The 248,133-nt window shown below is 35.9% G+C and overlaps 1 protein-coding gene and 1 non-coding gene across 10 annotated transcripts; both read right to left on the bottom strand.

Annotated features, from left to right (window-relative positions):
- Positions 1-9,002: 9,002 nt before the first annotated feature.
- BLTP1 (bridge-like lipid transfer protein family member 1) lies at positions 9,003-209,552 on the bottom strand. 9 transcript variants are annotated; one of them, XM_061142286.1, is made up of 88 exons: positions 209,395-209,552; positions 207,924-208,008; positions 193,552-193,682; positions 190,837-190,953; positions 189,645-189,723; positions 188,482-188,546; positions 180,143-180,329; positions 175,285-175,366; positions 174,485-174,678; positions 172,438-172,517; positions 170,390-170,540; positions 164,891-165,047; positions 163,805-163,883; positions 161,382-161,473; positions 159,566-159,683; positions 151,319-151,474; positions 150,960-151,057; positions 148,681-148,859; positions 148,407-148,513; positions 147,199-147,404; positions 144,558-144,785; positions 143,627-143,764; positions 136,122-136,301; positions 133,233-133,361; positions 131,162-131,281; positions 130,191-130,471; positions 125,612-125,862; positions 122,669-122,927; positions 120,632-121,469; positions 118,320-118,390; positions 117,620-117,793; positions 117,017-117,137; positions 115,769-115,915; positions 115,082-115,209; positions 114,551-114,750; positions 112,190-112,387; positions 107,895-108,106; positions 104,316-104,467; positions 103,703-103,853; positions 103,379-103,531; positions 101,274-101,514; positions 100,037-100,179; positions 96,380-96,599; positions 95,762-95,920; positions 93,837-94,012; positions 90,752-90,927; positions 87,679-88,385; positions 87,014-87,253; positions 86,413-86,506; positions 84,439-84,489; positions 80,197-80,403; positions 78,260-78,498; positions 71,960-72,204; positions 69,732-69,837; positions 65,776-65,873; positions 64,837-65,022; positions 62,972-63,140; positions 58,738-58,949; positions 57,458-57,656; positions 53,993-54,052; positions 49,149-49,375; positions 48,196-48,396; positions 47,874-48,004; positions 46,461-46,584; positions 44,602-44,711; positions 43,640-43,730; positions 43,040-43,102; positions 40,536-40,789; positions 39,553-39,768; positions 38,218-38,398; positions 37,461-37,662; positions 35,704-35,865; positions 34,934-35,073; positions 33,131-33,332; positions 31,203-31,403; positions 30,241-30,420; positions 27,715-27,852; positions 26,769-27,026; positions 25,714-25,864; positions 25,153-25,310; positions 24,849-25,041; positions 24,407-24,624; positions 21,297-21,548; positions 20,407-20,610; positions 18,552-18,746; positions 17,994-18,128; positions 11,464-11,629; positions 9,003-9,751 (listed from the first exon to the last, which is right to left on the bottom strand). In XM_061142286.1, exons 3-88 carry the CDS (start codon positions 193,646-193,648, stop codon positions 9,535-9,537), a joined length of 15,273 nt encoding a protein of 5,090 aa, XP_060998269.1. In that variant the 5' UTR covers positions 193,649-193,682; positions 207,924-208,008; positions 209,395-209,552; the 3' UTR covers positions 9,003-9,534. The 9 variants fall into 9 exon arrangements, with proteins under 9 accessions (XP_060998269.1, XP_060998273.1, XP_060998276.1 ...); XM_061142290.1 differs by having other exon boundaries at positions 30,241-30,411; XM_061142293.1 differs by having other exon boundaries at positions 37,566-37,662.
- On the bottom strand, positions 33,497-33,569 carry TRNAC-GCA (transfer RNA cysteine (anticodon GCA)). The gene has a single exon. It is a non-coding gene; the product is annotated as a tRNA-Cys (tRNA).
- Positions 209,553-248,133: the final 38,581 nt, after the last annotated feature.

The following is a 248,133-nucleotide window of genomic DNA, read 5'->3' as shown; positions in this document are numbered from 1 at the left end:
ATGTTAAAACCACCATATTAATAAATATTTTGAGGGAGATAATTTGAGCATATGAAAATATCCTGTTTTGCCCTAAGTGTGATTCAGTAATTTTCACTTTGCCTAAAGCAGCTTTTACTGTGGTATTCTTTTTTAAAATGTTTTGTCAGTTAAATTTCTTCTTTTTTATTAAAATATAATTAACACATTGGAGAAGGAAATGGCAACCCACACCAATATTCTCGCCTGAAGAATCCCATGGACAGAGGAGCCTGGAGGGCTACAGTCCATGGGGTCATAAAAAGTCAGACATGACTGAGTGACTCACACACACAGTTAACACATAACATGAGTTTCATGTGCAAAACATGTTTTGGTATATGTATATACTGCAGAATGGTCACCACAAGTCTAGTTATCATCACCACATACAGTTATAAATATTTTTTCTTGTGATAAGAACTTTTAAGATCTACTGGGCTTCTTGGTGGCTCAGACGGTAAAGAATCTGCATGCCATGCAGGAGACCCGAGTTCGATCCCTGGGTTAGGAAGCTCCCTTGGAGAAGGGCATGACAACCACTCCAGTGTTCTTGCCTGGAGAATTCCATGAAGAGAGGAGTCTGGCAAGCTACAGTCTACGGGATTTCAAAGAGTCAGACGTGACTGACTGACTAACACACACACACATCGTAGCAAATACTGTGTGTGACATGCCCAGGACTTATTTTTTTTTTATAACAGGAAGTTTGTACCTTTTGACATGCCCATCCCTTGCCTCTGGCAACCACCAGTTTGTTCTTTGTATTTATGACCTCATTTTTTAAAAATTCCACATGTAGGTGAGATCATACAGTGTTTATATTTCTCTGTCTTATTTCGCTTAGATAAAACCCTCAAGGTCAATCCATGTTGTCACAAATGATAACATTTTCTTCTTTCTATGGGTGAATAATATTCACTTGTGTGTATATATATTACATATCTTTATATCACATATCATATATCTTTATTCATTCCTCCATTAAGGGACATTTAGGTTGTTCCATGCCTTGGCTATGGTAACTAATGCTGCAGTAAACGTGAGGGTGCAGATATCTTTTCCAGTTATTGGTTTTATTTCCTTGAGATAAGTAACCAGTGGTGGAAATGGTGAATCATGTCATAGTTCTATATTTAATTTTTTGTGGAACTTCCATACTGTTATCCATTGACGCTGAATGGATTTATATTCCCACCAATGGTGTATGAGAGTTTGCTTTTTCTTCACGTCCTCACCAACACTTGTTATTACTTTTCTTTTAGATAATAACCGTTCTATCAGATGTTAATTAGTATCTTATTGTGTTTTGATTTCCTTGATAATTAGTGATGTTGAGCACCTTTTCATGTACCTTTTGGCTATTTGTATACCTTCTTTGGAAAAAATTGTGTATTCAGATCTTCTCTCCATTTTTAAAAGCAGATTGTTTGGGTTTTTGGTATTGAGTTTTATAAGCTTTTTGTATATTTTGGATATTAACCCTCATCGGATATACGATTTAAATTTTTTTCTCCATTCCAGAGGTTGCTTTTTCATTTTATTAATGTCTTCCTTTCCTATGTAGAAACTTTTTAGTATGACTTGTTTATTATAGTCCAACTTGTTTATTTTTGCCTTTTACCTATGTTTCTATTAGGAGTTTTAGGCTTTTGTCTTATGTTCAAGTCTTTAATCCATTTTGAGTTTATTTTTGTGTATGGTGTGAGATAGTCATCTTGTTTCATTTTCTTGCATGGGTTGTCCAGTTTTATTGGAGAGACTAATCATTGTATAATCTTGGCTCATTTGTCATAAATTAATTGACCATATATGCATGAGTTTATTTCTGTGCTCTCTGCTCTGTTCCATTGATCCATGCATCTGTTTTGTGCCAGTGCGATACTGTTTTGACTACCATAGTTTATAGTATAAAGTCAGGAAGTGTGATGCCTCTGGCTTTGTTCTTTCTCAAGATTGCCTTGACTATTTGGGATGTTTTGTTGTTGTACACAAATTTTAGTATTGCTTGCTGTCTTTGAAAAATGCCATTGGAAATTTGAGAGCGAGTGCATTGAATCTTGTTGATTGCTTTGAGTAATATGGCCATATTAACAACATTAATTTTTCCAATCCATGAGACTGGACTATTTCCACACAAATATTTATTTGTGTCATTTTCAGTTTCTTTCATCAGTGTCTTATAGTTTTCAGTGTATACATTTTTCAACCTCTTAGTTTCTTTCTAGGTAATTCTTTTTTGATCCAATTTTAAATGGGATTGTTCTCTTAATTTCTCTTCCTGATAATACTTTATTAGTGTATATGAATGCACCAGATGTTTGTATACTGATTTTATATCCAGCAACCTGTGGGTTTTGTGGGTGCAAGCCCATTGGCTTTCATTGCTAGATGTTTTGGGAGTTTGTATCTCAGATGTGGGTCTTGAAATTGCCAGATATGGGGTTCAGACCCTTTGCTCCTCAGGGTAAGCTCGGAATCATGAGTTTCCTATGGACTGTGGGTCACCACACTATAGGTGGAATTTTCAGCAAGATTGTGTCTCATTTGCTCCTACCTGTGTCAATTTGGGGTTTTTTGGATTGCCCATTGCGTAGGAGTCTCTCAGCTATAGTTTTGTGGTTTCTTTCAGAGGAAATTTTTCTATATGTAGCTGTACATTTGGTGTGTCTGTGGGAGGAGGTAAGTTCAGGATCTTCCTACTTCAGTATCTTGAACCAGAATTTCTATTGTGGGGTTCTAATGGTAATTTTCTATTTCTCTCATTCCTTTCATATTTGGTATTTGAAATTCATTTTAAGAAAAAATTCTTCCCCTTAAATGCTAGTGTGGGGCCACTGATATTTATTATTTGAGTATACACCAATACTGTTATTATTTTGTTGCTCAGACTATTCCAGCACTGGGATCTCTTTCATTGTAGTCTCCTGTACCCTTTTGACATCTTCTTATTTTTAAAAAGTATTTATTTATTTTCTGGAACTATAAGATGCTTCTATTTTCCATCCCTTAGCCTTAAAATTGGCCATTTTTCCAGGAACCCCTAGTTATTTTTATTGTATAAAAAAGTGATAAACTAACATCTTAGAGCTAATTATACTTGTTGTTTTATAAGTTTCATTGATTCTAAAGCGTCATTGCTTCTATGCTTGCACAGAGAACAGCGTGTTAAGTTTAGCATGTGAATACTGTAGAGATGAAATATGATGTTTTGGGCCCCATTTTTTTAAGCGATTAAAATTTTGACACAGCCGAAGATTGATAAATTTTAGGTGAGATTTACCTCACTGATGCTCTGGGACAGATAATCCACATAATTTGCATTGTTTTCAGTGAATTACACAGTAAAAAGTTTAAGTAATTTAGTGTTTAAGGCATTTCAGTGTAATTTAAATGATCTTTTATTTCAAAACTATACGAGTGTTGCTATATGATTTTATTAAACTGCCTTAGACTTAATATTATGTAAGTATTACTATTTATATATATATTTTATTTATATGTATAATAAATAAGAAATGATTGCCAGTGTGTAAGTGAAAAACACCATGTTTTACATCCTTGCTTTCACATTTCTGACATGCTGATATAAAGTTAACTAAACATCAGATGGCCAAAATATACTGAGTGATTTAAAGAACATTTTGGGAACTGTTTAACTGTAGTACTTTGATCCTTCATACTTGACATGACTCTCTTATTATTTGACAAGGAAAACTATGGGAATTGGGTGGGATAGTGAATTCCCCATCTCATACTCGACACCATCATTAACCACGTTGTACAAGCTGAACATCCAGGAGCAAGGCCATAGTGTGAGGTTGTGAATGAGGACACCAAGCCAGGGGGGCAAGTGGGGCTGAGGTCCGCCTTCACTTTGCTAACCAAGCTGTATGGCCTTGGGTTGGGTCTTCTTTGGCCTAAAGAACAAATGTTATTTCTAACTTCTTATCTAATTAACATGATTTCCTTGGCTATCCCCAGGAACTATCACTGACTTCTTTCCTTGAGACTCCTCTGAGTCTCAGTTTATTTGCAAAGTAAGAAGGTTATCATTTACTTCATACAGTTGTTGAGAGGAATCCATTAATCGGTAGATAAAAACAGTTTATCACTATACCTGTTACCAGAAAATGCTTGGTATTATTTTGTCTCATATATGAATAAGCACTGAAATTTTAAAGGTAACTTTTAAATGTTTGTCACAGAATTTAACACATAAAACTTCCAAGACCGAAGTTAAATAGGTGGTAGAACCCTCATTTCAGTTGGTCATACGGTGGTTGCATATTTCTTGTACCATCCATCCCATGTCAGTTGCCTTCAGTTAGTGTTTCAGATGATTGGGGCTCCTTATTCAGTGGAATAATCTGTCAGGAACTATGGAGGATTTGTGGTTTTACTGTACAGTACTTGAAAACTTTAAAGTTAGCCTGCCCCAATTTCATGGATGTTGGCAGAACACGTGAGACTCATGAGTCAGTGATAAAGAACTTTTTTTTTTCACAGTGTGGGTATCAGCATGTCTGAATGTTTCTCCTTGTCCCCAAGACCCATGGAAGCAGCATGTGTAGGTCCAGATGAATGCTACACGCACAGTGAGGTGGTGTTACAAGAGAAGAACTTAAAAGTTAAAATAGAATTATGAATAGTTAATTCATATTGAAAGTGAAAGCCTCTCAGTCGTGTCAGCTCTTTGAGACCCCATGACTATACAGTCCATGGACTTCTCCAGGCCAGAATACTGGAATGGGTAGCCTATCCTTTCTCCAGAGGATCTTCCCAATCCAGGAATCAAACTGTGGTCTCCTGCATTGCAGGCAGATTCTTTACCAACTGAGAAAAACTCTTAATTTTTTATGACAAAGGAGACCCTGTATTTTCCAGGGCTGTACTTAAATCTACTCTTTGCTGTGGGGCTGGGTAGCATCTCTATTTTCCAGAGTTGTTTGCTGTACAAATATCATTGAAAATACAGTCCTGAACAGAGAATGGTTAGGAGTCTTGCTTGCAAGATGTCTGGAAATGTGGGAGACCCACTGAGAATATCTTCCAAGAGATGTGAGTGCTAACAGAGATGCCTGTGGTTGCTATACTCTGCCACTTATTTAGAGGCACTAATAGGGTTTCCTTGGAGTGATCTATGTTGCCCCCATTTGTAGCAGCAACCCTATTTCTCCACAGTTATTAATAAAACAATCAGTTCTGTACCCAGTACCTTGTACTAGTGCAACCAGTTGGCATCTTAAAACCCAAATAACAAGGTGACAACCTCAGATTCTAGTTTAATGAGACCGTTGTGTGTTCCTCATGGAAACATTCCGCCTTTGGATACTGAGAGCTGTTTTCAGTGGAATTGGATGAAGGTATACATTTTGAAGGTGTCTGTTCGGTCTAATAGTGAAAGGAGATACTTTATCTCTCAACTCTGTTATCGGATCTATATCTTCTGATTATGAGAGGTAACAGTATGAGATACTGAACACTAGTTTAAAACATCTACTACATTGTGTAGGTCAGCACCCCAGCTATATATCTTTCTTAGATTGAGAAATCACTGGATCTTCAATACGCTAGTCTACCATTGTAAGTCCAGCTGCATATGGGTAATGATAAAACTAGTGAAGCCCATGGGCATCAGCTTTCTCTCATTGTAAGGTAGGTAAATTTTCATTCTGTTAAAAAATGAATAAACCTGTTAACAAGACACTAATATTAAAGTAATACTAACAATAGTAATAGTACAGTATTTAAAAAGAAAACTACTATGCTTAAGATCAATAAATACCTGCTTCCTCCTCTCCAAAGGTGGAAATTCATTGAGACACATATCAGAGTTATGGATGTTAAAAGTCAGCTTTATTGTCTAATGAATCTAAATTAGAAAATGTGCTCAGTTGTCTGGCCAAATGGGGTTGCTGTCTCTCTCTAAATACACAAACTTCCTTGTTCTAGTAATACAAACTGGACAAACCCAGCTTGCTTGCCCCTTATAGTACGCACAAGGGAGGAAATCAGAATTGCATCCTCCTTGCGAACAGGCTGGCTTCATAAGGTGAAATGAGAATAGGCTTAGCTCGTTTTCTTGTCTCTAGAGCACCCAAATGGATTAAGTCACTTCTGGGGGGTAGTGAACACCAAGCTGGAAGAGAAATTGGGTTGTTATATTTTGGAAAGGCACTCATAGAGGAAACGTGAAGCCTCGGGAAAGGATCTTATCAGAGAGGCAGTTTAGCTATTTGTCTATCCGGCACCGCTTTACTTGGCAGTTGACTTGGTTACCTGATTGATCTACCTGTATTCATTCTGAGCACTCAGCTTTCTTGTTACTTCCTGTTACCTCCAATATCTAGACCACGGGGTATACACCTAATGACCAGGGTCTTCTTGCCATCGTTCTTGACAGCATTTTCTCTGTCTTTGGCATTTTTTTTTTTTTTTTAAACAGCATTTCACTTCAGAAATGCCTCCCAACATCTGATGGTTCTTTTGAGAGCTTTGCTAGGGTTTATCACATATCATTGCCTGAAAAAACTGTTTGAACTTGAGTTCAGAGCCTTTCCTGGGCTTTGAGTTCCTCAGCTCTGACCTACACAGGTAAAGCAGACAAAATTCACAAATCCAGAACTTACTGAGTACTGGGCTTAGTTGAGGGCTATTTATCTGTCTAGTTAAGGATATTCTATGCTTGAGGTCCCGAATGGAAACAACAGCAAAAAGATTCTCAACTGATCTTAGAGTATGTGCTAGAGACAAAGGGAGACGGGTATCTAGCTCTCACTGTGTGAAGGGCACAGCATTCCAAGTCCGTCGCTACCAGTAGTTAACATAGATTATAAGCCCATGCAGGCAATCAGGTTTATTCCACTAAACTTTAGAAGACACCATTCCTTAGTGAGGACAGAGAAAGTTCTAGAGCAATTCTGTTTAGCATAGTCCATGGACTGAGGTCACTGTACAAAGTATAGAAATTGAGAGCTTGTGTTTAGAAATTCTTATAGTAGTCTACAGAACATAACACTAATAGTAAAACTGAATCTAAAAGTTTAAAATTTGAGCTTTCATTTCGTATGTTCTTGAATATTGTTTAAAATGTTTTCATTTCAAGTAATTGATTTTTACTGTATTTTACAAGTATTGCTCTGGTAGTTTAGACTGATACTGCAGATCTGTATTTGGTGTTTCAAATAGGTAATTTAAAAAATGGTTCTTTACTATAGATAGTGTGTGAATCCTTTTGATTTTGTTACATCATTGGAATTTTATAGAAAATCTAGATGTGTAATGTGATTTACTAGTCTAGGGTAAGATACATGATACTCAAAATATAATTTTGGCAGACTGCCTGGGAACTGTCATCTACACAGAGCTGTATCATGCTTTTTTGATTCAAGAATAAATACTAGAGATCATTTTTTTTTATAATTGCATACTATTTCACTAAGTGGGCCATTTAATCTGTCTTCTATTGATGGACATTTGAATTGTTCCCAATCATTTATAAAGAATACTACAGTGAATATTCTTACATAATTATTTCACACATAATGAAGAATGCCCAGTGATGGATGAAACTGTTCAAGAAGAGATTATGTGTCATTAATAGCTCTTGCCTAATTGTCCTCCATTGGGGTTGTGCCAGTTTACATTCCCACTAGCAGTGTCCCCCAAAATATGTTTTTCTCATAGTTTTGTCCAATAGAGCCACAGGAATTTTGAACAGTTTTAGATTTATATTCTCCTTTTCTTTTTCTGGGCTTCTCAGGTGGCTCAGCAATAAAGAATCCATGTGCAGGAGGCTCGGGTTGAGTCACTAGATCAGGAAGATCCCCTGGAGGAGGAAAGGCAGCTTGCTCCAGTATTCTTGCCTGGGAAATCCCATGGACAGAGGAGGTTGGTGGGCTACAGTCAACAGGGTGGAAAAGAGTCAGACACTACTGAACATGCACACAGCTCCAGCAGCAGCTTTCTTTTTAAAGCATTATCACAAAAGGGGCCAGAAACAGAGTTTATACTTGTCATTTTTTGGTAATCTCAATATCAACATAAAAACCATGGGAAATTTTTAACATTTAGAACTTACTACTAGCACACTGTTTCTTTGAAGCAGAGAGTTAATACCTGAAGTACAACTCAAGGAATTAATTTTAAAAAGTTTTACTTGTTTTATAAAATAACTATCTTAGATACTTCTCTGGCAAGCTTGACCAATAGCAATAATATACATGTATAGCTCCCAACGCTAGAACTGCCAAGTGGGAAACAGAGATCAGGAAAATGATGCACAAGATGGTTTGGGGAAATACAAAATTATGACTCTAGACACTAGGGTTTTAGTTCTGCTACTGAATTGCTGTGTGACCATACATAGCACTTCTTCATTCTCCCACCAACACTTACCATACATACGTATCTACATACATACCTGCACACACATACCCGTGGCTAAGTGTCTTAACTCTTGAGTTTTTAATTTTTGAGTAATTTTAATTTTGAGTAATTAATTTTTAATCTGTCAGAGAAAATAAGCACAAAAGTCTGCACCAGAGGCTTTCTTGAGGTGTTTTCTAGCTCATGGTACTTCAGTTCTACTGTTGATCCAACTGACTGTGTTGACTTAGCTAGATTTCAAACCTGAGTTGTGATTAATAGTATTATAGCTACCTTTGAATGTTATATTTTGCTATTCCTTTTACAATTTTTTATTTATTATATGTATAGTATACAAATTCATATACACAAAGAATACATATAAATGTATAAAGAACACAGTATAATAGAATAGCTGTGTACTCACCAGTAGCTTAACAGAATACCTAGTATTTCTGAAGCCTCTGCTATGCCTCTCCCAGAGCTAATTTTTATAAGTATTCATTATTTTATATGAAATAATTAACTGATACAGTAACTGACACAGGAGGGGCATTGTAAAATTAATTGTAAAAATAAACTATAAAAGGAAGAAAAATCTCAAACAACTAGACTGAAATCAATTATTGTGACTTTATTACAATAGTTACAAACAATACTTTAGTGGTATTTATTCATATCACAGTTACTCAAACTATATACAATAAGTATTTATACAAGTCTATGTTTAAAATAAAAAAGAAAAAGCAATTAATGTCCAAAAAAAAAAACTCTCACAGTATCAACAAGATTTTTTCTAAAGTTATGGCCAATAATAAAGGAAATTCACAGTTATTCTGAAAATATTTTAAAGATGCAGGAATCATATTGCACATAATATAATTATAAACCTTACTGAACAGATTTGTATATTTTAATCTAGTTTTTCACAAAATTTACATTATCATGCAATACTTCACTGTGTACAGAATGGTTGAACTAGAAAAAACAGGTTAAGTTACAAACTTAATATATGGCCACAAAATTAAATTTTTTAAAGTTATATTTAAAATAATTTTATTATACAAACCAACCCACCCCCAACACTCCAGTGTAATAAAGCTTAACGGACAGAATCAAAGTTTGTTCACAGATTAAGTTACTTTTTTAGTGTTCTTCTTTGTCTTTTCCTTTCTTTTCCTTTTCATCCTGTAGTGCAGTACCGAGTTTTTTAATAAGAACTGACAGAACCTTGTCCAGTGGATCCATGACTCCTCTTTGAAGCCATTTAGGAATAGTAGTCCTGGCATGATGAAAGCCCAATTTTTGAAGAATATAATCAACGCCTACTGGATCAATTTTTCTTCCAGTCCAAGAAATTAATCTAAAATAATTATAAATCATTATTATTAAGTATGGAGTCCTAGCACAGTCCTGAAGGGAGGTTCAGGAACATCACTAAGCCTCCAAGTATGCTCTAGAAAAATATTTTCAATAGATAAAACTGATCGTCTAACCTGTAATTCCTAGATTCACTATAACAGCACTCAAAAAATGTGTGAGCCTACACAGCAATGGAGTTTAGTGTATTTCATTGTGATTAATTTATTTTAGGCCTCAAGTTATGTGGTCTTCTTAAAACCTTTAAAGGACACCTGTTTCACTCAAAGATTAACTTGATGGGGGTGGGGGAAATCCTTTCATGATGTACATGTATATCCATTTATGACGTTATACCCTTAAAGTATCTATTTTCTCAATTACACTTCAATAAAACTGGGGGAAAAAAAGACTAAAATTTACTGTTTGCTATGTGCTAAACATCTTTGAAGAAGAATCATATTTCCTACCATATAGAAGAACAGCATTAATGAAATACTCTTGGTCTTTCTCTGCCCCTGTACTGATGGTTTATCTACTCGGCAAATTAACAGAGGAAATGAGTAGGGTAATTAACTACCCTCCTCACCACCTACTCTTTAGGAGCCATTTGTCTTAAACTGTTCTTCCATGCCAGAGATTTTTCAAGAACAGGTCCCCAAATAGTTAGCTCAAGACTGTTTATGGCTGCCTGTAACTAGGTGAGAAAGCAGGTCTGCTGACTGCACAACTCTAGCATCCCTCTGCCCCCAAACCCCAGTCCCCCTGAGCGCTGTATCATTGAGACCCTGTAGGTAAGTCCAGACCTGGACTTTGTAATAGAGACATTGTTGCCTGACACGAAACAACATTCTCTGTTATCAGCTTTATCAGTATTAAAGCTGTCATTTTGATTTCTAGCTGCCTCTCACTATTTCAATTGATCCTGAACTTAGGTAGGGAAAAAGAGGGTATTAATCATTAGTCTGCTAAAAGTGTAATAGTTATAAGCATTTTGCGTTAGTTAATTCATTTAACCATTGTAAAAACCCCATATAAGGTAGGTAATACTATTTTCCAAAATTTTCACATGAGGCAGCTATGATAGTTAGATCTTTTGGCCCAGGTCACTCAGCCACTATGCTATATAGCTGGGCTTAGAGCAGAGCTTTTTAACCACATTCTCCACTACTATATCATATAACTTAACTAGTCTCTTGATAGTTTTCTAAAGAAGAAAAATAAATGTTTATGGCAAATTTAACTTTTTATTCTCATTTTAAATTAAAAGATAGTCAATTTCACTATATTTGAGATTTATATATACTAGCTTTTTGCACTAGGACCTTTGCAGTATCTTAATATTGCTCCTGAGTATTGACACTGTTAATATTTCTCAAAAGGGTATGTGTTACTAATACCAAAGTGCTTTTATTTGGTTACCACAAATTCTATTAAATACAGATAACTAACACAAAATATGCTATGTATTGTGTAGCTCTGGTTATAACTGTTAATTAGCAGTGTGATAATATATTGATTGGGAATTATTCTAGGAATGAAGCTGTACTGTCACACCACATCAGAAAAGCAAAAAGTCGGCTGCTGTAGATGTTATAAGTGATTAACATGGAAATATTTGTTGGTAAACCACATTTAACCTACTGAATTATTTATAACCTTTTTCTCATAATATCTCATAGAAAATAGGTAAAAAAATATAGACCCATTATTTACCTAAGAGTGGGTTCTAGATGCCACGTTTTGCACATAAAATCTCTCCAGTCCACAGTAGTGTAAGTGATGCTGTCTTCTCTGTCTTTGTCAGAGGAATTTTCGTCATGAATGATAACTGGACTTTTCTGTCCTGGTCGAGTAGATAAAATCCGAGGTGGAAAAATAGCTATAATGAAAATGACATGTTAATATTGCAAATATGTAAGGTGTATCTTACAAATTTATTTTAAATCACCATATGAACAAAGTAATTGGCTCTATTTTTACTTATGAACTGGCCAAAGCCTCATTTAGTTACATTTCTTAAAAAGTAGTATTTTAAAATAAGCCATAGATAAGTGCCAATTTTTGGTATTTCTTGGAGAAAGACAATATCAAAGTTATTTTAAATAGCTCTATTGAGATAAAATTCACTCATTTCAAGTGTATAACTCAATGGGTTTTTCATCTTAATGGCCATATATACTTAGGAGTTTTTTAGGTAAGCAGTTTTTTTTCACTCTTCATAGTTGAGTACTCAAATGCTTTATGGAAAATGAAGACTTCATAAAAGATATGTTTAAAATAAAATTGGAGACAAAGGTAGCTTACATATGATTTTTAATAAATACAATATGATGTCTATAGGGCACAAATTTTAAAGACACAAATTGGGCATAAAATATTATGAAATATGATATATATGTACCTCCGGTTATAACTGTTAATTAGCAGTGTGATAATATATTGATTGGGAATTAATCTAGGAATGAAGCTGTACTATCGCACCACATCAGAATACAGATGTCTTCAGTTATTACTGTTCTGTTGCTCTGCTTTTGTTTATTGTGGTGGATACAGTAATATAATTAATCTTGATGCTCTGGAAATATGTTGATTCTGCTCAAACATGCTGCTAAGAATTTTCTAAGGCATGTTTATATTTATTTTGGCCAAAACAACTTGCTTTAATTTTTAAAAGCAAAACATACTTAAAGCTATTAAAATATTTTTATTTATAATTAAAATCCCCATAGGTAATAATTTTATTATTGTAATTTCAATAATCAAATGTTTCTTCTTTCTTACTGAAATAAGTTCTTACAACAATTTCTATAAAAAATACACTTTTGAAAAGAAATACAGTTCATGGAAGACAAATACAGTATTTCATAAAATGACAAAGGTTCCACATAATTTCTGAGGGAAGGAAATCTGGCAGGCATTCATATTTAGGTATACTAAAATAATATTGAACTTCACAGAGCTTTAGAATCTGTTTCTCTGCATGAGGTTTAAATATTAAGGCAGAGAAAAACAGGAGGATAAACAGTGTCTGGTATATGCTGTTGCTCTATCTGAAGACCGGATCTATGGATGTTGCACTTAGTCCCTCAGTCATGTCTGGCTCTTTGAGACCCCATGGACTGTAGCCTGCCAGGCTCCTCTGTCCATGGAATTCTCCAGGCAAGAATATGTGTATCTATGTATATAATATATAATATTATCTGTTATATACTTGCAATCATTTTACCTGAAATATCTCATAAATTTCTCTCAGCCATATTATTGATTTCATTCTCCCTGAATTTTTGGTACATCTAGATTAAAGAGTAATGGAAGAGCAATTCTAAGTATGCTACTTTTGCACTCTTTCCACGTGGTCTTTTGATAATCTGTATCTTCTTTACTCACATATTTCATCATGAGGCTATTTTGAAATATCTTCAAGATAAATTTTATACTTCTATCTTCTTGAAAAAAATGAAGCAGTATTACAGGGTGAGCTGAACAAATTTCATCTATTCTAAACATTTTTTAAAAGCACATGTTTTATCATTGTATATTCATATATAGTTGTACATTAAATATTTTCGAGTAAATAAAGACAATATATTTGGAGAGCATTCCATTTCATGACATTTCAAACTATCTCATTCTTTTAAAAAGTATTTTTAAAATATTTATTATAGTTATATAATATATAATATATAATTACATACTATATAATATATATTAAATTTTTAAAAATATTTTAAAATATAATACAGAGTATTATATTTCATTGTATGGACACATTGTAATATATTCAGCCAATTGCACATGGATATTAGGGTGACCATATGTTTCTTAGTGGGCAAACATTTAAGTTTCCAGCAAGGAAACCAATGTTATTTTATTCATCAAAACAAGATACCACTACTAAGGGCTAAGTAAGGAGATCCAACCAGTCCATCCTAAAGGAGATCAGTCCTGGGTGTTCATTGGAAGGACTGATGTCGAAGCTGAAACTCCAATACTTTGGCCACCTGATGCGGAGATGTGACTCATTGGAAAAGACCCTGATGCTGGAAAAGATTGAGGCCAGGAGGAGAAGGGGACGACAGAGGATAAGATGGTTGGATGGCATCACCGACTCAATGGACATAGGTTTGGGTGGACTCCGAGAGTTGGTGATGGACAGGGAGGCCTGGCATGCTGCGGCTCATGGGGTTGCAAAGGCGGATGCAACTGAGTGACTGAACCGAACTGAATTTATCTATAAAAATAATGTTCTGTGCATTACAAACAGATTTATCTTCTTTAATTCAATGTTCCCAATTATGTATATAACTGGCTAACTTTACTATGTAGTGTAGTTGGTTCTCCAGTCATTTCATTTTGACTAGCAATATTTCCTCAAAGAGGTTTTCTTTTCCAACTTTGTGAGAATATCTTACTAGATATGATAATATACATGACATAGATGGAAACATTTTATAAAGTATAAAACACCATTCACTTTGAGGTACAGTTAGGAAAAAATGCCATGTACCTAGCAGATAGTCAGAAAGCCTATTAAACAGTCTTATTAATATATATTTATTGATATTTGTAACTAAAAAGAGGAAGGAGACACTTTCCACTGATTTTATCACTGGACTATAAAAATTCATATCAGTTCAGTTCAGTTTAGTCACTCAGCTGTGGCCAACTCTTTGCGACCCCATACACTACAGCAATCCTGGCCTCCCTGGGCATCACCAACTCCCAGAATTTACTCACACTCATCTCCATTGGTCACTTATGTCATCCAACAACCTCATCCTCTGTCGTCCCCTTCTCCCACCTTTAACCTTTCCCAGCATCAGGGTCTTTTCCAATGAGTCAGTTCTTTGCAGCAGGTGGCCAAAGTATTGGAGTTTCAGCTTCAGCATCAGTCCTTCCAATGAATATTCAGGAATGATTTCCTTTAGGATGGACTGCTTGGATCTCCTTGTAGTCCAAGGGACTCTCAAGAGTCTTCTCCAACACCACAGTTCAAAAGCATCAATTCTTCGGTGCTCAGCCTTCTTTATAGGCCAACTCTCACATCCATACATGACTACTGGAAAAACCAGAGATTTACCTAGATGGACCATTGTTTACAAAGTAATGTCTCTGCTTTTTAATATGCTGTCTAGGTTGGTCATAACTTTTCTTCCAAGGAGCAACTGTCTTTTAATTTCATGGCTGCAGTCACCATCTGCAGTGATTTTGGAGCCCCTCAACATAAAGTCTGTTACTGTTTCCCCATCTATTTGCTATGAAGTGATGGGACTGGATGCCATGCTCTTAGTTTTCTGAATGTTAAGCTTTAAGCCAACATTTCACTCTCCTCTTTCACCTTCATCAAGAGGCTCTTTAGTTTCACTTTCTGCCATAAGGGAGGTGTCATCTGCATATCTGAGGTTATTGATATTTTTCCTGGCAATCCTGATTCCAGCTTGTGCTTCATCCAGTCCAGTGTTTCTCATGATGTACTCTGCATATAAGTTAAATAAGCAGGGTGACAATATAAAGCCTTGACGTACTCCCATCTTGATTTTGAACCAGTCTGTTCTTCCATGTCCAGTTCTAACTGTTGCGTCTTGACCTGCATACAGATTTCTCAGGAGGCAGGTCAGGTGGTCTGGTAGTCCCATCTCTTGAAGAATTTTCCGCAGTTTGTTGTGATCCACACAGTCAAAGGCTTAGGCATAGTCAATAAAGCAGAAGTAGATGTTTTTCTGGAACTCTCTCACTTTTTAGATGGTCCAGCGGATGTTGGTAATTTGATCTCTCGTTCCTCTGCCCTTTCTAAATCTAGCTTGAACATCTGGAATTTCATGGTTCACATACTTTTTGAAGCTTAGCTTGGAGAATTTTGAGCTTTACTCTGCTAGCGTGTGAGATGAGTGCAATTGTGTGGTAGTTTGAGCATTCTTTGGTATTGCCTTTCTTGGGATTGGAATGAAAATTGACCTTTTCCAGTCCTGTGGCCACTGCTGAGTTTTCCAAATTTGCTGGCATATTGAGTCCAGCACTTTTACAGCATCATCTTTTAGTATTTGAAATAGCTCAACTGAAATTCCATCACCTCCACTAGATTTGTTCGTAGTGATGCTTCCTAAGGCCCACTTGACTTCGTATTCCAGCATGTCTGGATCTAGGTGAGTGATCACAGCATCGTGGTTATCTGGGTCATGAAGATCTTTTTTGTATAGTTCTTTTGTGTATTCCTGCCACCTCTTCTTTATATCTTTTGCTTCTGTTAGGTCTGTACCATTTCTGTCATTTATTATGCTCATCTTTGCATTAAATGTTCCCTTGGTATCTCTAATTTTCTTGAAGAGATTTCTAGTCTTCCCCATTCTGTTTTCCTCTGTTTCTTTGCATTGATCGCTGAGGAGAGCTTTCGTATCTCTCCTTACTATTCTTTGGAACCCTGAATTCAAATGGGTATATCTTTCCTTTTTTCCTTTGCCTTTAGCTTCTCTTCTATTTTGTGTTTGACAAGGCAATTTGTAAGGCCTCATCAGACAACCATTTTGCCTTTTTGCATTTCCTTTACGTGGGGATGCTCTTGATCCCTGCCTCCTGTACAATGTCACGAACCTCCGTCCATAGTTCTTCAGGCACTCTGTCTATCAGATCTAATCCCTTGAATCTATTTGTCACTTCCACTGTATAATCATAAGGGATTTGATTTAGATCATACTTGAGTGGTCTAGTGGTTTTCCCTACTTTCTTCAATTTAAGTCTGAGTCTGGCAATAAGGAGTTCATGATCTGAGCCACAGTCAGCTCCCAGTCTTGTCTTTGCTGACTGTATAGAGCTTCTCCATCTTTGGCTGCAAAGAATATAATCAATCTGATTTTGGTGTTGGCCATCTGGTGATGTCAGTGTGTAGAGTCTTCTCTTGTGTTCTTGGAAGAGGATGTTTGCTATGACCACTGTGTTCTCTTGGCAAAACTCTTATTAGCCTTTGCCCTGCTTCATTCTGTACTCCAAGGCCAAATTTGCCTGTTACTCCAGATCTTTCCTGACTTCCTACTTTTGCATTCCAGTCCCCTATAATAAAAGGACATCTTTTTTAGGTGTTAGTTCTAGAAGGTCTTGTAGGTCTTCATAGAACCGTTCAACTTCAGCTTCTTCAGCATTACTGGTCGGGGCACAGATTGGATTACTGTGATGGTCTGCCTTGGAAATGAACAGAGATCATTCTGTCGCTTTTGAGATTGAATCCAAGTAGTGCATTTTGGACTCTTTTGTTGACTGTGATGGATACTCCATTTCTTCTAAGGGATTCTTGCCCACAGTAGTAGATATAATGGACATGAGTTAAATTCACCCATTCCAGTTCATTTTAGTTTGCTGATTCTTAAAATGTCAATGTTCACTCTTGCCATCTCCTGTTTGACCACTTCCAATTTGCCTTGATTCATGGACCTAAATGGCAACCCACTCCAGTACTCTTACCTGGAAAATCCCATGGACTGAGAACCCTGGTTGGCTACAGTCCATGGGGTCTCAAAGAGTCAGACACAGCTGAGCAACTTTACTTTCCCTTTTCTTTCAATATTGCAGGTTTCTATGCAATTTTGCTTTGTACAGCATTGGACTTTACTTCTATCACCAGTCACATCCACAACTAGGTGTTGTTTTTGCTTTGGTTCTGTCTCTCCATTCTTTCTGGAGTTATTTCTCCAGTTATCTCCAGTAGCATATTGGGCACCTACCAACCTGGGGAGTTCATCTTTCAATGTCATACCTTTTTGTCTTTTCATACTGTCCATGGGGTTCTCAAGGCAAGAATACTGAAGTGGTTTGCCATTCCCTTCTCCAGTGGACCACGTTTTGTCAGAACTCTCCACCATGACCTGTCTGTCTTGTGTGGCCCTACATGGCATGGCTCATAGTTTCACTGAGTTAGATAAGGCTGTGGTTCATGTGATCAGATTGGTTAGTTTTCTGTGATTGTGGCCTTCAGTTTATCTGCCCTCTGATGGAGAAGGATAAGAGGCTTTTGCAAGCTTCCTGATGGGAGAGACTGACTGAGGGGGAAGCTGGGTCTGGTTTTGATGGGCCAGTGAAGATAATGTTGACCTCCTTCAAGAAGTCCCGTGCATGTGCTGCTATACTCAGTGCCTCCAACCCTGCAGCAGGCCACCGCCGACCCACGCCTCTGCCAGAGACTCATGGACACTCACGGGCAAGTCTGGGTCAAATTCATGTAAATGGTAGTGAAAAAAACCAACTATGTTACCCACCTTTTTCTTTTTCTTTAAGGTAAGCTGACACTAAATCATGAAGAAACATGATGAGCTCAGCATCCATTGTCACACAGATGTGGTCAGTGAACTCTGTCACCACACTGCATTCTACCTTTGGCTTCAGGCTGGCATCTGCAATGGCAGAGTTCTTCTATATTAAAAGATTGTTGAAATAAGTCCCTTTTCCCATTAACAAAGGATTTACATGGGTCCATGTAAAGGCATCCACTTAAATGCAACTATAGAGAAACCAGTAGTTTCTGTATGTGATTTATAGGATGAGGATGATTATTTACGAGCATTATAGAAGTATATGTTATTTAGTCCTCATAAAAACCTAATGAAGTCCTGTTAGCTCCATTTGAGGAAGAAGAGGCACAAATGGAGTACATTTTTTGCCAGACGTCATATAGCTGGTAAGAATATAAATCAGTTTAAACCAGAAAATCAGTTTCATTGTAAAACAAAAATAATCTTTGGGGAAAAAAGGAAGCTTGAAGATCCTGTAGAATTTTCTTAGTTAACTTTAGAAACTAAAGGTTGTTTTCCACATACCCTGTAATGAAGGTTCTTGTGGTTCTTGAACATGAATGGATTTAAAGTCAAGCTGCATTCTTGGTAGTGCAAAGATTGTCTCTGTTTCATGATTGTAGCTAGAACCTCCTCTAAATCCGCTGAGCAAACTAGAATTCTTCACTGTTGTGCTATTCTCAGTGTTATTAGCATCAACATTACGAAGCAGGTTTAGCTCTACAAGCATAATAAAGATAGTAAGAATCATACTAATAGGCATTGATAAGCATATAGCTGTCATGACACTGATATACAGAACTTTTATCATTTCAAAATGGAAAATGAAGACATTTTTAAAGAAGAGGCATATTAAAGCTTTGGCTTTGAGACTGGTTATATACCATATAGATAAAATATGTGAGCTGTGCTCAATCACATGTCATGTGCTCGGTCCGGCACATGTGTCTGACTCTTTGCTACCCCATGGACTGTAGCCCACCAGGCTCCTCTGTCCATGAAATTTTCCAGGCAAGAATACTGGAATGGGGTGCCATTTCCTACTCCAGGGGATTTTCCTGACCCAGGGATTGCACCTGAGTCTCTGGCATCTCCTGCACTGGCAGGCAGATTCTTTACCACTAGCGCCACCTGGGAAGCCCCCAGATATAAATATGGACACATGTATTTATATATACATCCATACACAAATGGACTTCCTTGGTGGCTCAGACTGTAAAGAATCCACCTGTCACTATTCTCAATACTGAAGATTTTATAACATGGTTTTGGATAAATCCAATACATTTTTTGATTCTTAAACTTTGAATATTATTCTCAATTGAAATCATATCTGAATTTAACAGCTTTATTAAGCTCAAAGTTTTTCATAGGTCAAATAATTCTCTCTTATAAGGTATGATTAAATACAACCCCGATCTTGGGAGTAGGTATAAGTCCTGAGTTTCCCCAACATATGTGCTGTGGTAACATCAGAGTTGTCATATAAAAATTAGCATTTTCTAGTTACACAGGTAGCAGTTCAGTATGCTAACAGCCCTCCACAGTATCCCAGTCCAAAAGAACTCCTTCCCCCAAAGTGTCTTATTTAGAAGGTAGAATAAACAATACATGCAGAATTTTCTAATTTACTTCCTTATCCTCCTTTGTTCTCAGAACATTTTTAACAGTCTTTGATCCCTAGGTTTGCTAGGGCATAGCAACTATTTTCCACGAGGCCCAAGCCATCTTTTCCACTCTGAAAAGAAGTCATTTTTAAGCAAAACATTCAAGTCTTAACATGTCTCAATTTAGTCAGCTTTTCAATACAGATGAAATGATTGATAAAAAGCAGTACTCTAAACTGTAACAGAAAAACAACCACAGAATAAGAATTTTCATGAATGCATTACTGCGAGACTAGTGAATCTAATCAAATGAAAAATTCATCAAAAGCACTCTTTATTAAACTTACGACTTTCACTGGAATACTAATATTTAGTTTCATTTTATTCCAGCCATCAGAACTTTGTGTTATTGTTATTTAGTTGTGTAATAACTTTCCCAAACCTCCAATTGTGAACATTAGTATAAAAATATCTTTTCAAATTATAATAAACTTAATTTCACTTATGTAAACCAATTTTATTTTGAATGTTTTCATTACATCAAAAATAATTTTAGTCCATGAGATGTTTGTTGCACTGCTAGGGTGTTGAATCATGTAGTAATATTGCTACTTATAGTGCTAGAATAAAATGAAGCTTGTTGAAAGAAATGGAAATGCTCCCTCCTCCACTTTAATTAATTAATGCTCCCTCCACTTAAATTCTAAACACAGTCAACAGAACCAAAAATAGAGAATACAAAACAGATCTTTCCAAAGAATCAAACTTTTAACCTTCATTCCTTGTGGCCGTAACATAATTGAACCATTCTTTCACACTTGCTACTCCATGGGGTGGATTTTCATGGCGACGCCTGGTTATCTTGGTTATTGTTGCCATAGGACTTTCCAAAGCACCACACGGTTTGGTAACCATGGTATTATGGCCCAGATGAAAATCCAGTGTTTGTACAATATATGTAGAGTGATCACTAGAGCCTAGAGGGGGGAACAAGTTTCTTAATGTAACAAACTATATTTTAGATGGAAGCAGAGTTGTGGCCCTAGAGCAATAGATTCAGCTAGGTAAGTCATACATAGAGAAGAGTTGTAAAAATAGGGAGTACATTAAGTGAGAAAAAAAATCAAACTCTTTTTCTTTTAGTTATAACTGGATTTATCCCCAAGAAGATGAAGAACATCAAGCATTTATTTCCTTCATCATTAAGAAATCATAGAGTAGAAAATTAAAAGCTAAAGGAAACTGTAGATAGAGGCAGAAGTACAGCCTTGTCCATAGAAGCTTCGTAAAAAGTCCTGACTGGCAGTAGTTTCCTTACACCGCCACTGTGTGCTGTCCTCTCTTCGTGTTTCTCTAAGAGGTGTTTACAATAACTGTGACTAACTACGACCAGCCATGGCAGCAGAAATTTAATTGCCTAAGTGAAAAACAGAATAAGATGGTAAATTCAGAAATAAGCCCTTTAACATGTGCCAGACTTCATAGATACTGACTCACTGACAGTAAACTCCTTAACATGTCAGGTACATAATAATAGAGATGGATTTATTTCAGAAGTATCATAAGAAAAATAAACAAATGATATGGGAAAAGAAAATTACTTTGTCATATATAATCATATAAGAAGATGGGTAAAAGTGAAAGCTGAAAAATGGCAGTTTACCATCTTCCCATATTTTCTGAGCTTCAGTCCAAAAAGCAATATTTGGTTCCTCTAAATGAAAAAGGGCCCAGGATTTTGAACGGAAATTTGGGCCATGAAAACAAGCTAGTGTCATATGATTTCCATGTAAGCTCATTGATCCTCCAAACTGCATTCCATCTTCAGGTAACGGAATCTGAAATAAGGATATGTGGCATCCTGATACCACCTTCAATACTCCAGGCCAATGTCGATGATGCGCTGCATCGAGCACTGCAAGAAAACAAAAAACCATTTATCCCGAAGTGTCTCATGAACATCCTGAGTGCTGGGTAGGAAGATAGCACATGGCTACTTTCTACAACTAAAGTGACTCAGATAAGGGATAAAACAATTCAGTCCCTGGTTAACATTAAGCAAAAGCTAATAAGGATACAGTCTTGGAAAAGATGCTGTGTAAAGATGGATAGAACTAAGGAAAGTAACAATCTTTTCATAATAATTATAACTAAAAGTGCCTGCGTGAAGTTTTATGCAATTCTCACAGTAACTATAAACGAGGTGTGTCATCTAGAGAAAACACCTAGTTTACAGGAGAGGGGTTAAGTAAACCAGTGATCAGAGAAGACCCAGATATCAAAGGCAGATGCCTGATTTTAAGTACTTAAAAAAAAAAATCTTTTATAACCTTGCTACTCAAAAGTGAGGTCTGAGAACCAGCAGCATCAGCATCACTTGGGAGCTTGTTAGAAATTCACTCTTATGTCTATTCCATATTTACTGTATCAGAATCTGCATTTTAATAAGATCTCCAGGCGTTTCAGATGCACATTAAAGTTCAAGGAGAGCTAATCAGATACACAGTTGAACACTGAACAACATGGGGGTTGATACACAGGGACACTGAACCTCCACAAAGTCAAAAATCCATGTATTACTTAAAGTTGGCCCTTCATATCCACACTTCCATCAGGATTCAACCAGGCATAGATCACGTAGTACCACAGTACTCATTACTATTAAAAAACTGTGTGTGGGCCTGCAAATCTCACATGTTTCTCACTGTACAGTTCGTATTTATATTACCCACTTTTTTCAGTAATATCCTTTTGGCTGTTTTCTACAGTTCTCATTCTGGATCCATCTAAAGATCATGCATTGTATATAGTTTGCGTATCTCTTTAGTTTCCTTTAATCCAAGACAACTCCTTAAGCCTGTTTGTTTGTTGTCCTTGACAAAGGTTTCTGGAAAAGTCTAGGCCAGACACTTTGGGGAACATCCATCTGTTAGTTTATGTCTGATACCAATTCCAGTTTAAAGGTAATGCAGGGACTTGGAGAACAAGATAAATGAAACCACAAAAAGACAACTGAAAGACTGAGAAAGTAGGATATTCTACAGGACAGTTGGCCAAGTCTCTTACTTAGCAAGGGACTAAATTCAGTAGAATTTAAAAAGAGTAAAGAAACATAACTATTTTTAACCTGTGATCTTCAATTGGATATACTGGTTTAGATAACCCAGTTGTAAACTGGGTTTACAACTGGGTTTAAGGTCAGTTGCCAACTGCTATGAGGTGGCTAGAGGAGATAATGTAAGGGAAATTTTGAGATTGTTGACTGGAAAAGGTTACAAAACAATAAGAATAATAGTCTGGTAAACAGTGTATATATGTATGTATACGTGTGTGTGTGTGTGTATGTGTGCACACGCATGTGTGCCTAGAAAAGTATCTGAAAGTATATACTCTATATAAAGTAATCACAGTGATGATTTCTGGGCAGAATGTGAGGTTTTTATTTTTTGCTTGGATATCTACATTCTTTCCTAATGCACATTGTTTCCCAATGCACATGTACTGCTTCTGTGATAATAAATCATTAAAAGTTATCCTACTACAGACCACTTTTCACTTTTAACTCTATCAGTCTAGTTAAAGCCACCACTGTCTTTTGCCTGGACTCTCAGGATATCCTCCTTACAATGGTATTAAAAGTGTAAGTGTGTAGTAATAGCAGTTATTGTAGTAATAGTGATTACTGCAGTGATTTCCTTACTTTCATTCTTAACCACCTCGGTCTGTTCCCCACACAGAAGCCAGAGTGATGCTTTAAAAAGGATTATTTTTGTAAGAAGTAAATCAAATAGTATCACATCTGTTCAGAATTCTTCCAATAGCTCCCCAACATATTAAAAACCTTATCTGCAGCTTCTTTGAATTCATGTTCAGTATTTTCCTGCTTGCTCACTGTTTCACCACAGTGGGCCGGCCACCTTAATGATCATCAAACAAGCAAGTTTCCTCCCAACTGTAGGGGCTTTGCACCTTCTCATAGGACGCTTTGCCTAGAACTCTTCTTCCAAGATCTTAGCCTAGCTCTTTCATTTTAGAAAAGGTTTCCTTTACCACCCTTTCTAAAATATTTATCCTCACAGACTGTCATTCTCTATATTCTTCCCCTGCTTTGTTCTTTTTCTCAGCACTTCTCTCTACCTGAAATTATCTTACACATTTGGTTATTAGTTATGGTCTGTCTCTCCCATTAAAATTTAATGGAGAATAGGAACTTTCTTCACTAGTAGATCCCCTATGCCTAAAACAGTGCTTAAGAACATAGTTGATACATAATATTTGAATTACTAATTGAAAATAATAAGCTGTGCAACATGACACAGTCAATAAACCCAAATTCAGACATTCTGATTCCATGGCCCATGCTCTGAACCAGAACATGGTATTATCATAATTAATATCCAAGAGCATGGAGTATAATTGAATGTATTAAACAATCAAATGAATGTGAATAATGTAATAAGAAATACAATGTAAGTTATTCAGAATCAAAATCATTAGTTGTAAGTAATTATGTAAAAAGTATTAATTTGTAATATAGTGATGTAGTTTGTAATAATGGTATGATTATAGATGGATTGTGGCAGGGGAGATAATGAATGAATGTCTTTCCAAATGATGGCTTCTAATTCCACTGGTGGGTAGGACATGAGTACTTTGCTGAGTGAGTAGGATAAAGAGCATATGGACCCCTTTGTAAGTATGATATTTAAATGTTTTAAATTAAAATTGTAACACAGTGAAAGATATATAAAGTCTTAGTTTTATAACTCTTACATTGTTCTTGTGAACTTTTCTCTAGGTTATTAGTCATTGTCTTAGGTGGAAGATAAGGAACTGGTCCCCAGGTAGACAGAGCTCGTTTGCTGGTGTCAAACTGCTGAGTGAAAAATTCCTGGAGCTTCATTCCTATTTTTATCAGGTCTGGTGTAGTTGATCTTGATATCATTACTTGGAAAATATCCCACTTCAGATCTCCATGGACAAAAATTTCACTAGAGCATAAAACAGAGTCTTTATCATACATCTTATAGAAAATAGTTTAAAAGCACCCAAAAAAAAAAAATCTCTTCCCCACCAGCTTTTCATTCATATTAATTGTATGACATAAAAATCATGTAATTGCAGGAAAAATAGTTTGAGTCTTTTCACTGAATGATAGAAAATATGTTAAGAGCAGTCATGTAAAGTACTGAAAAAGTAATATTTCACTAAATACCTTTTATCAGTCATGCTTGAATCCAGTGTGTTATACAGATTTACTTTCCATTCATCTTGAAGTTTGAGGTCAGCATTACTGAAGATACCCATGAGAATACTTGAGCCCATGTAATCCACACGAGCTTCCGTAGAACCCATAGTAATCTGAATTTTGTGACTGGGTTGCTGGTTTGGATGTTCAGAAATATGAGCTAAAATAGAAACAGTAATGACTTTTCACAGAAATGCCTAATAAAAACTCATCAAAATCAATTTTCAAATGCTTTTCTCAATATATTTTTCAGCTATAAATTTCAACATACCAACCATCTCCAAAGCATTTACATCTATAGTTCCTCCAACTACTCCTCCTTTAGAATCTAACTGTGATCTTCCCAGACCAACAGACATGCTTATTTCTCGATCTCGATTACTTCCTACTGACAGGCGGCCTTGGCTCTTCAAACCACTAGTTGTCCAGCTATCAAAAAGTAAAAAGGCTTATTAAACAGACATATGGCTTCCAATGTCATGAATTAAAACAGGAGTTATATGATTTCAAAAAAAATTGGACAATGAAAATACATTTCTTATAAAAACTATGGTAAACATTTGAATATTAATAATGATGCTTTCTTCTTAGCTAGAAAATTATGCTATTTTCCTTATTTTCTATCTTTTTAGAGCATATATTTCATGCTGTTTTTATGTTACAGTATCTTTAGGATTAAACCATTTTCAGGATAGAGCAATTTATAATTTATCTATTGTCTTTACTGTCTCAAACATTTCAGCATTTGAAAAAGGTTTTGTATTGCTTTACAACAATTAGAAAAATTATATATGATGATTAAATATATTTTCTTTGTATCTGAATAGCTTACGTTGTATTTCCCATTACATTACTCATATTCATTTGAACGTTTAATTGCTTCAAGTTGATAGCAAACACGACAAGTGTTTCCCATGGGGTCCCTTGTTGGCTTGCTGCTTTGTTTGATTTGTTAAAAGGAGTTGATGTTTTTGAAAGTGAATCTAAAAATAGAACATAAAATGTACATTTATTTATATAGATGTTCAGCCAATTACAAAGCAAAGGTCACTCGTATTACTATAATCCAAAAAGTAAAATTATGATATTTCTGTGTTAAAGCTAACTAACATTTACTAGCTGTCACACTATCTCTAAAATAGTATTTACCATTTACTGACTGTTCAGTTTTACTTCTTGAAGGCTCATAAAGTTCTGTATGATCTCCATTTCATATGAGGAGATGCTGGTGTGCATGATATACAGCAGCACAGGTCATTTATCGCCCTAAGACTTTCCTAACAAAGGCGAAAATCATGTTGCTGCTTCCAAAAAGAACTTGGAAGGCAGGTACCATTATGAAATGCAGAGGCTCACCGGGATGCCTGTCTTCTGTGTTCTTATGGACTCAGTATGCATCTTGAGTCCTGGCTTTGCTCATTATACTCTGTAATTATACTCTATCATCTATTACCTTGTGACATTAACTGCACCATTTTATGTACTTAGACACAAGTCGAGTGTTGAGCACATAAGAAAGTTAAAAACTAGCTGAATAAAAGAATGACTTAACTTTTTCAATATCAAGTACCTTTTACAACACTGTAGGTTTGTTTTATTTCTAACAATAACTACCATATGGAGCACGCTAACACTATGCTCATTTCTTTCTCCTTATCCCTTTTCAAAGCAACTAGCCATCCAGCTCTCTTATCTACTAGCAAATACTGTGAAGTGTGTGTGTGTGTGTGTTGTTGTGTTTGGGACTCCTCCCCCAACCCCACATCTTCCATAAAAACCTTTAAGAGAATCTCTTCCTGCAGTTGGGGCAAAAGTCTGGCAGTGACTAATTAAGATTTTTATATTAGGAGCTCTAGAGGGCTACCGATAACAAAAGAACAGTGTTACCTCTTCGGGGAACTGAAGAATCGGACACACTCCTTGACCTTATGGAAGCTGGGGATTTTAGGCTCTGAGCTGCTGTCCCTGGTGACATGGTGCTGTTCGTCATATGCTCATTGAACACATTAGGTGACTGAGGCATGTGGGTGAAGGAGGCTGACTGACTAGGCTGCTCCCAGGTCCTGCAGTAAGCTTTTCTTGATGATTCGGGAGAAAGGTGTTGGCTTACACCTTCAATGGAATCAGGTGTCCCTGGGCCAGATGCTAAAAGGAAAGTAGATAACAAAAACAAAATTAACAGGATAATATCTCCATGCTATAAAACAAGAAATTTCACCACTCCACCACTTCTAATCACATTTTATATTTCTTCAAGTTCTCTGAAAACTATACAATGTCCAGTCTGCAAAGTTCCAGCATGTTATTTAATTCTCATAGAAAATATATGAGAAGGGTAGGGCAGATACTCTGTCCCATATTACAGATGAGGGAACAGACCTAGAATCCAAATTTCTAATATTTTCTACTGTATAATGCTAACTCTTAACTGTCACTTACACAGTGTAATACTACAGCAATATCTATGTCGAAGAGAAAAAATGAAATATGGTAGCATGTCCCCAATATTTTCTATTTTCCATGTTTAACCATGATTAAGTTGGTTAAATTTATTCATGCATTTCCAAATTTTACAGAGATTATAGGGTAATCATCACAGAACAAAATAATCCCCGAGGGAGCAAGCATTTTGTGCCCTCCAATGCTAGTACATTCCCAGTGGTTACCAGCACATCAAAGGGGCTCCACTGACATTTACTGAATGAGTAAAACAACTGCAGGGTAGTTTACCAAGTAAGACAAAGTTTGTGTTATCAGTCATGGATCTTATCATTATTGTAATCAAAATTAAAAGCAGCCTAAGTATAATCTATAATTACATAAACAAGCTTACTTGGCAAATTAATAGTTTGGTCTCCAAGGAATAGGCGTCTTGCAATACTCCTCCTATACCAGGCTCTTGGAAATGCCAGAATTTCACTGAGGCGGCGCATGTCATATTTAAAGGAAGCAGACCCTATATCACAAACAGCTGATACATAAATAAAATTTGTTAGAACATATTTTCAAAACCTTTAATATTTTCACATGGTAGATATAATATTACACAACTGAATTATAATACTGTTACAATTCTTGAAATACCAAAATGAGGTATATAGTATGATCAGTAAGTGATAATGTGTTCCTTTCACAGCTGATAAAAATAGCACATTCTAGCACCATTAGTTCCACTTCCATTTTTGAGGTGAGAGCAAACTGGAATTCTGTTACCACTTTGTCATGAAATTCTCACACAGGACCTGAGATCAGTCTTATAGACAGCTTCCAGCTTTAACATAGGGCTCCTCTCACATACGGAAAATGAATCATCAGGATTAGCTAGAATACAGACTTCTTCAAAAGCAGCTGCAAACCAAGTAACTGTATGGCAGAAGTTAGTGTTTTGTGAGTGAAAGTCACTCAATCGTGTCTGACTCTTTGCGACCCCATGGACTGTACAGTTCATGGAATTCTCCAGGCCAGAATACTGGAGTGGGTAGCCTTTCCTTTCTCCAGGGGATCTTCCCAATCCAGGGATCGAACCCAGGCCTCCTGCATTGCAGGTGGACTCTTTACCAGCTAGGCAACAAATTGTCAGTCTCAAAGTGTTCTGATGGCTGTCTCGGGGTTTTTGCTCTGCTACTTCTGCTTCAGGTGCTCCTCCAGTCCTCCACCAGAGCTTCTGTTGCATTCACATGTCAGCGTCCCCTAAACCTGAAGTTCCCGTTTCAGCCTGAGCCCATATCCACACAGCCCAATAGCCAATTGCCTATCAGATCCTTCCACCTCAGTGTCATTTAAGTGTTTCCTTCTTTATTTTCTAAAGGTAGTGACCTCACTGCCCCTTGAGTTACCTAAGCTAAAAGCCTGAGGCAATTGTTGTCTCCTCTATTGCTCCTCATACAACTTGTCCTTAAGCTTGTGGATTCTCATATTTATCTTGAAACCATTCTCTCTCTTTTTTTACTATCACAATTCAGGCCCTCATCCCCTATTGCTTAGTCTACTTCAACAGCGTCCCCAAGCATCTTTCCACTTTACCATCTCTTACCATTCTCCCATCAGCTCTCTTCCTAAAACATCAATCTTAAGGATCATTCCTTTTTTAAAAAACATAGATTATTTTATAATTCATGTATAATTTTGGTGGTCCTTTTTTTGTGGCAAGAATACCTAACATGAAATCTACCCTCATAATAGATTTTTCAGTGTACAGTACAGTATTGCTATCTTTAAGGACAATGTTGTCATATAGTTCTTAAAAACTGCTAATGGCTTCTTCTTGCCCAAAGGAATCAGAACCCCATTTTTTAGCGTGGTATGAGTCCCCCCACCCCACAGTCATGTCCTGGGCTGTTTTATCAGCTTTACCTCCAGTCAAGTCCTCCCTGTCTCTGGGCCCATCTACTTTGTACAACTAACTCAGTGTTCAGTTACACCTATGCTTTAACTCAGTGAATCAAAATATGATCCAAAAGCATACTTTTTGATGCTCTGACCATTAAATACCATGTTGCCATAGCCAAGAATATTCCTACATAATTTTGAAGACTGGCCCCAACATCATATCCTTTGTGAAACCTTCTCTCCTCTCTTATATGAAACAGAATTTGTTTCCTCCTCTTTAAGTAAACCTCTATTATAGGATTTGTCACACTGCACTGTAATTTGTCTACTCCAAATACCTTGCCTTATTCACATGGGCATCTTCAAGCACCTAGCAGGGTGCCTGGCACAAGTTCACTGTAAAATACAGGCTCAATTACATGTCTGCTGAATGACCAAACATATATTGTGTTGAGTGGATTAAGTGTACTTACCTGTATTTGTTGGAATAATTTTTAAAGTTTTCACTCACTTAGTACTCTGAATTCTTCAAAATGTTCTACTCAAATACTCAAATCACAGTGTACAGAAAATGAGCAAGTGATTTGTCCATCATATATAACTAGTTAGCTTTATAATAAAGCTAGTGATACACAGGTACACAACTCAAGATCTTACGATACCAAGTAAAAAATTTTCAACACCCATTCCTCCTTAGTGTTAGATTTTATAATTAAAAAATCAAAAAATAAGTCAGAAGTTGTACCAAGTCATGGTAGAGAAGTGAAGAAGCAGTTTTTAGCAACTTAAATAGGCATATTTTGGTTCTTGGGTGATATTTCCATGTATGTATCTAGAAATCCTATTTCTAAAACTGATTATCTCACTGGACTGAGATAGTACTTGGCTGGAAGTTATTCTTCTCCTTAAAATCAGTTTATCACTAAATGCTTAATATTATTAAATTATTTAATATTTAAACACTTAAAAGGAGGCCCTTATTTAATTCTGGAAGAACAATATTTCAATTAAAAAATATAAAATTGAATACCAGATATATTTATTAGCGTAGTATCCATTTTGCTTGCAGACTTGCTTACAGACTGACTTTCAAAAAATGAGGCACCTCCAGAACGCCTTATCCGAGACAAACTCACTTTTACAAACTCGAGATTTATACTGAGTGAGTCTTTTCGACCAGTGACTGAAGTGGGTTCTTCATCTACATTCCCTTAAAAAAAAATACACGTGAAAACACACACACACACACACACACACATATATATATACACACACAAAAATCCCCAACAACTAGTTACATGAAGTTATTCAATAGGCTATAATATGCTATTAATTAAAATCACTTAAATGAGGTTAAAAATTTAAGCAGAATGACATAATGAACATTAGACATTCCTAACAGTAATACGTTCAAGTCCATAACCATAACTGGTGATTTTTACATATCAACAAAAACCAGCACCTACATAGAGTGTGTCTATTATTTGTCTAAATAAGTTAATAACATTCACTAATACCAACATCCTATGTATTTTTAGTGGTAAATCTGTACTTTAAAATGGCAGTGGAATTTAAGTTCACTAAATAACTAGTCTAGTCATATTAAAGAGTATCATTTTAAATTAACAAATGTGATGATGTACAAATTTAAAATTTTAACTATTGACAGAATATAACTTTTTATACAAATAGCAATTTGATGAAACATTTAAACACTTAAGTAACATAAGTAACCTCATATCTGAAGAGATTACACAGTGTATATCACTTATAAAATATTTTGAATTTTAAAATCTTATATGATTTACCTACATTACTTATTTCATATTTCTGTTTATTTAATGTAGAGACCGGATAGATATTATCAAGAAGAAAAATAAAGTTTCTGATCTCATTTTATATCCATTAATTAAAGATAACATCATTTTTAAAAAGATGAAAACTTGAAAAGATGTGATAAATTTGGAAAAGATGCAAACATGCTAAGTATACCTAATCCTCCTGATCCAGGTGTAAGGCCAGAAACAGCGGTTTTTTGTTTCCCTGCTCCATATGGATGAAATACATAAAGGGAAAAGTCAGACATGCATGCAGTGAAGCTCAGCCCAGAGGAACTGCTGCTGGAACTGGTCAGATCGGACTGACTACTACTATGTCGACTTCTGCCAAGAGGGCTGCCTAATCCTGATGAGCCTATAGGGAACACAAGAAACCCAAAATAGAATAAAACACAGAAAGTACTAAAAAAAACTGTCCTTAATATAGTCTCAAGAACCAAACATGATTTGAAAATAAAATGGAAATAGTCAAACATTAACTGATCAGTAGATTTAAATCTTTAACATGAGGGCTTAGATGTATTTTCCAGTTAATATACTGTATAAACCAGGGCTGAATATTCTGTTCATTGTTGAAATAATTATTTATACATATGACTGGCCAACTCCAAGGTTTCCTGTTTAATTTCTCCTTTGTTCTACTGGAAGCAGGCGGTTGGAAGAGGTACAAAATAGCTGAGTGTTAAGCAGTGGAGGAGACATGAATTGTAAAAAATCCAAATCATACAACTGGAGTCCACATTTCCACAGAAACAGTGGAAACAGAGCTACATACACAAAAGGAGAAAGTTAAAGGTCTCTCTCTTAGAAATCAAGAAGGCCTTATTGCCAACATTCACCATGAGTGGAACAGGCTAATTTCAAAGAGTTGTCAAACTCTTTCCTACTTTATAGATTTTATACTCTGTAACCTGGAGTGTTTTATTCCCCCAGCTGTCTATGTGGCTAACTCATACTTACCACCTTCATGTTTTCACTGAAAATATACTTGTTTGCTTATTATCTATTTCTCCAAATTCAATTCAGTTCACATTAGCAGGGAATATGCTTGTTAGCTAAGTTCACTACAGTATATCCAGCCCTTAGCACTGATCCAGAACTCAGTCAAGTTCTTAAAGACCTTTTCAAAGAATGGATATTGTCATAATCTACATTTCTTATACATTTATTCTCATCATCATTCCTTCCTGCATGTTTTATTATGATAACATAAGGGGTGCTACTTCACTTTTTCATTTTCTAAAAGAAACGTGGGCATAAACATAGATTATAAATAAATAATAAATACCTTATTATAAAATAGCTTATTATATTCCTTTCATTATATATTCCTAGCATAGTGCATATATACTGCTATAATAATTTGTGTTAATTTATCACATTTTGATATTAAGAAAAAAGTGAATATTCCAATATCTGCTTTAGGGGTAGAACTGTTAAACTGTCTTATTATTAGTTCTCTTATCAGTTCTTTTACATTTTCATTCATTCTGGCCTTTCTTTTTAAAAATGTCCCATAAAATCTTCACTTCCTGCATTTGTGACCTCCAGAGTTTTAGGGCAGAAATGACACTGAGTGGAAAATGACTGTCTCATCAGGAAATCATCGGTTCTACTCTAACACCTAAACCTTTCATGAAACGGATGTTTGGATTAAGTAACAACATTTTACCACTAAGTTTTTTTTATACATAAACACAATTTGATATACTTTTAATTCAGTATGATAAGAAATCCTTGCAAGATAATACTATAGCTCTTACCATTTGCAACACTGATCACTCATAACGTAAAAATACAGCGTAAAATAAAACATTCAAAAGTGCTTGAACACATTATCATTCACACTTCACATTACATGTGATATGCACATGAATGGACAACAAAACGCTGTGCAACTGCCATTCCTTGGGTATAATGAAATACACTCAAAACTTTGATCCACTATAGATTTTTTCTATAAATACCCTAATTCTCAAATATTCTCCTTTTCCAAATGTATTTATTTGGAAATGTTTACTAATTACTATTAAAATAGTACTTGGCTTTTTATGCTAATTGAATAAAAGAATGTTTCCACACCTGGTACTCCAGTTTTGCTCGAGGAGGTTTTTGTTCCGCTTGGAGGAGCACTACCTCCAGGGGATAAGGTCTCTGCAGGATATGCAGCCCCTAGAGTCTCCAGTTCTCCTCGGTTTGAAGAAAACACCAAATCCAGGGATGGCAGCTTTAGCATGCATTCTACTCTTGACACTGGTAAACAGCTAAACTTGATCTGTGAGGGCTGAAAAGTACAGAAAGACAAAGAAAAGTTTCTAGGAAGTGAAGTCGCTCAGTCGTGTCTGACTCTTTGCGACCCCATGGACTGTAGCCTACCAGGCTCCTCCATTCATGGGATTTTCCAGGCAAGGGTACTGGAGTGGGTTGCCATTTCCTTCTCCAGGGGATCTTCCTGACCCAGGAATCGAACCTGGGTCTCCTGCATTGCAGGCAGGCACTTTACCCTCTAAGCCACCAGGGAATTAGGTGATTAAAAATTTTTCAGTTGGACTCCAGAAATTACACTCAGTTTCCATTTCAGTCTACATATATCAAATTTATTATTTTGAGTTTAATGCCCTTCCTTTTTCAAACAGACACATATACATTAAACAAAATGCATTAACAAAATCATAACACTTTTAAAACTAAATATTTGAGGAATTCTAAACAGTAAATATGTAGGCATTTAGATAATTCAGAACATTAAATTTATGTCCACGTTGTTCATAATCAAATATTTTAAAGCAAGTAATTTCTTTATGCCAAAATTTTAAAAGGCTATTATTGCATTTATAACTGAAGTTTTACAAACTCTCCAGGCCTCACTTATGTTTTTATCAGATCTTCAAAGAAGCTAGTGCAAAACTCCAGAAGATCAGACTGAAATTCTTTTGGCCAAATTGCTTTTGTAGAAATTATCTGAAGAAATGATCATTAGTGTTTCTTTTATTCTTGAGACTGATCATAAAGTTTTAATTGAAGGTAAACTAAACCTTGAAGTTTGGATACAAGTTAAATCCTCCTTAATAAACAGACTCAATTGGATGCTAATATAACGTACCTCATTTTACTGTGCTTTGTAGATGTTGAGTGTTTTTTTTCTTTTTTTCACAAAATGATAAGTTTGTGGCAACTCTCCTTGAGCAAGTCTAATGGTATAGCTTTTCTCACAGCATTTTTACTTAAGGTAGGTATTGTTTTATTTTAGATATAATACTATTATATACTTAATAGAATATAGGATAGTGTAAACAATGTTTATTTGCACTGGGAAATTAAAAAAAGTAACTTGCTTCACTTCAATATTTGCTTTATTACAAAAGTGGTGGTCTGGAACTTAACCCACAGTATCAGAGGGGAAGCCTATACTCCAACAGGCCTGAAACAGGACTGAATTTTAGGATAAAATTATTAAATATATGATTATATAACCCTTAGAAGAATCTAAAAAAGGTACTATTGTGACTTTATATCTCAATTTCACTTTATGTCTGCCCACAAATAACCATAATGATAAGAAATACAGATGCCATGATATAATTTTTAAAAGGCATAATGTGCTAAAAAACAGTTTTAACTTACATATTTTACCTTTGCCATAAAAGAATGAGATCTCAATTTTGAACACTCAAAGATATGAACTTCCTCAGCAGACAAATAAATAACACATAAAATTGTACATATACTTTCCAGAGGTTCAGGCAACCTCTAGGCCATCATAGACATACTAGAGGTCCATGAACCTTAAGAAAACTTTAAAAGCAATTAATATTGTAAATGTTCAGATAAACTTAAAAAAACATTTTTTCTTTAAAATAAAAAGGAATAGATGAAGTATATTACCTGAACTCGTACATAAACCACAACATCTACAGGGAAGGAAGAGTAAGCAGATGTTGAAGATGATACTAGTGATGTTGTTGACTCTTCCATAGGATCTGGTATTTCAAAATGTCCCATATCTTCATCTTGAGAGCTGACAGCTGTTAAAATATTTAAAGTTTTACTGTTAGGGTAAAGGCAAACTATTTATTAAAAGATCTTTTTCTCTTTTGCTAGTACTGAGATCAGGGTATGAATGCACAGAAACACTGGCTTCTGTAGCCCATTATTCATTACATCTTTCCCTATTCAAACCTCTTACTCATTTCTTCAAACTCTTGATTCCTGCTGCTGTACCAAACAACATACAAAGAAAAGGGTAATTTTGCCATTGTCCTCAAGGAGTGTTTCCAGTCCAAGAGTCACTCTAATATAGGACCTGTTGTTGTTTAGTTGCTAAGTCATGTCCAACTTTTGTGAATGTGTGGGCTGCAGCCCGCCAGGTTCCACTATCCATGGGATTTCCCAGGAAAGAATACTGTAGTGGGTTGCCATTTGCTTCTTCAAACACAGGATTAAGGATGTTAATTTTGTCATTAAGTAGCTGTAGCCACGGAGGAATCATAAACCCCACCAAGACTAGATGGTATCTCAAGTTCTTTTTCAGTTCTATAATTCCTTTATCACTGAATGTATTATACAGTAATATATAAAAGCATTACAAAATCCTTCTAGTAACAGGACCCCAAAATACATGTGATGGGCAGTTAAGTATTTAAGAGGACACTCACTTGTATAGTTCCTTTCAATTGGTGTAATTGGGATAGTTTCCAGAGCCTTTTCCAGAAAGTCTAATAGGCAGGGACTGATTACCATTTCTTCTGGCAATGACTGAAGTGCTACCCAGGCATATAACTTGGCTGTTTTTACTCCTCCACTTCCTTTTCCTTTGGCTAGAAGATGTACAGATGTGAGATGAATTTAATAGTTTCCAGAAAACATAATTTTGTGAGAAATTAGAATTATATGAGTTTAATCAGGTGAAGCACCTTATACTTAAAACCATACAAGAATGCAATAAAAATAGGTTGATAGAAATCTTATTGTTAGAATACAGAGATGATCAATGATGTATATATATAAATACAACAGTTACTCCTACTTGCTCTAGGTCACAAATTTTGGTTCGGTTTCTAAAATTTATACTTCGCTAACTCTCTCATTAGTATTTTAGCATTTAGTCTCTCATTTAGTATTATTTGTCCACTTAAGAAGATATAGAGGACTCTGACTAATGAAAATTTGTGGCAAGTGAGGAAAAACATCAGTTTTTACACTTTCTTAGGTTCTTGCTATTCTTACCTGGTAAATATTTACATGCCTCCTTACATGGGCTGCATCTCTCCTTCCTTCTCCCTGACTAAATATTTCCACATCAACAGAATGATATAACAGCTAAGATTTAGATAACTTTGGCTTAGGTTTCCAAGTCTACCATGTATTAATTTGCAAACCTAGGAAAGAAATTCAACTTTTATGAGCTTTAACTTTCTTCATATATAAAATGGAGATAATAATACCTGCCCCGTACTTAATGGACATAGATGTGTCTTGTCAATTTAAAAGTGATATAAAAATATTAGGCATTATTATCATGATTACTGGCTACTTTGAAAGATTAATGTATCAAGTTCCATCTCTCAAATAAAGCTTTTTCACTAATTCTTGTCCAACCCAATATAACCATTTTTGGAAATTCTATTATATATATAAGGGTATTATTCATGTGGTATAGTAGCCAGATTCCAAAATAACTTCCAACGGTCCTTTCCTCCTGGTATTCATGCTCTTGTGTAGTTCCCTCCCACACTGAATAAGGGTCACCTATATGATCAATAAGATATTGTGGAAATGATGGTATGTGACTTCTGAGACTTAGCCATAGAAGATATTGAAGCTTCAGCCATGTATTCTTTTGGATCACTCCTTTTGAAGGAATGTCAGCTGCCATGTCATGGGAACACTGAAGCAGCCAGTCATGTGGGGAAAGACTAAAGCACCAGCTTGTCAGCCATGTGAATGGGATATGATGGAAGCAGCTTTTCCACACTCAGTCAAGCATTTGGATGACTGTATCCTTACCCAACATCCTGACTGCAACTTCATAGACAACTGTGAAGTTAGATGCACCCAGCCCAAATGCTTTTGAATTTCTGAACCACAGAAACTATGTCTAAGATTATAAGCCACTAAGTTTGGGATAATTTGTTATATAATAATAGATAATAAATATGGTTTAAGTTCAATGTATTCTGTATACACAGATCTAAAAAAATAAGTAAAAACTGATATTCTAAGGTAATAGTAATTTGAAAACTAGGCAAAAGGAATTAGCTTACACTTCCATACATGAATTTTGTACAGTCATTATTGGCAAGTCTAAGTCCTTTTTTCTTAAACATGTGAATTTGAAAGTCTTACTAGAGCAAGTAGGTGATGACTTAAAATTAATTTATGAAAAAAGTTAGAGTATGTTTTCCTTAAATACCTGAGGGAATAGGTGGGGGCTGGGGAGGAAGTAAGGTGTTAGTCTTGCTCTGGACAGTGCAGGGTAAAGGAGGAGAAGGAGGAGATGCAGCACTATCTTTCATACCATACAGCTTGGACTCTTTAGAGAGTGTTCGTGGCAAGGAAGATCCTCTGGAGGCATTAGGTGATTCGGTCTTTAGAGTCTTGGAATTGTAATGCAACTGTATTGAAACAAATAAACTTCCAAAATTAAAATTATGCACATGAGGAAAACAAAGAAATGTACTAAAATTTGGCAGAAAGAACACTGATCCAGGAACCAGAAGATTTTACAAGTTAGCTTTGTGATTCTAGCAAATTCCTTATTAGCTTTTTTCCACTTTTAAAGTGAAAAGAGATCATCCCAGATACTATTTTAAATTCTTTCTAGCTTAACATTCTAGGAATGTATAATTCTAGAATCTAAAAAAGTTGCAATAGGCAATGTTTTTGCAAACATGAATATCAATGTTTAGGAAAGAAAATTAACTTCTTCCTGTCAAAATTTCATGGAAAATTTCATGCACATGGGGCAATGTGCAATTTAGAAGGTTTCATGTTCAGAATACAACTACATTAGAGAAAACTTCAGAAAGTCTCATTTTAATGTAACTAGTGTTGAACAAAACTGAAGTGACTTAGCAGCAGCAGCAGCAGTGAAGGAAGAATATATATGATAGAAAATAAACCTGGCTAATAATAATCTTATTTCTTATCCTAGATATTTAGGTTTTTACCTTTACATCAACTCCAGGAATATAAAATACTGTTGTTTCTAAGTCACTGGGCTTTGTTTGTAGAGATGATGGCACTTTCTTGCCAGTCATTAAATGGGTGGTAGAAGCATAATTAGTTTGAAACTTCTTCTTTTTGGAAGGAGATTCTTGATCTAAACTCCTGGAACTTCTGTCATAACTCCTATAAAAAGAAAAAAATTTTTTTTATCTTTTTGAAAGACATTTCTCTTATATTGTTTAAAGTCAAACTTTTGTTAATAAAGTTGAAAAAGTGAGGCTCGTCATTATCTCTAGCTAAACTGGCTAATCCTTGCATGGATGAGGTTTATGTTGTATGTTCCATAATTATACAGGGCAGTTACCTTTGTCCTTTCCTGAGGTCACAACTCTTCCAAACGAAGGCTGAACCAAATGAAACTACTCTTTACTTAGGTAAATATAGCTGAATACCAGCAGTTTATTTTGGCTTATTGCAGTTCAACCAAAAATAAACTAACAGTCTTTTTTATCATCACTATTACACTTCTAAGACTTGAACTAGTTATACTGCCTTTTTATCATCTCATTGTATAAAAATCTTTATTAGACAGTGAGACATTTAAAAATCTTTTATTATAGAAAACTACAACATACAAGTGTAAATGGAATGGTAGAATGAACCCCCATGGGCCCATCTCCCAGCTTCAACAATTGTCAGCATTCTTCCTACGTGTTTCACCTGCATTTCCACCCATTTCTTATTCATCCACTAAATTATTAATATTGTTATTTTCACTAATTTTTTTTTAGATTAGGAAGAAAAAGCAAAACAGAAATTCAAAGAAAAATGAATCTAACTTTAGGCCTGTCTATACAACTGTTTTTTCAATGGTGGCAATGTAAAGCTACAGTTACAGCCTGAGCAACATTCCAGTTTACTGAGGCCTCTTTGTTCAGTTGTTTCCCAGTCTTTCTTATTTCTTTATGAATTCATCAAACTCTCAATAACAAGACACCTTTCAGTATTGCACCGTCCTTTGAAACAGAAATGTGAGTAACAGGATAGGGACTATGTGAGGAATTCATACTTGGAGAATTCCAAAGACAAAAGTGTTCAAATTAACAGATTTGCAGAATCTAAATCAGTCATCCATTTCTAATCACCAAAAAGTATTATACATTTGCTTAAAGAAATAGAATATTACATAAATGAACAGTCAAACACTCTATGATTAGAAATACTCTTTAAGTCTGTATTTTGGGATGTGGGGAGAAATGTTTGTTATGATTAGTGATATATAAATAGTATTCCTAACAAATGAAGTTATATGTACCCCTTTCTGACCAATATCTTACCTTCTCAAGCTTATATCATCATGTTCTTGTAGAAGGGTGGTTGGGTGGAGCACACATTTTCCACTATCAATTTCAACTCGAATATCAAGTTCAAAGTCAATATTTCTCTCTGTAGCTGTGCCACTAAGACTTCTGTTGGCTGGGGCTGTTGGCCAGCGTTCTGTAAATAGCTGATGAACAGCAGCAAAGCCTGTTGCTTTTTTACGAGATGTATGTCTAGAGGAAGAACAGCTGGTCATTATACTGTAGTAAAATAGGAAGTTTTCAGCAAACTATTTTCCAACATGTCATGTGAGCGATGAAAGTGTTAGCTGCTCAGTTATGTTCGACTCTTTGTAACCCCATGGACTGTAGTGTAGCCTGCCAGAATCCTCTGTCCATGAGATTCTCCAGGCAAGAATACTGGAGTGCCATCCTCCAGGGGATTTTCCTGACCCAGAGATAGAACCTAGGTCTCCTGCATTGCAGGCAGATTCTTTACTTTTGAGCCAAATAACTTTGGAAATAAAGTCTGTAAATAAATTTTACTATTTTATAAATTCACACAAATTACCCAGATAGCTTTTACTTACTGAGGTGTTTCCTGTTTAATGGAGTCACACTTTATTCAACAACTATGTTCTGAGGAATTATTATGTGCCAGGCAATGTGCTAAGTACTTGGGACACAGGCACAATCACTAATAAAGAGTCTGAATATCAGAGTATGACCTACATTCTACATTTTGGAGGAGATTTCATTTCATAAACTGTAAAATTTAAATGCTACTTTCCAGATTTTGTTTAAAAAAAATGGGGAAAGAAAACAATAATGCCAAATGGAGCTAGATTATATTAATAAATCATGGATATATCTCAGTCTCACTCTGGCTAGGCACAGTAAGATTTATTTGTTTTTCTGTAAACATTAACAGTCATAAAATGTTTTAAGCTCAGCTCTAGGGTACTGCCTAAGGATCTTAAAACAAAAAAGCTACTACTCACGAGGGTTTCCTGTAAATATAAAACCTTTCCCTCTCGTGGTCGTCATCCTTTTCATCTTTGTCAGAATCTTCACTGGTAGAAGACAAACTGTCATCCCGTCGACCCTCTTCAGACTGGAAAGAAATGCCTGGTGAAAAGCCTCCTGGAGTTTTGGGAGAACTGAACACGGAATATGATCCTTCACTATTTGATGAGTAATGGGAAGGACCTTCAATGGTTACTGACAAGAGGTCCAACTCTGTCTCCTCTGGAAACTGAATGTAAAGAGAGAAAACATGAAACAGGTTCATATTACAAACCTCTTTTCAAGTTGAAAAAGGAAAAGAAAAAATACATGTTTAAGCATTTAAAATCTCAAAATTGGATTTCCTCACTCTGAACTGAAAAGTCAGCTCTGTGAACATATGAAATGGCATATAAAACAAGGAAGGAAGAAGTTCAAACCACAGAAAAGTCATACCACTGACACAATAAAAATCAGAGTGAAATTTTACTTTATGTAAGCATATAGCATCATGTGAATTAGTACATACCGTAATTCTTTAAAGAACAGTTAGTCATGGTATGGAGACAAGAGTAAACAGTGTGATCCACTTTAAATTAGAAGGTCAAGAGAGCAGTTAGTGACGGAAGAGCATGCAGGTGTTAGCACAGAATGCACTTTGTGCTTCTAGAATACTTTTTGTGGATACATCTTTTTAAAATGGGCCTTAAAGAGCTGAAGAAAGATGTGTAAATAGTTACATAATTAAGCATGTCAGCCAATCAAATGTAAGAATCCTATATTTTAAGGTGAATAGTTTGTATAAATATAATGTTGTTCCCTGAGGACTGTACCATGAGGCCATTTCATTTAAATAGGCAAAAAAACAAAAACAAAAAACCTTCTATGTCCTAATTTTGATTCCAGGTTTTGAGAGTTGCTTACATATCCTTTGAGAATGTGACAAGCCTTTGAAATGTATAATATGCAAGGTAAATTTATTGATACTACAATTAGATGCATAGTGAAATCCTATAATCAAAATTTCCAACATTGCAGAATCTAGATTTTCTTTATAGCTTTTCTTCAAAACATCATTTAGTAAATAAGTAAGTTATATTTTATAAGAAAATCTTTGCTTCTTTAAAGCTGTGCTAAGAGTTTATATAGATAAACATCCCTTTGTTTTATATTTATTTTCTATTTAACCGGTTTCCCTTGTAGTTCAGCTGGTAAAGAATCTGCCTGCAATGTGGGAGACCTGGGTTTGATCCCTGGGTGGGGAAGATCCCCTGGAGAAGGGAAAGGCTACCCACTCCAGTATTCTGGCCTGGAGAATTTCATGGACTGTATAATCATGGGGTTGCAAAGAGTTGGACACAACTGAGCTTCTTAACTTTCACTTTCTATTTAACCATGCTTAATGATCTACTTTGTAACTTATTATTTTCATATACTATTTTTCATAAACAGCATATACAATTTAGAAACAGGATTTGAATCAATTGAAATATTAATGCCTTTAAGAATAAATCAGTCATTTCACAGTATATACATATATCAAATAATTATGCTGTACACTTGAAAATAATGTTACATGTCAATTTTCTTGATTTAAAAAATGTTGGACAGGTGAAAAAATCAATTAGTAGAATCTATTCAATTCACTATAAATGATTTATTTCCAGGTTCAGTTTTAGAAAAAAGGACATGTCTGTCAAGCTTACTCTGTTACAACCAAATAATTCTAAAACAATTCAGCTTGACTAAATTCAGTGGAACTATGGGATAGATATTGAGGCTATCTTAAAAGAGTGGGGGAAGTGAAACAAAACAAATGTGGAGTAAGTTCCAGTTTTTAAATGTAATTTGGTGGAAAATTTCTAGACAAAGATTTATATACCTACTATACAAACAATTTTAAAATTAAATTTTACTCTTACAACTATATTTAGGGAAAACATTTATAAAGGTGTTAATTTAACTTATAAATGATTGTGTAGCACATTTTCCATACTGCTTTGAACATAATTTTTAATAGATTACTTTTATAAATGCTTTTTTATATCAGTGACTCAATAAATAACATTCAATGATTAATTTGTTATTCCGAGATAGGTTTGATTATAGTTTGAATTAGGTAACTCATTTTTTTAAAAGTTGATTCTTTTTATAGATGAATGTAGGGAAAAAGAGATTCACTTAGAGATTAGCAAATAAGTAATATATGGCAGTTTTTGGTTTATGATTTCATTAATTTGGTACACTGATTTAGTCCTTTAATTTTTTGAGATTAAATAATTACTATTAAATTAGAAGTATAGAACTAAAATATATTCATGCAAGAGTTTATGAAATATACATGATAAAAAAAGAATTCAACCAATCATTTTAAAGCTTTATGTAAAATATTTTCAAGATCTGAGTTTAGTAATGAAATGAGAAGAAGACATTTTGAAAGCGGATTTTCAGAGTGGTTAATTAATTTTAAAGGAAAACTTATGTTGTTCTTAAAAAGTACCTGAAAATACCCTTCCCCAGGACAGCTGGACTGTGGTGCACTTCCCCATACTGTTTTTTTCAACTTAATTAAAATGATAAGAAAATTTATAAAAATTTATGAAAAATAAAAAACCAATGTTTTAAAAGTAAACAGAAAAAAGAACAAATACTTTAACATAAATTTTAACATGCTATGGTTAAATTATAGTATAACTTTGAAACTGACTTTTTTACTACTAGTTTCTGATATTATTTCTATATATTCTGAGCTAAAGTATATAAACAATAAAATAAATAAAATCATATACATTTACATTTGTGTAAACTACCTAGTTTAATGTGGAACTGAACTTGAAAGAAATTATTCAACAAAACGTTTCTACCTATGAGCAAGCAGTAGGGAGACTGTTGTGTACACAGAACACTAGTACTTGGGTATGGCTCTCAGACGGCAGCATTCGGGCAGGGCCCTCTTGGTGAAGCACAGACACCGTACCCATCACAATCTGCACTGCCACTTGTAGGAATCAGTACTTCTAAACTGAGTAACTCATATAATTTAGTAATTACTAAAGATTCTCTAGCACTGTGTATCACCAACAAATCGTCTCTCTCTTACTGTATCTTGGATATTGAAAGTGACTCTGGGTCCAGGAGATGCTGCATCAACACGAATTTCTGGGAGCTCCTCAGTTTCTCCTACTCGAGAACTGTAAGTAAAATATAAGGTTATTAAACATTAATATTCTTAAAACCCTGGACTTTTATAAAAGTCTGATTAAAGACATTAACACTTTATTTCTAAATATTTACTTTATCCAAGGATTGAACTTTTGGAACTCCTTAATGTTTAGCATCGCATAAAACAAAATTCATTGCTTTAATTAACACAAGATTTTCTAAAACCAAACCTTATAAAAAACAATTTATACTTATTGTATAGTGTTTTTAAGGTTTCTTTTTCTTTTTCTTTAGTTTGTGTGTGTGTGTGTGTGTGTGTGTGTGATGTGGACTAAAATCTTTATTGCATTTGTTACAATATTGCTTCTGTTGATTTAGGTTTTGTTTTTCTGGCTATGAGGCATGTGGGATCTTAGTTCCCTGACCAGGGATCAAATCCCCCTGCATTGGAAGGCAAAGTCTTAACCACTGGACCACCAGGAGGTCCCAATAGTGTTCTTTTACTAGTAAAACTATATTTTTCTGTATATTTTTCTATAATATATAAAATTTACATTTTTCCATATGTTAAAGGTTCTTTTCCAAGAACCTTTTCTACAGTGACAAATTTAAAGCTACAGTTACTAATATGCAAATATTCATTTCTTTGGATGGTCTATAAGTTTACACATAAATTTGTCTAAATGGCAATGTACTTCATTACTAAAAAGTACACAATGACTTTTATGATATAAAAGTGTACTTAAATGAGACAGAATTTCTCAAACTTCTTACATTGACAGCATCCATTTGCTACCTTAATTTTGCAGTCTGCCCAATTAGAACACAATAAATAAGTAGTGAACTTTGGCAAAAAAGTCAGCAATTTTATTACTTGTTTCACCAATTGAAATATATTACCTTGTCCTTTCCATTCGCTTAAGAGGTGGTCTTCCAGAAGCTGAAATACTCTTCGATCTGCTGTAACTTGGTTTGTAACCCAAACCCCACTTATCCTTTAGAGAAGCAGCCTAATGAAAGAGGAAAGAAATAAGGTGACTTTTAACTGTTGTAATATCTGACTTCAGATAAAATTTTCTGCTAGTTAACAAGTTAGTCTCCTTCAGATCAATAACAAGTTATCTTAAATTGTGACTTTAAATGTCACTTAACAACAGAGATGGATCAAAGTGCAGCAGGAATCAGCTACTCTTCAGCCCACACATCAGTTCCTCTTACAAGGAATATAGGAGCCACTAGCTGGCCTGAGAGGAAAGATTGGGAGCAAGGCTGAGAGGTACAGAAATCAGGGGGAAAAAAAGGAAACAGTAAGAAAAGAAAATGAGAACTGAAAGACTCTGAGAGAAAGGTGAGGGAGAGAGTGACACTAATCATGCTAATCATTTTAAGTACTACCCCACCAAGAGAACTCTTAATTACAGAAAAGGAAAGGAAGCGGCAACTGGAACACCCTCCTTGTCTCTAAATCCTTCTTCTTCAAATTTGTAGTTTGGAGAGATTGGATATTAAAAAGTCTAATAATGGAGATAAGAAAGCAAGAGGATTAAAAGGGAATTGACAAATTTGACAAATGTTAAGAACACAGATGTAATTTCAATAATTTCCTTAATCCTCTCTACCTAGTTTTTTTTTTAAAGTTTATTGCCAAGTATAAACTAACATAAATAGTATGCAAGCAATATTAACACTATGTCACATGACTGTGAAGTACATAGTGTCATAAATTTTAAAGTTCTATATTACCGATCATCACTGTCCATTTAGTACCATCAGAAGCCAGTGATGAATATTAAGCTGAATTTTACCCCTAATTTAAATAATTTAGAACAGTTTTCAAATGAGGTTGTCTGGGACTCTGGTAGTGACCAAGGAAAGACAGCTCAAGCCAATGAACTAAGGATCCCTGAAGCCTTCCCTGCTTCCTCTAACCTCAGCAGCTCTGATTTAATCAGTTTTTATTTATTGGGGTGGTACCCAAAACCTTATTCTGGTTAGAAAAATGGAGGGTTCCACTGACTATATTTTAAAATATTAGTTTTTCTACTAAGAATACCACCTTGACCCAAAGCAACTTACCTCTACTTGAATAAGTTTTATAATTATTTTCTACTATATTTATTTCAGTTGTTCAGCAACTAGGCTAAATCCCAGAATGTGGTAGATGGTAGGGTCAAAGATAAATAACTTGTCCCTTAAGAGACTCAAACTCTAGTAAGGGCAACTAAACATGCAAATAATAAAGGTAAGAATAAAGTGCCGAGAGTATGTAGTGGCTAAGAGTAAAGTCAGCTGTTGAAAATGGGATGGGGTAGAATGGACATTTCAAAAGATTTCACATTTGATTTAGAGTCAAAAAAGAGAGTAGGACTTTATGACAGGCAAACAAAACACAGTGGCTAAGGGCATAACCTATAGAATACCACTGTTTGGGTTTGAATCTTGGCTGCATTGGGATTACTGGCTGTGTAACCTTGGTGAAATTACTTGAGTTCTCTATGCCTCAGTTTCATCAACTTTAAAATGGGGAAAATATTCAATGATACAAGCTAACACATAGGGTTGTTATAAAGATTTAATGGGTTGTTAAGTGTAAAGTGCTTTAAACAGTGCTTAGTACACAGTAGACATGAGATATAAAAACCAAGTGTTATCACCAGCAATGGACAAGGAAAGAGAACAACATAAGTATCATCATAACTTTCATAAAATAAAAGCATTTTTTAAATAGTATAATTTAATAAAATCCTCTGTTTACTCACTCGCATACTGGACCTCCGTAACTTTTTACGAACATCTCTTCTAATATCATTCACAGCAACAGATTCTAACTGTTGATAACGTTGAATTTCCTGGTTTATAGTTCCTTCACTTGCACCTAATTTTCTGGATGCAAAACAAATATGACAGTTAGTGTAAAGAGTTAACAAAGAAAGAATGGGTTTTACTTGCTCCTTTTTGATTCTTTAACTTATCAGAATATCAAAGATTATGTATGGTCAGGCCAAAATCCTCCATAATGTTAATACCCATACCTGGCAAACTGTAAAAAAAGAAAAAAAAAAAGGAAAAACTGTCTTTAATGTTTTAGGAAATGGTTCTTATCTGTTTCTACATCTAGCAGTCTCTTTAATAATCTTAGGAAAGCTATGGAACTGCTCTGCAAAATAATATCTGTATGTAAAATTTTATGTATAATTTTAAGTTTCAGAAAAGATTTTAGAGGAGGAAGTATACTTTGCTACAAGTCATTTTTTCCCCTGATTACAAAACTCAAACTGTAATATAAGTCAACAAGAAAATATGAATCATTGTAACTGATTTTACAGAAAAGTTTTCAGAGAATAACTTTCACTATATATTGCATACATTTCTGTTAAATCCATGAATACAAAAAAACCCCACAGATACCGGTGTACAAAGATTAGAAAGGCTGAAGTATGACTACCACCTTGGGGGAAAACAAAATTATGACGTTTGGCAAGAAGAATATTTAGCCTTTACAGAACAAGTATGACCTAGTCAGAACTATATAGTAAGCAACAGATAAAAAGAATTAGTACCACCTACTCCCTGCTCTTGACTTGCCCTAGACTCACTTCAGTTTTAGTGACCTGCTAAAACAGGCAAACAAAAAAAAAGTATGAAGTTTGAATTCAGACAAAGACAAGTTCAAATTCTGATTTTTAAATCTCCCTGAGCCAATTTTCTTATCTATAAAGTTTGGAAAATGCCATCTAATCTTGCAGAAATGTTGTGAAGATTAAATTGAGATAACTTGCCAGATTCACAATAAGTACTTAATAAATTCTAAACTAGCTTCCTCTCTTCAAACATTTGCATTCCAAAAATATTGCTAGCAAAACACTCACACATATATACATATGTAAAGATACATGTAAATAGCCATGTAGAGATGCATATATGTGACATAAAGTCAGACTTAAAATGCTCAGAAATGGGGAGCTGTGATAAGCACTAGACTAATGTTTTCAGCTTTATTACTAATGAATGTATGACCTCAGACAAATTACCAAACTTCTCTGGACCTTGGTGATCTCATTTATTTAACTAAAGGGGGTTGTACTAGCCCCAATCCAGTTCCCTTCTCATTTAAAATCTCATGGTTCTATTATTAGGGAATATCATACTGAGTTAAAAATCATTATACATACTTAAGATCATCTATTACTTTGGCCTGTTCATTCAATTCTCGGATATCTACTATACGCTTCATAATTTTTCTTCCTCTGAGTTCTCCTGGCTGGCTACCAGATGCTCCTTGTCTTCGATAATCTATAGCTTCCTGAAAAATCAAAAGCATGTCTGTCAGTAACACCCCCAAGTCACAAAGCAAATCTTATCTTATCACAGAAATAGCACCTTAAATCAAAAGAAGCATGCAGGAATCAAAGCCATCTATGTTAAGTAAGATGATTGGAATTCTCCAGTGATTCAAACCCCTTCATTTTCATAAGGAATCTAGTTGCTACCTACATTTCCCCATGAGTGAGCTCTGCATGCTTTCAAGTGGGACTGGCTAGACTGAGGGGAGGCCCACATCTCTGGGTCACATAGATACTCTGCAGGAACAGAATAGCGCTGATGTGGGGGCCTGAGGCCTAGTAGGTGATTTACAAGTCGCTGCCCAAAGGTGAGCTTGTGGCCATCTCCACTTACTGCACTTCCATCTGAACTCTAAACAATAAACAGTAATGTTAACTTTTTAATAAAATTTTCTTTCCAAGAATAAAACTAATAAATGATACAGTAGTACAAAGAGGTTTCAGATTTTTTAAAAAATTAATACTGGAATGAAAGGAGAGAGAAACTTTCTTTTTAACTAATAAATAATAATTACTGATCAAATAATCTGATACTACAGAATATGTACAGTATACATGGAAATACACACTTTTAAAATGTATATTTTGTGCATGCACTTTGCTTTTGACTTTCATTTTTTAAAATCATTATTGAGATATAATTCACATGCCATAAAAGTCACCCATTTAAAATGTATAGTGCAGTGGTTTTTAGAATATTCATAAAACTGTGCAACCATCAGATTTTCACACCTCCCAAACAAAACCTTATAACATTAGCAGTCTCTTCTCATCCCCTCTCCCAAACGTCCTCAACTCTCCCAGGCCTAGGCAACTACTAATCTACTTTCTCTCTCCAGATTTGCTTGCTCTTTGCTTTTATTATTAATGTGTAATCTGTAGATTAAGGCACAAGCTGGCTGACAGTCATTATGAAACAAGCAATTCAATTAAAAGACAATATTATGAAATTTAAAAAAAAATTATATAAATATAGGTACAAAGAACCACCACTCCCTTTCTCCCTTCACAATTAGCAACTATAATAAGTAACAATGATTTAATAATATCCCTTTCACTGGGTAAAAGCCAGTGCTGAAAATGGCTAGCAGTGAATTTACTTACAGTATGGATAGTGGGAGACATAGTATCAACTTCATCCTCATCTGACAAGTCAGCTATATTCACTGAATTTAGATCAGCAATGTCATCTATGTCTTCTTCTCCTGTCAGGGTTGTAAGGGTGTTACCCAGAGCATTCAGTCTTTTTCCAATGTTAGGATCCATGTGGACATCAATCCCACACATTTTCCACAATACGTTGAGTGTCCAGGTTCCAGCACTACTGCTTTCTGTTTAAATAAAGAAGAGGCATTTTTGGTAAGTCTTAAGTATAGAAATTTAAATAATTCTACATTCAAGGAATAAAATGGATGATAGCCCTGCGTAATAACTAGTATCTCTCACAGTTTTGTCAGAAACATGAGACTATGGGACTGATTTGCCTATTGTATAGTGTGTAATTACTGTTTGCTCTCTGCAGCACTCTACTTTCCCCATGTGACCTATGAATGCCCTCCTCCCCAAGCCCCACGTTCATCTACCTTCCTGTGTCTGTAGTAGGACTGGCATGAACCTCCCTCATTCAGTTCAGTTCAGTTGCTCAGTTGTGTTCGGCTCTGAGACCCCATGAATCACAGCACGCCAGGCCTCCCTGTCCATCACCAACTCCCAGAGTTTACTCAAACTCACATCCATCGAGTCAGTGATGCCATCCAGCCATCTCATCCTCTGTCGTCTCCTTCTCCTCCTTGCCCCAATCCCTCCCAGCATCAGGGTCTTTTCCAGTGAGTCAACTCTTGGCATGATGTGGCCAAAGTACTGGAGTTTCAGCTTTAGCATCAGTCCTTCCAATGAACACCCAGGACTTATCTCCTTCAGGATGGACTGGTTGGATCTCCTTGCAGTCCAAGGGACTCTCAAGAGTTTTCTCCAACACCACAGTTCAAAACCATCAATTATTCAGCGCTCAGCTTTCTTCACAGTCCAACTCTCACATCCATACATGACCACTGGAAAAACCATAGCTTTGACTAGATGGACCTTTGTTGACAAAGTAATGTCTCTGCTTTTTAATATGCTATCTAGGTTGGTCATAACTTTCCCTCCAAGGAGTAAGCATCTTTGAATTTCATGGCTGCAATCACCATCTGCAGTGATTTTGGAGCCCCAAAAAATAAAGTCAGACACTGTTTCCACTGTTTCCCCATCTATTTCCCATGAGGTGATGGGACCAGATGCCATGATCTTAGTTTTCTGAATGTTGAGCTTTAAGCCAACTTTTTCACTCTCCTCTTTCATTTTCATCAAGAGGCTTTTTAGTTCCTTTTCACTTTCTGCCATAAGGGTGGTGTCATCTGCATATCTGAGGTTATTGATATTTCTCCCGGCAATCTTGATTCCACCTTGTGTTTCTTCCAGCCCAGCATTTCGCATGATGTATTCTGCATATAAGTTAAATAAGCATGGAGACAATATATAGACGACGTATTCCTTTTCCTATTTGGAACCAGTCTGTTGTTCCATGCCCAGTTCTAACTGTTGCTTCCTGACCTGCATATAGGTTTCTCAAGAGGCAGGTCAGGTGGTCTGGTATTCCCACCTCTTTCAGAATTTTCCACAGTTTATTGTGATCCACACAGTCAAAGGCTTTGGCATAGTCAATAAAGCAGAAATAGATGTTTTTCTGGAACTCTCTTGCTTTTTTGATGATCCAGCAGATGTTGGCAATTTGATCTCTGGTTCCTCTGCCTTTTCTAAAACCAGCTTGAACATCTGGAAGTTCATAGTTCACGTATTGCTGAAACCTGGCTTGGAGAATTTTGAGCATTATTTTACTAGCTTTGTGAGATGAGTGCAATTGTGAGGTAGTTTGAGCATTCTTTGGGATTACCTTTCTTGGGATTGGAATGAAAACTGACCATTTCCAGTCCTGTGGCCACTGCTGAGTTTTCCAAATTTGCTGGCATATTGCGTGTAGCACTTTCACAGCATCATCTTTCAGGATTTGAAATACCTCAACTGGAATTCCATCACCTCCACTAGATTTGTTCGTAGTGATGCTTTCTAAGGCCCACTTGACTTCACATTCCAGGATGCCTGATCTAGGTGAGTGATCATACCATCATGGTTATCTGGGTCATGAAGATCTTTTTTGGATAGTTCTTCTGTGTATTCTTGCCACCTCTTCTTAATATCTTCTGCTTCTGTTAGGTCCATACAATTTCTGTCCTTTATTGTATACATTTGCATGAAATGTTCCCTTGGTATCTCTAATTTTCTTGAAGAGATTTCTAGTCTTTCCCATTCTGTTGTTTTCCTCTATTGCTTTGCATTGATCGCTGAGGAAGGCTTTCTTATCTCTCTGGGCTCTTCTTTGGAACTCTGCATTCAAATGGGAATATCTTTCCTTTTCTCCTTTGCTTTTAGCTTCTCTTCTTTTCACAGCTATTTGTAAGGCCTCCTCAGACAACCATTTTGCCTTTTTGCATTTCTTTTCCATGGGGATGGTCTTGATCCCTGTCTCCTGTACAATATCATGAACCTCCATCCATAGTTCATCAGGCTCTCTCGTCTATCATATCTAGTTCCTTAAATCTATTTCTCACTTCCACTGTATAGTCATAAGGGATTTTGATTTATGTCATACCTGAATGGTCTAGTGGTTTTCCCTACTTTCTTCAGTTTAAGTCTGAATTTGGCAATAAGGAGTTCATGATCTGAGCCACAGTCAGCTCCTGGTCTTGTTTTTGCTGACTGTATAGAGCTTCTCCATCTTTTGCCACAAAGAATATAATCAATCTGATTTTGGTGTTGGCCATCTGGTGATGTCAGTGTGTAGAGTCTTCTCTTGTGTTCTTGGAAGAGGATGTTTGCTATGACCAGTGCGTTCTCTTGACAAAACTCTATTAGCCTTTGCCCTGCTTCATTCCGTACTCCAAGGCCAAATTTGCCTGTTACTCCAGATCTTTCCTGACTTCCTACTTTTGCATTCCAGTCCCCTGTAATAAAAAGGACATCTCTTTGGGGTTTTAGTTCTAAAAGGTCTTGTAGGTCTTCATAGAACCATTCAACTTCAGCTTCTTCAGCGTTACTGGTTGGGGCATAGGCTTGGATTACCGTGATATTGAATGGTTTGCTTGGAAATGAACAGAGATCATTCTGTCGTTTTTGAGACTGCATCCAAGGACTTCATTTCAGACTCTTTTGTTGACCATGATGGCTACTCCATTTCTTCTAAGGGATTCCTGCCCATAGTAGTAGATATAATGGTCATCTGAGTAGAATTAACTAGATAATCAGTTTAAGTAAGGGTCAAAGTTGGAAAACTAAGAATCCTCTCTTGGACTTGAGAAAATATGGTCCCTCTCTAGTAACTGAGGGTGGGGAAATGAGGTTCATGAGCTGTTGGCAGCTGTGTTTCATGCCACGTGTAAGGACGTCAGCAGTAAGAAAAAGTGGGCAGCCAGAATGAAGAAAAGAGAAGAGCTCTGGTGACAGCTGGAATCTTGTTTCTAGACTATCCTGAATTGACCTGGTTCCTTCTCTTCACGGAGACAGCCATTCTTAAGTTTAACTGTGATCTGCAAATAATTCTTTTGATAATTTCCTGCTTTTGGTTAAGCTAGTTTGAGTGTGTTGTTTTCACTAAAAAAGCTAGTGTCCTGACAAAGACTTTTATGTGCTCTTCCTCCCATTATGTATGTTTACTTCAGTTACATTTTTCTTCAAACATTATTGTTGGAAATTTCCTAACCTTTCAGTCAGTGGGGACTTCAGGCCTTGCTATTTTCTGAGACAATTTACTTAGGATGGGCATGTGGACTACGTTTGGGAGGATAAGAGGGAATAATAGGAGAAAAGGAAATCTACTAATCTTAATCAGTTTCTGCTGCTCCTCAACATTTGAAGAGTCCTTAAATAAGTATCTCTTGCTTACCCTAATTTTATACCAGACAAAATAATAAAAATTTACACTATGCTTTTATCTTCGAGACAAGACAGGTTATTACTTCTATAGTATCTCAACATTTGAAGAGATCTTAAATAAATATCTCTTGCTTACCCTAATTTTATACTAGGCAAAATAATAAAAATTTACACTATGCTATTATCTCAGAGACAAGACAGATTATTACTTCTCTAGTATCTCCTAGCCAGTTTCCCAGATTTTTCTCCTAACCTACCCATGAAAGTATCCCTTTGACACTGCCACCTCTGCTTTCTTGCTCAAAAATATTCAGTGCTTTTCTCACTGCCCACCAGATCAAGTCCAAACTCCTTATTTTGGGATTTAAGATTTTTCCCGTCTTATTTTCACATAACTATTCCAGCCAATTCGGACAATGCTAACTAGAACCTGTGTTCTGACAAAACAGGTATTTTTCTCTGCCTGAATTTTCCCTATTAATATTTTCCATTTTTGCCTAAGAAACAGTTTTATCCATCTTTCAAGTCCCTGTTTAAATGCTAGTTCTTCCATAAAGCTTTCTCTCATTCTAGTATCCTTTGTAATTTAGAAATTTTATCTGCCTCCTATAAATTTCAATAGCAGTTGGAATTTTATATCAATATTTTATTGAACTTATCACTTATTACAGCTTATAGTTGTACTGCAGAGCCATAATTACACTACTAGAATTTAAATTTATAGAGTAGAAAGTATATCTTATTCATCTTTGTCTTTACCAAAACATTTTGTAGTTTTGTTATACACTGGTGGTGTCTAATTAATTGTTAAATAAATAAAAATATACTAATATTATTGCAAAATAGTTTTTAAAAATTAGAGAATAGCAGAATGAGTTTTAGTTAAAAGATCCTCTAATGCAAAGGCAGGAAAAACAGATTTTAAAAAGCAGAATTCTACCTGATACATATAGCAAAAGTAATAACAAATGTGAACTTACCAGCAGCTGCTTGTCCTGTAGTCCTGGAACATACTTCATAGGTACCATCTGGAACTACACCTGCACAAAAATCATCCCCAAAATAATCTTTAACAAAATTATGCTTGTGGTTAAATATTATGCTGTAATTTTTCTTTCAAAGATCATTATCTAACTATAAATAGAATTACTAGTCTCTCTAGGTTTCAGTTTCTAATCTGGAGAAAGAAAAGGACTACCTTAGATGACTTGCAAAATCTACTTCATATCTCACAATATTTTATTCTTATTGATTTTAAGAACTAAACTGCATATACCTGAAATTAATAGATTATAAATCAACTATGCTTCAATAAAGAAAAAAAAAATTAACTGCAGTTTTACCTTTGCATTCTGTGTGTGATTTCCTCATCTGCTGGCCAATACCTGGCCAACTCTGAAACTCCAGTTTCTTGATGGTGTGACAATTTGTACCATCATGAGTAAATGGCACTTTGAGAATGCAAATGCTTTAAAACTGATTTTTTGATAACTAAGAACTGCCACATGAGTTCACAGACATGATTCATCAGCCCTGTCTTTTACTTTGACAAGGACTTTTTTATGAGAATTAAAAAAAAAAAAAGACTTACTGCCATGATGTCAGTCTCATAAGATCAGTGTCCTGAGTTCATTGACTTATCCTCAGAATACATGTGACTTTAACTTTGAAGCATTTTCTACTACTTATCTTTAATCAGATAACTTTAGCTTTTTTTTAGAGGTTAATTAAATCAACAGTTTTAAAAGTAGAGACATACCATCCTTGAAACAACTTTTAAAGAAATAAAGCCTAAATTGTTTAATAGACTCTCCCCAAATACAGTATTTCTACAACTCACATTGCCTAATTCACCTTTAATGTCATAGTTATAAAAAAGAACAAAATAGGAAAAAAACCTAAACAACCCTTGCAAATCTAAACATGGTAGAATGAAAGCAAAATCCTTTGAAATTGGAGAAATATAACTAAGGCTAGTAAATTAAAAAAGGGTAGAAAACATTAAGGACTTCCAATCCAAAGGAATGGTAGAGAATATTTAAAAGTTAAAAAAAAAAAGATTATATAAATTCATAGAATACAGAGCCATGGTGTATTAGTAAGGAAGATTAAAATTCTTAGGATTAGATCTGAACCCTCAAAGTGAGAAGCAGGAAACCAACTGGGCTCTTTCCCATTGCACTTGTCATCTGAGTTGGACCAACCAGAATCCAGGAAGGCAGTTTTCCTGCTGTGATAACCAAATGCTGTTACCCAGGTGTTAGCACAAAGACTAGAATTCTTCAAACTTCTAGTAGTTTAGCTTCTCTAAGTACATGTTAATAAAAGAGTCTAATCGTTATTTATTTAAATGGTCCATGGAACACTTCTATAGATCGTGTTTTCTAATTTTAACTGCATTTCCTCCAAATATCATTACCGAGAGAAGAAAATACACCTTTTTTCTAGGGCATGACTTTTAAATGATCTTTGAAAAAAATTCCTAACACACAATCCTACTTCATATTTCTCTGCTCTAAACTCGACTCTTTAAAAAAAACATTATCAGTTACATGCAAGTATACTTATTACTAATAAAAACTACAAAATAGTAAACTACTTGGCAAATTTGCAATTTGGAATTCTTTTTTATCAACAAAACAACTACTCTACTCACCTCCTTTGCCATCCTCCCAAGACACCCAACAATAAGCACGTTACAAATACAAGTCATTTGATAACCTCCAAAACTCAAAATAAATTATGATTTTCACAATTATTATAGCATGTTAGTGTTCTACTTTGTTGGTAATAATGTCCACTGAAGTGCTGAGTTGTTGTTTATATTAATATGTTTTTGATTTTGAGTCAGACGTATATTTCTTATGCATTTCCCCTTTGTTTAAACTGTTAAGGAAACAGTATTCTTCCTTTGCTTCCAAATATATTTTATCCAATATGACTACAGTGATGACAAAATATCACCTTAATAAAAATCAATAGGTTTAAATTTATTTTAAGGGGAAAAAAACCACACAAACAAAAGACAGTTATGGTGACTTTTTAAAACATATATGTAACAACCATGTAAAATGATTATTTGTAAAGGTCGCTAATGAAGGCTATTTTTGGTCTTTTGGGTATTAAGCATGAGTACTTTGATAGCAAGTCTTCTTAATAACCTGAAGTATTTCAAAGACATTCTAGTATTTTACCTATTAATTACCTAAATGCAAAGCATTCAAAACCAGGAATTTCACCTAAAATTTTAATGAAATTAAATACCAAAACTTTAATTTTTTGATATGAAAACACTGGAAAGTCTTCCAAATACCTAAAGAAAACCCACAACTGGAGGAATTTTCTTCCAATGGAGAGAGGGGAAAATTGCTAAATAATAGCATATAATCTTTTGGAAAGTAAGTATTAATTTTGGTCTGCAGATTAACTGAGGGATTTTAATTCACAACCTTTAATTCTCAAGTATAATTTTTCATTGTAAGATTAATGATACTTTATCAAATCTGCTATAATGTTTAAAATATTAAAATAAAAATAAACCCCTGTATCTTCAAAATAGCATATTAAACACAGCTTCAGTTATTCCCAACCTTGAGCATTATGGAATCAGAGGAATTCACCCAAATTATACTCTGTATACTACATATTTGGAAGTGTGGATTTACTTATGGCTCAAGTTCCTGGTTATCCTGTATTATGATATAGAATGAACTGGATCTTATACATATATCACTTTCTTTCAATATTCCCACAGAATAAAGATACTTTACTGTCAGGGAACGTTCAACTTTAAGGGGTCCAATATGTTTTCTCCCTTTGTGTGCAGTTTCTCAAGGACTCTCTGTTCCTTATCAGTTCCTGGAAAACAGGAATGAGCAGAGCTGCACGCAGTTCTTAGGACTGAGATCATGGGAAAGAGCACCTGCTTGGATTCCCTTCAGTGACTCCCTTCAGTGACTTTTTACTCAAAGGACTATCCATTTTGTTGCAACTAGTGGAATTTCATTCTTTTTAATGGCTGAGTAATCATTTTTTTTTTAATTGAAGATATATAAGCATGTGTTTCTGCAAATAAAGCACCCTTGTTTCACTCAAGACTTGAGTCCCCTGCATCCTTCTTCTCGTCAACTCCAGTCCCCACGTACCGGTCTACGAAGACCGTAACACTTTACGTGGTCATTCATAAATCAATTACAGGAAAAATCAGGGGGTGAGCAAATGCTACACCATCAGTAAGAATATCAGGTTGGTTTACTTACCCCAACTACTGAAAGCTGCAGTTTTTCACAAATATGTTCTGGTATCTTTAATTAGAAGCAGTCTTTATTTCACAAAGTCTCATAAAATTCCTACATATGAACATTCTTTAGTTTTACTAATGAAGATGGGATTATTTTTAATTTTTAAAAATTATAAAGCTCATACAGAAAATAAGAGACACTCACAGGCATTCATCACTAGGTCCCCACGAATTTCTGGTTTCCAGTCATCCCATGATGTCTCAAAGCCATCAGCAAAACGGATACAAAAGTTTTTGAAATGCCCTTTACTGACTAGAGATTCTGAAGAACAAGCAGTGATGAGAGTACTTTCAATGGTCAGTACTAAGGCAGAACCAGTGTCAAGGTCTCCAGTGTGATTAGACTGCAAAATACATTAATGAGACAAAAGGTGACAATGTTTAAAGTTTGGAAATCTAGGATTTAGAAGACCCAACATATAGAAAGAGTCAACCCTAGAGAGCTTTGTTAAAAAGCAGCTTAGAAAGATGCTACTTTAAAACATTAAACTGCCCATATGATATGCACTTGCCATTTAGTTTTTTAAAAACTAAACGTGTAAAAGGCTGATTATCTATTTTTTAAAATCTCAAGTCTCTGCTTTAGTTGTGGGGAACATCTTCATTTTGACAACCATCCCTGCTGTGTATAGCCTTCCTGAGCTCTGTCCAACATGCTGTATTATCATTTTTCAACTCCTGAAGCACAAACATAACACATACTGCCAATCCTCAACCCAGAATTTTCTTAACACTTTCCTGTCAGACAATAACTAGAAGGTAAATTCATTCAACAACTGGTTACAGGTTAAGGTAAATTATAACAATAAAACACAGACCTCTGTATTTGTTATAATCGTAACTTCTTAGCATAATAGGGGTTCACAGCTTTTTCTCTTTTACAAATGAGCATGCAAACATGCATTCCCGAGAACTGTTCTTAAACCACAAAGAGTATTTCTGCTTTATCTAGTACACATAACTTGGAAGTTTGTTACCATTAAATATTACAGTTTAAAAGACTTTGGAAATTCCCTACCCTGTTTTAGATGAATTTATTAAATATTATATCATATTCTTAAATATGCCATGTTTCTATTTTGTCAACAAGTATATGCCAAAGATGTCTTTGCTAAATATAAAGTAAAAATATTTTAAAACTAAGCTGCATATTTTCCAAGGTAAAAATTAAGATTTATTAGATGGGTGTCAATCTCATTACTGTTATGAGGCACATCAGAATGAGTCAGAGAAAAGTTTCATGAGATCCACATTTAATACTCTGTGGATGAATAATGTTGGAAGGAGTTCAATCTTACTATTTATTAAACTCAAGTTATAAACTGTTATCCTGGAAATATTTATTGTTATACTCTGTACACACAAAAAAATGGTTAGTAGAAATGTTTGGTTCTAAATCTTGGACTATGATTCTCTTTTTAATACCTGTGCAGTATTTGTGATAGGCAGGCAAATTCCCAGATCATTCACAGTGAGCTGCAGGAAGAGAGTCCCAAATGCCTGGGCTGACGTTTGCTGGATACCAGGCAGCATATCTACCACTTCCTTCGTAGCCATATGAATATCTTTATGTAAAGCCATTCGTTGTTCATTCCAGTTGTCATATGCAGCCTTATAATTCAGCCAAAACAGCACAGCTTTTGATAATTAAGACAGGGCAAAGGAAATATTAAAATCAAAGCTGTAAATCTACATGGCAAGTAAAACTGTTGATTAATAAAAATTAGCCTGTTGATTAATAAATATTAGCCCCAGAAAATTACAGCATTAGAATTAGAAAGAATCTAAGAGGACATAGTCAACCAGACAAATGAAAAAAGTAGAAAGCAGGAAACTGCAAAATGGCAAAACACAGAAGATAATTCAGGTCTAGTCACTCATTTAATGAATTACTTGTGGAATGCCTACTATATGCTAAGCATTGGGATGGGATCACAAAGGAAAACACATATGGTCCCTGACCATACAAAGCTTTCTGTTACAACTGTTAAAAATTCTTGAAGAGGTATGTAGTACTAGAAGCATACATTTTAAAAGTGTGATTTAGAGAGAGGAGTAAAAAACATTTGAGTTTGTAATAAGAATGAAATCTTTAGGTAAATAAACCATCATTTAATGCTATATATAGAGGGGGAGTCTTAAGAGAAGATAAAGATGAAGAGGTCAGAGAAGCAGAAGGAAAAGCAAGAGTTATGGCATGGATACAAGAGTAGAAAGTACTTTTAAGGAACCACTGGAAGCTGACCAGAGCATGGTAAGATGAGAAATGAAAAAAAAAAAAGTGTACCAGATTTAGAAAAACAAAATGTTTCTTTAGGTAGATATACTCCTAAGTATTTTATTCTTTTTGTTGCAATGGTGAATAGTATTGTTTCCTTAATTTCTCTCTCTGTTTTCTCATTGTTAGTATATAGGAATGCAAGGGATTTCTGTGTGTTAATTTTATATCCTGCAACTTTACTATATTCATTGATTAGCTCTAGTAATTTTCTGGTAGAGTCTTTAGGGTTTTCTATGTAGAGGATCATGTCATCTGCAAACAGTGAGAGTTTCACTTCTTCTTTTCCTATCTGGATTCCTTTTACTTCTTTTTCTGCTCTGATTGCTGTGGCCAGAACTTCCAACACTATGTTGAATAGTAGTGGTGAGAGTGGGCACCCTTGTCTTGTTCCTGATTTCAGGGGAAATGCTTTCAATTTTTCACCATTGAGGGTGATGCTTGCTGTGGGTTTGTCATATATAGCTTTTATTATGTTGAGGTATGTTCCTTCTATTCCTGCTTTTTGGAGAGTTTTAATCATAAATGAGTGTTGAATTTTGTCAAAGGCTTTCTCTGCATCTATTGAGATAATCATATGGTTTTTATCTTTCAATTTGTTAATGTGGTGCATTACATTGATTGATTTGCGGATATTAAAGAATCCTTGCATTCCTATACATAGAAAACTATAAAACACTGATGAAAGAAATCAAAGAGGACACAAACAGATGGAGAAACATACTGTGTTCATGGATTGGAAGAATCAATATTGTCAAAATGGCTATTCTACCCAAAGCAATCTATAGATTCAATGCAATCCCTATAAAGCTACCAACAGTATTTTTCACAGAACTAGACCAAAGAATTTCACAATTTGTATGGAAATACAAAAAACCTCGAATAGCCAAAGTAATCTTGAGAAAGAAGAATGGAACTGGAGGAATCAACCTGCCTGACTTCAGACTATACTACAAAGCCACAGTCATCAAGACAGTATGGTACTGGCACAAGGACAGAAATATAGATCAATGGAACAGAACAGAAAGCCCAGAGATAAATCCACGAACCTATGGACACCTTATCTTTGACAAAGGAGGCAAGGATATACAATGGAAAAAAGACAACCTCTTTAACAAGTGGTGCTGGGAAAACTGGTCAACCACTTGTAAAAGAATGAAACTAGAACACTTTCTAACACCATACACAAAAATAAACTCAAAATGGATTAAAGATCTAAATGTAAGACCAGAAACTATAAAACTCCTAGAGGAGAACATAGGCAAAACACTCTCTGACATAAATCACAGCAAGATCCTCTATGACCCACCTCCCAGAATATTGGAAATAAAAGCTAAACTAAACAAATGGGACCTAATGAAACTTAAAAGCTTTTGCACTACAAAGGAAACTATAAGTAAAGTGAAAAGACAGCCCTCAGATTGGGAGAAAATAATAGCAAATGAAGAAACAGACAAAGGATTAATCTCAAAAATATACAAGCAACTCCTGCAGCTCAATTCCAGAAAAATAAATGACCCAATCAAAAAATGGGCCAAAGAACTAAACAGACATTTCTCCAAAGAAGACATACAGATGGCTAACAAACACATGAAAAGATGCTCAACATCACTCATTATTAGAGAAATGCAAATCAAAACCACAATGAGGTACCATTACACGCCAGTCAGGATGGCTGCTATCCAAAAGTCTACAAGCAATAAATGCTGGAGAGGGTGTGGAGAAAAGGGAACCCTCTTACACTGTTGGTGGGAATGCAAACTAGTACAGCCGCTATGGAAAACAGTGTGGAGATTTCTTAAAAAACTGGAAATAGAACTGCCATATGACCCAGCAATCCCACTTCTGGGCATACACACTGAGGAAACCAGATCTGAAAGAGACACGTGCACCCCAATGTTCATTGCAGCACTGTTTATAATAGCCAGGACATGGAAGCAACCTAGATGCCCATCAGCAGATGAATGGATAAGGAAGCTGTGGTACATATACACCATGGAATATTACTCAGCCATTAAAAAGAATTCATTTGAACCAGTCCTAATGAGATGGATGAAGCTGGAGCCCATTATACAGAGTGAAGTAAGCCAGAAAGATAAAGAACATTACAGCATACTAATACATATATATGGAATTTACAAAGATGGTAACGATAACCCTATATGCAAAACAGAAAAAGAGACACAGAAATACAGAACAGACTTTTGAACTCTGTGGGAGAATGTGAGGGTGGGAAATTTCAAAAGAACAGCATGTATACTATCTATGGTGAAACAGATCACCAGCCCAGGTGGGATGCATGAGACAAGTGCTCGGGCCTGGTGCACTGGGAAGACCCAGAGGAATCGGGTGGAGAGGGAGGTGGGAGCGGGGATTGGGATGGGGAATACGTGTAAATCCATGGCTGATTCATATCAATGTATGACAAAACCCACTGAAATGTTGTGAAGTGATTGGCCTCCAATTAATTAAAAAAAAAAAATAGAAAAACAAAATGTTAGAGGTAGTTTTCTAACAAACTGATCTTATCAACAGCCAATGCCCATCACCAATTTATTTTATGGCTTCATAAATGGTTCTTTTTTACTTCTAAAATAACAATTACTATTTGCCCAAGAGACATTAATTAGATCCTATCATTTAGCCTTATTTCTCATCATTTTCCTTCATGAAAGTTGCTGCTATATTTTCTCGAGCCCCTGTGCTGATATATATTTATATATGTATATTCCTTTTCTTTTTCACCTGGCAAATATTTATTTAGTTCCTAACTACAGAGGTAAAATAGGACATTTCCTATCACCCAAGTAAACTCCTAACTCCAAGTTGAACCTAAAAAATTAGTTTCTTCTCTGAGAAGCACAGAGAAAGTTAGAGAACTCCCTAATATATCAGAAGAAAAAAAAAGTATGTGTGTATATATATACATATACATATATGTATATATATATCTCAACTCTGCAGTCTACTTTGCTCTCTTTCCACTGAACTGAGAGCTCCTTGAGGGCAGAGTTCCTGTTTTCTGTGTTTATATTCCACTTCTATATAGTGAACAATAAATGTTTATAGAATAATTGAATAAAGACGGTGCCAAGAAGAATGGGTGCAATAGTTACCCAAACCAAAAAACTTAGCATTAAAATTAAAATTCTGAATCAGACATTCCTATAGATTCATGTAAAAAGCAAGGAACTTTAAAAAGTAAAGCTAACTTCAAAAACTGATGAGAATACACAAGAAACTTTTTTTGGATGCTCACATTTCAAATTTAAGAGACATTTACTGTCAAGCAGTTACGCTGGTAAACTACAGATGACTTTCTCTAGTATTACCAAAACATTTCTAAATCTGACAATGTAGTATTGATAGATTTCATCTTACCTCTATCAAAGGCCACAGGCTGTGCATAAACAATTGGTCGATTCAAGGTAATAAGCACAGCTTCCCTATCTGAAGAACCACTGATTTCTTCTCGCAGGGCATTTCTTAATCCAATTCTAGTTTTAAAATAGGCAACTTGATGAAAATCAGAACCAGCTTCCTCATAAACCTAAGATAAAATGAAAAGCTCAATAAAATCAAATAATGGAAATGTTTTAAATGTTTTAATTTTAAAAATTAAAAGTTTTAACACCATTAATGGTGAAAGTGAAAGCCCTCAGTTGTGTCCGACTCTTTGCGACCCATGAACTATACAGTCCATGGAATTCTCCAGGCCAGAATACTGGAGTGGGTAGCCTTTCCCTTCTCCAGGGGATCTTCCCAACCCAGGGATCGAACCCAGGTCTCCCACATTGCAGGCGGATTCTTTACCAGCTGAGCCACAAGGGAAGCCCAAGAATACTGGAGTGGGTACCTATCCCTTCTCCAGGGGATCTTCCTGACCCAGGAATTGAATTGGGGTCTCCTGCAGTGCAGGCAGACTCTTTACCAACTGAGCTATCAGGGAAGCTGGTATTGTTCACCAAAAGAACTACAGTACACTTTTCTTCATTTCATTTGTTAACGATAAATTCCTGATACTCTATACCATAACATTTGAAATTAATATACAATATGAATGGGTATGTAAGAAATAAACAGAAGTGATACATAAAATTCATACAACAGCTAGGATTAGGTTCATATCCTCAATGGCAAGATAATTAGATCTCTCAAACTGTGCTTCTATTAGAAAAAATTAGTTTTTCTAGAGATGACATGAAAATTTTGTTCATTTATCCTCAACATAATCTTTAATATAGCCATTCAACTTTAAAAGTGTGATTGGTATTCTTTTAATCAGTTCTTCAAAGAAAAGAAGGAAAATGATTAAAAATCTACCTAATTTTTAGCAAAACAGAAATTCCCTCATGAGCTATGAAAGCTGTTTTTATAAAACAGAATCTGATTTACTACTCTGTGTGTGTGTGTGTGTGTGTGTGTGTATGTGTGTGTGTGTTTAACTTTACATGTTTAACATTATGGCACGCAAAATTTGCCATTATTCAAACAGGAGCTTAGTCACTCATTCATGTTTGACTCTTTGTGACCCCATGGACTGTAGGCTGCCAGGCTCCTCTGTCCATGGGGATTTTCCAGGCACGAATACTGGAGTGGGTTGCCAATGCCCTCCTCCAGGGGATATTCCCAACCCCAGGATCAAACCCAGGTTTCCTACATTGCAGGCAGGTTCTTTACCATCTGAGCCACGAGGGAAGCCCAGTAACATTTTACAGATTGACTAATGTTAATACAGTGGGCTTCCTAGGTGGCACTAGTGGTAAAGAACCTGCCTGGCAAATGCAGGTAATGCAGATTCAATCCCTGGGTCGGGAAGATCCCTGGAGAAGGGCACGGCAACCCACTCCAATATTCCTGTCTGGAGAATCCCATAGACAGAGGAGCCTGGTGGGCCACACTCCATAGGGTCACACAGAGTTGGACGTGATTGAAGCTACTTAGCATGCATGCAGTGTTAATACAGAGTGTTAACAAAATCAAGAGAAATTATAAGTATTCATGAAGATACTAGATTAAATTTCATGTGACTGTATTTGCCAGAACAATATACTGCCAAAATACTCAAATTAAATGCCAGATAAAATTATAAGGGCCTTCTTTAATGAATTTTCATTAGAATTTACAATCAAATTTTCAGAACTTAAACTAAATACTTTTTAAAGTATAATAATACTTAAAGTAGTTCAAAATATTTTGCAGGGTTTCAAAGTCACAGTTTTAATATCAACATATTCAGCACTCACCTGATGTTTGACAATCTGTCCTAAAGCCAGATTTAAATCCACTTGGCATTTACCAAACAGTTTCAGATAGCTGCTACTTCCTGGTGAAGCTTTGGTTTGAAGTCTGTTTGAAAGTTCCAGTTCAATCAACCCAGTTTCAAATCTTACAGCTCTCATTGAGGGAGTTGTGGCCGTTACCTGAATACCCTAGTAGTTTATATATGTTTGGAGGAAAAAAAGAATCTTAAATCAACAATATACACCCATTCAAATGAAATCTTTCAGTATGTGATAAATAAAATACCATGTTCTAAAATATCTTGGATGTCTATTGAACTGATAAAACTGGCAACATCCTTTAATTTCTCAAGTCAGTAGGAACTTTTTTAGCTATTAAATTACATTTCAGTATTTTGTATTCAAAATACAGACTCTTCATGGGTTAAATACATTAATTACAAGTAACTATTTGGTATGAATAATTTTTATTTTTAAGAACACTAATATCTTAAATATTAGAAGCAATAAGATTTACATTAAGGTATAATTTTAATTGGACAAGTGTACAAAACATTTCTTACAGAGTAATTTATAATAGCAATAATTAGAAAAAATCAAAATGTTCATTAGAAGGAAGTACTTAAATTGTTAGAACTTTATAGCACAGCAGTGTAAGAAGATAAAGTAGATCTAAATGTTCTGAAGTGGAGAGGTATTCAAAGTTTTTAAAAATGCAGATATGTATATATATATATATATATATATTTAAATACAAACAGGAAAAATCCTAAAGGATATTCAATTGTTAAAGCTTCTTATCTGAGTGGATAGGGTTATATTTAATACTTCAATTTTATTTTCTGATTGGCATATTCATGTATCATATGAGTTTTCTATAAGCATACATTAAGTGGAAAAATACTTCTTAAGGAATCATTATTATATTATTATTTATGTTACCTTAAACTGCAAGTTCAAAGAATAAAGTAGAATTTTAGGCTTCTCTCCATCCGCTGTTCCATCATGTTCATTCCAAAGAGGAATAGGCTGCTCCCCACCTAAAAGAGGTTAACTAATTAAATAATTGAAGGTCTGAGGCAATTTCTTCAAAAGGAATAGAGTAATTACGTTATGTGTTTAAACACACACACAATATTCTCTTTTTACTGATCATTAACTGAATCTTTCACAGGGATCTCTAGCCATGCCACATTTCACTTAGTAAGATATAAGGCAGGGATAGTACTACATATATAGAAAATTAAGAACTTTTTATATGGCCTAAATTAAAACATTATACATATAAGTATACCAAACATGATTATACATCTCAGAAAATATATTTGAAGGAACAAGTACAATGAAAAAATTTCTTCAATCAAAAATATGACCTTGGTTATTTATTTCTACATGTTCTATAAACAAAAAAGAATGAAAGAAAAACTAAATGTGGAGCAATGAAAAATAAGATAACAGATTTTAATAACAAAGAGTGTGATAATAAAAGTTTGGCCTATACATTTAAAAAAAAATGGAGGTAGAGGACCCTGGGGATAAAGTTCCTATTAATAAACCACTTTTTGCTTAGGCTATGTGGTATTCAGGAAAGGAAGTTCCAACATTCTGAAATCCAACCTCTACTTCCACTTCTCTGTCTTACTGTAAAAGCTTTTTCGCATGTTTATCTTTCAAACATTCTATCTCAAAATGATTCCTCTATGTGTATTGAATTTGGCATCATCCAAGGGAGCAAATGTAAGTGAGATGGGAAGTTTCTTCCCAGTAGGTAATAAATTAATGTAATTCATCACATCAACAGGCTAAAGCATAAAAGTCACATGATCATATTAAGAGATGCAGAAAAAGCATTTGACAAAATTCAAAACCTACTGATAAAACTTTCAGTAAACTAAAACAGAGCAGAACTTCCTCAATTTGATAGAGAATATCTACAAAAAAAATCTTCAGCTAAAACCATGCTAATTGGTGAAAAGCTTTCCGTTTTCCCACTATGATAATGTACAAAGCAAGCATAGCCCCTCTTACCAATCCTTTTCAACATCATACAAGAAGTCCTAGCTAAGGCAATATGACAAGAAAAGGAAATAAAAGATATACAAATTGGGAAGGAAGAAATAAAACTGTCTTTGTTCACAAATGACTGATCATCTATGTAGAAGTTCCTGGAACCAATAAGTGAGTATAGCAAGGTCACAGGATACAAAGTTTAATAATATATAAACATCAATCACTTTCCTATACAGCAGCAATAAACAGTGGAATGTGAAATTTAAAACCCAATACCATTTACATTTCCACAAAAATTAAAACGCTTAGGTATTAATATAAATTAACAACATATATACAAGATGTACATGAGAAAAACTACAAAACTCTGATAAAAGATAGACATCAGTTCTTAACTTGATCTCTAAATTCAATGCAATCCAAATCCAAATCCTACCAACTTATTTTGTGGATATCAACAAACTCATTCTAAGGTGTATGTGAAGAGACAAAATACCCAGAATACCCAATAAAATATTTAAATAGAAGGACTAACCAGAAAGCTGAATATCTTTTACATAGTTTCAAAAAATTTTAATTTAAAAGACAAGCTCTGCCTCTTACAAAATGTATTACACAATCCTTTTAGTTTATAGAAATATCAGAGACACTATTAGTCACATTAACTCTATAATTTTCTACCTTGTTATGAATTAAACATATACCTGATCTAATTGTAAAAATGGTAACCTTATTTCATATATATAAAAATATATTACTAATACATTACAAATACATTACACACATAGGGCTGTACATAATGAAAGATAGATCTGCTCTCTTTACTAGGTCAGTGCTTACCTACAGCTTTCTGAAACCCAGGCAGTCTATGTACAATTAAGAGTCTAAGAACTGATTCTTCAAAAAAGAATTTTCCTAACAAACTTGATGATGGTTGTGAACATGAGTATGCCTATGCAACAGAAAATATCCTAAAGCTAAATGTAACATAAAGGGAAAGCATGAGGAAGTTTTAAAAATAAATAAGGAAAATAATTGTGAGGATTATGGGAGAGTAGGGAAGCAATACAGATATTAGAATACTAAGAAATTGGGCTACAAGGATTCAAAGCATTCCCTCTCAATAATCTGTTACATTTTCTGGTTTTGAGAAAGATAAGGGAACATCTGTGTTCCATGAGGCCCTGGACCAGCTGGATGGTATGTGACTTATGTTTCAGCTATTTTCCTAGGAGTCATGCTGTCTCTACAGTCAGGAAGGAATGGTTCAGGGAGCAGATATAGCCACTAAACGACATTGGCATCATTTTCTGAGCTTTTTAATTTTTCAGTGATTTGGCAAGTCTTCATGGGTGGAACATTAATTTCCAGTTTTCTTTTCCGGTTCATTATTCATAGACCTACTTTTCTTATAAATCCTAGCAATGTAATTCAAAGGTTAAGAAAAGCCTTTCTCTTTCATCAAAACCAGTTTAAGTATGGCTTACAGTACCATACTAATACCAGGAACTCTACACTTGTACTGTAAGAGATACAAGATTAGTTACTAGAAGGGTTTGTTTTTTTAATTATACATATTTAGCAATAGCAGTCTTGAAAAGGTCTTAATTTGTACAGACAGTGTTCTAATGTGACTTTAACCAGGTAAATGGGCCACATCAAAACTTCTGTATATCTCCAAGAAGAGATACCTTCAGTGGCAGAAAGGGCTTCTGCTATATATTCATCCCTTCCTAAACGGTTTGTATTCAACCATTTTCAGAAAAATTCCAAGACTCCCAGTTGATTTAATTGTTCTACTTCACTTGTAAGTTTCTATACTTCTGTTAGGCCTCGTCAACGTGACCATCAAGTAGCTTCCTAACCTCAGACACAACCAGAACCAACCCAGGAGAACCAGGAAAATCTCTTGCACACACAGCTGCTATACATAATTCAATTTCCTAATCCATGTTCTGTCCTCCTTCAAAGCCTTATCAAATACTGGCCCATAAGCTCTGCCTTAATCTTCTCTTTCTTCTTTCTTGCCAAATGAGACTTCACTTGTGAAGTTTTGAATATGACATCCTCTGTGTGAAGCCTTTTCTGATTCCTTAGAATACGTTAGTTTTTCCTTTGACATAGACACAGCACCCTCTTCTTGTCATTCAGAGAACTCATCACAATTATAATTGAATAGATACTTAATAAATTTGTAAAATGAATTAATTTATTCATCAACAATGGAGGAATCCCCTCTTGATGCCATTTTATTGGTGAAGCTTAACTATTATTTTAACACGATTATTTATATTCACTTTGGAAATATTCAGCCTCAAGAACTGTTATAAAGTCAACTTGTTTTCCACCCTAATTCCTCTTAATACTCTATCTTGTGAATTAAAAATCAAATAAACATTTTTAAATAAGACATATATTTCCTGTTAAAATGTAAAGTAGGGATTAAGAAGGTTACTTGTAATCTACTCTTGAGAAACAGCAAAAATATAATAAAGGTTGCTACAGACAATTTACCATGTAACCAGCATATAGTTACCATCTGATATAGAGTAAAATCAAAATCTTAACACTGATCTAAATTCTGTCCACAATGATTAAGATTAGTTAATTAATAGACACACACTAAGCTGCTGTTTTTTTTTTTTTGGATGGGAAGCATAAGGGATTTGTGTAGTTTATAGTAAATAAATTGTAAATGTATATATTACACATAAAAAAAGTAATAAGCAGGAGCATCTGTAGGTGAGAAATCCATTAAAGGAATACAGAGTTGTTAGGGAGTTAACAATTTTATCTAAATGACAGAATCAATACTTATACCACTGGTACGTGGACCATCCTATAGGCAGTGAGAATGTTCTATATTGTAAGGTAGCAGATCATCTTACCAGAAACTTTTTGTATTACTTCATTAACTTCCTTCATGAATACTTTCTGTACAAATACCAGGTGATTTAGAAGATCAGTTGTAAGATTATGTTCAAAGGAACCAACCTGCCAAACAAAATCAGAATATTAGATTAACATATTGACTATATTAGTCTTAAATACATCTCACATAAGTCATCCCAAACTCTGAGGAAGAACAATTACTTACATGATACTTGAAATTAATATACTGAAGGAGGGTCAAAATATTCAGATTCCTTAATACTCTACTGGCCTGACATTGTTAGATACCGTTTCCCCTTTTTTTAAAAAAAATAACAGTAGCCAATGAGGTAAGAGAAATCTTTTGAAAATGAATGAAAATTATACTTTAACTATGTAACCTGCTAATTTCAATACTGATTATGTGGAGTAATATTTATTTTTAATGACCACTGTTTCAGTGTTAGAACAATGGACCAGTATAAGTGAAAGTAAATGTTTTTACTCATTCAAATATTTATTGACCATCTACTCTGTGTATTGCATTAGATGTTAAGAATACAACTGTGAATAAAAACAACAAAATTACGGTTCTCATGAAACATATTAGCTTACATGAAGCTGAATTAGCAAATCAGATATACTAAACTTAGCTTTACTGTTAATACATGTCCTATGATTAGTATAAAGAATTTCTGACAACAATGAATTAACAGATTAAATAGAAAGCAGGCCTTAATTGGATTTGAGTTTATTTATAATGAATCGAAGCATCTTTATGAGTAAGGCAAAAGCTTCAACATTTGTCACTTTGATAGTGTTCACATGTTGATCAAACGTTAAGTGCAAAATACATGTAAGCAGTCTTAAATGAGAAGTCACATAAAGTCTAAGTTGCACTGGGTACTTTCATTGTGGATAGAGTAGTATCAAATGGGAAAAGATGATTTTCACATGTGTCTATTTCAGGCCACAGTAAAATGGGTAACTCTCACAGAGATGCAACTTTAGACTCTTTCAAATGCTTATAATTTAACTGCATTCTCAGTATATTTAGGATGGTGTTCTGCCCCAGTTATAAACTTTATATCTTTATAATAGCTAATATTGGTAAGGAATTATGCAATATAATGGTTGGATTTCCTTTATTTTCTTTCAAGTGAAATATTAATAATAGTATTGCTAAACTAGAGTTTGGGACATTTATTTTTCAGAAGTAGAAAGCACAAATGAAGTAGGCTTTATAATCTACTTTTTAGTAAGTAAATATTAGACTTCTAGCATGTTGTACATGAGAGGTTCTAGGACAAGCAAAGTCTAAAGAAGGCAAACCAGACTTGACCATATCCTACAAGCTGTAATATTTCTAGAAAGAAGCCAAAGAGCATTCTTATAGATGCTTCAGATTCTAGAGAATAAAATTTATAAAACAAGTAACTGTCAAATTGATTTCTGAAAAGGTTGCAGTTTTTTCTAACGAAGTAAGCTGAGGGACAAGTATGCCTTTGATTCAAGCATCTCTCAATTGATAGCTGGGGGGCTTAGGGAAAGTCATTTAATCTCTTTAAATTCAATTATCTACTGTAGCAAATTAGGACAGTAACAAATGACCTGCTTACCACGAATCAAATGAAAAACAGACCCAAATGCTTTTTAAACTTGTGATAATTGTACAGATATAAAGGGAAAAAATAATGATGGAATCAGGTATGCTGTTTTCAACTTGCCCTAGTGCAAAAATTAGTCTGTGAATGTGCTTATAATTATTTTCTCTCTCTGTGTGACCTTTATATTGTTAATAAGTATGTATACCTAGATGAATCATGCAATCACCCTAAAGGTTCAGTTTCTCTACTTATAAATGAGAATAAAATATCCATCTCAAAGGACTGATTTAAGAACTGTACAAGTCAGTGGCACATGTAGCACCTGACAAATGTTAAATACTATTAGCTTTTTTATAATCAAAAGAATAATGAAAATATGGCAGAGAGGCATGTGAAAACCAATACAATAAATATGAACCCAAAGATGACTAAAACAAGAAAAAAATGTTTAACTAAAACTATAAGGAGAGAGACACCTGTACACACACACACACTCCCACCAGACACAGTACAAAATTCTGTAGGAATAAATGATATGATGATTCTCTCAAAAATTTGGATCACTACATATTTTGGTACACCTAAAGCCCAAAGGCTCCTAAATTACAAAGAATAAGACAATTTAAAAGTGAACTTACTTCTGCCACACAACGTAGATAATTTCCCTGTAAATAGTACCCTTGTTTAGAAGGCAGTTCATCTATACTCCACACTTGATCTGAGTAACTATCATGCTCTTCCATTATATATTTCCCTGACATAGTAACCGGAGGAAGGTTAAGACTGGCAGAAGGAGGAATGGTTGACATATCTGTGGCAGAAACTTTTGAAGTGAAACGCAATCTGTGGTTTGGCAGCTCAAATGTAAACCTGGTCTGTGCACCTGTAAGAAAAAAAGAGAAATTATTTTTGTTGTTCAGGTGCTCATTCACTCATTTCATTACTTACTATGTCCAATGCATATGAAAAAAAGTATGCATTTCCCAAAACCTATGTTTAAAGATATGAGAAGGATACTTTAAATTTGCTTACAAAATTTTCCTGTCTTTAAACATATGTAGCCCCAATACTTTGGCCACCTGAAAAAAGCTGACTCACTGGAAAAGATCCTAATGCTGGGAAAGACTGAAGCAAAAGGAGAAGGGGGCAACAGAGGATGAGATGGTTAGATAACATCACCAACTCAGTGGACACAAATCTGAGCAAACCTTGGGAAATAGTGAAGAAACAGGGGAGCCTGGCATCACAAAGAATCAGACATGACTTAGTAACTGAATAACAACAAATGGTTACTATAAACAGTCAGCCAGTATTATTAAGCCAGCAACTATCACTTATTAAGCCTAAAAGGTGTGCAGCACTGGTGCTAGATAAACGCTTAAAAATGTTTTTTATTTCACAGAAGGTAGAAAAGAAACTGCCCTTATTACAAGAGTTAAAACAAGAGAAATTCACTAAGTGCAAAAACAAAACAAAAAAACAGAAAACACTAATCCACACAATGTTTTCTTCACAGAGAACAGTTAGCAGTTGATAACTTGCCTCCTGATCCCGACTTGGTATGCAACGGGACAGTGAAACTGTCAAATCAATTAAATTATACTCACTGAAAACATTCATCAAGTATAAAATTATATAATTGCATGTATCTTTGACTTTAACAATAATTAATAATGGGACCATATTCCAAATAAGGATATGGTATGAGTTGTAGTTTACTGCTGGTTCTAAACACTTAAATCAACAATTTGGCATGCAGTTGTTCAATTATAAATATACAACCTGTACCATTATTCAGGCCAAATTTCCCCAATTCCTTATGAGGGAATTAAAGAGTAGCAGAAACTTTATTAAAATCAAGATCTGTGGCCAGGAATAAATACATACACATACACACACTACACACACACACACATATAAATAAATACATTTATTCACAAATCCTTATTGCCAAATTCAGACTTAAATTGAAGAAAGTAAGGGAAAATCAGTAGACCATTCAGGTATGACCTATATCAAATCCCATACACACAGCTGAAGTGACAAATGGATTCAAGGGATTAGATCTGATAGACAAAATGCCTGAAGAACTATGGACTGAGGTTTGTGACACTGTACAGGAGGCAGTGATCAAGACCATCCCCATGAAAAGGAAATGCAAAATGGCAAAATGGTTGTCTGAGGAGGTCTTACAAATAGCGGAGAAAAGAAAAGATGCAATAGGCAAAGGAGAAAAGGAAAGATGTACCCATTTGAATGTAGAGTTCCAAAGAATAGCAAGGAGAGATAAGAAAGCCTTCCTTAGCAATCAATGCAAAGAAATAGAGGAAAACAACAGAATGGGAAAGACTAGAAATCTCTTCAAGAAAATTAGAGATACCAAGGGAACATTTCATGCAAAGATGTACACAATAAAGGACAGAAATGGTATGAACCTAACAGAAGCAGAAGATTATTAAGAAGACGTGGCAAGAATACACAGAAAACTATACAAAAAAGATCTTCATGACCCAGATAACCACGATGGTATGATCACTCACCTAGACCCAGACATCCTGGAAATAAAAGTAAAGTGGGCCTTATGAAGCATCACTGTAAGAACAAAACTAGTGGAGGTGATGGAATTCCAGTTGAGTTATTTCAATTCCTAAAAGATGATGCTGTGAAAGTGCTGCACTTAATATGCCAGCAAATTTCGAAAACTAGCAGTGGCCACAGGACTGGAAAAGGTCAGTTTCATTCCAATGCCAAAGAATGTCCAAACTACTGCACAATTGCACTCATCTCACATGCTAGCAAAATAATGCTAAAAATTTTCCAAACCAGGCTTCAACAGTACGTGAACTGTGAACTTCCAGATGTTCAAGCTGGTTTTAGAAAAGGCAGAGGAACCAGAGATCAGATTGCCAACATCCGTTGGATCATCAAAAAAGCAAGAGAGTTCCAAAAAAAAACATCTATTTCTGCTTTACTGACTATGCCAAAGCCTTTGACTGTGTGGATCACAACAAACTGTGGAAAATTCTTCAAGAGATGGGAATACCAGACCATCTGACCGGTCTCCTGAGAAATCTGTATGCAGGTCAAGAAGCAACAGTTAGAACCAGACATGGAACAACGGACTGGCTTCAAATCAGGAAAGGAGTACATCAAGGCTGTATACTGTCACTCTGGTTATTTACCTTATACGCAGAATACATCATGAGAAATGCTGGGCTGGATGAAGCACAGGCTGGAATCAAGACTGCCGGGAGAAGTATCAATAACCTCAGATATGCAGAAGACATCACCCTTACGGCAGAAAGTGAAGAAGAACTAAAGAGCTTCTTGATGAAAGTGAAACAGGAGAGTGAAAAAGTTGGCTTAATACTCAACATTCAGAAAACTAAAATCATGGCATCTGGTCCCACCACTTCATGGCAAATAGATGGGGAAACAATGGAAACAGTGGCAGACTTTATTTTTTTGGGCTCCAAAATCACTGCAGGTGGTGACTGCAGCCATGAAATTAAAAGATGCTTGTTCCTTGGAAGAAAAGCTAAGACCAACCTAGACAGCATATTAAAAAGCAGAGACATTACTTTGCCAACAAAGGTCTGTCTAGTCAAGGCTATGGTTTTTCCAGTGGTCATGTATGGATGTGACAGTTGGAATACAAAGAAAGCTGAGTGTCACAGAACTGATGCTTTTGAACTGTGGTGTCAGAGAAGACTCTTGAGAGTCCTTGGACTGCATGGAGATCCAACCAGTCCATCCTAAAGGAAATCAGTCCTGAATAGTCATTGGAAGGACTGATGCTGAAGCTGAAACTCCAGTACTTTGGCCACCTGATGCAAAGAACTGACTCACAGGAAAAGACCCTGATTCTGGGAAAGATTGAAGGCAGGAGGAGAAGGCATAGACAAAGGATGATATGGTTGGATGGCATCATCAACTCTATGGACATGAGTTTGAGTAAGCTCTGTGAGCTGGTGGGGGACATGGAGGCCTGATGTGCTGCAGTCCATGGGGTCGCAAAGACTAAGCGACTGAATTGAACTGATTCACATATGGGTATATAAGTTTTATAACGATTAATGTAATTTATAATGTTAATAGAATAGAGAAAAATATTTTAACAGATTGAAAAAAGTATTCAATAATAAGGATTCACAAATTATTCATAGAAACTCAGCACACTAGGAATAAAAGTAAATTTTCTTAACCTGATAAAAACAACTGAACTAAAACAAATAGCAAAGATTATATTCACTGGTGAAATATTAATTCCCTTAAAAAATGGCAGTAAGACAAGGATGCACACAATATCCCTTATATTGAACACTGTAGTAGAGGCAAAATGAGAGAAGAGAAATAAATAAAATGGCATTAAGACTGGAAAGGAAGACACAAAAGTAATGTTTGCAAATGTATAAACATTTACTTAGGAAATTTAAAGAATATTATTAGTAATAATAAAATAGTTTAACATAACTTCTGAGTTTAAAAGTAACATAAAATGATCAAGCTGATTTGTACATACCACCAATAGTTTAAAATGCCCTTTTATAAAATATACCACTTGTAATAACAATAACATAAGCTACCTAGATATCTAAAGTAAACAAAGATATCTTACAACAGATACATAAAACCCTTAGGTTGAAAAATTATAAACTTTACTGAAAAACACTGAAGAAGATCTAAAGAAACAGAAAGATAGAAATATGAAGCAATAAGAAGGTTAAATACTGTATTAGTTGTCATTAATACCGTAAGTTCTACCCTAAGTAAGTCTACAGATTTAATTACATTTCTATAAAAATCCAAACAGGCTTTTTCAAGGAACTAGGCAAACTGACTCTAAAATGTATATAAAGAAGCAGATAAGCAAAAACTACCATGACAACCTCTAAAGAAGGAAAAGTCAGATATCAGTATGATACTGGTGTAAACAGGCCACTGAGGCATAATAGAGATCCCTGAACCAGACATCCATATACATAAACACTTAATAGATAACAAAGTTGAATTACCACTGAAAAAAAGGACAGAATAGTCAATACATGATGCTGAGATAACTGGTTATGCATATTACTCCATACCAAATTAAAGGAAAAAAATACTCAATTCGTTACAGATTAGGAACTTAAATATGAAAAGCAAAACTTGGTTTAATAGTAAATACAAGAGAATGTTTTCATGATCCTGGTAACAGAAGTATTTCAAGACACAAAAATACACAATAAAACAAGCAAATATTGGTAAATTCAATTAAGTTAAAATTGAAGAATATCTGTTGATCAAAAGACCGAAAAATGAAATAAGCTTCTGAGTGACAATATATGCTGAACATGTAACACTGAAGGTTTAATATACAAGATGTACAAGGAATTCCTGTAGCCAAGAAAAGTACAAATAATGCAATGGTAAAATGGGCAGAAAACAAACAAGTGCCTTCAACAGGTGTTCATATAAGAAAATATAAGCATTTCTTATGTGTGCTGTGCTAAATCACTTCAGTCGTGTCTGACTCTTGTGAGACCCTATGGACTGGAGCCCACCAGGCTCCTCTGTCCATGGGATTCTCCAGGCAAGAATAATGGAGTGGGCTGCCATGCCCTCCTCTAGGGGGTCTCCTGACCCAGGGATTGAATCTACATCCCTTATGTTTCCTGCAATGGCAGGAAGGTTCTTTACCACTAGCTCCACCTGGGAAGCTCCTAAGGATTTCTTAATCACATTTAAAACTTCAGCTCCATTAATAATTATAGAAACATAAACTAAAACCATGAGATACCACTTTACATTTACCAGACAAACAATAATTTTAAAGTCAGACAATACCGAGATAATACTGGCAAGGATGTGCATAGTGGGAACTCTCATCCAATACTGGTGGACACAAGCATTACAGTAAATAGTTTTGCATTTCCTCATAAAACTGAAGATGTATTTACCCCACAACCTAGCTGTATCACTCGTAAGTAAATACCCTTGAGAAACTCTTGCACATGTGCATCAGAAGATGTGTTTGAGAATAAATGTAACAGCAAAAATGTAAAATGAGCCAAAAGTCCATCAAGAGCAGAATGGATATGTAAACTGTTATATAATCACTTAATGGACTATTATATTTCACTGAAAAATGAATGGACCAAAGAACATGAATGGAAAAATCTCAAATAAAATGTGTAACAAAAAAAATCCCAGTTAAAAAATTCATTAGTGGGACTTCATATGAATAAAGTTTAAAACAGGCAACAACAACTTAGAATCACTTATGAGTCTATCAAGAAAAGCAAAAGAAATGAGTAACACAAAATTCATGATAGTAGTTATTTTGCAAAGCAATCATGGGGAATATTATCTGGCAGTAATAACATTTCCTGAAGGAGCCTTCAAAGTTCTGGTAATGTTTTAATTCTTAGAAAATGCAATGGGTTGGTGAGTTTATAGTTGTTTAAACTCTATGTATATAATCAGCACACTTACAAAAGCATGGGATACATTTCAGAAAAAAAAATACAACAGCAAAGTGCTTTTGGAGAGGATACATAAGCATCACAAAACCTTATAAAGTAGCTATTTTGAAGAAGTCAAATAACCTCCGATTAAAGCTAAACATACTCAGTGTGAAAATAAACCAAGTTATTCAGGTTATAGGAACCTAACAGATGTAAAAATGTGTTCAACTTAAGTTGGAAATGGTCTCTAAATAGTGGATAACTCCAAAGACTTCAAAGAGAACAGGGTCCATGATGGTCACTCAATGAAGTGTGTTGCTATTTTCACTTGACTGAATGAAACACACGGTTAATGAAATTTAAAAGTGTTTTGATTAAAATTATTTAAATTTTCATATAAATCTATAAAACCAAATTTGCCTTTCACCAAAATATTACTAATACTCAAATCCACTCATAAATTTTAAGAATGAATTCAAATGTCAATGTTACCTGTCATTCCGTGGCTTCTCATTCGTCCCATCTTGTATTCTGCTTTCAGAGATGGTAAAAGTGCTGCTCCAATGGCTATACCATCTAACATGGCGCTGAACTTAAGGACGATAGGCTTCTTCTCTAAACCTTCTGGTAGTTGAGGAAATTCATTTGTTTCGATAGGAGTTTGGTTAACACTTGTTGGGGTTTTTTCAGAAGGTAGGGGGGTTGCAATATCTTCTTTTACAGGCTGTGGGCTATAAAGCAAAAAGAAAGTTTAAAAGGTGAAAAAGGGACACAAACAGAACAGCTACTAAGATTTAAATTGTATAAAAAATAAAAATTGCATAAAATTGGAATTTTCAATGAAAAATAGCAAAAATGAACTGTGAACACGTTTTCTTTCCAATACCAGATCATATTAAGTCTTCCTCAAACAACCACTGAGAAATGATGATCTGGAAAAGTAAACAAGAAGTAACAACAATATAAACTGGATGTTAAGGCTGCCCCAAGGTCATTCATATCGTTAATGTGAAACCAGAAGTTTGTCTGATTCCAGATTCCAGATTAACCATCATGCAATTCTGTTGATATAATAGTATTACTATTATTTGCCACTATTATCACTACCACTATGAATAATAATAACTAACATCAACAAAAACAAATAATAGTTATCTGAGTGCTTCCTATGTGCCAGGTACTATTCTTAGTGCCTTCTGCATTTCATATCATTTATTCATCTAACAAAATCCTGTGAGTAGGTACTATTATCTTCATTTTACCAATGAGGAAGCACAGCTATGAAGCTGTAAAATCAGTTTTGAATTCAGTCAGTCCGACTCTGGGCTTCCCTGGTGGCTCCTGCCAGTGCAGGAGATGTGAGTTCAATCCCTGGGTCGGGGAGATCCCCTGGAGAAGGAAATGGCAACCCACTCCAGTGCTCTTGCCTGGAAAATGCCATGGACAGAAGGACCCTGGCAGGCTACAGTTGTGTCTGCAAAGAATTGGACATGACTTAGGGACTGAGCACACATGCAGTTTGACTCTAGAGTCATTTTTTTTCTAACTACTCCACTCTGTTTGCCAATATATTATAATAAGAAAAAATTCCTTAGAGAATTTTATAACTAAGGCTCATATATACATTCTGGATTTAATATTCCAGTGGCAGGAAAAACATGTGAGTTATTACTACTTAATCAACTAGACATGAATTAATACTACATCAGAATTTAAAGATCAAGATAGAACAAACTGGGAAAAAAATCACTGCTTTAAGCCACCATCAAAAAACACACTAATGTCTTTCTGCCTTATAGACTAGGAAAAAAGGAAATGTAACAAGGCAAACTTTTACCTTTTACTTAAATTTTTATTAGTTATTCCTTAGTTACAGCTTTGGAGACCAGGAAAAGAACTCAGCAGTACAAACCCTGGGTAAAGGTTACTCTGCAGAAGTCCCATTCACTGCCTTTTAAAACATGTAAATGACACTATCAAATCCTTCTTTGAACCACATACAAGAATTTCATATGAAGGACAGCACAAAACCATGCATGAGACATAAATGGCCCTGCAACTTTATAAATCTATGTAGTCACAAATTTCAATGAAATTAAAGGAAATAAAGATTGTTACAGTCCTAGAATTCTTCAGTTTGCCTTTTAGTAGTACCTCTTTATAATGTCCACTAATCCTTAGGCTCTCCTAAGCTTTACTGATACAATATGAAAGACTGACAATTCCATCTGTAACACACTACTTCAATAATACACACTACTTCAATATGATTCTTCCACAATCATGTTTAGCTACTTTTCACTCGCCCCACTATCCATAATAGTCACTACTCTAGATATAACCTCTGTCTTCCTCCAAACTACTGTTAACACAGGAAAAAATGACGTGAAATACTAAACAGAATCACAAAACCTGAATACATAACTTACGCTGTAGAAGGCTGTCTGATGAGATCTGAGATCTGCTTAGACAGTTGGTGAGAACTCCGAACCATCATGCTGTGCAAGGTGGCAGGGTGCTGGGGAATATTGATGCTGATAGCTCCTACTTTGAACACGGCGGCATTGTTAGTCTTCAGTCCCCTCTGGGCACTGTAGAGGGCTTGGGACTTGGCAATACTACATTTCACTACAGTTCTATTAACAGAGAAGGAGGATCATTAAAATATGGTCAAATAAAGAGAAATTTTGAAAATGTATTTTGAGAGCAAGACAAATGCATTTAAATCATTTATTGAAGTAAATAAGATTTTTCATGCATTTAAATCATACTGAATAAATAATATCTTCTAAAATTACTGACATATATTTTATTCTATTTGTATGGAATATTATTCTATTTCTTTAATAAAGAGTTGACAGAAGAATATATGTATGTGCTTACATGGAAGAGAATGAACACTGACATATTACACATATACAACACAAAATTCCATTTTTATTTTTCCCCATTCAGAACTCCATTTTTCTTCAACTTATTTCAGGCATCTCTACAACCACTAAGAAAATATAGACAGTGAACTTCAAAAGGAAGAAAAACACCATTATACCTCTTAAAATCTAATCAGTCAAAGAAATTAATCTTATAATCACCTAATAAGTTAAAAGAAATTAATGAGAAAGATGAAATTCAACTTGCATTTTCCATTTTTTAAATTTTCAGTGAGCGGCAAAGAAATGATAGAAGTCCAATTCATGAAGAGTAACTACTACTTAGGTAAAAATTAGGAAGTTTTACTGGTGCAGATATAACACAGAAATAGTCTTTCTTGGTTTCTTGTCTTTTTCCTTCCAATACCTAGAACAATGCTTTGAACATGGCAGACACTCATTGAATTTTGTGAAATAAATGAGCAGAAAGAAGTACAGCAGAATGACTCAACACTACAACTGTGAGATTCCACAGAAAGCATGTTGTGAAAATCATGTATGTAAAAGTTAGGATGAGGCAGTCTTGACACATATGACAGAAAGATTCATGTCAGTGAACTACACCACTAAAGGCCCTGTAATAAAATGAAAGCTTAACATAAATGTTATCTTTCAAATGGGCAAAGGATGCTTGAGAACAGATTAAGCAAAACACACAAAGTGCAAATTTCATATTAACTACAGATCAGTTCACACACATTTATCTCTACTTGGGCTACAAAGGATTCATTGAGAATTTAAGTATAGTCTCAAGGCTCTAAGCAATCAATGCATTCCATTTAACTTATATTAGAATAAATCTTGAGAAGCATAAGAGTAGTTCTATCAGAAGTTTTGATTATTTACAGATAGTGAAATCCAGGTAATATACTAACTCAAAAAATGATTACTACAGAACTATATCTGCCTTCTTCTTTAAAGGAAACTACTTTCAAAGACTATCACTGATTAGAGAAAGGAAAAAAGTAATCTATGGAACTGTTCTAACCAGAATGATGGTAGATTCTAGAATGCTGACTAGTTACTGAATTTTGAATCTTATTCTAATAATAAAAAGATTCCATTTTAAAATCAATTTCAACATAAGCCAAAACACTTAGATGATGCTAAAATGCAAAGGACTTTATACTTGTGAATAGCATTCACTGCTTGAATAAAATAGGCATAAATTAAAAAAAAGCATAAATTTACAAAAAAGTCATCATGACAGTCAAGAAATTCTACACTTATTTTACTATTTTACCTTTATAATCTATAGAAGTCTCCTTTAATGTTACTTTTGATTATATTAGCCTATACACAACACTTGATTTTCAATTATACACCAAATGTTAGACTAGAAAGCGCTGACTACTCTGCTACTGCAGATCTGTGCTATTACCAGTGGAAACTGTGATGTTAAGAACTTCAAGGACTCTGTTGCCCAACTCCAGAGGGCTTCATTCACACTGGAGGCTACATAAATGAGCTCATGACTATAGCGTTGAGTAACGTTTCTTGGAGCTAGACAACAGGATAGTTCTACATTGATCAAACTGAGCCAGACACCGCAGAGAATCTGATTAACTCTTGTCACACTGTACATGTTAAAGATGTAAGGAGACCCAGAATGTGGGATTAAACAATTTACAAGCTGCCAAATGAATTAACTATTCATAATTCTATTTTAACTCTTAAAAGAGCTGTGCCTTAATCTATATCATAAAACATGTAGTAGACTTTTACACAGAAAAGTAGTCAAAGTCTTTTTAAACAGATGAGTATAAAAACCTGTAGCATGCCAGGCATGCCTCATGTATGTAAAAAGTTCACAGCAAGTGACCAAGAAGTTTGAGAATTCATTGACAGCACTGGTCTATTTGACAAAGTTCTGCTAGATGCACTCTGAACCTAAGTTATAGTGACCACAGTGTCTAATGAGGCAATGAGTTTTCCTCATCTTCTTTTTCTTCCTGTGTCCAGACAATAGGGCCTTACAGGCAGGCCAGCCACGCTCATCCATGCAGGTTAAGAATTTGAGGATTTAATTTAGGGCCTCACTGTCTCTATCTCCCTGGTGGCTTAGAGGTTAAAGCATCTGCCTGCAGTGCAGGAGACCGGGGTTGACCCCTGAGTCAGGAAGATCCCCTGGAGGAGGAAATGGCAACCCACTCCAATATTCTTGCCTGGAGAATCCCAAGGAGGAAGGAGCCTGGTAGGCTACAGTCCATGGGGTCACAAAGAGTTGGACAGGACTGAAGACTTCACTTTGATACTTTGACTCACTTTATCTCTATCTCCAACCCTACCCTACTTCCTTGACCATGCAGGCCCAAACTTTAGGGGCCAGAAAAGGAAGGCACCCTGAGCCATGCTGCCTGCCTCAATTCAGTTTTGCCTGAAAATCTCTACAGTGGGGACAGAGAATGTTATGATCGCATATTATCTAGTTATCTATTAAAAATCACTGGAACTTTCTTTCCTACTTGGCAATTGTACTTTATATGTTAACTCTCTGAACAGGAAGGCCTGAAAAAGGAGCGAGCAGGCCTATAAAGTGATATTATGATAGGAACTGCCTATTATTTCCTTACCGTTCCATCTCTGAAACCTAACATAGTGTGTAGACAATAATTTGTAACCTAGAAACCTAATTAGTTGACTGGATGAAGATGTGATCTTCAGCCATTAAAAAGCATCCTTTCTAAAGCCATGCTTATTTTTTTGTTATACATCCACAGAACTCAGTGATTAAAACAGAAACAACACATCTTCTCTAGCTATTACAACTACTAAAGTGGAAACTGCTATTTTTTTATATACCTTTTAACATGATATTAATATGCAAGAGTGGTTTCCAAAAAACAATTTTCTAATTTAGTATTAGTGCATTTATTCTTTATTAGGACTTTAATTGGTTGATGAAATGATATAGATCACAGATAATCCCAAAAAAGGGTTGTTGATTGATGATATTTTGTCTATGGCCATTATCAATACACAGTGAAATCAATCTCACCAGGTATTGATAATCTTACTAGCCTGGAACAAAATATGCAGATTCAACTAAATTTATTCAGCATACTTGAATTTTATAGAAAATGTTCAAATAAATAATCAGTGCTAAGTAACATACTAAATTGTCATGGAGGTAATAAGATTCACATGACAAATATTTATACATAATGCTTGCTATAGCTCACTACCACAAAATATCAGATATACATAGGTAAAATCAAGCCAATCAAAAATATTAAAGTATATACAGTATAAAAGCCACATAAAAATTTGACAATTGAGCAGCAAACTCTCTACATCTTAAAGACAGAATTAGAAGGATGAGCAAGGTAGATATTTTCATATATTAGTGTTTTAATAATTAGTTTTACAAATTGTCAAAACTCTCGCAAAGTTAAAAATTTCAGCTTCTATTATCACATCCAATATTAACGAGGATTTGTGATAATATAAATTTCAATATTAACAGGTCTTAAAAGAGCACAAAGCAACATACAACTACAATTTTCAATATTTCAACAATAAAACAAGGTATGAATTACCAAAAAGGTAGTTCTTACCTGTGTGTTTTTCATGAATATTAGCAAACTGTATAATCTATGAAAGGATCTATATTAAAGCTACAAAATAGTAACTAACTACATACATTCACAGCCATGCAGATAAATATTAATATTTTATCTCTAAAACTATCCAATATGATGTTAATCACAAAGTCAATGAAAAAGAATAATAATGACATACAGAAACTCTTGTTTGGCTGTGCTTGTAGGAGATGTAGGAAAATCCTCCAGTCTACAGATGAAGATTCAAGAGAAAGCAGGAAAACAAAAGGAAGCAAATAAACATTCATGCATAAATTAGTTACAATATGACCAATCATCTGGAAAGCTTTTATTTCCCATTTAAAAAATTTTCACTCGAAGAACTTTTTCAACTTTTTTTGAAGTTCCATTTCCTTTTAATTGAAACTAGAAATGAAAACCCAAAGAATAAATCCAGAAAGTCTTATTAACACTATTAGAGTTTGGCAGCGAGTAATAAGGAAAGTTTTACCTTTTTAATGAAAAAGTTAAGGCATCTTGGTTTGACCTCTTTTTTTAAAGGCAAAAAAAAAAAATCAACTAACACTTAAAATTATTTTATAAATCTGTTCTGCAAATTTAGACACTATTTGAAGCCTTCTCTTAGATAATGGAAGTAAGAGTTTTGAGAGGATGGAGTAAATAAAACACAGGAGACATTTAAAGAAATTTGTGGTACTTCTGAATAGGTTAAAGTAACCATGATACTTTGAATTCAGAGGCAACAAAGGAATCATGAAACCCAAGTCTGTGGTGACTTTCTTTGAGGCATCATAGTGAGGTAGAAGGTGTGGAGATTCAGGCACCTCTTCTTACTGACTGTGTGACTTTAAGCATTTTAGGAAAACACTCTGATCTTTCCAAATCTCGATTTATTATTCTGTACAGTGGGGATAAAACTGTCCCAGTTAGTAGGATTGTAGTGAGGATTAAATAATGTATATGAGGTTCCTGCCCCACAATAGATGCTCCTTTAGATTGTAATTATTACATAATAATACCCCTCCTCCCACTCTGAATAGTCAAAAAATATCTTATCTCACAACTACTGGAATTTCTGGTCTTTAGAATGCCAGCTTAGGAAGTGTGATCTGGACCATTTAAGCAGCAATAATGAAATATACTCTTTGGTTCTAGATACACAAGTCAAAACTGCCCCAGCAAGATTTACACATTCATTTCAGGAAATGTTCCCCAAGACAGTCATCATATCACCCATGTATGAAATGTCATGAATAGACCTGTAATGAGTCAATTTATGACTAATATTTAATTTTTATAACATTGAACTAGATCCTCTATTTTGTCAGTATTTAGCATGATAGATGCTTTAAGGGACAATCGTAGGACATTAGTTACTAAAAATGAGCAAATTCTCAAAATCTGACTAAATTATCAAAATACAATTTGTAGTTATAGAATAAAACTGCTCCACTGAAAGGAAGTTAGGAATGAAGGTATATATTCCCAAGTGTATGAGCAAAGTCAATGGTTAAATGTATTGACAACCAATTAGTGATCTAAATATCATGTATAAAGGTAATTATTATTATTAGAACAATTTTGGACAGATCCACAGAGAGAACATGAAAAGGTGAGAGCAAAGAGTCAAAAGAAAAGCAATATGGAATGGTATATTCACTGTAGAAAGCTTATTTATACTATTAGGAGGGTCTCATAGGCTTTATTGTTAAATTATTTAAATGAAAAAATGGCAAGATAAAGTTTTGAAACCCAGCATGAATACTGGGTAATGATTAGTTAGTAAAATCAAGAGACAGTCTATTTTCTGATTATAATTTTGTTTTACTTATTTGATTTATGTGAGCTCTTGCATCTTACATGTCTAACTTAAATTTACACTGTAATCATTTTTCCTGTTACACAATCTTAAAATGTACTGGCAGTCAGTTTTTTAGGGTGGCAGGACTGGCAGTAAACCAATTATATAAAGGGAGCAAGTAATTTTTCTGAAAAAATTCATTTGGTGATATTCTTAGTGACAGAATTACAGTATCTGGCAATATTATATAAATCTCAAGTCTTACTAGGTACGGGATTCATCCAATGAATTTTAAGTTTCCTCTAAACCTATAACAAACAACTTTAATAATTAGAAAAACAACACACTTACTGTATATTTGGTGTAATCCCTTCAAGCAGCACAATATTAACCCCACCAATATGAGCAGTGGCACATGTCTCAGTCATCTTTTGATGTAAAACATCTTAAAATGTGAAAAAAAAAAAAAACAACTGAATTCTGGAAATTTAGTTGCACTTCGTATTAAAATTTCATTTCATCCATAATACACTCAGTGACAAAAGATAATTTTAAAGGTACAATGAAATTTAAACTATTCCAGAACAAATTTTTTAAAAATTTCCTCGAAGGTTTTTCTTTCCATCCATTTCCATCATACAGTCTTTATGTGTTATGTGTCAAAACCGGAATAATGCAAAATATGTAGTTTACTATGCCATTCATGCATTAAAGAGCCTAATGCCTTTAAATAGTCCAATGACATTTTAAATCTCAGAACAGCACAGCACAGAATATTTAGAAAAATTTGAAAACATTAAGAATAGGAAAAAAACTATATACACTAGCACTCTTGATCCATGTAAATGGGAAGTTCCATTTTCTGAAGAAAAATCACCACGTAGGAATTTATGAGACATGGCATTGGCTTTCTTCAGAAAAGTGGCACTCCAGTATCAGGATGTCATCATACCTTTCATTTTTTCCTTAAGTGTAAAACTGCCATGAATCCTCTTCAGTTCCGATTCCATTGTCAGCCCACCAATGTCTGCCTCCAGGTGTGTGCGGTTCACCATGCCAATCCCAAACACTATCAGAGTAACATGCTGAGGTTCAGCAGTTACCAAACTACGTTTCCTCTTAGTCACACTAGTATTGTCTTGTTCATTCTCAAACACAACTTTACATGTCGGCTCTGTGGGGCTCCGAACTCCTTTAAGTGAATGGAAATATATGGGCTTAGATACTGCAAAATGGAAGGACATTACCTTGTTTTTCTTTCCTTCACACTCCACACCAGCCCTCTTTGTCCTCTTCTCCACCAAAACGATTTTTGATAATTTCCACCATTCTCCCATGGTCATATTTGAAAATAAATAGAGGACTCAGGTATTTGAAAGCAGGTCTGTCTGAATTCTTTAAGAGCTGACTGTGTAAAAGTTAGAAAGGATGGGGAAAGGGGCAGTAGAATATCTGATCACCATCACTATTCTCTCTCCTTGGGTGACTGCCACTTCCTATGCACTCAATTATCCATTTCTTATAACAATAAGAATACATGGTGAATAACCTTTTTTTTTTTTTTTTAGTATTATTGCTGTTCTAAACAGATTTTTTAAATATAAAAATATCCATTACCTGCTGGTCCAAATGTTTCTGAAGATTTTTCCAGTATTCCTGTTGGATCAGAGATAAGTGAATAGAAGTTAAGCAATTTATACATATTCTGCCAGCACTCGGCTGAAGGCTCACTTTGTTCTGATACTGTAATTGAATCAGAGTCATCCATGTGGATAGTCATATGATCCACCACATCTTTTGAACCTTTCCTAGACACTTTTGAAGTTCTTCTTTCAGATCTTCCTAATGAATTTTTGTTTCGAGACTCCTTTTTGTTATTCTCATTGTTGGTCCGTTTGTTCTTTGTATTATTTACTCTATTGCCACCGTTAAGACTTCCCCTAGAACTGCGGCTGAAGTCAGATGAGCGGAAGTCCCGGTGTTTTCTGGTTTTGAAAGTAGGTGTTGGGGAAGCTGATCCAGCTGTATATCTGCTAAGTTTAATGTCAGTCTGAGTCGCTTTGATGTCGTCTATCATTGTACTAAATTGATGAATGAGACGAACTAAAGCCATATCTACATGCTGGCTTATTGACTGACAGGAAATAGTAAAGTTGCAGTGAAAAGTATTATAATAACGCTTATTGAGATCATGAAAAGAAAGAGCACTGGTGGAGTTCTGAGGGGTGCACACGGATTTTTCCATTACAACAGCGCTGATGCTAAAGGTTTCCAACATCAATGCCGGTTTGAACTCAAGTGGAGGAAGATTCACATGACCTTGCCTAAAAATGTGGGAAAAAAAAAAGAAAATGACAAGGTTTTTTTCCTTTTTCCCCAGAATCATACAGTCTTTATTAACTTGTTAGCAAAATAATCTCCAAGGTGAAGTATAAGTCAACATACTTCTTATTTTTATAAGTTGGAAACTAGGCCTTAAGTCTTCTTTCTTTATCTTATTCTATGTCGAGTCAAAATCACACTTATATACAACTCAGTAATTTTAAGAAGGATTAAAAATGGGTGGTATGTGTTAGTCACTCAGTCATAAATGGGTATTTTTCCAGAGAAGACATACAGATGGCCAGCAAGCACATGAAAAGATTTTCAACATCACTGATGATTAGAGAAATACAAATCAAAACCATGATGAGATATCACCTTATATATGTTAGAATAGCTATCATCAAAAACGTGAGAAATGACAAGTGTGGGCAAGGATGTGGAGAAAAAGGATTCTCATACACTGCTGGTGGGAATATAAATTGGTATACCACTATGGGATACAGTATATAGAGATTCCTCCAAAAAGTAAGATTAGAACTACCTTATGATCCAGTTTTCTTACTTCTGGGTGTTTTTCCAAAGAATACAAAAACACTACTTCTAAAAGATATATGTACCTCTGTATTCATCACAGCATTATTTACAATGGCCAAGATATGAAAACAACTTAAGTGCCCACCAGTGGATGAATGAAGAAAATATGATATACACACAAAGTGCACACACACATATTACTACTCAGCATAAAAAAAGATGAAGTCCTTGTCCTCTGCAACAACGTGGATGGAACTTGATGGCATTACGCTAAGTGAAATAAGTCAAAAAGAAAGACAAATACAGTATGGTTTCACTTACATGTGAAATATAAAAAACAAAAACCAAATAATAAATAACCAAACCAAACCAAACACACACACAGATACAAAGAACAGAGTAGTGGTTACCAGAGAGGTAGAGGCTGAGGTAAGGGAGGGGGGAACAAAATGAGTAAGGGAACTCAAATGTATGACGACAAAAGGAAACTAATCTTTTGGTAGCAAGGAGAAACAGAATGTTGTACACATTACATGTATGTATATATAATGTTATAAATCCATATTAACTCAATAAAAATAAGTTTTTAAAAAGTAAATGGAGTTATAAAAGAAAACAACTGAGTATGAAAATGTTGGTACTTTGATCTAGAAACTCTAGATATGCAGCTCATGGAACCCAGAGAAGGCAAACTTACTGGCATAAAGAAGATGTGGTCGTGACAAAAGGGATGAAGCTATCCCAAAGAAAGTGATGGGGGGTGAAAAGAACTAGTGAAGACATTTTACAACACTGAAAGTGCAAAGATAAAACACTGGAAATTGCTTAGATGAAGTATGATATTTGCCAAAGCACAGAAAAGATGTTCCTTCTGTGTTGTAAGCTACATGATGTAAGCAGACAAGGACTATACAAACTACCTCTAGTTTTTAAAAAAGAAAACATTTTAATTCTCAAATGTTTCTAATGTTTCAAACTGTATGCACAAAATATCAGTTTTATTATATTTTTCATTTTCCTATACATGTATAATAAACAGTAAAAGACTTTCTAATATTTTGAGAAATATTTTTCCAGGTCACAAAACAAAGGTAATTTTCCCCATCAATCAATAATCATTAAGGTCACTTTTGCAGTGTTTCAGCTTGCCTGGTCACTGTTATGGTACCACACGACTGTGAAAGACAAGGCTATACTCTCAACATGATGTCTACTCTGTTCTTAATGGAAAATACTACCTGCTACAAGTCAACTCAGAAAGGAGGTCAGGAATAAATTCTAAGAATAATATATAAAATTAATCCATAAGATCATGAAATACTACTACAACAGTAAATAAAGTATATTTATCAACATATGTGCTTTGGCTGACCCTGATACATGTATTTCCATGGCTTCCCTGGTGGCTAACTGGTAAAGATTCCACCTGCCAATGCAGAAGTCATGAGTTCAATCCCTGGGTTGACAAGATCCCTTAGAGAAGGAATTGGCAACTTACCCCAGTATTCATGCCTGGGAAATGCCATGGACAAGGAGCCTGGAAGGCTATGGTCCATGGGGTCACAAAAGAAACACGACTTAGCAACTAAACAACACCATACATGTACTAACATCTTACAAAAATATACCTAAAAATAGGTCTCACAACCTAGTGATAAAATCAACAAATTATTCAGAAAATGTGGCTACTATTTCTGTTAAGCGGAAGTTATCTTGTCATTAGGCTATTAAAATTACTTCCACATAAGCACTAGAAGAAAGCAAAGTTAAAAAGCAGATATTATAACTTTTGTACAAATTTTTACATAAAACCAATAATAATGCAAGACACCTTCTTGCTCTTTTGCCTTTTCTCTCCTTGGCCGTGTCTGAATCCACAATATCTGCTCTAAGGCAGTCCAAAGTCCCTGAAAAGGAAAGGTGTTCTCCGAAGTACATTCGGTAGCAGAGTGGCATTGTGTCCTGTGACTGGATCCCTGTATGACTCAGAAGAGGTTTGAAAACAACCTAAAAGATATAACACATTTATATTAGCTCAATTTATAATTCAACACTTACTGTGGTTATTTTTCTTACATAGTATCTCAGTACATATTATTACTGTAATGTGAAGGGAAAAAAAGGCCTTGTATAATAAATATGCTCTAATTTTACTTAAAACTTAGTATTTTTGAGCACCTACTATGTGCCACCCATCTTTAAATTAATCATAAACACAAAGTTCCTTGATTGTGCTTGAGTGAAAGTACAAGGAAAATAAAATTAGTTTAAATCATTCTACTTGTTTTAAAAAAGGCATGGATATCTGCTGTGTTTCCATAAATATCTGCTATAAAAGGTTCAGAAAAGAGCTTATCAATCTCCTCTGTTAATATAAAAACATTTTATATGTTGTATTTTTAATAGCTGATCTATTTTTAAATGGTATCCCTTGGTTGTAAAAGTCATTTAACATTTTCTGACAAAGAACTTTTACATTTTAAGTATCATATATGCTGTGGAAATACATCACTCTGGCTAAGTCTCTAGTTAACTGAACCTCATAGTCACTAAGTCCTAACCCAAATAAAAGCAACTCTATGTATTCACAGTAGATCAGTAATAATAATCCTGACTACTCATTCTCTGCTGCATGGTTCCTTTTCCTTCTTCTACATCCTAAACTGCCTTCATTGACTCCCTTCTAACTCTTTTCCACCACACATTCTCTTTTCCTGAAGCTTAAAAAAAAATCTATCAAAATGGAGATGTGCCATTTTTGCAGTGAGACTCCAGTTCACATTTTCACTTGTCTCTATGTCACCTCATTGTTTGTGCTTGGGAAGATAGGCTACCACTCCTGTGAAGGCCTGAAGGTCTAGAATGACAGAATTCAGACAATTCACTTTACACTGGAAATTTAGGGAGAATTTTTCTCTCTCTTGTATATTTGCTTGGCATACGCTTTCTTGGGTTTACTCTGTCTTGGATTTGCTCTTTCATCCCAAAGGAAACACTCTTCAAGGTTCAAGCCATCCTGCATCTTTCCTAATCTTGTTATCTGTATGCCCCCTAATTAATCGTGCAAACTCACCAGTCATTTTAGTTCTTTCCTTTTCCCATCCCAGATTACCATCCTAAAAGGTTTCTTTGGCCATGGAAGTAACCAATGCTTTAATTGGTTAGGCGACTTCCTTTTTCTCTCATAATCTTACCTTAAACTCCTTTTCAGCAACTTCCAAGACTGCATATTACATCTTATTACCTCACTTGTTTTGCTATATCTGCTTTGGATTAATCCTCTTCTACTCATATAGCTAAGCTAATAAGGACAACAAGAGGTTCTAAATAACTAGACTGTCAGCAGTATTTGGTAACTCTTCTGTGGATCTGTGGTGAGCTCTATTTCAATTTCACTCCAACCTTTACATATATTTAAATCACCTTACAAAGTTTTTTATTGTATTACTTAATGTTACTGTCTCTGGTCAATTTTAGAGTCTTATATGTAAAATAGTATAGTTGTCTCTAAAAATGTGTATTGGATACTAATAAATACCATGAATCTTTATCCAGGCCAAAACAACCATAAAAAAATTATTTCTTTTCTCTTTAAAAAAAAAAAAAGTGAAAGAATCCCTAAAAGCTACTCCAAGGTATTGAAGAAGTAAATCTCAAAAAAGTTTAGAAGTGCCTGACACATTTCTTAATGTAAGTCACCTCCTACTGTGATAGAAAACTGAGGCTGTGAATTATGCAAACTTACCAGTACATTTATGAATTGTCCATACTGCCTTCCCAAACATTCTCAGGGGAAAAAGTACATTTTATGTCAAAAAATTATCTCTCTCTATAAAGGATTCTAAATTCCAACACTTCTCATCCCTCTCTGAATCTTTCTCTATCAGTTTGCCGCTTTCTTTTTTTTTTTTTTTTTTTTATTTAGAACTCTCTTAATTCATCCTAAGTAAAAAATATGCTCAGGCCTCCTTCATCCTGAAAAGACAACACTTCTAAATACCCATCTCCCACTCTCCCATTTGCCTTGGAAATTTTGTTCTCCACTCCCTACATTTAGTCAATTAAATAAGACCTCCACTGTATTTCTCTTTTACCTCATCAAAGGCATACCCACCTAAGCTAAGAGTTTCACTACCAGTTCTGTGAACTATTTCATTAACTCATCTTTTCACTTCTAGTTTCTCCATTTCAATCCATTTAACACATTGCTACCCATACAACAATTCCACATATACAATTCCAGGCACCTTATTCCTCTGTTCTAAAATCTTCAGTGCCTCCACGTTGCTCACTCAAGCCTTCACAGAGCACTTAAAACTGTAGGAAATGAATAAACTTAACTTTCTAGTCCTATTATTTAGCCAGTCTCTATCCCCAAATAACAAGAATGTTGCTGTATGAGGCAGACTAACTATACACCATTCTTCAGTTTAATGAATATCTATAATGCTTACGGGGCAATGGCACCCCACTCCAGTACTCTTGCCTGGAAAATCCCATGGACGGAGGAGCCTGGTAGGCTGCAGTCCATGGAATCGCAAAGAGTAGGACACGACTGAGTGACTTCACTTTCACTCTTCACTTTCATGCATTGGGGAAGGAAATGGCAACCCACTCCAGCGTTCTTGCCTGGAGAATCCCAGGGATGGGGGAGCCTGGTGGGCTGCTCTCTTTGGGGTCGCACAGAGTCGGACACAACTGAAGTGACTTAGCAGTAGCAACAGATGCTTAATTTGTATTTATAATTAACCTATGTAATTTTTAAAGGCGCCTCCTTTGTACATGAAGGCTTTAGGTGGGTAAGCAAGAAAGAAGATTTTCAGTGGAATTCCACAGTGCACACACTTGATGATTCCAACTGCTAAGTGCTGCCTGATACCTGGTCACTACAGTCAGGGGACAGCAGAGAGGCTCACCTGAGCATCAGCAAGTTGCACCGCAGGAAAACCCTGGTTGGCTTCTTCCACACCTGCCACATCATCCTGACTAGTGCTGTGCTGAGAATGTGTCCCGTCCAAGGTATTCTGGTCACTAGACAAGACGGTGTTGAAATCTGAGGCTGAGGGTATTGTAGGAAGATTGGGTGCAACACCTAAAAGAGTAAGTATTCAAAAATAAATTCTAAATTCTTGGGAAATGAAAAGAACATAAGGGGATACAGCAAAGTAAACTTATGAAGGTTGTATTATAATTGTATTACCAGACTATTTAAATTGAGAAGGAAAAAAACAACATTTTCAGGTTATTTTACAGACACTAATAAAAAGTGAAATTAAACTACATTTTCAGAATACTATCACTCATCTTCATACATGAAGTATGTATTAGAGCCAGTCAGTCCGAAATATAAAACTATAGGGCTGGAAGAACTTTGAAAAGCATTTGATATCCCATCAGCTTTGCACAGAGGAACAAAATTATAGACAGGAGCAGGGTTATATGGCAAAAACCATAGGTGTCACGGAATCCCCACATACAATTTTCTTCGTAACTATTATTTCTCAAGGCAAAACAAAAATAAAATGGCACTGCTTCTTTCTTCTGTACTCTGTTATCTGTTAACTCGTCAGGCAAAGAATCTGTGATAGAGAGGAAATGATCCTTTCGGCTCTCCTGAAATTTAAACTCTGCAGTAATGAGATTAGCTGCAGGAAAGTGCTGAGAGCTGGTAGAAGAACCAGCCTTCTATCTCCTTCAGTCAAGGGCCAATACTAGGAATGAGCACATCTCTGCACGCCTAGAGTCAGAATTAGAATTGGTTGCAGATTCGAATGTGGGCCACACATTGGCCAAAAAATAAAACATACTGAGTAGTCTTCTACCAGTCACTTTTCATAATTTCATATTTTTGTCTGAATAGAATTTAAAAGTGATCCAAATATATGTTACACAGATTAATTTCAGCTGCCCAAAGTAACTGGGAACAAAGGCTACTTCACATATTATTTTAAAAAATATATACACACTTTCACAATAAAAAAATACATACATATAGGAAATTTGGAAAAATAAGAGAAAAAATAGAAGATGATAGGAAAGGACTGACTCTATTTATGTTATTGGAAATAGCCACCAGTATTTCTTTGTGAATTCTCTGCCTGTTTTGCTGCTACTTATAAATATCCCTTTAAAATCAATAAACTTTCCTTGTTTCCCTCCTTGAGGGCAAGAATCTTACTTTATTGCTTTTAGTGTTTCTTTAGATTTAATTAAATATTTAAATAACTATAAAGAGTATGTGCTGCTGTCCTTAGTTGCTCTATCATGTCTGAGTCTTTGCGACCCCATGGACTGTAGCCCATTAGGCTCCTCTCTCCTTGGGGATTCTCCAAGGCAAGAATACTGGAGTGGGTTGTCATGCCCTCCTCCAATGGATCTTCCCAATCCAGGGACTGAACACAGGTCTCCTGTATTGGAGGCAGATTCTTTACCTTCTAAGCCACCAGATAAAAATGTTTATATTACTCTGCAGAGGAATCTGGATAAACCGAAAGTATTTTCTGTATTGCAGGTATATGATATTGTCATTATACTTTGCATTTTTTCATTTACCTCCTTTTGGTACTTTGAAAATTAAGCCAGACACATTAAATGGAAATTTTAAACTCTTTAAATTATATATGTCTCACATTTGACATATGTGCCTTTCCACAAGAACACTGAGCTACTGCTTATGACTCTCTCAACTGCAATATTATCAAGCATTTTGTAAATGGGACAATTTCAACTACATGGTAAACTTAAACCTTTAAGATATTTTTAACTATCCTTTGAAAAATAGGATTTACTATAACTTTACATGCACCCCTTAGTTAAGTAAAATAACATGATAGCTCAGTACCTGTTGGGAGACTATTGTGTCCTGATTTGGTGACAGGAGACTCCTGTACCACACTTCCTCGGTTACCCACAGCATTTGACATCCAGTTATAGAAACTCACAGACGATGGCTCAGATAACAAAGGGTGTTCAGATAACATATCAGAGGCCATTGTGTTTCCTGAAAATAAAGTTTTACTGAGTATAGCATTACTTATGTACTAAGGAGCAGAAAACGTGATTTATGTAATCATTTTTGAAACTCGGGCTAAATTATCTTCCTTTTGCATATGTCTTTAAAACTTACTACATACTTTTGGCATTTGGATATTAAGGCATTAATAAATAATTTATTGAGACTATAATGAGAATAGATTCACTCTTGGCTGGTCTAGACAGCATTACACACTATGCCTAGTTGAGAGTAACAGCAAATGCTACAATTTAAAAATGCAAACTAAGAGACACCAACAAGTTACACAGAAGAGTTTCCCAAAAGACACTCTCAAAGATAAGTTGTCATACAAAAGACTAGGTATGCATCCAAAACATATACCTGAATAAACATAAGCCCTATTTTTTCTTGTTTTTTAAATCTCCCACAGAAGGAAATTGATAGTTGTCAGAACTAAGGATGTACCTGTTCTCGTCAGGGAGCTACTTTTCACTGCTGCACTGCTTCTCTGAGGGGTCCCTTCCAGAAGGTTGTGCAAGCTTGGAAAACTTCCAGTCAGGTAGCTGAGGAGGCTTTCCTTCCTTGGACTCTCCTTAACCGATACTCCCGCACGTCCCACATGCACCGGAGAATCTGTGGCAGTGTCACCGCTGGTATAGCTCAGAGAATGGTACGGATGAATGCCCTACAGAGAGAATAACATGGGGCTCTTTCTTATGCACATAAAAAAAGACTATGGATAACCACAATGACTCACTGTTTTTATTGCTATATTATTCACTTTAATACAACCGTGTCTACCTAAACAGTTTGTGTCTACTAGAATTGCAGTGAATCTCAAATGTATGTAGTAATGTTTTAAAACTCTACAGTACAATGCAAAGGACAGCATTTAGTGTCATTCACTGAATTTTAACAATGATTAACCTCCCTTTTTTGTGTGGACTTCCCTGCTGGCTCAGACAGTAAAGTGCCTGCCTGCATTGTGGGAGACCCAGGTTCAAGCCCTGGGTCAGGAAGATCCCCTGGAGAAGGAAATGGCAACCCACTCTGGTATTCTTGCCTAGAAAATTCCATGGATGGAGGAGCTAGTGGGCTACAGTCCATGGGATCGCAAAGAGTCATATGTGACTGAGCACCTTCACTCACATAACTTCACTCAACCTCCCTTTGGAGGCTTCCCTGGTGGCTCAATGGTAAGGAATAGGAATAGGAAATGGCAACCTGCTCCAGTTTTCCTGCCTGGAAAATTCCATGGACAAAGAAGCCCAGCGGGCTACAGTCCATAGTGTCACAAGCAGTCGGACAAAACTGAGTACACTCACAGCTACAACTCCCTTTAAAATCTGAAGTGGGAGTCTGGTATCAAGACATATATCCCAAAATTATTCATACTATACCACCCTTCACTGGACTGGAGGAAGCACAAGCTGGAATCAAGATTGCTGGGAGAAATATCAATAACCTCAGATATGCAGATGACACCACCCTTATGGCAGAGAGTGAAGAGGAACTCAAAAGCCTCTTGATGAAAGTGAAAGAGGAGAGTGAAAAAGTTGGCTTAAAGCTCAACATTCAGGAAACTAAGATCATGGCATCGGGTCCCATCACTTCATGGGAAATAGATAGGGAAACAGTGGAAACAGTGTCTGACTTTATTTTTTTGGGCTCCAAAATCACTGCAGATGGTGATTGCAGCCATGAAATTCAAAGATGCTTACTCCTTGGAAGGAAAGTTATGACCAACTTAGACAGCATATTAAAAAGCAGAGACATTACTTTGTCAACAAAGGTCCATCTAGTCAAGGCTATTGTTTTTCCAGTGGTTACGTATGGATGTGAGAGTTGGATTATAAAGAAAGCTGAGCACAGAAGAATTGATGCTTTTGAACTGTGGTGTTGGAGAAGACTCTTGAGAGTCCCTTGGACTGCAAGGAGATTCAACCAGTCCATCCTAAAGGAGATCAGCCCTGGGTGTTCACTGGAAGGACTGATGCTGAAGCTGAAACTCTAACACTTTGGTCACTTGATTTGAAGACCTGACTCATTGGCAAAGACCCTGATGCTGGCAAAGATTGAGGGCAGGAGAAGAAGGGGACAACAGAGGATGAGATGGTTGGATGGCATCACTGACTCAATGGACACGGGTCTGGGTGGACTCCAGGAGTTGGTGATGGACAGGGAGACCTTGTGTGCTGCGGTTCATGGGGTCACAAAGAGTCAGACACAACTCAGCTACTGAACTGAACTGATACCACCGTTCTTAATACTCTGATAATAAATCTCTGTGCTAAGACCTGATTCTCTGTAAAGCTCTAATATGCCAAAAAGAATTTCCAGCAATTCTCTGAAGAAAAAAAGAAAAAAATAAAAAGTTATACAGTTGACCAATATCTATCTGATCTGTCATATCTAAGACTGGAATTCTAGATCAGTTTAAAACAGTACAAAGAAAGACCATGCAGACAGAAATATCCTAATAAGCGGAGATATGAAACAAAGTACTTCTAATTTCAATTCTTTGGATTTTCATAATCCATAAATAAAGGAATGCTCAAAAAATTTCTGAGAACAGCATTAACAGTAATATGACCAGAGCCTTTGGAAAGATCATAAACCAGGAATAATTCTAGGGCACATGTGTATACCCATGGCTGATTCTAATTATATACGGCAGAAACCAACACAACATTGTAAAGCAACGATCTTCCAATTAAAAACAAATAATTTTTTTTTAAAAAGAAAAGGAGTAATTCTGAGACAGATTAAGGGGTTGAGAATTTTAAGTGTCCCAGGCTTGTAACTGTACTGCAGAAACAGAATAAGCCTTAAGCCCAAACTTTAAAAAATGTATATCATTCTGTCATTAAATGTTTTCATTATAAGAACAATGTTTACACAGAATAAAACTCTCAAAAGCACAAAGGGCTAGACAATAAAAAGCATCTTCTGAACTCCAGTCTACTAGATCCCTTGCCCCAAAAGTCCTATTAACCATTTCTTATTTATCCTTCTATAAATAATTTGCCTATATAAGCACATACACATATTTATCCTTTTTAACACAGAGATATATATTGTCCTATACCTTATTTTTACTCAAATCAATGTGCTTTGGTGATTGTTCCATGTCCATTTAGAGATCTAGTCTATCTTTTTGAAGTCTTCATAATATGCATCCATATGAAGGTACATTATTTATTAGTTCTCAGTCATTTATGTTTCTTCCATTATTTTCCTATTATAAACAGTGTTGTAAATAACATTCTTGGACATGTGTCTTTGAGCAATCGGGTAAAAGGCATTATGTTTAAAATTTTACAATTAAAAATTGACAAATTGCTCTTCAAAGAGGTTATGCCAATTTACACTCCCACCCAGTACTAGTATGAATGGAAATGTCTCTTTTCTTACATGTTCAACAACATACACTATTTAACTTTATTAACTATTTAAACTGTATATTGATCATGCAATACCAGTAAGACTTCTCATTAAAACTGATAATTATAAGCTGATCAACATTTTTAACATTTTTTTCCACTTTATTTTTTTAATTGAAGGATACTTATTTGCATTACAGAATTTTGTGGTTTTGTCATACATCAACAAAAATCAGCCATAGGTACACGTTTTTTACTGAATACGTGTGCGTGTGTACGTTAGTCACTCGGTCGTGTCCGACTCTTTGCGATCCCACGGACTATAGCCTGACAGGCTTCTCTGTCCGTGGAATTCTCCAGGCAAGAGTACTGGAGTGCCATTCCCTTCTCCATAGGAACTTCCCAATGCAGGGATCAAACCCTGGTCTCCTGCATCGCAAGCATATTCTTACCATTTGAGCTACAGGGAAGTCCTTTTATTGAATACAGTAGTCAATAAATTGAAAAGACAGCCCTAAGGCTTGGTAATTAAAGAAGTCCTCGTTCAACATTAATTACTGATTGTTAATATAATTTTCTTTGAAATGTGTAAACTACAAGTTACTATGTATATTAATCTCAACATAAAAGCACTATTTGGATATTTAGGATGAATACCTAATATTTACATTTGAGATAACAAAAGCTTAGGTCTTCTCTGTAAGTCAAAGTAACTCTAACAAAGACAGCAACAAAGTACCTTTATTTTTAATGCAGAGTCACTATGGGTATGAGTCTTAGAGAGCTTCCTCATTATCTCAGCTCCGGTTACAGGTCCAGAGCTACCGGGTGGAGGCCGGTTGGCTGTTCCCTCCAGCAGCATTGTATGTTCACTGACTGTGGCTGAAACAGTAGAAAAGAACAGGTGGGCTACAAATTATCATATAGTCTTGAAACATCTTGAAACACTCCAGTGTTCCTGGTGGTATAGCAAAACTCAATTCTTAGTATCTCTTGAAAAATTAATTATGGATTCTGCTATAATAGTCATTCTTCTTTCTTTTATTCTTCAAACCCCAATCTTTTCACTCAGTCTCAAGAAAGGAACAAACAGCTTCTAATCTTTCACATATTTCTCCCAAATGGCATAGAGATTAAAAACCAATTCAGCTGTACTGAAGAAAGTACAAAATGTTCACAAATTAATCTAGGCATCTGCAGACAGTTAGAAAGAATATTTCTGCACTATTTTTTTTCAATTTGTGGTTAGACTTGACATTTTTCAAAATAACAAAAATCTAGCCTATTACTCATACTTAGTTGTTAAATACGAAGTTTAAAAGAAGCTTTTTTAAAACTTGGTAAAGTAATATATATCAATGTTCTGAAAGCTCTAATTTTAAGACTACTGTCCTTTTCCATGGTACTTTTAATATTTTTTCAAAATATTGTAAGATAAATTTCCATTGAATTATATATCATGATAGTAATAAAAATTACTCTTTGCAAAAGCATTAAAGTATGCAAGTATATTTCTGAAATGCATTATCTACTGCCTCTGTCCTGCACAGTCATAATAATAATGACAGAATTATAGGCTACATCTAAACATTACACAAATTCAGAATCAAACTACCAGGTAAAATTCAAATCTACAAAAGACTGGCATAGGGAGTTTGATAAACAGACAAATACAAATTTCAAAAAATTCATGTGATTTACTCAAAATAGTCTAGTTATACAAAGATGTCTCTTAATTGTACCAGATAGGTTAGGAGAAGAATTTCTCTGTATTTCTACTGCATTTCAAAAAATTAAACTTCAAAGTGAAGTGTGCATAAAGAGTCCAACATCATTACCATTTATTTGGACCAACACAAATCAGACTTGTATAATTAAGCCATGATGTTTTCAAATTTGGGACAAAACTTATTAAAATTATCACAAGTATTAGGTTCCAAGTACATAATATCCAGCCAAAATATTTATAGAATTACCTGCATCAAATTCAAACTCTGCTCCATCAGCACTGGTATCACTTTGAAGACCACCTCCATTGTCCAGCCCAAGCCCATCTTCATGTTCATGGTCCACAGCTGACTGAGGCTTCAGGGACTGAGCAGGTCGATGTAAACTAACTCCTTTAAAGGCTGGTGTCACCACAATAAACTTCATCCACTGCCTTGCCAGTGCAACCAAACCTTTCTTTAAAGTTACCAGAGCAGGAAGGCCATCACTCTGTGACAATGACATGGTTAGGAGTCATCTTAGTGTAACAATAATAATTACTATTTAGTGTTGTATATCGGAGAAGGCAATGGCACCCCACTCCAGTACTCTTGCCTGGAAAATCCCATGGACAGAGGAGCCTGGTAGACTGCAGTCCATGAGGTCGCTAAGAGTCGAACACGACTGAGCAACTTCACTTTCACATTTCTGACGTGACTTAGCAGCAGCAGCAGTGTTCTATATGCATTTATTCATTTAAATCTCATAATTCCCATTTAGAGATGAGGAAATGAGAATTATATGTTGAGTCATTTGTCCAGGTTTACACAACGGAATCACTATTTCAAACTGATGACAGAACTCACTCTTTAAACAGAAAGTTGCTTCTTTCCATAATAAACAACACAGCATGTGTACGTGTGTGCTAAGTCACTTTAGTCGTGTCTGACTCTCTGCAACGCTATGGACTCTACCAGGTAAATAAGAGGCTAAACATGGGGTATAAAAGTGGAATCCCCTGTAAGAAGTATTCAATGCTTCAATCAAACTTCACCTGCTTTGATCAACTGAAGAATTAAATGTATTTTGTGCCACCTGGAATATTCATTAAGCAAAGAGGAAACGAAAACATTTCCTCCAAAAATTAGGTAACTACCTCATTTTAACATTAAAAAAATAACAAATTATTATAGTTAAATGATAGACAAAGGATTTGTAACTGTTTTGAAACAAATATACTATCAGTAACAATTACAAAATTTAGAATATATTTTATTCCACATAGTGATGATTTTTACTTGCCTGTAGACTTAGCCTAAAGGAGAAAATACCCAACTCCTCTCCTTCACCTTTCCTACAATTCCTTGTGTTAGGAGTAATGGTTCTTATTGAAGAGAGCCACTTACTAGATGGCAGGAATCACTCATTTACTTTCTGAGGAATATCAGGTTCCTTAGCCTTCCCTTTCATTCCCAGACTCAAGGAAGGAGGGTCTCTTGTATTTCTTCCTGTTACATGGAAACCATATCCTGGCAGAGCATCCATTCATGTGAAATTCCTGCCATTCTTTCTGTTCTAATTTATCTGCCTATGACTAGATGGGCAAGTTATCCTTGCACTGTGGCCTCCCAGTCTTCAGTTCACAGAGTGGGAGTAGGAGGCACTATACTAACCTAAGGTCTGAGTACCTTTATGAAATCCATAATTTACTCCATATTCTTTCATTAGAGGTTATCAGGAGCATGACTGGCCATCAACAGTACTGATACATTGATTATTAATTTAGCTGAAGATTCTTGTGTATTCTCTGTTGATCAGAAGCTTGGAGCGGAGAGGGAGGTCCTCAAGCTCTAAGCTCTTAACCACGATGTGTTGTTACCTTCCATAGTGCTTTTCTAGGGCAGAGATATATTGAATCTATTCATATAGTTATATATTCCCCCAATTATTAATTAGTCCTTATTAAACATTTATGTGAAAAACGACTAATGACTACTCTTTTGCTTGCAATTCATTATACCTTTGGCTTCTATAATGGTCTTTCCAGGTCCTCCTCCTCTCCCTCCTCAGCACTTTGTATACCTCTATGCACTCTCTCCATGCCCCTTTCATTTCAGTATTTATCAAGGATCCAGCCCTGACCAGTTTCTCACTCAACATATTCTTAGAAGACTCATCCATGTTTACTGCTTCTAACACCTTCAGGCTGGCAACACCTAAACCATTAATCTGAGCCCAATCTTGTCTATAAGCCTGAATTTCTAACCACATTTCTCCTTTGGATTTTCCATACTCATCTCAAACCTTGTCTCTCAGTGGCTACCCAACAGAATAGAGGCTTTTTAAAAACTAACACATGATTCCAGTAACTCACCATTGTGGCGTCATCAATGATGGAATAATTTGCCTGGTGAAGGTAGTGATGTAGTATATTGCACAGCAAACATGAAGGATTTTCTTGGAGAAAGCGGGCAACTTTTGTAAGTCTGTTATATTTACTTCTTAAGGGGAAATGTACACTTTTATTCTGAGGAAAGCAAAACAACAGATTTAGAAGGATAGCGCAAAGATACAATAAACAAAAGATATCTAGAAACTAAGAACTTGCAGGTCTGATATTTTCCAACAACAATAAATAATAAGGGAATATTTCCAATAATAAACTTTGTATGACACTTTGCATTATTGAAAGACATACCTCTAATGCTTCTGTCATTATGCATCCCATAACAGCACAAATTCTCAAGGTCCCCTCAGTTTCTAATTTGTTTAAAGATGACTTGAGTTGATCAATGGGAACAAGCCATGCACCAACAGCTGGAGTTGCAGTGCTTAAAAGGTTCAGCTGCCTTTTAAAATGAAAAAATATATATATATAAACAAATGTTTTCAAGACTATTTCAAACAATCTCCCATACATATTGTACTCTGTGGCTATTTTATTTAGGCAAAATTACTTTTCTTTCTGACCAGCAGATAGATTCTGAATATGTACGTAGGAAATGCAAAGGATGACAGAATTAGAAAGGAAAATACAAAAGTCTGTTAGAGGTGAAAAAAGTAAAAAGCTCATGGCAGGGTGACATGTAAAATTAAAATAAAACTCTAGAAAAGAAAAAGGGTTAAACAAGCTGAGAATAATGTCTACAGAAAGTATGAAGTAAGAAAGATAGGAAAAAAGTAGCAACCCTAATACTAGATATATTAGAAAAACAAGCCAAAAAGATACATGACATAGAATTTATGTAATTTAAAATTCAAAAAAAATCAGGGGTATCAAGGGATAGTAATCTATTTTAAAAATATCTTACCTAGAAAATGCATGTGCAGGAGATCTCACATTGGTGGGAGCTGCAAAACTAAACCAAATTTCCTTGATGGTCAACTTCATGCTACATGAATCTGGAGGTGGAGGCATTAGAGGTAGATCTTTTTTCAAATCATCAGATTCAACTCCTTCATCCTATATAAAATAGAGTACCAAAAGTTATTAGTGTATAGTCCCTTAAAACCACTAGGACAGAGTATTTTAAGCACAAAACTTTTCCATCAAGTCAAGTTCTACAGATAACAGTGTGAAATAAAACAGGTTTAGTTTTGCAGCTCCCACCAATGTGAGATCTCCTGCATATGCATTTTCAAGGTAAGAACTGTAGCCTGCATTGCAGGCAAACTGCTTACCATCTGAGCCACCAGGGAAATCCATGGAATTAGGATTAACTCCCTTTAGGGGATTCCCTGGTGGCTCAGTGGTAAAGAATCCACCTGCCAATGCAGGATAGCTAAGTTTGATCCCAGGGTTGGGAAGATCCCCTGGAGAAGGAAATGGCAACCCACTCCAGTATTCTTGCATGGTAAGTCTCACGGACAGAGGAGCCTGGCAGGCTACAGTCCATGGGATTGCAAAGAGTCAGGTATGAATAAGCGACTGAGCACACAGCACAGAGGTCATCCAACTATTTACGTCAGACGATGAGTGACAGCATTAAGGTCTGCTTCTTACTGCAATCTATTTTCCATTCTATTTTAAGGGGAAACTTCAAAATTCCAAATAAAGTGCCATGAGAAATACTATTACAGTCTATGTTAAAATAAGTGACACTTTCCAATAGAAAATTCTTAGTTATCTTATATGCTAATCTGAACCTGTATTGAAAAAAATAGGAATAATATTTTTTCAATGTGTAATCACCACTCTTCAGAATGCAGGGAGGGAAAAAGTATAATATTAAAGAAAAAAAGTCCACTGCTTGTTATATCTGCTTACAGGTCTCTAATTCACTTTTAGATATTATTGGTCAAAATAAAGAAAAGATCGGCATTTGCTTATGGAATGATTAAGGAATAAAGGGTATCCACAAAACAGCTTTGAATCCTAAATGTAAAAAAATATGGGTCATAGATCATAGCAATTTTAAAGTCAGCAGGCACTAAACAGAAGTCTACATTCCCTTATCTGAAATTCCAACATCCACAACATTCTGAAAATCTAAATCTGTTTTGTAAATGTGGCATCAAAATCTGATATGAATGTGTGAGAGATGATCCTATTTGATGTTTTTATTAATGTCATGATGCAAAAATATTCAATATTTCAAGACGTTAACGTTAATGTTATCTAAGATTTCACTAGGAGCTTATAGTACACACGCCATATTATCTTCCTTTTAATTTATATATATATATATATTTTTTTTTTACTGAAGTACAGATGTACAATATTATATGTTACAGGTATACAATATAGTGACACGATTTTTAAGGGTTATATTCTATTTAGGTGCTTCTCAGGTGGCACAGTGGTAAAGAACTCACCCACCCATGCAGGAGACCCAAGAGATGCAGGTTCAATCCCTGGGTCAGGGAAGATCCCCTGGAGAAGGAAATGGCAACCTACTCCAGTATTCTTGCCTGGGAAATCCCATAGACAGAGGAGCCAGTGGGCTACAGTCCATGTGGTCACAAGAGTCAGAGATGACTGAGTGACTGAATACTATATTCTACTTATAGTTATCATAAAATATTGGTTTATTCCCTGTGCTGTATAATATATTCTTGTAGCTTATTTTATACATAATAGTCTGCACTTCTTAATTATGTATATGTGGAATCAAAAAATACAACAAACTAGTGAATATAACAAAGGGAGGGACAATATAGGGCTGTGGCATATGATCTTTCTTTTAAAGAAAAAAAATCTGAATTCTCAAATACATTTGGGTTTCAGACAAGGGCTGTGAGCCAGGCAACTGAGAATATACAAATATATAGAAAATGGTCTAGAGGAACCTGAACTTTAAATAAAGGGAGAGGGCCTTGTAAATAAGCAAGTAATTAAAACAACATGTGAAACAAAGTAATAATAAATTTGGATTTACACTGAATTTTTGGTGCCTATGGCACATATCAATGATGATATCTAAAAGGTCATTGGATATAATTCTGACGATCAGTTGAAAGCTTTGTTTTACACTTTGTCGTGTGTCTGACTCTTTGCAACGTCATGGACTGTAACCCATGGCTCCTCTGTCCATGGGATTCTCTAGGCAAGAGTACTAGAGTGGGTGGCCATTCCATTATCCAGGGGATCTTCCTAACCCAGGGATTGAAACTGCATCTCCTGGGTCTCCTGCACTGGCAGCTGAGTTCTTTACCACTGCACCACCTGAGAAGGACCTATATAGCACTGGAATATAACCTTTAAAAATTGTGTCACTATTTGTATACCCAGGGATTGAATCTAGGTCTCCCACATTGCAGGCAGATTCTTTACTATCTGAGCCACCAGGGAAGCCCACACTATATCCTTCTACTTCTCTGCATATTCATTCTATTAATTTGTGAGAGTTTGATATTGAAACTCTAACTAAAAAAGGATTTATCTACTTAAAAAATAATTGTAATATATAGTGGAACTGTATGCAACCTTGTTCCGTATTTCCCAAGTTTCCTGTAATTGTGTTATCACACTTCCATAATTGAGAAAAATTAAAAAAATTAAAATATAAAAAACCTATTTACTGTGCATTAAATCAAAATAAACATTTCAAAAGTAACTTTTCAGAGACCCAGAGTTCAGAAGTGATTGTACCAAGGCATACTGGATGACTAAGACATATTTCTTAGTTAAAAGGTAGTTTCTTTCTTCTTCAATTGGTCTAATCTTCAAATGAGCAGAAGTGTATGCGTGTCTAAGAACAACATTTACCAAATTCTTACTATGCTCTAGACACCAAGCTAAGTCTTTCTTATGACCTGCCTCCTTCAATCATCACAACTCTTGAATGTTAATATCATTACAATACTCATTTCAGAAACACACAAGATGCTAAAAAGATAAAAAAAAAAAATGTGCCCAAGATCAGCAATCAGATAGTAGTACAAGTATTCAGTAGTCTACAGAATTTTGAACATTTTCATTATTGCTGTTACTATATTCATCATCATGAAATTATACCATGACAAAAATAATGAGTTGCATTTGAACTCATTTCTATACACTTGTTAAAAAAAAGGCAGATATTGACAAAAATGTTAAAATATTTAAACATGTGAAATACTACCAGTAATAAAGCTGTTTATTTAAAAAATGAATTCTGCTAAAATCTTTTAAATAAGATAAAAACAAAGTTCTGCTTTTCTGAAATTCCATTAATTCAACAAATAAAATTGTTTAACATAAGCAAAGTATAATGTTATTATATATTTACAGATATAAGTGAAATTTTAGCAATTACACTTGTAGAATAATCATCAAAATGCCTTGGCTACCATTTAAGCAAAATCCACAACATGGAAAGATAAGCAAATATACTCTAGAAATTGACTGTGACTTGGGTAAGGAATTTTCTATTTTCCCAAAGCATTACTATTATTAGAAATTCACCAACTTGTTCATCAGAAACAGAATTTCCATTTAAGTCTGAAGAAGGGCTTGTTCGGTCACAAGGAAGATTATCATCAGAGACATCAGTATTATAGCCACTGCCAGTTGGAGAATCAGAAGAATTATTGGATGTCAGCACTCCACCCCTTTCTGTGGCATTAGCTTTACCCATAATTCCAAAAGCGTTATATAAAACAGCACCAGACTGTCTTCCTCCTATACAAATGAAAGAATTTATTTATTAAAAACATTAGGTCTTATCTCAATGCTGTACTCTACAACTTTTATAAAGAAAAAAATAAAAACCTCATAAAGATTTTTTCCTACCAAAATTTTATCCTTATATATAAAAGTGATGTAATATTGGGTCATCAGGTAAGGAATTGTAGGCATAAACACTACTATTAACATTGAGGCTTCCCTCATAGCTCAGTTGGTAAGGAGTCTGACTGCAGTGCAGGAGACCTGGGTTCAATCCCTGGGTCAGGAAGATCCCCTAGAGAAGGAAATTATTCCGACCTGGAGAATCCCATGGACAGAGTAGCCTGGCGGGCTACAGGCTATGGGACTGCAAGTGTGAGACACAATGGAGCGACTAAGCACATGCACACACAGGACTAAATCTGAAAGTCTTATACACGACTCAGCCTTCCTATTTTAAAGTTACAGTCAGTAACATAAAAGTAAATATAAGTCAGTAGACAGCCAGTTTCTCCCATCAGGAAGCTTCTATTAGCCTCCTATCCTAATCCGTCAGAAGGCAGATAGAATGAAAACCACACTCACGGAAAACTAATCAAACTGATCACATGGACCACAGCCTTGCCTAACTCCATGCCATGCAGGGTCACAGAAGACGGATGGGTCATGGTGGAGAGTTCTAACAAAACGTGGTCCAATGGAGAAGGAAATGGCAAACCACTTCAGTATTCTTGCCATGAGAACCCCATCAACAGTATGAAAAGACAAAATATTTGATACTGAAAGATGAATTCCCCAGGTCAGGAGGTGCCCAATATGCTAATAGAGAAGAGTGAAGAAATAACTCCAGAAAGAATTAAGCGACAGAGCCAAAGTGAAAACAATGCCCAGTTGTGGATGCGACTGGTGATGGAAGGAAAGTCAGATGCTGTAAAGAACAACACTGCATAGGAACCTGGAATGTTAGGTCCATGAATCAAGGTAAATTGGAGGTGGTCAAACAGAATATGGCAAGTGTGAATATCAACAATTTAGGAATCCGTGAACTAAAATGGATTGGAATGGGCGAATTAAATTCAGATGACCATATATTAACTACTGTGGGCAAGAATCCCTTAGAAAAAACTGAGTAGCCCTAACAGTCAACAAAAGAGTCTGAAATGCGGTACTTTTGTGCAGTATCAAAAATGACAGAATGATCTCTGTTCATTTCCAAGGCAAACCATTCAATATCATGGTAATCCAAGTCTATGTTCCAACCAGTAATGCTGAAGAAGCTGAAGTTGAATGGTTCTATGAAGACCTACAAGACCTTCTAGAATTAACACCCAAAAAAGATGTCCATTTCATAAGGGACTGGTATACAAAAATAGGAAGTCAAGAAACACCTGGAGTAACAGGCAATTTGGCCTTGGAGTACAAAATGAATCAGGTCAAAGACTAACAGAATTTTGCGAAGAGAATGCACTGGTCATAGCAAACACCCTCTTCCAAAAACACAAGAGAAGATTCTACACATGGACATCACCAGATGGTCAATACCAAAATCAGACTGATTGCATTCTTTGCAGCCAAAGATGGAGAAGCTCTATCCAGTCAGCAAAAACAAGATCGGGTGCTGACTGTGGCTCAGATCATGAACTCCTTATTGCAAAATTCAGACTTAAGTTGAAGAAAGTAGAGAAAACCACTAGACTATTCAGGAATGACCTAAATCAAATCCCTTACGATTATACAGTGGAAGTGACAAATAGATTCAAGGGATTAATCTGATAAGTGCCTGAAGAACTACGGACGGAGGTTCATGACATTGTACAGGAGACAAGGAGCAAGACCATCCCCAAGAAAAGGAAATGCAAAAAGGCAAAATGGGTGTCTGACAAGGCCTTACAAATAGCTGTGAAAAGAAGAGAAGCTAAAAGCAAAGGAGAAAAGGAAAGATATACCCATTTGAATGCAGAGTTCCAAAGAATAGCAAGGAGAGATAAGAAAGCCTTCCTTAGCGATCAATGCAAAGAAATGGAGGAAAACAATAGAATGGGAAAGACTAGAGATCTCTTCAAGAAAATCAGAGATACCAAGGGAATATTTCATGTAAAGATGAGCACAATAAAGGACAGAAATGGTAGGAACCTAACAGAAGCAGAAGATATTAAGAAGAGGGGGGCAAGAATACACAGAAGAACTATACAAACAAGATCTTCACGACCCAGATAACTGCGATGGTGTGATTACTCACTAGAGCCATACCTGGAAAGCAAAGTCAAGTGGGCGTCTGGAAGCATCACTACAAACAAAGCTAGTGGAGGTGATGGAATTCCAGTTGAGCTACTTCAAATCCTAAAAGATGATGCTGTGAAAGTGCTACACTCAATATGCCAGCAAATTTGGAATATTCAGCAGCGGCCACAGGACTGGAAAAGGTCAGTTTTCATTCCAATGCCAAAGAATGTTCAAACTACCACACAGTTGCATTTGTCTCACATGCCAGCAAAGTAATGCTCAAAATTCTCCATGCCAGACTTCAACAGTATGTGAACTGTGAACTTCCACATGTTCAAGCTGGATTTTAGAAAAGTCAGAGGGACCAAAGATCAAACTGCCAACATCCGTGGATCATCGAAAAATCAAGAGAGTTCCAGAATAACATCTACTTCTGCTTTATTGACTATGCCGAATCCTTTGACTGTGTGGATCATAACAAACTGTGGGAAATTCTTCAAGATGGGAATACCAGACCACCTGACCTGCCTCCTGAGAAATCTACATGCAGGTCAAGAAGCACCAGTTAAAACTGGACATGGAACAACAGACTGGTTCCAAATCGGGAAAGGTGCATCAAGGCTATATACTGTCACCCTGGTTAATTAATTTATATGCAGAGTACATCATGAGAAACACTGGGCTGGATGAAGCACAAACTGGAATCAAGATTGCCAGGAGAAACATGAATGATCTCAGATACACATACAACACCACCCTTATGGCAGAAAGCGAAGAAAAACTAAAGAACCTCTTGATGAAAGTGAAAAAGAAGAGTAAAAAAGTTGGCTTCACATTCAGACAACTAAGATCATCACATCCAGTCCCATCACTCAATGGCAAATAGATGGGGAAACAATGGAAACAGTGACAGACTTGATTTTCTTGGACTCCAAAATCACTGTAGATGGTGACTGCAACCTTGAAATTAACAGACATTTGCTCTTTGGAGGAAAAGCTATGACAAATTTAGAATAATAGAAAGCAGAGACATTACTTTGCGGACAAAGTTTCATCTAGTCAAAGCTATGGTTTTTCCAGTAGTCATGTATGGATGGGACAGTTGGACTATAAAGAAAGTTCAGTGCAGAAGAATTGATGCTTTTGAACTGTGGTGTTGGAAAAGACTCTTGAGAGTCCCTTGGACTGCAAAGAGATCAACCAGTCCATCCTAAAGGAAATCGGTCCTGAATATTCATTGGAAGGAGTGATGCTGAAGCTCCAACACTCTGGCCACTTGATATGAAGAACTGACTCACTGAAAAAGATCCTGATGCTGGGAAAGATTGAAGGCAGTAGGAGAAGGGGACGACAGTGGATGAGATGGTTGGATGGCATCACCGACTCTATGGACATGAGTTTAAGCAAGCTCTGTGAGTTGGTGACAGGAAAGCCTGGCGTGCTGCAGTCCATGGGGTCACAAAGAGTTGTACATGATAGATTAACTGAATTGACTGATCATGGAATAAAGAATTTACAGTATTTTCATCCTACATGGCAAGAATCTAATAATCAAAGATCCAGTTTCCAAAGATACAAAGTTTCTAAAGTTGTTTTATATTTTATGCAAGAATTTTTTCTGAGCTATACACTGCTTTGCTCAGGCACTGATGATTTGTATGTCTAGTTGCTTTGCTAGTTTTAAATCACATGATAATTCCATAAAGATCCACTTACACAATTGGGATGGGGCACTCACTCCTATTAAATAATCTCAGATGCCATACTTTCTGCTTGAATACGCTGATTCAGCTTACTGAAAGTCATGATTGTTGAAAACATTTCAGTAATCTGTGTCCAATTTGTTCCCTTAAGGCAGAAATTTAAAAAGCTTACCTTTTATTGTTAAATTTTCAAGTCCACATTCAAACATTATCCAACCCCATTTTTCCTGGCTGGGACCTATTCGAGTTACATCTGGAACAGCTTGCTGATCAGTTTCATCCACAAAAGCAAACTCATCCAGCTCTTCAAGAGTAAATAAAACTTTGGATTTCTCAAAGGGAATAGCAGTGATTGCACAGGTACCAATATCTATTATTAAAAGAGAACAAAATGACCATTTTTAAAAGCAGAGGTTTGTCTATTTTTTAAAAACAATAAATAATAAATAAATAAAACAAAAACAATAAATAAAACAAAAAACAATAAACAATAACATTTGACACAGTGGTTGTCCTAAAAGGTATCTTAGTATTCTGTCAAAGAAAAACAATGAACCAACCAGTTTCTAAAATAACACTGCCTAAACTCCGGGTGTTGGTGATGGACAGGGAGGCCTGGCGTGCTGTGATTCACGGGGTCGCAAAGAGTCAGACACAACTGAGTGACTGAACTGAATGTCATACTAATTAAAAGGTTCCAGAATCATGTTAAGGTAAGAAGGTGAAAAGAAGATTCCATAATTAACAAATAATTATTCAGAGACAGGATAATTTCCAAAAGATTATATAGAAAAAAGTCTAAAAGTCTAAACTTAAAAAGTTCCTGAATAATTCAGCTTCATAGTAAATTATTTTAAATACTGACTTGTGATTTTACAAAATAAAAATTATTTAAATTAATTTCCTAGACTTAGGAAAAACATTCTTTCCCAGGAAAACTATACCTTTTACTCAAAGATTGCTTTATGCTAACATTTTATATAACAATTCATCACAGACATTGATTGCCGTAATTCCATCATTTTCAATATGCCATATGGACATTAATATCCGAAGTTTTTTACTTTGTCACTTTTTAAAAAAATTTCTTTCTCTGATTACAGCTTATGAATACAGAAAAGCAAAAGGAAGATAAAGAAATTCATGGAAATTTACCATCTAGAAGGTAACTTGCCTACATTTGAATGAAGTTTCCCACCAGCTCTTTAGAGATCATTTTACAAACCCAGCTTTGGTTCCCACATTTCATGTAACAGTCAACTGGACAATTTCTTCAGATTTTTGAAAATTCTTCAAAGATATTATTATTATTTTTTTTAATTATTTTTTTTTATTATTATTTTTTTTTTTGGTCATACATTGATATGAATCAGCCATAGATTTACACGTATTCCCCATCCCGATCCCCCCTCCCACCTCCCTCTCCACCCGATTCCTCTGGGTCTTCCCAGTGCACCAGGTCCGAGCACTTGTCTCATGCATCCCACCTGGGCTGGTGATCTGTTTCACCATAGATAGTATACATGCTGTTCTTTTGAAATATCCCACCCTCACATTCTCCCACAGAGTTCAAAAGTCTGTTCTGTATTTCTGTGCCTCTTTTTCTGTTTTGCATATGGGGTTATCGTTACCATCTTTCTGAATTCCATATATATGTGTTAGTATGCTGTAATGTTCTTTATCTTTCTGGCTTACTTCACTCTGTATAAGGGGCTCCAGTTTCATCCATCTCATTAGGACTGGTTCAAATGAATTCTTTTTAACGGCTGAGTAATATTCCATGGTGTATATGTACCACAGCTTCCTTATCCATTCATCTGCTGATGGGCATCTAGGTTGTTTCCATGTCCTGGCTATTATAAACAGTGCTGCGATGAACACTTGGGTGCACGTGTCTCTTTCAGATCTGGTTTCCTCAGTGTGTATGCCCAGAAGTGGGATTGCTGGGTCATATGGCAGTTCTATTTCCAGTTTTTTAAGAAATCTCCACACTGTTTTCCATAGTGGCTGTACTAGTTTGCATTCCCACCAACAGTGTAAGAGGGTTCCCTTTTCTCCACACCCTCTCCAGCATTTATTGCTTGTAGACTTTTGGATAGCAGCCATCCTAACTGGTGTGGCCCACAGCTATGCCTGTCATTCTTATTGGTACTATATTTTACAGATTTGACTATCTACTTTTGATACCACAATTATTCCATTTTAACAAAGCTGTCAACAGAATGGTTTTAAAAAGAAAGCAAAGACTATAAGGATCATACCGTCTCTGTTCTATAATGAGCAAACAGACACCATGAAGAAAACAGATGGGAGATAGAAGCTGTTCCTAATTTGGGGCCATACCACTCACCTTCCTGCCAAAGTTTACCTTATCTTTTGCAGTAGTTAAACATTCTGTGTTCATCTAGAAAAACCTTTTTCTTATGAAATACTAAAATTAAAGCAATATTCAAAGGAAAAATATTATGTTTCCTGTTGTGAAATCCTCTTACATTTATATATGTCAAAGAAAAAATATATTGTAGACGCCTACCTGTTGTATCAAGACCCCTCAGTTGCCCATGAACTCGATGAATGTTTAACTTGGCTGCAATCTCTTTGCCTTTTTCCACTCCAGCATTTGATCTGAGAGATCCAGATGACTGAGGCTGCATCTTAGTGGCATGAACGTACCTATCAAAATTTGATGTTTTACCAGGGTCGGCACTGTTTGAACTCTCTTCAACCACACCTCTTCATGAAAAAAGAAAGAGTATGATGGTTAACATTTATATAATATAGCTCAGTAAAAATATTTAACTAGTTTAAAAAAAAAAACCATTCCACTATTTTAAATAAACCAATAATTAAAAAATTCTTCAGTGTTTACTGAAAGATAGTATGAATAAAAACTGTGCAAACTTTTAAAAACCCACTTTGCTAATATAAAAATGAGATCTGAAATTCCAATATCAGCCTTGAGTTTTAACATCAGAATTTTCCAAAATATATTGAAAAGACAGTTAAGCCTTGCTTTTACATCCAGCAAGATAGTCACGGCTCAGGTTAATAAACTCTTTCTTACCTGTTCATACGAACTTGTGTAGCAATTCTGTCAAAACACAGCGCTACTAAGGAAACATGAGTCACACTCCTACTAGGAGCTGTATTTGCAGATTCCTCTACTGAGGCTTGTAGCAAACATAGGTTCACCTAACACACAAAATGTCACATACTTCAGAGTTGAAAAGGAAAACGTTACCACTTAAACACAAGATACACAGGAAAGTGAAAAACTATTGTTAGGAATGGCATATCTATCTATGTGTACAAGAGTATAATGAAGGCAAAGCTTATAAATATAAACTCATAAAATAATAATGAAATTCTTGATGGATATGAAACATTTTAGATTTTATTTAATTAACTTATTTAATTTATTAAATAACATTATTGTTAATTAAATGTTAATTAAATATTAAAATGATCATTTAATATTTAATAATTATAATATAATAATTGCATATTACTATACATATTAATGTTAATTAAGTAACATTAAATATTTAATGTTATTTAAATATTAGTAATATATTAACTGACATTCTGTTTAGGTAAACTATTTATATTACATTAATTCTTACATTAGATCATCAAAGAAATAAAATTTAAAAATTTGATATTACACTTTATTCTACCACCATTTAGTTTAGAATAAAAATCACCACAATATTTCCTTTCAGAAAAATTTTTTTAAATATTAAATTTTTACCTTTGGTATGTTAACATTAGCCTGAAGACCTTTAATTGTTACATTATCTTGCTTCATCATAGGATTTGTCTGTGCTTGTCCTTGATTAGTCATTCCTATGGTAGAGTGTTCAGTTTTTGTTCCTCTAACATCTTGCTTAGAAGATAGCTAAAAAGATTAAAAGTAGTATTATTATTTCACAGACCTTTAATAATTTCCACGTCATCTACAAGAGCAACTTGTTATTCACTGTGCTCCTTTATACCTATCTATATACTAGCTGCCATCTGGGTTAGCATTTCCAGTCTTAAAGTCCAAACCTTAGAAAAGCTGGGAAACAGACTGGCAGCCCCAAGGTTGAGAAGAGTGATACAGAATAAAGCTAAATCAGCCTACACAAAAATGGACAGAAAAGATGGCAATAACAATAAAAGGGTTTTTTTTAAAGGATCACCAAATTCTGTGTACTTGAAAACCTATTTGGTTTCTGATAACCAACTCTCCTTGTTGGCTGGGAATATTTTCAAATTTCTTTTGATTTATACTATTCTAGCTCAATTACCTATCACATGAAACACCAATGTATTCTGAATAACTGGATCACTAAAAATAGCTTTAATTTCACCTTGCCTGGTCCCTAGTCCAGGGACAACTCAGATAAACTTGAAATTCAAGTGGACAGTCACTGATGAGACATGACTGCTAAAAAAGTAGCTTTGTGACTCAGACCACAAAGTAAGGAAAATATCACACACCAGAAGACAGTGGCTTGATTCACTGAGGTGAACAAAAATAACTTCAAAAATATTAAGATACAAGTTATCTAATCACAGAGGAAAGTCAAAATAATAAAAAGATTTGCTTTCTCAGAAAACGAATGTACCAGTGCTAAACAACTCTCCTTCACTTAGGACCAAAGCTCTTTAGAAAAGGCTTGGAATTAAACTACTTCCCAAAATAAAAGAAAAAATGCCACATTTTAATAAATATATTACTCTTCTTTAATACACAGCATAGTCATATACTGTTCATGGGGTTCTCATGGGGTCCCAGAGAGGCAGACACAACAGAGCGACTGAACTGAACTGACAGTCATATATGCTCTCTCTTACAGAGCCAATGACATATAAAGGTTGTTTAGAAATGTCCACCTGTATTCCAATTTAAATGACTGATAAAGTTTTAGTATATTCAAGTTTCTTGAGTTTGGCTACTATGTACACATGAGGAATACTCTATTGCCGCACTCACTCAACAAAAAGTTCTTACATTTTCTGAGAAGGTAGTCTTGCTATTTTGGACAGCTTCCCTGAGGACTTTGACGTGTAGATCATCCACAATTGCTGCTGGATGACGAGTACTAGCAGAATGAACCATGGCTTCAATATACCTGAGGAAGAAAAACAGCAAATGAGGCATTTTAATGTCACTTAATACTGTGATCTAGTTTATCTAGTCTATCCTATTATGTTCTATTCTAGCTGTTATTCATCTTAGTTTTGTCTCCTTAGACTATAATCTCTTTGTAGGACAGAGAATACATTATTTCCTCTTTATCCCTTCATTAACCTTAGTAACTCCGTTCCTGGGTATTTGGTCATTTTTATGCTCAACAGACCAAAAGCAAAAAGTAGAAAATGTAATATAATTATTATAATATATAATTATTTAAGCTGAGAAAGGAACAAATAATAGCTGAAACACAGTTCCTTTTAAGTATATTTTCATTTTTACTCAATCAAAATAGAATCTATCATCAATAATTATTCATCATTCTTTTTCATGAAAATATTATATCACATACACTAATCATTATCACATACACTTATTATTTTATAAAATAGTAGTTGTACTTTTACACAAAATTAATACCTGTCTAAAGCTTCAGCCACTAGGGGAGTCAGAACAATATCAACAGTTCCTTTTACTTCAACTATGGCTGTGGTCCTAGTCTGGGAGACTGGCTGATCCAGGGTCCACTCTTCTGTTAATGTCTCATCATCAGTGTTATCAACAGCTTTCTTCTCCAGCGGAGTATATGGTGTACTATACAATTTAACAAGCAAAATATATATTTAAAAGACCACACACACACACACACAAAATAGCAGTTGGAGTCTCTTTAATCTTTAAACTTGTAATTATTTCAACTACAAATTTCATGAAATTGGACTAGACATGTCCCAAATACTCTTCAAGGACAAGACAAATGAGGCACTAAGATGCAAGCTGATCTAAGATGGTTAACGCATTACATATAAAACTTTTTTGATATACTTATTTGATGGGACATTTCCAAAATATAAAATTTGTAATACTAAATTCTTGTTAGTTCCCAATTTTAGTATGTCAAGTTGTGGTTTGCATAGTATATCTAAAAGAAATGCTACTGAATGCTCATAAATGTAGGCAAAGCCATGAAAGACAACAGAGTTAAATTATTTGGGCCAATTAATTCATAAAATAAATACTATGATCAGGTAAAGAATAGTTATTTCTCAGAATAAACTCTACGATCTAATAATCAAGAAAGACTGACTTAAAATCTCAAAAGTTCATAATTTTTACTTACTTTGAAGTTGATCCTGAAAGTTGCATTCCTCTGTCTAGTAAAGAGTTAGCTGTGAGCCCCTGTTTGATAACCTAGAATAAAAGAAAACATTACTTATAGACTAGAATTACAGTATTAGTTATTCTCTAACTTTATGTTATAAACTGATATTTCTCAATATCCAAATTACCTTGTTAATGTGATTTTGATATGTAAGATATAAATATTTAACAGACAAATTGAGAAAATCACAGAAAATATTCAACTGTCAATTTCATCTTCTGATTATTCCAATGACAAAGCAGGGCTGCAAGGATTCAGCAACGAGAGTGGACTACACTACTAAAGCTTAAAAATAAGCGCGTCCAATGTCTTTCCTCCGTAGTTCCTCTTTAAACTGGACTTTACTTAGAAAAAGCTAATTTAAGAGTCTTGTAGCACAATCGGCTTTTATTTTCTTTTAAACTTCTCATTTTATGAAATTTTAAACATATGCAAAAGAAGACAAAATAGTATATAACTAGGAAAGAATCCTAGAGAAACATTAAATTATAGGAAAAACTAGATTGTATTTTATATCATGCGTGCATGCTAAGTTGCTTCAGTTTGGCCATCTGTTTGTGACCTCATGGAGAGTAGCCCATCAGGCTTCTCTGTCCATGGGATTCTCCAGGCAAGAGTATGGCGTGGGCTGCCATGCCCTCTTCCAGGGATATCCATAAAAGATAACAAAATAAATAATGTACTTAAATAACGAAACTAAATCCTTTTAAATGTTAGCCTGTTATTTAGATCTAGTGAAGAAAAAAGATTTTATGTTCTATTTTTGAAGTTGTCTAAAGATATGAACTCTAAAGATATGTCTACATTTGACTGCCTGAGCAAAACAAGATTTATTGAAAATACTAAAATATTAATAATTCTAACTTCTGACAGCAATTCTTCAAAGCAAGTACCATTCGGTTTTATACTAAAACATTCATATACCAACATATTTTCACATGGAATAAAGAGAACATTTTAAAATTTTGGCATGGGCAATTTATCTCAGGCAAGATAAGAAATGGGTACAACCTCAAAATAAAATCTGTGACTGTTACTATGTTTCTTCTTTCTTCAATACATATTACTCAGTACATACATCTGTAAGGATATTCCACTCCATTTATCACATTTCCATCATTACGTAAGTCCGAGTATATCATGTATTAGACTACTGAGACAGCCTCCTAAGTCATCACCCCACTTCCTCCTTGCTTGATGACAATTCACTTCTACTTGGTAGCCAAAATATAAGAGATCATATCACAATTCCTTAAAACTCCCATGAAGCTTTAAGGTCCTGGTCCTATTCCTTGAATATAGTACCCCTAAATCTTCCCATCTTCAATTCTTCCTCATCCTTTAAGTTTCAGTTTAAATATTACCTCCTGTGATAGACCTTTCATGTTAATACAATCTAGACAACCCGACTATCTCCCATTATTCTCTATTCCAGCATCCTTTGATTATCTTTGTAAGACTTCTCAATTCGTAATCATACACTGTACTTATCTATTTATCTATATTAACTGCCTAACTATAAGCCCCATGTCTGTTTCCTCACCACTGAACATCAAATGGTTAATACACAGTAGTATATAACAAATATCTGAATTAACAATGAGAATATTAACATTTAGACAGTTTAAATAAGAATATACATTACACATAAGTAAATACCACATAAAATTCTTAAATGTTAATCAGTTCCATAAGATGTTATAGGCTCAATTTTGGTCTTTAAAATCATAAAGGTCTTTTATATATTTATAAAAATGTTTTCATATTGGCTTTATCACTAAATTTATTTTGACATATTTTTAGCTTTCCTATCAAAAAGCTATTTACAGAATACATTATAGAAATGGACAATAATCAATTGATACTAAATTATAAAATCTCATATATCAAGTATGCAGAACTGGATTTGCATAGAAGCAGTTATGGATTAACAGAAAGAATACCAACTATTAAAAACAATTCCAAAATTTTACTTTTAAGACAGAAAATATGAATTCACAGAGACTTGATACTAATCTCAGAATATAATGTAGACATGGACTATGTTAATATTCTGATAATCAAGTCTGAAACTTTTCCTTAATTTTATATGCTTACATTTATAAAACTCATCAATAAACCTGAGGCTTACTGTCATACATGAAGCCATGTCTTCAGGAATTTTATCTTTCAGAAAGGTAGCTAAATACTGAGAGAGCAATTTTTAAAACATCTTAAAAATAATTTTCCTAAATAAATTGATCAGTGAAAACTAATGATTTAGCTTATACCTTAAAAGTTGGAACAGAAAGCTGTTCAAATGATGATGAACTTTCTTCACTGGTTGGTGTTTCCAGATCAAGGGGGCGATGCAGTGAGGACTTAGAGGTTCTTTTGTTGGTTGGATGCTTCACTGACCAATTAATTACCTGGAACTGTGTAAGGTAAGTCTGATAGCAATTCATCACAGGTTGCTGAGAAGTAATCTGTTCGCTTTCTATTGTTTTCTCACTTTCTACAACATACAGATGCTCTATAACATCATCGTCTCCACCTAATGCAGAAACAAAGGAAGCCTGGGAAGGGTGAGTTTTGAATGGCAGAGTCCGGGGATCCTGAATGCTTTCTCCCTGGCCAGTAAGTGGTCCTTCCACACTGTGATATATGGAACCCCTGCTATAGTCAATCTGCTGGGCTTGCTTTTTCTTCTTTTTTCTACCTGGATAAGTTCCAGGGCCTTCATCGCTGCTAATGGGCTCAAATTCTTCAGCTGCAGAAAAGTAGGCTTCACTATCAGCCATTGACATGCTGGAGTCCATTGATCGATATTGATGAAATGAATTAGAGTCTGCTGATGGTGTGTATGGAAATGAACCGAAACTTCTCCTCTGCTTTGGTGAATCTAGTACATTTTCATCACTTCTGGAGACATCACTGCTAAATTGGACTCCCACTGTAACAGGCTGCTTGTCCCCATAAAAAGCAGCAGTAAGGCTCTTGGTACTTCCAAGTCGGGTGGAACATACAGAGGCTTGTCGTTTCAAGGGAGATCTCAGAGGAGACTGACCTACTGACTTTTCCTGAGTATTAGGAGATACAGGGCTGTTTCCTGAAATTTCTGTAGGAATGCTAAAACAGAAAGAAAAACTATTAACATTTATTGCACATCACATAATTTAAGTACAAATAGAAGTACTTGTAAAATCTTTTTGTATTCTTTTTACAAAGAAAGATGTAAACTTTTATAATAAAATACCCACAGAAAGTAGCAAAACAGCACAGTATATGTTCCTACCCCATACAGTTCCAAAAACAAAACAAACAAAAAAATGGAGTCAGCTTAAAACGGAATAAAAATTTAAAGAAACCTGGAGTATAATCTATCCATAATCCATGGACACTAACGGATTTGTAAACTTTTTATTATTCCCATATTCATTAAAAGTTTATTCAACAAAATATGCCAGGTGTCTTTGATCAGATAAGAGGAAATAAAGGAAAGCAATAAGTCATAGATAACTCCAGTATTTCTGACTTCAGCAACTGATATACGAGTGCCATTTACTGAGGCATAACAAGCCAAGCACGATAGGCACAAGGTCACTTTTTAATATGTTGAGTCTGAGCCATCCATGAAACATCAAGAAGATGGCTAGGCTCACAGGGACACAGGTATGGGATGGAGTTTTTACACTTATAAGATGTTAACTACAGATCATAATTGAAGCCAAATAGTTACTAAGACTGCTGAGGGAAATAGTAGAGTGAGTGGTGAGAAGGGTACAGAACAGAATCTTAAGGGATAACAACATTTAACAAATGGCAGCTGTTAAGAATAACAGAAAGAAGAATGCAAAGGAAAAAAATGGAGGACTTGGAAATAGAGACCGAGAGAGAATAGTCAAGGACCTGGGCAGGGGGTGGGGCAGGGGGATCTGAAATGTGCTATCAAGTCAAGAGGAAAGTGATTTTCAAGAAGTGAGTAATCAACTAGGGACCAAAGGGAAGACCAAAAATTATTCACCACACTGGAAGGCTAATATCCAAATGTTAACAACAGTTCACTTTCAGTGGTGGGAGGACAAGAAACATTCATTTTTGTTATACTTTTCTGTATTTTCTTAATATCTGTAATGAATAGTATTAATTACTCTTGCAATCAGAAAAACAACAGCAAACAGGTATTTAAAAATAAGTTCAAGAGGAGAAAAAATTGTCTACAGCAAGTGAGCTGAAGGGGGGGAGGGATTTTTCTTGCCACAGGTTTAAGCACTTATAATCCTATAATCCTATTACAATCAGGTTTCTAAATCTAACTGAACACTGACCTTGCTTGGCCATCATCTCTTTTTGTACCATGCAAGAATTCTTTTTGAACCAAATGGTCATCGGCAACAGAAGAGGGACTTTCCTTTTCGCCAGCCAAGAGAGGCTGTGCAGCACTGGAACTACTGTTCTCCTCGGAGGAAGAGGATGAGCTATGAGATCGTAATGGTACTTGAAGACTAAGGTGCTGAGTTTTCCTTTCTACTTCTGTTCCCACTGATTTGTTTTCCCATTCTTTCCTCTTCATGCCATTCACATTACCTAAACAAACAAAATGTAGGTTACATAAACACAATAATTTCAAAAACAATTTATGAAAAACATGAGAACGCAATCGAATACCCTGTTGCTAAGTATGTAGTTGTTTTTAAAAAGCACAAGTAACTGATTTCATATAGCAATATGCTAAACACTACAGAAAGATATCAACATACATATGAAACCAGAGTTCACAGACTGAATTTCTTCTTTTTCAAATAACTATTTATATGAAAAATTTCCAAATTAGAAAAATTTCAAGAGTGGTAACAAATCAAAGCTATTTTACTCAAAATTATCTATTTTAAGCACTTTGCCCACACTTGCTCAGTTTATAGTAACAGACATAGTATTTTGGGAACCACCTAAGAGTAATTTGCAGTCATGGTTTTTTACCCTAAATACTCAAAAGGTGTATTTCCTAAGAATAATACAAAAACACAGTATAATTACAACTTGGTATATTTGGTGCTGATACCATACTGTTATCTAGTCTACCACGTGCTTTCCAATCTTCTCAAAAGGCCCAATAATGTCCTTTAAAGCCTTTGCCCTCTCCAGTACAGGATCCAATCTAGGACTGTATACTACTGCATTCAGTCGTCATGTCTTCCTGGATCTGGAACATTCTCTCAGCCTTTTATGAGAGCCCTGTGATGTGCTATGTAAATTGGGGGCAAACAGCGATAAAAGGAGAATTCTATAGCTGCTTAGGGAAAAATTTATATGTGTGTGTGTATATATATAGGTGCCCTACTTCCCCTCTCCTCCAGCAATCCTTGTGCTATTCACATGAGAGGAACCTGCTAGTAGGAGAAAACATCTCAACAAGTAGAAGGCAATTCTAGATAGAACTTAAGTGGTAAGAAGACGTATGAACTTAGGATACAAGTAATATTTGCTTCTACTATCACGAATGTAAAAATCACAACCAAAATCAAAAGAAAAATAGGTTTGATTCACTTTTAAATGATAGGAAACTAGTATCTACTGACCTTCCAAGGAAATTCTTTAGTTATACCAATATGCCCTCCTTAATTCTGTCCTGACACTCCATCTATATGTGGCTCCTGGAAAACTCAACAATCAGAAAGTCACATACTTATGAAGGGACTATGAAGGGGCTAACTTCAAGCTTCCCTGCGCAAGAAACTTATGGCAGTTTACCAATTACAACTCATTCCTGAGGGAATCACTAGGAGGCACAGACACTCTCTATTACATAAGAACTAAAAGGAGGCTTCTTTTGTTCGCTGTTAGAGAATTTGCTATTTTCTCCCTTTTATACCATGTGCAAATTCCCTGTAGATTTTCTTCCTTGCATGTGTGATGGTAAAAATTTGATCTACAGATTACAGAATCAAGCAAAGTCTTTATAAATAGTGCCAGCTGTGTATGGTTGAAAAAACTAAAGTGGCTTTGATAAGTGTGATTCTGGTTTCTGCTCAGTCACATACATGACTGTATGACTTCATGCAACTCAGTCTCAGTGATGAATCTCAGTTATTTCACCAGAAACAGGGAAAATAAAGAACTCACATGGGTAGCTTGAGGATGAAACAAGAAATGCTTATGACTATCTTTAAAAACAAATATTATTCAAAAGCAAAAAGGTAATATTATAATAAGATAGCTAAGTAAATTCTGTTTCGTATCTTTCTTGTCCTTTAAATGTCTAGAAGTTTTGGTATTTGCTGATTTTGTAAGGTAATCTGCTTTTATTCTGGTAAAACTGCTGAAGTCAAGTAACCTTAAACTAGCATGTACAATTTATTAATATTCAGTGAAAAATCATTTAAACAAGAATTTGGCATACATATTCCCAGTTCTTTCCTCTAAGAGCTCCATATACATGACAATCAAGCCAATAAATTCTTAAAAGTTAAAACTACTTCTTTTCTAGTTTGTCTACTGACAAAAGGCAGAGCTAAGTTAATTATTTTGAATTGATCAAGGGAAAAGGGCTAAATACTAGTGCAATATCAAGACTTTTCCTGAATTTCACTTCTTGTCAGTATGGCACCTTTAGCAGTAGGTATTGCATTTAATTGTAGGAATACACAATTAAGAAACACAATGGAAGATGTATTTCTGAAGTCTTTGGAGAAAAGATAATAGATAGATACAAATTCAATATGCCTAAATCCACCATTCATTGTTCATACTAAACTCATGTATCTGTAAAGTTATCCTACAGGCTCTACGGAAACATCAAATTTATTGACATGGATGATTTAAGTCATAAGAAGAGTATTTTGCAAAAGTAGTGGATAACATGAGAGCCAATAGTATAAATATTACTATTGGTAAGTTTTTCCTATAGAAGTAAACTGGTAAAACAATTGTAACCTCAAAGCACAGCTATTCCTAAGTGTATTTCTGGAATCTAAGTTCTAGGGAAATAATGATACATTTGCAAATATTTAAAGTTGGGCTAGGAAAAATCACCCATGTTAACAGCAGGAGATCTGTACAATAAATCTACTTTTGCCTTGTGCAACTCTGAAAAACTCACTAGGTCTTATCTGGCTATAGGTAAATCACCTGCAAAACAAAGACAGATTATAATTAAACCCTATATAAAAGACTGCTCAAAAAACCAATCTGAGCAAAGAAACACTGAACTTCTCTCAGAATGACATCAGAATGAAGATAATAAAAGATAAACATAAGTGACAACACACTACCATCTACAATTTTGGGAACTTCTTTGGTAATAATCCATTCTCCAGGCTGTAGCAGAGACTGTCCATAATACATATCAGACTCTGCACTTGTGCTTGAAAATGCAGAACTACTGGAAGGTGTCAACTCTTCAAGTTTGAAGAAATCTAGGCCAGTTACTGTGCCACCAAAGAATCTGCAGCCACCAAGACAACCACACTTGTTCTTACACCTCTTATTCTTCAGGGTATCATCAGGCCACAAAAACCACAACCTAAACAGAACACACAACAAAAGAAACAAAAGAACGACAACATAACAAAAACTCATTAAGAAATCAGAAACTTTTGAGCATATAATTTAATATGTTAACTGTTAATATTTTTAAAAGACAAGTTAAACACAAAGGTTTGTTTTTACTATGGACTATCTTTTTAATTATTTTGCCTTTCTTAAAAAAAATAGTCTCACCATGGTGAGATGAAAATAAGTAGGAACAATAATGAGAAATAGAACATACATTTTTAAAAAATCAAAGAGATAAAAATATATGTATATATAAATTAAACATTTAAATTCACTTTAAAGACAGCAGTAAACATTCTCAAAAGAACAAAAAATTTAAACACTAATTTAAAAAACAGAACTATTAGTATAGATTATGCTTAAAAGATGGTAATATTTAGCATGGCAAAGACTTAGTCATATGGTAAATTTAGTACACCAAAATGTTATAAATATGAGGCAAGTAAGAAATTCTCAATAAAATCAAAATAATACACCACTCTATATTTTAGAAAAAAAAATTGTTGTGATTTTGTAATAAGGACTCTGAATGAAGTATTAAGAATTAAGACAGTAAGAGTAAATGTCTGTAAAATTCTTTAGGCTCTGTGAGTGACTCCCACACAAAATTATCAGCCATTATTAACTACCCTCTTCCTTAAAAATATTATATTATAGAAATCTGAGAAGTATATCTTTATTACTTTTTCAACTTTAAATAATAAAACCTCATATTAACAGTCCATTTTTCTAAGCATTTCCACATGCATTATCTCACTAGATCCTTAGGGCTCTCACAGGAAGACAGAATAAGTATTTCATTTCCTTTTTACATTCATTCATTTATATTTCTTGAAAATACCTACTATGCGCCTTGTATGGTGCTAGGCATAACCTTATCCATATGAAGTTATAGTACAGAGGCAAAGACGGTCACACAAATAGTATCTAATTATAAATTATAGTAAGTGCTCTGAGATAAAAAAGAGGGTGTTGTGACAAAGAACATAATGAAACATTGTTACAAAAAGTAATATTTGAGATGTGAAAGATGAGGTGGAATAAATATATCAAGTTAGAAGTGAACAAATAAATATATCAAGTTAGAAGAGAAACATCAGTCTGGGCAAGACAAAAGGAAAAATATGTATAATGTATGTAAAACCCCTTATGCAAAATCTGGAATACAGAAGCTGTGCAACAAATGTAACCTACCCATCCCTATCTTTATATAAACCAGTGTACCAGTTCTCAAACTTCAGCTCACATTAGAATCGCTGGGAGGTGTACATGTATGGCTGAGTCTCTTCACTGTTCACCTCAATCACAATACTGTTTGTTAACTGGCTATATCCCAACACAAAATAAAAAGTTTAAGTAAAAAAAAAATCACTGGGAAGGCTTATTAAATTAATTTCCTGGCTGCAGTCACCATCTGCAGTAATTTGGGGGCCCAAGAAAATAAAATCTGTCACCGTTTCCTCTTTCTGCTTTTTCCCCATCTATTTGCCACGAAGTGATGGGACTGGATGCTATGATCTTAGTTTTTTTGAATGTTGAATTTTAAGCCATCGTTTTCACTCTCCTCTTTCACCCTCATCAAGAGGCTCTTTAGTTCCTCTTCACTTTCTGCCATTAGCGTGGTATCATTAGAGCTACCATGTAGGGAGAAGCAATTCACTGCGGGCAGGTAAAAGCCTTACCTATTCTTGCTGGATATGCCAAGAATGCAAGGCTCTGACCAGGCTATTTCTCAGGGTTCTGGAAAAGAGCAGGCTCACTCCACTTACTATAAAAGTGGTAAAAGTTACCTAAGCTCAGTGTTCCTCTTCTGTAATGCACCCTACTATGTGCAGACATCCATCATGGGTCTTTTCTGACATCCCTATGGGACTCAGGGATAGGGGTGTCAGGTTTAGCAAATAAAAATGTTTGTGCCCATGTAACAGGTGGTGTATACTTATACTAAAAAGCAATCTGTTGTTTATCTGAAACAATTCTAACTGCACATCCTGTATTTTCTCTGGCAATCCTATTTGTGGGACAAGGGTAGCCAATGCAAACACATTTGACTCTGGCTAGTACTTTTGCTGTAATAAAGTCCTGTGTCTCTCACCAGGTTTCGCACGTCTTCTGCCAGCAATTAGTATACTGTGGCAGGATAACTTCTTAGCTAATAAGTAGGATAAAATCTCAAACTTCACAATTTTTAACAAATCACAGCACTGAAACTAACCTCAGTGAGGCACCCTAAGTCACATGGAGCCACCTCTTCAGCTTCACTATCACCCTCCTCTACCATCTGACCTATCAAAACAGGCACTGTCTTCATACCAACTGGCTTCCAGGGCAAGAGTGCACAAAGAAACCAAAATTTTTTTTAAACAATATTCTCCACACATGAGTTTTCTTACTAAGATTTATAATATACCAGTATCTTAAATAAACCTAAAAGATTAATGTAATCTCAATAAAAACCTCAATAGGATTTCTTTTACTAGAAAAACAGTTCTTTGGGGAAGATTAATAGGTGAAAATATCTAAACATTTTGTGAAATGAGTAGGTGTTAAGTATTAGTTTTTTTTTTTCTATATTTGAACAGATATTTGCAAAAAAAAACTATTTACATCCTTGGCTTTATTAATGCACACACACCATAAAAAAAAAAATCCAGATGGCTTAGAGTTTTATGTTAGTAACAAAAAAAGAATAGTAAAAAATAAAATACAGGGGTCATGTGATTACTAGCAAAGAAGTGCTCTCAAATTAGTACAAAAAAATTATAAAACGGAAAGGTGAATACATTTGAATACATAAACTTAAATTCTGTTTAACATAAGAAAAAATAAATGAAACTGCAAAATATCAGTAACAGGGATCAAAAAAGGGCAATAATCTTTATAGCGTTCTTAAAAATTGGTAAGAAATACACCAAGATCCCAATAAATAAATGTATATAGGATACTAGCAGGTAATTCACAAATGAGGGAAAATATCCAATAAATATCTGAAAAAAAAAGTATTAAATAATCCCAAAATAAAGAAATGCAAAATAAGACAGAGATACCACCTTTCAGTTACTGTAAAACACTCAGAGGGTGGCAAAGGTGCAGTAAGACAGAGACTCTCTTAAACAGCCACTGGGAATATACATTGAAAAGCGTCCAGGAAGTAACTTGGGAAAGCATATCAAAAGCTCAGTCTTTAACAGTCACACCCCCTTCTGAGGAAACTATTTAAAGGATATACCCAGAAATTGTGGGAAAAGCCATTTACAATGAAAAATTTAGAAACAATCTATATATTTAATATATGGGAAATGGCTAAGTACAGCTCACAGACCCCAGCCTTGACTCAGGAAAAACAAGCTGCCAAAGGGCTGCAGCCAATGAAGAACCAGACAGCCTCCCCAATCTCCTTTCCTCTATAGAAGCAAGACCCTCTCCTCTATCCTCCAAACTTGCCTATGTTTTGCCAAAGTTTGCTTGTCTTGAATCGCAATTCTTTGCTACTCCCCTAAAATCTTACTTTGCTGCTGGTAAAAACAATAAAAAAAAAAAAAAAGTTTTGCTTTTTTTTTTTTAAAAAAAGGTAACAATTACAGAAATGCAGAATTTTAAAGTGCAAATAAAGGATGATTTCAAGCTTAACAGAAATACATTAAAAATACTGGGAAGAAATGTAACAAATTCAATGTGGTAGGATTATGATAATTATTTTCCTTTATTTCTTAATAGTTTTCTCTATTTTTAAAACAAGCTTTGTAAACTTTATAAACTTTAGAAGGGAAGAGATGAGGATGGAAAAAGTCATACTATTATTTTAAACAGATGTAATTCAGTAAGAAGCTTTGGAAACTATTTAAAAATTATTTCTTAAGGTTTAGGTACTTTTTGTCTTCCCTGCAACTGTGAAGACCTACAACAGAAGTTTTGTAGAATAAATGGTGATTAGTAATGGTGTTTTCTAGGAGTGACAAATTGGAAGTGGAGGGCTTTGGTGAGAAAGAAGGGGTGTAAATGCATTACAAAATGTTATGGGGGGCAGTAATTTATATTTGTTTCACTGTTGACACACATAGCATGGGCTTAGAAACATATCAGAAAATATTTTTTTCCCAGCAACCACACCATCAGAGATGATAAATACTATGTGATTATTTAAATATCAAATTCTTATTTACTCACTGAAGTGTACCCAGCACAATCACATTCAGTCTTTAAGATGTTCTTATTTTATTCCTAGCAGTAGGATTTCCTCTATAATTATCTAGTACATTTCATTGAACTTTATTACCATTCCTAAATTTCACTTACCTCTTAGTTCTGGCATCATGAGTTTCTAAGAAATGTCTTTGGGCCTCATGTTTAGAATGATGATCAGCAGCTAATGCAATATCAACAGTGATAAGTCCTAAGTTGGCTGACCCAGCTTCAAGCCAATAGGCCCTCCGAAGTACTGCAGGCTGAAGTCCAACTCTAGAATTATTTAACTGTTCAATGTATTGTCTCACTTGAAAATCCTGAATTGCAGCACTTATTCCTTCCCCAACTGACTGATTGTGGAGATTACAGTCTGCAACCCGAATTGCACCCATCTAAAGTTGAATGAAGAAAAAGAAACAAAACTGTAGTTTCTGTATTTTTAAGCAACTTATTACAGTAAACTATAGAATAAGTAATTATTTCAAATAGCCTGACAAATGGAAGAAAGAAAGGAAAAATGAGAAAGTGGAAACAGAAAAGATAAAGCAACAGAATAAAAATAAACATTCAAATTTAAAAAGAAGGTGAAAGGAGAAGACTATAATTCCAAATGAAATGAGAGAAGGAGAAAAGAAAAATAAGAAGGGCAGCAACAGATGAATCACAGACTCTCAATGCCTGATTTTCAACAGTAACCCTTAAAGCAGCGGTGGCAAACAAATGTTTCCAGGAGCCAGGCAAGAAGTTAAATAAATAAAGCCTAAAGGCATTCAAAATTAAATTGTCTAAAAACATTACGAGTTTATGTTCCTGTCATAAAAGCAACCTATTAGTTTATATTCCAGCCATAAAGCAAGGTTATAAAAATTCAGTAAAAGAAAAAAGTAGTGAAAGTATGTCTTAAAAGAAAATAAGACTGGAAAAGAACACAGGTGAATTAAAAAATAGAAAGCTCCCTCCTAGAATGTTGTAGTATTCTGTGATGGCAAACTAAAAATATGTGATTTACTTCAAGAAATAGAGGTTTGGTTTGGCTAAGAGGAAAAAGGATTACACTGACCAAGAAACAGACAAATGTGTACCTTTATATTTGTAGCACAGCCATGCTCCACAATATAAATGTCGGCTCCATCTACTGCTAAACGAGTCATGGTATACTTCAAGTCATCTGAGGTTGGACAAGGCCCAGGAATACAACTCAACTAAAATGAAATGGATTCAACTCTTAATTCTTCACCATCAATTAATTATTTTGATATGTAAGTGTGCTTATTTAACGAAACAAAATTCTGGTTACATGTGTATTTTAAATGAGCAATTTCACCTTTTAATAATGATAAATTATATATAGATATATTTATAATGAGAAATGAAACAATGAGCAATTAAATTCTTGCCAATTAAGAAAACTAACTCATAAATAACCATATGTCACTTTCATTCAAAAGTGACAACATTAAATTGACAGAATAGAAACCTAATTTGTTATTAAAACTCAAAAAGAATAGCAAAGTAAACTGATAAACAATATCACAGGTTTATATGAACTGTATAGGAATTCAAAGTTTTAAGATTTATTTAAGAGTATTTCATACTCCATACACATGCACATTTTTACACATCCACAAATATATGAACTGTAAATGTTACGGTGATATCTTGAAAAGTCCACACACACTTATTCTTGTTATTTTATTATTTATTCCTAAAACATAGATTTAGTCATGATTAGGTTGGAAGATAACATACACATCACCAACTTCAATGAACTTCTTTGTGAAACAGCAGCTCTGAGTAAAGTACCAACCCCACAGCATGTACTCTGCTCATCAGTAGCAGAGCCAGGACTACAAGAAAGGCGTCTCATAGGACAGTCAGTGTTCTATACTAATGTATTTCCTCCACACAAGATAGGCCTTTTAAAAACTCTGATCTAAAATGACAGAATATCAGGGCCTGCAAGGAGTAGCGGCTGACTGCAAAGGGTTACTAAGGAATTTGCTAAGGTGACAGAAATGTTCTAGATCTTTATTGGCGGTAACGGTTACATCAGTACCTGTAACATTTCTCAAAACTCCAACTTAAAACGGGTGAAACTGTATGGAATTTACGGCTCAACGAAGCTAATTTTTTTTTAAATTACAATACAACTTAAAGCTTTCAGTATTAAAAAAATAATAAAGGGAGGCGATGCCTACAACATAAACAAATCACCCATAAGAAACTAATGACTAAGGAACCAATTCCCCAGAGCCTGGTGGTGTGTTTATAACAAGAAAAAAGTAATTTTTATCACCAATTATAGCTGTTTTATTGATGATAAATAAGCACAGGTTACTGATTTTTTTGGATATAAAATTAAAAGCTGAATGAATTATTTCCAATTCACAGTAATACAATAGCAAACATATGGTTTGTATACAAAAGAAAAAAGAAAGGAAAGACACAGAGAAAAGAAACTGGAAAGAAAAGCCAAATTGTTAGAAATGGTTATCTCTATGATGCAGAATTGGGGTCAGCTATTTTTCTTTTCTGAAACTGCACTGTTTCAAGTTGCTCATTTCTCAAATGAACATACTTTAAAAAATATTCCACACCCCAAATTCATAAGGAACATTCTTTACTACAAAATAACACCCTGTATCTCACTATACATGATTTCAGGAATTATTATAAACTTCCTACAACCCTCTTCAAAGTAGTGTAATAACCCTTAGCCGCAGTAGTGCAATGTTGTAGAAAGAGCATAAGATTTAGGGTCAGGAAACTAGGCAAATGCCCAACATGATTAATTACATTATAGGAGAACAGGTGTGTTCCAGAAGGGTCTGCCAACAACGTCATGCAAGGAATTCAACCTTCCTTCTCCACTTTCTAAATCTTCTACGTAAGTGCACAGCTATATCCCAAAGAGTTAGTGTAATAATGCAGAAAGATGTTAATGTTAACAATAAAAATTTAAGAGATACAATTTTATAATATCTCCATTTACTTGTGAGTGTATGTTTTAGGAATTACCTCATTTTAGATATTTACAACTAAATAAAAATGACTATAAATTAGCAAAATAATTTTATTAATTGAAAAAACTGAACTTTCATTTTGAAAAAAACCATAAATGTTTGTAATACTGCTAACATATTTTTAACATACCTTGGATTCACAGAAGCGTCGATCAATTCCATGCTGACATACTACTACTGATTTTGGTCTTTCCAGTTCATACTCTCGACATACCACATGAAAAATAAATGTCTGTCCCCACTCCAAGAGACAAGCCAGCTACGAATAAGCCATGACAGGTTGACAACACTGTTAGCGTCCTAAACAAGTGTTCACGGTTCAAAAGTTTATCAAGAATATTAATACAACTTGAAAGAATCCAAACAGTGCTTTATACCTGCTATATAATCTACTTGTTAGCCAATATAATTTTTCTACCTTGACATCATTTATAAGCTTACGTTAATGTTCATTTGTAAATGACAAAATGCATTGCCAAAATGAAAAATCATTTCAACTGAAAAATGAAACTTCAGCAACCTCTAAAGCCAGTTATTTTTCTTAAAGGTTTTATCTTTCTTCTTATATGACTAGTCCGAATTCTGTGCACAGAAAAGCACCTAGAATTCTCTATCTGACAATAAACCAAGGTTCAAAGTGAAATTTATATCTACTAAGCTAAAATTTTAGAAAATCAGGTATTTGAAGATTAAAAGAACTTTCATGAATAGAAGTTTAAGTATATATCAATTTTCATCAAATCCTGAGTTTTTAAAAAAGCTTAGGGTCATAATTTATCAGTTTACAATAAACACTGAGCCAGGGGTATACACTGTATTATCCCTGCCCCCCAAAAGTACATAATTTAAATTCTCAGAAAATATGAGTTTACTTTTAAAATACACAAAGACTAGAATAAACACTAAAAGCACCAATGGATTCATGAACCTTGAGAGAAACAGTGATGCCAGGATTTCAGTGTGGAAGAAAGAGAAATGTTTCAACTTCTAATAAAAGCTGAGATTCTAGCAATCTTTAGATTAAAAGAACTGTGTCCAGTCTTCAAGAGTCAGCATGGCTTCACTGCATGCTTGTTATGGAATAAGCTGTTTTTATTACATGCTTCAGTTTTTACTTACAGATTTAGAGAGAAAATGGCAGATACAAAGTTATGAGGTATGTAAGCACTAAATATTTGTTTTCAACCATTACTATATGTTTATTTCCATCATTTTTATATAAAATATCCTTTTTCAATTCTACTTATTTTCCTACTATTTCTAGAATCTTAATTTTTGTTTCCCTTCAAATATTTCCTTCAGATATAATCAATACAAGTTATCTAGTCTGGTGGCTCAGTGGTAAAGAGACCACCTGCCATGGCAGAAACCTGGGCTTGATCCCTGGGTCGGGAAGATCCCCTGGAGAAGGGAATGGCAACCCACTCCAGTATTCTTGCCTGGGAAATTCCATGGACAGAGGAGCCTGGTGGACTATAGTCCATGGGGTCACAAAGAGTCAGACACTACTTAGCAATTGAACAACAACAACAAACACGTCTTTATTTATCTGCAGGTTGCCACTATTACCTCTAAATTACATGTTTCACACTCATTTTGTAATTCTACTAAAAACTGAGTATGTACATGTCTACCACATTTTAATCTTTTGAAACACTAATTATGAAATGCATATTATAAACACAGGCATACCTCACAGATACTGTGGATTTGGTTCCAGACCACCACAGTAAATTTGCAACATTGTGAATATCACAATAAAGTAAGTCACAATTTTTTTGGTTTCCCAGTGCACATAAGTTATGTTTACAAGTAACTAGTAGTCTATCCTGTGTACAACAGCAATATATCTTAAAAAAATGACATATATATCTTAATTAAAAGGCACTTTACTGTTAAAAAATACTAAACCGAGCCTTTGATGAGTCATGATCCTTTTGAAATAGTAACTAACATAAAAGATCACTAATCATAGATCACCATAACAAATACAATAATAACGAAAAAGTCTGAAATAGTGCAAGCATTAGCAATATGTGACACAGGTACATAAATTGAACAAATGCTGTTAGAAAAATGGTGCTAACAGACTTGCTTGATGCAGCATTACCACAAACCTTCAATTAAAAAAAAAAAAAATCCAAAAAAAAACCACACAAAACCAGAAAGCAAAATCTGTGAAACACAAGAAAATGAGGTTTAACTGTATTTGTCTCAACAAGTGAAATTTTATAGTAGTACAGACATTTCACTAAATTTCAATGGCCCATTTCTATAACTAAGGGTTACAGTCAGCCCTCTGTATCCTTAGGCTTCACATCTGCAGTGGGCTGAATCCATGACTGGTTGAACCTGTGGATGCAGAACCTTTGTCAGGGAGGCTGACAGTAACCCTTAAGCCCTCTGAGACTCCTAAACACTAAGTGGGACAGTGAGAGGGAAGGAGAATTTATCCATAGGGATTACAACTAGTCTTCTACATGAGATTTTCTGCCAATAAATTCACTGTTATTTTTCTAAATTAGTATCCATATCACTAAGTGCAGATTCAAATGATGCTACCTTGCTTTAGGACCTGACAAGTAAAGAAACATGCTACCTTAATATTATAAATGCCTCCTTCAAATCCTACCTAAGAAATACACAAAAAAGTAAAGTTCTCAGAAAATTATCCTATGTACTGAAAAAACAAGATTGTTCCAACAGTGGAGAGTCAAGTAATATAATTTTAATAATATATAACTTGATTTCCAGAAACTTCTCATCCTGAGTGCTTCTCAAAAAAGTCTTGAATTCTTGAAAATATTACACAGGACTATAAAAAATTACACCCATCAATTTTATGTGGCCCAGAAAACTGAAACTTGTCTCTGACTCATCCATGATTAAGAAAATTCTTAGTGGCAAGTGGACGTAAAATGAACATTCAAATGGGCATACAACTTTTTCTTGGGGAGGTGGGTCAGTAAAGGAAAAAGGAAGTAAGTCAGGAGATAGCACTCTGAGACTAAGAACATACCTGTGGTGCTGTGACCTTAGCTGTAAGGCTTCCAGCCTGCACATCAATTAGCCATGCGTATTCTAAGGAATCACTTCCCAAAGGAAGACCTTCCGCTGAGAACATAGCATGTGCTCTCAGTTGGAGACCTGACAAATTGATGTGACCTTCCCTGAGCACTTCATCCACAGGCGGTCGCTGCTGAAACAATAAGCACAAGAAAAATCAGCATTTATAATTGCTAGTTGCCTTTTCCCCCAGAGACAAATGGTAAAAACACACTATCTGGAAAATAAGACTTTAGGATCCAAAGCTCTTAACACAGCCTTGTATCCATAAAAGTAGTCTGAGTTCAGCTACTTTAGTGACATTATCTGTAAAAGCCCAACTGCAAAGCAAGACAGCAAAGTCTTAAAAAAATGCAGATCTCTCTTTGGTAGGCACCTCAATAAATAAAAAGAAGTATTCTGACTTACAGGGAATGTGAGAGACCAATCTTTTGTGACAAGGCAGGAATCATGAGATTAAAGTATCAAAAAAAAGAAAATAACATGGAAGAAAAAAGACCCATTAAGACCATAATGAGGAACTAGCAAAGAAAACCATCTTCCAAAAAGATTTTGAGAATTATGTAAATATTAAAAGGAGAGATCTCTCTTACAGAGAATAATTATATACTCCTAACTAAAAAGCATCAACATTACAAAGAGAAAATTTCTAACACTTATTCAGAAAGCTAAAGGATATGTCCTAAAATAGGACGTTCCATGGAACACTAGGTTCACAGATTGTTTTAGCAAAAAAGAATCAAGTAAGTTTGGTAATGCCCTAGCCATCGGTCACCAACTTTTACTGAATCTACCTCCCAGCCTCTCACAAATGCACTGAGTTTCTTTCAGCTTCCTGCTATCATCCTGGTTCAAATACAACCTCTTGCCAGAATCTCCCAGCATTTATTTTTACATTGTTCTGCTCCATACTCTACAAGAACACCACAGAGATCTTTTAAAAAGGCAAGTTTTACCATGTTCTTACCTAAAGACCAGAGATAAAATTATCAACATTTGTTGGATCACGGAGAAAGCAACAGAATTCTAGAAAAACAACTATGTCTGTTTCACTGACTATACTCAAACCCTTGACTGTGTAGATCACAACAAACTATCAAAAATTCTTATTTAAAGAGATGGGAATAGCAGATCACCTTACCTGCCTCCTGAGAAACCTGTATGCAGGTCAAGAAGCAACTGTTAGAACCAGACATGGAACAATTGACTGGTTCAAAATTGGAAAACGACTATGACAAAGCTGTATACTGTCACCCCACTTATTTAATTTATATGCAAAGTACATCATGAGAAATGCCAGCCTGGATAAATCACAAGCTGGAATGAAGACTGTTGGAAGAATTAGCAAAAACTTCAGATATGCAGATGATACTACCCTAATGGGAGAAAGTGATAGTGAACTAAAGAGCCTCTTGATGAGGGTGAAAGAGGAGAGTGAAAAAGCTGGCTTTAAACTCAACATTCAAAAAATGAAGATCATGGCATCCAGTCCCATCACTTCATAGCAAACAGATGGGGAAAAAGTAGAAACAGTGACAGATTTGATTTCCTTAGGCTCCAAAATCATAGCATGTGGTGACTGCAGACATAAAATTAAAAGATGCTTGCTCCCTGGAAAAGGCTATGAAAAACCTAGACAGCATATTAAAAAGCAGAGACCTTTGCTGACAAAGGTCCATATAGTCAAAGCTATAGCTTTTCCAGTAGTCATGTACGAATCTAAGAATTGGACCATAAAGAATGCTGAGCCCTGAAGAATTGATAGTTTCAAATTGTGGTGCTAGAGAAAATGCTTGAGAGTTCCTTGGACAGCAAGGAGATCAAACCAGTCAATCCTAAAGGAAATCAATCCTGAATATTCACTGATTCTGAAGCTGAAGCTCCAATACTTTGGCCAGCTGATGCAAACAGCCAACTCAATGGAAAAGACCCTGATGCTAGGAAAGAATGAAGGCAAAAGGAGAAGAGGGCGGCAGAGGATGAGATGGTTAGGTAGCATCACCAACTCAACGGACCTGAATCTGAACAAATTCCAGGAGACAGTGGAGTACAGAGGAGTTTGGCATGCTGCAATCTATAGGGTTGCAAAGAGTCAGACATGACTTAGTGACTGAAAAACAACAGTTATCTCAAAGCCATTACATGCTACCAAAGCACTTCATTCATTTCCTTGCAGCACTTTTTACACTTGAAATTATTTATCTTAATTTTACCATGACAGTATTTTTAGTGTGTACGTGCAGGCCATCTTACAGTGTTAATGTTCCTTGTTCCAGCACAAATTTTGGAATCTGCATTCATTAAAAAGTGTTTTTAAGGACAGGGCTAAATCGAATTCAAATGGTATTCTTAAAAGGTCATTTCAAATTGTGACTATAATAAAAGCTCTAGAGAGTCTTCTGATACATTTTTTGTCTAAGATGTATGATAGTATATAAAATCACCTATCTCCAGGCATCAGTTCCCTTCTATTTTTCTGTGAGGCAGCTGGAGAGGATGGTCAATGAAGCTCACTTCTGGCATTGAGATTCTATAATTCTCAATATAAAGCTTTTGATAGCTTTTCTTGAGTTCAAAGATACATGTGGATCTTGGCTTAGATGAATCAATACTGCTCAAATGTCCACATCACCCAAAGCAATCTACAGACTCAATGGAATCCCTATCAAAATTCCAGTGCCATCCTTCAAAGTATTAGCAAATAATCCTAAAATTTGTATAGAACCACAAAAATTCCAAATATCCAAAGTAACCTTGAAAAAGAATAAAACTGGAGGCATCATACTCTCTTACCTCAAACTCTATCACAAAGCTGTGATAATCGAAACAGTATGGTATCAGCATAAAAACAGACACATAAATCAATGGAACAGAATAGAGAGCCCAGAAATAAACACACATATATATGGCCAGTAAATTTATGACAGAGGATCCAAAAATATATAATGAGGAAAGAAGAGCCTCTTCAATAGACAGTGCTGGGAAAACTGGGTACCACATCTTAAAAGAATGAAACACAATCACATTTTATACCACACACAAAAATCAAATAAAAATGAATTAAAGACTTGAATGTAAGACCTAAAACCATAAAACTCCTAGAAGAAAATATCAGCAGTAGACTCCCTGACATAAGCTTGGTGATTATTTTTGAATCTAACACCAAAGGCAAAGCACCAATAGTAAAATATACAAATGGGACTAAATCAAACTAAAATGCTTCTTCAAAGGAAAGGAAATTATCAACAAATGGAAAGGCAACTATCAACAAATGGAAAGGCAACCAGCAGAAGGAAAAAAATATTTGCCAGTCATAAATCTGATACAGGGCTAAAATCTAAAATATATAAAGAATTCCTACAACTCTGTACCAAAAGGCAAACAATCCAATATAAGAAATGGTCAGAGAATATGAATATTTTCCCAAAGAAGGCATGCAGATGATCAACTGACACATGAAAAGACGTTCAATGTCACTAAGCATCAAGGAAATGCAAAACAAAAATCACAGTGACATATCACCTCGCACCTGTTAGAATGGTTATCATCAAAAACAATTAACAAATGTTGGTGTGGATGTGAAAAAAAAAAAAACCACAAAAAACCCCTCGTGCACTATTAAGAAGAATGTAAGTTGGTAAAGCTACTATGGAAGATAATGGTGGTTCCTCAAAAATTAAAACAGAACTGCCATATGATTCAGCAATTCCACTTCTGGGTAGTTATTCGAAGGAAATGAAACAACTAATTCAAAGAGATACATGCATCCCCATGTTCACTGCAATATTATTTACAATAGCCAAGATATGGAGACAACCTAAGTGTCTGTCAGTGGATGAATGGAAACAGAAATTATAGTGAGTATACATATATACAAATATCAATCCTGAAGGAAATCAATCCTGAATATTCGCTGGATGAACTGATGCTCAAGTTGAAGCTCCAGTACTCTGGTCACCTTATGTAAAGAACCAACTCATTGGAAAAGACCCTGATGCTGGGAAAGATTGAGGGCAAGAGGAAAAGGGGACGACAGAGGATGAGATGGTTGGATGGGATCATCTATCCAGATGTATTTATCACAGGGACCATCCAAATGTATTTTCCAAAAATGCTGGATGCCTGCCTATGTATCTGTTGTTAGTGTATTAGAATACCATCAGAAAGTCAACTATTTATGACTTCTGAAAGACATTCTACCTACACAGACACTTAGGTGAGTTTATCTGAGTTACTTCACAAAGATAATGCAGCTCATTCTTTGGAAAATGCTAGAAAATAAAGGTTGATTTCCTGGTACTTCAAACCCAACATGATCAGAAACTCATACTCTTCTCCTGTAGAGCAGTTCCTCCTCCCATATTCTTTATCGTGCACTAGCTTGGTTAACTGCCCAAGCCAAAAACCAAACATCATCCAGGATTCTGTACTTTCTCTCAACACTCACTGTCAAAAAACCAAAAACATAAACAAACATGTGGATCTTGGGTTGTCCTAAAGGTAAAGACTACCTGGTACATCAGTAAAGACTACATTCTGAATTGTACTATGGTTTACATCACTCTGTGGGTTGAATTGTGTCCCCTACAAAGACATTCTTGGAGAAGGAAATGGCAACCCACTACAGTATTCTTGCCTGGGAAATCCCATGGACGAAGGAGCCTGGTAGGCTACAGTCCATGGGGTCGCACAGAGTCAGACAAGACTGAGCGACTTCACTTTCACTTTTTTTCACAAAGACATTCAGTTCCTAAGCTCAGGTACCTGTGAGTGTGATCTTATTTGGATACAATGTCTTGGCAAATGTAATCACGTCAAAATGTAGTTACACTGTATTACAATGGGCCTTTGTCCAATTAACAGTGTCCCTGTAAGGGGAAAAGGTAAGACACAGAGACTCCTGAAGAGAATGCCAAGTGAAGATGGAGACAGAGATTTGAGTGATGCAGAACAGATTCCCTGTTTGCAGCTACAAAACAGGGGATGCCAAGGACTGTTAACAACCACCAAAGCTAGGGAAAGACAAGGGAGCCTTGAAACAGGGCATGGCCCTGCCAAACACACTAGTTTCAGACTTGTAGGCTCCAGAACAGTGAAAGAGTAATTTTCTGTTGCTTTAAGATACCTAGTGTAGGATATTTTGCTTTGGCAGCCCTAATATAAAAGTAATAGACATAAGATGATCAAGAAAAAGTATGTGGCTTCATAAGTCGGACACGGTCACTGACCCATCACATTAGATCCTTAGCCTTGAAGCTGTGCACTAAGACAAATGCTACCTGAAATAAGGAGCTACAGATGAGTGACCCAGAATTGAGTCTTGAGGGTAGTCACAGTGTGAAGCTTCCCATCATGAAAGAGTATTAGTATAGAGACAAAAGAAAAAAATATTTCTTAGAAATGCTAGCACTACAAAATGCAAGCAAATTAAGTAGATAAGCAAATTCCTAGAGAATGTGTATAGACTATACTTGTCTTCGGCATGAACTATAAAGTGTTTGCCATCTGGGAAACAAAATGTTACTCGTATCAATACTTCTATTACTGTCCTGATATCTCTACTCCATGAATTCCTCTTCTTATCACCATATAAATCACACTTTACACTTCTGTCTCTGTACAAGTATGCCAATAATTGTGCAATTAGGGGTAATATGGACCCTCATAATAAACTCAATAAAACATTTTTTATAACCAGCAAAGTCTTTTGAGAATGCAGTGATTAACATAAAAGTTGAAGTACCATCAGTTACTCAAAAAAATCAGAACTACTCTCCTAAGAGTCTCAGAAATAAGCCTTTCTGAGAAGATATTTCTCTATTACCTTTATTAATTTCCTCAAGAGATTTGAAAAACGGAGATGGGTTTCTTCTCCATACAATTGCCTCTCAAAAACAAAACAAAACAAAACAAAACCAAATCTAATGACCCATTAATTACAGAAAGAAGGACCAGAGTTATTTTTAAGGTTTCACATGACAAGTTAAAATGAAAGTATTACACAAGTGAGAGCTTTGTGACGACAGACTAGTTCTGCATGCTAATTTTGGTGGCAGTTACACAAATCTACCCATGATGAAATGTCACAGAACTATGCATACATATTGTACAAATGTCAATCTCCTGGGTTTTTTTTTACCATAATTATGTATGAGGTCAACATGGAGGAAACACAGAAACTCTCTGTACTATCTCTGTAACCTCCGGTAAATCTAAAGAAACATGTTCTGTGGCAAACGCTAGTATACATTAAGTGTTAAGTTTTAGCTACTACACTAAAATAATACAATTTTATCGAATCCAGATATCCCACATTACAGGCGGCTTCTTTACCAGCTGAGCCGCCAGGGAAGTCCACTACAGCAGAAGAGTGCAAAAGGGTATGCTCTTCTATATAAGATGGTCAGTTACTTCACAGAATCCATGGTGAGTTATCATTTGCTGATGATTCACTGTCAGATTCATCACCCTGTCTATAATTTTACTTTGTCTTACATCAAAATCCATCACAGCTCTAAAGCACACCACTTGACTAAAAGTAGGAAAGAGACTTAAAGAAGGGGTAGATGCCAAAAAAAAGTCATTGGCATTAAAAAAAGAATAATAAAGTGATAATGTACCCAAGAATGTAAAATATTCCCATTTGATGAATATCACCAGTTCTCTTCCAAAAGAGCCTTAGGGATATCTTGAAGGTATTAACAAAGGACCTTGTAAGTATGTTGGATGAAAAGTATTAATCAGTGTTCATGTAGATACGCATGTTTTCAAGATTTATGGTTCAGCTCGGTTCAGTCAGTCGTGTCCAACTTTTTGTGACTCCATGGACTGCAGCATGCCAGGACTCCCTGTCCATCACCAACATTTATGGTTTATGATACTGGTTAACATTAACACTTGGACTTCCTTTCATGGCTCAGATGGTAAAGAATCTGCCTGCAATGCAGGAGACCTGGGTTCGATCCCTGGCTTGGGAAGATCTCCTGGAGAAGGAAATGGCAACCCACTCCAGTATCCTTGCCTGGGAAATCCCATGGACAGAGGAGCCTGGCAGGCTACAGTCTATGGTGTCGGAAAGAGTCAGGCATGACTGAGTGATTAACATATAATATTACCACTTAGGTTGTGATTTTCAACAGAATCTACCAACATTCTATACAATTAGTTTTACCCTTTCATAAATGTATAAGAGTGTCAGAAAGTATTTCTTACAATTTCTAAAAACAATAGATATATAATTGTTTGGGATCAAATAAATAAGGAACAGCAGGGGAAAAAAAAAAAAGCTAAAATTCTTGAAACAATTCACACAATACAAAACTGCTTAGTACAGTTAAACTGAAGGTCCCTAATTTAAAAGGCTATACAGTCCATGCACAGAAGTTAACACATTGTTTTCACCCCATAAATAGTAACAATAAATTTCTGAGTATCTACCACAACTCACTTTCACATTACCTGATAGTTATCACTGACAAATACATTCAGGGGTGACAGGACAAGTTGCAACATGGTCTCCCTAAATCCTTTTTTCATCTCAAAACATAGTCTTTCCAAAAAAGCTGTAGGGCACTCAGGACCATCAGTTGTTCCATGCTAAAATCAAGCAAAAACCACAATCAATATATAGAAAAATTAAAGACCAAGGAAGTACAGAAAAATAAAAACTACACTTATACAATTAAAAAATTTTGATTTTTTTTCTAAAGGAAGAATGGTGCTTACTGACAAAAATAACTATTCTGTATCCCAGAAAAAGACCTTAGGTTAACTAAGTACCAGAGCTGATTTCTCTCCTGTGTGACCCTAGGAACATAATATGGACCCAATATGCAGCACAATGCTCCAGGGGCCACTCTCTCCCCATCTGGACTGACTCCAATGGCCACGGGTTCTTTGGGCAATATAATCTCATTTCAAATCAGCCCCAACAGGCCCAAGGGTCATCTTTAGAGTAAACCAGGATACTATGGAGAATCCAAACCCATGACACAATTCAACCTCCAGGGTCAAGGCTGAATCATGATTTTGTATAGTTCCACCAAAAGGTCCCAAACTGGTCTAGAGTCAGAGATAAAAGACCAAGTGTAAAGTCCTATGATATCCATCAGGCTAACTGTAAATCTAGCAATTCAACAACATGGCAAAATATTCTAAAGTTATACAGAACAGCAAAGAAGGAGCTAAAGTGAAAGAAGAAAAATAGGAAAATTGTCAACGATCAAGTGATCATGAAGAAAATAATATACTAGCTTTATAAAGACAAAAGGATAAATATAGAACAGTTTTGAATCTGAATTATTTCATGTAAGTATGTGCACACACTACATCACTTCCTATGCTAGGTAGATTTCATAATAGACAATTGTTTTGATATGCAAACACTCACAACAGGAAGACGTCCATGAACTTTGTACAAATTAACAAGTACAGTAATATCCCAAGGACGCAAGGTAAGTGGATGAATTGACTTTGCTGAACTTTCATTTTCTTTTTTGTCATTTTCCATCCCAACAGCAGTCCATCCAGAACTGGATGATGTTGACAGAGACAGAACAGGACTTGAAATAACCTCTTCAAAATCCATGTACATGTCATCTTCCCCAAAGTAGTTTTCCTATAAATATTAAGAATAAATTGCTATCAAAAGAGATATATAACAATAATGTTTCACCTTAGAGCCTGAAATTTGTAAACTAAGCATTTCCATATCCTATTTTAGAGGATTAGTCTGTTTCCTAAAATGAAAACAAGATAAAACATCCAAAAAGCTTTCAAGTTCTAACACTGATACTAAGTAAAACATAAGTTAAAACTAAAGAGAAAAAAAGTAATAGAGACATTTAAGATAGGTAACAACTCTTAAGTCAGAACCACACTAAGGCAAAAACAAAAAATGGCTATGTGTTATCTATTCTTAATAAATGGAAGCAGAGAGTTCACTGGATTATAAATTATTTTATAAAATGTGTCAAAACAAAAAATTTTAATTTATTTCAGTAGATATTTCATACGAGTTCTGAATTAACATGATGAATGTGAGTACTAATATTTAGTGTAATAAATGTTTGACACAAATAAAGAGTTGTTATAAAATCTGTTATCAGAGTCTGCATCAAAACATAATAAACTACTAACATAGGTAACAGAATTTACAAAGAAATTTAAAGTAAAGGCATATCTTTGTTTCTCTATGCTCTTTGTTCTTATTTTTGTTTATGTACTACTATGGAATTTTTTTAGTTAAAACAACGGAGGTTCAATATACATGTGGTAATGCAAAAACAGTTAATACTTCTCTAGTAGTATTCAAAACTGATTTGTATCAATACAACCACCTACACCTGGTAACTAAATCATTACTTATATTTAAATTAAAATAAAATTCAGCCTCTTCAATTTTAGATCCTTTATAGATATTCACATGTAATGCCAAAAAAATAAGATACTGAGAGAAATATTTGTAGAATATTTTAGGCCACAAAATGGTCATGAGAGAAAAAAAATCTGTGTTTGTGTGTGTTTCCTCCCTTTGAATCTGAAGAATTACTCCTTTATTTCTTCAAGAATCTCTAAAATCTTAGGGAAAAAAAAAGGCAAACAGAAACGATAGGTTTCCAAAAATATTAAACACATTTTCCCTTGCATCTTTTACCTTAAATTGCATCATCTGATGCTCTATGGCAGTTTTTAATAAATATAGGATATCAAATATTGAGACCTTAAAAAATTTCAAAATTTATTTAGCTAGCACTTCTTTTAGAGAGCCTTTGTTAATCAACCTTGAGTGTCCATCCCAGGCCAACCTTGATCATCCCAGACCTTTTCCAGAATTAATTTTTCCTGTTACTGTACATTAAAGGATTACTTGTTAGTTAAGCCTTCAATATCCAAACCTCTGCAATTGTGAAATTACAAAAGGAAGCAAATAAGTAAGCACTGATAAAGTCAGATTCACACAAACACCTGTGCCACAACTAACTCTACTGCTCATGATTGGTAAAATTTGGTCAATTCATCTCTCTTTGATTATCAGATATAATAGATATCCAAGAGTACAATGAAAATCTAAAGCAAAGTGAATTTGCAAAATCCTGAAAAAATGAAAAATTTCATGAAGTAGCTGAATGTGATTCTGGACAACTGCTCCAATCACAGATAAAATATCAGTGATAAGTAAAAATCTGGACGGCTTAGAGAAGTTACCTATAAAAAAAAGTAAATCAACAAAAATGAGTGATGTTTTGTTGGGGTCTTTTTAAAAGCATGATTTGAGTATCAAAAGAATAAAAGCGAAGTCTAGAAAACTGAAAAAATGCTCAAATATGTTTCTTAAAATAGCATCTCTCCATAAACATGCTACAGACAGCAACCATAAAGTACTGTCATACTATACAATCATATTATATATTTCACTAGAAAAATTATCAAAATGAATCAACACTTGATTTGGTCTTTGCACAAAGAAGCAGTGCATATTTCTTCAGAGCCTAAATTTGTCCTACTCTGAAATGAATGCATTTTCACATACTTGCTTCAATTTTCAAGATAGAGCTCCAAATAACTCTTAGCTTATTATTTACCATGAAGTAAAATTGTTGGTTTTTAATGAACTCACTTGAAGTAGCCTTTTCCTGGTACAGATATCCTCAGATAACAAAGTTCTTTTATACTTCTGCTGCCACATTAATTACAATGTGTTAAAATTGTCCATGTACATATCTATCCTGCTATAATCCTCTAGCCTATCTTCTTAGCAACAGATGCTGTATCATTTATCTCTAGCAACTAGCACAAAATTCCTAGAATACACTAACGTCTCAAAAAAATGCTAAACTGAACAGTTTTTAGCACTATTTTAAACAAATAATTTTATAATTGAGCCTAACACCACAAGTTCAGTCAACATGTAATATATCCTAAATGGTTTAAATCATAAAACTGGCCATTTCAAATGGTCTCAATATTAATTAGATGGTTAACTGCTTTTCCTACATTTAAAAATATGGACATTCTTTTAAAAATCTTACCTTAATACACAGAAAGGCATTTAATAGAGGTCCATAGAGAGTTATCTGAGAATCTGGAGAAAGTTCCATTTCTACATGAAGTTTATCAGGTGGAAGTTCTGAGGGATCAATAGGAGGACGTGAAGAAGCAGAGGGAGAAGAAACAACTCTGTCTGTTTTCTGAGATGGCCTTAACACAGACAGCATTGTTTCTTCCATTTCTGACACTGGAATAAATTGAGGGGAAAAAAAGAATAATGTTTGAGTGGAAAGGGGGAAAAAGATCTCTTAAAAGTTCTTCAAGGAACTATTCACTAAAAAATTCTATTTTGTAAATAGGAAGGCAACTAACACTGATAAAATGTCTGCAGTATATAATGAAAACAAAACTGAAATGCTAATAATTAAAAATGCAATAAAGAATAGACTTCATTGAAATACATATAAAAATACACAAATCCAGAAAGAGCTCCAAATAAGCCTTTGCTTATTATTATTACTACTACAAAGAATCAATAAAAGGTTTTCATTAACAAAGGCAATATTCTCATCAAGTTCTGGCAATATACAGTAAAGCTGGGTCAGAATTAGGCTCTAACTCTACTTGGACATTAAACTATAAAGTTATTTTCACATAAACAGCTATACAAATGCACTGTGGCATTATCAAGACCTATATATAAGAAAGTTACAAAAACTATTCTTTAATACTTAACTAACCAGAAAAATACAAAGAAAATATTTTCACTAGACTCTAATTCCACTTTCAACCCAAATAAAGCCGCACTTAAGCCTCAGGGAAACTATAAGTAATACAACAGCTGTCAAAATGCATTAAAGAAACTAACATTTTACAAAATCAAGCACTCTAAATCTATAGATGTACATATACCTGATTTCACACTCCAGCTCTGCCCACCAGACCTTGAGAAAATTATTCCTTTCTCTGAGCATATTTCCTCAACTCTACAATGACAATAATATTATAATATCTATTTCACAGAGTTGCTTTAAGGATTAAATGAGATAAAGTAAACCAAGAAACAGCTTGGTCTAGTAACTGATAGCAAATGTCCAAAGAAAGTTATGCAAAAAATCTCAGATGACCTGAAATGCATAATTATGTCAAAAGAATAGATGCATTTCCAAAAAGTTTTAATTTCTTCTTTGTATCCTTGATGTTTATCAATTTTGATATTTTAAGATACTGATTATACAGAAACACTTACATGACTGTTTCAGCTGTTCATCTGCTTTTTGTGGATAAATTGGATGCCATGTATAATCAATTGTAAGCATGACACTTGGGACAGTCCAGCATTCAACCCAACCAGCCCTTAGAAGAGTAAAAAATAAAGTTTCTAGTCAGGTACTTATTCCTTTAATTGTATTTAGATACCAGTTACATATAGACAAATTTTACTATTATTCTCTGAAAGAACTGAAAGCTTAATTTCTCCTCATTAACACAAAATACTTAAATCGCTAATATTACATACTTACTTTTCTTGAGTAATGTTCCGCCATTTTGGTTTAACTGTTTTCTGGCCACTTTGACATTCAGCAGGAATACCAGTATCATGAGTCATTTTATTGGGGTGGCAATTCTTTACCAGCATAAATAATGAGTATTTACTAGGGTGGCAATCTGGTAGAAACAAATGAAGGTCAACATCTTCACCCTAAAAAACAATTTATAATAACCCAAAGTAATAAAACAGGTACAGAAGTTTGTTAGAATACTATTTACAAAAAATTCTACCTGTAATACGCTTGAGGATAAATTCAACAAAAAATAAATCTGAAATTGCAAAAATACACTGAATAGTATGTAACTGGAATAAGATTTTACATTATCTGAAATTATGCTTAGAAAGTCAAGAAAAAAATCAGGGAAACAAACTGCAAAATTTTTAGAGAACAGTAAGAAGGTTTCCTTGGATATTTCACATATAATTCAGTTAAAAAAAAAAAAAAACAACTAAAAGTATCTAATATAAGCTCAGATGGAATATGTTCAATATTTTCACTAATTTTAAAAATATGATTGTCTATATATAGTAAGTCTTGGTTCCTCAACTGGCTTTTAAGGATTGTATCACAGGATCTTCACTGAGTTTCACTTTTTTCCCTTACAGATGCCCTAATCTTTGCTCATCTTGATGCCTGGTTTCTTAACAGGCAGCATAGTAAGCTTTACTGCCTGGGTCCAAATTCCAACTTAGCCACTCACTAGCTAATGACAAGTTACATAAACTCGCCTCCTCAGTTTCCTATTCCATAAATGTACATAACAACTACTTCAAGAAGGTTGTTCTGAGAATTAAGTGAATTAGTATACATAAAGCAACTGGAATAGTGTCTGGCACTAAGAAGATGTTAAAAAGTGCTGGCTGCTCGTACTATTGTTTCTATTTTTTACCACCATAACCTCCATCAACACTACAACTACTGTTGATTGTAAATACCTTAAAATTAGATGTACCATGAATTCTGAACTCCTAAGAGCTGGCTTTTGGATAAAAGGAGGAAGGTCCTTGTGTTTATTCCCTGAATTCATGGGTACAATTAGAAATAAAATACTGCTGGCCTTTGAATAATACAGGTGTGAATGCACAAGTCCACCTACACGTGGATTTTTTTTCAATGGTAAATACTACATTACTATACAATCTGCAGTTGGTTGAATCTGCGATGCTGAACCTTGGATACAGAGGAACCAAGGATATGGAGGTTCTAGGGAAAACCAACTCTAAGTTGCACATGAATATTTTGATGGCAGGGAGAGTCAGCACCCCAATCCCTAGACTGTTCAAGGGTCAACTGTACAGAAAAATGTACAATCTAGTTCACAGACTCAGTAAAACATTAGAGCTACAATAAACTCTTAAGAGAAAATAAAGATTAGTAACAGAGGTTAGAAATGAGCTCTAACAAAATGATTGACTCAAGGAATTTTTTTTCATCAGCCAACTTCTTTTTAAGTGAAGTACAGTTACTTACAATATTATTCAATATACTCATTCTAGTTGTATAGCATGGTGATTTGATGTTCTTATGGATTACACATTATACAAAGTTATGACAAGATATTGATTATATTCCCTGTGCTCTACATTACATCTCTGTGACTTATTTATTTTATAACTGGTAATTTGTACCTTTTAATCTCCTTCACCTATTTCACCCGTCCCCATTCTAATAACCACTAGTTTGTTTTTTGTATCTCAGAGTCTATTTTTGTTTTATTCATTCATTTGTTTTGTTCTTTAGATTCCAAATATAAGTGAAAACATACAGTCTTTGTCTTTCTCTGTCTGACTTATTTCACTAAGCATAATACCCCTTCTAGGTCATCTATGTCACAAATGGTAATATCTTGTTCTTTTTTAAGGCTGAGTAATACTCCAAAGAGTCTATATACCACATTTTCTTCATCCACACTTCATTCATCTGTCAATGGGCACTAAGGTTGCTTCCATATCCTGGCTACTGTAAATAATACTGCCATGAATACTGGAGTACACATATGTTTTCAAATTATTGTCCAGCTTCTTAGGGGAACTTAGGGAATTTATGGGAATGGCAGAATATTGCAATTAATGACCAAAAAAAAAAAAAAAAGCAGCAATTCTGTGACACTAAAGTTAGTGAACAGTGGAGGAAAGCCAAAATACTACAGGCTGGCAACAGAATGGGCTGGAGAGAATAAAGATAAGTGCCAGGAAATCAAACTTACTAATAAACCTTGTGGAACAAATAATGCATCCAATTATACGTACTTTTAAAGAGAACTTGGTATTACATGTAGCTGGAACAAAGTCCGTAAAAGGCAAAGAAAAATCAATGTTTAGTGTTTCCCCACAGGCTGCCAGGTACACTGTAAAAAAAGAGAAAAAGAAATTTAATTTCCAAAAAAAAAATTTTTTAAAAACTGCCTTAAATACATACCTAAACAAAATTAAACTTAACTGCTTAGTTCAATATGAATTCTGAAATAGTTCTCTGAGAGCCTCACAAGACAATGCAAAAAAATATCAATTCTAGTGTCTATTAAAACTAGAAAATCAATACCAATTTTCTTTGTTGATATTTGTCTTAATGAACAGAAAATTTAACCTAATTTTTTAAAAGTACCTACCATTTTCCTGTTGTTTAGTGGAACAGTCAATCCAGTTGTGCTGATTAGCTGCCCAAATCATTTCAAATTGATGAAACATGATTTTAAAATTCCATGTATATGGAACAAACGAAAAAATGTCTGGTGCACTATCACTTGACCAGTCTTGAATTAAATCTAAAATTATTGGGGTAGGAGACAAAATGTATAATTAATTGAAATTCAAAAAACAAAATAAAAATATTCTAACATCAAAAATGATGTTTTCAATTGTAACTAAAAAGAATTTTTATACAAAAATATTAAAAGGTTATTAAGATGGAGCTAAATTAAGATTGCAAGAGAATTATCAACAACCTCAGATGTGCAGATGATACCACTTTAATGACAGAAAGTGAAGAGGAACTAGAGAACCTCTTGATCAAGCTGAGAGAGGAGAGTGAAAAAGCTGGCTCAAAATTCAACATTCAAAAAACCTGACATTCAAAAAACTAAGATCATGGCAAATAGATGGGGAAAATATGGAAAATGTCAGATTTCATGTTCTTGGGCTCCAAAATCAATGCAGATGGTGACTGCAGCCATTAAATTAAAAAACGCTTGCTCCTTTGAAGAATAGCTATGACAAACGTAGACAGTATATTATAAAGCAGAGACATTACTTTGCTGACAAAGGTCAGTATAGTCAAAGTTTGGTTTTTCCAGTAGTCACGTATAGATGTGAGAGTTGAACCATAAAGAAGGCTGAGTGCCGAAGAATTGACACTTTCGAACTGTGGTGTTGGAGAAGACTCTTGAGCATCCCTTGGACAGCAAGGAGATCAAACCAGTCAATCCTAAAGGAAATTAATCCTGAATATTCACTGAAAGGTCTAATGCTGAAACTGAAGCTCCAATACTTTGACCACTTGATGCGAAGAGCTGACTCACTGGAAAAGACTCTGATGCTGGGAAAGACTGAGGGCAAGAGGAGAAAGGGGCGACCAAGGATGGCATGGTTGGATGGCATCACTGACTCAACAGACATGAGTTTGAGTAAAATCAGGGAGACAGTGAAAGACAGAAAAGCCTGATGTGCTGCAGTTGATGGGTTCGCAAAGAGTTGGAAATAACTTAGCAATTGAAGTACAACAAATAAACAGTTTGACAGTAAAAATGCTTACTTACTAATCACAGTTACAGATAAGAAAATTATTAATGTATTTCATATACCTATTATATCTTTAAAGAAACTTAAGATAAAAGAGCAAGAAAATCACCTGATATTCTGCTACTCAAGTATCTAATATTGTTGACATATCTCATTCTAGTTTTTTCTCTTTGTAAATTTTTACACTATCCTAGATGCACATGTGTTATGTATTACTTTTTTTCACTGAACTCAAAATTTTGCCATGTTATTTAATAGACAGTAACAAAGATTTTAGTGATACTTCATTAAAAAGATCTGCAAAGATTTATTTAACCATTTACTGTACTTGGATATTTAGACTTTCTTCAAATTTTTGTTGTAGACAATGTTATTGCATATATTTCCATACAAGATATTTTACATATTCAGAATTATTTTGTCAGGATAGATTTCAAAAGTAGATTTGCTAGGTCAAAGTTTATGAATTTTTAAGGCTATTATAAATCACAAGGACCTCCCAGCTGGCTCAGTGGTACAGAATCTACCTGCCAATGCAGGAGATGCAGGAGATGCAGGTTCGATTCCTGGGTCAGGAAGACCCCCTAGAGAAGGAAATGTCAACCCACTCCAGTATTCTTTCCCGTGAAATCCTGTGGACAGAGGCGCCTGGAGAACTACAGTCCATAGGGTCGCAGAGTTGAACACGACTGAGTGACTAAGCAACAATAAATCACAAACTGCTTTCCAAAAGTAGTAGATTAATTTATGTTATTAAAAATATATGGTCAACTATCTATTTCACTGTACCTGTTCCTGCATTATATTTCTTGCTACCTCTCTTTCTGTTTTTATTTTTGATGGCAGCTGGGGTGCTGCGGCTTGATAACTGATAACTGAAAAATGATATCTCAGTTTAATTGAATTTTTTAATTACAAGGAGGATTGAACATTTTTTCATGTCACTTTATTCACAAAACAAATATCTACAGAATGTCTACTGTGTGCACACTCTCTTCTAGACCCTGGGAATACAATGTGAGCAAAACAAAGTCTTGACCTTAGAGTTACAGTCAATCAGCTTTATTGACTGCTGATTTACTGTACTGCTGGTTCAGATGGTTTAATTGGTGCTTTTCAAAATTGTGTTCATATACTTTGTCTGCATATCCTTTCATACTTATTTTTTTTTAACCCCAACAGGCAAAAGCTCTTTATACTATAGAAGGATGTTAGCCCTATTCTATCACACTGCCTTTCCTTCTGGCAGTCACATCATTTACATGCATTGTATACTCACCGGAATCACATTCTTCAATAAACTGTAACCCTCCTAAAGGTGTCAAGCTCATCTTTGTATGCTCAGTACATGATACAGTGCTACAATATCAGAACTTTGTGTATTTGAAAGAGAGAAGCAAGTACCATTGTTTTAACACAAACTCTTGACAACCAGATAGTCCTGGGTTTATATTCTGACTTATCATTTTACTAGTTATATAATCTTGAACAAATGACTGAAATGCTATTGGTCTTCTCTTTTACAAAATGGGGACAATTGCACAGACTTATTTTGAGAATTTAGGGGCTAATAAGTGAAACTTTAGCACAGAAACTGTCACAAAATAGCATAAGAATGGTAGTACTTATTAAAGATATTCTACGAAAAATAACAGGCAAAAATAATTAAATATTTAAAGTCATTTTCCTTGAATTTTAAAGGATATCTTTAAAGGAGAAATATTAGATTCAGTAAAGAAATCAGAAGTTAAATATCATATGAACTCCTTTTAAAAATAACTGCAATGTACAGAAACTTGTACACATATATTAAATCCTCTCTTGGGAAAATGACAAAATAATTTATATCAAGTTTCAATAAAAATTAATAAGATGCAGAGTTTTACTATATCATCAATAAAAGGCATATGGCCAATTAACCTATTCTGAGACTAGAGAAAGGAAAATTCCACTTAATTTTACTTTATTTTAAATACATTTTTATTTCTTTTAACAAGCAATCCCAGTAGTTCATCATATCTTACAGTATCTATGCTTACTTCTAAAACTTTATTTCTACATACTATTGTATCTAACTATCCTGACTGCATCACTTGCTTTAACACAATGGTCAGCACTCAGGAGGTGCCCAAACATTATCTCTGGGATTAACCAACTACACAATACAAAATTTATCACTCATCAAGTTGTTTTTCCTCATGTTTTTCCCTCATAAACATGCTTGGTTCTGCACTTTAACTCAAATTATTCATCCCTTCTAAAATAAACACACTCTTTGGTAACCTTTTTGTTAAGGAAAATGCTAACCATCTTTAACAACAACATGATCATACAGAGAGAACAAGGGTCTACAGTCAAAAAATTGTTGTTAAATGTCTCTCCCACTTACTGGCTTTATGAGTCTGCCCAAGTTGTTGAATGTTTCTTCAACCTCCTCACCGTTAATTCAGGGATAACAGTAACAGCTGTCTCTTTTCAGAGTTGTGAAGGTGATATAAATGAATATGCTTTGGAATGCTTTATGAAAACACTATGCAAATTTTCATTAACGTTACTGAGTTCACTTACAAAGATCATTTCAGATCCTAATGCCCTTCCTTACTTTCTCTAATTGCCTTCAGATCATGGTGATTTCCTCTGTATTCACATCTTACATGTACTTGTTAAGGTCACAATTCATGCTTGTGCAATATACTTGAGATCGATAAATAAATGCACATAAGCAATGTGCTTAGTTGCTCAGTCATGTCTGACTCTTTGCAACCCTTTGGACTGTAGCTTGCCAGGCTCCTCTGTCCATGGGATTTTTCAGGCAAGAATACAGGAATGGGTTGCCATTTCCTTCTCCAGGGGATCTTCCCGACCCAGGGATTGAACCTGCGTCTCCTGTCTCCTCTGTACTGCAGATGGATTCTTTAACTGCTGAGCCATCGGGTAAATCTAGACCACATTAGTTGGAGATTAAATAGCAAGGGAGAGTTCTAGGGTGGACCTTGGACCATTGGAGTGGTTGGATGTTAAACCACAAGGGCAGTGAAGCTGCTGTGGGAGGGTGAGAGGTCAGAATACAGGAGAAGGCTGGATGTTAGACTGCAGGTCAAGGGCATGACCACAGTGAAAGTTCAGAGGTTAGACCACAACAGAAGGGCTTGAGGTTAGACTACAGCAGAAAGCTGGAGACTGGCTGGAGGTGAGACCCCAGATAGAGTGAAGCGGGTCACACATGTAGAAGAGGGGGTGGTGCAGGGGGAGGGCCACGGTCAGGGGAGCAGTGGGAGGGTGCAAATAGGTCATGGGGATGGATGCAGGCTGGGCTATAGGGAAGGGACAGAGTCAGACAGAGTGAGAGGAAGGAAAGACATAAGTGTGGGGAACTGAGGGAGGCCAGGAGGATGGGGGTGACAGATGCCGCAGCTAAGTCCCCTTTGCCCCTGGCTTTGAGCCCCCAGCCCGCCTTCTCCTTGACCAACAGGAACAACACACAGCCCTCCACGCCCAGGAGGGCGCCTACAGCCAAGATTCCCTTGCCCGAAGGTGGGCTCAGGCTTCAGAGCTCCCTCTCCCAATATCCTCCTAATTTTCTGCAGGTTGAGATCATGGTTTGTATTTGTTTTGAATCATTATTCCTAAGAGATTCTCAGCTTATAGTAACCACTTATTTACTTGATATTACTACTTAAAAGGCTGAAATATAAATGCTAGTGAAATAAACACTAATTCAAATAATCTACTAATCTAAGGAAACCAATGTAATTTTATAGTTATTAGTCAATTTCTATTTTAATGTCTTACAAATTTTTCAAGTATCTTATCTACAATTTCAATATATTCTGCAGTACAGTTTCCCCACCAGCTTACACAACATCTTCCCTGATAAATATTAAAAATTATGGTAACAAAATATTTTTACTAGGAACCTCAAAAACTATTTCTGATATGTATGTCTCTTTAAACCAAAAAATGTTCATATGACCAACTGGTTTTACCAAATAAATTTACCAGAAAAAGGAAGCTTTTTGATGCTTGATGCTTAATTATTGATAAGTCAAGCATACTAAAAATCAGTAAATATACCGAATATTTGAAAAATTCAGCCAAACATGAACTAATAGGCAATTTGTTAACTGCATTCATTTCAAATATACATGGAATTTTTTTCAATGGTAATGGACCAAACTATAAAACATGTCTCAACAAATATTGGGAATTGAAAAAAAAAAATTTGTGAAGTTGGTAATCTAAATGTTAGTCTGGGGAAAAAACTCATTTACAACTTACTTTATAATTAAGTATTAGGTCAGCAAAAGTCACTCAGTCGTGTCCGACTCTTTGCGACCCCTCAGACTGTATATAGTTCATGGAATTTTCCAGGCCAGAATACTGGAGTAGACAGCCATTCTCTTCTCCGGGGATCTTCCAAACCCAGGGATTGAACCCAGGTCTCCCACACTGTAGGTGGATTTTTTACCAGCTGAGTCACCAGAGAAGCCCAAGAATACTGGAGTGGGTAGCCTATCCCTTCTCCAGCAAGATCTTCCCAACCCAGGAATCAAACTGGGGTCTCCTGCATTTCAGGTGGATACTTTACCAGCTGAGCTACCAGGAAAGTTACACCCTATAAAATATCCATCAAGTGGTACTGGGACTGGTGGGAGGGGGGATCGGGATTGGGAATACATGTAAATCCATGGCTGATTCATATCAATGTATGACAAAACCCACTGGGAAAAAAAAAAAATAATTTAAAAAAAAAAAAGTGGTACTGGGACTGTTATAATGTCATGTTCTTCTCTTAGAGTAAACATAAGTCAATTTCACTATTGCCAGTAAAGACTTTACTTCTGCCTTTGTTTTGTATCTTTCATTCCTGAAGCAGCTCTACACTGTTTTTATCATGAAGTGATCTTTGTCTCACACTGAAATCGCTTATGAACAATTTTATCTCACTAATAACTAATGTGAGAATGGTTCTTGAGACATACAAATAGATAGTTTATTTTCTGCAAAAATCTGTCAATAAAGAAATGTAAAACTGAGAAAAGAGAAAAGCAATTCAAACACTATGACCAAGTATGTTTTCTCCAAGATTAGACTAATATTACTCTGACAGTGTCTTTTTTAAAGAATGAAAAAGTTTTTAAAGGACTCTAGAAAGATTTCTGGGGGTTTCCTAGGTGGTACAGTGGCAAAGAATCCTCCTGCCAATGCAGGTGATGCAGGTTCAATCCCTGGGTTGGAAAGATTCCCTCGAGGAAGAAATGGCAACCCACTCCAGGGCTCTTGCCTGGAAAATCCCATCAACAGAGTTGCTTGGTGGGTTACTAGTCAATGGGGTCGCAAAGAGTAAGACACTACTGAGCATGCATACAGCAGCAGAAAGATTTCAGAAGTAATATATCTAAATATTACAGTTAAATCTGAGAAATGAGAACTTAAGCTTTGTACCTTTCTACATTTTAAAAATTTCTCTAAATCAATTTTAGAAAAAAATAACTCAAAAAGCGAATTTCAATAGGTAGAAGCATAAAGACTAGAGTTAGAGAAAGAAAATGATTTAAGAAACACACAATTATAATTTAAGAAATAAGTACTTGTTTAACTAATAAAATATTCAGTCTAAATGTAAACACTACTACAAAATAAACTTTAAATCTTGAGAAATTTATACTTCTAACTATTCTTAGCATTACTAAAGTCTGAGATTATGAAATCTGGAGGAAACACAATGTAAAGTATAACATGCTTGAAAATGTTGGGTTTTTTCTTTAAGTTTAAATAAATTAAATAATTTATAATCTAAAAAATCTAAAAATAAAGAAACTAGAATCTACTTTAAAAGATTAGCAAAGTTAGAAATGACAAAATATTAAGTGAGAAGGAAAAGAAGATATTTATATAAAAACAGATTCTTGGGCCAGACTATTGGGTTGGAATCCTAACTTGACCTAGTCAACCTAAACCTGGACAAATTGCTTAACCACTCTGTAACTGACTACCCTCTTCTGTAAAATAATGATAATAAAATTTTCCTCAGAGAGTTATAGGGGTTTAATGATTTAATATGTGAAACTGCTTAAAAGAGAAATAGACACTAATACACACAAAGTTTTAGGTATTATTTTTTTTTCATAAACCTGAATTAAGTATTCATTGTCCAGCTTCACTGACAAAAGTTTAACCTTCCAGGACTCTGTCAAAGTTTCTATTACTGAGACCTTGAAACCTGAATCCTGGAGAAGAATCATGTAACTCGTCTCTATTTCATAGATAAGGAACTGAAGCTTAAACAATTAGACAATTTGGCCCACATCATATTACTAGTAAATAATGTCACGACAGAACTACCTATGCATATCTTAGTCACTGCTATACCCACAAATAAACAACTGGTGGGTGGACAAACAAATGGATAAATGTAGCAATCAGTCAAACAAATATCAGAAACTCTAGGGTAGCCACTGATCCTGGAAAAGCAGACTGATTCTGTTTGGTTAAACTTCTTACAAAAAAGTTAAAAAGATGCTTATTTTTAAGTAACAATTTAAATTACTATAGTGATTAAACATTTATGTTATTCAGAGACTAAGACTACACATTCCCATACTTATAAAATGTAATAAGTAGCTATCATAACATGCTGCAAGTAATAAAAGAATTTTTCCAACTAACGATAGTATCAATTCAATTATACACATCAACAGAAAGGAGTTAAGTAGGGGCTCTGAATACAAAAACATATTTGACTATGTGAATACATTGTCTGTGGATTACAATAATTAAAACAAAATAGTAAATCCACTATGATGCCTAATTCATAAACAGGAAAAAACCAATTCATTTTCCCCATCTAACCCCCCCATTAGAGTGACACAAAAATGAATTCTTGCACTTCCTTCCAAGGTCAATTTTGGATTCAGTTTCCTTCTATGCATTAAAAGACAGCACAGAACATATGTATTTAAATTTTTCCTCTAATAATCTCAGCCCCAAAAGAAGTATAAAAATAAAAAAGTATGAATTGTGTCATTAAGTCCCTATGTTGAATCTAAAAGCAAAACTTAATATAAACAAATTCACTCTGATAAATCTCACTGTGTTTTTATTTGTTAGAAAATTACCTGTGAAGAAATTCTTCTGTGCAAAGATGAAGTGGTAGGTGGCTTTATAAACCTCTAATTCACATTGCCATGTCTGTGGCATGTTCCATATTCGGGGGTAGCTGGCATTGATGTGAAACTGCAAACCAAATGTTAAGCAAAATGTTAGACGTTAAAACATGACATTGCATGAACAGCATTAGAAACGAACTCACACAAACTGGTAATTAAAATTTATTTTCCTACTGAGTTGAACAGAGGGTCCTTTACAGATTTTCAAATTGCTGTGGCTAAAGGTCAGTACCCATGGTTACATCCAGCTCATGAAATACTAAGCCATGATGTGGCCAAAAAAGTTTAAGAACAAGTCAGGCTACAGTTTTGATACTGTAGCTAAACAAAGAGTAACCTCATTAATTCTTCTTTAAACTTAATCTGTTGAGTGAGAGGCTCAGGGTCAAGGAGGGTAATGTGCAACGCATCCCATCACACAGAAGTTTGGCCACCAGTGCCTCCTGGCTTCTCATTTGACAGCACAGTAGTTATAAATCTGACCTGGTGCTTTGTGATATATTTCACCTGCCAAGGCTTGGCAATTCTCCAAAGGCAAGAGCTGCCTGACCAGGAATAGCATTATTGCACAGTACCATTTATCAGCAATAGCTCAGGAATTCATTAAAATGCTAAATATGTCAGTTTAGCACATATTTATAGTATTCAATATATTCTTGGATAACTATAAAATTTTCCTCTTAATTTACATATATCATGTAAATATGCTTGTTTAGATAAGCAATTAAGGACCTAATGATACCATCTAATATAAAGCAATCCTCTCTGAATATTAGCTATTCCACACAGTAAATTTGGTTATTATTGTTATCCCTGAGAAAAAATAACAATCAGCTTGATTAATGAGTTCCCAGCCTGCAATTTTTAATCATAAGTGTTTCCACATTAATTCTGTTTCTAATATGGTGCAATTTAGGGTATCAATAAGATTTTCTTCCTTGTACATTATTCATCAAGTAAAAAGGACAGTGCATTATTAAGGTTGAGAAAGAATCTGACGGGGCCAGGAAACATACAGTAAAAATTTATCTAATTATTTACAGCACAGGAGAGAGTCTAGCCATACAATGAAGTTTTCAAAAAATTTTCTAACAACTTCTTAAATTTTTAAAGGCCAAAAACCCATATATTGCTGCCTTATAGTCATTTCCCCTAAAAGAAGAGCAATAGGGAGAGGCCAAAGAGAATCCAAAGCATTGAGAATCTACTCTTCTTCCCAAAAATATGGGCAAGAGCACCTGGTGGTTCTGGAATAAGAAGACAGATTATTTGATGATTTGACCACTAAAAAAAAATTTTTTTTAAATAATTAATTTATTTTTTTTTATTAGTTGGAGGCTAATTACTTCACATTTCAGTGGGTTTTGTCATACATTGATATGAATCAGCCATAGAGTTACACGTATTCCCCATCCCGATCCCCCCTCCCACCTCCCTCTCCACCGGATTCCTCTGGGTCTTCCCAGTGCACCAGGCCGGAGCACTTGTCTCATGCATCCCACCTGGGCTGGTGATCTGTTTCACCATAGATAATATACATGCTGTTCTTTCAAAACATCCCACCCTCACCTTCTCCCACAGAGTTCAAAAGTCTGTTCTGTATTTCTGTGTCTCTTTTTCTGTTTTGCATATAGGGTTATCGTTACCATCTTTCTAAATTCCATATATATATATGTGTTAGTAGACCATTAAAATTTTATATTAAAAAAACCCCCAAATTTGTATTTTATGGGTACATGCATAGCATCATATACGTTAGACTTACTGCCAACATTTCCGCTTCTAAAAGAGTCCGGTATTGCATGCTGGTAGTGGCATCAACATGTAAGAGTTGTCCTTTAATTGCAGGGGTATAACCTAAAATAGGTGAAAACATAAAAAATAAGAACCTAAAAAAATAGATAACTAAAATTTTCAGAAACTGGAAACAAATTCCCCCACCACCCAAAGAAGGAATTCCTGAAAATTGGTGATTAGTTACTATTTAAATACACCTCTAATAATGTGGATTATGCTATCTAATCCATAACCTTTCTCATTTTGGACAGCTCTGATGGAAAAAAGTTCCATTTTCATATACTATCTATCCTGATTTTGCTTTCTAATGCAAAACTAAAAGTCTATTTTCTAAATGATTAATAAGCAAGTATTTAAGACTGCTCCCATGTCTTATTTTTCCCCATTAACTCAAGGGTACATATATTCATCATTTTCAACTACTCATTATATAGTGACAGTTTCTGAAGAACAGCTATTCCTTACATAATGACAGTTATCAAACAACACAGCCCTGTTCTGAATAAATGCAGAAAAGTTCAGAGGATTTCACTTCTTTTCTTGATGGACTGTCCTCCTATGAACACTAACACTATGATCATTATTATACGGTTAATTCAACATGCATCCTGCTCTGGGCAATTTTTCCCCCAAACACCTGAATCTCTCGGGCAAGTTTTAAATGTTTTTGAGTTATATTTTGTTATTATCTAAGACTTCAGCCTATTTTCCCCTCTGAAGATACTCATCTTAAAAGCCATCTAACCTTTACCAGGCTTCCTGGGACTCAGTGGTAAAGAATCCTCCTGTCAATGCAGGAGATGTGGGTTCGATCCCTGGGTCAGAAAGATCCTCTGGAGAAGGAAATGGCAACTCACACCAGTATTCTTGCCTGGGAAATTCCATGGACAGAGGAGCCTGGCAGGCTACAGGCCATGGGGTCGCAAGCGAGTTGGACATGACTAAACAACAACTTTACCAAGAACCTGACTGGGTTTTCCTTAGACCTTTAGCTCATGTGGTTCCACAGTCACTGTTCTGTGGCACTTTCCATGAATTCATGATAGGTCAAGATGTTGATGCTTCAGTCCTCAGATGGCCCCTTTACCCCTGTGCACCAATAACTGTACCCCTAAAAAATATGTACAGATTTTATCCTATTTGCATCATCAGTTTAAAAAAGGCAAAAGCACTCCCTTAACTGAACTATTCTCAATTTTATGCAATACTCAATTGTCTTTTTCCCTACAGAATTACCTATATGTCAGTAATTAAGGCTATCCTAAAAGATGCTTCTTTCCAACTGACTACTCTGAATCCTACAGAATCTCAATATCTGCTTTAAGACTGAGTATGATTATTCTTTTAAAAGTAACTAAGATAAGGTTTAGTTCTTCATTGTAATAGCTCTAAAGTTAAAGGGGAAAGATACTATCTCATTTTCAGTCATTTTTTTGATTAATTATCTAAGTAGGCAGACTCAACTGCTATCTTTTAAACAGAAACTAATAAATCTATTCAACCCCTTTGCCTGCTTTCTTCTTATTGTGGAAACAAAATGAGTGACAGAAACAAGAAAAGAGAGCCAATTATATAAAAATTACTCTAATTATACTCAGCGATAGAAACATTGCTAGATAGTAATTTAAAAATAAGGGTAAGTTGCTACTCTCCATACTCAACAGTGAATAAAGCAGAATTTCAATTGTTCTCAATTACAAATGTAATAAGAGAATAGGAAAAACAAATAAAAATTAGGAAGACTATTTGACATTTTGATAAATTTAACAAAAAGTATTTAATGTTTAATGTTACTGATTAATCTGTATCAGGCCCAAACTTCAAATGCATAATAAACTTAGATTATCTTACCTCAGATGAAACTACAACTATCAGGGCATGATTTAATATTTTAAACATGAAATATTCTGCTTTCTTAAAGTTATGCTATTCAAAGAACAAGCTTACTCTCTGACAAAAATCTACTAAAGATATAACCTAAAACAAAGCTTATTAGCTCCTGAATCAATTTCTGCCCGTGGACCATGTTTCACGTGCCAGGTCTTGGGTCTGGTACCAGGTATACACTGGTAAAAAGAAATACACAGCACCTGCTTTTACAGAGCAATAGACCAACAGGAAAAACATATGCTAAGCAAATTATGCACAATCTTACAAAAGAAAAGTATAAAGTACAGTGACAGCACAAATAAGACATAGCTTGAATAAAAGTTTTTCTCTTCTCTCTAGGTGCATAAATAATTATATAGCATTTACTAAGGGCACATTAAAATATAACAGAAAACTGAAAGCAAAAACTCAATTAATTTTAGTCTAAGTGGATTAATAATTATTTGTATATTAATTATGCCCATAATCACTTAAAAAGGAAAACACTCATTTGTACTTTACCATTTTCCTCAACCGTCATTGGAATATTAATTTCTAAATATGAACCAGCTCCGACATTTACATGTACAGCATTTGTTTCCTACCAAAAGGAAAAATTCATATGAGACATTATAATTATTCTTCCATCTTTACTTTTCAGTTATTAATGCAGACAAAATTCAATCATCAATCCAATGGTTCAGCGGAAAAGAAATCTGCCTGCAATACAGGAGACATGGATTCAATCGTAGGGTCAGGAAGATCACCTGGAGGAGAAAATGGAAACTCACTCCAGTATTCTTGCCTGAAAAATCCCATGGACAGAGGAGCCTGGGAGGCTATTGTACAAAGGGTCACAAAAAGTCAAACACAACTGAGCATAGCACACATACACAATATTAAATAGGGCTTCCCAGGTGGTTCAGTGGTAGAGACTCTGCCTGCCAAAGTTCAAGCCTTGAGTCGGGAAGATCCCCTGAAGAAAAAAATGGCAACCCACTCCAGTATTCTTGCCTGGAGTGGAGCCTAGCAAGCTATAGTCCATGGGACTGCAAAGAGTCAGACACTGAGCTACAACAATATTAAATAGGTATTAAAAGTTCCTAAGAGCAAAAGTTCAAATTTATACCAAAAATACACTAAAGCAATTTGGCTAGATTCAAAGGAGAAGAATAATGAGACTACAGTATCAAAGTCTATTATTATTAATTCTTTCCACTATTTGGCACTTAATGATGTAACATACATACTGGGGATAGGGGTCAGGCGAAGCTCAGAAAAATGAATCTAAGTATAGGACTAGTTGGGTTTCCCACGTGGCACTAGTGGTAAGGACTTGCCTACTAATGCAGAAGACATAAGAGATGTGAGTTCAATCCCTGGGTAGGGAAGATACCCTGGCGGAGGGCAACCCACTCCAATATTCCTGCTTGGAAAATGCCATGGACAGAGGAGCCTGGCAGGCTGAAGTCCATAGGGTCCCAAAGAGTCAACCACAACTGGAAGCAACTTAGCACACACGCATGGGACTAATTACCAGAAAAACACTCTGGAAGATACTGGTCAAATTTTAAACACTACTTTCTACTATATTATTTCAATAATTACCCTATTTTTGGTAAACAACAAGTCAATTGTAGCATCTGCAATAATATTCATTCGTAGTTCAAAAGCAAGGATCTGTCTTGGTCTCCCAGGCTGTGCAATTTCAGAAACTTTCAGAACTTGATAATCAGGAGGGAAGAAGAACTTCCACAGACAATCTCTAAATAAGGAGGAAGAAAGAATAATGACAAGTTATTCAAATAAAATTGCTTCTCATAGAAAAGACTAAAATCAGTATTATAACTTTATACTGATATTATCATTGCTATCTCATTTAACAATTGGACATAAATTTCAAAAAAAATTTATTTCAAAACACTTATTTCAAAAAAATAAGTGACAAAATAACACCTACTATAGTTTCCTTTCAGTAAAATGAAAGACTATTTTCTCCAATGTTTTCTATTTTCAGAGATCAATGAGCTTTGAGCATTTAATATACTGCTATAAAATAAGACGTGGGTAAGACCAAGTTTACACTATTCACCCAATACTGTGAGAAAATAAAGATTTTCTACAAGTATATCAAATGTCCAAATGGCAAAGAAAGAGTTGAAGGGGAATGGTTTAATTAGAATCATTTTTCCTTTCTGGATAATTACTTAACCTTTCTGAGGATACTTGCCTGCTTCCTCACTTGTAAATGAGGTTTACCATAACCAGTCTCAGAGAACATATCCAAGAATTAAATGACAACACACATCAAACACTTGGTAGTACATGGCACATGGAAAGAAATGTTATTCTATTATTTTTATAATCATTTTTAATCAATATTATAACAATAAGAGTCTAAAGAGTAACAGGTGTGTAAAAAGATGCAAGTATTTGGAAGTCAGAGCTTGAATGTATTTGCCTCCCCTTATCTGACAAAAGATGAAAGAAACCAAGAAATTTTCAATTCAGACTTTTCTATGTAATTAAAAAATTAGCATGTTACTCATACATTCAGAAAAAGCATCAGTTTGTGACTTTTAAAAGGAAAAGATGAGGAAGGAGTCATGAGTAATTGGAAATGCTGCTTGGAATGAACAGAGAAAAATTAGATGAACAGAACCAAATTTGCAAACTGATTGATTTTAGACTTTAAACTGCTATCATTAACAACATGAAAAGAAAATTAAATTTATAAATGTTTTGGTGAAGACACACAAATATATATAACTAAGATATTAAAGACAAAGAATCCATCTGATCATTAGATGATCAGGGACTAAAAAATGGGCAGCAGGATACAATGAAAAGAGCAGTAGACTTGAAGGGTTGTTTTGAATCTTGGCTCCAGATGGTACAGCTTCATTATCTTGCCCAAATCACTGAACCTCTCTGCATCTCCATTCTTTCACAGGTATAACCAGTTCACCACACTTGTCCTGTGTTTCTCACTGAGTTGTGAAATTATAAGTGAAAGCACTTAAGTGCTAAGTTGCTTCAGTCATGTCTGAATCTCTGCGACCCCATGGACTGAAACCTGCAAGGCTCTTCTTTCATGGAATTATCCAGGCAAGAATACTAGAGTGGGCTGCTATGTCCTCCTCCAGGGGATATTCCCAACCCAGAGACCAAACCCGTGTCTCTAGTGTCTCCTGCACGAGCAGGCTGATTCTTTACCACTAGCACCACCTGGAAAGCCCTGAAAGCACTTAAGTGAAAGCAATAAAAGGCCAGAAAATGTCAGGAATATTAGCATTATTATAGTTTATCATTAAGGAGTAAGTACAAATTTATAAAGTTTGGATTTCAACTGTCATGAAAACACTCAAAAAGAAAAGCTGAATATCTTAAAGATTGAGAAAATCATGTAAAGGTGATAGACATAAAAAATCTATAAGCTAAACAAGGTCATGACAAATCAGAGGTTAAAAACTTCTCTAGTGGTCCAATGGTTAAGAATTCACCTTGTAATGCAGGGGACACAGGTTCTATCCCTGGCAGGGGATCAAAGACCCCACGTGCTCCAGAGGAACTGAGCCCATTACCCACAATTAAGACCCAATGCAGCCAAATAATTAAATATTAAAAAAAAAAAAAAACAACTCACCAGGCTGAGTAAACTATCCAATATTAAAACAGGTAAGATCTTCTCCTACCTTTTCTACACTAACAGATAAATGTTTAAAAAAACTGACGTAATTAACATTTCTGATAACAGTTCATATTTGTTTAGAAACTCAATATGGGGAAGGAGTAAAGGAAATGGTTACAGAAAAGGAAATGCACAATTTGAGTATGTAAGGGAGGAGATAAGTACTATTGCTACTCACAAAAGGAAACTAAACTCAAATGATAAATTTTTCTTCTTTCTTTTTAATAAATCTGAATGCTTTTGTTAAGTTCGGGTTAAGAAATGTATTGCTGTTCTCTCCTAGCAGTGGCAGGACTAACTGAATGGAGTTGGTAAAGACAACTGTTTTTTTTAACATGATCTTCAGTATCATTTCTCTATGACTATATACTAAAGGAATTTTGGCTTGGATTTTCATGTAAATATAGCCTAATACTTTTTCTTAATGCATTAAAATTAAATACAACTTAAGAAGAATTGTACTTTATTCAAATGCTAAAATGCAAAAATATTTTATGTGTCTGTGTTAAAGCATTGCTTTAATTTTTTCCTTTCAAATATAACTGTTACTGAATGGAATGTAGAGCTCCTCACTTTCAACTATTCCACAGAAAAAGCAGCATGGTTTAGTGTATGAAAAATTTTATTAAAGGAAAATTTAAATCCAATAATTTGAAAAGTATTTGTTTCCTAACCTGAAATTTTAAGCTGTTTACTTCAACTCTACAGATCTAACCCAAAACTTAAGTATTATATTAGTATATTGCAAGTTTTCAACTAACATACTTAATTACGCATTTACCATTCAACTGTTATTTAAATAGCTACTTAATGGAACAGGTATGCCTATATACTAGAGACACCAAAGTTAAAAGAATGTAGTACTTGACAAAGTATATAATTCTAATAATGCTGGGCAGAAATCACTTTTTAAAATAATGAAGAGTCAGTATATCAAGTCAGTATCAGCACTCTCATATCTCCCTCTGCAACTGTGTAGCTTGTATTTTCTTTTTTTGTTTGTTTTTTTTAAGCTTGTATTTTCCATTCAAGCTAGTTTATGAAAAACTAAACTAGCTTTAACCAATGTATATTTACATAAAAATTTAGATGTTCTCTCTTAAATAGTGGTAAATGACACCTCCTATGTTTAAAATTCTTCAGTAAATATAGATGTTCATAATATATTAAAGATAAGAAAATTCCTTCAAAATCAATAGAATAACTAAGAAATAAAAAAACCCTTTTTACCTTTCAGGGACTACCCATTACCTCCAGTATAAAATCTACGAATTTCTTAACTACCTACAAATCTCTTAACAACCTATAGAGCTTATTAAGACAATTCTAGACTTCATTAGGCATTTGAAGGACTCCTCCCTTGCTTTGATTATTCCTTCCTTCCTTCCTTTACTGGCTAATTCTTACTTATTTTTCAAAACTCAACTCACATATTACCACAACCAAAAAGCATTTTCCAATTCTCTCCTCTTCAATATGAGTTATGAACCTGTTATGAGCTAAACTGCGTCCCCTTAAAATTCATATGTCCTATCTTCAGAGGAACCAGAGATCAAATTGCCAACATCCGTTGGATCATCGAAAAGGCAAGAAATCTCCAATAAAACATCTATTTGTGCTTTATTGACTATGCCAAAGCCTTTGACTGTGTGGATCACAATAAACTGTGGAAATTTCTGAAAGAGATGGGAATACCAGACCACCTGACACACCTCTTGAGAAACCTATATGCAGGTCAGGAAGCAACAGTTAGAACCGGACATGGAACAACAGACTGGTTCCAAATAGGAAAAGGAGTATGTCAAGGCTATATATTGTTACCCTGCCTATTTAACTTATATGCAGAGTACATCATGAGAAACGCTGGGCTGGAAGAAGCACAAGCTGGAATCAAGATTGCTGGGAGAAATATCAATAACCTCAGATATGCAAATGACACCACCCTTATAACAGAAAGTGAAGAGGAACTGAAAAGTCTCTTGATGAAAGTGAAAGAGGAGAGTGAAAAAGTTGGCTTAAAGCTCAACATTCAGAAAACTAAGATCATGGCATCTGGTCCCTTCACTTCATGGGAAATACATGGGGAAACAGTGTCAGACTTTATTTTTTGGGGCTCCAAAATCACTGCAGATGGTGACTGCAGCCATGAAATTAAAAGACACTTATTCCTTGGAAGGAAAGTTATGACCAACCTAGATAGCATATTAAAAAGCAGAGACATTACTTTGCCAACAAAGGTCCGTCTAGTCAAGGCTATGGTTTTTCCAGTGGTCATGTATGAATGTGAGAGTTGGACTGTGAAGAACGCTGAGTGCCGAAAAATTGATGCTTTTGAACTGTGGTGTTGGAGAAAACTCTTGAGGGTCCCCTGGACTGCAAGGATATCCAACCAGTCCATCCTAAAGGAGATCAGTCCCAGGTGTTCTTTGGAAGGACTGATGCTGAAGCTGAAACTCCAATACTTTGGCCACCTGATGCGAAGAGTTGACTCATTGGAAAAGATTTCTGATGCTGGGAGGAATTGGGGGCAGGAGGAGAAGGGGACGACAGAGGATAAGATGGCTGAATGGCATCACCGACTCGACGGACATAAATTTGAGTAAACTCCGGGAGTTGGTGATGGACAGGGAGGCCTGGCGTGCTGTGGTTCATGGGGTCGCAGAGAGTCGGACACGACTGAGTGACTGAACTGAACTAAATCTTCAGTACGTCAGAATTAGCTATAGACAGTCTTTAGAGAATTAAGTTAAAAAGAGATCAATAGGGTGGACCCTAGCCCAGTATGTCTGGCGTTCTTCTAAGAAAAGGAAATCTGGACACAGAGATCTATAAAACATATTAACAGGGAAGACCATGTGAATATACAGAATGACCATCTACAGCCCAAGGAGACAGGCCTTGAACACATCCTTCCCTCATGGCCCTCAGAAGGAACCAATCCTGCCAACACCTTGGTCTTAGAATTCTAACCATCAGAACTATGAGAAATTTCTGCTGTTTAAGCCACAAAGTCGCTGGTACTTTGTAATAGCAGCCTTAGTAAACTAACACAGTGCTTTTCTAAGCTCTTCATCTTAATAAAACTCTTTCGTTTCTTTTTCCCTAAACTCAACTTTTAGCTCTGAATCTCCATAATCCCAACAATCCCTGGCATATTCACTGATTAAACACAAAAGAAAAAGCCAATGAACCAATAATACGTTGCTCATTCACCACTTTTCTAATGAATTAGCTCCTCCTTTAGCGCAAACTTGCCTATATCAATTGTTCTACAAATTATTTGGATTAAAATGTTCAGTGGTATCTTACCCTGTCATAATAAAAATAGCTTAAAAAACACTGAGCTAGTTTTTAATAAAAATTATAGCATTTTCCCAATACATTTGACTTAGTAGAAATATAATTTAATCAAGTACCTCTGCCTATCAGCCCATGGCCCATAGTTGAAATCTGTTCCTTTACCACAAACTATATCCAATCCCCAACATGGAGGCAAGTCTTGTAATTTGCAATCTTCAGTGCTCATTTCTCCTTCAATATTTTCTTCTGTTTCTTCTGGAACAAGTCCTATATTGCAGAATATACAATATGAAGGTAGCTACTTAAAATAACCATTAAAAGGCTTCCCTAGATCAACAGCTGTAAAAATTTTTTGATCTAAGGAATCCTTTACACACTAAAAAATTATTGAGGACACCAAAGTGGGAAATTTTTTTGTATTATATCTATAAAATTTTACTGAATTTAAAATTTGAATTGAGCAATATTTTAAAATTTATTTTTAAATAAAACTCATTACATGTTGACAAAACCAAATGTCTAAGATTTACTGAAAATATGATGCAAAAAAACTACATTTTAACGAAAATATAAAACTTTAATTTTTACTTAAAATATTAAATAATTATTACTTTCTACAACAAATTAATAAGAAACATTGGCATTGTTTTTATCTTGGCAAATCTCTTAAATATTCAGCGTAATAGAAAACAAGTGAATTCTCATAGTTGTTTCTGCATTTAATCTTGTTACCCAAGAATCTGAAGAAAATCTAGCCTCATACAAATAGAAAAGGGAGGACTATTTCAACTGCTTTTTCAGATAATATTGGATATTCTTTGACACTACACCAAATTTCCACAAGTGGTAATTTCTTAGAGAATACTTACAATGTGGAATCTGAAATTATATCCCTGAACTTTCACATTCTGATACATTAAAATTTATTGATCGCCTTTGCACTTTGAATAAATCTTTTACAGACATCATGAATTGATCATTTGGAAAATATGGGTTCATTGAAACATGCATACTTTTCCCAAACAGACAAATTTCATTATCAAATATTTAAAAATTCATATTGTTAATATCACTGGTAGTCTCATTAGAAGTCATCAAGCTCACAGTGGCAGACTCAAATTTTTCAAAATTCTAATTTTCACATGAAAGCACAAAACCATAGTTTGTCTCTAGTTGCTCGTTCAAGCAAAACCGGTGTTCCTTGAAAAGTGCAAACAATTCAGCTTGGAACTCACACGGTGATTTTCCTCAAAACATCAGTGTACTCTGATATGGGGCAGAAGTACATTATGTGTACTTACTTTAATAAGTGAATATTTAAAAGTTTACTCAAGGGTCAAGATTTGATAAAAGTAATTTTTACTGCTTAATCAAAGACACAGTAAAGTATACTGGCATCTGTTGTTATTGCGAATGTGTGGCAGTGAAAAAGACAAGAGATTACTGCTATAGTTTGGAAATCACTGCCTTTGATTCATGCTAAAGCACCAGTAGTTTTATCCACCATAACTTTTGCATCATCAGTTCAACATGACAAAAAAAATGGCAAATAACATCCTATTTTTGAAAATACTCTGACCTCATAAACCTCCTGAAAGGTATGAAAATGAAAATTAGGAAAAAATGACTAAAAATCAAATATTTAGCTACTTTGTAAAACTGAGACCACCTGTGAAGCACTATAACTAGCTAGACTTCAATCCTTAAACTTTAAGCCTCAAATCTAACTCAGTGTGACTTTTTTCCCCCTAAGTCAGCATGAACTACTTTAACTACCACCGCATTCTCTAATGGCTTTCACTCATGGTCGTTTGTATTCACAATTTCTGAAGTGCACTTGCAAAAATGGAATCTGAAGGAAAGATTACTATATTGTTCTTTTTTGATATGAAATACCGAAGTACTAATATTCAACTTTAGATGAATGACACAGATATTCTTTAGGTAGGCATTCTCACATGCACATTTACCATTATTGATGCTTATTTATATCCTAAGTAAAGATACTTAAACAATATTATTTAAATAATAATTTAAAATATAATTAATAATTAATTATAAATTATATTGATTATATTAAATAATAATAATATTAAATAATATTTTGTCTATTTCCTAGAAGAAACAGAATTGTAGCTATAAAACATATTTTAAAAAATAATACCTGGCTCATCCATGTAATAGTAGATGTCAACATCATTTGACTGCATCACCACAAAACCTTCTCCCATTAATCTTGGTGGTCTATACAAAGGAAGGAAGAAGGAAAACTAAGTACATCTCCAGAATATAAAATGTTTGGTATTTTAATTAATGATGGTAATAGGTAAAAGCAAAGAAAGAAAAAACAACACTAAAAAGCAATCAAGTGTAGCATCTTGAAAAGGGAAAACATCTTTCACATTTACAGTAAATTGTTCCATAACTGTTTTCTATATTAGAATATTTAAAAAATGGGCACTGAAAAATTTTTGATCAGTAAATTGCTTTAAGAAGGAAAAACATGTTTTGCATTTTTCATTTTGTTTTGAACAAGAGAAATCAATTTAAAACAAAGCTTAATTAAATACAATGAAGAACAATGTTCACTGGAATAGAATAAGCATATTCTGCATTTGCAACAATAAGTTTAAAATTAGACTTCGAATTCAACCAATTTATAATAATACTATAAAACTGATTGAGAAATATCACCTTATATACTGTAAAATAAAGTATAACCTTTTAGAAACATTAAATAAGAAAAAAATCTTGTCATTTTCAACAACCTTATATTATCTATTTTCAAGAATACTTAGTTGATCAACTTGAAATAAACTGAAATAAATTTAAAGCACACATCTTGAACTCATTCTGGAATGAGTGTTTCTGTGCCATCAAACCATTTCCCACTTGCTTTAATTTAACAACCTTTATCTTTGTCATATACCACAATATCTTCCTTCCATATCAAAATTAACATCTTAATCATGAGATAATATAGCACATACAAATTCAACAGTCTTCTTCTAAATGTATACTAAATCATAAAGTTTAGCATTTAATTTCATTATACAATCTCCATGCTTACTTTTGAAGAGTGAAAAATACAGGTTTAACTCTTCTTACAAAAACAGTGGGATAGTTTTTCATTTTACTCTCTAGTAATTTTCACAAAATCCAGGATTTATTTTTTCAGTATTACACTTTGTATCCATAAATACAGAACTGTGTGCACAGAATACATTCCAAGATGCTTAGCAAATTCAGTGATCTGAAGAGTGAAACCAGGTAGATCCACAGTCTCCCTGGTACACAAGCAGAGAAAATGACTGTGTCATTCTAGCCAAGCCCTAGAAAATCTAATCGCAAGCTATTCAAAAGCTGGAACTAAAAAGGAAGAATCATACTTCTCATAACCTCAAACTTTATACTGCCTACACACAAAGCTAAAAGCTGAGATACAGCAGAAACTCATCATATGAGTACTTCCATTACACAAATTTAACCATAGAGATTCCTTCACAAAAAACAACAGAGATTGAGAATAAAAATTAAAAGAGCCCTAATATAACTCATGAACATGTGGACTGGAGTCAGATGGGATTTATGTGTCTGCTGTTAACTGAGGGTCGCAGTCCTCTAGAATGGAAGCATCCCACCACAATGAGAGGTCTAGTGTGCATCATTACAACGTGTCTCCTAAATCAGGCAGCTACTTCACTGAAGGAAAGTAAATCTGGAAAGCTAGGTGGAAAACTGACTGGGACTTAAATGTCAAACAAGCCCCAAAACTGTCTTAACTCCATCAGTTTTCCGAGATTAATTTTGATTTCATTTTCAACTTTTCATTAACTCAAATGGTATTTCACCATAATGAATTTGTTAAATTTACAATTTATCCATCTCTTCTGGAAGTAAAAACCTACCTGTAAAGTGTATTTTCTAACATACAAACATCGAGGCTTAACTGCCCAAAATAAATTTCCCAAATACTCTAAGGATAGAAAAATTATAGTTATAAGTTTATAGAAAAAAATATTTAAATAGGAGTATACCAATGGATAAACTCCATTTATCTTATAAAGCAGGAATACTATCAACTGATTTAATAGAGAGATATAACTAATTATTACCAAACTCACAGCAAAGAAATTAAAAGGATACTAAAGATTCTAAATGATAGCCATATTACATATAAAGAAGTTCTGTTATTTTTATGACTTTCTTACTCATCATTTTGAAGACCAACATATCTCGGACTAGGAACAAGCATGACTCGAACATTTTCAAGCTTTCCCTTCACAATGTGCATGAACTGGTCAAGATGACTGGAAGGTGGTTTTGTAGTATAAGTTAAGAAAGCATCATCAAAGTTGATGCACAGAGTTTGAGGTTGGTAATGATTTCCAAAGGCCAAACGTCCCTAAAAAAAAAAACAGATAAAGAGATACTATGCCATGCTATCTAGGACATATTTTTTTTTTCCTTAGCTGACCGAATAATGAGCATTTTCAAGCAACTACTAAATGATTCCATTTTAGCGGTAAATAATACTATTTAAGTTGCTCCATTTTGGCTTCCCAGATGATTCAGTGCTAAAGAATCCACCTGCCAATGCAGGAGCAGATTCGACTCCTGGATCAGGAAGATTTCCTGGGGGAGAAAATGGCAACCCACTCCAGTATTTTGGAGAAACACTGGAAAAATCCAGTGGACAGAGGAGGACTGGCAGGCCACAGTTCATGGGGTCGCAAAGAGTCAGACATGACTGACCACACATGCACACCAATCAATTTAGACCAGTGTTTAAAGAAATGCAAGCACCTGTGAATAAATAAGCAGCCTTTAAGGTGTACATATTTGTTCTAAAATGGTCTTGGTGTTGAAATAGTTCTTTCACTAAACAAAAAATGTAGCCCAGAAACTACATAATTACTTTTTGTTCTTAAGTGAAACTGTATCCACAAAATTAAAAGGTTCTGCTATTGGGTAATAGCATCAATTATTAACTATAGCAGAATTTACTTACTGTGCTCACATTGACCTTTATGACAGGAATAAGTGATCTCCATGAAGATGTAGGGTCTTGAGATTCTGTTTTTACTTTAACTCTAAAAAGAAAAAACAAAAGTTGACATATATGAGAAAATGAGAATAAGTACCTGAGAATACTGTTGACTTCCTCACAATACACATCATTAATATCAGCTGTACCTTTACAAATATAGCTAAAGACTATTCAGTAACAAAACAAGGACTATGTAATGGAACACTGATATCCCTAAAATGTCTCATAAAATGGACTCTTATCACATATCAATTTTTACATAAGAAGTTATAATAGAAAAGCATATTTTTAGAATGGCAAACTTTAATGACAAAAGTCTAAATTTTCATGTGCTGTCATTATATCTATCATTATGTCCATGACACGAAAATGTAACATTTTACAAAAGAGCAAAAATTATAATTAAAACAAAAATGACCAAGATACAAGTTACTTAGATGTTTTAAGTGTTTCAAGTACTTCTAACAGTTCAGCTGATCCTTTTCTTTCCCTACTCCCACCACTTGGTGACAAAATAATTTTCTTTTAATAAAGTTAAAAAATATAGACCAAGAGTTAAAAACAAGAAGAAATTCAGTTCAGTTCAGTCACTCAGTCATGTCCAACTCTTTGCGACCCCATGGACCACAGCACGCCAGGCCTCCCTATCTATCACCAACTCCTGGAGTTTACCCAAACTCATGTCTACTGAGTCGGTGATGCCATCCAACCATCTCATCCTCTGTCATCCCCTTCTCCTCCTGCCTTCAATCTTTCCCAGAATCAGAGTCTTTTCAAATGAGTCAGCTCTTCGCATCAGGTGACAAAAGTATTGGAGTTTCAGCTTCCAATGAACACTCAGGACTGATTTCCTTTAGGATGGAGTGGTTGGATCTCCAAGCAATACAAGGGACTCTCAAGAGTCTTCTCCAGTACCACAGTTCCAAAGCATCAATTCTTCGGTGCTCAGCTTTCTTCATAGTCCAACTCTCACATCCATACGTGACTACTGTAAAAATCATAGCCTTGACTAGACGGACCTTTGTTGGCAAAGTAATGTGTCTGCTTTTTAATATGTTGTCCAGGTTGGTCATAACTTTCCTTCCAAAGACACTGGCCACACACAAAGTACACAAAATTCAAGAAATGAAAAATTCACAGCAATTAACTAAAGATTTCATTTGAAAACTTGAGGCACATCTCTTTAATAATTCGGTAACTCCTAAATCATACTTCTAGAGCTGTATTTGTAAGGTGGCCCTCAGTGCTTAACAGAGAAGGCGATGACATCCCACTCCAATACTCTTGCTTGGAAAATTCCATGGATGGAGGAGCTTGGTAGGCTGCAGTCCATGGGGCTGTGAAGAGTCGGACACGATGGAGCAACTTCGTGCATTGGAGAAGGAAATGGCAACCCACTCCAGTGTTCTTCCATGGAGAATCCCAGGGATGGCAGAACCTGGTGGGCTGCCATCTATGGGGTCGCACAGAGTCGGACACAACTGAAGCAACTTAGCAGCAGCAGCAGCCTCAGTGCTTAAAAGTAAACTCAAAACTAACCTCACAACCAGCCCCTAACCTCTTTCTCCAGGGTTCCCTACGTGCATGCCAAGTTCCTTCAGTCATGTCTAACTCTCTGCAACCCTATGGACTGTAGCCATCCAGGCTCCTCTGTCCGTGGGATTCTCCAGGAAAGAATACTGGAGTGGGTTGCCATGCCCTCTCCTCCAGGTGAACTTCCCTGACCCAGGGATCCAACCTGGGTCAATCTGCATTGCAGGCAGATTGTTTACCACTCACGCCACCTGGGAAGCCAACTAAGCGTTGTTGTTCTCCAGTCGCTCAGCCGTGTCCAACTGTTTGTGAGCCCATGGACTGCAGCACGCCAGGCTTCCCTGTCCTTCATCATCTCCCAGAGCTTGCTCAAACTCATATCGAGTCAGTGATGCCATCCATCTTGTCCTTGGTCGTCCCTTCTCCTAAAACTAAGCATGACCACTGTTTTAAATTAGAAATTTGGATTCATTGTTGACTCGCTCTTCTTATTCATTCTCCATCATCTCCTAAGCATCAATTTGCCTAAGTGTATCTGGAATCCATCCACTTTTCTCCCTTCCTATTGCTGACAAGCCAGTTGATGATCATCTCTACCATGAACTGTTACAACATCCTTTTATCTTATCTCCCTGCCTCCAGTCTTACTTCCCTCCAATCATAACACAGCACTGCTGACCTGGGGTAAGGCCACATTTCTAACAGCGAATCCTGCTAACCATGTTAGTTTAATTTATCCCCACCTCAAGTAATCCACTCCAGCCTCAGTAACAACTTCTCTATTGCATATGACATTTCTTCTCCATGACCCTGCATCTCCTTCTCTGCTTAAGTCATTTATCCTTAAGGCTTCAAACTTTCCTGATCCTTCTGTATGTGCCCAGAGAATTCTGTTTTGTCCCTGTTATATTTCTTGCACTAAAATTGTCTATTAAGAGTTCGAACTCCCACAGTAGGCTGTAAATTCGCCCAAGAAGTTGTCATATTCTATCTCCAGTACCTAAGCTCAGTGCCTGGGACATAATATGCATTACATATTTAACTGAGAAATAAACATCCTCATCATCTACTTTAAAAAAAAAGGTGGCTTCAATGGTGGTCCAGTGGTTAAGGGGTCCGCCTTGCAATGTAGAGGATAATGGTTTGAGCTCTCACCAGGATGATCCCATGTGCCTCAGGCCAACTAAGGCTGTGTACAACTACTGAGCCTGAGCTCTAGCACCTATGCACCACAACTACTGAAGTCTGTGTGCCACAGAACCTGTGCTCTACAACAAGAGAAGCCACTGAAATGAGAACCCCAGGCACTGCAACTAGAAAAAGCTCACATGCAGCAATGAAGACCCAACACAGCCATACATAAATTAATTAATCTAAAAAACACAAAAACTATTTTGTGTACAAGGCTGCTTCAACATTCAAAAATCAACAGCCTATAAGTGAAAAATCAAAGGATCGTACCAAGAGATACAAAAAAATCTGACAAAATCCAATGCTTACTCATGATTAAAACCTCGTGGTAAACTACGAATAGAGGGGAACTTCCTCAACTTGATAAATAATATCTACCAAAAAAACTACAGTTAACATCATACTTAATAGTGAGAAACCAGAAGTTTTCCCACAAAGACTAGGTACAAAGCAAGGATGTTCCTTGTCATCACTCTTCTCCAAATTTGTACTAGAAGTGTTCTAGCTACTGCAATAAGATTTAAAAAAAAAAAGGAAATAAAAGGTATACAGACTGGGAAGGAAGAAATAAGACGAAATAAGAGTCTTTCCTTGAAGCTGACACAATCATTCATGTAGAAAAATTGCAAAGAAGTAACCAAAAATAGTCTTAGAACTAATAAGTAACTACAGCAAGGTTGCAAGATACAAGATTAGTAATATACAAGTATCAATCACTTTCCTACGTAATAGTAATGAGCAAATGGATTTTGAAATTTAAAACATATTACTATACTTTAACACCACAGAAAATTAAATACTTAGGTGTATATTTAACAATTTTTATATAAGATCTATGTAAGGAAAACTATAAAACTCTTATGAAAGATATCAAAGAGAACTAAATAATTAGACAGACATTCCATGTTCATTGATAGGAAGACACAATACTGTCAAGATGTCAAGTCTTCCCAACTTAATTTATAGATTCAATGCAAACCCTATTGAAATCTCAACAAGTTATTCTGTGAATATTAGCAAATGGATTCTAAAGTTTATTTGAAGAAGCAGAAGATCAAGAATAGCCAAGAAAATAATGAAGGAGAAAAGCAAAGTTGGAGGAATGACATCAGTTGATTTCAAGACTTAACCACAAAGCTACAGAAATCAACACACTGTGATATTGGTGAAAGAAAATGAATAGGTCAATGAAACAGAACCCAGAACCTAGAAACCAATAAAATTAAATTATGTAATTGTATATGCACCTTAACTATGTATATGTATTTTTAGACTTGTGAGTGATAGTTGCTCAGTCATGCCTGACTCTTTGCAACCCCATGGACTGTAGCCTGCCAGGCTCCTCTGTTCATGGAATTCTTCAGGCAAGATTACTGGAGTGGGCTGCCATTTCCTTCTCCAAGGGATCTTCCCGACCCAGGGATCCTGGATTGCAGGAGAGTTTTTACCATCTGAACGACCAGGAAAGCCTACTATTTAAGAGACATTTCTAAGTATAAAGACAGGTCAACTTAAAAAGTATCAGCAGATACATGCTTGGCTTTATCTTATAATTTATAGACAATACATTAGAATATGTAATGAATCCATACACCTTTTCCAAAAGAATACCCAAGATAGAAGTAGCAATAAAGTTATAAATGAAAGTCATCAATCAGATGAAATAAATTAGATGAAGCTTTTCTCTCTCAAAAAGACAGGGACTGGGCAAGTGGTCAGGAAGGAAATACAATGTGCTTTTAACTTTGCATGAAAAATAATGTTTAGACTTACGCGTGTGTATTTAAAAGAATAAAAAACAAATTGATAGCAGTAGTTATCAACACGAGAGAAGTAGAACTGGTAAGCACAGCAGACTGGACAGCTTAAGCTGAAAGCTAATCTTTTTTATATAATTCTATATATTTTACATAATTCTAGTCTATATTATTCTATATAACTTTTAAAGAATTTTATAATTACTTATGAGAATAAAAGTTCTAGTTAATCTACAAAGAAAGATTAGGCTGTGTTCAGGTGAACAGCGTTAATAATACTCTAATAAAAGCAGATGTTTAAATGTTGGAGATTAATAAAGTTCAAGTGTGACAACAACCTTTCGATTTTGGACTGGGTTCTTGTTCTTCCATTTTCTCGTGTTTTATCATCTTCTTTCTTGGGTGGAATTATTGTTGGCTCCAAACCAAACAATTCTTGAAGATGTCCATAAAGATCCGAACGATTATACACATGAAATTCAAAGTCATTGACTGTGATGTATAATCTAGTTTCTGCTTTTGGATCTAAAGATATCAATTACAAAAAAAAAAAAAAGTTTTTAGTCAATTTTTTAAAAACTTTGTTCAAGTTTTAAGTCAAATCCTTTTCCAAAGTTAAAGTAACTCAAATATTTATTTTAAAATAGAATTCTATGATAAAAGGGAATTACATTTTAAAAGCAATAAAACATTGACAAAACAAAGAAAAAAAGCTGATGCCACTATAGTATTTCAGCTTGGCATTCCAAAACAATCTGAATTTCTACATCCCAGTTGTATAACAACAAAAAGATTTTATGCCAAGAAGAGCACAATGCAATTTACAGAGTAAAACTTTACCCCAATATGCCATAAGTGTATACTAAAATATACATAGTAAAATGTTCAAGTTATAATACATTAAAATATGACACTAGTATTTGAACTTGTGCATCATAGAAACTATGACTTTATAAATAATAGTTTGTTTTTAAAAACTACACAAGGTTAAATCAAAGATTTCATGAACTGTAGACTCAAATATTAATAATAATCTCAAATAAAAGATGTAACTGTATTAAAACATTCAGGCAAGACAAAATAATAGTTTAGCCATTACACAAAGTCAGGGACCTTTAGTTCATCCTCAAGAGCTACAGATATTCTGAGCCATGTCCTCTGAACTCTTCTGCAGATACTGAAACCCCTATAACAGGGAAGAAGTTAACTGTATGCTGTCCACTAGTACAGAGACCACAGATCAGCTGGAACCAGAAGGGTGATGACGCTGACTCTCCATTACCCCACCACCAACCAACCAATGAGAAGAATGTCTGTGAGCTGATCACACCCTGCCCTTTGAACACTGTAAGACTCTCTCCAAAGTGGGACACACAGTCTTGAGGGCATTAGCCCCCCTAGGCTGGCAAAGCAATGGAATTATTTCTCTCTACTTCACCCAAAACTCTGACTCTGAGATTTAATCCAGCACCAGTATACAGAGGCCGAATTTCAGCAACACACATATACAGCTTCTTTGGGGGAAAAAAAAGTTGGGAAAACCTACACTAGATTCTCCAGGAACTAGAAAAAGACAGTAAGTAAACAGTAGAAAGGATGTAAGGCTGAATTCCTGTAACACTGTTTACAAATGCTATGATCTAAGGCAGTACGTTAACCACCCTTAGCCTCATTCTCTCTATAAAATGAGAATACCTCTAGCTACCTGTAGGATGAATACCATAAACACTAGTTCCCTTGCCTTAGCAGGTCAAATTCTTACTAGTCATATTGATTTATAACAAATCTTCTTCTCTTTAAATAATCTTTGATTTCATAGTGTGATATAATGTTCATCGTAATAAAAACAGTTCATCTCTACTGAACAGTTGCTATGTTCCAGGTACTGTTCCAGGTACTTTACTCATAGAATTTCATTTAACCCTCACAACAAACCTAGCAGTCAGGGCCCAAGATTATATAACTCAGAGGAAGACTAAAATCCAGGTCTCTATAATACTGGTTCTTAAACACAAAATAAAATTACTTATCAATTTTATCAATAAATATAATGGTTATTTCAAAAGCAAAAATGTTATTAACCGCTGAAAACAACAATGTTGTCAAAAGGGTCCAGGTATTTCTTTGCATTTTACAAAAAATTGATCAACAGTCATACCTTAAATGCAGTATTTAATTGTTAAATTCTGGTAATACTAGATTTCTCACTGACATTTATCTCTCCTGGAAATTTTAAAAGCAGTTTTTAGGTTTCATTCACTCTGATGACACTTGGAGTCACACAGAAAATTTTAATCAATACGTAATTTAAGAAAGGTATAATTAACTGGCTCTTTTAAATCTCTCTACATTAATAATGTTCTACCCTTGAAGGCAGAAATCTTCTTCTCATACTTCTTGTTATCTAACATTCATATAATGAGCTTCCCAAATTCATTTGTTAATAAATTCATTGTTATTCAGTCACTAAGTTGTGTCCGACTCTTTGCGACCCTAAGGACTGTTGCACACCAGGCTCCTCTGTCCTCCACTATCTCCCAGGGTTTGCTCAAACTCATGTCCATTGATTCAGTGATGTTATCTAACAATCTCGTCCTCTGTCACCCCCTTCTCTTCCTGCCCTCAATCTTTCCCAGCATCATGGTCTTTTCCAATGAGTGGGCTGTTCGCATCAGAGCTTCAGTTTTAGCATCAGTCTGATGAATATTCAGGGTTAATTTCCTTTAGGATTGACCAGTTTGATCTCCTTACGGTCCAAGGGACTCTCAAGAGTCTTTTCCAGTACCACAGTGTGAAAGCATCAATTCTTTGGCACTAAGACTTCTCTATGGTCCAACTCTCACATCCGTATATGACTACTGGAAAAATCACGGCCTTGACTATATGGACCTTTCTTGGCAAAGTGATGTCTCTGCTTTTTAAAATACTGTCAAGGTTTGTCATAGCTTTCCTTCCAAGGAGTAAGCATCACCCAATAGATTTAAGTATAGACAGAAAAGGCTCTTAACAAGCAGTTAATTTATGGAGGAAAAAAGTAAATAAATGTTGTAGAACAGTGTAAGTCTTCTGAACAAATAGCTAATTAAGACTTATTTTCCAAAGGGAAATCAGAAAAAAGGCACTATTTAATTATGTAATTGTGACACATGTTATTTGTAGTAAAAAAACCTAAAGTACAGAAGTGATACCAAGGCCTTGCAATATACTCAGAATCAAGTCTACTGACCTTTTAAAAATTGTTCAGGGATTTTTATTTCCTTTAGTTATTTAACAAACAAGATTTAGATGCTACAAATTTAACAGTACTAGATTATATTAGGCTAAAACTTCTAAGCAACAAAATAACAGGGACATACTTTACCATTACCTTTTCACTCCTTAATAAACTAAGAATTCCTCTGGATAAGAAGAATGCATGTCTAGCTAATCAGACTAGTATGAATTTAAACATATGATATATCACCATATATTAAGAGGTAATTGGTCCTGCTATTTGTTTCCCAAAAGAATCCCTTAAAATTAAGTATCCTCAAAGTAAAGATTTTTGACTGATATCCTCATTAAGTGGTGTTTAGTCAACAACCATCTACTACAGATCACTAGTTTATGACTTAGAAAATATTTTACAACAAATTCCATGGTAAACAAATCAGATGTATTATTTTTTTCTCTTCTGTAGAGTTGGACAGGTAACAACTTTAAATCTGCTCCTGGCCTAAATTATCTCACCCAAGCTCTATGGCATAATAGTTTTGCACTTGACACTCTTTTCTCCTAATAGAGGAGTTCTAAAACTTCCTAATGAAAATCTTGACCCTACTCACAGAAGGGGCCTATCTCCTTAGATGGCTAGCAGCCATATATCTACTCAGACACATGCCCCAGTTAGGCTTCTAAATTTTCCACAAAGAAACATCAATCATCTCTACTTCCTCTTGGTTAACTATCAAAGCACATGGATCTGCCCTTTATAAGCAAGAAATAATAACCAGACTGTAAGGTCATATTATTGAATACAGCCTACTATTTTAACCCATATTCTACAATATTGTACAACTTTTTATCAAAAGCTTAGTTTCTGGCCTATTCACTCCTCTATACACTATATTCTAAATGATGCCCCTTAATCATGCCAGACTAATAATATACTTAGACCAAACTGATTATTCCTGCACTGCTATTTGGCACTGTGTCTTTACCTTTGAAAGATGTGACTATGAACACATTGTTAAGAATGTTATCCTTTACAACAGAGAATGTATTTTAAAAGCATATGGAAGAGAAACCACTTTAGCCATTCATCAAAGCTGTGCTCTTCATGAGCACATACATGTAAATTTTCAAATGTAGGTAAAACTATGAGCAAATAATTACAATTATAAAAGTGTAACTGATATAGCCTACCAACTTTTAACATCACTGTAAAATGGAGTTTTGAAATCTTTTTTCTACTGCAAACTGCTGGCATAAAAAAAAATGAGAAAGAACAATTTAGACTAAATGTTCTTCAGCATTAAGAACATAAAATATCCAAAAATCATGATCATGTTTCTGCTCTACATTATGGACAATTACAGAGAGGGCAGAAACAGAGATTTATGTTAGCATTAAGAGTGACAAAAAGAATCTGAGACATAAGGAAATGACAGGGCAGAGCCAGTCAAGGAAAAAGCAATATTAGAGCAATTTATATTAGACTGGGGTTATGCATCTTAAGTAGTGATTACATTTTGCTATATTCCTTGAAATAAGCTAAGCTTATGTCACTCCCCTGCCCCAAAACCTTTCATGACAGTGGCTTCCCCATGTTCAACACCCTCCATTACATAGCTTCCATCTTATCACCTATTATTCCTTTACCTTATATTTACCACCATATGGAGTTGTGAATTCCTAAACACACCTGTTCTCCAACCTCAATGCCATTGGTCAAATCAGTTATTCCATCTGAACTACCCTCCCGTCCACTCCACCTATGCCTGACACAATCCTAGTCACTGTCATCACCAAGCATGCTACTTAAGAGATGGAACTTTCACAACAGCTTTACCATTCTGTGCGTGTATGCATGCGTGCTAAGTCACTTCAGTTGTGTCCGCCTCTTTGGGACCCTATGGACTGTAGCCCACCAGGCTTCTCTGTGCAAAGGATACGCCAGGCAAGAATACTGGAGTGAGTTGCCACTTTCTCCTCCAGGGAATTTTCCCAACCCAAGATCGAACCCAGGTCTCTTATATCTCCTGCATTGGCAAGCAGGTTCTTTACCATTAGCACCACCTGGGAAGCCCTCTACCATTCTGCCTCCTTGACAAATAGACAGAACTTTAAACACCATCAAATCATGAATTTGCTGGGACCACACCAAGTGGTCCATATCAAAGTTGGTAATTCTGAGGATGGTTCACTGTTTTTCCTCAACACACACTCACTGTTCCCTTTTTTCTTTAATTACAATTGTTTGTATGCATGTATTCCCCCAAATAGATTTAGATAACAGTCTTTATTTTTTATACCCTCTCCAGATTAGCACAATGATCAGTAAAGTGAATGCAAAATAACTATCTGTTAAATTAAATAAAGATTTTCACCAAAAGTTACCTCTTTCTTAAAGAACTTGGGTCAGTTTTTCTTGACCCTCATTCAAGAATTTTGGTGAACAGCAAACCACTTTAAGGAGATGTTACATTTCATGATAAAATGAAGTAATTATTTTCTTCAAAACAAAAGACTATAAACAATTTAAGATGGTATCCCCCACATCAATGAAAATTCTGAAATGGGCAATCCCAGTAAGCCTACTTTACAATCTGCAGTTGCCTCTGGATACTGCAAATGTCTTCATTCCACCCATAAGCTGTGATAAGTGTTTATTTATACATAAGACTCTTCAAGAATCCTCTTGGGCCACATTTGACAAGGCTATTTAACAAATACAAGGGACACTAGACTGGAAGTTAGCAGATCTGGGTTTTTGTCTTGATTTTAACAGCTATAATCACAGGAATTGAGGATTTTTCCATCTGCAAAATGAGGGGGCTTTGAGGACATTAGTTGTTACCAAATTGATGATTGATTTTGAGAAAAATCGGTTGTTTTCTATGTTCCTTGGAATTCTGGGGTCAGGAGCATTGGGTGGGGTAGTGTTAGGTTAAATGGGCCTCCTCAACCCACCATTTCCCTACAGCTTTATCAGTTCACATTATCATTTTAAAACACCAAGGGGGAAAAAAATCTGGAATAAAAACTTCTAATGCAAATATACAAATAGGGTGGGTTAGTTTGTTTTACCACAAACAAGCTACATAAATGAAGAGAACTTTTATTTTGGCTCCACTGTAACCTTATTTTCGAAAGTTTATGTTAACTAACATGTAAAAAAAAAAATAAGATTAAATCAAAACAGCAAATACCACACAGACTCCAAGATTAACAGAAGCATGACAGGCTGAGGAAAAATACTCTCCTAAAGTAATCTATCTCTAAGGCACAAGCTAGATGGACTTTTCAAACTAAATCTAGGGTAGAAATACTGGGCATGCCCAAAATTAAGTGAATGTGTTAGAAACTAGAACTGAACTCAAAAGAACCTGGCTCTCAGGAATGAGCTTTAACCATCTCTAAAGTGTAAGATATCTTTAATTAAGCACCACCTTTAAGACTTACAGTCAAATTAAAGAAAGAATCAAGAATATTCTCTCCACAATACCTAAGCAGTATAGGAAAGTGCTTCAAAGTTCTAAATGTATTCAGATTTCATATTAATAAAAAGTCAAAACTTAAAAACAAAAGATTCCCAATGCACTAATATATTATCTAAAGGACATTTTCTTTTCCTGTGAGAATGCTTATAATAACTACTAAGAAATGAGGTAAAAAGGTTGGTTTAACAACCAAAATTCCAAAACCACAGACTAAAGAAGGGTAATGACACAGCCACTCTCAATCACAGATGAGAGACTGCAGAAAGCCTATTCCAAAGGTCCGCAGAACGCTTTCATCTTAAGAAGTCATTCAGCTTCTGTTCAAAATTATCTAATATACAACTCTAATTTTTAGAAAACTTTTTCCAGAAATGAAATTTGTCCATTATTCTTTCTAATAATTTTGGTTTCATTAACTCCGCAGATGTCAAATTCTAACCCATTAATGCCAACATTTTCAAGGTAGAGTAAATTATGTATTATATAGGAGGGATGAAAGATATGTGGGAGCAAGGCAATGATAGTTTAAAAAAAAAGACTAAACAATAGGGAAACAATAGGGAAATCTAAAAATAATTTAGGATAGCTCAAACTTTTGCTAAGTTTTCAAACTTCCAGAACTTTAAAATCTGTTTTCCTATAGAAAAAATGGTATACATCATGATGAGATTCCTAGGGGAGCTCACACACACACAATCCAACATTAAACTGGAAAGTTCCAAAATTATACAGAACCAACCACCATTTCAAAATTTCACTGGGGAGCCTGAAACACAGGTCCTCATACCCAAGAAAAGGTGGAGGGGTTTCATTCTCTTTTGACCCTACACTCCCAGGCGGCACTTAAATTCTCCTTAAAAGTAGTTATCAAAGTACGGTCTAGGGACCTCTGGGGGGATCCCGAGACCCTTTCTTGGGGAACACAAAGTCAAAATTATTTTGATAATATTATTATACTAAGATATTTGACTTTTTATCAGTCATTTTCAAATGAGTGGACAATGGGATTTTTTTAAAGGCTGTAAGAAGTATATGAATATGAAAGCAGAGGTGAGAATTCAATTACCTTCCATTAGGACAGACATTTAAAATATCTGCAAAATTTAAAACTATGTCAGTCTTTTCACTATATTTTTGCTTTGGAAAAATTATTCTTCATAAAGTGTGCTATTTATTTTAACATGTAATGGATTTATTAAAGATGTTTTTGATGATAAAAATGTTTCTACAACGATCAGGCTTAATTTTGAATGAAGCAAATATTAAACAGATACAACTTGATAAATAAAAGCTTGCTGGAATCCTCAATTATTTAGAATGTAACAAATCCTGAGATCAGAAATGTTTGCCAATTACTATTCTAGAAAGTAAAGACAAGGTCTCCTCTCCTCCAGGCCACTGGTGTGGTTAATGTAGAGAAGAAAGTTACAGGCACAGACAGGCGCACCTAGAGTTGTGAAATGAACAGGTGAGCAGAATATACTGAGATAAAATTCTGATGATAAAAAGCAGAAACAGAAGAGAGTCTAGAGGATGCACTTCCTCTTTTCTACACATCCTTACCATAGTAGATAAATGCGAATTAGTAGCAATGTTACATAAAAGTATGAATAAAGCTAAGAAGCTGAAAAGATAAGTATCTTAGTAGAGTGATCAAAGAGTGCTAGGAAGCCACTTTAACCACAGTATGGGATTAAGTCCGCAGATATAATGGGAGGTAAGACTAGAAATGTGGGTAAGGGTCATGCTAAGAATAACCCTAAATAAACAATAGACTAAGGAAACTAAATTTAACCATGCAGAGGAAAGCTGCTGAAGGATTTTCAGCAAAGGAATGTTAAAATCAGTTCTGTAAACTCCAAACCTTTTAAAAATATTTTTATCTATTACCAAATGGGAAACATTTCAACATCTACAAATGAAAATTCTGATTATATTACTGAAGATTTCAAACACATGAAAAAATGAAAACTTACCATGTTGCTTCTGCTTTGGATTATACATTTTCCACCACCGAAAAATTATAAATCCATCTTGAATTCTAAGCAAGATAAATTACAAAATTGAAAGCTTAAGCAACAATTTATTTAACTCATTTCTTAGCTATTATAAAAAGCAGGCAATTGATAATAGGGAAATACAGAAAACTGGACACTAGCATACTTAGATGTTTCATACTCTTCCAATCAAGAAAGGAAAAGAAGATCTGCAAAAGCTCATAGAATCTTCTATTTAGGTAAACTGTAATACCAAATAACATTTAGTAGGAAAATAAAGTGTTAACAGAAAAAACTTTTTGTTTTTAAAGTTATATTTTTTAAATTAAATTAAAATTATATAAACTAAAAAAAAAAAAAAAAAAAGCCAAATCTTGAAACGGAGATATTAGCACTCAAAGGGAAAACTTTTAAAGACTTTCTTTCATTTCTATAACGACATATCACTTCACATCCCCAACGGGTGGAAGTATAGCCTAACTTTTAACTTGGAAACAGTTTTGGACTTACAAGCTCTACTGTTATAAGTGAGGTGTGAGTGCTGCCAAATTCTAGCACTTCTCAACTAATTTAGTATCTTCAAGTTTTATCCAAGTAATGAATTTAAGCTTTTCTTTCAATGCTTACAGAAGACAGAATATATCAAACATATGAACTATCATTTTTCATTATATTCAATTTTCATCTCTTTCTTAAGGTAAAACTAGAAATGCTATTAAGGTTAAATTATTCTAAAAATTGACTATCTATAAAAAGGGGATAATAGATAAGAGATATCAACAGCCCTGATCATTGCTTATATAACAAATGACCACAATGAATTCTACAACAAAAATGGTCAAGTAATCTAACGCTCAATTTTCAAAACTAGGGATGATATGAGATTATTCATTTCTATAAGCTGCTATTCAAATATGATTTTTTTGGCCAGTGTAAACCTTAGCTAAATCAATCCACTGATAGAAACATTAAAAAAAAAAATCAATTCACCAGTATGAGTCACTGAAAAAAATGATTGCTGATTTATGGTTTTATTTGAAAATCCAACATTGTTACTCTGAAAAAGCAAGCCATAGTCAATTCAGTATTATAATCAAAAAAGTTTGTAGTATTTCAGATTTAAGATGGATATTTATTTTTACCTAATAGACATGTCTTCTGTAATGTAATAGATTTCACGAACCATGACTTTTCCAGAAAGAACAGAGAAAGAAAATGAACCTGTTGTAGGGAAAAAAAAAAACACAACAGCAATTAATGTAATTGTTTTGAAAAACAGTAGAGCCCTAAAAGCTTTAAATAATCTTCACATTCAATTTACTCAATAATTAAAAGTTCTTTCCCTACTTCTTTCCTGATATCCTTACAGCCTTACTAATCTTGTCATTTTTCCCTTAAATATAACAAAAAGTGCCATAGATATCATTTCTATGAACTGAGTTACTAAATAATTATATGAGGACATGAGTTTAACAGCTACTTCCTATGAGTAACTCTCTTAATTAGGCACAGCCATTAAATGATCCCAAAGCAGTGACTAATTCACCATTTTTCTCCATTAATTTTGGTGACTCCAGGAACCAGTCATTGCCTCAAATTAATGAAAGACTACTTATGTTTGAGAGAACTTTTGTTTATGACCACTAAGAGGTACTCTAAGGAAGATCAGAAATATTCTATTGGGTGAACCCTCACCTCCTTTTCCCAGTGGTTCAGGGTTTTTCCAAAGAATATGACTTTGCTGGAAATATTCTATATTCTCATCTTGGTGGTGATTACATGATGTATAAGTAAACATGGATTGACCAATTAACAAAAAAAAAAAAAAAAAGAAAACAAAGAATATGACTTCCTAATATACCCTCCTATCTACTTGCGTACTTCCCATTTATAAGTAGTCAAGTTAAATTAATAACAAAAGCTACAAAAGGAAGTACAAAAGATGATTCCACTTAGTTATAAATCTTTTAAGTATCAGTTTTTTTTTTTAAAAAAGCAAAACATCAAGCATTAGAAATTTTCTTTGGATGGTAGAATCTTGAGAAATATCCAGTTCCATATTTTATATGTGTTCAGATATTTCAAATTATTTTAATGAGGATCTCTTGTAAGCCAAAAAAGTCAATAGGTTACTACAGAAACACTTTGAGAAATAAGAATGAAGTAAAGGACATAACCAAATGGTAGTTCAACTCTAGTCAGAGTACTATATTAGAGAATTTCAGGTAGATTAACTTTCATGAAACAAAAGTAAATTTCTAAAGCTACTGTCTGTTTATAAAATAAACTTACAATTTCCAGATTACACAGAAGAAAAAAATTACTCAGACTTACCAATATGAATATAGCCATGCTTGTATAACCTGTTAAGAACCAGTGTTAAAATAAGACCAACATTCCGAGAATTATAATACGTGAGATAAATAATCCATCCACAAGACAAAATAGTAGCTGTTGGAAGAAAAGAATGCAAAAAAAGGATCTCACTATACATCTCCTTTTGATCACCTTAACATTTTAATAAAAATTTGTTAGTAAAAGATCATTTATCATGTTCAGAAACGAGAGGATTTTCTTCCATATGGTAACATGTCCTCTTACAATACCTGAATTTTTAAAACCAGAGGTTGATTCTACTTTACCCATCTTTCAAATTCATTCTCTTTAGTCATTCACCAGAAAAATACAGACTTCAATCAGATCAAGTAAAACAATGTTTCAAGTAAAACCGCTTTGTTTCATTTTAGACTACTTTGTACAGTTTCAGTTATTAAACATACACAAAGTGTTCTGGGAAGAGAAAGCCCATATTTCTGAATATTCTGGGGAAAAGAAATCTACCTTTATTAGACTCAGAGTTCACTCCTAAGCTATTTCCTAAAGGCTACAGTCACTTACAAAGAAAACTGATGATTTTTTTTACATCAGAGAAAAGTCGCTTTTTAAAAAAATCAACAGTCTCTGCTTTTAAAATACTGTTGGAAAGAAGGGAGAATTTTAACCTACTTAAAGGCATATCTATATTAAATAGGCCACCAAATATTAATACTATTATGTTGCAATTGGTAATAACTTAGTTTTAAAGAACACCATTAAATACACTTCAATACATGCTATTCTATATTTGACCATTTTTCATGAAAAGTTTATAGTCACTTATAAAATTTGTAATATTCCTCCCAAAAAACCTAGCTCATTAATACATAAATGACAAAATACAAGAAAGCATTTTTTGATAAATTTTCTTTTACTTATGCATTTGAAAAGTGTAACTATTTTCTAGATTAAGACAAAGTAATATAAAGCAACTCAATATATGTAATCTTTTAGCAACATTGTATTAAGTTTGTACTTTTAAAAAATTATGTTAACGTAACTAAAACAAAGCAGTCACTGAGAGTCAAAATACAACATTATTTACGGTAGCTTAGACTGATGTTAATAGCTTTGAGGTAGCAAGTGCTATGATTTGCCCATAAAATTTATTTCTAGAACAATTCTTTTGAACAATTCTTTTGATGATACAATATTGTTTTAAACTTAAAGTCATCCTGTATTAATTTTTACCACGAGTCACTGTGTGAACAGCAAGTTGCTATGGGCTCTTCAGAAAGGCAAAGGTATTTGCTGAGAAAGCATGCTTTCATCTCAGAAAGCAAACCACCTGGGAACTGTGGCCCTTTCAGCGTATAATGTCCCTCCCCCCTCCATGCCCTTCCATATTGTAAGACCATTAGTAAAACAGAGAGATTAAACAGCCCCTCAGTGTTTTCCTGGTTGTTGCTATTATTTTCACCTGAAAGAAAGGAGCTGTATACCATGCAAAAAAACAGAAATTCTAAATGATAGGAAAGGGGGCACATAGAATATAAGAAAGATGTCTGCCTTTAATTAAACTAAAAGATAATTTTCAATGCTGTTTTTATGAAATTATATTTCATAGTATCTTTTTGCACTTCATTTTACTTCTAAGTTTTCATTATGATAATTTAGAACAGTTCATGTTCATCAATTAGGGGAGAAAAAACAAAGTTTAAGTGGTAAGCCAATCCTACCTACAAACCATAAATCATTACAGTTCCCTTATATACACTTCACCTCTATTGTAACCCTACCACACAGCATCATGAAAGAAGCATAAGGCTACACTCAAGGAAAAAAACAGCTGTGTAACCTGTGTAAGTTACTTAATTTTTATGGGTCTCAATTCCCCAATAGGTCAGTAGGAGAATATCAGCTACCTTCATAATTCTGCTATGAACATCAGTGGGATAACATACGCAAAACGCCTGTGGCACATGGTACACAGATGTCTAATAAATATTTCCTCAATAAATATTACCATTACCTCCCTTTCCTCTCTCACTCCATCTTACCCTTTCTATTTTCCTCCCTGCACTTTTCTAATTCCTATGCTAAAATTCAAATTAAATAGCAATCTTCCATGAAACATCCTGGACAGTAACAACCTATAGTAACTGCTCCCTTCCTCAGTACTTGATGTATTTCTCCTTGTCTGTTCATATTCATTCACTCACTTATACAACTTCCCTCTCTCTGCAATTTAATTATATACTGCTTTGTATTTTTTGTGTACACCTAGAAAAGTTCTGGAATATAAGCAAAAAAAAAAATCATTACTGGAAAATTCCACTGTCAGGTGCATAAAGAGTGAGGAAAGAGATAAGATTTAATTAGGCAAAAACATCTACCATGAGGATTTATCACTTTATAATAAAACAAAAGAGTCTGCGTGTATGTTGGGATGGGAAATGGAAGAGCTGATCTGAAACAGGAAAGAAAAGCTAGGTCTCTCTTATCATCCCACTTCCCCTAACACAGACAAGGAAGCAGTCTAAGGAAAACAGCCCTCAAGAGCAGTTTCCAGAGCAAATATTCATAGAAACACAGATTAAAATACTTGTCTCCAAAAAAACAAACAGATGATATTATAAGCATTCTAACTTCAGTGAACTACTGCTTAAAATCTGGCAGCTGTTAATCCATACACAAAAAATAATAAAGTACAAGAAAATATATTCTACTTACCAACAAGGAGCCAAACAACATTGGAATTGTGTTCTGTAAGAAAATCTTCTAGTTGAGTGATACTAGGAACAATACTCTCATTCTTCCTTTGATCCATTACTAAAATTTTTCCAGAATAGCATCTAAAAGGCCTGAAAGAGTTCAAAAGTTAAATTTAGAATTAAACCTATGTAAGGGGAAGAACGGTGAATTTAATAAATGTGAAAGTTTATTAAATCATATTGTTTTCTTCAATGACAGGAATGCAAAATATAATGAACAATAATAACAAAGATGTCCACATTTCTACATAAAATATAAAGCAATGTATCATATTTTTAAAGTCCTGATTTCACTATTCTAAGTATGACTAGAGGTCCAAGTTCAATTACTAAAGGCTGGCTCAAAATAAGAGGGACATAATTAGTCTTAAATCTAACCAAAGATATTTATTCTCAACAATCAGGAAATAACAGTCATTTATATTAGAAAAATTCATCTAGACTTGTATCCAAAACTGCTACTTAATTTTAATGTATTTAAATATTAAGCTTTAGTAATCCTTCTTAACTTCTATCAGCTGTGTATTCCCATTATTCCATGAAGAAACAATCTTCTTAGTTTAAATTCATTCTAGACAGAGTTTGGACAGTAAGCAGATCTCCTGCTATCAGATGCTCAGGATAAAATATAATACACGTCAAATTGTGACTGGACATGTGCAAATGTATTTATGTATGTGTAACTGAGTATGTGTGTGTATGTGTATATATATGGACTGAGAATCAGCAAAAAGGAATGCAAGTTCTTTTTTTCATGATCTAAGAAACAGAAAATTATCCCTCTGATAGTAGAGTATTAACATGACTAACCCAATCCATCTATAACAAAATTATCTTGTGATAAACCAGGAAAAGGGGGAGAAAAGCTAGACAAAGCTACACAGTTAATAATCCTTTACGACCAAATAGCATACATGACTTTTATGGAGAGTCAGAAAAACAGATTTTAAAATAGAAAGATATGTGAAGACAACTTTCTAGTTGAAATTCCATACAGTTAGCTTATCACCTTCTCAAAATGTTTTTCTGTTTACTCACCACAAATACTATCTTCACAGGTCACAAAACAAGTTTAAAAACTGGATGAGACAACATTGCAAGATAATGTCTACAAGAGGATTACAACATTTCATATTTCTGCGTGGTTGAATACACTATAATTTAGAGGCAAATTAAAAATTCATTTTTAAAAAATAAGTTCAGTAACAAAAGGTTTATTATTAAAAGTATATGAAAACCCAGGGCAAAATTGCTAGGGAAACTTTAACGTTTTCATTTTTCGGTACACTTTTTTTCCTATGGTTTAGAAAGTAAGTAAGAAATGTTCATGTATTGAAAAGATTGGTGGCAGTCAAAGGCATGTGCTATGCTGTGCTTAGTCACTCAGTTGTGTCCAACTCTTGCAACCCCATGGATTGTGCCTGCCAGGCTCCTCTGTCCAAGGGGATTCTCCAGGCAAGAAAACTGGAGTGGGTTGCCATGCCCTCCTCCAGGGAGTCAAAGGCATGGGCATGAGGTGGTGGAAATGACTGAAGAGGGTCAAAGGATACAGACTTTCAATTATAAGATAAATAAGTTCTGGGAATGTAATGAACAGCATGGTAACTATAGTTAACAATAGTGTAGTGCATATTGAAAGTCGCTAAGAAAATATATCTTAAACGTTCATATCATGAGAACAATGTGTAATAATTCGAGATGATGGATGTTATCTAAACTTATTGTGGCAATCATTTTGCAATATATACATATGTCAAATCATTATGTGGCATACCTTGAATTAATACAGTGTTATATGTCAATTATATTTAAATAAAACTGAGGTGAAATGCTACCTTCTGCAATACTTTGAAAAAAATCTATCAACTAGTAACAAAATTAGCAGGCTAACTTTTACAACATGAGCTTTCTCTTTCTTATCTTCTGAGACTAAAAAAAGTAAAAATTTTAAAAAGGAGAAAACACTTTGAGAAGGCCTACAATCTAAACCAAATATTCATATATTATATAATGGTTTACATATTATAAAATAACATCTGAACCTATCTCAAACTTATTTTTCCATTTTACAGATGTATTGCCAGCACACTACTGAGGATGAAAAGAGCACCTAGTGACTCCTAGCAGGTACTCCATGAGGGATATACCCTGGCATTCAGATCTCCATATAAAAGGGGAAGTGACCTCTCTGCCAAAAGGATCTACAGTCCTCATGCAAAATCACAGGGACCACCCATCGCTTTAACAGCCCACAGCCAAACAGAATACAGAAATAGGGTATTCAAATTGTCAAGACAGAAAACTGCAGTATCACAGTTTTAACCAACGTTTGTCCAATTACTAGTTAATGAAAAATCATTAACAGAAATCAACAGACAGAAGACTGCTATACGGTTGTTAACAGTAGTTAAAAGAATGTATTTTGAGCATGTATAGAGCAAAGGCTATGCTTAACAAAAGTCCTAAAGCAAAGCAGACATTCTGCCCTAACGGAAGTGAGTAAAAACAACACTGGACACAGAAAAGCCAGACTGACTGGCGCTATACGGTTTGCCACATTGCTTCAGTGCCACACCGACAATCCCTGAAAGAAGATGAACTGGAGACTGATTAAAGAACCTACTGCATAACCTCCACTGAGCAAATGATGGAATAAAAACAACCTGGTTGTTTCCTCTTTCCTACCTGAACAGTTTATGCTAAAAGCCACAAGGTGAAGTCAGTCTCTCCCATCAGGAAGCTTCCATAAGCCTCTTACCCTGCTCCATCAGAGGGCTGCTGCTGCTGCTGCTGCTAAGTCACTTCACTCATGTCCAACTCTGTGCAACCCCATAGACGGCAGCCCACCAGGCTCCCCCGTCCACGGGATTCTCCAGGCAAGAACACTGGAGTGGGTTGCCATTTCCTTCTCCAATGCATGAAAGTGAAAAGTGAAAGTGAAGTTGTTCAGTTGTGTCTGACTCTTAGCGACCCCATGTACTGCAGCCTACCAGGCTCCTCTGTCCATGGGATTTTCCAGGCAAGAGTACTGGAGTGGGGTGCCACTGCCTTCTCTGCCATTAGAGGGCAGACAGACTGAAAACCATAATCACAGGAAACTAATCAATCTGATCACATGGACCACAACCTTGTCTAACTCAATGAAACTATGAGCCATGCCATGTAGGGCTACCCAAGACGGAAGGGTCATGGTGGAAAGTTCTGACAAAACGTGGTCCACTGGAGAAGGGAATGACAAACGACTTCAGTATTCTTGCTTTGAGAATCCCATGAACAGTATGAAAAGGGAAAAAGAGGACACTGAAAGATGAACTCCCCAGGTTGGTAGGTGTCCAATCTGCTACTGGCAATCAGTGGAGAAATAACTCAAGAAAGAATGAAGAGATGGAGTCACAGCAAAAAAAAAAGAAACATCCAGTTGGGGATGTGACTGGTGATGGAAGAAAAATCCGATCCTGTAAAGCGCAATATGGTCTAGGAACCTGGAATGTTAGGTCCATGAAGCAATGCAAATTGGAAGTGGTCAAACAGGAGATGGAAAGAGTGAACATCGACATTTCAGGTATCAGCAAACTAAAAACTAAAATTCAAATTGGTGAACTTAATTCAGATGACCATTATACCTACTACTGTTGGCAAGAATCCCTTAGAAGAAATGGAGTAGCCCTCATAGTCAACAAAAGGGTGCAAAATGCAGTACTGATGCAATCTCAAAAACGACAGAATGATCTCTGCTCGTTTCCAAGGCAAACCATTCAATATCACAGTAATCCAAGTCTATGCCCCTACGAGCAATGCTGAAGAAGCTGAAGCTGAATGATTCTATGAAGACCTACTAGACCTTCTAGAATTAATGCCCAAAAAAGACACCCTTTTCATTACAGGGGACTGGAACGCAAAAGTAGAAAGTCAAGAAATACCTGTAGTAAGAGGCAAATTTGGCCTTGAAGTACAGAATGAAGCAGGGCAAAGGCTAATAAGAGTTTTGCCAAGAGAATGCACTGGTCATAGCAAACACCCTCTTCCAACAACACAAGAGAAGACTCTACACATGGACATCACAAGATGGTCAACACCGAAATCAGACTGATAATATTCTTTGAAGCCAAAGATGGAGAAGCTCTATACAGTCAGCAAAAACAAGACTGGGAGCTGACTGTGGCTCAGATAATGTACTCCTTATTGTCAAATTGCTAAATTGAAGAAAGTAGGGAAAACCATGAGACCATTCAGGTATAACCTAAATCAAATCCCTTATGATTATACAGTGGAAGTGACAAATAGATGCAAGGGATTAGATCCGATAGACAGAGTGCCTGAAGAACTATGGACCGAGGTTCGTGACATTGTACAGGAGGCAAGGATCAAGACCATCTCCAAAAAAAAAAGAAATGCAAAAAGGAAAAATGGTTGTCTGAAGAGGCCTTACAAATAGCTGTGAATAGAAGAGACATGAAAGGCGAATGAAAAAAGGAAAGATATACCCATTTGAATGCAGAGTTCCAAAGAATAGCAAGGAGAGATAAGAAAGCCTTCCCCAGTGATCAATGAAAAGAAATAGAGGAAAACAATAGATTGGGAAAGATTAGAGACCTCTTCAAGAAAATCAGAGATACCAAGGGAACATTTCATGCAAAGATGGGCTCAATAAAGGACAGAAATGGTAGGGACCTAACAGAAGCAGAAGATATTAAGAAGAGGTTGCAAGAATACACAGAAAAACTGTACAAAAAAGATCTTCACGACCCAGATAATCACAACAGTGTGATCACTCACCTAGAGCCAGATATCCTGGAATGTGAAGTCAAGTGGGCTTTAGGAACCATCACTATGAACAAAGCTAGAGGAGGTGATGGAATTCCAGTTGAGCTATTTCAAATCCTAAAAGATGATGCTGTGAAAGTGCTGCACTCAATATGCCAGCAAATTTGGAAAACTCAGCAGAGGCCACAGGACTGGAAAAGGTCAGTTTTCATTCCAATCCCAAAAAAAGGTAATGCCAAAGAATGCTCAAACTACGGCATGATTGCACTCATCTCACACACTAATAAAGTAATGCTCAAAATTCGCCAAGCCAGGCTTCAACAATATGAGAACCATTAACTTCCATATGTTCAAGTAGGATTTAGAAAAGGAAGACGAACCAGAGATCAAATTGCCAACATTCATTGGATCATCGAAAAAGCAAGAGTTCCCGAAAAATATCTACTTCTGCTTTACCGACTATGCCAAAGCCTTTGATTGTGTGGACCAAAACAAACTCTGGAAAATTCTTAAAGAGATGGGAATATCGGACCACCTGACTTGCCTCTTGAGAAATCTGTATTAAGGCCAGGAAGCAACAGTTAGAACTGGACACGGAATAGCAGACTGGTTCCAAATCGGGAAAGGAGTACGACAAGGCTGTATATTGCCACCCTGCTTATTTAACTTATATGCAGAGTACAGCATGAGAAACGCTGGGCTGGATGAAGTACAAGCTGGAAACAAGATTGCTGGGAGAAATATCAATAACCTCAGATATGCAGATGACACCACCCAGATGGCAGAAAGTGAAAAAGCACTAAAGAGCTTCTTAATGAAAGTAAAAGAGGAGAGTGAAAAAGTTGGTCTAAGACTCAACTCTCAGAAAACTGAGATCATGGCATCCAGTCCCATCATTTCATAGCAAATAGATTGGGAGACAGTGGAAACAGTGACAGACTTTTTTCTTGGGCTCCAAAATCACTGCATGGGGTGACTGCAGCCATGAAATCAAAAGACGCTTGCTCCTTGGAAGAAAAGTTATGACCAACCTAGACAGCATATAAAAAGCAGACACATTACTTTGCCAACAAAGGTCCATCTAGTCAAAGCTATGGTTTTTCCAGTAGTCATGTATGGATGTCAGAGTTGGACTATAAAGAAAGCTGAGCACCGATGAATTGATGCTTTTGAACTATGGTGTTGGAAAAGACTCTTGAGAGTCCCTTGGGCTGCAAGGAGATCCAAACAGTCCATCCTAAAGGAAATCAGTCCTGAATACTCATTGGAAGGACTGCTGCTGAAGCTGAAACTCCAATACTTTGGCCACCTGATGCAAAGAACTGACTCATTTGAAAAGAGCCTGATGCTGGGAAAGATGGAAGGCAGTAGGAGAACGGGACAACAGTGGATGAGATGGTTGGAAGGCATCACCAACTCAATGGACATGAGTTTGAATAAAATCGAGGAGTTGGTGATGGACAGGGGGGCCTGGCATGCTGCAGTCCATGGGGTCGCAAAGAGTTGGACACAACTGAGTGACTGAACTGAACTGAAGTAGATTAAGGCAGGCATACACACATGGGGAGGAGAGGGACAGGAGTCTCAGTGGCCAAAAAGTAGAATGTCAGAGTCAAATAAAACCTTAAATACTCTAAGTATCCATTTGTGTGGTGAAAAGGTTAGAGGGAAAGCAGCAGTATTTCAAGGTATCAAAGCCATAGCATCATGAGAAGGAGTACTTGGCAGGTCCTGGAGCCTGGGTGGAAGGACGAGGGCATCCAAAGCATGGGGAGAGGGCAGGAGCAGTCCAGCTCAGGTATCAGAGCCTGGGCAAGAAAGAAGGTCATCCAAACAGGAAGGCATCAGATCCCAAAGAGATAAGCAGAGCTTCCATGCAAGAGGGTGATCTGGAATACAACAGGAGCAGGATAAGGAGGACAAACACCTGGGAGGTGGCTTATGTAGGGGATGCAGGAGGGAGTTAATCTAGTAAGTATATCAAGAATAATGGAAGCCAAGTGTCTCACTGTCAGAGGATATATAAAGGAAGAAAATCAGAATTAACCCTGTATCCTGTGTTGGATAAAAACTAGAGGTATGGCTTTCAACATAAATTGATAAAAATAGCTACAGCTGCGTATGTATGTATATATATGTGTGTGCATAGTTCATTAACAGACCCTGAGAGCAGTACCCCAATATAAATGAGCAGAGGACTTCTCTTCTAAAAACCATTTTCTCTTTAGAGGGTTCCTTGAAGAAATGACTAATTCTACAACTAGGGCAGGGAAAGTCAGGATGAGCTTTGTTTTCCATAAAGGAAAAACGTGTTCAAAGAATGATGGAAAATGTCAAAAGGAAGTAAAAACCAGCTTTAAGAGGCTCCCACTGGCAAAATCTGGGACAATTTAGGCACTGCAGAAAATAATAGTAACAAACTACAACTTTAATAAATACAAATCTATGAATCCATACCGATATAAATAATCAACTAAATTTTGATGAGCAACAGCATACTCATATCTTAGAGTAACTGCTCTCCAAAATAACTATTAATGAAGAAGGGGAAAAGAGGAATTTTGAGACAACTGACAATTAAGTGATCAAAGTTCCTGTGTGCTTAGTTGTGTATGACTCTTTGCACCCCTTTGGACTGTAGCCCACCAAGCTCCTCTGTCCATTGGGTTTTCCAGGCAAGAACACCACAGTGGGTTGCCATTTCCTTCTCCAGGGGATCTTCCCAACCCAGGGATCAAACCTACGTTTCCTATGTCTTCTGCATTGCAAGCACATTTTTTACCCTCTGAGCTATCAGGGAAGCCCAAGTGATCAAAGTAAACATCATCAATATAGGTATAAATCAAAATTGTTTACTTTTTAATAGAGAAAAACAGCATAGTGTTGGTGGTATAGTGGTGAGCATAGCTGCCTTCCAAGAAAACAGTCTCACTTCCCTGATATTCCTGCAAAGACACATAACCTGAATCTAACCTATATTCCTGCTTCTCTCCTCTGAATCATAATGACCAATAGAGATTGTTTTATTCATCTTTGTATCCACAATACCAGTGACAATGCCTTGAACACAGCCATTAATTTCAAGTATGTCATTTTAAATGGTATTTTTATCTATTACACAAGAAACTAACACTGATCTACATATTTTAAGACATATTCTCTCAGTATTTTCATGATTCACCTATATTCTGTTCATTCTTCCTGAAATCCATGGGACTCATTTCAAAACTGCTGTCCACATTAGTAAAGAAATTGTGGCAATTACTATTTTAGTGATGTACAAAGAAAAGCATGAAAATGTGATGTGAAACAGTTTAATCAAACACAGCAATGGCCAGAGATTTATCAAAGTTCCTAATACTACCACCACTATCACAATTCTTAGAAACAGCTTTCAAAAAAAATAATTTACTTTTCTAAGTGAATTATCTGTAAAATCTTTTTCAAGTACTATATTCAACTTATTTTCTCTCCCACTCACATGAAGGAACAAAACTAACATCTAATACTTGCATCATCAGATTTTCAAAGACAGAACTCCAAATGTTGATTTGGTCCTACAAGAATAGAGGTCAGCCTACAAATCAATAAAAAAAAATACAAATAATCTGACAGAAAAATAAGAAAATATATAAACAAGTAATTCACAGAGAAAGATAATATCACTAACAATTGGCAACAATCACAATTTATCACTCACTAGTCATAAAAGCAAAAATTTTTAGAAAAATTACAATCAACTATATTGGCAAAAGTATGGGGAAATGGGCACTCTTACAGTTGACAGAGTAAAGTGCCTTTGAGAAGAACAATTTATCAGATAATACAAAAATGTACATGTTCTGATTTGAAAATTTCAGTTCCAGGGCTCTATTTATTTCTCAGAAATACTTAGAAACAAAGATGTTTTTTCAGGGACAATCACTGTGGCATTATATATCATACTGAGAAAATAGAAAAATATTAGTTAATAGGAAAATAGTTAAATTATGGGACACCCTTACCATATATAATACTCTTACTATGTGAAACAATATGTAAGCCTTTTTAAAAGAATAAAACAGCTCTATAGGGAACAATATAGAGAAATGTTCAGGATATATGTAAGGTAATGTTACATTTTATATATATATATATGTTACATTACATATATATATGTAATGTTAGCAGGAGAAAAGCAAGTTGAGCAAAAAGATGTATAGTACTCTACATATATTTAAAAAAAAAAGACTATCCATTATACGTATTACATATATAAACCATATAGATACACCACATATGCACATATGTGCTGTGTATATGTATATACTTTTATTAACCTGCAAAAACATTAGCAATGCCATTACTTCTGAGAGATAACTATTATTTAAATATTTTACAACTGGCTTGTAATTCTTCCTTAATTTAAAAAAAAGGGGGGTGGGAGGGTGGTGGCTGGAAGACAGGACATGACAGGCAAGAAAGGGGATTTTCCTGCCCAAGCACACACGCCACAGCCTCTCCTTATAACTATGGCCAAGGAACAGGTTTCTCCCACCTCTAGAATATGAACGTGATCATCTGTCAATTGATCATCTGTCATTCTACCACCATGTCTGTCTTTCTTCAGTTCTTAAACCCTTGTCTTTTTAAAAAAATTAAAACACAAATACCAAGCAATATCAAACTCAAGGCTTCATTAAAACCTCAGAAATATCAGTTAACACCTCAGCAAGAATTGTTTGATTTGACAGCTCTGAGTGTAAGAAGGGAAGCTGAACAGCTGTACTGTTATCTGAAGGAGAAAGGGCTAGGTTACAAAGAAGGAAGAACACCAACAGGAAGGAGACTGGAGGAACAGAAAGAGGAAGCAGTTATCAAGGAATAACAGAAGAGTCAAAAGGTCCTGCTTCAGACTGTATTGTTCCAAAAGCAGTCCATAATGTGGATTGAGAGCATCATGTGGACTGAGACCACCTGGATTCAAAAACCAGTTGGAACATTATCACTACGTGACCGTGGGCAAGTTACCTAACTCTCCGTGCTCTTATTCATCTGTAAGATGAGAACTAACAGTACCTACCTCACAGAGTTTACAGTTTGGATATGGAAAGCATTTAGAAGAACTCTGGCACACAGTAGGTTAATATACTGTGTAAATGTCTGATGCTGGCAATCAATGCCACTTGTGTCTTCCCCATATACTGTTGATATTTGCCTCTACAACAGAAGATTATTCATTCTGAACACTTGTAACACCCTACTGTAGGCTGCTTTCTGACTGCAGAAATGTGTTCAGTCTGTACTTAGGGTAGGCCAGAAATGCCGGAAATAAAGTCAATGACACCTAGAAAGTAGTTGGGTACACACCTGCAGCCTTCCTGCTCTTGACTTGGAATACCTCTGATGCATATTTTGTTTGGTCTCAGAGATCCCCAATGGTAGTGAGCTCCAGATGCCCACAGTAGTAACTGTATCTTAGCATTCATCACATTGTAACTATTAGTTCCGAAGTCTGTTCCCAGCAAGAGCTAACTGCTCTTTAAGGATGTCTTTGCCCTATTCATTTGCGTATGCAATATCCAACAAAGTTCCTGGTATGCAGTAGTCTATCAATAAATACTTGTTTCATAAATGAAATAAATGCATCACTGTAGAAAGTACATAATTATGAACTATTGCCAAAGGTAAGTACTTATTCAAGGCCAAGAGACTCCTAAATGATCTTTTTCACACTAAAGAAAATTTGGTTTCCGTTTACTTGAGTTTAAGAAGAGGATATTCAACATCTTGATAACCCATCCCAAATATAACAAAAATAAAGGAAAAAATTAATCATACTCAAATATCTCACACAACAATTAAGTCACAATCATTTGTATAAAAGGTATTCATATATCTTCAGATTGTTAAAGTTCTTTGAATTTAACCACAGTTCCTTTTCATAAAGAAAACTATATGGCTGTTTGGGTTTTTTAAATTTCTTTTTTATTGAAGTATAGTTGACTTACAATGTAGTGCCAATCTCTGCGGTACAGCAAAGTAACTCAGTTATACATAGACATTTTTATATATGATTTTTCATTTTGGTTTATCACAGGGTATTGCATATAGTTCACTATGCTAAACAGGTTTTAAGGGTTGGAAAATAAATCAACTCTACAGCTTTCCTTTTAAACTTCATCAACAGTGACATTCTCTTCAACTTCAAGCGTGAGTATCTATCAGCACACAGCAGCGCTCGGTACACTAGAAATCCTGTGAAGTATGCACTTTGTGCACATTTCTGCATTGCTTGCCCATAAACCAAACTAGACTGATTTCACATTAACTGTTACAGAATATATACAGATTCTACATTAACTGTTACAGAATATATTTCAAACTTACTTGAAAACTTTCCAGGTATGGTTTGGTTTCTGCTCATATGTAAGAAATAACCTTGAGATACCTTTGTAGAGGTCCCAATTTCAAAGTCATTTATGTCTGCCTTAATTAAGAAGTAACTGACTCAAAGTGAAAGTCAAAGTTCCTCAGTCGTGTCTGACTCTTTGCGATAACATGGACTATATACAGTCCACGGAATTCTCCAGGCCAGAATACTGGAGTGGGTAGCCTTTCCCTTCTCTAGGGGATCTTCCCAACCCAGGGATTGAACCCAGGTTTCCCACAATGCAGACAGATTCTTCACCAGCTGAGCCACAAGGGATACGGATATGGGTGAGAGGGAGGAAGTAACTGGCCAAGTGTGTTTACCAACATTCTCATCATACCAAGTTCAAAGAAATTATTTTTATTAGGATGTTGCTATGCAGAGACCCAACAGATCCATTTAATAGCCAATTTCTATGAACTGAGAACACTTAAATTGAACTTTTACATAAATACTACAACATAAAGAGGCTGCTTTAGGAATTTTATGCAGATATAACCTTATACTACAGGTGATACCTGAAACAGTATTTTAATTGGATATGGAGCTGGATAAAAACATACTTCACATATATATAAAAAGTGACAAGGTCCAATAAGATCAGTAGTCTAAAGTTTAGACTTACAAACATTTTGGACAATGTTACATTATTCTTTTTAAATGTTCATTCCATGCTATTAACTCACCATTATAATGATAAAATATAGCTACCATGATAAAATGGCCAACGTTTATTCACTGCTTGTTATGTGCTAGGCACTGGTCTAAACACTTTACATATAGTTACTGATCTAACTGCTAGAAATAACTACCTATTAACAATTCCCTATTTCACAGAGAGAAAATTGTGGCAATGAGAAGCAAAGCACAAACACAGCTAAGATATGGCCAGTCTAGGATACGAATCTACACAGTTTGGCTTTACAGTCTGTGTAAATTTATATTGCCTCTCATATCGTATCAGTTCAGTTCACTCACTCAGTCGTGTCCAACTCTTTGCAACCCCATGGACTGCAGCACACCAGGCCTCCCTATCCATCACCAACTCCTGGAGATTTCTCAAACTCACGTCTATCGAGTCAGTGATGCCATCCAACCATTTCATTGTCTGTCATCACCTTCTCCTACTGCCTTCCATCTTTCCCAGCATCAGGCTCTTTTCAAAGTCAATTCTTCGCATCAGGTGGCCAAAGTATTGGAGTTTCAGCTTCAACATCAGTCCTTCCGATGAATATTCAGGACTGATTTCCTTTAGGATGGACTGGTTGGATCTCCTTGCAGCCCAAGGGACTCTCAAGAGTCTTCTTCAACACCATAGTTCAAAAGCATCAATTCTTCGGCGCTCAGCTTTCTTTATAGTCCAACTCTCACATCCATACATGACTATTGGAAAAACCATAACTTTGACTAGACAGACATTTGTTAGAAAAGTAATGTGTCTGCTTTTTAATATGCTGTCTAGATTGGTCATAACTTTTCTTCCAGGGAGCAAGTGTCTTTTAATTTCACGGCTGCAGGCACCACCTGCAATGATTCTGGAGCCCAAGAAAATAAAGTCTGTCACTGTTTCCCCATCTATTTGCCATGAAGTGATGGGACCAGATGCCATGATCTTAGTTTTCTGAATGTTGAGCTTTAAGCCAACTTTTTCACTCTCATCTTTCACTTTCATCAAGAGGCTCTTTAGTTCTTCGCATTCTGCCATAAGGGTGGTGTCATCTGCATATCTGAGGTTATTGATATTTCTCCTGGCAATCTTCATTCCACCTTGTGCTTCATCCATATGTTCACAGAAATCAGCCTGTAATTGTCTTTTGGTCCTCATTTTTTTTTTTTTTAACTAATTTCAAAAATGAATCCCTTCCTTCCACTTCTAAATTCTAGATTAGGAGCTAATATATTTAATGTTACCAAAATCCATATTTTGGTATAAAAAATTCATATTTTGCCCAATATGGCATTTCTTTTTTTCTAAAAGAATCCTCAAATAAATCAAAGGCCAGTAGTCACTTTTTAAAATTAACTACAAGAGGCAACACATCAAGTTATTGAGCCTAATCAATGGCAAAGGAGGATAAATTGTAAAGTCAAATCTGACTGAACCACCTCCCCACTTTTCTACACTTCTCTCTCACCTGGAAGACATAAAGGCTGTAGCTATATATTTTAACAGAGCTTACTTGCCCCCTAAAGAAACTGACAGTTGATAGCCGGTATGTGGAAGCTTTAATATATGTACAAAAAGTATCTGATATTCCTCCCTTCAGGAAGGGATTCCCTGGTGGCTCAGACAGTAAAGCATCTGGCCACAATGCGGGAGACCCAGGTTCGATCCCTAGGTTGGGAAGATCCCCTGGAGAAGGAAATGGCAACCCACTCCAGTACACTTGCCTAGAAAATCCCATGGATGGAGGAGCCTGGCGGGCTACAGTCCATGAGGTCGCAAAGAGTCAGACACGACTGAGTGACTTCTCTCTTCTCTTCAAGAAGTGGTGCTTAACACATTCCCAAGTGTGGGCTGGACTTACTGATTCAGTTCTAAAAGAATAGGGCAAAGGAATGGTGTGTCACTCTGTCAAAACTGGCATCATAGCTTCCTCTTTGTATGCGTGTGCTCTCTCTCTCTCTAATCATTTGCTCCAGAGCAAGACAGCTGCAGGTGCCTTGTTTGGACACTTAAGAAGCCCTACAGAAGTTCATGTGGTAAGAATTTGAGGCCTCCAGCCAAAAGCCATGTGAATGGACCATCATGAAAGCAAACATACTTAAGTTAAACTATACACAATATTCTATGAAGAACAAGCCAAAAGTCAACTAATTTTTTTCCTTTCTTTTTAAAATCCTTTATAACATGGGCAGATTGATGAGGAAGCAAAAGAGAGAACAGAAAGTTGACACTTAATAGATAATCAAGTGAACACTTCCCTTGGCTTTCTCCTGCCGATACACAAGCCAAGCACATGACTCAACTGTCAGTCATAGCAATAGTTCAAAACTCAGGTAAAATGATTGACAGGTCACCTTATACACTACTGTCACCCACCCCCATTCTTAGACCAATTCAAGCAGGTTAATTTAAGCAGGTTAAATTACGACTGAAGCAGAAAGTTAGATTTTCTCTATCTGAGTTTTAATTGACAACCCAAAATATTTACCAAGTTGTTTTTTCCAGAGTCTGTAATGTTCTGTTTTCCTTTTCTTGATCAGAAGGCCTATCTGAAGTGTTTCATCTTAACACATCTGAAAAGAATACCAATTTTAACCAATTATACAAGATATTCTGGCTTTATCAGCAGTTTCACCATTTCAGATTAAATGATTTCATTACACATGCCCTTGCATGTGTGCACACACACGGAAACTAATGTTAATCCAAATGTTATATTTTCTTCAAAAAATATTCCTAAAACTAGAAGACCACATTTCCAAACTACAGTCTTCCAAAGATTTCAAAACCACTGTATGGATGGAAAGAGCATGATTTTGGTAGTCAGAGGATTCTAGAGGTCAGATGTTACCTTTAAAACATACTCCTGGGTCCCTGCCAGCAAAAATGATGCCTCAATTTCCTTCCTGTTTCCAGCATTTTTTATCAAATGAAAATCACCTTGCAAGTTCTCAAGCTGCTTGGGAGTGGTAAAGCATACTACTTAAAGGACTCTGAACCGGAGTCCAATTACCTGATTTAAATCACAGCTCTGACTTTGGACAAGTCGTTTTTTAGGGCTGTGGGATTTAGTTCTCTCATCTATAAAATGAGAGTTAAAAACAGACTTTACATGACAGGGTTGTTATGATTATTAATTGAGATATGCACATAAAGCATGTACCACCAGTACTTAGATAAGATAAATACTCTGGTTAATTCATTTATTTTTAAACTTCATGTATCTCGCTAATTTAAAATAAATCAGCTTCATTGCTATGCACAGAGCTGAAAGCAGCAACGTGAAACCAGTTGAAACTTAGACGTTTCAACAGTCACGGAAAACAATTATTTCCTTACAGAGGAAATTTACAAGAACTCTGTCCCTTTAACAAGCGTCCCTAACCTGCTTCTGTCAACACTAAGGCCAAGAGAAGCAGGAGGGGGACAATTCTCTAGAGGGAAAATCAACTTCCCTTCACCTTCCTTTGGTCAAAAGATGTTTCCGCTGAAATGTACTCTTCCATAGTGTAGACTCAGCAAGCACCAATCAGAATACAAGCACACCACACCTGAAGAGTAGAGAGGGTTTCAAAGACTCCCCCGCCCTTGGTCCACAATCTACCTTGCGTTAAGCACTCTGGGGTCTCCTGCAGCCCCATGCAGCTAACAAGACTAAAGCCAGAGCTTGCAGGTGTGCGGTCCTTCCTGCATACCAGCAGGTGGGCGTCGCCCGTCTGCCTCGCCTCCATTCACCGGGCCAGTTCCTGCATTCGAGTCCCTAATCACCTGACTGTCAAGGCCCTTTCAGGCCTTCTCACTGACCTCGGATACCCGGTGTTCAAGTCTCCGTGCTGGAGGTAAAGATGGCAAACGAGTAAGAGATGAGTCACATCTTGATTCTGACCAGGCTGCGGTACAGAGATGCTGGGAAGAGTGCTGCCCACACAGACCCTGCTCAACCCGACCCGTCCCCTCACCTGTGCGAGCGCCGGGGCTATGGGAACCGCTCGGGTCTCTCTCCCGGGGACGCCGAGGGCCTTGGGCGGCGGCGGCGGCGGCGGCGGCAGCTGCTGCGCCCAGCCAAACACGGTCTGCTGAGCGCTGCCCGGGTCCACACCCTCTCGCCCCGCCACCCGGCCCGCCGCCCGACGTGCGGCCCGGGGCCCCAACCTCTGACACAGAGAGGGGCGGAGGAGGATGGGAGGGGTCCGAGCTGGGGCCGGGCGGCACTGCGGCTGCGTCAACTGGTAACGTCACGCGTCACGGCGCCGGCGCCTCGAGACACGCCACCCCAGCCCCGCCCAGGAACTGGGGCGCCCCGCCCCTCTCCCCTTTCTCCGGGCTGGGGGCGGAACCTGGACGTTGAGGCGGAGTTAAGGGGCAAATTTGAAAAATCATTTTGCTACCCACCGTAAAGGAATGTTAATGAATTGCTCTACTGAGGCCCTGAGAGAGAAGAGCACAGGTAGGGACAGATCGCTAACAAAAAGGAGAATCAGACCGGTGCTCTGATTTGAAGTGAATCCGCTCAGAAGAGAGAGCAGTATTCCTATGACTGTTACCAAGACAGGGGAGCTTGACGGTGTGCAATGCTGCCACAGTGAATAGCTCAACTGTCTCATTGTTACACTAATGAAAACTGGTTCGATACTATTTTTAAAGAGAAAAGCTCTTCGTAATATTCGAGGGTGAACCAAAGCAAAAGACTTCCTGGAGTTACGGGCTTACTATAGATATTTTGCACACGTCTTAGGTACCAATTGGAATGGAAAAAGAAAAGTGGGAAACAGTCTTTAACGCTGTAAAAGTTTTCTGATTGCTTGGGGCAGATGTAGCATATGCACATAAGATAACTAGAAATGCAAACGGTAATATACTAATACTAGCAATAGCTAATACAGTGTCAAGCTTGAGCGAGGCACTGTTCTAAGCACTTTATATTTACTGCCATTTAATCCTCCCCAAACCCTGTGAGATAAATATTCTTATTATCTCAACTTACTTCCATTTCACAAATTAAAAACTAAGGTACAGAGAGAGGTTAAATAACTTACCAAACTGTAGAGCTAGGGTTCCTAAGCAGTATGACTCCAAAGTGTATGCTCTTAAGCATTATTGTATTGTTGTTCAGTCGCTTAGTCGTGTCTGACTCTTTGTGACCCCATGGGCTGCAAGATGCCAGGCCTCCCTGTCTTTAAGCATGTCCCAGAGCTTGCTCAAACTCATGTCCATTGAGTTGGTAATGCCATCTAACCATCTCATCCTCTGTGGTCCCCTTCTTCTCCTGCCTTCAGTCTTTCCCAGCATCAGGGTCTGCCTCTTAAATTCTAAATGTCTAAATCTCTAGTTGTGATTTCCTTGAGCTGAAGTGCCACTCCCCTAACGTTTTTATGTGGGAGCTCCATTTTTACCTCAGAGCAATAGCTATGAAGCCAAATTTAAAATAAAGCCAGAAAAATACTTAATTACATGAAGTATTGTACTCACCTTCATTCCCTATAAGGAAATGGAGGCCCAAGCAAGAGTAGTTCATGAAGGAACTGGAGGAAAGCCAAAAAGAAAAAAGTATACATTATTTCAGTTACTTCCACCTGCCACCAAGACACCCCTACCTCCCTTATTCGAATGAACTCTTTAGAGCTTATTTCCACACTTCTACAAACAAATTAATTTCAATAGTCTCTTTCAAAGTCTGGAAGAATCTTCCAGTCATTCTTAATCCTTATCCCCTAGTAAGGCTCCAGGACCTCCACAAGGATTCAAGTTTGCTACAGTCAACTTTTCCAGAGGGAAATTGTCCCAGCTCAAGTTCTCTGGGCAAGGAATACTAAGATGTGGTTCAGGTTCCTCAAATCAAAAACTAAACTGAAACTAAATTGCCCTGGAGCTATGCAAGGAGTCAGTAGGAAAGAGGGAAGATGGAGGTGAAATTCACTAAGTTCATCTAATCACTGAGTGGAGAACTGGAATCTAAAAGTTTCTGACTCTACTTCCTTTCATCCCTAAGACCAAGAGCTACCTTGTAACTGCAGATATGCATTAGATAGCATCATAAAAATGAATTATTTATTTTAAAAGCCTCTCTATTCTTAAGGTTTTTAACGTTGTGAAGATCATTAAGCTATCTGACCATTTCATTCATTAATTTTCACGAAAAAGCTTATTCCCTTCACTTATCTGCCATCTACTTTCATTTTTTCACCAGCATCCCACAAGACTAAGGATACAAAGGCAACTGTCTCCATTCAGAGACGATAAGAGTTGCTCTCATGATGGAAGCCCTCTCTCTGATTTTTTTGTGTCTTTTTTTAAACTTTTTACTTTTAAATCATTATAGATTCACAGAAGTTGCAAAGGTAGTACACAGTGATTTTGTGTACCCTTCACCCAGTTTCTCCCAATGATTATATAATTATCCATAATTATAATACAACATGAAAACCAGGTGTTTGACATTGGTGTAATGTGCATATATAGCTTTATATCATTTTATCACATGTAAAGTCATATAACCATCCCTGCAAACAAGAAAAGAGCTATTCTATCACCATAAATATATCCCCTCAGGGTATAGTCACACTTACTCTCCCTGTACCATTCCTAGCCTCTGGCAATCACTTATCTGTCTTCAATCTCTATACATGTAATTACTTCAAAAATATTATTTTAATGAAACCATAGGATAAGTGACCTTTAGAGACTGGCTTTTTTCATCAGCACAATGCCCTTGAGATCTATCCAAGTTGTTGCATATATTGACAGTTTATTATTTTTAATGCTGAGTGTTCCAATCTGTTTAACCATTCACCTACTGAGGAACATTTTGGTTGTTTCCCACGTGGGTCACTTTCACTTCACTTCATGTGGGTTTAATACAAATAAAGCTACTGTAAACAACTGTATTTTCATTAGCTTCATCTCTTTTGGCCCACTGAAGAGGACTATTTTTTTTAAGTTGAGTCCAAGGTGAGATTTACCTTTTCCAACTTTGTCTCTCCCCTTTGTTACTCTCATTTGCCACTCACTGGCTCACACACAGAAGCCATTCCGATGTCTGATTAAATCAGTTCTTCTTCAAGGACTATAGATAATATTCTAAGCCATGTCCTTTGAGCTGTTTTACAGACACTGAAACCCCCATGAGGTGGAAGAAGTTAATTGTACACTGCCCACAAGCACATAGACCCCAGGCCAGCTGGAACCAGAAAGTTGATGATGCTGACTCACCATTACCTCACCACCAGTCACTTAAAAGACTGTCCATGAGCTGATCATATACCCTGCAACCCACTCCCTCACTCTGGTTTTAAAAACCTTTCCTGGAAGCCATCAGGGTGTTTGGGCCTTTTGAGCACTAGCTGCCAGGACTCCTTGCCTGGCACCTGCAATAAATGTTGCGCTTTCCTCCACAACAATCCAGTGTCAGTAGATGGGCATTACTGCACTGGGGCAAGCAGACTCATTTGGTTCAGTAACACAACTACTTTATAGCTAATTTTAAAATGATGTTAAAGCAGCATATTGTTTGTATTTTAATGCATAAAGGAATTTAATGGCATCAATATGTTAGTTGTTGTGAATGTTTAATTCAGATTTTTATTTCACTATCTTTTAATAATTTCTTAAAATCACAATTTTTCCATATACAAACTTGAATGTTCCAAAGTTGTTATACACTTTTTATAACACCACACCAAGTCTGAAGTTAATTCTTATACCAAAAAGAAGAAAAAGGTAACACTAGTAAGTCTATAAAAACATACATACAAAAAAATAATAGTTTCCTATATTATTTCCCAATATATATACCAACTTAAATTATTTCTTTTATTTCACTTACCCCAGCCAATGTAGGCCACAATTCAAGCTTCTGTGTCCCAGGAGCCACCAATGCTAAAACAAACAAACCAATGACATTTAAGTTGAAAATATGTTAAGAAAACCAGAATTACATACTTTAAAGCTGATGAAAAAGTGAAAGTAGCTGAACATATGTTTTAAAAGAGGGAGTTTGTACATCTTTTGATACACTAGAAAAATCTAGCCTTCTAAGGAGCATTTGAACTGTAATGACATATAATATCCTACAAATCAACAAGAAAACCAACAACCTAATGAGCAAAATATATGAACATATAGTTCACATAAAAAGAAATACAACTGGACCTAAAACATTAAAAAAGATGGTCATAATTCTTATAAAAGTATAAAGGCCAATTAAAGCTAAAGTTGCGCCATTCCTTTTCTCTTCAACTGACAAAGCTCAAAACATTTTTGATAACTCAATATTAGAAAGAGTTTGAAGAAACAGAAACTCTCTTACCTTGCTGGTGGGCATGAACTGGTTTAGCCTTAATGGGGGACAATCTTTTTAAAACTTTTAAAACAAAAGTCAAAACTTTTGACCCAGCAATTCCATTTCTAGAAACAAATCATATAGAAATATTCACACATGACCAAAGTGTACAAGCTACCCACTGCTGCTTTGTTTGTATAGATAAAAGACTGTTAGGTTTTATTTTTTATCAGCATTTAGTGTCCTTTTGCTCCTCAGTGCCCGGAAGGACCTTTCCTGAGTGTCATTTCCCATGTCAGGAGGAAAGTTCACAGTTCAGAAACCAATTGTGGTCATGCTTGTGTAACACGAAGGGGTAGGAGGAGGATGTCTCAGGCATTTCCTCCCTAAAAATCTATATCTTAGTATAGTGCATCCAGCAAGAACACACTCAAAATTGAAGGAATTAAACAAACTCTTTGGGAAAACACAGTGCAGGAACAAACATGAAGTAATTAAACAATGCTGTTAGCTCAAAAGAAACTGTTTGGAACCAAATGCTTTATCAGTAACACAGCTTGTAGACTGCAAATTCAGAGACTATGAATTTAGAAAAGAATCCAGAATCAGTTCATAGTCTAGATGAAAAAGAAAGTGCTAGTCACTCATTCATGTCTGACTCCTTGCAACCCCATCTACTGCAGCCCACCAGGCTCTTCTGTCCGTAGGATTCTCCAGGCAAGAATACTGGAGTGGGTAGCCATTCCCTTCTCCAGAGGATCTTCCAGACCCAGGAATCTGGGTCTCCTGCACTGCAGGCAGATTCTCTACCATCTAAGTCCACAGATGAAAAAGAGACTTATGTGAATTCTAAACCTTCTGACAGGCCTGATCTGGATATCTTGAAAAAGCTGTCTTACCAGTTGTTGTCTGCTTCAGTTCCGGGAAATTTTGACCTTTGAGTCCCCAGATAATGTGCGGATCCAGTCAGGACTTGCTGCTTTCTTTCAATGTATCATTGGAATCCAGGAGTCTGTTCCCTGAGCTCATCGGCACAGGGGTTGGTTAGCAGTACCTGATAGGGCCCTTTCTAGTGAGCCAGAAAAGGATCCTTCTGGAGGTATCTTTTCCAATAGACAAAATCTCTAGTTGTGATGCAAGTTGTGATGCTTAAGGTCTTCATCTTCCAAGAGCACACTGTGAAAGCTGGCTCCACCAGAGCAAGATTATTTTTAATAGAAGCAGTTAGGCCTTTACAACATTGAAGTACATCTCCTGTTATCAGCTGCAGATGAGAAGAGGCAAAGGTCAAGTGCATTGGGCATCTAGGCACTATCTCAAAGGGTTAGAGTTTATGAGTTCTGAAAGGGGTAGACCTGAGATTTAAAAAGACTAACAGCAGTGCTTTTGGCGAGGGTATTTGGAGGGTCTCTACAAATTTTGCCAATTGTGTCTTTTGAATAATGCCATTTGTATGTTAGACTAACCCTCGGGATTGGGTATGGTAAATACAATGAAAGTGTTATAAAACCAGCCAAACAGCAAAGACTTGTCAAAAGTATCTGGAAAGTAAAACACATTCCTCAAACACTGTGAAGTTTGGAAGGTGTTCCCCTGGTAGGGATAATCTTTTCTGACAAAATTTTAGCCATGGAAGAAGCAGTGACCTGCATACAAGGGAAAGCTCCAGCCCAGTATGAAAACATACAAACAACAACTAAAAAATATTTAGGTCTGTGAGACTAGGCAGATGTATGAAATCCATTTGCCAAACCTCAAATGGTCCATTATGCAGTTTTATATGTCAGGGAGTAGTATGAACATGCTTCCCTCAGTTAGTTTGGAAAGGCAGGACAAGTGAGGTAGGTACTTTTTGTGACTTTATTAATATCTTTTCACCGATATTGGTTCATGAATGCTAACATTCTTTCAGCGGACCAGTGGTTCAATGCATGTACAGTGGTAAAGAGTAAAAATCTTAGAATTTCTATAGGACCACTTGCTATTTGGCCTGAACCAGAGTTCTCTCTTTTTACACCAATAGTTACTAGATCAATACAATGTGATATTAGTGAAAGACTAGACACATAGGTCAATAGAACATAAAAGAGAGCCTCAAAGCAGGCCCACACAAATATAGTCAACTGATCTTTGACAAAGGAGCAAAGGCAATTAAATGGAATATGTACATTTATATAGAATATAAAATATAAACCTACAAAATGTTAGAAGAAAACACAGATAAAAATCTTCATAACCTTGAGTCAGGCAATAGCTTCTTAGATATGATATGAAAGGCACAAGAAACAAAAGAAAATATAAATTGGAGTGCATCAGAATTAAAAACTTTTGTTCTACAAATGGTATTATCAATAAGTGAAAAGACAACCCAAAACAGAATAGGATAATAATTTTGTCATCATATATCTGATAAGGAATTTATATCCAAAATACATAAAGAACTACCACGACTCAACAAAAGATATATAAATAACCCAGTTTTTAAATGGGCAAACTGTTTGACTACCTATTCCTCCCGAAGATATACAAATGGCTAATAAGCACATAAGATGCTCAATGTCATTACTCATTAAGAAAATGCAAATCAAAACCACAATGAGATGCCTTTTCACACTAACTAGGATGGCCATAATCAAAACAACAGATGTAGAGAAATTGGAGCCCTCATATTTTGCTGATAGGAATGCAAAATGACATGTTCACAATCTTTGCAATCCCATGGATTATAACCCACTAGGTTCCTCTGTCCATGGGATTTCCAGGCAACAGTACTGGAGTGGGATGCCATTTCCTCTTCCAGGGGACCTTTCCAACCCAGGAATTGAACCCAGGTCTTTTATGCTTCCTGCATTGGGAGGTGGATTCTAAAATTGAAAACATATATTCACATAAAAATGTATACATGGATGTTCATGGCAGCACCATTTATGAAACTCAAAAGGGGAAACTCAAATATTATTAACTGATGGGTAGATAAACCAAATGTGCTACCTCGATAAAATGAAATATTATTCAGCAATAAAAAATGAGGTGCTGATACTTGCTCCAGCATGATTAAACTTGAAAACGTTATGATAAATATCAGTCCCAAAAGACCATATATTGCATAATTCCATTTATATTAGATATCCAGATTAGGCAAATTCATAGATATACAAAGTAGATTTATGGTTGCTTAGGTTGGAGGAGGGGGGATGGGGATTCACTGCTGATGTTATGGGGTTCCTTTTGGGGGGGCACAAGTGTGTTTTAAAATTAGACTGTGATGATGACTTGCATAACCCTACGATTACATGAAAAGAAAGAAAACAATGAATCATAATCATACATTTTGTATGGAAAAATGGTATAGATTTTATCTTAATAAAACAGTTTAAAAATAGATTTAAAAAATTGATTGGTTTTTCCTTGTCCCAGCAGAGTTCTGGCTATAACAGACTTGCTCCTTCACCCTCCTGTGTCTCAAGACCCAGCAAATAGCTCCCAGGATGGAAGCAGCCCCAGGTTCCTGCTCATTCACAAGGGTTTGTCCCTCTCTGAACTTAGCTCCCTCATACTTCTTTGTGTCTTTAAGTTAAAATATGATTTTTTAGTTTATTTTATGTGCTTTCATGGGTCACCTCCAGGGATGTACATTTGGTAGTCATTTGCACATAGTTAGTAACTAAAGTCAAGAAAATGCATTGGAACACCCAGGAAGGAAGTAACGCATGAGATTAAAGGATAGCTCCAGATTGAACTGTAATAATCTCCAGCATTGATCAGGGGGTAGAGAAAGAAAAGCCAGGCAAAATGGGACAAAGTGACCAATAAGGTGGGAAGGGAACCACAAAAAGCAGTATGGCAAGGAAGCCAAGAGAGGTTAACATTTCACAATGGAGATATGTTCCATAGACTAAAGATGCAATTGCAACTGAAAGATGAACTTTTTCATCAGTAACAAAAGGAGGTAGGCAAAATATGACCATAATTTATGGGTGGAAATTGTTTGTAAGACAGACATTTTACAGTCAGAGAACTTAGGGGAGCTTATCTAGACAGAACACCTATAGAACTCATTTTATTTTTGATGAATTAATAAATATGCAAAATAAAATTCTAAATTTTCTAAATTTGACTTAAGTTTTTTAGTGTTTCTCCTTAGCAGAAACAAAGTTCTGAGTAACAGCAAAGATAAATAACAGCAAAAGTTGACCTCTTCTATTAATGGCATAAGGAAACACATTTCCGTTAGTGTATATATACCCTATTTTATTACTCTGGAATTCAAGTTTTTCTGTCCCAACCAAATTTAAATGTTGGATACACTACGAAAGAATGCTCAAACTACCACACAATTGTCATCATCTCACATGCTAGCAAAGTAATGCTCAAAATTCTCCAAGCCAGGCTTCAACAATATGTGAACCGTGAACTTCCAGATGTTCAAGCTGGTTTAAGAAAACGTTTAAGAAAAGAGGAACCAGAGATCAAATTGCCAGCATCTGCTGGATCATCAAAAAAGCAAGAGAGTTCCAGAAAAACATCTATTTCTGCTTTATTGACTATGCCAAAGCCTTTGACTGTGTGGATCACAATAAACTGTGGAAAATTCTTCAAGAGATGGGAATACCAGACCACCTGACTTGCCTTTGAGAAATCTGTATGCAGTTCAGGAAGCAACAGTTAGAACTGGACATGGAATTGATGCTTTTGAATTGTGGTGTTGGAGAAGACTCTTGAGAGTCCCTTGGACTGCAAGGAGATCCAACCAGTTCATCCTAAAGGAGATCAGTCCTGAGTGTTCATTGGAAGGACTGATATTGAAGCTGAAACTCCAATACTTTGGCCACATGATGCGAAGAACTGACTCATTTGAAAAGACCCTGATGTTGGGAAAGATTGAAGGGGGGAGGAGAAGGAGACGACAGAGGCCAAGATGATTGGATAGCATCACTGACTCAATGAACATGAGTTTGAGTAAACTCCGGGAGGTGGTGATGGACAGGGAGGCCTGGCGTGTTGCAGTCCATGGGGTCGCAAAGAGTTGGACGTGACTGAGCAATTGAACTGAACTGAACTGAACACTACCACTTAATTATTTTTCTAAAATTACTAAAGCTTTTCAGCAATAGCTATAATTCTCAGTGGCAATTTTTATGGGACACACTAAGTGATGTCAATGTCACAGATCAGTGTCAGCATTTTCATTAGAAGAAAATAATGGTAGTTTGTTTACTCGTTACTCTACATCAAAGATGTAATTCTCTAATGTACACTTTTATTAAACTCTAATCATATTTCCTCTTTTATAAACTCCCACTTCAGCAACATGTAATTGAATTATTGCCCCATTCATACAGCTATCCTAAGCAACCCCTTGCTACTTTTTCTCTAAATTAATGGTAGTTGCAAAACCCAACAATTTATGACAAGATTCATCTAAGTTTACATAAACTAATCATCTTCCTAGTGGCCGACACAAATGTTGGTAGATAGTAAAATCAGGTTATGAGCTTTTCGGTCTGAAAACACCTTGAAAGTCCCTGTCTTTTGAGTTAAGAAGTGAAACTGAGTCAGATGAGAAGAATCTGAATAAAAAACTTTAAAAAGTATATAACTATAGAGGCTATACGTCACATCATTTTAGTTTCTTTAAAGGGCATGTTTTAAATGCTGTGATAAGGCAAGCTAGGGGATCTGAGCTGAGTAGAAATGAAGATTAGAACTGGGTGTGGGATTTACCATGGAAAGAGACAGATATATACACAGTGGTTTAAAAGTGTCTTCACTTTACAAACATGAACTTAACTACAAAATTTAGTTTCCTCTCAAAAGCAGTGGTATTGTTTTTTTACAGTATATAAATACTATAATATACTTTCATTAAACAATTCCAATTAGAAATATAGGAAATGGGACACCATTAACAAAACTATTAATAGAACTAGGATTTAATGAAAGAATGTATAAACACTTATGAACAAAATTTTAAGGGATATAAAAGATTTAAGTAAGTGAAGAGATGGCTATGCTCATAATGTTTTAATTTAGAATAGTGTGAATTATATTTAATACATAAATTCAATGAAACTGAATTAGTAAATGCAGCTGAAGTATGAGGAACTCAACAAGCTCATTTTAAATTTTATATTGATTAATAGAAGCTAACAAATACCTAAATCAATTTTAATAAACAAAAAGAAAGAGCAGGGGCATGTCTTATTAGGTATTGACTAAAACAAAGCTTTATTAGTAAAAACAATATGGTACTGGAACAGGAACAAATAAATAAGCCTGTGGAACAGAACTCTGTGTGTTTGTGTGTGTGTGTGTGTGTGTGTGTGTGTGTGTGTGTGTGTGTGTGTGTAAAGACTGTTACATGAAATTCTTACCCCAGAACAGTGTAGAAAAGAAGGTGCCTATTTTCAGGAGCACTGTGATAACTAGTTCAGTATATAAAAATATATATGTATTCCTACTTTATTTATATAAATAAGTAGACTAAAGGTAAACAACAGCGCTAATGGAAAAAAAATATGGATGGGAAAAAAAAAAGCTGAGGATAGGCTTCCTAAACAAGATCCTGAAGGCAAACAATAAGATGAAAAAATGATGCTGACTATATCCAAATTAAAGAAAACAATATTTGTTCAGGGTAAGATATCACAGGTATCTTTAGTACACAGGTGACTAAGAAAAGATACTTGCTATATTTCAAAAATCAACAATCATTAAGATAAAAAGAAACAAAACAAGGGAACATAAAAAGCAAGTGAAGGTATAATTTCAAGTGTAAATATAATGGGAAAAAAATGGGCATAGGACATGAAGAAGCATTCACAGAAGAGGAAGCCCAATGTCCAACAAGCATACTAAAGAGTCCCAAATTAATTAATAACCAGAGAAATGGAAATTTTTAATAATATGCTATGTTAGCCTATCATGTTACTTAAATGATAAAGATGCATGTCACTAAGGTTTTGGTGAATAATCGTTCACTGCTAATGTGAGTCATTCTGGAAATGATCTGATCATGGACAAAGGAAGGAGATGTGTGTACATCCTGTGACCCAGTGACCTATTCTGATATATCCCAGAGAAAATCTTTCTACAAGTCCTTGAAGGGCTAATTTTGAAGATATTCATAGTAGTGTCTGTTCATAGTGATGCTTTCTAAGGCCCACTTGACTTCACAGTCCAGGATGTCTGGTCTGGCTCTAGGTGAGTGATCACACCATTGTGATTATCTGGGTTGTGAAGATCTTTTTTGTACAGTTCTTCTGTGTATTCTTGCTACCTCTTCTTAATATCTTCTGTTCTGTTAGGTCCATACCATTTCTGCCCTTTATTGTGCTCATCTTTGCATGAAATGCTCCCTTGGTATCTCTAATTTTCTTGAAGAGATCTCTAGTCTTTCCCATTCTGTTGTCTTCCTCTATTTCTTTGCATTGATCACTGAGGAAGGCTTTATTATCTCTCCTTGCAATAATACAAAGAGTAAAATAAAGAATGAGATTTATAGTACAATGCTATACTTATCGAAATAGCACTGCATCTAGTACCACATATTTTACAAGGATAAATATAGTTACAAACATTATCCTTGTGATTGTCTTTAATTAGAATGGAGGCCTAAAGGAAGAGAAGAATATGAGGATATGGGTAGATATTGATAAAGTGCTTAAAACTAAGAAGTAAGATTAGCCTGCTGGTGTGCTGTTGCAGTCCATGGGGTCTCGAAGAGTTGGACACTACTGATAGACTGAACAACAAGATTAGCCCAACTCTCTGCCCTACAGGAACCTGAAAATAAATACAACAGGTGCACAAGTTGACATAGGTTATTTCATTCTTACGTATAGGACCTGCATTGCTCATCTAATAAAAACACTTCATGGCTGTTTCATGTAGTCTAGCAAGTCTATTACACTAACCAAACAAATTGTTTTAAGAAAGGAGTTTGACTTCTTAGCCATTTTTGTTAATATTAACCCAGATGATTTTTTCAGACTCAGTTTCATAGTTTTCAAAGCAGAATTGCAAAACTTCTTGCTCAAGATCTCTGAAAAACAAGTAGCTCTACTATCATCTTTGTTAGATGGATTTTCAGTTCTTGACCTCATTGAGGACAATGTGTACAGGTTTCATGAATCAGATATGGATTGCACTGAATGACCTCCAAGGCGCTTTTTAGCCCTAACATCCTAGGATTGTCCTATTCTTCTGAGCTTCAGCCTCCACAGTACTATTCTATGCTCCAGTGAGAAAAATCAATTTAAAAAGAATAACTCAGATGGATCTATTTTTCTGACTGGAATCAAATTATATTTTTTTAAAAGCCAGACATCCTCTAGATGGCAACAAAACATTTTGCTAAAACAGTAATTAGTACATGTAAATGTGATACAAAAGTTGTAAATTTTTTTGCAATCCCGAGAACAACTATTGGAAACCTTAATTACGAAATCTTTTCCTGCCTTATGATGGCTTATTCTTATTGAAGAAAAATATGAATTTTATCACTCGTCTTACAGTGGAGTACATTACTGTCCCCAGAGCAGGTAAACACACAGTTTCATTGCTAACTTCATTTTGATTTGTTGAGAATGAAATGTTAATAATGAGGAAATGTTTATGCAACAGAAAGAAAGTTATATAGCTGTTAAATGTGTCATACTTTCCTTCTGATCTGGAGAAAGCACCACATGTTTCCAAACTTAACTCCGTAATTATAACAGCCTAGGAAATACTGGCTTTTCAATAATTTATCTCCAATATCCAATTCATGCACTGCTTATATCTCAATTTATTTTCAGGGGTCATGGAAGAAGGACCTTTCTTAAAGGAAGCTTTAAGAAAAATATGATCCTAGATCTTCTGGTGTCAATATAATTGGAACAATGAGTTGTTAAGAAAAAGCCAAGAGAACTTGAAGTCTCAAGGTGACCTCAAGATCTGGCGCCTTTCTCAGGGGTGTACAAAAGCTTTGGGTGGTTGAGTGGGTCTGTGTATCATTTCCCTCAATCGCATGAACTTGTAGGAAGAGCAGAGAATGCCGGTAGTGACGGTGACGTAACACTTCTTCAAGCTGCCTTTTCCTTCCACTTCCCCTCCATTATCCTCACCCTCTTTCCCTAAACTTCACCCTCTGCCTGGGAGGAGAGTTTAATTTTTAGGGGGAGTGCGGTTCAAATCTTTATCTTGCACCAGTTTCCTTCTAGCTGCAGGAAATGCTATTGCACCGCATATGCAGCCTCTGCCTGTCAATTTCCTTCTCCCCGGCGTTCACTGCGACTGATGGAAGCTTTTCCTCCTTCTCAATGATTTGTTTTTCAGCCTTGCCTCCATTGTACAATGCTGTTCTCGTTGTCTTTTATTTTTTCAGATTGCTTTATTGTTTATCAATAGCACAAAATCAGTTCTGCAAAGTGTTTGAATGGATCATGGTTTGAAGAGTTTGCACCCTCCCCAACTGCTTATTTTGAAGAAAGTCCAAACCAATAAAAAAGTTGAACAAATAGTAAAAATAAAATGATTCTTATCTTGCAACATAATTTGCCCATTGTTAATATTTTGCCACACTCTCTTTGTCTCTCAGGACACTTCATCCTTAAATACTTCACAAAGTATTTATATATCCTACGAATAAGTACACTCTGTCACATAAATGCCATACCATCATCATACCTAAGAAATTTAACACCAACACGCTATTTTAACCTAATATACTGTCCAATACTCAGTTTTCTCCCATTGTCCCCAAAATGTGCCTTCTAATTGTCTTTCATTTTTTATTTTTGACCCAGTATCCAATCAAAGGTCATGCACTGCGTTTCTTTAAAATAGAAGAATTTAATCTTTTATACAGAAGAGATTCCCCCATCTTTTGTTTTGCTTTCAATGATTGACATTTTGGGAAGCTTGTTTTAACTATAAATTGTCTCATACTCTGGATTTACCTGATTGTTTTCCTCATGATTATATTCAGGTTAAACACTCTGACAAGAGCATAGCATAGGTGATGTTGTGTCCTTCTCTGTTCATCACAAGAACTTAAAAATATCCACTTCATTATTGACAAGGCAGTTCATGACTTGGTTACACTGGTGTCCACCAATCTATTATAAAATCAAATCTTTCCCTCCTCTTTATAATGAATAAGTAATCTGCAGCATGCTATTTGAAAATTGTGTGAATAACCTGTTCCCCAATAACTTTTTATTTTGAGTTTTAGCATCCATTAATGATTCCCACCTACATCAATCAGTGGTTGCAAAATGGTGATTTTCTTACTGAGCATTTCCACCGCATCTGTTGGCTTGTATTCCTTTATAGATAAAAGCTTTCTCTTTTTCCTCTCCTCTCCCTCTCATGTTTAGAAAAGAATACTATGGACTTATGATTGCCTTTTTATTCAGTGTGTTATAATTCATTAGCATCATTATTCAATTTGATGTTCAAACTGTCCCAAGTTTGGTCAGTGGGAACTCCAGGATGGCTCCTGTGACCTTCTCGCTTTTCACTGCTTTTTTGGTATGAAAGTGTTTCAGGCTCACCTTGTATTTTTTTCTGTCCCAGATTTGGAGTCAACCATTCCTCCAATGAGGAAATGTTGGAGGATTCCTGCTTTCTTTTAAACGGATATTGGTATTTTAAAAACCAAGATCTGAGAACTAGATGTACTCATTGCTACTGGAGTGCTATTGCTTCTAGGTCACTTCAGTGGTTAGTGGTACGAAATAAACATATCATATGACACTTGTACTTAACACACTAGTACATGGGTAGGCATTGATTGGCCAAATCATTTCGTCTACTTGGTTGTCTTTCATAATGGAAGCTCTCTGGTGTGCATTAAGATATAATATAAAAATCTTCCCTCCACAAGTGTACACTTCCAAATGTCCACCTACATGCTTCTATTCCAGAACTCTTTGTCACTGGTCGTCTTGGCCAAGCCACTGATCATGAGGCCTCTGCCCACTAAAATAATTTTCTCTCATCACTGCCAAGACCTTCTCTGAATGAAGCTATGGTGCAGCTGTCTTCCATCTCAGCTTGCATCCTCACATAGAGCTGACTCATCCATAAACTGAGATCAGATTTTCTTTTCCCCTCTTTCATCTGAGTGACGGGCACTGGTGTAACAGTGGTGGATGTCATAATCTGGGTTACCTGCACATGCAGCTTGCTCTGTGCCCTCTGGCCCTGATTGCGCTCAGTGGTGCTGAAAGTTCCACTTCCATCTTATGAGAGACTGTTGCTGGAACCTGCTCAATTTTATGAATTTGTAAGTTCTCGTAAGAGGCAATTCCTGAAGTATGGTCACTTGGTTCCCCATGATACTCCACCTCTATAGGGTCCAAGCAGCATGCCAGGTACATAATTTTCTGCTACAGATGCAGGCACCCAGCTTTGTGACTTTCAAAGGTTCTAGAGTGTACCTGACCCAGGGGTCAAACTGCTTGCATAGAAACTTGGATCTGTATATGTATACTTACAGATGGTTCATGTGGTCATCCAGCAAAAACTACCACAACACTGTAAAGCAATTATACTTCAATTAAAAGTAAATTTAAAAAAAGAAAGAAAGAAAGTAACTTACATCAGCTGCAGATCCCTTTCTTGCTCTGGACTTTATTCAAAATTGGCAGCCACTCATCACTCATTCTATGGCCAGAAGTGTTGTTTCCAGAACGCAAACCTACCAATACTTCTCTTTTCCTGGAAGGAGGCCCAAAGGCAAAACCTTAACTTTTCTTTTTTAGGGGATACTTCAACACAACCCTGACCATTGAAACGTTAAACATTTTTCCAGATGTAGTATGCCCTTGAAACTCCATGGTTTATCATCCACACTCTGGAACGCATGGATCTTACTAAGGCCTCCAGCACACCAACCATTTGTGTTTATGTAGTCTTATCAATATAATACCATCTATATAATGGAATAATGTGCTTTTCTGTGGAAAGTCTGGATGGTCCAGACCTCTTCAGGCTATATTATGATAGACGATAAGAGGGCTAACAGAGATCTGGGGTAGAACAGTTCCATGTGATCTTCTTTTCTGATTGGGAGAGAAAAGAAAACATTCACTAAATTGATGGCTGCATACTATATCTATGAGGCCATATTCATCTTTTCTAGAAAAGATACCACATCCAGCATTGTGGCTGTGACCGGGGGTATCAGTTGGTTGAGTTCATGGTAGTTTATAATTATCCTCCAGCATTAATTTGGTTTCTGCAGGGGCAAGACTGGTGAATTAAGTGAATGGAGACCATAACTGCTACATCATTTAGAGTCTTAAAGGCAGCACTAATTTCTGCTGCCTTTGGGAAGCAATACTGTGCTTTTTATCTATCTTGGCAAGGGATGGTAGGGTCTTCCACATGGTCTTCTCTACTCCCAATCCATAGACCAAGAAGCCATGTGAGGGTTATGCCAACTGCCAAGTATATCAGTCTCAATTCAGGGACTGGGGAAATGACCAATGGGACTCAGAGAATGCAATGTAAGCCTCGTCTTGACCAGAACCCTGTTGACTGATCCTAATATTTTTTCACATGAACAGGGGACCATGACGATGCTTTAGCACGCCAGATTACAATGTCACCTAGATACTGGGTCCATCAATCCTAGAATGTCTGGGTATTTCCTTTTCTTTGATGCATAGTTACCTATACAAATGGCTATAAATCTCTCCAGGGAAGGACTGAAGAAATTATCACCATGTGTATTTAGCATGGTGTTACAGGCTCCCTCCCACTGCCAACTTTTAGTCAATGACGTTTTCATCTGAAACCTCACTCAGGTGAAGAACTGTGCAAGGAATCATATATCTCACCCGTTGGTCATCTGTTCTTCATTTCTGCTGATATAAGTGAAACAGCTTCCGTGACAGCTACCCATCGACTTTACCCTTGGGGATGCTGTATACTATTAACAATCTCTGTACTTTTTTGTGTATCAGACCTTTTGGCTTCCAATCTGATCTTGTTCATCATTGCAATAATTGTTGTCCTTTGGCTTCTGGCTCTTAAGTGCCACCCTCTGCCTTCTGTTATTTTGGGATTCTATCATCCTCATTTCTGTCAGCGAGCCAAGTTTATTCTCACAGCATTAGTAAATGGTACATCCCCTGGGCCTTCCTGTGGAATGTAAGCATCTGCCAAATCTTATCATCATGCTGTATCCATCCACATGCTCACTTCCCCAATCTTTCAAATCCCTTCCTCTACTGTCTACCAGGGAAACTGTGGCATTTCAAGTCTGTTCAGTGTGGGCCATGATATGAGTGTCCTATTGACAGGCTTTATCCATGCCTCTAGGAGCCATTTCAGAAGCAAGTTCACATCATCTCCTGGGTCCTTTGCAAGACTATTAAATGCTGCATCTTAGTAGAATGCTTCCTAGTCAATAAACATTTCCTTTGATCAGGACCCTCAGAATCCAATCAATACATATTCACAGATTCCACATATATGCATTAATATACAATATTTGTTGTTTGATTTCTGACTTACTTCACTCTGTATGACAATCTCTAGATCCAGGACATCTCTACATCTGAAAAAAATTTGTATAGACAATCTCATTTACAAGGAAGAAATAAAGACACATATATAGGGAACAAATACATGGACACCAAGTGGGGAAGGAGGGTATGGGATGAACGGAGAGACTGGGATTGACATGTACACGCAGTTGACACTGTGTATAAAATAGATAACTAACAATAACCTGTCCTATATCACAGGGGACTCTATTCAATGTTCTGTGTGAATTAAATGGGAAGGAAATCCAAAAAGAGGGGATATGTGTATATTTATAGCTGATTCACTTTGCTGTGCAGTAAAAATTAACACAACATTGAAAAGGAACTATACTACAATAATATTTATTTTAAAGGGAAGCATTTTACCCCAAATGTAAGTACCTATCTTTAAAATTATAACAAAATTTCTGAAATTCAAAAAAAAATTTTTTAATGTTAGATCTTAAAAAAAATCATCTCCCAGCTCCTAACACCTGCTACCATAGTCTAGTAGCTCCTTTAAGGTATAATTTCTATCCCCTCTGATCAGGCCCAGATCGGTCCCAGCTGTGTTATTTTGTGACTTAACCCTAACTACCACATAATTGCTCTCATTTCACATGCTAGCAAAATAATGCTCAAAATTCTCCAAGCCAGGCTGCAACAGTATGTGAACCGAGAACTTCCAGGTGTTCAAGATGGATTTAGAAAAGGAAGAGGAACCAGAGATCAAATTGCCAACATCCGTTGGATTATATAAAAAGCAAGAGAAATCCAGAAATAACATCTACTTCTACTTTGACTAAGCCAAAGCCTTTGACTGTGTGGATCACAACATACTGTGGAAAATTCTTAAAGAGATAGGAATACCAGACCACCTGACCTGCCTCCTGTGAAACCTGTATGCAGGTCAAGAAGCAACAGTTAGAACCAGACATGGAGCAACAGACTGGTTCCAAATTGTGAAAGGAGTCCATCAGGGCTGTACATTGTCACCCTGCTTATTTAACTTATATGCAGAGTACAGCATACAAAATGCTGGGCTGGATGAAGCACAAGCTGGAATCAAGATTGCCAGGAGAAATATCAATAACCTCAGATATGCAGATGACACTATCCTTATGGAAGAAAGTTAACAGGAACTAAAGAGCCTCTTGATGAAGATGAAAGAGAATGAAAAAACTGACTTACAACTCAACATTCAAAAAACTAAGATCATGGCATCTGGTCCCATCACTTCATGGCAAATAGATGGGGAAACAGTGACAGACTTTATTTTCCTGGGCTCCAAAATCACTGCAGATGGTTACTGCAGCCATGAAATTAAAAGACACTTGCTCCTTGGAAGAAAAGCTACGACCAACTTAGACAGCATATTAAAAAGCAAAGACATTATTTTGCCAACAAATGTCAATACAGTCAAAGCTGTGGTTTTTCCAGTAGTCATGTATGGATGTGAGAGTTGGACCATAAAGAAGGCTGAATGCCAAAGAATTCATGCTTTAGAACTGTGGTGCTGGAGAAGACTCTTGAGAGTCCCTTGGACTGCAAGGAGATCCATCTAGTCCATCCTAAAGGAAATCAACACTGAATACTCATTGCAAGGACAGATCCTGAAGCTGAAGCTCCAATACTTTGGCCATGTGATGCAAACAGCCAGCTCATTAGAAAAGACCCTGATGCTGGGAAAGATTGAAGGCAGGAGGAGAAAAGGGGATGACAGAGGACAAGATGGTGGAATGGCATCACCAACTCAATGGACATGAGTTTGAGCAAACTCTGGGAGATTGCGAAAGTCAGGGAAGTCCGGCGTGCTGCAGTCCATGGGGTCACAAAGAGATGGACGTGACTGAGCGACTGAACAACAACAGGTTAGAGGGGAGATGGGGCGGATCGTGAGAGGTGTGCTTTCTGCCTGGTGCGGAGAGGGCTCCAAGACTTCTTCCGGTGTGGGTGCATCACTAGTTTTCAACAGGGAGGACCAGGACATTGCTACAGACTCAGAAGTTTCAGGGGAGTATGAGGAGTCTAACTCTTTGGAAGCATTGGCTCAGATACCTCCATCCCAGAGTTGCCTAAGTTTTCCCCATCAGAGGCCTTACCTTAGTGCAATAGACTACTATTGTTGGACATTAAGTTTCTTTGAAATTCAGCCACTTAGACCATAATGTCTGATCTTGATCCTCAACTTTCTCGGCTCTCCTGCTATAGGAGTTGAGCTTATTTGCATGTAAACAAAGAGACCTTTTGGCTTCCAGAGTTCTTTTTAATTGTCTGTTACCTGGCTCTCAACTTTCTGTAGGGCATCAGTGGAGCTTAGCAATACCACCCAATACTGCAATCCTCACAGCTACTATTTTTTTAAATTTTTTATTTTATATTAGAATATAGCCAATTAACAATGTTGTGATAGTTTCAGATAGACAGCAAAGGGACTCCACCATACATATACATGAATCCATTCTCCCCCAAATGAGGGCTTCCCAGGTGGTGCTAGTGGTAAAGAACCTGCCTGCCAATGGTGGAGACATAAGAGATGTCGGTTCAGTCTCTGGGTCAGGAAGATCCCCTGGAGAAGGAAATGGCAACCCACTCCAGTATTCCTGCCTGGAGAATTCCGTGGACAGAGGAGCCTGGTGGGCTACAGTCAATGGACTCACAAAGAGTCAGACACGACTGAATGAGTCTCTCACACACACACAAATACAGACACACATTCTCCCCCAAACTCCCCTCCCATCCAGGCTGTGGTATAACATTGAGCAGAGTTCCCCGTGATATACAGTAGGATCTTGTTGGTTATCCACGTTAAACATTGCAGTGTGCACACGTCAATCCCAGGCTCCCTAGCTATCCCTTTCCTCCACCCTTCCCTCCTGGCAACCATAAGATCCTATCAGAGCTACTACTTCCTGCATGCTCCTCAGAGAGCAGACACAGAGCACCCGCTTGATAGTGCCTTTCCTTCGACTGGCACACCCTGTCAACTCGTCACCAGTAAATGACGGGACCATTGCCTCATGCCAGGGTCTGCTGTGCTCCGCCCGCCACCAGTAAAGAGGTCTTCACGACCAGCCAGGTGGTGAATAATCCAGCTCTTGGCTGCAACTCTAGCAGTCTGGATTCTTGGGAAACCTGCCTGCCACTGCTGGAGACATAGGATGGAGATGGGAATTTGGGATGCAAGGTGTTTATTAGAGATCAATACTTGTGAAAAGAAGGGAGAGGGAACAAGATTTAGCAAAAGGGAGAAGACAAACTGTGATGCAAGCCAAACAAAGCCTCAGCCAATCTGGAGGCGAGTCCTAGGCCTTTGAGCCCTTGCCTGGCTCAGTGACAGGATGTGGTCAGCCCAGGAAGGGTGTGACTTTGCAGGAGGCTGTTCTTCTGCAGCTGAGGCAAACCCTGAAGGAGCTGACAGCTGGAGACCTTCTACTGTCTGCATTTCCCCCCAGGCTGGGTAGCTTCCTTGAAAGAGGACTTGGGTGGCACATTTTAGTATTTACACACTGTTTTAATTTTATGATTGGGATTATTTAAAATACTTACATAAGGTAAAAATTAAAACCATGTAAAAATTTATACTGAGGGAAGTCTTATTCTCATTTCTGTCCATTTGACTACATAAAAAACATTTTCTTAGTTCCTGCATTGTTTTCATGTTTAAAGTACTTTTATTCATAATATAAATACATATAATACAATGGTTAGGAAAAATAAGCAAATGGTAAATTATATTGTATTCAAATTCTTTTTTTTTTTTGGTCTAAGAAAGGCTTTATTTTTTTCTTAATATATACTTTATTGAAGTATAGTTGACTTACAATGTTTCAGGTGCATAGCAAGCTGATTCAGTTATACATATGCACATATATTATTTTTCAGATTATTTTCCATTATAGGTTATTACAAGATACTGACTATAGTTCCCTGGACTATACAGTAAACCTCTGTTGCTTTTTGCACATCTAATTTTTAATTAGAAATCTAGCATTCTCTTTATACTAAGTCAAACAAGTGGAATGAAAATGTCATAAATTTTTTAGCTAGGCAAAAATTCATAAGTTTTCTAAAATATATATTATATTATACATGCTATGAATATGTATACAAAGGTTTTTCTACTGCACATGATAAAGGCTTGAGAAAGAACATTTTTAAAAAAAAAAAGAAGAGACGGAGAAATTGGAAAACAGTTAAATGAAAGGGGGGGGGGTCACTGAATATGAAATTGAAAAAGTGAAACAAACTAGGTAAAATGAAAAGATCCTCATATAGTCCAGTTGTTCTTAAACATGGCTGCTCATCAGAAACACATCTGGAGTTTGGAGAAAAAAGCCACCCGTGGGCATTTGTATTTTTCAAAAAATTCCAGGATAATTCTGATATGTATCTGAGTTTCTGCAATTTTTGGCCTCTTTTTTTTTTTTTTTTGCAAAAATAAACACATACACACGCATGCATGAACATGCAGTCTTTTACTTCCTCTTCCTTCTTAGCATTCTATCAGTATTCATTTGCCCCTTGCTTTTCTTAACAAAATTATAAATCACTCTGTAGCAATATATAGAAATTCTCCTTTTTAAAAACAGCTTTGTAAAACTCTACTGTGTGCAGGTTCTAGTTTATTAACTTATCTTCTGTAGATAGACATTTAAGTCACCTCCAATAATTTGCTATTACAGATAATGCTGCTAATAATTTATGTCTTTCATCTTTATGGAGGTGCAACTTCAGGCTGAATTGCCTCAGCTGGGAGTGCTTGACACAGTGATAAATGCATATGCAGTCTTGTTAGCTATTCTCACATTCCCCCCTCCATGGGGGTTATGCCCCTTTCCCTCCCACCTGAAATATCTAAGAGGCTCCTTTTCACACAGCCTCACCAACACAGGGGGCTGCCAATCTTTGGAATATTTACCAATCCGATAAGCGAGAAACTTAATTTAGTTTTCAGAACCATAAAAATTTGATTTCTCTTCTCACTTAACCTGTTGTTCAGCATCTGTTCTGTGGATTTCTGTTTTGTGGAACCTACAAGGCCTGAGATAACCTGGCCACCCCCCATCTCTCTGTCCTCCTCACGTGTCACTCTCCCACCAAGCCATCCCCACTACCACCACTTTCATTGTGCTCCAGTAACAATGGCCTTCTTTCTGCTCCTCAAACCAGAGCTCTGTATCAGTCACGTTCTCCAGAGAAACAGCACCAATAGGATATACTGTATCTTGGCAGTAATTCTTGCAGGCTGGGTTCTTCAGAAGCAGATAGTGGGATGGAATGTGTATGTCCATATGGATATAGAAACATCACTCTCTCTCTCTCTGAATCACTCAGTCCATATGTATTTTAAGGAATTGGCTCATACAATTGTGAAACTGACTGGTTTGAAATTCACAGGGCAAGCTGGACACTTAAGCAGAAGTTAATACTGTAGTCTTGAGGCAAAATTTCTCTCCTTTCCTGGGAAACCTGTTTTTTGTTCTTAAGGCCTTAAAAATGGATGAAATGCACTCACATTTTTGAGTAATCTCCCTTATTTAAAGTCATCTGATTGTAGAAGTTAATCATGTTTACCAAATACTTTCACTGCAACCTCTAGACTAGTGTCTGACCATAGCCTACCCAAGCTGATACATAAAACAAACCATCATACACTCCAAATTTGTTCTTGCATTCTCTGTCTCCTCAGCCTAAAACCTCTGCTCTCTGATCCCAGAATGAATGCCTTCTTATCATTCAGTCTGTTTTTTTTTGTTTTTTTTTCAGTACTGTGTGTTTTTAAAATATTTGTTAAATGAATAAAGCAGTAAAACCCCCAACACAAGCATTTTTAGTGCTCTGGAAAAATCATGAGCCAATTCTGATCTCTGCAGATGGTGGCAGGTAGGAGCTAAACTCATGAGGCCTTTTCTTGGACTCATTAGACCTGCCTACTAACCTTCCAGTCACCTTTCAAATATAAATCCCTTCCTTTATGCTGAGTACTACTTCTGGGAGGTGGGGACAAGGTTTGGAGTCTGATTGTGCCTCATATCAGGATCTTTTCTGGATAACTAGTTTGTTCCATTTTGCTATTTCTTTTCCCGTGTTTGTTTGCTGCTGGTTGAATTGGGGGCTGGTGTGAAATGAGAGCAGGGACTTTGTTTTCTTTCACTTCCATAGTCCCAGGACCTATTGGTCCCAGTCCCAGTCACAGTTCCAGGATCTGTTGCATCATAGGAGATGAATATTTGCTGCTTGACTGTTAGACTAATTTTTATTCATTTCATTAGACAGAGATTGTGTGATCCCGCTTTGTTCTACCACTTTATATTACTTCTGTAATCAGAAAATTTTTTGTCTCAGTAATAATTAGAACCATTTTATTTCAATGCTAATAATATTTTTAACTCTGATTTCACACCAGAAATCAACCCTATCTTAATGCATAAAATAATGGTTTGCACACAATTCTTATAATACCCAGATGTGCTGTAATGTGATGACGAAGGCATGGACTTTGGAGACAGACTGACTCATCTCGATTTTGCTACATTTTTCTGGCTGTGTGGTTTGACTTCAGGCACATTTCCCGTCGCTCTTAGGGTTGGTGTCACGATCTGTACTGTGGTGAATGTTAGTAACTAATTACAGGGTTATTGTAATGATTCAATAGTTATGTAAAGTGCTTTGCATAGAGCAGGGAAGCCTCCCTTTTGACGAGTGTGTGCCATGAACCCTTTGACTGTCCAAACTTGAAAACTGCTTCTCAGATTATGTTTTGAAAAATATAAAATAGAATACCCAGAATTTCAAAGGAAATAAATGACATTAAACATAGTTAGAAACAAACTTATAATATGTATACTTTCCTATTAACACCTCAAATAGCAAGATGTAGTGGCAGGTCTAATAACTACTGAAAATTTTTTATTATTGTAAAAATGCATTCTACTGAAATTTTGAGCATAAACATTATTTTGAGCTATCTACAGTAACTGTAATGTGATATGAAAGTATTTGTGATTTCTACTGGAGACAAAGTCACAAATATAGCTGGTACTTAGGTGGCTTATCACATTAATAATTGGAGAAATTAGTAAATTTCAGCTCTAGAGACAGTGGTAAAAAAATGTAATTCTTCCTACCCAAGTTTATGAATCCCTGATTAAGAATCCGAATCAAAAAAAAAAAAAGAATCCGAATCCCAGTGTGCAGAAGTGATTATTGTTGTGATCTTATGTTTCAGGTTTGTGTCCCTAACCATCATGTTTAAAAACCTCTGAAGTACATAAACGTACCTAGTGTTCGTGGGACTATTTAATATCACAGTTATATGGGCTTCCCAGGTAGCACTAGTGGGAAAGAACTCACCTGCCCATGCAGGACAGGTAAGAGTTATGGGTTCGATCCCTGGGTCAGGAAGATCCCCTGGAGGCGGGCAAGGCAACTCACTTCGGTGCTCTTGCCTGGAGAATCCCATGGACAGAGGAGCCTGGCAGGCGACAGTTCATCTGGTCGCAAACAGACATAATTGAAGCAACTTAGCCCCGGAGACAGTAGAATGGAGAAAACCTGTCTAACTAGGGACAACCAAAAGGGCACTCTACCTTTCAGCAGACTAGGGTACATCAGGGATACACTGTTACGCCAAGAGAACTCTTTGTCCCTCTCCCTCCAGGCTAAGTTGTGGGGAAAGCACTAACATCGGCAGTGCCAGCCTCAGGCAGATACAGACGTGAGGTGATTCAGACCCACACTAAATATGGCCACCCTACCGAGACAGTGCCGTAAGAATGAAGTAAGTCAGACAGAGAAGGAAAGATACTGGTATGACATCCTTCATATGTGGAGTCTAAAAAGAAATGATACAAATGAACTTACTTACAAAACAGACTCATAGGGAAGGAACTACTGGTTACCAGGGGGAAGGATGGGAGTAAAGGATAGTCGTGAGGGAGTTTGGAATTGACATGTACACACTGCTATATTTAAAATGGATCATCAACAACAACCTACTACATAGCACAGGGAACTCTGCTTAATGTTTCATGGCGGCCGGGATGGAAGGGGAGTTTGGGGGAGAATGAATACGTGTGTATGTCTGGTGGAGCCCCTTTGCTGTTCGCCTGAAATTATCACAACATGGCTAATTAGCAATACTCCATTAGCTGACTTCCCAGGGAGCACCAATGGTAAAGAATCTGCCTGCAAATGCAGGCGGTTTAAGAAATGCAGGTTCGATCCCTGGGTGGAGAAGATCCCTGGGAGTAGGAAATGGCAACCCATTCCAGCATTCCTGCCTGGAAAATTCCATGGGCAGAGGAACCTGGTGGGCTACAGTCCATGGGGTTGCAAAGAGTTGGACACAACTGGAGCATGCGTACATACTCCATTATAAAATAAAAAAGTTAAAAATAAATAAATATGGCGATCCCACCTGGGTCAGCTGCCAAGTGCTAAGATTCTTGAAACAGGGCTGGTATTTGGCTGGTTTATACTAATACAGAAAAGAACTGTTAAAAAATGTTGAAATATGTTGGTAAAAGTTGGTGAATGGCATATGTCCCGAACATCCTGTATGCCCCCTACACTGGCCCTGGCCTCCCCTGGGACCTTCAGGATCTCCACACAGTCCAACAACCAAATAATTAATGCTTGGCTTGGCAGGCAGTCTGGAGGCCCCTGCTTCTTCATTGTGACTCAGGTCCCTTCAATTGATCACGATGAGTCCTGCATCAATTATTGAATACAGTTAATGTCACCTCAAACTAAAATTATCTGCCTGTGGAAGCCACAAGGAAAAGAATGGACTAAAGTCTAAAGATATGTTGAAAGAGTGGCAGCTTCACTGCGAATTTTCTTCTAGTCAGAAGAAGCAGCATCCAGAAGGCCCCAGGAATAGTTATCAGCTCTCATCTTTTCAAAGCTAGACGTTTAGCTAATAAGTAGCTGACCAGTATGAGATACAAGATGTTGGCATACCAAGGGCGTGTCTGTAATGACCTCATTGCATTTCTTGTTAACTTTAATGGATATTCCTAACCCAGGGATCGAACCTGGGTCTCACTCATTGCAGGTAGACGCTTTACCGTCTGAACCACAGGGAAGCCTACTTTCTGGGTAACGGTTGGGAAGTTCTCCTGTGGGCGGACTCGAGCTCCTGGCCCGACTTCATCCTTGCCCTTGACTCCAGCCAGGAGTCCTGCTCATCCAACCCAGAGAGGATTCTCCAGCGGTGCACAGCAAGGTATAACTTTTTCAGACTAGTCCTTCTGCTTTGTTTTTCTCTCTTTTAAAAAGATTTTCTATGTGAAATTTAATAATTTAATTTATAAAGATATACAGACACATGGCTTGAAAAGTCAAATTGTTCTACAAGGCGCAAAAGGGAAAACAGCAGCTTCATCCTTGATTCCTTCTCCTCAGGACACTTGACTTTATCTCTTAACTATACCATCTGATACTTATGTCCATATCTCTGAGTAACATGCATATTCAACCACTACTTGAGTTTTTAGTTTTAGATTCCATGGACAGTAGCCCACCAGGCTCCTCTGTCCATGGGATTTTCCAGACAAGAATACTGGAGTGTGTAGTCATTTCCTTCTCCAGGGGATCTTCCTGACTCAGGGACTGAAATGGTATGGGCTTTGATCTCTGAGGATTAGCACTTACATCCCTGCCCCAACCCTTTCTTCTCCTCATATCCTTTCAATATAGTTATATAATTTTCGAAGCATTTTATTACACAGAATTTTCAACTACCCACGGAAGGGATATTGTATAATGAACCCTCATATACCTGTTACCCAACCTCAACAACCATTAAACTATAGCTGGTCATGCCCTATCCATACTTCACATACTCTCCCCATCATCTCACACTATTTTGAAGGAAATCCCAGAATCTGATTTTATCACAATTTCTTATTAGATCAGAATTCAGTGTTTGCATTATTATAATTGTAATATCTACAATTGAATTATAGTAGACATTATATTACATTCCTTGTAGAATTTTATATCTTATTTGGAGTTAGTAATTAACTTATTTTTCATTTACTTTGTTTTTTTGTGCATCTATCACTAATGTATCCCCAAATATCTCCATGCACATATCCACATTCCTATACATGTCCCACTCCCCGGAGTCCTCTGTCCTCCTGCTCCACTAGGAGCTGGTGGTTTTCTGGGTCTGTTGCTCAGCTGTGACGTGGGGGCTTTCTTCACCCTCATCCTAAGAATTCTTCACACAACTCTTTTACCTTGGATACATTGCTTCCTGGTTCCTATTCCTTTCTCTTTCTTGGCTTATTCCTTGTTTGGTGTAGTACATGTCTAAGAGGCTTCTTAAAAGGGTGTAAAACATGAGATATTTTGAGATGTGGTATGTCTGAAAATTTCCATTCTAATTTCATACTTAATTTTTTCTATTGGTGAGTGTCTCTCAGTTTAAAATTTCTCCCACCCACACTGGATCACTGCTTCTTCACTCCCTCGTCCCAACATCCTGTAAAACTGAGTGAAGTGACCCTGCTCTCCCCTGTAAGCACCCATCCACAGCTTCTGTAGTGGGTATTTGTGGTTTTGCTGACCAGCTTCCTAACATTCTTATTTGGAAGGAATCCAAAGGCAGGTGGGACACAGCCTGATTTCTTCATCACAAAAACAGATAGAAGTGCAGATATTTCTCTCTATTGCTCCGGCAATCAAAGCACGGACATCTGACCTAAAAGTAGCCAATCTGATGCTTCTGCCTAGAACTTTGCCTCTTAGAGGACTGACTTCAAGGCACAGGGTCAGTGAGAGAGCTTCAGGCTGCCGCTGTGGAGTTTAGAAGCCAGTGACATGGACAGAGAGCCTCCACAGGCAACAGCGGCAGAAGTGGATGTCTCGAGTAGCCATAACTAGGGTTGATCCTGGCTTTGCCTCATCACCTCTGGGATGCCCAGTCCTTGTTTTCCAGTTTCCTCATCATTTCTATGACTACCTCATACCTCTTTCAATAATTCCTTTTTAATGTTTAAATTAACTGGTTGATATTTTTAAATTGCACTTGATTTCCCAGTGTAATGAAAAATCATGACAAATGCATCCTTTAATTTCAGAACTCCTCTCAAATCCTAAAAGACATATTGTGGTTCAACATTCTAGGAAGAATAAGTGAATACAAGTAATTCAGACAATATGCTTCCTGACGAGAGTTTTTTCACACTGGTTCAACATAGCAAAATATGTCTCCAAAGTGGGCTGAAAGCTCTATTACTCACAACAAAACCTATCAACTGATAGAGTTGTCCATTTTTCATTTGTGAGCCTTAGAATTAAATCTTGATTAGTCTAAATTAATCATTGGCTTATACCTGCCTTGGAAGTGATTGATTTAATAGTTGTCATGGGACCCAGTTCCTGAAGAACCAATGCAGGAGACACCTGGAAAATGTCTCCTTCTCTAAGAGATATATGGGAAGAGATGGCCACCTTATCCATCAGACTTTGACATAGCTGCACATGATGCCTGAGGCTTCATTTACAACCAAGAAGGGAGCTGGCCTCTAAGCAAAAGCTGACATTCTGGGATAGTGTAATGGAAAGAACTTGAGTTTCTGATAAGATGATTCAGACACTTGATAACTTCTCTTAACTATGGACGCCTTGTTATGTAAGATAATACATATCCTTAATGTTTGAGCAGGGTGAGATGAGCTTTCTACTAGTTCTAGCTGAAAGCAACCTAAGTGAAACAGAAATTTCTTGCTTATTTAATACTGTGCCAGCTGGGGAATGGTTGTTAAATCACCAAAATGTGCAAGGATTACCCTCTAAGACTTGAATCATCTAGAGATGATTATAACAATTACAAAATAGACTGAGTGTAATAAATTTCTCATTAGTAACCCAATTAGGAAGAGTCATTCCTTCAATATCAAAAGGGAGTTTTGTGTCACTATCAGATTTGTCTGTTGGTGACTTAAAAAAAAAAAAGATTTCCCCCAGAGGAATGTGACTCAATTAAAATAACTCCTTTTGGCATATGTAATATTCAATAATGATCACAGGCTTGTACTTTTATGTTTATTCTTCATTCCATTCAGAATATCTTACTTGAGATGCCAGATTAGTAGGTTTACATTTGAAAAGTAATGTGGTGATGATGTCATGTTTTATCAATCACCCATTCTAAAGGAAATCAACCCTGAATGTTCATTGGAAGGACTGATGCTGAAGCTGAAGCTCCAGTACTTTGGCCACCTGATGTGAAAGGTCTACTCATTGGAAAAGACCCTGATGCTGGGAAAGATCTAAGGCAAAAGAAGGGAGTGGCAGAGGACAAGTTGGTTAGATAGCATCACTGACTCAATGCACTTAAATTTGAGCAAACTCTGGGAGATAGTGAAGGGCAGGGAAGCCTGGTGTGCTGTAATCTATGGGGTCATAACGAGTTGGACATGACTTAACAGACTGAACAACAACAGTATATGCATAGCAAGTCACAAGTTGAGCTTTCTTAAAACACTAGTGTAGAAATAAATGCCTTATTTCAGATTAAGGACTGAATTACTAATCTTCCTCATCCAGTTTTACATAATTAAGTCACACTGGAATGGACATGGTAACCTTGGCCATGTAGCTTGGGGGTTAATAGAAGCAGGAAGACTTTTAGTTTCACTAAGAGGAATTTGTGGACACCAGGAGATGGGTAAGTCCTGGCAAAACTTACTCTGAGATTAAAACTTTAAACATTTGCCATAGATTCTCTTGACTCCAAAGACTTTTCTGTGGTAGTTACTGCAGAAAAGTTCACATGACTCTCTGCACGTGAAGCATTTGGGCTCTCTGTGGGTTTTTTTAAAGTTGTTTTTCATAGATACACTTTTTCCTCTAGGGTTTTTTTATAGCTGCTCACACGCTGTGTCCATTGTGTACGTCCAAACAGGAACTGTTGCTTCAATTCCTCACAGTTTGAAGCATTTTTATGTTGTTAGTTCCCTGCAGTGATTTGTTTCTAATTCTCACGAATATTCATTTTCAGGCTCATCTTTTGAAGTACTCCTGTATTCCACAAAAGATACAGTGAGACATGGGGGCAATTGAGGCCCTGGGCCCATACATATCACCCAGGAACAGCACTGCTGATCAACATGGGCAGCTTTCACCAAGGATGCAAATTCACAGATTCAAGGAATTTCAGTGCTAGAAGGAGACTCTCAGGCCAGATTTGATTCTGTGCATGCCACAGACTAAGTGGAACCTAACATCCAATGAGATCACAAAAAGATTAATAGCACATCACTATGACAACCTAAGGCAGAGCACATGCTAAACACTAGACTCTGATAATGTGGTGGGCCAGACTTTTCTTTTCCCTTCTCCTTTAGTCCTTATTCCCTACCACCCACTCCTATATAAGGACAGTGCTCTGGGTAAGGCAGAATAGAGAGACAAAGGCTTTACTGCAAAATAATGCATCAGTTATGTTGTGAAAAGAACAGTATTAGGAAAGGGGAGGTTTGTTTGTCAAACAGCCTAAAGTGATAGATGATATTTGCTATTGTAGTTCCCCACCTCACCTTAAGTAAAAGTCCCTCAGCTGTGTCCAACTCTTTGCAACACAGTGGGCTGTAGCCTGCCAGGCTCCTCTAGCCATGGAATTCTCCAGGACAGAATACTGGAGTGGGTAGCCATTCCCTTCTCCAGGGGATCTTCCCAAACTAGGGATCGAACACTGGTCTCCCCCATTGTTCACTTCAGTTCAGTTCAGTCCCTCAGTCGTGTCCGACTCTTTGCCACCTAATGGACTGCAGCAAGCCAGTCCTCCCTATCCATCATCAACTCCCAGAGCCTGCTCAAACTCATATACATCACGTTGGTGATGCCATCCAACCATCTCATCCCCTGTCATCCCCTTTCCTCCTGTCTTCATTCTTTCCCGCATCAGGGTCTTTTCAAATGAGTCGGTTTTTGGCATCAGGTGGCCAAAGTATTGGACTTTCAGCTTCAGCATCAGTCCTTCCAGTGAACATTCAGGACTGATTTCCTTTAGGATGGACTGGTTGGATCTCCTTGCTGTCCAAGGGACTCTCAAGAGCCTTCTCCAACACCACAGTTCAAAAGCATCAATTCTTTGGTGCTCAGCTTCCTTTAAAGTCCGACTCTCACAACCATACATGACTACTGGAAAAACTATAGCTTTGACTAGATGGACCTTTGTTGGCAAAGTAACGTGTCTGCTGTTTAATATGCTGCCTAGGTTGGTCATAATTTTTCTTCCAAGGAACAAGCATCTTTTAATTTCATGGCTGCAATCACCATCTGCAGTGATACTGGAGCCCAAAAAAATAAAGTCTGTCACTGTTTCCACTGTTTCCTCATCTATTTTACATGAAGTGATGGGACCAGATGCCATGATCTCAGTTTTCTGAAAGTTGAGCTTTAAGCCAACTTCTTCACTCTCCTCTTTCACTTTCATCAAGAGGTTCTTCAGTTCTTCTTCACTTTCTGCCATCAGGGTAGTATCATCTGCATATCTGAGGTTATTGGTACTTCTCCCGGCAATCTTGATTCCAGATTGATTCTAGTGCTTCATCCAGCCCAGAGTTTCTCATGATGTTCTCTGCATATAAGTTAAATAAGCAGGGTGACAATATACAGCCTTGACATACTCCTTTTCCTATTTGGAACCAGTCTGTTGTTCCATGTCCAGTTCTCACTGTTGCTTCCTGACCTGCATACAGATTTCTCAGGAGGCAAGTCAGGTGGTCTGGTATTCCAATCTCTTTAAGAATTTTCCACAGTTTGTTGTGATACACACAGTCAAAGGCTTTGGTGTAGTCAATAAAGCAGAAGTTGATGTTTTTCTGGAACTCTCTTGCTTTTTTGATGATCCAATGGATGTGGGCAATTTGATCTCTGGTTCCTCTTCCTTTTCTAAATCCACTTTGAACATCTGGAAGTTCATGGTTCACGTACTATTGAAGCCTGGCTTGGAGAATTTTGAGCATTACTTTGCTAGCATGTGAGATGAGTGCAATTGTGTGGTAGTTTGAGCATTTTTTAGCATTGCCTTTCTTTGGGATTGGAATGAAAACTGACCTTTTCCAGTCCTCTGGCCACTGCTGAGTTTTCCAGATATGCTGGCATATTGCATGCAACACTTTCACAGCATCATCTTTTAGGATTTGAAATAGCTCAACTGGAATTCCATCACCTCCACTAGCTTTGTTCATAGTGAGGTTTCCTAAGGCCCACTTGACTTCTCATTCCAGCATGTCTGGCTGTAGGTGAGTGATCACATCATCATGGTTGTCTTGGTCGTGAAGATCTTTTTTGTATGGTTCTTCTTGTATTCTTGCCACCTCTTCTTAATATCTTCTGTTTCTGTTAGGTCCAAATCATTTCCATCCTTTAGTGTGCCCATCTTTGCATGAAAGTTCCCTTGGTATCTCTAATTTTCTTGAAGAGATCGCTAGTCTTTCCCAGTCTATTGTTTTCCTTTGTTTCTTTGCATTGATGGCTGGGAAAGGCTTTCTTATCTCTCCTTGCTATTCTTTGGAACTCTGCATTCAAATGGGTATATCTTTCCTTTTCTTCTTTGCCTTCCTGGTGGTAATGTGTCTGCCTGCATTGCGGGAGACTAGGGTTTGATCCCAGGGTTTGGAAGATCCCCTGTAGAAGGAAATGGCAGCCTGCTCCAGTTTTCTGCTTGGAAAATCCCATGGACGGAGGAGGCTGGTAGCCTACAGTCCATGGGGTCTCAAAGAGTCGGACGTGACTGAGCAACTTCACTTTCACTTCTCTTCCTTTCTCAGCTATTTGTAAGGCCTCATCAGACAACCATTTTGCCTTTTTGCATTTCTTTTTCTTGGGGATGGTGTTGATCACTGCCTCCTGTACTATGTTGTGAACCTCCATCCGTGGTTCTTCAGGTACTCTGTCTATCAGATCTAATCCCTTGACTCTATTTGTCACTTTAAGGGATTTGACTTGGGTCATATCTGAATGGTGTAGTGGTTTTCCCTATTTTCTTCAATTTAAGTCTGAACTTGGCAATAAGGTCGGTATGCAGGTCGGTAGGTGTCCAATATGCTACTGGAGAAGAGTGGAGAAGTAACTCCAGAAAGAATGCAGAGACGGAGCCAAAGCAAAAACAACACCCAGTTGTGGATGTGATGGGTGATGGAAGTAAAGTCCGATGCTGTAAAGAGCAATATTGCATAGGAACCTGGAATGTTAGGTCCCATGAATCAAGGCAAATTGGAAGTGGTCAAACATGTGATGGCAAGAGTGAACATTGATATTTTAGGAATCACGGAACTAAAATGGGCTGGAATGGGTGAATTTAACCCAGATGACCATTATATCTACTGCTGTGGGCAAGAAGAAATGGAGTAGCCATCATAGTCAATGAAAGAGTCTGAAATGCAGTGCTTGGATGCAATCTTAAAAATGACAGAATGATCTTTGTTCGTTTCCAAGGCAAACCATTCAGTATCACAGTAATCCAAGTCTATGCCCTGACCAATAAGGCTGAAGAAGCTGAAGTTGAACAGTTCTATGAACACCTACAAGACTTTCTAGAACTAATACCCAAAAAAGATGTCCTCTTCATTATAGGGGACTGGAATGCAAAAGTTGGAAGTCAAGAAACACCTGGAGTAACAAGTAAATTTGGCCCTGGAGTACAAGACTAAGCAGGTCAAAGGTTAACAGAGTTTTGCCAAGAGAAAGCACTGGTCATAGCAAACACCCTCTTCCAACAACACAAGAGATGTCTCTACACATGGACATCACCAGGTGGTCAATACCCAAACCAGATTGATTATATTCTTTGCAGCCAAAGATGGAGAAGCTCTATACAGTCAGTAAAACCAAGACTGTGGCTCAGATCATGAACTCCTTATTTCAAAACTCAGACTTAAATTGAAGAAAGTAGGGAAAACCACTAGATCATTCAGGTATGACCTAAATCAAATCCCTTATGATTATACAGTGGAAGTGACAAACAGATTCAAAGGATTAGATGTGATAGACAGAGTGCCTCAAGAACCATGTCCTTCATGAGATTGTACAGGAGGCAACGATCAAGACCATCCCCAAGAAAAGGAAATGCAAAAAGCCAAAATGGTTGTCTGACGAGACCTTACAAATAGCTCAGAAAAGAAAAGATGCTAAAGGCAAAGGAGAAAAGGAAAGATATACCCATTTGAATGCAGAGTTCCAAAGAATAGCAAGGAGAGATAAGAAAGCCTTCCTCAGCCATCAGTGCAAAGAAATAGGGGAAAACAACAGAATGGGAAAGACTAGAGATTGCATCAAGAAAATCAGAGATACCAAGGGAACTTTAATGCAAAGATGAGCACAATAAAGGACAGAAATAGTATGGATGTAACAGAAGCAGAAGATATTAAGAAGCGGTGGCAAGAATACATAGAAGAACTAAACAAAAAAGATCTTCATGACCCAGATAACCACAATGGTGTGATCGCTCACCTAGAGCCAGACATGCTGAAATGCGAAGTCAAGTGGGCCTTAGGAAGCCTCGCTATGAACAAAGCTAGTGGAGGTGATGGAATTCCAGTTGAGCTATTTCAAATCCTAAAAGATGATGCTGTGAAAGTGTTGCATGCAATATGCCAGCAAATCTGGAAAACTCAGCAGTGGCCAGAGGACTGGAAAATGTCAGTTTTCATTCCAATTCCAAAGAAAGGCAATGTCAAAGAATGTTCAAACTACTGCAGAATTGCACTCCCACACTGTAGGCAGATTCTTTACCATCTGAGACTCCAGGGAAGCCCTGACTCACCTCACCTTGCTCACCTGTAACTGGTTTCTCTGCACACTGATCTGATTGAGATAGTTATGCTAAAGAAGATATTGATTTCCTAATTGTCAAGTTTAGGGCATTATCTCATCCCTCACTCTATTCAACCTCAGAATTTGGCTCCATTTACAATTCCTTCCTTTTTGAGATTGTCTTTTATCTAAATTTTGATGACATAAAAAATTTCTCTTTGATAGTCTTACTTTGTGTAATGTCTTTCTTTTACTCCATCAATGACATTTTCATTACAAGCATTCTCTAAAATTGGCCCTCTTCACTTCTATTTTGTCTTCCTGCCAAATAAGTTCATTTATTTCTAAAGTCTCACTTTTCAACAACTCCCAAGTCCACTCTTTTACTATTATTTTTCTTCTGATTTCTAGGCCTCTATTTTCAAGTGCTGGGCATTTTCACATGAATGTATTCTTGACACTTGAGCTCCACAAGTCTAAATCTCACCTTGTCTTCACCTGTAACTCCTCTGCTTCTGTATCTTCTGCTTCTGCCTGTGGCACCACTGCCTTCCTAGTTGTCCAGATCCAAAAGCCTTTTCCCTTTACCTTTATACCCAGTTTCCAAATCCTATTGTTTTACCTCATCAGAGACACTAAAAATCCATTCCATCCTTTCCATATCCATGCTCTCATTGCTCATGGTTTTCTCCAACTCCTATCTCTATTTCTGAAGCACCCTTTATAGTGCTGCCAGAATTACCACAAATACCATTCAGATGACCTTATTGCTCAGCTCAAAAATTTGCAGTAAAGTTCCCACTAGCCAAAGCAGGAACAGTGTATGCATCAAAATAAATATTGATAATAATGGTTTATAACTCATTGGCTAAAATGAGTTCATGTTTACTCTAATTGCTGTTGTTGTTCAGTCGCTAAGTCGTGTCCAACTCTTTGTGACCCCTTGGACTGCCACACGCCAGGCTTCCCTGTCCTTCACTATCTCCTGGAATTTGCTCAAACTCATGTCCATTGAATCAGTGATGCCACAGACAAATAAATGTGCAAGGAGGGAAAAGATCTTCCATACAGTAATACATGTAGAAGGAATGATGAAATTAGAAAACCACCATTTTGCAATTTCCATAGTAATAATTGTTTCAGGCAAGAAAGTTTGATGAGAAAGAAGATATGATAGACTCTCACTGTAACTCCACACAAGAGAAAGAAAATGTAGAAATTTTACAGAGGAAAAACCAGTGGATACTACCTTACTGAGAGTTCAAGGTTAATATCATCTATAATCAGATAAATAGATATCACCTATCTCCTGATATAATTCACCGAGAAAGGGCCAAATGTCACTCTGTGGTATTCCTGCTCCCCACAACCTAATCATGAGGAAATATCATAACCTACAAATGGATGTTCCTCAAAATAAATGGCCTGGACTCTCCAAAAGTGTCAAGGTCATTAGACTGGAGATTTCAGATTAAAGGAGACTGAAGAGAAAACAAAGTCAAACAGCAACTTGTGTTCCTAGGCTGAAAGTTAAACTAGATTTTCTCCCTTTTTGCATAAAGGATATTTGTGAGACAACTGGTAAAATTTGAATGAGATCTATAAATCAAAGTTAATTTCCCAATTTAACTGTATCAAAGTTAATTTCCTGAGTTTGATAACTGTACTGTGGTTATACAGAGAATGCCCTTGGTTTTTGGAAACACACACTGGATCATTTAGTGATAAAGGACCATCATGTCTATTACTTACTCTGAAGTGTTACAAACAACATAATTATACCCACCTGTCTCTGTTTATATTAAGGATAATCTTTCTTCTATTCACTTTATATCAAATGTAAAATGTTAACTTCTGAGAACACAGGTGAAGGATATATGGAAATTTTTGTCTTTGCAGTGTTTTTGCAACTTTTCTATAAATGTTAAAAATTATTTCAAAATAGAAATTTAAAACATGCAGTGGTAGATAAGTCTCAAAATGCTCTATATATATTAGGAAGGCTTCATGACATGCAAATTTTAACTGAGGCAGGTAAACAATCTCTGCCATACACCCTCTCTTTTATTGATTATTACAACGTTGGCAGAAGTTCCCCTAACAGCTCAGTAGAAAATCAAGCTCAATGTATTTCCAATAATTTTTTATTAGTTAGATGACATTATGATGAAGATGAAATAAACTGCCTTACAGTTGTAGCTCTTAGAGATTATTATGGTAGTATATGTGTATCTTGCCTTTTTTCTTGACAAAATCATTAACATATTATACATGAGACAGTATAGTACATGAAAGCCTAATGGATAATTTGTCTTAGTATTCCATGTAATATTTGGGAAAAAATTACATATCACATTTTCTAACACTAGTCAGTTCTTGGCTATCAGTACTAACACAAGTAGGGTAGATGGGACTATTTCAAAATCTAGGATATACCAAAAATTAACTGGGTTTTTAAATATGTTTATACATTTATATTTTGATATGGCTGTCACTCTTCTGATAACTCATACAGAAAAATAATGGCTACCATGACTTAACACAGTAATTTGGGAAACTGCCCAGACTGACCATTTTACACTTATTTAAGGTTTCCCAGGTGGCTCAGTGGTAAAGAATCCGTCTGCCAATGCAGCAAGATCCAGGAGATGTGGGTTTGATCCCTGGTCGGGAAAATCCCCAGGAGAAGGAAATGGCAACCCACTCCAGTATTCCTGCCTGGAAAATTCCATGGACAGAGGAGTCTGGCAGTCTACAGTCCATGAGGTCACAAAGAGTTGGAAGTGATTGAGCGACTAAGCATTCACACATGCTTTCTTACTTAAATCCTCTGGACAACTTACTTCCTGTTGAGAACACCTGGCTATCTTCCAGGTTATTGCAAGCTTACCACTAAAACCTGTTTTGAAGCAGAAAAGGTAAGTAGATGGGCTTCTAAAGCATTTTTTGCATGTACAGTAAGCAGAGCAGATACTTTCAGTAAACATTAACAAACCAATTTTAAAGTAGAAGCCACTATTAAGGTATGATATGGGTGATATTTCTTTTTCCCATCTGGTAACATGTTGTTTTGATTTTCCTAGTCACAAGAGCACCAAGGGGTGTAATACTCAAGTATTACA

This window comes from Dama dama, chromosome 5 (genome assembly GCF_033118175.1).
Source record: "Dama dama isolate Ldn47 chromosome 5, ASM3311817v1, whole genome shotgun sequence".
Lineage (NCBI taxonomy): Eukaryota > Metazoa > Chordata > Mammalia > Artiodactyla > Cervidae > Dama > Dama dama.
Note: the sequence above shows the minus strand (reverse complement) of the source record. Positions and strands in the feature narration are given on the sequence as shown.

Excerpts from the sequence above, each read along its gene's own strand:
- BLTP1 (XM_061142286.1), bottom strand. The coding sequence starts at position 193,648 with ATGGATCAAAGGAAGAATGAGAGTATTGTTCCTAGTATCACTCAACTA. Across the intron at positions 172,518-174,484 it reads GTTGGTCTTCAAAATGATGA|ACCACCAAGATTAATGGGAG; the intron begins GTAAGAAAGTCA and ends TCCTTTGTATAG. Across the intron at positions 147,405-148,406 it reads TGAACAGCTGAAACAGTCAT|TGTCAGAAATGGAAGAAACA; the intron begins GTAAGTGTTTCT and ends AATTTATTCCAG.